The sequence below is a fragment of the Macaca nemestrina genome, chromosome 8 (assembly GCF_043159975.1).
Source record: "Macaca nemestrina isolate mMacNem1 chromosome 8, mMacNem.hap1, whole genome shotgun sequence".
NCBI lineage: Eukaryota > Metazoa > Chordata > Mammalia > Primates > Cercopithecidae > Macaca > Macaca nemestrina.
In genome coordinates this window covers 34,746,160-35,034,517 of record NC_092132.1, presented here as the reverse complement: position 1 = coordinate 35,034,517, position 288,358 = coordinate 34,746,160, and the positions used below count along the sequence as shown (strand labels likewise).

Below are 288,358 nucleotides of genomic sequence, written 5' to 3'. Positions count from 1 at the left end.
TGTTAAATTGATGTCCTCGTGTGGGGAGAGGCAATCAGTGAATCCTTCTATTCTGCCATCTTACTCTGCTTCCCCTATAAGTTGATTTCTTCCCATCAATCTTTTGACATATATCTCCTACTGGTAAAGTCTTCCCTGGTTGAACTTTAGCAGATACATCTATCGAACACAATTTGTTTAACTTCCACACAAAACCTGTGAAACACACAAATAATCTAGGGAAAAATGCAAAAAGAATACCAGCGTATTAAGAGAGAAAGCATCAACAGTATCAGGCCTATTTATAATCCAAATATTGGCATAAATGGATAGGAGAATTAAATAATATGATTCATATAGTTATAGCCCTAGTGGTAAAGCCGGTTAACATATATGAATAGATGGAAAATTTTGACCCAATGGAATCTGTAAGAAAGAATCAAATGAAAATATTATAAATGAAAAATATGTTAAGTGAGAAGAATAATGCTTCTCACAGGTTAATCAGTAAACTCAACAAACTGAAGAAAGAAGACAAAAATCTGAAACTAGGTCAATAGAAATTTTCACCACTCCTATTCAACATAGTATTGGAAGTTCTGACAAGGACTATCAGGCAAGAGAAAGAAATAAAGCGTATTCAAATAGGAAGAGAGGAAGTCAAATTATCTCTGTTTGCAGATGACATGATTGTATATTTAGAAAACCCCATTGTCTCAGCCCAAAAACTCCTCAAGCTGAAAAGCAGCTTCAACTAAGTCACAGGATACAAAATCAATGTGCAAATATCACAAGCATTCTTATACACTGATAATAGACCAACAGAGAGCCAAATCATGAGCAAACCCTCATTCACAATGGCTACAAAGAGAATAAAATATCTAGGAACACAACTTACAAAGGAGGTGAAGGAACTCTTCAAGGAGAACTATAAACCACTGCTCAAGGAAATAAGAGAGAACACAAACAAATGGAAAAACGTTCCATTATCATGGATAGAAGGAATCAATATCGTGAAAATGGCCATACTATCCAAAGTAATTTATAGATTCAATGCTATCCTGTTTAAGTTAACATTGACTTTCTTCACAGAATTAGAAAAAAACTACTTTAAATTTTATATAGAACCAAAACAAACAAACAAACAAACAAAAAAACCGTATAGCCAAGACAATCCTAGGCAGAAAGAACAAAACTGGAGGCATCATGCTATCTGAATTCATACTACAAGGCTACAGTAACCAAAACAGCGTGGTACTGGTACCAAAATAGATATATAGAACGGTGGAACAGAACAGAGGCCTCAGAAATAATGCCACACAGCTACAACTATCTGATCTTTGACAAACCTGATAAAAACAAGCAATGGGGAAAAGATTCCCTATTTAATAAATGGTTTTGGGAAAAGAGGCTAGCCATAAGCAGAAAACTGAAACTGGACCCCTTACTTACACCTTATACAAAAATTAACTCAAAGTAGATTAAAGATTTAAATGTAAGACCTAAAACCATAAAAACCCTAGAAAAAAACCTAGGCAATACGATTCAGGACATAGGCATAGGCAAAGACTTCATGACTAAAACACCAAAAGCAAACGCAACAAAAGCCAAAATTGACAAATGGGATATAATTAAACTAAAAAGCTTCTGCACAGCAAAGGACACTATCATCAGAGTGAACACGCAACCTACAGAATGGGAGAAAACTTTTTCAATCTATCTGTTTGACAAAGGGTTAACATCCAGAATCTACAAGGAACTTAAACAAGTTCACAAGAAAAAAAAAAACAACCCCATCAAAAAGTGGGCGAAGGATATGAAGACATGTTTCAAAAGAAGACATTTTAGGATTGCTTTTTCTATTTATGTAAACAAAAAGGCCATAGAAATTTTGATGAGGATTGCATTAGATCTTTAGATCATTTTGTGTAGTATAGAAATTTTAACAATATTAAGTCTTCCAATCCATGAACATGAATGTTTTTCCATTTATTCAAGAAAACTCTGAATTTGAGTTATGTTAAATGACTTGAAATGAAGGCTATATTATCTTTCTAACATGAAATAAGAAAGTCATGCTGCTTATTGGCACCTAGCAGTTTAACAGAAGTTTAATGCAACACCACCTGGTGATAGCCAGAGATAAACATGCCTGGGAAATCTGAGCAATTTTATTAAAACAACAACAACAACAACAAAAAATATTGTAGTTTGAGAGCTGAGAAATATGTGCTGCGAAAAATACCCTAGTAACCTTCTGGCCATGTGTTAATTTTGTCTTTAAATCTGAGTTCATCACCAACTTTGTTTCCTTTCTCAAATGAAAGGGAAAAGGACTTTAGGAGAATTCCTTCCTAAGAGTATTAAATGGAATATGTAATTGAGAAAATACAGCAGAAATAAATGGTTATATAACAAAGAAGGAGATAATCAAAAGCAAAAAGATGTTACAGGAAAAAAATGAGGAGGACTTTACCCATTCGTATTAGATTATTATTCTTTTGAGTTGTAGAGGTTTTTAAATATACTTTAATATTAAACTATTTTTAGAAAATGATTTGCAAATATTGACCCTCATTCCGTAGGTTGCCTTTTCACTTTTGTGATGATGTCCTTTGTTGTACAGAAGTTTTTTTTTTAGTTTGATGTAGTCCTCTTGTCCATTTTTCTTTTATTGTCTGTGCTTTTGGTGCCATATCCAAGAAACCATTGCCAAAACCAATATCAAAGAAAAGTCTCTCTATACTTTCTTCTAGAATTTTTGTTGTTTTAAGTCTTACCATTAAGTCCAATAAAATTTGAGTTTTATTGTGTATAGTGTAAGAAAAGAGTCCAATTTCTTTTTTTTTTTTTGCATATGAATATAGTTTTCCCAGCATTACGTTTGGAAGAGACTGTGTTTTCACCATTGGGTATTCTCGATACCCTTTTTGAAGGTCAGTTGTCCATATAAACATGGGTTTGTTTCTGCACTATGTATCCTATTCCTTTGGTCTATATGTCTATTTTAATGCTAATACCATGCTGTTATGATAATTGTTTTATTATATTGTTTTGAAATCAATAAGTATGATATGTTCAGCTATATTCTTTAGATCCTTGTGGCTAGTTTGAGTTTTTGTGGTTCCATATAAATTTTAGGATTGCTTTTTCTACCTATGCAAAAAAATAAAAAAGCCATAGAAATTTTGATGAGAATTACATTGGCTCTTTAGATCCTTTTGCGAAGTATGGACATTTTAACAATATTACGTCTTCTAATCCATGAACGTGAATGTTTTTCCATTTAAATGAGTCTTTCTTGATTTATTTCATCAATGTTTTGCAGTTTTTAGAGTGCAAGTCTTTCTCTGCCTTGGTTAAGTTTATTTCTAAGTATTTTATTATTTTTGGTACCATCATAAATAAGATTGTTTCCTTAATTTCCTTTTAAATAGTTTGTTATTTGTGTATGGAAATGTAATTGATTTTTCTATGTCAATTTTGTATTCTGTAACATAATAAATTTATTATTTCTAACAGTTTTTTCTGGAGGCTTTCCTACATATAAAATTATGTCATTTGCAATAGACCTATTTTTACCTCTTTTTTTTTTCTTTTTATTTTTTTTATTAATTTATTTTTTTAATTTATTTATTACTATTGTACTTTAAGTTGTAGGGTACATGTGCATAACGTGCAGGTTTGTTACATATGTATACTTGTGCCATGTTGGTGTGCTGCACCCATCAACTCATCATTTGCATCAGGTATAACTCCCAATGCAATCCCTCCCCCCTCCCCCCTCCCCATGATAGGCCCCTGTGTGTGATGTTCCCCTTCCTGAGTCCAAGTGATCTTATTGTTCAGTTCCCACCTATGAGTGAGAACATGCGGTGTTTGGTTTTCTGTTCTTGTGATAGTTTGCTAAGAATGATGGTTTCCAGCTGCATCCATGTCCCTACAAAGGATGCAAACTCATCCTTTTTGATGGCTGCATAGTATTCCATGGTGTATATGTGCCACATTTTCTTAATCCAGTCTGTCACTGATGGACATTTGGGTTGATTCCAAGTCTTTGCTATTGTGAATAGTGCCGCAATAAACATACGTGTGCATGTGTCTTTATAGCAGCATGATTTATAATCCTTTGGGTATATACCCAGTAATGGGATGGCTGGGTCATATGGTACATCTAGTTCTAGATCCTTGAGGAATCGCCATACTGTTTTCCATAATGGTTGAACTAGTTTACAATCCCACCAACAGTGTAAAAGTGTTCCTATTTCTCCACATCCTCTCCAGCACCTGTTGTTTCCTGACTTTTTAATGATCGCCATTCTAACTGGTGTGAGATGATATCTCATTGTGGTTTTGATTTGCATTTCTCTGATGGCCAGTGATGATGAGCATTTTTTCATGTGTCTGTTGGCTGTATGAATGTCTTCTTTTGAGAAATGTCCGTTCATATCCTTTGCCCACTTTTTGATGGGGTTGTTTGTTTTTTTCTTGTAAATTTGTTTGAGTTCTTTGTAGGTTCTGGATATTAGCCCTTTGTCAGATGAGTAGATTGCAAAAATTTTCTCCCATTCTGTAGGTTGCCTGTTCACTCTGATGGTAGTTTCTTTTGCTGTGCAGAAGCTCTTTAATTTAATGAGATCCCATTTGTCAATTTTGGCTTTTGCTGCCGTTGCTTTTGGTGTTTTAGACATGAAGTCTTTGCCCATGCCTATGTCCTGAATGGTACTACCTAGGTTTTCCTCTAGGATTTTTATGGTATTAGGTCTAACATTTAAGTCTCTAATCCATCTTGAATTAATTTTCGTATAAGGAGTAAGGAAAGGATCCAGTTTCAGCTTTCTACTTATGGCTAGCCAATTTTCCCAGCACCATTTATTAAATAGGGAATCCTTTCCCCATTTCTTGTTTCTCTCAGGTTTGTCAAAGATCAGATGGCTGTATATGTGTGGTATTATTTCTGAGGACTCTGTTCTGTTCCATTGGTCTATATCTCTGTTTTGGTACCAGTACCATGCTGTTTTGGTTACTGTAGCCTTGTAGTATAGTTTGAAGTCAGGTAGCGTGATGCCTCCAGCTTTGTTCTTTTGACTTAGGATTGTCTTGGAGATGCGGGCTCTTTTTTGGTTCCATATGAACTTTAAAGCAGTTTTTTCCAATTCTGTGAAGAAACTCATTGGTAGCTTGATGGGGATGGCATTGAATCCATAAATTACCTTGGGCAGTATGGCCATTTTCACTATATTGATTCTTCCTATCCATGAGCATGGTATGTTCTTCCATTTGTTTGTGTCCTCTTTTATTTCACTGAGCAGTGGTTTGTAGTTCTCCTTGAAGAGGTCCTTTACATCCCTTGTCAGTTGGATTCCTAGGTATTTTATTCTCTTTGAAGCAATTGTGAATGGAAGTTCATTCCTGATTTGGCTCTCTGTTTGTCTGTTACTGGTGTATAAGAATGCTTGTGATTTTTGCACATTAATTTTGTATCCTGAGACTTTGCTGAAGTTGCTTATCAGCTTAAGGAGATTTTGGGCTGAGACAATGGGGTTTTCTAAATATACAATCATGTCATCTGCAAACAGGGACAATTTGACTTCTTCTTTTCCTAACTGAATACCCTTGATTTCTTTCTCTTGCCTGATTGCCCTAGCCAGAACTTCCAACACTATGTTGAATAGGAGTGGTGAGAGAGGGCATCCCTGTCTTGTGCCCGTTTTCAAAGGGAATTTTTCCAGTTTTTGCCCATTCAGTATGATATTGGCTGTGGGTTTGTCATAAATAGCTCTTATTATATTGAGGTACGTTCCATCAATACCGAATTTATTGAGCGTTTTTAGCATGAAGGGCTGTTGAATTTTGTCAAAAGCCTTTTCTGCATCAATTGAGATAATCATGTGGTTCTTGTCTTTGGTTCTGTTTATATGCTGGATTATGTTTATTGATTTGCGAATGTTGAACCAGCCTTGCATCCCAGGGATGAAGCCCACTTGATCATGGTGGATAAGCTTTTTGATGTGTTGCTGAATCCGGTTTGCCAGTATTTTATTGAGGATTTTTGCATCGATGTTCATCAGGGATATTGGTCTAAAATTCTCTTTTTTTGTTGTGTCTCTGCCAGGCTTTGGTATCAGGATGATGTTGGCCTCATAAAATGAGTTAGGGAGGATTCCCTCTTTTTCTATTGATTGGAATAGTTTCAGAAGGAATGGTACCAACTCCTCCTTGTACCTCTGGTAGAATTCAGCTGTGAATCCATCTGGTCCTGGACTTTTTTTGGTTGGTAGGCTATTAATTATTGCCTCAATTTCAGAGCCTGCTATTGGTCTATTCAGGGATTCAACTTGTTCCTGGTTTAGTCTTGGAAGAGTGTAAGTGTCCAGGAAATTATCCATTTCTTCTAGATTTTCCAGTTTATTTGCGTAGAGGTGTTTATAGTATTCTCTGATGGTAGTTTGTATTTCTGTGGGGTCGGTGGTGATATCCCCTTTATCATTTTTAATTGCGTCGATTTGATTCTTCTCTCTTTTCTTCTTTATTAGTCTTGCCAGTGGTCTGTCAATTTTGTTGATCTTTTCAAAAAACCAACTCCTGGATTCATTGATTTTTTGGAGAGTTTTTTGTGTCTCTATCTCCTTCAGTTCTGCTCTGATCTTAGTTATTTCTAGCCTTCTGCTAGCTTTCGAATGTGTTTGCTCTTGCTTCTCTAGTTCTTTTAATTGCGATGTTAGAGTGTCAATTTTAGATCTTTCCTGCTTTCTCTTGTGGGCATTTAGTGCTATAAATTTCCCTCTACACACTGCTTTAAATGTGTCCCAGAGATTCTGGTATGTTGTATCTTTGTTCTCATTGGTTTCAAAGAACATCTTTATTTCTGCCTTCATTTCGTTATGTACCCAGTAGTCATTCAGGAGCAGGTTGTTCAGTTTCCATGTAGTTGAGCGGTTTTGATTGAGTTTCTTAGTCCTGAGTTCTAGTTTGATTGCACTGTGGTCTGAGAGACAGTTTGTTATAATTTCTGTTCTTGTATATTTGCTGAGGAGTGCTTTACTTCCAATTACGTGGTCGATTTTGGAGTAAGTACGATGTGGTGCTGAGAAGAATGTATATTCTGTTGATTTGGGGTGGAGAGTTCTATAGATGTCTATTAGGTCTGCTTGCTGCAGAGATGAGTTCAATTCCTGGATATCCTTGTTAACTTTCTGTCTCGTTGATCTGTCTAATGTTGACAGTGGAGTGTTGAAGTCTCCCATTATTATTGTATGGGAGTCTAAGTCTCTTTGTAAGTCTCTAAGGACTTGCTTTATGAATCTGGGTGCTCCTGTATTGGGTGCATATATATTTAGGATAGTTAGCTCTTCCTGTTGAATTGATCCCTTTACCATTATGTAATGGCCTTCTTTGTCTCTTTTGATCTTTGATGGTTTAAAGTCTGTTTTATCAGAGACTAGTATTGCAACCCCTGCTTTTTGTTGTTCTCCATTTGCTTGGTAAATCTTCCTCCATCCCTTTATTTTGAGCCTATGTATGTCTCTGCGTGTGAGATGGGTCTCCTGAATACAGCAGACTGATGGGTCTTGACTCTTTATCCAGTTTGCCAGTCTGTGTCTTTTAATTGGAGCATTTAGTCCATTTACATTTAAGGTTAAGATTGTTATGTGTGAACTTGATCCTGCCATTATGATATTAACTGGTTATTTTGCTCGTTAGTTGATGCAGTTTCTTCCTAGCCTCAATGGTATTTACATTTTGGCATGTTTTTGCAATGGCTGGTACCAGTTGTTCCTTTCCATGTTTAGTGCTTCCTTCAGGGTCTCTTGTAAGGCAGGCCTAGTGGTGACAAAATCTCTAAGCATTTGCTTATCTGTAAAGGATTTTATTTCCCCTTCACTTATGAAACTTAGTTTGGCTGGATATGAAATTCTGGGTTGAAAATTCTTTTCTTTAAGAATGTTGGAATATTGGCCCCCACTCTCTTCTGGCTTGGAGAGTTTCTGCCGAGAGATCTGCTGTTAGTCTGATGGGCTTCCCTTTGTGGGTAACCCGACCTTTCTCTCTGGCTGCCCTTAAGATTTTTTCCTTCATTTCAACTTTGGTGAATCTGGCAATTATGTGTCTTGGAGTTGCTCTTCTCGAGGAGTATCTTTGTGGCGTTCTCTGTATTTCCTGGATTTGAATGTTGGCCTGCCCTACTAGGTTGGGGAAGTTCTCCTGGATGATATCCTGTAGACTGTTTTCCAACTTGGTTCCATTTTCCCCCTCACTTTCAGGCACCCCAATCAGACGTAGATTTGGTCTTTTTACATAATCCCATACTTCTTGCAGGCTTTGTTCATTTCTTTTTGTTCTTTTTTCTTTTGGTTTCTCTTCTCGCTTCATTTCATTCATTTGATCCTCAATCGCAGATACTCTTTCTTCCAGTTGATCGAGTCGGTTACTGAAGCTTGTGCATTTGTCACGTATTTCTCGTGTCATGGTTTTCATCTCTTTCATTTCGTTTATGACCTTCTCTGCATTAATTACTCTAGCCATCAATTCTTCCACTTTCTTTTCAAGATTTTTAGTTTCTTTGCGCTGGGTACGTAATTCCTCCTTTAGCTCTGAGAAATTTGATGGACTGAAGCCTTCTTCTCTCATCTCGTCAAAGTCATTCTCCGTCCAGCTTTGATCCGTTGCTGGCGATGAGCTGCGCTCCTTTGCCGGGGGAGATGCGCTCTTATTTTTGGAATTTCCAGCTTTTCTGCCCTGCTTTTTCCCCATCTTTGTGGTTTTATCTGCCTCTGGTCTTTGATGATGGTGATGTACTGATGGGGTTTTGGTGTAGGTGTCCTTCCTGTTTGATAGTTTTCCTTCTAACAGTCAGGACCCTCAGCTGTAGGTCTGTTGGAGATTGCTTGAGGTCCACTCCAGACCCTGTTTGCCTGGGTATCAGCAGCAGAGGCAGCAGAAGATAGAATATTTCTGAACAGCGAGTGTACCTGTCTGATTCTTGCTTTGGAAGCTTCCTCTCAGGGGTGTACTCCACCCTGTGAGGTGTGGGGTGTCAGACTGCCCCTAGTGGGGGATGTCTCCCAGTTAGGCTACTCAGGGGTCAGGGACCCACTTGAGCAGGGAGTCTGTCCCTTCTCAGATCTCAACCTCCATGTTGGGAGATCCACTGCTCTCTTCAAAGCTGTCAGACAGAGTCGTTTGTGTCTGCAGAGGTTTAGGCTATTTTTGTTATTGCCCTGTCCCCAGAGGTGGAGTCTACAGAGACAGGCAGGTTTCCTTGAGCTGCTGTGAGCTCCACCCAGTTCAAGCTTCCCAGCAGCTTTGTTTACCTACTTAAGCCTCAGCAATGGCGGGCGCCCCTCCCCCAGCCTCGCTGCTGCCTTGCCGGTAGATCACAGACTGCTGTGCTAGCAATGAGGGAGGCTCCGTGGGTGTGGGACCCTCCCGGCCAGGTGTGGGATATGATCTCCTGGTGTGCCTGTTTGCTTAAAGCGCAGTATTGGGGTGGGAGTTACCCGATTTTCCAGGTGTTGTGTGTCTCAGTTCCCCTGGCTAGGAAAAGGGATTCCCTTCCCCCTTGCGCTTCCCAGGTGAGGCAATGCCTCGCCCTGCTTCAGCTCTCTCTGGTCGGGCTGCAGCAGCTGACCAGCACCAATCGTCCGGCACTCCCCGGTGAGATGAACCCAGTACCTCAGTTGAAAATGCAGAAATCACCGGTCTTCTGCGTCGCTCGCGCTGGGAGCTGGAGACTGGAGCTGTTCCTATTCGGCCATCTTGCTCCACCCCTATATTTTTACCTCTTATCCTATTTTATATATTTGTATATACTTTATACTTTTTTGTGCACAATTGTTTTGACTAGAACTTCTAGTGTTATGTTAAATAGAAGTGGTAAGAGTCAGTATCCTTGTCTTATTCCTGCTCTTAGATGAAAAGCTTTCAGTTTTTCACTGCTGGGCATGATGTTATCTGCTATGGGCTTATCAGAAATAGCATTTATTATATTGCATTTCTCCTATATTTAGTTTGTTTAGTGATTAAATGTGGATAAAAGACTTGAATAGTCATTTCTTCAAATAATATATACTAATGCCTACCAGGTACATGAAAAAGGTTTTCAACATAACTAATCATCAGGATTCAAAGGTGCTCAACATCACCAATTATCAGCAAACCAAAACCACAATAAGAAATCACCTCGTACCTGTTAGGAAAGCTGTTATTACAAAACAACAACAACAACAACAACAACAGATAACACATGTTGGTGAGGATGTGGATAATTGAAACCGTACACACAGTTGGTTGGAAAGCAAAATAATGCAGCCACTATGGAAAAATATATGGTGATTCCTCAAAAAGTTAAAAATAGAATTAAAATATAATCCAGCAATCTCACTTTTGGGTATATATCCAAAGGAAAGGAAATTGGTATCTTGAAGAGACATCTGCATTCCCATGTTTATTGCAGCATTAGTCCCAATCGCCAAGATATAGAAACAACCTAAATAGCCATTGGCAGACGAATAGGCAAAGAAAATGTGGTGTACATACTATTTGGCTTAAAACAAAAAGGGAATTCTATCATTTGTTACAACATGGGTAAACCTGGAAGACATTATGCAAAGTGAAGTAAGCCAGTCTCAAAAAAATAAATATTGTATTGTATAGGGTAACTCAAATAGTTAAATTTATAGAAGTAGAGAATAAAATTATTTTTTTTCCCAGGGACTGGGGATGAAGAGAAATAGGAAGTTGTTTTTTAATAGGTGTAGAGTTTCAGTTCTGCAATGTTAATAAGTTCTAGAAATCTTCTGTGAAACATGTTGCCTGTAGTTATCAACATAGTTTTATACATTTAAAATTTTGTAAGAAGGTAACTCTCACATTAATCATTCTTATCTTACACACATAACTCTACCCCCCGCCCCAACACACACACAGGAACACACAAAAAGCTTTGTAGGTGATGGACATGTTTATTACCTTGATTATGGTGATAGTATCACAATAGTAAGAATATATACAAACTCATCAAATTTCATATATTAAACATGTAAAATTCATTGTATATCAATTATACCTTGGTACAGCTGTTAAAAAAATTGGAATCATTTCACAAATATGCTATTCTTTTGAATCAAGATGAATTCTGATATTCTAAAAATCAAGAAGGTTTCCATATTTTGCTATACAATTAAGTGTATTCCTTCCCATAAGGAATTGTATTACTTGTTTCTGATGTTTGATTGCTTCTTTCAAAACGTAGGGAGGCTGCTCAATGTAGATTTGACAAAGCTAATTTAAAAGTATTGTGAATTTCACAAACATGTATCCAAGCTATGATAGATTTGACAAGGTTAATTCAACACTATAGTGAATTTCACAAAAAATGTATCCAAAATATGATAAAGAGCATGCTCATTGGCCCTATTCATCTTACTCATTGATTTTTACCCAATTCTGTTGGTTTAAACAGGAAAGGAAAAGAATATATCTTCAGGTTGAATCTTGGTAGGAAACCAAAAGCAAGTCCAGATCAATTCTGTATTCTTGAATTTGAAATACCTAAGTGTGGCCTACTAATAAAAAGCCAGAAATGATTCAGCACCTATTTAATATACATCATCTTCTTTCTGACATGCATGATTCACGATTACAAAGTAATGGGCTCCAAGCCAGGAACAGAGAGTATTTCATAACATTGAGTGTGTAGGTTGTAAATGTCTTGTGAATGCCTTGCTTATCTTGTGAACAGATTTTTAAAAGGATAAAGAGAAAATCTCACCATAGTAGGAGGAACCTCAATGGAATTGGAACAGGAAACGTATGACAAAAATGCAAAGGTAATGCTGAAAATTAGGAGAAGAAAAAGCACCATGAAGAAGGCACAAATGAAAACTCTTAATAGTCTGGGATCCTGCATAGCAGAGTCTCAATTACCTTCATAACTGACATTAGATTTGTGCTTCCTTTTGCCTGTACCTTTTGTATATCAGTGAAAGATCTCTTCCCCTTCTTCTCCAAAAGAAATTTTACTCACAGAATGTGAGTCTATTCTCTGTTGCCGTTTTAAGTATTTCATTATGCTTAAGCCATTTTCCTATGCTCCAAACGTATTTCCCTCATCATGGTCACCTTTTCCGGTTTAATTTGTTTTAATATCAAGCAAGAAAATTAGCCTTTTTCTAATTAGTATTGTGTTTGTCTCCTTTACAGCCAAGAGTCTTCATTTATTGTATCCAAAGTTTCCCTAATTCTCAACTGCAAACTTTTAAAATTTAGCTTCTTTTGTTACCATTTACCAAAAGTGCTATTGCTAGCAAATGGTATTTCATATTTTGTTGCACAATCATTGTTAATCCTTTTTCATTTGACCTCTCCACAGGGTTTAGCAGGTTATAATTCTCTCTGAACAGCTTTTCTCTGTGGTTCTCGTGACACAATAATTGTCACATTATACCTTGTTAATTGTTTCTTGTTTTGTTCCCTACCACCCCACCTTTGTCTCTGCCATGGTCTTCTCTTTCTTTGAAAATTATTTGCAGGTCAGTGTTCCTGGAATAAAATTCTTGAACATAACTTCAATTTCCACCTTCTCCTTTGGAATTTTCATTCATGTACATGACTCACAGTAAATGCTAATGACATCCACCTTCATTTTTTATCTATTATGTGAACTTCAAACCCACTCATCTGACTTGGTCTAGCACAGTTAAGATAGAAAATGGATAAATTAGTAAAAAAAACTGTTTTCATGTTCAACCTGTTAATTTTTTTTCATTCTCTTGGGGTCGACTTAGTAAAATTATGAGAAATCATCTTATTATTAATAGTAATCAATTAAAATATGGAATATATGTGTAACTTGAACAAATTTCTTATTTTTTATTCTCTTCTTTTATACACAGAGAGGTACATTCCTCAAATGATCATTCTTTGCTCAGTTCTATAAAGACAAGCAGGATTGTATCCAAGTATCAACCTAAATGCTATTGTCTATAGACAACTCGTTTGAAATGCTATTTTATGTTGTTATTCTAAATACAAAATCCCCGCAGTGAAATCTAGGTGTTTCAATGCTGAAGTCAACTGACTCCCTTATTTTTCTACAAACTATAATTGTGTTTGGGGATTGGGAAAAAATATGTTTTTTTGTTTTCTTATAAGACATAACATAGAATAAGTAGAGGGACTGATAGAATGCTTGAAGCCACAGAATATTGAACTTTATAAACCTCTAAAGGTACACCCTGTAGCAGATTAGTTTTTTATCTTCAATATTGAATTAGGGTATAATTTCAAATATTGATTTTGGTTTTCTGCCCTCCACTTTTTAAAAAAGTTAAACCTTTATCTTGCTCTAGTTTGTTCTTTTCTACTGGCTCTGTTGAAAGACACCAAACTAAAAAAAAAAAAAAAAAAAAAAAAAGCATCAGAAATGGCATGGGAACTGAGCTGTTCCTATAAGAGAGACTATTTCCTGTTACAATTATTATGCAGAGAAAATGCTAAATTCTGGAATATATGTTCAGTTTATTTTTTCATAGCAATAGAAAAAAAGTGGTTTTTTTTCTTCTAATTTGTTTGACATCTCCAAATAAATTGTTTTTTTTCAAAGAGGGTCTCAAGTATTTAGTGAACTTTGACCATGAGGTTCAAAACAAAGTAGTTTGAGAAATTCTGATTTGTCTGTTGGGATTTATTAAAGAGCTGTGACCTGTGATAAGAGAGGCTTGAATTTTTAAACTATTTTGAAATTATTCAGGTCCTAGTAAACATGAGAATTTCCTTTTAATCATTTCATCTAGAGATTCCATTGACTTGACTGGATATTACATCTCATTCCCTGCAGGGAAAAATCGGAATTAATTTAGTTTCACTAATTCTTGCCTTCAATAAAAAGATCTCATAAGTTATTTGAAAGAATGAAACATACATGTTAAATTGCAAAATTCAATGGCTTTGGAATGAGTTTTCAGAAAAATCAACACTGAAAAATCTTGCAACTCTGTCAAGGCTCAATTTTGTCAGCCGGGTGTGCAAAATAAATAGTAAAGCACTGGGTTACAGCATTTCTGCTTATATCCGTGTTGACAGATTGTGCTTATCAAAGTCTAGAAGTTCAAGAAAAATGGCAGAGCAATCATCACAGACAGCCCTGGCTGTCTGTCTTCTGCTCTACAGTGGTTCTACAAAAATGCAAACTGACCTCAAGCTGCCCTCGAAAATTGTGGGGTGAGGTATGGCCAGCATATACTACTAGACCTTAAAGCCGAATCTGTCAAACTGTTGGGAATTGGTTGCCCAGTAAAACTGTTAAAAATGTATCTTTTTGCAAGTTAAATAGATGGTCTGAGTTCATGTACTGAACTCATTTACCATTTAAAATTCTCTACCTGGAAAGCGATTTCAAATACTAAACAAGGATATAAAAAAAACAAATTATTCTTTTTAGTGTGTGAGGCTAAGGTGATGTGATTTCCTAGAATATAACTCCTAACTTGAAAATCAGTATTAGTACAAAGCTATTTATTTAAGGTAGATGAAATAATAAAAAAAGACTATTCATTTTAAATACTCACTTCAGCAGACTGTATTTTCAATTTATCTGAGATAACTGAACATTTTGCTGAGCTAACATATAACAACAAAAGAAAACCCTCAGTATACAAATACATTGTCAATGTTTCCATGGAGACTAAAAAAAACCATAAACCTTAAGTTCAATCAGTTTGCAAAAGGCTAAATACTGTACCACATGTAAGGTGAGATGGGAATGGTATAAAATTGAGTAAGTTATGTAAATGCAGTTTTATATATGCTATGCTTAATATACATATGCTGAATTATTTATTCCGCCTAAATTCCCCCCAAATAACCACAGGTAAATGATGGACTGTAGTGAAGACTGAGCACCCTGACCCTGAAATCAAACACTTGGGTTTTAAGACTGACTCTAACTTAACAGCTGCTTGATGGGGAACAAGTCGTGTGATTCATCTATTAATTCTGTTCAAGAAGCTTATACGTGTGATGATCAACGAGAATTGAGGCAAGCAGCTTAAGGGTCATAGATCTAAATTCTGCAGATATTTTAAGCTTCCTTGTCTATACTTTTTTTCTTTTTGCCCTCAAGATGGTAATTTTTCAACTTGATAATATTATTCGTTTATTTAGTGTCAGTCATTGACAATCTGCATCTCTCGGTCTGACACTTGAGTTTTACATTTTTTAGGGTAGAATATAGTAGTATGATGAGATTTTCCACTTTTCGTCTTGCTTGGTTGGTAAGATTTATATATACAGGAATCTTAAAAGAACACTAACAACTGACACCAGAATTCTCTGTTGAGGGAACTGCCTTTGTTTGGAAAAATTATATCTTAAGTTACTTGAATAGTAAGTCAGGGTCAAGAAGGAAGAGAGAGAGAGAGAGGTATGATATAAAGAAAGGAATTTGCTTTTCTATTTGAAATGAAGAAAGTGCTTATAATAAGGGGGAAAGAACAAAAGATGAAGAGAGAAAAAAGTAGAGGGTGAAAGGAAGTTTCCTAGAGATTGAGAAGCTATGATAGCCACAACATATACTTAAAAATAATAATGTTGCTTGTTCAATTTGAAGTTTCTTACATTTCTGTAACAAAACCAACTTCAGTTTTCAGTAAAATCTATTATACTACAATGTATATTCAAACGCTCTGTGTCTGTGTGTGTGTGTATGTGTGTGTAGGGGCAACGTCTTGTTACTGTAAAGAATACACTCATTTGCAAATCTTTATTGACAGTCTGCTATTTACCAGGCTTTTACCGGCTGCTGGAGACACAGGGTCATTTCAGGAAGAGGTGCATAGGAGCTTACAAGTCAATTGGACAAGCATTTAATGTGCCCATAATAAGTGCTATCATTGAGGTATGCATGAGTACCATGGAAACGTGGAGGAGGACCATCTATATCACACATTTGAGTAAAGAAAGATACCTTAGAAGAGATTATGTTAGAACCTGACTTTTCAAAGATAGGTTTCTATCTCTTTACCTATAAAATAGGACATGTAGTAACTGCCTTAATTGCTTTAACCAAATGTTCTGTGGATCAGATGTGACAGTAAAAACACCATATGCATAGTAAAACACTATACAGATGCATAGCATTATAAAGGCAAAGATATTAAGTGGACCTATAGGAGTAAGGCTGAAGTCAGGACAAATCAGATAAATATGAATTTATCAGATAATATAATTGAAATATTATTAAACACTTATTCTATATCTATTTAATGGGGAAAAAAGTTTCTTTTTTGAAATTAAATCTTTTAATGTGCTAATTAAAGGCTATAATCCTAGGTTAAACCACATGAATTAGCTACTTTAGTGCATTAAAAACAAATATTGGCAATTTTTAATGCTTCAACTTAGTATGTACATTGCACATGGTTGTTTGACTTTTCTGAAAGTAACTATTATGTTACATTTAATTCATATTTAGTTTATACTAATTACAGAGAACAGTAGCTAAAATGAGTATTCTTGCAAAGTTTATTTTATGATTTTTCTTAAGTTGGCAAATCCTTTGCACTTTTTTGTCTTTCTTCATTCTTTATTTTTCAATCCTATGAAGCAATTTTTCAGAGTATACTAAAGGATTTAAAATATTTATACTAAGACTAATCACTTGTTCCCTGTTGACATAAAATAATTCACTTTTGGAACTTTTGCTGATTACTAGAGATGATTTCAGATACTTGCTTGCTGATTGGTCTTTGTATTTGGAAATAGGCCTAGTAATCGCACGGGGTAACTTGTACTCAGTTTTTGTAAAAACACTCAACAGAGAATAACTGTGAGAGAGGACAGTTTATGCCTTACACTTGAAGGTGTTCTCCCCTAAGAGTGAGGCTAACTTCTCATTCTCAGTCTATACAGAGTTAAGTGTGGAGCCTTGTGGTAACTGTCTTCTTGCTTTACAGTTGGGAATGTATTCCAATTCTGCACACACGGATGAACAACTAGCTATGTGACATATCACAGTGGGTACTGCTAGATAGCCATCAAAATACATTATTCCTTGCTCCACTGTAATATAATTATACCCATAAATATGGCTGGACTATATTTGCTAAACTCTCTCGCAGCTAAGTATGGATATATGACCAAGCTTTCTTCAACGAATTAAGAGTTGAGCTGATGTGTGACAGATCTCTGAGTGTTATTTATGATCACTTTATTCTCCTTCTCTCAAATATGATCACAGAAAAATTCCTGACTTGGTTTTAAGATGTACATGAGGACAATTCCTTACCAGATGGCAGAGAAATACAATGCAAAGCACTCTGACAAAAAATGCAATTACTTTTGCACCATCCTAATTCTTTAATTTACTTTCCATGGCAAAGAACAAGCCATGTCTAATAAGCCCAGCCTATTTTCTATGTTAAAAGGGCTCCTCATCCATACTGACTTAAGCCAGCGTTCCTCAAATGTTGTTCTTTTTTTTTTTTTAATTATTTTTTATTATTATACTTTAAGTTCTAGGGTACATGTGCATAACGTGCAGGTTTGTTACATATGTATACTTGTGCCAGGTTGCTGTGCTGCACCCATCAACTCGTCAGCACCCATCAACTCGTCATTTACATCAGGTATAACTCCCGGTGCAATCCCTCCCCCCTCCCCCCTCCCCATGATAGGCCCCAGTGTGTGATGTTCCCCTTCCCGAGTCCAAGTGATCTCATTGTTCAGTTCCCACCTATGAGTGAGAACATGCGGTGTTTGGTTTTCTGTTCTTGTGATAGTTTGCTAAGAATGGTGGTTTCCAGCTGCATCCATGTCCCTACAAAGGACACAAACTCATCCTTTTTTATGGCTGCATAGTATTCCATGGTGTATATGTGCCACATTTTCTTAATCCAGTCTGTCACTGATGGACATTTGGGTTGATTCCAAGTCTTTGCTATTGTGAATAGTGCCGCAATAAACATATGTGTGCATGTGTCTTTATAGCAGCATGATTTATAATCCTTTGGGTATATACCCAGTAATGGGATGGCTGGGTCATATGGTACATCTAGTTCTAGATCCTTGAGGAATCGCCATACTGTTTTCCATCATGGTTGAACTAGTTTACAATCCCACCAACAGTGTAAAAGTGTTCCTATTTCTCCACATCCTCTCCAGCACCTGTTGTTTCCTGACTTTTTAATGATCGCCATTCTAACTGGTGTGAGATGGTATCTCATTGTGGTTTTGATTTGCATTTCTCTGATGGCCAGTGATGATGAGCATTTTTTCATGTGTCTGTTGGCTGTATGAATGTCTTCTTTTGAGAAATGTCCGTTCATATCCTTTGCTCACTTTTTGAAGGGGTTGTTTGTTTTTTTCTTGTAAATTTGTTTGAGTTCTTTGTAGGTTCTGGATATTAGCCCTTTGTCAGATGAGTAGATTGCAAAAATTTTCTCCCATTCTGTAGGTTGCCTGTTCACTCTGATGGTAGTTTCTTTTGCTGTGCAGAAGCTCTTTAGTTTAATGAGATTCCATTTGTCAATTTTGGCTTTTGCTGCCGTTGCTTTTGGTGTTTTAGACATGAAGTCTTTGCCCATGCCTATGTCCTGAATGGTACTACCTAGGTTTTCCTCTAGGGTTTTTATGGTATTAGGTCTAACATTTAAGTCTCTAATCCATCTTGAATTAATTTTCGTATAAGGAGTAAGGAAAGGATCCAGTTTCAGCTTTCTACTTATGGCTAGCCAATTAATCAAACATTGTTCAATTTTCTAATAACTTGTAATTTGAAAATTTGGTAAAGTTATGGATATTTAAAGATAACATTCATAATACATCGTGGATGTTGTTCAGGTGATAATTTCTCTCCTTCATTTTGGAGAGTTTTTAGAATTTAAGATGTATCATAAGAAATTACCAGATTAAAAATCAATGAGTGTTATGCAAATCTAACTTAAAAACTAATTGCTTATATTTTCCATGTTCTCTTCCAGACTTTGTTCACATTTATGTACAACTATTATATAAAATTTGATCTTAACAGCTTTGTCTTTTGTTCCCACCTATATTTTTATTAAAGAATAGTGTAATAATATACCACTGAGAAGGTGCCATAGTTAGCTGTTCATATTTTCTAAATCTCTAAAAAAGTGATGTTTTTCTTTTAATTAGTTGCATTGTTTGTTTTGCATATCTGAATATATGATGCTTTCAGTTCTCTAAGTTTAGAATGAAAAGAATCAAGGTCAGCAATTGAAACACTGTATCACAGAAAATAAATTATTATTTCATTAAATATAAGAGGAATTAAGTGCATGTTGGGTAAAATGGAGTTTTATTTTACTATATAATATATTTCATGATGGGCAATATGGGTAATGATGCATCTGTTAAAATTATTTTGTTTGTGTAGACTAAAAATTAAATAGCTATTACTAAAACCCTTATAGGTACATACCAGTGAGTTGGGTTTCTAAAATATTTTTTAAATGGACTCAGATTTGATCTGTGGTCTACATTTTAATTTTCATTATAATATTATAGATGAATGGTAGGGCCTCTTCCCTTAAATTGTAATGAAGAATCTTATCTTAGTCCCCATATTCACTAGTGATTACAACTATAAAACTTGCCAAATATTTCTTTATACAGACTCTTGAGATTTAAGTTGTGACAGTCTGATTCCCTGGCAATGTTTAAGACTACAGTCAAGATTCTCATAAATTTTAAAATCGTGGTTGCAAACTTGACCCTGTCCAATTACTTTTCTGCATTGGAAGTGATTGCAATTCTGGGTCATGTCTAGGCTGTTGAGTATAGGTAAGATTTAAAAGCCATTTTCTGTATATTAAAAAAAGCTTCCTTGCCAAGATAGTGTGTATGATCATTTCTTTCTAATTCGTTTGCTGGTACATTTTGAGTAGAATTGAAATAGAAGTTATGGCATATTCTATGTTTTCTCCTACTTTTTCAAAGATAAGAAATGATTGTGGATCTCATTATAGTTGGAAGAGAAACTATTTTAGAATGAAACTTTGATATTTATGGGCAGACATTTGTTATGTCAGAAGCAATCTCAGGTGTGGATGTTTTTCAGATTATTAAGGTTGTAATATAAACAGTAAGTTTATAATGTCTGAATTATTACTTTAATTCTTACCTAAGGAAAAAAAATGTCCACATGGACAGCTATGCAAAATAAGAGTATTAGATAATAGATAATACCCATTAGACAGAAAACACCAAGATATTGTACTAAGAATCTCTAAGTATATCTTTAAGTTGTGTTAGACCATCACATTTCATGACTGTCATGACAGTATTTGCTAAGAGATTCTGAAAATCTCTTCTGAAACTAGTATTTGCTAAATATCATACTATAATTATGATTAGAAAACAGTATTGTGGTTTCCATATCATTAATCTTTGATAATTGTCACACCAAATGTGCAGTTTTTAAAAGCAAAATAAGATTAATTGTTGTCACTGTAAGCTTTACTCACAAGCCAAAATCAATGTTTCTTTTTTTGTTGTGTAAATTAGGATTGCATGATTATTGGAGGATGGCAATTAGGGCAAACCTTATGATTTATAGCTCTAACAAATACAAGATTTCCACTCAAGATACATAGGTTCATAATTCTCTCAATACTATAACATAGGGAGAAACACAAAATCCATATGTATATTATTATAGACCTGGTAAGATTTCATTAAGAATAGTATGGCTATGAAAAGTACATTTGAAATTGTGACAAATTTTTTACAGTGATGAATGAGTCACTTTCCCTTTACATTTAAAATAATAATTATTGAAGCCCAATGTTTTCTCACAAATGGCAAGACTAGGATATAAGGAGATTTGTGGCAAAATGAAACTAGCAATAATCATCCTTCACAATTAATGTGCCAATTTCATTCTTGTAGAATGGATTCTCAAATTTCCATTAGAAAAGGCTACTTCATTTATTTCTTTTGGAGTTGTTAGTCAAAAATACAGATTCTTGTTACTTACATCAGAAAAAAAAAAAAAAAAAAAACTTTCCTGAGGGAGATACAAGGTTCTGGATTTTAAACAGTTTATGTACACTAAGTTTGAAATCAAATATATGCTTATAAATCTTCTCCTTGTCTTAAAGAGAAAATGAGTAGGTGAGAGAAAATATAGAATATGACATAACTTCTATTTCAATTCTACTCAAAATGTACCAGCAAACGAATTAGAAAGAAATGATCATACACACTATCTTGGCAAGGAAGCCTTTTTTTAATATACAGATTTTCTATGGAAAATCCCATAACCCCTTCAAAACTTGCAAAGTGTGTGGTTTTGTCATAAGAATGAAAACTCATCAAACGTGCAGCGTAAACAAGTTATACAGGTGGACCTTCAATAATTATGCCTTGCCCCTGTGAGTCTCTCAGGACATCCTTCTTTATTGAGCAGTCAATAAAGAACTCTCTTGATAAAGAACATGCCAAGACTTCTGGAAGAACAGATACGGGAAATGGCAAAACAACAACAACAACAATAAAACCTACACAATTAGAGCTTTTATACCAATTTGCAATTTTAAAATCACTGACATATTTTCATTTGATACATACAAAAGAATATATTTAACTTATACATAAGCTATTGAACATCTTTCCAAAATACTATGAATTTACCATCCAAATAATGAAGTAAAGCACAGTTTAATCTCTCTATTTGTACCTCTACCTTTCCTACTGCTATTAAATACAGTGGTAGAGTTTGTGTTTACTATTGTCTTGCTTTACTCATGTATATATGTGTGTATCTATGTGCACAACACATATATCTATCACCTAATTTCTTCATCTTTTCAGAGTACATGGGAAAACACATATCTCTTCTTAAGAAATATTTCATTGACTTTTGCTTAGTTTTGTCCATTATAAAAATAATATAATGTATGTGATTTTCTGTGAAACATGTTACACATTATGTTTCTAAGAATCCTACTTGTATATGTATGTAGCCGTAGCTAATTCATTTTAGTATTTATAATACTTCATTGTGTAAATACAGTGTTTATTGATTTTTATGTTGATGGATGTTTTCATTATTTCAAACTACATTATAAGCTACATGCTGTTAATTTACTATTGTGTTTCCTGATATGCACTCACAAGAAATTATCAAAGATATATGCTTTGCTTTCCAATGTGAAATTGTATCCATTTAAATTCCACCAGCAAGGTATAAATCTCCATTGCCCCACAACTGCAGCTATTCTTAGAATTATTCAACTTCTAAATAATGTTTGCAAATTTAGTTCATGTAAAATGATAATTCAGAGAGACAAATTGTCTTTCCCGCATTACAAAACAGGATAAATATATTTTTATTCATTTGTTGGCCATTCTTTGGTTGCTACTCTTTTGGAAAAAGTTTACTCAAGCCTTTCAAAAAATTTTTAATTGAGTCATTGACCTACTTCTTCTTAAATTGCAGGATTTCTTAATGTTTTTTAATATTATTAATACTTTGTTATCTAAATATGCTGCAAATATTTTTCCTGTTTGTGGCTTGTCTTTTTACATATTTTTGACAAAACTTATCCATTTATTGTGATCAAATTTATCTCTCTTAATGGTCAGCTTGTTTTATAAAATCTTAAATATTTCATGGATCAAGGAGCATAACTATATTCACACTTTTTAGGAATGTCTTAAAGTTTGCCTTTCACGTTTAATTTTCTGTATAATCTGAACTTGATGTTTGAGTTCAGTGTGATTTAGGCATTGCATTTCATTTTAACCATAGGGATAACCAGTTGTTCCATACTGTTTATTGAACATTAATAATTTCCCCACTGCTTCAAAATTTCAGATGTGTTACATGTATCATGCTTCTAACTAATATTTGCAAATATCTGCTTCTGATTTTTCTATTCTTTTCCACAAGTTACATTGTCTATCCTTGTGCTTATAGTATATAAATTAGTAAAACTAATTTGACTTTAAGCAAGCATTAATATTCTAATCTCTCCCTTTCATCTTTTCCAGAATGTCTTGGATATTCCTAGTCTTTTTCTCTGCTTTTAAATTTTAGAATATTACTTGAAAAATCCTGTGTCAAATTGTTATGGTTATTCAATTATGTCTGCAAATCAACCTGTGATTATCTGACGCTGTGATGTTAGGTTTCTTATTCAGCAATATGCATGCCTCTCTATTTATTCAGGTATTCCTTAATATATTCCACTCCATTTTACAATTATCTTGAAGGAGTTTTGGGTACACTTTTTAAAGATTGTTTCTGGTTCACTTATTATTTCTATTTAGATTGTTTTAAAATATATATATAATCTCTAAGAATAATAAACATATTGTCTCTTCTTTTTTATATTTCTGGCTAAGGCATCAACACAGTGTTTCTGTTTTGCTTTGTTTTGTTTTCTGAGATATAGTCTCAATAACTGTTGCCCAGGCTGGAGTGCAGTGGCGCGATCTTGGCTCTCTGCAACTTTTGCCTCCTAGGTTCAAGTGATTCTCATGCCTCAGCCTCCCGAGTAGCTGGGACTACAGGCATCTGCCATCCCACCCAACTAATTTTTTAACTTTTACCATTAGTAGAGAAAGGGTTTGTTTCATCATGTTGGCCAGGCTGGTCTCAAATTCCTGACCTCAAGTGATCTGTCTGCTTTGGCTTCCCAAAGTGCTGAGATTACAGGCGTGAGCCACCGTGCCTGACCAGACGCAAATACAACGTGAATAGAAATGTTGAGAGTGGCCACACTTGTTTTGTATGTATAATAGAGAGAGGAATGCTTACATTTCTCCATGAAGCATTATGTAGGCTTTAGCATCTATACCACATCTACATGTTCAATTTTTTAAAATAAAGTGAAAAATGGTTATTGAATTTTACCAAATGTGCTGTCTGCTGCAAGTGAAATGATTATATGGTTTAGGGATTTTAATAATTGAATGTGATATGTTAATTAATTGAATATGTAATATAAAACCAATGATGATGCATTTTTGTGATAAACCAAACTTGGTCATGATATGTTATTTGTTTAATATTTATTCATGGTGGGCACTTAACTTTGCAACATGAATATCTTGTTAATATATGTCTTATCCCTTCTTGCAAATAGTAAAACAAATCCTAGAACACGTGGACTCTTAACACCCTCCCAACTAGCACACTATTATTGTCTAATTTAGTCCTGTCTCATTTTCCTTTTAATCTCACACTTTAGGCAGCATTTTATCATATTATCCATATATTTTTTGTTTAGATTTAATTGCATATTCACTTTGTTTTCATCTCATAATTTCATGTTAGCGTGATTATATTTCCTCCAGAACTACATTCTTAGAAACTTTTTTAGTGATGTATGTGGCTGTAAATTCTGTTCAGTTTTCTGTACTTGAAAATGTACTTCTTTTACTCTCATTCATGAAAAGTATATTCTCTGACTTCAAGATTTTAGGTTTAGAGTTATTTTCTCTCAATACTGTAAAAATACAATCTCTGGTTTTTTTGGCCCTCTTTGTTAGCATTTGCTCACTGGGCAACACTCTAGCATTAATAACTGCTTCAGATACTTATTAAACACCTAATGTGCCCAATGTTACTCTAGGCTTCACTTACTTCTCATTTTAGTCTATGACCTGAATATTTCTGTGACTTTCAAATGAATTACATTATAGCTTATCTCAGAACTAGTTGTTTTCTAGAAAAAGAACTTTGTAAGAGAATCTATATACCCATACTGATCAAGGTAGAAATTTTATTAATTTAAGATTGATAATATTGCAAATATAATATTATGTCCAGCAAATAAACCATTAAGAACAAAACACTGACATGATTACTTAACTCATATTTGAAATAATTATACAAATGTTTCAGCAGAATGCAAACTCATTCAGATAATAGCATCTATGGGAAACTGCTAGAATGATTCATTCCTGTTAGTAATTTAAGAATTGTATTGGCATTTTCAGGCAAGGTAATTGGAAACATCTACAAGCAGCTCACTTGTCTCAAGTGACAAGAGATTTTTCTCTTTAATCAAATCGATTTCAGAATGTGAGTACAGGAAACAGAAAGAATGAAAAACATGACAGCAAAATATACACCTAATTGATTTACTTTGTTCTACTTAACAAAAATTACTTAGCACTCATTATTTTTAAAATCTATGTTAGGTTCTGAGGATCTGAGCTTGAAATTTGCATATATCTTTTTGGGGGTGAGCAGCACAGGTAATTTTTTTGTTTGTTTTCACTTTGTTTTTATGTCAATCGTTTTTGGGGAACAGGTGGTGTTTGGTTACATGGATAAGGTCTTTAGTGGTGATTTTGGAGATTTTGATGCACTCATCCCAGAGCAATGTACACTGTAGCCAATGTTTAGTCTTTTATCCCTCAACCCCCTCTTACCCTTCTCCTGAGTCCCTAAACTCCATTGAATCATTCTTATGCTTTTGCATCCTCATATGTGAACTCCCACTTATAAGTGAGAACATAAAATGTTTGGTTTTCCATTCCTGAGTTAAGTCGCTCAGAACAATGGTCTCTATCTTCATCCAGGTTGCTGTGAATGCCATTATTGCATTCATTTTTGTGGCTGACTAGTATTCCATAGTGGGGTGTGTGTGTGTGTGTGTGTGTATGTTTTTTATTCACTCATTGATTGATGGGCATTTGGGCTGGTTCCAATTGCAAATTATGCTGTTGTAAACATGCATGTGCAAGGGGCTTTTTCATATAATGACTTCTTTTCCTCTCGGTAGTAGTAGGATTGCTGAATCAAATGGAACTTCTACTTTAATTCCTTATGGAATCTCTATACTGTTTTCCATACTGTTGTACTAGTTTATATTCACACGAGCAGTGTAAAAGTGTTTCATTTTCACCACATCCATGCCAATATCTATTTTTTTAATTTTTTTAATTATGGCCATTCTTGCAGGAGTAAGGTAATATTGCATTGTGGTTTTAATTTGCATTTCCCTGATAATTAGTGATGTTAAGCATTATTTTTCATATGTTTCTTGCCATTCTTATATCTTCTTTTGAGAATTGCCTGTTCATGTCCTAAAATTCATATGGAACCCAAAAAGATCCTATATAACCAAATCAAGACTAAGCAAACAGAACAGGTCTAGAGGTATCACATTACCCGACTCCAAACTATACTACAAAGCTATAGTCATCCAAACACCATGGTACTGGTATAAAAATAGGCACATAGACCAATGTAACAGAATAGAGAGCCCAGTAATAAAGCCAAATACTTACATTCAATTGATCTTCCACAAAGCAAACGAAAACAAAGTGGGGAAAGGGCATCCTATTCAACAAATGGTGCTGAGATAATTAGCAGGCTACATGTAGAAGAATGAAACTGGATCCTTATCTCTCATCTTATATGAAAATCAATGCAAGAGGGATCAAAGACTTAAATCTAAGACTTGAAAAATTACACATTCTAGAAAATGGGAGGCCAAGGCAGGTGGATCACCTGAGGTCAGGAGTTCCAGCCAGCCTGGTCCAACATGATGAAAGCCCATCTCTACTAAAAATACAAAAATTAGCTTGGTGTGGTGGTGGGTGTCTGTAATCCCAGCTACTCTGGAAGTTGAGGCAGGAGAATTGCTTGGACCTGGGAGGCAGAGGTTGCAGTGAGCCGAGATCATGCCACTGCACTCCAGCCTGAGCGACAGAGTGAGAATCAGTCAAAAAAAAAAAAAAAAAAAAAGAAACAAAGAAAAAAAGAAAAAGAAAAAAAGAAAGAAAAAGAGAAAAGAAAAAGTCTTCTAGACATTGGCTTAGGCAAAGAGTTTATAACAAAGAATTCAAAAGCAAATGCAACAAAAGCAAAAGTAAAAGATAGGACTTAATTAAACTAAAAGATTCTGCAAGGCAAAAGAAATTATCAGAGCAATATACAGACAACCCACAGAGTGCGAGAAAATTTTTGCGAAATATGCATCTGACAAAGGACTAATATCCAGAATCTAAAAGGAACTCGAACAAATCAGCAAGAAAAAAAATAATCTCATCAAAAAGTGGGCTAAACACAGGTAATTTTTGAAAAAAAAAAAAAATATTGTTCTTAGAGAGTCATACAAACCATGAAGGGAAAAGCAACATTTAAAAATACAGGTATACCTTGGAGATACCGTTACAGACCATGCCAATAAAGCAAATGTTGAAATAAAATGAGCCACACCTTTTTGGGGGGTTTTCAGTGCATATAAAGGATGTGTTTACAATATACTGTAGTCCTCTCAAACTCTGCCACGTTTTTATTAACTAACTTCATATAACATTCTAAATCTTTTGTTGTCATTTCAACAGTATTCACAGCATCTTCACCAGGAAGAAGTAGGTTTCATAAGAAGCAACTCCTCATTCATTAATATTTGATAATAAAATTGCAGCAATTCAATCAGTTACCTCTTTAGGCTCCATTTCTAATTCTAATTCTCTTGCTATTCCCACCATATCTGTAGTTACTTCCTCTGCCGAAGTCTTGCACTTCTCAAAATTATCCGTGAGAGTTGGAATAAACTTCTTCTAAACTCCTGTTAATGTTGACCTGTTGACTTCCTCCTATGAATCATGAATGTTCTTAAAGTCATGTAGAATCATGAATTCTTCCCAGAAGCATTTTAATTTAATATCCCAGATATATCGGAGGAATCGCTTTTCTATGGCAGCAATAGGCTTGCAAAATGTATTTCTTAAATAATAAGATTTGAAAGTCACAATTACTCTTTGATCTGCTGGCTACAGAATGCATGTTGTGTTAGCAGGCATGAAAACCACATTAATTTCTTTGTCCATGTTCTTCAGAGCACTTGTGTGGTCTGGTGCATTGTCCATGAGCAGTAATATTTTGAGAGAAACCTTTTTTTTTTTTTTTTTTTTTTTTTTTTCTGAGCAGTAGGTGTCAACAGTGGGCTTCAAATATTCAGTGAACTATGCTATAAACAGATGTGCTGACATCCTGGCTTTCTTGTCACATTTCTAGAGCATAAGAAGAGTAGATTTAGCATAAATCTTAAGGTCCTTAGGATTTCTGGAATAGTAAATGAGCATCAGCTTCAACTTATAGTCACCAGCTTCATTGACCCCTAATAAGAGTTAAGCCTGTCCTAGGAAGCCTTAAAGCCAGGCATTGACTTCTCCTCACTAGCTATGGAAGTCATAGATGGTGTCTTCTTCCAGTAGAAGAATTCTAATTCCAATCGAAAACCTGTTCTTTAGTATAGCAACTGTTGTTTATACTAGCAAGAGTTCTATCAATTATCTTAGCTAGGTTTTCTGGATAGCTTGCTGTATCTTCTTCATCAGCACTTGCTGCTTCACCTTGTAGTTTTAGGTTATGGAGATGACTTCTTTCCTTAAGCCTCTTGAACCAACCTCAGCTAGTTTGCAACCTTTCTTCTGCAGCTTCCTCACTTCTCTCAGCCTTCATAGAATTGAAGAGAGTTAGGGTGTTTCTCTGGATTAGGCTTTGGTTTAAGAGAATGTTGTGATTGGTTTATTGGTTTGCTCTTCTATCCAGACCACTACAACTTTCTCCATATCAGCAATAAGGCTGTTTTTCATTCTTATCATTCATGTGTTCACTGGAGTAGCACTTGTAATTTTCTTCAAGAACTTTTCCTCTGCATCCACAATTTAGCTAACTGTTTAATACAAGAGGCCTAGCTTTCCTACCTCTTGGTACAAGAGGCATCTCGCATATGAGCTCTTCAAAATATCAAATATTTCAATAACACAGTCTATATAAGATATTGAGTTTCATATAAACATTGTTTTGTTATTAGAAATGTTATTGAACACCTACCACATCAAAAGTGTCATTCATTAACCACAAAATTACACTGAAGTTTATTAATATTCTTCAGCCACTTCCAGATGGATTCGGATGTTGTTTGGAACAAAACAAACATCTACTTACAAAATAGCCACATGCAGTATGCAAATTTCCCCCCAACTTACTACATTTTTTTTTTTAGCTTTATGTCTAAAAATGGAGACTTTGATTGGTGGGAGGGAGGTGAAACCAAGCTTCATCCAAATTAAGATTTCTTAATCAGTGCGTGATGATAATGTGTTTCTGAAACTCACATTGACTTTCAAAAACACAATGATTTTAGGACAGTTCTGGCTACAGTTTTCAACAGCAGCCTGAGTCTCTTAGAGGAATTGAAGACTCTAGCATGACAAATCCCTGATGATTCTTCCCCCATGTATGTAGACCTGGGATGATTGATTTAGGTGAAATTGGCTGGAACAGTTTTGTACCATCCACAGAGAGAAAAAGCAAAACAAAACCAAAACTCTAGGGTGTCGATGCACATGACACTTCAAGTTTTATCTTCAAAATCAGAAGTGAAAAATCAACAAAATTATTAAATGTTTATCTCAAGCATTCCTTTATAAAAAATTCAGTTTTGAAAATGGCAGTTTATTTTTTGGTATAGAGTCTGTCATTTGAATTTGATGAGCCTTTATTTTTGCCAATAAATTACTCACAGTAAGTTGTAAGTAGGCTTTCCCTTTCACATAGAAAGTATGAATCTAGGCAATTGCTTTTAGTTTCCCCTTGAATAGCAGAAATTTATTTTTATTTTAAACTAAGGTTATGGTTCAGAATAAATCAAATCAAAAGAGTTGAAATGTGATTAAATTATCCTTATAGTTAAGGAAGTACCCTCAACCAGATTATTGAAATTCCTGCAATGTCGTTTCATTACCAAATATATTTTCTTACCCGAGTAAATTTATATACAAGCCACTTCTGACTTAAAATACTTTGATCAATCCCAAATAAAGAAAAACAAAACAGGTTTATAGTTCTCTTATAAAGTATCTACATTTTCCTGCAGCAATCATTTTGAAATAGCAGCCAATGAATCTAGATAACTCTTAAGCTTTTGATTGCATGCATGCATAGCTTTCGCATCTTTCCATACCACTAAATCACAATCTTCTTGAGATGGATATGTTTATTTTTTATTTACCACTATCCTTAAAGTCATTAAACTATCCTTAAACTACATTAGTATTTATTATTAAGATACTAATTAATTTAAATAGTTTAAATTTAATTAAATTTTGCAAAGGTAGAAAAATATCAGATATTTTAGTTGTAAGCCTGAAAAAAAAAAGTAACTTCATGGCGCTATTGAACTAAGTATGTCATTGACAAAATTATGTTGTATATGAGGGCTTCATCTTTTCTAGAAAGTCGTATCTCATCTCACCTTAGGCTACTCTCAAAAACTGTAGTGCAGTAATCTACTAACTTAACTGCTTTTTCAGCAAAATGAAAATTCCTTGAGAATATAAATTGATTGCTTACTCATTTCTGGAATCCTTTATATAGAAAGTGTCTGCTAAATGTCTGTTAAATAATTCAATATGAAATAATATGAAAATGTTTCATACTGTAGTACAGCAGTTGTAAAGTGAGAAGCTATTTAAATATGCAAGATGAGTAAAAATATATTAAGCCAGGTATACAAATTAGAAATGCTGGCATAAACTGGGCTCTCTTGGCTTCAAGAACTTAACAAGGTCTTATGATTTTAAAAGTGGAATGTAGAACAAAGGTGCTTGGGGAGTCCATAGAGGCATGCTGTAGATGTGGCAATGGGCAGGTAGGTCCAACAATACATAGATTGAATTTTAACTAAAGTAGTGAGAAAAAGGTTTTATAGTCTGATGTAATGTGATTTTTTAAAATAATGTGATCCTTTCTGCATACTAGCGTTTGGGAAGTAAATGTCATATGTACTGCATTTTAAAGCAAAAGTCCTTCGCTATTTCTCAACTCTGTGGCATCCTAAATCTACTCAACTATACCAATATTAATTGCCTTTAGAGATCTTAAGTCTTGTGGCTTACTCTTAGTCTTTTGGTACTAAAGCCTGGATAGTTTCAGAAATGTGACAACTCTCCTCTCTAAGCCTGTATTTTCTTTCCCATAAATTGAAGGATTTGAATCTAATGAACTCTGGTACTTTCTATTTGCATTATCCTATGATGCTTTGATAGAGAAGACATAGTAAGTGAACATGCAGAGCAATCAGAGTGAAACAATTCCTTATCAAAAACATGAAATTGCTTGTCAATTGCAACTAACTTTCAGTGAAAAAAGAATGCTCCCAAATGATAACAAGCAATCATAGAGGTTAATGTCACATTTAACTAAACTCCTTTTTTCTTCAAATTTATTTTAATTTTTTATTCACATTTATTTTATTTTTATTTTTTATTGTGGCAAAATATACATCACATAAAATTTACCATTTTAACTATTTTTAATACAATTCAGTGGCATTAAGTACATTGACATTATTGAGCATCGATCACCATCTGTCTTCAGAACCTTTTTATCTTCCCCAACTAAAACTCTGTACCTAGTAAATATTAACCCCCATTTCACCCTTCCATCATCCCCTGGCAATGTTATTCTACATTTTATGTTTATTAATTGAAATATTCTAAAAACCTAGTGTAAGTGCCATCATACTATATCAACCCTTGGGGACTGGCTTATATCATTTAGCAGGTATTCAAGACTCATTCACGTTATGCCATATACCACATTTATTCCCTTTTAAAGGCTAAATAGTATTCCATTTTACGTATATAGTACATTTGGTTTATGCATTTATCTGTTGATGGAAATTTAATTGCTTCTACTTTTTAGGTATTATGACTAATGCTGTTATAAAAATGTACATTCAAATATTTGATTTCACTTTCACTTTTTTAGGTATATATACGAAAATGTGAGACTGCTGAATCATATGATAATTTCATGTTTACTTTTTAAATATAGTATAGAATTATCATACTGTTTCCAGCAGCAACTTCACAGTCTTACCAGAAATACTATTTTTTTCCACAAACTGACCAACACTTGTTATTTTCTGGTTTTGTCTTTTTGTTTGTTTTTAACAGCAGAGATGTTAGTAGACATGAAGTAGTATCTCATTGTGGTTTTGATCTGCATTTCACTAATGACTAGTGATGTTGAACATATTTTCATGTATTTTTTGGTCATTTGTGTATCTTCTTTGGAGAAATATGTCTTTTGCCATTGTTTTGGTTTATTTTTGCTATTTTTGAGTTTTAGGAATTCTTTTATATAATCTGGGAGTAAATCCCTTATCAGATGTGTTATTTTCCAACATTTTCTCATATTCCCTGGACTGCCATTTTACTCTGTTAGTAGTGCCCTTTAATGCATAAAAGTTTTTAATCTTAAGTCCAACTTATCTATTTTTTAATTTATTTTTTGCTGGCAATTTTGTTGTTATGTCTAATAAATCATGGGAAAATTCAATATCATGAAGATTTTCCATATGTTCCTTCCTAAGAGGTTGACAGGTTTAGTGCTTATGCTTAGATTTTTCATCCATTTTGAATCAGTGTTTGTGTGTGGCATAAGGTATGAGTCCAAGTTTATTTCTTCTCCTTCTCCTTCTCCTTCTCCTTCTCCTTCTCCTTCTCCTTCTCCTTCTCCTTCTCCTTCTCCTTCTCCTTCTCCTTCTCCTTCTCCTTCTCCTTCTCCTTCTCCTTCTCCTTCTCCTTCTCCTTCTCCTTCTTCTTCTTCTTCTTCTTCTTCTTCTTCTTCTTCTTCTTCTCCTCCTCCTCCTCCTCCTCCTCCTCCTCTTCTTCTTCCTTTTTTTTTTGGGGCAGAATTTTTCTCTTGTTGCCCAAGCTGCAGTGCAATACCATGTTCTTGGCTCACTGCAACCTCCGCCTCCTGGGTTCAAGTGATTCTCCTGCTTCAGCCTCCCAAGTAGTTGGGATTACAGGCAGCTACCACCATGTCTTGCTTTTTGCATTGTTAGTAGATATGGGATCTCACCATATTTGCCAGGCTGGTCTCAAACTCCTGACCTCAGATGATCCGCCAGCCTTGACCTCCCAAAGTGCTGGGATTACCTTTTGCATGTGGATATCAATTTTTACCAACATCTTTTGTTGAAAAGATTTTCATTGCCTTATTGAATGGCCTTAGCACCCTTGTCAAAAATAATTTAACTATGCATGTGAGGATTTTTGGGTTCTGTATTCCATTGACCTATATTTCCACCTTTATGCCAGTACCACACTGTTCTGATTACTGCGGGTTTGTAGTGTTTTGAAATTATGAAGGGTAAGATCTCCAAGTTTATGCTTCTTTTTAATGATTGTTTTTGGGAATTCTGAGTCCTCTGAGATTCCCATATAAATTTTATGATAAACTTTTCTATTTCATCAAAAGTCTTCATTGAAATTTTTATGGGGAGTGTATTGAATCTGTAGAATTCTTTGGATAGTATTGACATCTTGGTAATATTGTCTTTCAATTTATGAACAATTTATGAACATGTATTTGTCTCTTCTTTAATATCTTTCAGGAACATTTTGTAGCTTTCAGTGTACAAGTCTTTTGCCTCTTGGTTAAGTTTATTCTTAAATATTATATGCTTTTCAATGCTACTCTAAATGGAACTGTTTTCTTAATTTCCTTACACCCTTAATTGTTAGTCTAGAGAAATGCCACTGATTTTTACATTTTGATTTTAAATCCAACAATGTTGCTCGATTCATGTATTAGTTTTAGAAATTTTGCTTGCAGAGTACTTAAAATTTTATATGTATAAAATCATCTGTGAACAGAGATAATTTTACTTCTTTCTTTCCAGTTAGATACCATTTCTTTTTTTCTTTGTTTCTCTCATCTATTTGCTTTGGGTAAGGCTTGTAGTACTATGTTGAATACAAATGGCAAACTATATCATCTTTGTCTTGTTTCTAAAAGCAGAAGAAAAACTTTCAGTCTTCCACCTTTTAGTATAATGTTGACTATGAGCTTTGCATATATGGTCTTTATTAGGTTGAAGTTGTGTCCCTTTATTCCAAATTTGTTGAATTTTTTTTTTTACCATGAAAATGTGTTGATTTCTGTTAAATGCTTTTCTGCGTCAATTGACATGATTATATGTTTCCCCCGCACTCCCGCCCATATTCTCTTAATAGGTATCCTGCATTGATTGATTTCCATACACTGAAGCATCCCTGCATTTCGGGACTAAATCCCACTTGATCATTGTGTATAACACTTTAGAAGTGATGTCACATTTTGTTTGGTATTATTTTCTTGAACCTATTTAGGTTAATATTTATAAGGACTATTGAATTGCAGTTTTCTTATACTATATTTTTCTGACTTTGGTATCAGGAAAATGCTGATGTTACAGAATATGTTTGTGAGTATTCCTTATCATGAATTTTTTGGAAGTGTCTGTAAAGAATTGGTTTTAATTTTATTTAAATATATACTAGAATTCACCAATGAAGCCATCTGGTCCTGGGCTTTTATTTTTTCAGAAGCTTTTGGTTATTGATTTAATTTATGTATTAGTTACAGGGTTAATCTCATTTTATATATGTCTTCATAATTTAATCTTGTTAGGTTGTGTGTTCTAGGAACTTATCCATTTCATCTAGATTATCTAATTTGTGCATAGGACTCCCTTAATTTTTTTTTATTTTGAAAAAATTTTAAGCCACATAAATTCAAAAAAGTAATATATTTTTACCGGAATGCTTTAAATGTTGATATTTTGCAACATTTGCTTCCTTTTTGTCTTACTGTATTCTTTTTGAATCTTTTACAAAGTAAAATGAAAATATTATATTACTTATTTTTAAATACATTATCAGATGTCTACTCAGTATCACATTTTCTACATAATCAGAATATTAATGATACTTTTAAGACATTTAAAACAGATATCATAATATTACCAAGTATACATCATGTTCAGATTGTAGCTGAGAGCCATCAAGATCACGTTACATTTAATTTTTTTTGTATTTGAGTTTCCTCTTTCCTAGAGCTGTGCGCCTGTTTTGTGTGTGTGTGTGTGTATTTATGTGAGTGCGTGGTGTTTAAGTTATTAATATTTTTCAATAAACCAGGCTGATTTTCTCACAGGATGTCCCAATCCTGGACTTGCCAAGTGGTTCCCTTATGTTTAGATTTGGGTAAATATTTTGGCATAAATTCTGTGTAGTTTATATTGTGTATTTATCATTGAAATATATCAAGAACTATGTAATGTCAGTTTCTTCCAGTGCTGTGATGCTAATGTTCAGCATTTCCTAAAGACGGTATATATCATGCAGGTACATTTGACTTTTGTGATTCATACATAGTTTTTAGATAATTTTAGAACTTTTTTCTACCTCCAACAAACTTTCACTCTGGTTTTAGTATACATTGTTGATTGTTATTATCATCAATTGTTAAAACAGTGATTGCAAAATTCGTCTGATTTTAATTGTGCTATATTCTGAACATTTGTGACTTGTCACTGCCAAAACTCATATGATGAAACAGAACCCCCAAAAAGATGGTGTTAAGACATAGGGACTTTAGAAGTCGATCAGGTCCCTTATAAAAGAGGCTTGAGAGAGACTGTTTACACTGATGCCATGCAAAGATACAGAGAGGGTGCCATCGATTATGAGTGGGCCCCTTGCCAGAAACCTATCCTGTCGGTGCCCTAATATTAGATTTTCTTGCCTCCATAAAATGAGCAACACATTTCTATGGTTTGTAAGTTACCCACTCTTAAGTCGTTTTGTTGTAGTAGCCCTAACAGACCAAGACAAATTGCTATTTTTATAGTTTGAAAAGTATAATGAAACAAGTTAACATGTAAGCTTATAATATTGAAAAAAATACTCAAAGTGTGGATATCTAAAAGAAAATGAAAATAAATGTCTAAACTTGGGAATAACTTGAATCAACATTGAAAGATACACAAATGAGTACTTTTGCTTTTCATATTGTATTACAATTTTTAAAAAATCATGGTAATTATCACAATTGGTATAAAAGACATTATTAAAATATTTCTATTTTAATGCCTGATTATGGTATGTCACAATAAGTATGCTTGTTAAAAATAATTCATGTATTTAATCATGAATTGATCTAAACAAACAACATTTATTATGTGACTATTTGTCTTGGACTAAACAACGTGTTGGTGGTAGAGAGAAAAAAGACACTATTCGTGCTCTTAGTAAGATTATAATTTGATTGAAAAACAGATGACTGTAATTATAGCATGAAGAATGGAATATCATAATCAATAATTTCTAAAATAAGTGATTTCCTGAGCATGAGTTTTGAATACATTTTTGATGTAATCAATCTCAAATAATGTATTATTTCATACACTTTAAAAAATCTTATTAGAATAAACTTGATAATATAAGCTTAATGATAGACAAACTGGTGTTCTAAGTACAGATTCTTTTTATTTTTTTTAATGGAGTGAAAACTCAATGAGAACATACATAGAAATTCTGAGGTCTTGGTTCCCTACCTACTGTTTCCTGTTTCAAAATTATACAAAAATTAGCTTCTTTCTTTTTTTTTTTTTTTTTTTTTTTTTGAGACGGAGTCTCGCTCTGCCGCCCGGGCTGGAGTGCAGTGGCTGGATCTCAGCTCACTGCAAGCTCCGCCTCCCGGGTTCACGCCATTCTCCTGCCTCAGCCTCCCGAGTAGCTGGGACTACAGGCGCCGCCACCTCGCCCGGCTAGTTTTTTTGTATTTTTAGTAGAGACGGGGTTTCACCGTGTTAGCCAGGATGGTCTCGATCTCCTGACCTCGTGATCCGCCCGTCTCGGCCTCCCAAAGTGCTGGGATTACAGGCTTGAGCCACCACGCCCGGCCAAAAATTAGCTTCTTTCAATTTTACAAGTTAAATTGCTTTATTCTCACTGTTTTAAAATAATATTACTTTGAGAAAAACTACTAATCAAGGACTCTGTTCTCCTCAAAGAATAATTATTATGATTTTTGTCTAAAACTATTTGCATCTATTTTTACACATATATTTATCACCTAGGATTATAGTACCCATATTCTTTCAGAAACATACACTGAACTAAATTCCAGCACATTAACTGGAGTTAAAAAAATATGTGTAAACTTCATGCTGTAAATTTTGAGTCTGCTATCTATTCTGCAGACTTTCATTCCTGGTTGTGAATAAAACTGATTTTCTGGTACAATGAAAGTATCTGATTATTATTAGGCTTTGTGTCCCAAGCCAAATCTCATCTCAAATTATAGTTCCCATAATTCCCATAATCCCCATGTGTCAAGGGCAGGGCCAGGTAGAGGTGATTGAATCATGGGTGTGGTTTCCCCCATGCTGTTCTCGCCATAGTGAGTGAGTTCTCATGAGATCTGATGGTTTTACAGGGGGCTCTGCCTGTTTCACTGGGCACTTCTTTTTCCTGCCACCTTGTGAAGAAGGTGCCTTGCTTCCCCTTTGCCTTCTGCCATGATTATAAGTTTCCTGAGGCCTCCCCAGCCCTGCAGAGCTATGAGTCAATTAAGCCTCTTTCCTTTATAAATTACCCAGCCTCAGGCAGTTCTTGATGGCATTATGAAAACAGACTAATTAAGTGTCCCTGATTTGTCGTGGTTTGACTTTATGATGGGTTTATTGGGTATAACACCACTGTAAGTCAGGGAGGATCTGTAAATTGATGTGACCTAAAGACTAATTTTCTAGCCTCTTTGATTCTTCTCTGGAACTTTCTAAACGAGAGTGATGCTATGGTTATGGAAAGAAGGTGACCATCAATATAGTGGTTTGCAAAGATTTGTAACTCTGCAACATTCATTTTTATTCTCTAGTTTCCCTACATTTTGCATTACCACTGAAAGTTTCTATTAAGGTATGCATGCATATATGTATGCATAAGTGCATATATAAATATATAGTTAAAATAAACTTTATGTTTACATACAGATTTTGCATAAAGTATAAATTTGTATTTATATAAACATGTATAAATTGTACATACATATGCCATCATGTACTACATAACAACATTTGGGTTAGTAATAGACCATATATATTATGGTATTCCCATAAAATAATAATGTTATATTTTTACTTTATCTTTTCTATGTTTAGATATGTTTAGAGGAACAAGTACTTACTATTTTGTTATAATTGCCTACAGTATTCAGTATAATAACATATTACACATCTTTGTAGCCTAGGAGCAATAGTCTACACAAGACAGTCTAGGTATGTAGTAGGTTATACCATCTGGCCTTGTGTAAGTACATTATATGATGTCTGCATGATGACAAAATCACCTAACAATGCATTTCTCAGAATATATCCCTATCATTAAGTCTTACATGACTGTATTTACTTACTTTCTCAGGAAGCTTCAAAGCAAACTGTTGCCATCCACTAATACCATAAAAAAATTAAATTAATCAGCTAGTCAGCTATTAATGTTTCAAGGGTACAGCGCATAGCTAGTTTGACAGTAGTTAAAGGTTAAAAGTACTTCAATCAGGCTGTTTCAACATACGCAAATCAATAAACGTAATCCAGCATATAAACAGAACCGAAGACAAAAACCACATGATTATCTCAATAGATGCAGAAAAGGCCTTTGACAAAATTCAACAGCCCTTCATGCTAAAAACTCTCAATAAATTCGGCATTGATGGAATGTATCTCAAAATAATAAGAGCTATTTATGACAAACCCATAGCCAATATCATACTGAATGAGCAAAAACTGGAAGCATTCCCTTTGAAAACTGGCACAAGACAGGGATGCCCTCTCTCACCACTCCTATTCAACAGAGTATTGGAAGTTCTGGCTAGGGCAATCAGGAAAGAGAAAGAAATAAAGGGTATTCGGTTAGGAAAAGAAGAAGTCAAATTGTCCCTGTTTGCAGATGACATGATTGTATATTTAGAAAACCCCATCGTCTCAACTCAAAATTTCCTTAAGCTGATAAGCAACTTCAGCAAAATCTCAGGATACAAAATCAATGTGGAAAAATCACAAGCATTCTTACACACCAGTAACAGACAAACAGAGAGCCAAATCATGAATGAACTCCCATTCACAATAGCTTCAAAGAGAATAAAATACCTAGGAATCCAACTTACAAGGGATGTAAAGGACCTCTTCAAGGAGAACTACAAACCACTGCTGAGTGAAATAAAAGAGGACACAAACAAATGGAAGAACATACCATGCTCATGGATAGGAAGAATCAATATTGTGAAAATGGCCATACTGCCCCTGGTAATTTATAGATTCAATGCCATCCCCATTAAGCTACCAATGAGTTTCTTCACAGAATTGGAAAAAAAAACTGTTTTCAACTTCATATGGAACCAAAAAAGAACCCGCATTGCCAAGACAATCCTAAGCCAAAAGAACAAAGCTGGAGGCATCATGCTACCTGACTTCAAACTATACTACAAGGCTACAGTAACCAAAACAGCATGGTACTGGTACCAAAACAGAGATATAGATCAATGGAACAGAACAGAGCCCTCAGAAATAATACCACACATCTATAGCCATCTGATCTTTGACAAACCTGACAAAAACAAGAAATGGGGAAAGAATTCCCTATTTAATAAATGGTGCTGGGAAAATTGGCTAGCCATAAGTAGCTGAAACTGTATGCTTTCCTTACTTCTTATACAAAAATTTATTCAAGATGGATTAGAGACTTAAATGTTAGACCTAAAACCATCAAAACCCTAGAAGAAAACCTAGTTAATAACATTCAGGACATAGGCATGGGCAAGGACTTCATGTCTACAACACCAAAAGCAACGGCAACAAAAGCAAAAATTGACAAATGGGATCTAATTAAACTAAAGAGCTTCTGCACAGCAAAAGAAACTACCATCAGAGTGAACAGGCAGCATACAGAATGGGAGAAAATTTTTGCAATCTACTCATCTGACAAAGGGCTAATATCCAGAACCTATAAAGAACTCAATCAAATTTATAAGAAAAAAACAAACAACCCCTTCAAAAAGTGGGCAAAGGATATGAACAGACATTTCTCAAAAGAAGACATTCATACAGCCAACAGACACATGAAAAAATGTTCATCATCACTTGCCATCAGAGAAATGCAAATCAAAATCACAGTGAGATACCATCTCACACCAGTTAGAATGGCGATCATTAAAAAATCAGGAAACAACAGGTGCTGGAGAGGATGTGGAGAAATAGGAACAGTTTTACACTGTTGGTGGAACTGTAAACTAGTTCAACCATTGTGGAAAACAGTGTGGCGATTCCTCAAGGATCTAGAACTAGAAATACCATATGACCCAGCCATCCCATTACTGGGTATATACCCAAAGGATTAAAAGTCATGCTACTCTAAAGACACATGCACACGTATGTTTATTGTGGCACTATTCACAATAGCAAAGACTTGGAATCAACCCAAATGTCCATCAGTGACAGACTGGATTAAGAAAATGTGGCACATTAACACCATGGAATACTATGCAGCCATAAAAAAAGGATGAGTTTGTGTCCTTTGTAGGGACATGGATGCAGCTGGAAACCATCATTCTCAGCAAACTATCAGAAGAACAGAAAACCAAATACCACATGTTCTCACTCATAGGTGGAAATTGAACAATGAGATCATTTGGACACAGGAAGGGGATCATCACACACCGGGTCCTATTGTTGGTGGGGGGAGGGATAGCATTAGGAGATATGCCTAATGTAAATACGAGTTAATGGATGCAGCACACCAACATGGCACGTGTATACATATGTAACAAACCTGCATCTTGTGCACATGTACCCTAGAACTTAAAGTATATATATATATATAAAAAAGTACTTCAATCATTATTTGTACTCTGCATTATAAAGGTGGTAATAGCCTGATATGCGACAGTTGAAGACCTAGAGGAGCTATTGGCTTTGGACAAGCTCCTTAACCTCCCTGGATTTTAGCTTTCGTAAAAAATACTACTATCTGCAGGTTTCTGGATACAATTACATGTGGTAATGCATTTTTAATGCTTGTATTAGTCTGTTTTCACACTGCTATAAAGAACTACCTGAGACTTGGAAATTTATAAAGAAAAAAGGTTTAATCAACTCACAGTTCTGCCTGGCTGGGGAGGCCTCAGGAAACTTATAATTATGGCAAAAGGTGGAGAAGAGTCAAACACCTACTTCATGAGGCAGCAGGAGAGAGTGAGGAGGCAGGAGTGCCACAATTTTAAACCATCAGATCTCATGAGAACTCACTACCATGAGAATAGCATGGGGAAAAACCCTCCATGATCCATTCGCCTCCCACCAGGTCCCTCCCCTGACACATAGAGATTACAATTTGACATGAGATTTGGGTGGGGAAACAGAACCAAATCATATGAATGTTCTTTATCATTATATTTATTCTGTGGGGAAAAGAAAGAGAGATCAGACTGTTACTGTGTCTATATAGAAAGAAGTAGACATAAGAGACTCCATTTAGTTCTGTATTTGAGATGCTGTTAATCTGTGACCCTACCCCCATCCTTGTCCTTGCAAGAAACATATGCTGTGGTAAATCAAGGTTTAATGGATTTTGGGCTGTGCAGGATGTGCTTTGTTAAACAAGTGCCTGAAGGCAGCTTGCCGGTTAAAAGTCATCACCATTCTCTTAATCTCAAGTACCCAGGGACACATACACTGCGGAAGGTAAGGTCGCAGGGACCTCTGCCTAGGCAAGCTAGGTATTGTCCAAGGCTTCTCCCCATGTAATAGTCTGAAATATGGCCTCGTGGGAAGGGAAAGACCTGATCATCCCCCAGCCTGACACCCGTGAAGGGTCTGTGCTGAGGAGGACTAGTATAAGAGGAAAGAAGGCCTCTTGGCAGTTGAGATAGAGAAGCATCTGTCTCCTGCCCGTCCCTGGGCAATGGAACTCTGTAGGTGTAAAACCAGATTGTATGTTCTATTTACTAAGATGGGAGAAAACAGCCTTAGGGTTGAAGGTAGGATGCTCTCAGCAATGCTGCTCTTTATGCACTAAAAAGGTTTATGGAGATGTTTGTATATGCATATCAAGGCACAGCACGTTTCCTTAAACTTATTCATGTCACAGAGATCTTTATTCATATGTCTTACTGCTGACCTTCTCCCTATGATGATCCTATTATCCTGCCACTTCCCTTTTTCTGAGATGGTAAAGATAATAATTAATAAATACTGAGGGAACTCAGAGACCGGTGCTGGAGTGGGTCCTCTGTATGCTGAGCGCCGGTCCCCTGGGCCCACTTTTTCTTTCTCTATACTTTGTCTCTGTGTCTCATTTCTTTTCTCAAGTCTCTCGTTCCACCTAATGAGAAACGCCCACAGGTGTGGAGGGGCAGGCCACCTCTTCATTATTCTAACTCCCAAACCTTCTCAATATTTCCCATCCTCCCTCTCAATACTTAGAGTTCCAACTATAATAAAATTCTTGCAGATATGTTCATACCAGTTCAGAGTTTTGGGACTTTATACATACTAGACTTTTTATTGGAACGTCTTTTCTTCTAAATCATCTGCAAAATTTTTATTCCATTTTCAAGTTTTAAATCCCTTGGGAAGCATTCTCAGGCTGATTCTAGGTAGAGTTGACTATTCTCACCCATGTGTCTTCAAAATCCACTATATACCCTTAACACAGCCCTAAGCCACTGTGTATGCAAAGAATTTTTGTGCATCTGATTCCCATTCTCTCTTTTCAGAGAGCATAGATCATATTTATATAGCTGATATCTGTGATGCTCTGCATAAAATAGTAGTTGCTGAATAGCAACCATTCAAATAATGTTAATAAATTATTTATAAATGTTTCAAAATATTAGATAATGCACATAGATGGAAGGCCAAAAAAAGTGATGTAATGAGGAAGGGTGCTTAAGGCACAGAAATTACACGTGAGGAACAAGGAGCCTTGGCATAGAATGTATTATAAAGAGAAATTTAATGTCCCATATAAACCTTGCCTATTGCAGAAATGACATTTAGACATGTCTTGTTTCTGTTTAGATAAGACATAGGTTATAAAAATTCACTTTAGACTTAGTAGAATTCTGCTCAATGTAGATTTCTTGTTTACAATAGAAACAGTGGAAGCAGGCATGTCTCCAGTTATGTAAGCACTCCTGCATCTCAAAGGTCTGAAGGGATTTAAAATGTACATTTATTTTTGGTTGAAAAGAATTCAGACTTCTGTATGTCAAAAGTTCACCTAATTATGTCAAAAATAGTTTGCAAATGCACACATATCTTTTGTCTTCTTCTATAAAACATAATGAAATAGTCACACTTTACTTGTAAATGCTGACTGTAAAATGAATGATTTTGGTAACTTAGGGAGAGTGCAAATCATCAGTAAACAATTCATAGCTTGAATATTCTGGACTGTTTGATGACAGAAAACCAGCTCTTCTGATTCTTAGATGTGTGATTACAGTGCAGCTTGAGTCCCAAAACTCCTTGTAGCCTAAGATGTACTCCTACTGAGTGAGCTGTCTCATTGCCTCTCTTAAGAAATTTTATTGTTGATCACAATTTAAGTCAGTGTATTATTAATTTTGTTGGCAACTTGATTTGGATATGTCATTGTGCCATTCTTTTTAAGATTCTCTGTAACATTTGCATGAAGGGAGCTAAATGGGGGATGACAAATACATTTTGGGCAATCACTCCAGAGGTGGTCTTGTTAAATGACTTTCTTAAGTGTTCTCCAATGAATCATGCCATTTTCAGTTATTGAAAGTTATTTTTTAAATTGATTTATCATTTCCACCAACTATTATTGCTATCTCCACAAACTAGACCCAAAGATAGTAGACTGGAGGGGCACATAATATACTAAGACATCAGCTGAGGCAGCCAAGAGAGTGCTGGCACCAGCCTTCTTTGAACCCAGGCATCACAGCCTGCAGCCCCTAAATAGACCCCTTCCTTCCACTTGAGGAAAGGAGACTGAAGAGTAGGGAGGACTGACATCCCCACAGGATACCAGCTCAGCCATGGCAGGATTGAGCAATGGTCAGAGTCATGAGTCCTCTGCTCCAGGCCCTAGCCTCCAAATGATATTTCTAGATACACCCTGGGCCAGAAGGAAACCTGCTACTTTTAAGGAAAGGAATCATTCCTGACAGCATTCATCCCCTGCTAACTGAAGAGCCACTGGGTCCTGAATAACCAGTAGTGATACCCAAGTACAACATCGAGGGCCTTGGGTGAGCCTCTGAGGATTGCTAACTTCAGGTGAGACTCAGCACATTAACAGCTATGGTGGCTATGGGAAAAATATTCCATCTGCTTGAGAAAAGCAGAGGGAAAAGTAAAGGGGACTTTGTCTTACACCTTAGACATAGCTTGGCTCTTCAGTTAGCCATACTTGGGTGGAACACCAAGTAGGTCCTTCAGGTTTCCAAATTCAGGACTTGACTCTTGGACAGCATTTCTAGACCTGCGCTAGGCCGGAGGGAAGCCCACTTCCCTGAAGGGTGAGTCCCAGGCCAGACAGTATTCATAATTAGAGAACTTGAGACTTAAGGGAAAATTAGTGGTAGTCTGACAGTACTTCTTGTGGCCTTTGGTGTCAGTGGCTATAAGATGAGGCATCTCTACATTTGGAAAGGAGAGGGAAGAATGGGAAGGACAGCATCTTGTGGTTTGGGCACCAGCTCAGCCACAATACAATAGATTACCAGATAGACTTTTAAGGTTTTTGGATCTAATCCTTGACTCCTGGACAGTACTTCTGGACCCACTAGGGGAATGGGGAACCTTGTTGCCCTAAAGTGAAGGACACAGCCGTGGCTGGCTTTGTTAGCTGCTGACTGTAGAGCCCTAGGGCTTTAGGTGAACATAGGCAGTAGCCAGGGAGTAGTTACAACAGGAATTGGGTGAGACCCAACACTTTGCTGGCTTTAGGTCTGACCCAATGGAGTCATAGTGCAGGTGGCCACAGGGATACTTGTGTCATTCCACTCCCACTTTAGATGGCTCAGAATAGACTACTCTGTATGTTTGGGATAAAATAAGGGAAGTGAAAAAAAGTCTATGCCTGGTAATTCAAAGAATTCTTCAAGATTTTGCTTAAGACCATTAAGGCAGTACTCTAGGAGTCTGCAAGAACCACAGCATTATTGGGCTTGGGGTGCCCCTAAAGCAGATACAGCTTAGATAACAAGAGCCAAGTCCTTTCAAATATTGCAAAGCCTTCCCAAGAACAGTTACAAATAAGCCCAGACAATGAGGACTACAATAAATAGCTAATTCTTCAATGTCCAGACACTGGAAGACATCTACTATCATCAACATCATCCAGGAAAACATGACCTTACCAAAGGAACTAAATAAATTACCAGGAACCAATCCTGGAGAAACAGAAGTATGTGAACTTTCAGATAGAGAATTCAAAATAGCTGTGCTGAGAAAGTCCAAAGAAATTCAAGATAACACAGAGAAGGAATTCAGAATTTGATCAGATAAATTTTAAAAATAGTTAAAATAATTGAAAAGAGTCAAGCAGTAATTCTAAAGCTGAAAAATGCAGTTGGCATACTGATGAATGTATTGCGGTCCTTTAATAGCAGAACTGATCAAGTAGGGGAAAAAAGTACTTAGTTTGAACACAGACTGTTTGAAAATACACAGATGAAACAAAAGAAAAAAAGAATAAGAAACAATGAAGCACACCTAAAGAATTTAGAAAATAGCTTCAAAGGGACAAATCTAAGAGTTATTGGTCTTTAAGAGGAGGTAGAGAAAGAGATAAGGGTAGAAAGTTTATTCAAAAGGATAATACAGAACTTCCCAAACCTAGAGAAATATATCAATATTCAAGTAGAAGAAGGTCATAGAACATCAAGCAGATTTAAACCAAAGATAACTGCCTCAAGGCATTTAATAATCAAACTACAAAATGTCAGGAATACAAAAAGGATTCCAAAAGCAGCAATAGAAAAGAAACAAATAACATAAATGGAGCTTCAATACATCTGGCAGCAGACTTTTCAGTAGAAACATTACAGGCCAGGAGAGAGTGGTATGACATATTTAAAGTGCTGAAGGAAAACAATTTTAAACCCTAGAATAGTATATCCAGTGAAAATATCCTTCAAACTTATAGGAGAAATAAAGACTCCCAAACAATCAAAAGCAGAGGGAGTTCATTAATATCAGACCTGTCCTATAAGAAATACTAATAGGAGAACTTCCATCAGAACGAAAATGACATTTATGAGCAGTAAATAATCACCTGAAGTTACAAAACTCACTGGTGATGGTAAGTACACAGAATATTAAAAAAAAAAAACTGTGACTGTGGTGTGTAAACTACTCTTATCATAAGTAGAAAGACTAAATGATGAACTAATCAAAAATTGTAACTACAACAACTTTTCAAGACATAGTCAATACAATGATATAAATAAAAACAACAAAGAGTTAAAAATCATGGGGACAAAGTTAAGATGTTGATTTTTGTTCTGTTTCTTTTTGCTTGTTTATTTGTTAATGTAAACTGTGCTAATGTGTTATTCAGTTTAAAGAATGGATTATAAGACAGCATTTGAAAGTCTCCTGGTAATCTCAAAACAAAATACATACAATAAATACACAAAAAATTAAAAGCAAAAAAGTTAAATATTATCACCAGGTAAAATCACCTTCACTAAAAGGAAGATAGAAGGGATGAAAAAGGGAAGAGAAAGCTGTAAAGCAACTAGAAAACAAATAACAAAATGGCAGGAGTATGTCTTACTTGCCATTAATAACATTGAATATAAATACACTAAACTCTCCAACCAAAAGACATACACTAGCTGAATGGATAAGAAAGCAAGACTCATTGATCTGTAGCTTAAACCAAACACACTTTACCTATAAAGACACATATTGGCTGAAAATAAAGGGATGGAAAAAGATATTCCATGTTAATGAAAACTGAAAAACATAGGAGTCACTATACTTATATGAGAGAAAATAGATTTCAAGACCAAAACTATAAGAAAAGACAAAGAAGGTCATTATATAATGATAAGGGGCTCAATTCAGCCAAATGATATGACAATTTAAATATATATGCATGCAACACTGGATAACCCAGAAATATACAGCAAATATTATTAGAGTTAAAGAGAGAGATTGGCTAAAATACAATACTAGCTGGGAATTTCAACACTCTACTTTTCAGCATTGGACTGATATACTAGAGATAAAGTCAATAAAGAAACATCAGAATTAATTTGCACTATAGATCAGAAGGATCTAATAAATATTTACAGAACATTTCATCCATTAGCTACAGAATACACATTCTTTTTATCAGCACATTAGTTATTCTTAAGGATAGACTATATGTTAGGTTTCCAAACAAGTATTAGAACATTAAAAAAAACTGGAATAATATCAAATATCTTCTCTAACTACAATGAAATAAAACTAGAAATTAATAGCAAGAGAAATTTTGAAAACTATACAAATACATGGAAATTAAACAATGTGTGCCTGAATGACAAGTGGATCAATGAGGAAATTAAGAAGAAAATTGAAAAATTTCGTGAAACAAATGATAATGGAAACACAACATACCAAAACATATGCAATACAGCAAAAACAGCACTCAGAGGGACATTTATACTCTAAATGCCTACATCAAAAAGAAGAAAATTGTTAAATAAACAACCTAACAATGCATCTTAAAGAACTAAGAAATGCATTAGCAAAACAAATGCCAAATTAGTAGGTGAAAAGAAATAGTAAAATAAGAGCAGACATCAATGAAATTGAAATGAAAAAAAAAAAAAAAAAAACACAAAAGATCAATGCAACAAAAACTTGTTTTTTAAAAAAAGCCAAACAAAATCAACAAAACTTTAGCTAGACTAAGAGAAAAAGAGAGAAGATCCAAATAAATAAAATCAGTGATAAAGAAGGAAACATTACAACTGATACTACAGAAATTCAAAGGATTATTAGTGGCTATTATGTGTAATGGTGTACCAATAAATTGGAAAATCTAGAAGAAATGAATAAATTCCTAGATAAATACAATGTACCAAGACTGAACGAGGAAGAACCTGAATGGTTCCTAAAATCTAAACAGACAAATATCAATTAACAAGATTGAAGCCATAATAAAATGCCTTCCAATAAAGAAAAGCCTGGGACCTGGAGGTTTCCCTGATGAATTCTATCAAACATTTAAAGAAAAACTAACACTAATTCTACTCAAACTATTCTGAAAATAGATAAGGAGTAAATACATCCAAACTCATTCTATGAAGCCAATATTACCCTGAAATCAAAACTAAGACACCTAAAAAAAAAAAAAAAGCTCAATATAACTGATGAATATTGATGCAAAAATCCTCAACAAACGACTAGCACTCCAAATTCAATGAGACATTGTAAGATTATTTATAATGACCAAGTAGGATTTTTCCCTAGGATGCAAGGATGGTTCAACATATATAAATCAAGTAATGTGATACATTATATCAACAAAATGAAGAACAAAAACCATATGATCATTTTCATTTGCCACCAAAAAAGCATTTGAATCAACATCTCTTTATAGTAATTACCTTAAAAATCTGGAAGTATGGAAGGAACATACATCAACATAATAAAAGCATGTACAACAGACCCACAACTAGTATCATACTGAATGGGGAAAAAGTGAAAGCCTTTCTTCTAAGACCTAAAACACGACGAAAATGCCTTCTGTCATCACTGCTATTCTGCATAGTACTGGAATTTCTAGCTAGAGCAATCAGACAAGAGAAAGACATAAAGGACATCCAAATTGAAAAGAAAGAAGTAATATTATCCTTGTTTGCTGGTCATATGATCTCACATTTGGACTCCACCAAAAAACAAATTCAATGAAGTTGCAGTATACAAAATCAATATACAATAATCAGTAGCATTTCTATATATCAACAGTGAATAATGTGAAAAAGAAATTTAAAAAGTAATCCTCTTTATAATAGCCACACATAATATTAAATACCTAGGAATTAGCCAAAGAAGTGAAATATTTCTATAATGAAAACTATAAAACATTTATGAGAGAAATTGAAGAGGACAAAAAAAATTGGAAAATATTCCATGTTCATGGATTGGAAGAATCAATATTGTTGAAATGTCCATACAGCCCAAAGCAATCTACAGATTCAATGTAATTTCTCTCAAAATACCAGTGATATTCCTCACAGAAATAGAACAAAAAAAAAAGTTCTAAAATTTGTATGGAACCACAAAAGGCCCAGAATAGCCAAAGCTATCCTAAGCAAAAAGAACAAAGCTGGAGGAATCTCATTACCTGACTTCTAATTATACTACAGAGCTATAGTAATGAAAACAGCATGGTACTGACACAAAAACAGACACATTGATCAATGGACCAGAATACAGATCCCAGAAACAAATCCACCCAAGTGCAGTGAACTCATTTTTCACAAGGGTGCCAAGAACCTACATTGAAAAAAAAAAAAAAAAAAAAAAAAGCCTCTTTAATAAATAGTGCTGAGGAAATTGTATATCCATATGCAGAAGAATTAAATGATCTGTCACCATTTTAAAAAATCAAATCAAAATGGATTAAAGACAAATCTAAGACCACAAGCTATAAAACTACTACAAGAAAACATTGAGGAAAATCTGAAGGACATTGGTCTGGCCAAAGATTTCTTGAGCAATGACCCACAAATACAGGCCACTGAAGTAAAAATAAATAAGTTAAAAAGCTTCTGCACAGCAAGGGATACAATCAACAAAGTGAAGATACAACCCACACAATGAGAGAAAATATTTGCAAACTCCCCATCTGACAAGGGATTAGTAACCAGAATATATAAGGAGCCCAAACAACTCTGTAGAAAACAATCTAACGATATAACCAAAAAAATGTTCAAAAGATTTGAATAGGCATTTTTCATAAAAAGACATACAAATAGCAAACAGGCATATGAAAAAGTGCTCAGCGCCATTGATAATCAGAGAAATGCATATCAAAACTACAATGAGATATCATCTCACCCGAATTAAAATTTCTTATATCCAAAAAACAGGCGATAACAAATGGTGGCAAGGATGTGGAAAAAAAGGAACCCTTATACACTGTTGGTGGGAATGTAAATTAGTACTATCATTATGGAGAAAAGTTTAAATGTTTCTAAAATATCTAAACTTTGAACTGCTGTTATGATCCATCAATCCCACTGGTGGGCATATAACCCAAAGAAAGGATCAGCATATTAAAAAGATATCTGCACTCCCATGCTTCTTGCAGCACTGTTTACAATAGTTAAGATTTCGAAGCAACCTAAGTATCCATCAGCAGATGAATGAATAAAGAAAATGTGGTACTTACACCTTAGAGTACTCGCCAGCCGTAAAGAAAGAATGAGATCCAGTCATTTGAAACAGCATGGATAGAACTGATGGTCATTATGTTAAATGAAATAAGCCAGGCACAGAAAGACAAACATTGTATGTTCTCACTTATTTATGGGATATAAAAATAAAAACAACTAAACTCATTGACATAGAGAGAATGATGGTTGCTATAGGTTGGGACAGCTAGCAGGGGGATTAGGGTAAGGGGAGATTGTTAATGGGTCCAAGAAAAAAAAAATGAATGAATGAATAAGACCCACTATCTGCTAGCACAATAGGTGACTATAATCAACAATAATTGTGCACTTTAAAATAAAGAATGTAATTGGGTTGTTTGTAACTCAAAGAATAAATGCTTGGGGGAATAGATACCCTATTCTCCATGATGTGCTTATTTCACATTGCATGCCTATATCAAAACTTCTCATATACCTCATCAATATATACACCTAATATGTACCCACAAAAATAAAAAATAAAATAAGGTCATTTCTTATTTGTTGCTTCCTGTTTACGGTTTATTTTCTCCCTTCCTACCTATATGGACAAAAAACAAAACAAAACAACAACAACAAAAAACACTTTCTTATTAAACACGTTTTTCCCTTACATGTCATTGAAAATTGACAAATTATAGAATATAGTAATATTTATTTGTTGTTGTTGTTTCGAGACAGAGTCTCTCTGTGTCCCCATGCTGGAGAGCAGTGGCGTGATCTTGCCACTCTGCAACCTCCGCCTCCCAAGTTCAAGTGATTCTCCTGCTTCAGCCTCCCTGGTAGGTGGGGCTGCAGGTGCCCACCCCCACGCCCGGCTATTTTTTTGTATTTTTAATAGACAAGGGGTTTCACCATGTTGGCCAGGATGGTCTCGATCCCCTGACCTCCTGATCTGCCCTCCTCGGCCTCCCAAAGTGCTGGGATTAAAGGCGTGAGTCACCACGCCCGGTCAGAATATACTCATATTTCTTGCCAGTATATATAGACACATTTGTGACATTTACTTTTACACAGACATTTACAAGCAAGTAGAATAAAAAGAAGAAAAAAAAGATGAGTATCAACATCATGCTAAAGAATTTATAGTATTAAGAATGAGACCGGCCGGGAACGGTGGCTCATGCCTGTAATCACAGCACTTTGAGAAGCCAATGCGGGCAGATCACGAAGTCAGGAGATGGAGACCATCTTACCTAACACTATGAAACCCCGTCTCTACTAAAACTCCAAAAAAAAAAAAAAAAAAATTAGCCGGGCGTGGTGGCGGGCGCCTGTTGTCCCAGCTACTGGGGAGGCTGAGGCAGGAGAATGGCGTGAACCCGGGAGGCAGAGCTTGCAGTGAGCCTAGATCGTGTCACTGCACTGCAGCCTGGGCGACAGTGTGAGACTCCGTCTCAAAAAAAAAAAAAAAGAATGAGACCTAGATCCATCTTTAAATCTTTAAAGAACCCATGACCTTAAAACATTAAAGTTTCTGAGCTACAGTTTTATACTTGTTGAAGAGTGATTTATTAAAAAATAGTATAAAATGGTAGCGGTTTTCATTTTTACATTAGCTATTTTATTTGCCTCTATTCATAAATCTCTCTTTGATAGACAGCAGTAAGCTAGAAGTTATGCAATCACTTCCTAACTGCGTTATATCCCCTAAAGGTGAGCAGCTAAGACACATTATATACTACCAGGTGTTGAATATACCACAAGGAATTAAGGGAATTTTCACAAGCCTTGGAGCCAGGCAAAGTGAGCATGCAGAAATTTTTATCTGATTTACAAGTGCTCAAAGAATCAGTATTCTATTTTAAGTCTTTACTAATTGTTTTTTAAAAAGAAGAAATAATTACTTGGTTTAAATGTTGACTGTGAAAAACAGTTCCAATGTATCTATTTCTATTGGTAATTAGAACTTATTGAATCTAACAAAATACTGCTTTGGTGAATAAGAATTATTGTATATCTTATATCTATAAAGAACATTTAAAATTCTCATTGTAATTGATTTAATGATAAATTGTAGGGCATGCTAATAAATTATTGATTATATCAAGATTCAAGGTAGAATTAATTTATTTAAAGCCAAAACACACAATTTTTTTTTTTTTAATTTACTCAGGCATTTGGTAGTTTTAGACACAATATATTGACTAATACTTATGTTTTCCTTTGGTATTGCTGGCATGTTTCCCCAGTTAGTATTTTCTAGGAATTAATTCTATCCATTGCACAAGGATATTGTATTTTTAATAGAAAGTGACTCTGGCACTCACTCCTGCCTTCTGTTGCTCCACATTTGGATAATTAAACAAAATGTAGGAAGAATTCTGATCTAGGATTATTAAACTTGGCCCAAGAGTATATAGTAAAGTTTTTTCCAGCAACTGAAATTGTGAGATGTAAAATTCAAACACCTTAAGAGGACGTGTTTTTCATCATAAAGAGAAAGTCTGAGTGAGTGAAAACAATGAAGTGTATTCAAAGAGAAAAAATGATAATAAGGAAGATAAAGTCTTAGCTTTGTTCAAGTTCCTGGTCCAGTTGTTCTGAGGATTAGCTGTGTCTGTAAAATTTCATCTACAGTGTTATTCACCATTATATTTCTATTTAATGCCATATCCTTCAATGCTTTAAAAGATACATTGAATTTTTCTAGTTGCAATTAAGACTCCAGTTAACATTTGTACTTAAAATTCCTCTTATATTTGGAGCAAAACAACAACAACAACAAAATACTCTTACTTTGAATGGAGATAAGTAATTCTGATTCATTTTAAAAAGGATTTTAAGTTATTTGGTGGACTCAGTAAATTAACATTGGAAGTCCCGCTCTGAGGACTTACTATATGATTGATTGTATTACAATTAAAAATATTCTTTACAACTTCATAAATAGAAAACATCTACAGATGTCTCAATTGGAAAATAAAATATAAAGCTAAACAAAACAAAAGAAGCAAAACTAATTTGAGTGGTTGTCCCCCCCCAAACATTCCCCCTTTCTTATACCTGAATCCTCTAAGTGTGCTCGAATACAATATCAAATGTTAATAATTCAATATATCACCATTAGCTGTAGTTGCCTTGTTGTACAATAAGTCTCTTGACATTTATTCCCCCTAACTGTACTTATGTACCTTTTGAGCTTCCCATTGCCCCCTCTCCCCTAATCACCAAAGCCTCTGGTAGTTAATGATGATATAATGTATTCTTGAAAAATGTAAAGAGAGTGGTTGTTACGTGCTCTCACCACAAAAATAGCTATGTGATGTAATGTATTTGTTAGCTAGCTAGATTTAACCATTCCACAATGTTTATATACTTCAAAAATCACATTGTATGCAACAAAAACATACACTGTTAGTGGGTCGGCTGGGCGTGGTGGCTCACTCCTATAATCCCAGCGCTTTGGGAGGCTGAGGTGGGTGGATCTCCTGAGGTTAGGCGTTCAAGACTGGCCTGGCCAACATCATGAAAATACAAAAAATACAAAATTAGCTTTGTGTGGTGGCACATGCCTGTAGTCTCAGCTACTTGGGAGGCTGAGACAGGAGAATCGCTTGAACCCGAGAAGTGGAGGCTGCAGTGAGCCGAGATTGCACCACTGCACTCCTCCAACCTGGGGAAGACAGACCAAGACTCCATCTCAAAAAAATAAAACCAAAAAAAACAAAACAAAACAAAACAAAAACCACACAGCAACCAAACAAAAAACAAACATACACTGTTATCTGTCAGTTAATTTGTTTTTGTTAATGATGGTTGCAGATGGATTCTGACAGGCAAAGATGGGCATGTTGGCACATGCCTGTAACCCCACCCACTGAGGAGGCTGAGGCAGGAGAATCACCTAAGCCCCCGAAATTCAAATCCAGCCTGAGCAACGTAGTGAGACCCTAACTTAAAAATCAACCAACCAACCAACCAACCAACAAAACTGTTGAAATACAGAGCTACAAGAGATGATAAATTTATTTTTTTAAGAAACTAACTTTGCAATAATTTATTATGGAAGTCACAGAACACAAATACAACCAGATAGCTTAGAAGTATTTATAGAAAAATTTGAGTAGTAACTATTTTTGTAAGTAAATCTTTTCTCTAATACTTAACGCTTTAAAAAAATCACTTTATTAAACCTTGTAAATATTTAAATTGGTATATTTTAATACAGTGTGGTAAGAATTATGGTGTTATAGAGAGTTTTAAACATGGACTTCACAGAGATAAACACAATTTAAATATGTAACGTGTTTTGTCAGAGAAATTATGGAATTTAAAAAACAAGGCACCTAATCCAGATTTGCTGGCGAGAAAAGATTACTGAAATAAACAGAAATCTAAGCAGGAACCCAAAGGATGGTTAAATCTGAGTTTATCATATGGGTGGGGACAAAGTGTTGAAAGAGTAAACTATATATGAAAAAGACTAGAAGTTTAAGTAACACGTGAAGGTCAAGAAGTGAGAAGTTCAGAATAATTATATGTAAAGTGTCAAGGTAAGTTGCCCATATTAGGACTAATTTACTTATTGAGGGCTTAAATTTTTTTCATATCACTAGTCTTTGTGACTTTATGGTTAATCATCTATAGATCAGATAAACATGAAGAGAAATAGCTAATTGACATTACAAGTAAAAGGTCATGAAGTTATCCAATTCTCCTGACTACAAGCAATTCCTTCTAACTCATATTATCTATATTTCCAAACAAGTATCACTAGAGTACTGTGTCATTTTGCCTATTTTAAGAAACTGATGCCACCAAATTTATTTCTTTATAAACAAAATCAAGGCACATAATTATAATTTCAGAGATTTCGATCTCATTAGCTATTCTGAAAACTTACATCATCATTCTGGAAACACCACTTGCCACACACACACAAAAAAAATAGTAACCCATTAAATTTGTAAGACCCAAAATGCCTGAAACATCTGCCTTTTAAGGGGTTGAACTTACAGAAGGAGTTACACAGAAGATACAATTAAATGACAATCCATCATCAAAACTAACCCAAACAAATGACGTATTTTTATATATACTTTAAAATGTCAGTAAAGATGACGCATGCCTTGGAAGCTACTACCAGTGGAGACTGTCTTGCTTTAACTTTCTCTCTTTCATCGTTCACTTTCCTATGACCAGATGTTATTACAGCAACAGACATTGTAAGAAACCATTTACAGAATGTCCCAGAGTACTTTATAAACACTGATTTACTGGAGAATGATTTTCAATTTTGTGCATGTTCTTTGTATCTTTAAAGTCTTGAGTCAGCCTCATCCATATGTCCACCCATCATAGCCACCTGATAGTCAAAATGTGTAAGGTAGTATCAAAATTGATACTGCAAATGTAACTAAAAGGAAGTAACATTATAGAGTTTATTTTTAAAGATCATGTATCTTCAGGCAAATGTAAAATTGGGGCACTATATTAGTCATATGCACTATTAGTTATAAGCACTATATCAATTATAAGCACTATATCAGCAGCAAGAAATGAAACAACTTTCATGTGGCAAAAATTGGGCAATCTGACACTTGGACATGAAATTCCCTTTAACAACCTCTATTCGTTCCACAACAATATCTTTCTCTATCATATTTTCAGTACCCTACCAGAGCAAGTTAAATGGAAAATTGTGAAAATGCTTTTAGGGCAGTTAATGCTTTCTCTCCCACTTTTCCAAAACTCTCTTCTTCCTGGTCCTCATCCCTGGATAGTAGGAGTTGTATACTTTCTCTTTTCTTCCTTTAGAAACACACAAGGAACAATTGTTCATGAATACCTTTCTTCTTTCATTTCAGGGATTTTTTTTTTTTTTTTTTGGTTCAGCTGTATCTAAATAAGTTTGTCTTACCAATAAGCAAGTTCGTTTTTGTGAACAGCTGTGCCAGGTATGACATTTTGGCAAAATTGCCTGATTTGCAATGGCTGATAGCATGAGAATATTGACCTTTTATTAGAAGCCAAAGCTGGTGTATTACCTTAACAATATCAGTAGGAAACCCAGGCTCTTTCTACACCTCCATGCCTCTATCCACACTGAGAGCTTTGAATCGCAGACTTGCCATCTGATTGCAAAATGGCTGGTAGAGTTCCAGACATGCAATCAAAAAAATAACAACCAAACAGTAAGGACAAGAAGAGAGCAAAAGGCATCTATCACATTTACAAGAAAGAACAGATTTTTCAGCAAAAAATCTTCTGCCATGCATATACACACACTGTCCAGTAGAATATTCATACATCTCATTAGCAAGAACTGCCACATCCTTAATTTGAATTAAGCTCTGGATAAGAATAAGTCACTATTTTTGGCTAACAATCATGATCCAAACCCAGGAACTAAGTGGGAGTGACTACCTGATAAAATTTGCCAAATATAGTTTTTAGGTTTTGCAAAATGTTCAACATAGACAATGATGCCTATGCATGTATTTATGTGCAAGAAAACAGGGAGTCAAGGTAGAAGGGAGATAGGTGGGCATGAAAGAGCATGAGAGAGAGGCAGAGAGAGAGAGACAGAAAAAAGAGAGATTTGATTTATAATACTCAATATGCAGAATAATATAATTGTATAAATAACATAATATCATTTATATTCTCAATTATATTTTTCAATCTATACTACTCAAGTATTCCAAATAATATGATATGGTTTGGCTCTGTGTCCCCAGCCAAATCTCACCGTCAGTTGTAATAATCCCCACATGTCAAGGACAGGACGAAGTGGAGATAATTGCATCATGGGGGCAGTTTCCCCAGTGCTCTTCTCGTGATGGTGAGGGAGTTCTCACAAGATCTGATGGTTTTAGGAGGGGCTTCCCCCTTCGTTTGGTACTGGTTCTCTCTCTGAAAACTGTCTAAAGAGCTGCCTTCTGCCATGATTATGTGTTCTGAGGGCTCCCCAGCCATGCAGAATTGTGAGTCAATTAAACCTCTTTTCTTTATAAGTTACCCAGTCTTTGGTCTTTCTTTATAGCAGTGTGAGAACAAACTAATGAATTGGTAAATGGGTAAATTGGTACCACAGAGAGTGGGGCACTGCTGTAAAGATACTGGAACATGTGGAAACAACTTTGGAAGTGGGTAACAGGCAATGGCTGGAACACTTTGGAGGGCTCAGAAGAAGAGGAAAATGTGGGAAAGATTGGAACTTACTAGAGACTTGTTGAGTGGCTTTGACAAAAATGCTAATAGTGATATGAACAATGAAGTTCAGGTTGAGGTGGTCTCAGATGGAGATGAGGAACTTGTTGAGAACTGGAGTAAAGGTGGCTCTTGCTATGCGAAGAGACCGGTAGCATTTTGCCCCAGCCCTAGATATCTGTGGGACTTTGAACTTGAGAGAGGTGATTTAGGGTATCTGGAAGCAAAATTTCTAAGCCTCAAACTGTTCAAGAGATGACTTGAGTGCTGTTAAAAGCATTCAGTTTTATGTATTCACAAAGATATTGTTTGGAATTGGAATGTATATTTAAAAGGAAAGCAGAGCATAGAAGTTCAGAAAATTTTCAGTCTGAGGATGCAATAGAAAAAAACTCATTTTCTGTGGATAAATTGAAGCCAGCTGCAGAAATATGTGTAAGTAGCAAGGAACCGAATGTTATTCATCAAGACAATGGGAAACATGTTTTCAGGCCATGTCAGAGACCTTCAGAGCAGCCCCTCCCATCACAGGCTTAGAGGCCTAGGAGGGAAAAATTGTTTCTTAGCCCAGGTCCAGGGTCCCCCTGCTGTGTGAAGCCTTGGGAGTTTGTACCCTGTGTCACATCTGCTCCAGACATGGCTAAAGCAGCCAAGGTACAGCTCAGGCCATTGCTTCAGAGGGTGTAAACCCCAAGCTTTGGCAGCTTCCATGTGGAGTTGGGCCTGCGGGTGTGCAGAAGTCAAGAATTGAGGTTTGGGAACCTCCACCTATATTTTAGAGGATGTATGGAAACACCTGGATGTCCAGGCAGAAGTTTGCTGCAGGGGTGGAACCCTTATGGAGAACCTCTTCTAGGGCAGTGTTGAAGGGAAATGTGGGATTGGAGCTCCCACACAGAGTCAACACTGGGATGCTGTCTGGTGGAGCTGTGAGAAGAGGTACAGTGTCCTTCAGACCCCAGAATGGTAGATCCACCAACAGCTTGTACCATGCACCTTGAAAAACTGCCAACCCTCAACACGAGTCTGTGAAAGCAGCCAGGAAGGGGACTGTATCCTGCAGGGCCATGGGGCAGAGCTGCTCAAGTCCATGAGCACCCACCTCTTGCATCAGTGTGACCTACATGTGAGACATGGTGTTGAAGGAGATCATTTTGGAACCTTAAGGTTTAATGACTACTCTATTAGATTTCAGACTTGCGTGGGACCTGTAGCCCCTTTGTTTTGTCCAATTTATCCCATTTGGAATGGGTGTATTTACCCAATGCCTGTATCTCCATTGTATCTGGAGGTAATTAACTTGATTTCATTTTACAGGCCCATAGATGGAAGGGACTTGCTTTGTCTCAGGTGACATTTTGGACTGTGGACTTTTGAGTTAATGCTGAAATAAGTTAAGACTTTGGGGTACTGTGGGAAGGGCAGGATTGTGTTTTGATATGTGAGGACATGAGACTTTGGAGGGGTCAATGGCAGAGTGATATGATTTGGCTCTGTGTCCCCACGCAAATCTCATCTTGAATTGTAATAATCCCCACATGTCAAGGGCAAGACCAGGTGGAGATAATTGAATCACAAGGTGGTTTCCTTCATGCTGTTCTTGTGATACTGAGTGAGTTCTCACAAGATCTGATAGTTGTATCAGGGGCTTCCCCCTTTATTTGGCACTCAGTCTCTTTCCTGCCTCCCTGTGAAGAGATACCTTCCACAATGATTATAAGTTTCCTGAGGCCTCGTCAGCCAGGCGGAACTGTGAGTCAATTAAACCTCTTTTCTTTATAAATTACCCAGTCTCTGGTATTTCTTCATAGCAGCACGCAAATAAACTAATACATAATATAATCAAGAATATCTTCCTTAGGAAAGATTATATTAGCACTTGAAAGACACAAATCAGAAGGGAAAGTGTAAATGTTTGAATTTTCTTTACTTCTGATAACACCAGTTGTTTTGCTAATTAATACAATGTGAGAAATACTATTTTACTGGTAAATGAGAGGTGTTCAAGGAATGTGAATTGACTGACAATATGGTAGAAGCAGTCTCCATTAAATAGATTGTATTAATGTATAAAAAGCAATATAATATTTTGAAATAGTACTGAATGCTTAGCATATCAACTGTTTCAAGGTAAATCAGTAACAAAAAGTATATTCCGGATTACATATTTAAATAATTGGTCCTTCTTATTTATCAAATTTGCAAGCATAGTATTTTTATCATATTTCTAATGAAATTTAAAGGTTCATGAGCCCTCTTCTGTTTCTGATTTAATACATATTAAGGACTACTTTTTCTTCTTAAATAATTGACTATTTATGGTTATATGCCTCTTAGTATTCCAGAAGATTTTCCTTGTTCTGAAGTCTGATTTTCTGAAATTAAAATAGCTACTCAAATAGCTACTCCAGCTATTTTTTTTTTTTTTTTTTTGAGATGGAGTCTCGCTCTGTCACCGAGGCTGGAGTGCAGTGGCATGATCTTGGCTCACTATAACCTCTGCCTTCTGGATACAAGTAATTCTCCTGCCTCAGCCTCCTGAGTAGCTGGGATTACAGGCGTGCCCGACCGCATCCAGCTAATTTCTGTATTTTTAGTAGAGATGGGTTTCCATCAGGCTGGTCAGGTTGGTTTCAAACTCCTGACATCATGTTCTGCCCACCTTGGCCTCCCCAAGTGCTGGAATTACAGATGTGAGCCACCGCACCCAGCCCAGCTTTTTTTTTTTTAATTTGTTTTAGCATGATTTGTCTTTCTCTATCCCATCACTTTTTATTCTATGTTTTTATATTTTATATGGGTTTCTGGTAGACAACATATAGTTGGATCTCGTTTTTGTATCTATCATGATGTTATTTGTCTATTTTTAAAATTTATATTATACTATTTACATTAAGAGTGATTATTGTCTTCATTGGATTAGAATCTATTTTTTGTAACTGTTTTCTATTCATTGCCCTTGTTGTTTCTTTTTTGTTTTCTATATTTTTCTGTCTCCTGTGCTTCTAATTTTGCCTTTATATAATTCCATATTCTCTCCTCTTTTATTATAACAATTATGTTGTTTCAAAAAATTTAATGAGTTTTTTACAATTTACAATATACATTTATAACTAATCTGAGTCCCCTTTCAAATAACTATGTCACTTCACTGTTAGTTTAAGTATTTTATAACAGAGCATTCCAAATTTTACCGTGTCAAACCTGATAATATTGCAGTCATTTACTTCATTTATCCACACTCTGTAATCACCACATACATTGCTGCTACCTTGAACAAATTGTTATCTCTTTGGTCAATTAAAAATATAAATTATAATCCTTTTGGTATACCCCCAGTAATGGGATGGCTCGGTCAAATGGTATTTCTAGTTCTAGACCCTTGAGGAATCCCATTCCTCAAGGGTCTAGAACTAGAAATACCATTTGACCCAGCCATCCCATTACTGGGGATATACCCAAAGGATTATAAGTCATGCTGCTATATAGACACATGCACACGTATGTTTATTGGGGCACTATTCACGATAGCAAAGACTTGGAATCAACCCAAATGTCTATCAGTGACAGACTGGATTAAGAAAATGTGGCACATATACACCATGGAATACTATGCAGCCATAAAAAAGGATGAGTTTGTGTCCTTTTTAGGGACATGTATGCAGCTGGAAACCATCATTCTCAGCAAACTATCAGAAGAACAGAAAACCAAATACCACATGTTCTCACTCATAGGTGGGAACTGAACAATGAGATCACTTGGAGACAGGAAGGGGAGCATCACACACTGGGTCCTATTGTGGGGAGGGGGTAGGGGGGAGGGATAGCATTAGGAGATATACATCATGTAAATGATGAGTTAATGGGTGCAGCACACCAACATGGCACATGTATATATATGTAACAAACCTGTACATTGTGCACATGTACCCTAGAACTTAAAGTGTAATTTAAAAAAATAAAAAATAATATATATATTAATTTTTTAAATTTTAACTGTATTTCTTCTCTAGTTTTTTTTTTTTCTTTATGTACATTCACACTTTGGACCTATATTATTTTCCTTCTCTGTCAAGAACTTCTAACATTTCTCACAAGACATGTTTATTGGTCACAAATTCCCTCATTTTTTGTTTATCTTAGGAATTCTATTCTCCTTACTTTTGAAGGATAATTTCACTGAAGAGACAATTCTAGGTTAGTGGAGTTTTGTTTTGGATTTTCAACACTTCTCTTTAAACATTAAACTATATTCCCTCCAAACTCACTGCCGCCTGAAATTCCTGGACTCAAGTAGTCCTCTTACCACAGCTTCTGCAGTAGTTAGGATTACAGGCACAAGTCATCATTCCTGGGAATTTTTTTTTTTTAATTTTAATTTTTATTATTTTTTATTTTTTACTTTTATTATTTGTGTGTGTGTGTGTGTGTGTGTGTGTGTGTGTGTGTGTGTAGGCAGAATCTCACTATGTTGTCCAGGCTGGTCTTGAACACCTGGCTTCAAGTGATCCTTCTGCCTTCTGCAGCACCAGAATTTTAGGTATGAACAACCCTGTCGAGCTAATAACCTTCATGGTTTCTAACAAAATACTTAATGTAATTCTTACCCTTATTTCTCTATAAGTAAGGTTTTTTTTTCTCAACTTCTTCAAGATTTTCTCTTTGCTCAAATTTTCTGCAGGTTGAAAATAATATGTCTATGTGTATGTTTTTAGTACTTATTCTGTTTTGTGTTCTCTGAGCTTGTTTGATCTGTGATTTGGTGTTTGGCAATATTTTTGAAAATTTCTCAATCATTACTACTTATTTTTTCTGTTTCTTTTTCCTCTCCTTATGATATCTTTATTACATCCATGTTATACCTTCTGAAATTAACCCATATTTCTTGGATATACTCTTCTGTTTTCATTCATTTTTCTTTTGCATTTCAGTTTTGCAAATTTCTATTAACACATCTTTCAGTTCCTTTTTTTTCAAGTTTCCACACATAGCATAGATCAAGTTCAATGATTCCTTTCCTTGTCTGTGGCCAGTGCACTGATGATACCACCAAATACGTTTTTCATTTCTGTTACGATGTTTTTAATTTGGAACATTTTGTTTTGATTCTATTTTACATTTCCCATCTCTCTGTTACATTAGGAATCTATTCTTGTAGGTTGTTCACTTTTTCCATTAAAGATTTTGGCATATGTGTGAGTTATTTAAAGTTTTGAGTTTAATAATTTCAAAGTTTCTGCCATATTTGAGCCTAATGCTTGCTTGCTTTTCTTTTCAAACTGTGCTTTTTGTCTTTTAATATGCCAGGTAATTTTTGCTAAAAGTGGGCATGTTGGCTGGGCGCCGTAGCTCACACCTGTAATCTCAGCACTTTGGGAGGCCAAGGCGGGCGGATCACGAGCTCAGGAGGTCGAGACCATCCTGGCTAACAGGTGAAACCCCGTCTCTACTAAACACACACACACACACACACACACACACACACACACACACACACACACACACACAAGCCGGGCGTAGTGGCGGGCGCCTGTAGTCCCAGCTACTCGGGAGGCTGAGACAGGAGAAAGGCGTGAACCCAGGAGGCGGAGTTTGCAGGGAGCCGAGATCACGCCACTGCACTCCAGCCTGGACGACAGAGCAAGACTCCGTCTCAAAAAACAAAACAAAACAAAACAAAACAAAACAAACAAACATAAAAAGTGGGCATGCTGTAATTGAGTTATAGAAACTAACAAAGACATGACTTGAGTGTGAGGTTTTCTGTTTAGCTAGCTAGGATTTAGGATTCTTTTATTCTTTGTTATAGCTGTAGTGTAAGAAATTAAAATTTTTCCTAGTGTTATTGTTTTAGTCTCCTTTGTATTTGGGTTTTCTCTGGTACTCTTTAAATAAGCTGTAACCACTTGCTATTATACAGGAGCTTTATTGTTGTGATGATATGGCATGTGTGAGTGGTGGTGGTGGAGGTAACATTGTGTAGTCCTCAAATTAGGTTTTAGTGAGCCTAAGTTGGGTATTTCTCTTTTTCTAAATTGAAGGCTAGAAGGGGTTAGGATTAGATATTTCTCTTCCCCTAGGTTGGTCAGGTTTTGGTAAAACTCAGGTTGTTTAGGCAATGCTAAAATAGTTTTTTTTTGACGGTAGACCTGGCTAAGGAGAACAGAGAGCTCTGTGAGTATATAAAAATGATCACATTTTTTGCATTTGCTTTTCTATTCTATAGTTTTGGGGTTACAAGTTGTCCTGTGACATGAATTCTCTAATGTATCTGATAAGAGTTGTTGATATTCTGTTTATTTAGCTTCTTTCTTCTAAGAAGAAGAACAAGAATGCTTTCCAAGCTCTGAACGTATTTTTAGCATTAAAAATTCTCATAAATGTATAAAATTATCCCATGATAACCATACATTTTATACAAAATAAAATTTAAAGCATATTTTTTTAAAAAAAATACAATTACGATGGATCTCTGTTTGACAGGAGTTTGTGTAATTGCCTAAGAAAAGAGAATAAGCCACTGTGGATTGAAGTATATAAGACAATAAATTATATATGTCGTTCTTCACAAGAACTTCTATGAGCTTTGAAGAAGAGTACTTCATGTGAGAAGAGCATGTCGCGAGAGACATGTTTATTGGGAACGGCCCAATGTTTGACATGCATATGGATTTGATGACCATCTTTAATCTCTTGGTTCACTTTAGCAAGTTGTGCTGTGCATACACTAGGTCTCTTCTAGGCATCAGGAATTCAAGAATAAAGAACTCCCAAATATTCCACATTCTTTTGTTTTTACATCTCAGGTAGTTGAAAATATTGGCTTATCTTGTGTGATTTTATTAGAGAAACATGACCAGCCAAGCTGCCAGTATTATATACTATAAACCATATGTTTAACATACTTCAAAATTTAAAATGCACATATTCTTTTATTTGGAAATTCTATTTTTAGAAAGTCAGTTATATTAGTACATTAGCTTATGGGCAAAAGATCTATGTTTAAAAATCACAAAAATTGGAAACCGACTCCAACTTAATGTAAAACTGTTACGAACAAACTAGTATTAATTTATAGCAGCCTTGCCAGGTAGTACATGACAAATACTACTTTTTTAAGAAAGAAATTGAAGTACAGAGAGATAGAGGAAGTAATAGCTAATTACTGCAAAGACTGTACCCTGGTCTCCTATTCTTAAGTGAGTCCATTAGGTTGTGTTATCACAAATTGTGTTCATTTAATTCTGCCTATTATTTCTGTTTTAGTAATTTTCTTTTCTCTGTACTTGAATTTCTGAATTTTATTTGTAAATGTAAATTGACAAACTATAGTTGTATATATTTGTGGGGTGAAAAGTGATGTTATAATTTATGAATAAGATGTGGAATAATTAAATCAAGCCAATTAACATATCCATCACATCAAATACTTATTGTCATGAGAATTTTTGAAAGTTATTCTCTTAGCAATTTTGAAATGTAAAATATATCATTTACTGTATTCATCATGCTGTGTAATATGTCTCAAATTTAAAAAAAAAATTTCCTGCTGTCTAATTGAGGATTTGTATCCTTTGACCATCACCTCCTCATTCTCTCCACTCTCCTTCCTCTTGTAACCACCATTCTACCTTTTGTTTTCTTTTAGTTCTACTGTTTTACTACTGCATTTGTAAGTCTTTCATTATTCTTTCTCTTTCAGTGTCCTTATATCAATGTTAATGTATTTATTTCCTTAATATTATTTGTCCTTGAAATGTTTAGATTAACAATGATTCACACTTTGGAAAAGTAACATTTTATTTGACATTTTCAAAGAGCAGAGAGATTCTCTTGCCTACTAACCTTTAAAAAAAAATGATGAAGTTTAGGCTTGATGATGCCATTTGACTACTGTAATCATTTCAGCAATGACCCTTTCTACCTTAATGGACTCTTACCTTTAATCTGAACAAAACTGGCATGTTCTTTGCATTTTTCTAATACATTTTTTTAAGAATTATGTTTTTTTTCATTGTTTTCTTTACCTGGAGCTGTGTCACTTTTTGTTGTTGTTGTTAAGGGTGAACCAATTTCTACTGTAGAACATAACACAGAGAATGTGTTAGAATGATATTATATGACATAGAATTCTTACTTGTGATAAAGCTTTATTTACATTATGCCAGGGCAACAAGTTCTTCTAGGTTAAATGACCATGAAGTAAAACAGAATGCTAATTATTATTGGAGTGAGCTGGGGGTAGTAGACACAGTCTATTTATAATATTTTCTCTATAGGTTAATGTGAAAAACCACTTGATAAAATGCTACTTTCTTCTGAAGAAACATTTCAAGTTAAATATTCTGAACCAATAAATTTAATGTAGGTCTTTTCACTAGACTTCTTACAATGTTGACTTTTGAATGTTACACTCAAACTTTTAGTCTCTAACTGAGAAAAAGTTAAAGACCAATGGGATTTGGAAGTTTACAAGCCAATTATAATAGTAGTAGTAGTAATAATAAAACTATAAAGAGACATAAATACATTTAATATGAAAGATTTTTAAGTAAATGTGTATTTTAAAATAATACTATGTTCAAGTTTTTGTTTATTAAATTAGAAGCTGAAATAACAAAATGTGCCAAATTGCAGATACCGAAAATGACCACAGACACATTTCAGTTCACAAATTTTTAGAACCTTGTCACCACACATTAAATGGTGTCTGTTTCCCCTCCTTTTGAATCTGGGTTGGACATAATGACTGTTGCAATGAATAGAATGTGCTTTAATACATAATGCTGGGTGACTTTCAAGGATAGGTCAAAACCCAAAACAATAAAAGTACAGGTTTCTCTCTCTCTCTCTCCCCCTCTTTCTCTCTCCCCCGCCCCCCCCCACTCCCCTTTCTCTGACTGCTAGTACTTAGAATCCACACACCATCTTTTGAGAACACTCAGGCGTAGTAAGCCTGTGTATAGTTCCTCCACCTGACAGAAAAGTTTCAGTTCACAGTCAGCCTCCAACATTACACATGTAAATAATGAGCCCTTATATGATTTCAACCCCTAACCTTTGCACCCTCTCAGTCCTGTGCAAATGGCAGATGGATGTTTGTTATTGTTTTAAGCCACTGCATTTTGGGGTAATTTGTTAGGTAGTCATAGTAACCAGAAGAAAGAGCAACAGACGTTCTTATTATTTCTCTGCTCCTCCAGAATACCAACAAACTCCAGAAAGGCAAAAACAAAATAGGTCTTATTCATAGCTGCTTCTCCAGTGTTTGGTAAATACTTAAAAAAAAAAAAAAAAAAAAAGTAAATTAATGAATAGAATTTTGACTCAACTGTTTCATAATGAAACTTACAAGAAAGTTGTGATGCCTCTCAGAGTCTTGCCTGCCTTGAAATGCCTTAAATATTTCTTAGAATCCAAGCAAATTGCTGGAAACCATAGATTAATAATAGCTATAAGAGGCTGATAATTCACCCTCTCTCATGTTCTCATTAGCCCTGGAATATAATTTGTTCTTGCTCAGGAAGCAACTTCTCAGTGATCTGCCTTCTTCAAACCCTCACAAAAGTTTCCCCCTCTGCTCGAAAGGGGGCACTGCTTAACCTTTCTCACTTACCCACCTTTTCACAATGTTAATATATTAAAAGTGTGTTTTCACATATTTAATGTGGTTTGCTTAGGGTTGATTAATTTAAACTATTGCATGTTATTTTTAATACTTTTCCAATTTAGAAGACAATAGTGACATAGAAAGGGTTGCAGTGAATCTATGTTCACTCAGATTCTGCTCTGCTCTGCTGTCTCACTCAGATTTCTCTGGAAATGAGGCAATTTGGGCATTATAAGTATTTGCTATAGATGTTAAGTAGCATTTGAACATCTGTCCTCCACCTTAAAGATCCCATTCTTCTATTACATGTAGAACAAGTAGTTTCTTTCATTTTTGTTGATGAATCAGCCTACACAGCTGCCTTTTCTGCTTTAACTTACTTCTACAGTGGTGCCCTGTGCTAGATTTTGTCACTGCCACTTCATTCACACCTATTTACCCTGTCACCAGGTGGTTTTAGTTGACAGACCTTTCTGAAGGTTAGGGAGTAGCAGAATGTAATTATCACATGGTGCTGGAAATAACTTTCGTTTTTAATTTTTATTTTTGTAGTGATGAGGTCTCAACATGTTGCACAGGCTGGTCTTGAACACTTGGACTCAAGTGATCCTTCCACCTTGACCTCCCAAACTGTTGGGATTACAGGTATGAACTACCATTTCCCATGGGGAAATAACTTTAAATCCAATGTTAGGCATCACTTTTTCTAGAAATGCATCAGGCATTTCCTAAGAAAGGTAATTTTTCACTACCTATTCATTTTCTTCTTGCTCCAGACCCTTGTCATCTTGCCGAGGCCTTTCCTTTTCCTCTGCTAAGCCCCAGACCAAACTTGAGTTTTCTTATTAAGCAGAGAATTTCAATTTTCCTTCCATTAAACTTGTCTAAACTATATATATTCATCTGCAAATCCACAAATTATTATTATGGTTTTCAGCTTATCACTAAGTATGAGACTGACCTCGTGGGTGTCTGAATGCTTTAGAAACACAAAAGAAAAAAAAAAACTTTTCATGGCTTTGAGGAAAAATAAATGGTGCTTTTTAGAGAAAAAAAGAGGGATGCCAATCTCTTTCTTTGAGGCAAAACAAATGGCAATGATATCATCAGTAAAGTACAGAAATGTATGTTCTGTTTATTTTGTTCTTCTAGTGCACTGTCAAGTATATTGAGTGCAGTAAATATCTAAAAAATAGTAAATAACTAAAAGATAAGGATGTTTTGAAATACACTAGAAATTTACTTCATTATTCCTGTTAAGACTAGTATCATTGAAGAGTTCCATTTAGTAGGAACTGATTAATGAATTCTTAATATGTAATTATTTATCAGCTAAAAATTTGAGAAAGAAAAATAATTTTTAGAAATTTTTCTAAATATATATATACTTTATGGAAATATATATATATATATAATTTATATATAAAAACCAGAGGATTCCATAGTTTTAAAACAGACTTCATTTATATGAGCATGTATCTTGAGTTGCTTTCATTAATATCTGGATGTAGGAAATGAGGAAAGCACCAGTTGGCCTACAGTGGAGTAACTATCATCCTTGTTCTTTAACACACCAAATTAGAGCTCTTTTTATGCATGGATCTAATCTCTGAAATTGCCTTGTAGCCATCAGAGGAGTAACCTTATGACCAAGTGGAACATGTGGCGGATCCGTGACTCTTGGATCATAAAAGCAACTGCTACATTGCACAACCCCAATGTAACTATTCACATCACATTTTTTAGCAATGGCTCTGGAATAACAAACCTCAAAAGGCTTTTCATAAGAGGTTTTAATAATGTATATTTGAATAGGATAATTTTATTTGTAAAAAAAATATTAATAATCTATTAGTTTTCAGAGACCATCTCTAGTTAGAAGGTGACATAGTCTTTACCTCTAAAATGAAAACTAATTTATTAATGTCCATAAGATAGAGCATGCTCTTAAATATACACTTATCGGTATCACTAGATACTGAAAAGGAGGAAGAAACAAAGTGTGACTTTTTGTACTAGAATTATAACTTAATGTATTACATTAAAAATACCTAGTCTTTAAGTATATAAGAAAGCCTCTTAATTCACTATATAAAGGAAATAAAAGAGTGAGGTTGACCAACTTCCTATTCCCATCCACATGTGTTCATTTTTCTGTATATGCAGCCATTCTCACTTTACTTACCCCATATTTATGGCTACTTTCTTCTGTAATGCTTTGTTTTTCTGACTCAAAGGCCATCCTTATTCTTATTTATGTTTAATCTCTCCCTCTCTATTGGCTCTAGTTTCCCACTTTAGTACATGTTTCTAAACAAAACAAACAAAAAAAAGCTTTCCATCTATATCATGTTTAGTTACCAGTAGTTAGCTCTATATTCTTGCTCAACTTACCTTTTCAGAGTATTTTAGACTCACTAACTGACTTTCTCATATTCACATTCATTCTTCAACTAAGAATACTTTTCATCATTTTTCTTCAAAGTCTGTCTAATCCAGCTTCATCAAGGGCATTCATCCTCTATATTATCCAATGTCAATGTGAATGACTTAGCTCTTATCCTAATTGAAATCCAAAGCATTAGGCAATATGCACCAACTGTTAATTACCAAAACTTTCCTGTTCCTTACCTTCTAAAACACGACGCACTCTTCCTTTTCCTTTTCCTACCATAATACTTCCCCATGGCTGGTGTATATTTGATGTCCCTCTCTCTCATATAACCCAGTCTTACAATTTCATCAACCATTTATATAGTCATGACTCCCACATTTCTGCCTTTTGCTTGGCAAAGTTTGAGATAAAGGCACTCAGCTTCATGACAGAACTCTCCATCTGGAAAGTTTTCAAATAGAAAATGGCATAAATTGCTTATAAAGCATGCTGAAAGAAGTCATTAAAATTGTTTAAAAAAGCAAACCAGAGACTGAGGGAAAGGTAACATTAGAGGCAACTTTTATAACAAAGGGGAGTCAATGTATTTCTTATTTACATAAAATTAATTGTTGAGCAAAAGCAGGAACATTTTCCGCGTGTTTATTCCTATTGAACTTTTTCCTGAGACTTTCCAAAAGCTTTCTGCCATGTTTCAAAGGTACAGCCTCACTTTAAAGAATATCCTTTCAAAGGAGATTCTAATAAGAATAATAGATCAAGCTAGTGTTCAAAAGCATTTTGCTGTTCCCTGATGTAATTATTTCTTATCTAAATTTTGCTTTTTCAAACACAGCCTGATTTTGAACTTGTAAGCAAGTGCATCTAAGGAGCAGAATACAAATTAATAGTTGTTAGCTAAAAAAAAAAAAAAAGTTCCTAGACATTCAACTGTTTGTCAATAAACCAAAATATGTATGTTGCGTGCACACACACACGTGTGTGTGTGTGTGTGTGTGTGTGTGTGTGTGTATATGAGTAAAGTGAAAAAATATATGTAAAATAATCTCAGAATTACAATAACATGTTTTGGTGGCAGATGATTATAGAACTTCAGAGCTGGAAGGGGAAATTTTACAAATAAAAAATTGGAGAAAACAACTTTGCCAATGACACAGATATCGACAAGCCATAGTGTTTATATCCATTGGATCCCAGTTTTTTTTTAAATCTCATTAATTAAAGTTATTAGTCTTTAATTTTTCTCTTTTACACCATCAAGTTAAACACAATATCATTAGCATATAAAATATAAAAAGTAATCTCTTTTTCTTTCCTATAATTGCCACTTGCATGTTGGAGCATTTCTCTACTAATCAGAAACTAAGCAGATACATTCTCATGAGATAACGATAAATATTTCTGATACCCCTAATACTATTTCACTATTGATTTTGCCACCTAATATGTAATATAATTACTTTTTTTTTTCTTTTTGAAATGGAGTCTCGTTCTTTTTCCCTGGCTGGAGTGCAGTGGCACAATCTAGGCTCACTATAACCTCTGCCTCCCACGTTCAAGCAAATCTCCTACCTCAGATTCTCAAGTATTGGGATTACAGGCGTGCATTACCATGCCTGACTAATTTTTGTATTTTTAGTAGAGATGGAGTTTCACCACGTTGACCAGGCTGATCTCGAACTCGTGACCTCAGGTGATCTGCCCACCTCGTCCTCCCAAAGTGCTGAGACTACAGGCATGAGCCACAGGGCCTGGCCCTACAATTGCATCCTATTTATCAAAGATAATCTGACATAATATATATATTTACATCTTAATATTTTCTTAATTTTATACAACAGCATATAGGCATGTTTGTAAAATTATGAAAACAAGACAACAGGATTTCTGTAATAATGTAAAATGTTGCAAGTTTATAACTTGTTATAATGTGCATACTAGTTAGGACTCAGTCAATTTCCAGAAACAAAGGAAGAAAAAGCACATGCCAAGTCTGTAGGTAATAAAGCATGTCTGGAAACAGTAAAATAAATCACTTCAGAAAGATGAATTGTTGAATGAAAGGTGAGAGAACTTGTACAACAATCAGGAATTCACTGAACAAAATAAATTATCCTCTGTCAGCTATTTTAATAGTGGCCTCAGAGAAATAAAAGGGTTTTAAATATAAAAATTGCCTGTAAAATGTGTATAGGTACTTTGAACATCAAATACCATAATAATACATTTAATATTTATTAAGCTTACTTCAAATAACTTTTCTTTGCTTTACCAATTTTATTAAAATAAAAAGACACTAAAGCTATTTATTCCCTGACAACATTTTCAGAAATCCGATTTATTCTTAAATAAATATATAAACATCTCTTGGAAAAAAGAACTCATTATGTTGTAAAGGTAGTCACAAGATGAGCTAGCTATGTATTCCAGTTAATGAAACAATTTTTAAAAAGCATAACTTTTGCCTATACATGTTTCTTACAGTTAAAATACATTTGGTTAGATCATCTAAAACTGCAGAATGTGATTTTCTTAAAAAAAGTTCTAAAAATACATTGATTACATTTTGATAAGTGTAGTACAATTAGAGTTTCCATAAAGTAAAAAATTAAGGGTTCCAAAACCTTTGCCTTAAAAGATTAATGATCTGTTGTCTGTTTCCATTTTTGAATAGTTTCTCATGAGAACCTTCATTTTGAATCTCTAAAATCACATTGTGTCACTTTGGGGGATACTAGAAATATTACTTTATACTCCATTAAAGGACAGATAAGTCATGCCTGATTCATAAACTAAATGCTCTAATCTAATACATTTTTCCATATGGGTCTGGATATGCTTGCGCTGTGGGAAGCATTCAGCCACTGCAAAATCGATCTGGGTTTTTCACCTTAGAGTTAGACTGACCTTGAGTTCTGTAGGACTCTTGAATCGGCGAATCAATTGCAAGTGTTCTAAAATCACGTTGGCTTCCGCTCACACTATCCTCCTTTCCCTCTTGCTTATCCTCAAATATACATAGGCAGCCAGACAGTATAACTTGAGAAGCCAGACAGATACCAGCCAGACAGATCTCTTTTGAGCTAAGCATTCTAAACTTGAAAGAAAGCAGACATATCTGCTTTCTCATATGCTGAATACTGTAAGCATCCTATCAACCACATTCCCCATCTTTTTTCTTCCCTGAAATCCATAGTAATGTTTCCCTTTTTAAGCACTCTATAAAATGTGTTGTCCAGGCCAATATATTTTACCATTGGCAATATCATAAAACACACAATATTTATATGGCACAAAGGGATAAACGAATGGTCCCTGGCTTCCCTGAGGGCTGAGGGGTCAATATCTCACCCAGCTTAAGAGGCTCTGACTTAGAAAAGTGGTTGAACAATATGTTGCTTATGTTTGAATTACTTCATATATGTTAATATTGTCTCTCAAAAATCTGTTTTTGAGAGTATCCTCCATATCTTTGTAGTTTCCCACATTTACTTATTCAATACTTCTTCTTCTATAGCAAAAAATAAAAAATAAAATTATAAAAAGAGAGAATAACAGAGATATTTTGTTAATTTATTTTTGCTGATAGGTGATGTGTAAAATTTCATTGATTCTCACAATGAGAACCTGTATTATAACTTTAGGAAACATATTTTTGCATTTCTTTTGTCCTAACTGGGAAATGTAATTTTAATGAACTTCGTGTTTGGTTTTCATGTATTTAAAATTATTATAATTACTCTCTCAAAAGAGGATTCAGTGCATAGTATATTTAAAAAGCCAGAAACCAATAGTATTGCTAAGTGGCATGGTTTTACTACAGATTGTTATCCCTTCCTATCTTTTTCCTCTCCAGTAAAATTTCTAATAAGTGCCTTTACTGAATGATCATGAAATTTATACCTTTGATCCTTCTATCAAAACAGATTATTTATTGTGTAATAGAACAATTTCCATCTTATAATTACAATGGCATTTATTAGAATAATGTTCCTTGACATTTACCACAAACTGTACTATTTAGATTCTGTTCCCTGGATATTTAAAACAAGAACAACAATAACAACAAAACCCTAAGTAACTGTCATATTACATTGTATAGACTGCACATGTAATTTGATTCGTTTTTAAATTTCTTATTTTGGGGTGGGCTTGACAACTTTTTACAGGAATCTATACTAGGTAGAATTTCTATTGAAACTGATATTTCTCTGGTAAGCTTCTCCATTGCTTATAATTCTTACATACATTAATTGTGAGATATCTCTGAACTTATCTCAATAGTGTAAAATGCAGACAAGATGAAACATAAGAATTCTTACTCAGAAGCTGTCACGAAGAAATAAGAGGCATACCAATAGACCATACACTGTATGACAAGATTTTAGAGTTTGTTGATTTTCGTTGTGCTGCTGCTTTTTAAAATTGGCAGTAGGGTTCGGCTTAGTCTTATTATAGCAGCATACTCAGTATGGTGGCATTTTGAACACTATGTAAACGTATTCTTTGACAACAATTGAGTTTCTCAAAAAGATTCTCAAATGTTTAAAGATTGTTTTTAGTTAGACAATAATAAACTACATGGGTAAATGAAAGTCAGTGGGACACAGAAGATAGAACCATTATCTGGAGTCAGGAGATCCAGACTCTGGGCGTGGCATTGCTTTACTAACTCTTCAAATACTTTCTATGTTGAGTAGGAGTGGTGGGAGAGGGCATCCTTGTCTTGTGCCAGTTTTCAGAGGGAATGCTTCCAGCTATTGATATCCAGTATAATATAGGCTATGGATTTGTCATAAATAGCTCTTATTATTTTGAGATACGTTCATCAATACCTAGTTTACTGAGCGTTTTTAGCATGAAGGGGTGTTGAATTTTATAAAAGGCCTTTTCTGCATCCATTGAGATAATTATGTGCTTTTTGTCATTGGTCCTGTTTATGTGATAGATTACGTTTATTGATTCGCATATTTGGAACCAGCCTTGTATCTCAGAGACAAAGCTGACTTGATCGTGGTGAAAAAGTTTTTTGATGTGCCACTGGATTCGGTTTAACAGTATTTTATTGACGATTTTTGCATTGATCTTCATCGGGGATATTGACCTGAAATTGTGTCTCTACCAGGTTTTGGTATCAGAATGATGCTGGCCTCATAAAATGAGTTAGGGAGGAGTACCTCTTTTTCTATTATTTGGAATAGTTTCAGAAGAAATGATACCAGATCCTCTTTGTACTTCTGGTAGAATTCAGCTGTGAATCCATCTTGTCCTGGGATTTTTTTGGTTGGTAGACTATTAATTACTGCCTCAATTTCAGAACGTGTTATTGGTCTATTCAGGGATTCGACTTCTTCCTTGTTGAGTCTTGGGAGAGTGTATGTGTCCAGGAATTTATCCATTTCTTCTAAATTTTCTAGTTTATTTTTGTAGAGGTGGTTATAGTATTCTCTGATGGTAGTTTGTATTTCTGTGGGACCGGTGGTGGTATCCTCTTTATCATTTTTATTGTGTCTATTTGATTCTTCTCTTTTTTCTTCTTTATTAGACTGGCTAGTTGTCTATCTATTTTGTTCATCTTTTCAAAAAACCCGCACCTGGATTCATTGATATTTTGGAGGGCTTTTCGTGTCTCTATCTCCTTCACTTCTGCTCTGATCTTAGCCAGGTCAATCAGGCAAGGGAAAGAAATGAAGGGTATTCAAATAGGAAGAGAAGAAGTAACATTGTTTTTCTTTGCAGATGACATGATCATATATTTAGAAAACCCCATTGTCTCAGCCCTAAAACTCCTTAAACTGATAAGCAACTTCAGCAAAGTCTCAGGATACAAAATCAATGTGCAAAAAATGGCAAAGATTCCTATACACCAAAAATAGACAAACAGAGATCCAAATCATAAGTGAACTCCCATTCACAATTTCTAAAAAGAAAATAAAATACCTAGGTATTCAACTTGCAAGGGATGTGAAGGACCTCTTTAAGGAGAACTACAAACTACTGCTCAAGGAAGTAAGAGAGGACACAAACAAATGAAAAATATTCCATGCTCATGCATAGAAAGAATCAATACAGTGAAAATGGCCATACTGACCAAAGTAAATTATAGATTCAATGCTATTCCCATTAAGCTACCATGGACTTTCTTCACAGAGCTAGAAAAAAATCTACTTTAAATTTCATATGGACCCGAAAAGAGCCCGTGTAGCCAAGACAATCCTAAGCAAAGGAACAAAGCGCAGGCATCACACTACCTGACTTCAAATGACACTAGAAGGCTAGAGTAACCAAAACAGCATGGTACTGGTACAAAAACAGATATATAGATCAATGGATCAGAACAGAGGCTGCAGAAATAACACCACACAGCTACAACCATCTGATCTTCTAGAAAGCTGACAAAAACAAATGAGAAAAGGATTCCATATTTAATAAATGGTGCTGGGAGAATTGGCTAGCCATATGCAGAAAACTGAAATTCGACCCCTTCCTTACACCTCATACAAAAATTAACTCAAAATGAATTATAGACTTAAATGTAAAACCTAATCATAAAAGCTCTAGAAGAAAACCTAGGCAATACCATTCAGGACATACGGATTGACAAAGACTTTATGACTGAAACACCAAAAGCAATGGCAACAGAAGCCAAAATTGATAAGTGGGATCTAATTAAACTAAAGAGCTTCTGCACAGCAAAAGAAACTATCATCAGAGTGAACAGGAAACCTACAGAATGGGAGAAAAATTTTGCGATCTATCCATCTGACAAAGGGCTAATATCCGGAATCTATAAGGAACGTGAACAAATTTACAAGGAAAAAAAAAAAACCTCATCAAAAAGTGGATGAAGGATATGAACAGACACTTCTCAAAATAACAAATTTATGGGGCCAACAAACATATGAAAAACTGCTCATCATCACTGGTTGTTAGAAAAACGCAAATCAAAACCACTGTGTGATACCATCTCACACCAGTTAGAATGGTGATCATTAAAAAGTCAGGAAACAACAAATGCTGGAGAGGAAGTGGAGAAATGGGAATGCTTTTACACTGACGGTGGGAGTGTAAATTAGTTCAACCATTGTGGAAGACAGTGTGGCGATTCCTCACAAGGATCTAGAACCAGAAATACCATTTGACCCAGCAATTCCATTACTGGGTATATACCCAAAGGATTATAAATTATTCTACTCTAAGACACATGCACACGTATGTTTATTGCAGCACTTTTCACAATAGCAAAGACTTGGAACCAAACCAAATGCCCATCAGTGTTAAAGTGAATAAAAAAAAAAATGTAGCACATATACACCATGGAATACTGCACAGCCATAAAAATGAATGAGTTCATGTCCTTTGCAGGGACATGGATAAAGCTGGAAACCATCATTCCCAGCAAACTAATGCAGGAATAGAAAACCAAATTCTGCATGTTCTCACTGATAAGTGGGAGCTGAACAATGAGAACACATGGACACAGGGAAGGGAACGTCATATACTGGGGCCTGTCGGGGGTGGCACGTAAGATGATGTAGAGCATGAAGACAAATACCTAATGCATGCAGGGCTTAAAACCTAGATGATAGGTTGATGGGTGCAGCAAACCATGATGGCACATGTATACCCATGTAACAAACCTGCACGTTCTGCACATGTAACCCAGAACTTAAAGTTTAATAGGAAAAAAAAAAAAAAAAAGAATGGAAAAAGAAAATTAAAAAAGAAATCTTTTCTGAAAAGTAAGAGTTGGTCATATGATCTCTATATTCCTTTAAATGGTAAATCTAATGATTGTTTTTATCCAGAGGTTAAAAAAATGTGATCAAATAATCAAAATTAATTTTGTACATATTCTTAATATTTAAGGAGAAATGGAAAAGTGGCTATGCCAGGGTGAGGATGTACTTTGTTCCACATATCTAGGAAAATAATTTAATTCAGCAAATTCATATTTAAAATCCTCTGTTGTGCTTTGTGTCATCAAAGGAATGCTATCAGGGTAAGCTGCTATTACAGGGACCTAGGAAACTGTATTGCTCTTCCATAGACCTTGTGGATGATTTTATATAAAAGGCAATTTCTTTTTTTCCAATTTCCCTCCCGAAGGATAATGGAAACATCAGCTTCTAATTGTTCCAGAATAGCGAGAAAGTTCAATAAATGATATTAAAAATGAAATTTGAAATGCTTATTGAAGCAACTTAAAATATGCCACTGAAAACAAACTACAAACTAAAATAATTTCGCTCTATATAAAATGTGAACATTCTCATTGTAGTTATTTTTCCCTAGCATAATAGAAAAATCACAAAATTCAGATTTAAAACAAAGCACAAAGTCCAAGCTCACCACTTACATCTGTGTGTTCTTTGGCAACCTATTTAATTTCTCTGAGTCTTTACTTTATCTGTAAGAAGCACTAATAAAAATGCACCCACCACATGAGTGGATATAAAATATAAGTGTTATAAAGTTACTTGTACTTAGTATATAGAAAGAAAAATTTTTATTTCCTTCCCCTTTGACTTTAGAATGAAATGAGGGTACAGATTTTTTTTATACCTCTCAATTTTAAGGCAATTTAGGGTAGGTTATTCCATACGCATTATAATTTTAGAGACTTCCAGAGAAATTCACAGTCATTCTTAGTCTTTTGTTCCAGTTTATGAACAACACCAGTAAGCAGTTCTTTCTTATGCATTGACTATATGGAACCTACAATAAGTAGAACATATTTTTCTGTGTTGCTCTCATCTTGTCAGATCCCACTTTATATCTATTGTCTGTTCACCTAAGGATATGGTTTTAATTGATTCTCTCTGAATTACCTGATTTTATTTCAATGCCCTTGAATGTCAATTTTTTTCTTGATTTCTTGCTCTTGATTTTTCTCAGATACACTGCAACAAATAATTATGTTGGGATAGCAGTAATAAAAAAGGATCTCACAATAAAAAGTCAGTGTTAATGCCCCAGACATGAAGCTACTTAGGTCTTTAGAAAGTGAGGCTTCAGCCCTTATCTTCTGATTGTCCATGAGTAGAGCTAGAATTTGGTTCATGCATTGGGCATACCACTATATGTAACAAGGGCTGAGTTGAAATTTCACAAAGAGTGATGTCTAAAAACTTCAACTATACAAAAATGTAATTTTATTTTCACCTAGCTCTCAAGCTAACATTTTTCCCAATAGGACTTTATTTAGTCATTTACAAGTAAATTTAGTTAAATGAGGTAGGACTCACAAATTTGTGTCCCAGGTTACAGATGTACCAAGATATTCCTTTAGACCCTGATGCCTCTAGAGAGAGTCTGAGGTAATCGAGTTTTTCAGTTACTTGTTTAAGTTACAGATAATATCAGTTTCCAAATGTGCCTGGATGCAATAATATTTCAGAAAGCTCTGGAGTAAAGATTCACTTTGTCCACTTTGTTGAAAATCAAACCACCATACATGTGTGGGTCTATTTCTGTACTCTGTATTCTGTTTCATTCTTCTATATAGGTATGTATACCAGTTACACTTAACTTTATAATAAGTTTTGAAATCAGGTCTGATACTTTTGTTCATCAATATCATTTCTGCTATTTATTCCCTATTTTCACCAAATAAATTTTAGAGATAGACTTAACAGTCTTTGCAAATGCCTGCTAAGATTTTGAGAGAGATTTTGATAGAGATTAAATCTATGGATATATTTAGGGAGAAATGACATCTTAACAATATTAAATTTTCTGAACCAAGAGTATGATATATCTCTCAAATTATGTAGTTTTAAAAAAAATTTCCTAAGCAATATGTTGATGTTTTCAATGTACAGGTCTTGCATATTTTCCATTAAGTTCATCCTTAGGGTTTTATTAAATGTTGATAATGCCAACAGCATGATGTATATATCAATATTAATTATACTGATAATATAGAGAGATTCAATTGAGTTTTATATTTTGAATTTCATTCTGGAATGGTATATCCAGTGAAAACATCCTTCAATTACAAAGGAGAAATAAAGATATTCTCAGATAAACAAAAGCTGAGAAATTTAATTAATACCAGACCTTTCCCACAAGAAAAGCTGAAGGTAGTTCTACAATCTGAAAGAAGAGGACATTAATGAGCAATAAGAAATCATCTGAAGGCACAAAACTCACTGGTAATAGTAATTCCACAGAAAACAGAATATTATAACACTGTACTTTTGGTATGTAAACTACTCTTATCTTGAGTAGAAAGACTAAAAAATTAACCCGTCAAAAATAATAACTACAACTTTTATAGACATAGACAGCATAAGATATAAATAGAAACAACAATAAATTTAAAAGCAGAGGGATGAAATTACTGTTGAGTTTTTATTAGTTTTCTCTTTGCTTATCTGTTAGATTGTTTATGCAATCAATGTTAGCTTGTTAGTTTAAAATGATGGGTATTAGGTGTTATTTTCAAGGTTAATGGTAACTTCAAATAAAAAAAAAGACCTACAATAGATACATAAATAATAAAAATCAAGAAATTAAAACATGCTACAAGAGAAAGTCATCCTCATGAAAATGAAGACAAGAAGAAAGAAAAGGAGTGAAGACCACAAAGCAACAATGAATGACAAAATGGCAGAAGTAAGTTCTTACTTATCAATATTAACATTGAATGTAAATGAAATATACTCTCAAATCAAAACCCATACAGTGGCTGAATGGATTTAAAAAAAAAAAGGCTGGACCCAATGAGTTCTTGCCTCCAAAAACACACACTTCACCTATAAAGATACAGACAGAGTGAAAATGAAGAGATGGAAAAAGGTTCAATGATAATGGAACCCAAACAAAAACAAGAGAGGTACACTTAAACAAAGTAGATTATTCAGGGTATAAAGGGAACATAGCTCAATACAGTAAAAGTCATAGGTGCCAGACCCATAGCTAGATCATACTGAAAGGGGAAAAACTGAAAGCCTTTTCTCTAAGATCTGCAAGGAGGCAAGAATGCTCCCTTTCACCACTGTTATTCAACATACTAGTGGAGGTCCTCTCTAGACCAACCAAAAAAATAAAAATAAAAAAATAAAAATAAAGACAGAAATAAAAGGCATCCGAATTGTAAAGAAAGGAGTAAAATTATTCTTGGTTGCAGATAATATGACCTTATATTTGGAAAAACCTAAGGACTTCACTAAAAGAAAATTAGAAGTGATAGGCAAATTCAGTAAAGTTGTAGGACACAAAGTCAACATACAAAAATCCATAGCATTTCTATGTGTCAACAGCCAACAATCTGAAAAAGAAGTCAAAAGAGTAATCCCATTTACAATAGCTACAAATAAAATAAAATACCTAGGAATTAACTTATTCAAAGAAGTAAAAGATCTTTACAATGAACAATATAAAACATTGACAAAAGAAATTGAAGAAGATACACACACGCAAAATGGAAAGATATGCTATGTTCATTGACAGGAACAATCAAGATCATTAAAATGAAGATACTGCCCAAAGCAATCTACAGATTTGATGCAATACCAAATACCAATCACATTTTTAACAGAAGTATAAAAAGCTATCTTAAATTTTTTATAGAACCACACACACACACACACCGCCCAAAAAAACAGAATTTAAAAAAGCCATCCTGGGCACAAAGAATAAAACTGGAGGAATCACTACCTGACTTCAAAGTATACTACACAGCTATAGTAAACAAACCCTCATAGTACTGGCATGAAAACCAACACATAGATCAATTGGATGAATAGAGAACTCAGAAATAAATTCATACATCTATAGAAAACTCATTTTCACAAAAGGTATCATGAACATACATTGGGGAAGGTACAATTTCTTCATTAAATGGCACTGGGAAAACTGGATATCCATATGCAGAAGAATGAAACTAGATTTCTATATCTTGTCATATACAAAAAGAAAGTAAATGTTGATTAAAGACTTAAATCTGAGACCTCAGACTATGAAACTATTACAGGGAGACATCGTAGTAACTGTGCCTGGCTTATTTCGCTTAAAATAATAACTTCCAGATCTGTCCACTGGAAGTTATTATTTTAAGTGAAGTAAGTCAGGCACAGTTACTGGAAATGCCCCAGGATGTCGGACTGAACAAAGATTTCTTGAGTAATATCCCAAAGGATAAGCAACCAAAGCAGAAATGGACAAATGGAATTATATCAAATAATAAAACAAAACAAACTATTGCACAGCAAAGGAAACAACGAAGTGGAGAGACAACCTGCAGAACTGGAGGAAATACTGACAAACTATCCATCTAACAAGGGAGTAATAACCAGAACGTACAAATGATTCAGCAGGAAAAAATTAATAATCTGATTAAAAAATAAGTCAAAGATCTGAATAGACATTTCTCAAAAAGAAGACATACAAATGACAAACAGACCTATGAAAACGTGCTCAATATTATTGATCATCAGAGAAATGCAAATGAAAACTACAATGAGATGTCATCTTATGCCAGCTAAAATGAATTTTATTTAAAAGACAGACAATAACAAATGCTGGCGAGGTTGTAGAGAAAAAGAAATCCTTGTACACTGCTGTGGGGAATGTAAGTTAATACAACCTCTATGGAGAAGAGTTTGGAAGTTCCTCAAAAAACTAAAAATAGAACTAACATAAGATCCAGCAATCCCACTGCTAGGTATATATCCAAAAGAAAGGAAATCAGGCCGGCCATGGTGGCTCACGCCTGTAATTCCAGCACTTTGGGAGTCCGAGGCGGACGGATCATGTGGTCAGGAGATCCAGACCATCCTGGCTAACACGGTGAAACCCGTCTCTACTAAAGATACAAAAAATCAGCTGGGCGTGGTGCTGGGCGCATGTAGTCCAAGCTACCTGGGAGGCTGAGGCAGGAGAATGGCGGGAACCCTGGAGGCAGAGCTTGCAGTGAGTCGAGATCGCGCCATTGCGCTCCAGCCTGGGCATCAAGCAAGACTTAGTCTCAGAAAAAAGAAAGAAAAGAAAAGAAAAGAAAAGAAGAGAAGAGAAGAGAAGAGAAGAGAAGAGAAGAGAAGAGAAGAGAAGAGAAGAGAAGAGAAGAGAAGAGAAGAGAAATCAGTACATCGAAGAGATAACTGCACTCCCATATTTGTTGCAGCACTCTTCGTACTAACCAAGATTTGGAAGCAACCTAAATGTCTATCAACAGAGGAATGTATAAGGTAAATGTAGTATATATACACAAGGAAGCACTATTCATCTGTAAAATAAATGATCCTGTCATTTGCAACAACATGGACAGAACTGGAAGTGATTATTTTAAATGAAATAAGCCAGGCACAGAATAACAAACTTCACATGTTTTCACTTATTTGTGGGAATTAAAAGCTAAAGCAATTGAACTTGTGAAGATCTACTATAGAATATTGGTTACCAGAGGCTAGGAAGGATAGTCACTCTGAGGGTGGGGAATGGGATAATTAATGAGTAAGAAAATATATAGTTAAATATAATAAATTAGATCTAGTGTTTGATAGCACAACAGGGTGGTTATAGTCAACAACAATTAATTGTACATTTAAAAATAACTAAAAGTGTATAATTGCATTGTTTGTAACAAAAGAAGGATAAATTCTTGAGGTGATGGATACCCCATTTCCCTGGATGTGATTATTATGCATTGTATGCCTGTATCAAATATCTCATGTACCTCATAAATATATACATCTACTATGTACCCACAAAAATAAAAAATGAAAAATAAAATTAATACAGTCACTTAAGCTTCTTATACTTATTATCCAGATAGTATACCATTTTGCAATTTCTAATTTAATTCTTTGTAAGCAGAGCACATACTCTAATATTTCAATATTTTGAAGTATTTGAAATCTATTTAGAATTATTTTATAGTCAAGTGTTTATAAAATGCCAAACTTGAAAATAATGTGTATTTTTCAGGGTTTGGATGTAATATTGTATAAAATTCACTATTTGACAGTATTCAAATATTGACAGTATTCAATATTGACAGTATTCAAATATTCTGTATTTATTTTGTTTTTTATTTATTTTTTGTTTTTGTTTGTTTATTCTATCATCATTTATAAGAGATTGTGACTTTAAAACACTTCTAGGTTTTCAATCTACTCTTTCTCCAAAATCCGGTCAAAACTGATACAAACAGAGCCTAAGATGAGGACATTCTCTTTTGTACAACACTTGGGAAGACCCAGATGTGAAAACATCTCTGAAGATGGAGAGTGAAGACCTTTCTTGAAAAATTGTGTGGGGCACTAGAATGGGCGACTTTAAAAAGGTAACATGGTGACTTCTTTTCTTCTTAGTCTTTACTTATCTTCTCAGATCTACTTTGTTTATTATTTTAAAAATAGTGTAAACTCCAAAGACAGCTGGCTTTTGTCATATGGGGAAGATTCACTAGTTGGGAAGGGACAGCAAAGGGACATTATCCATCTTAAGTATCTCAGAAGGCACTGGTAATGATGAGTATGAATAAGCACAAGGACAAACGTGGAGACCTGGTTAGAATCCTAATCACTACTTGCTAATGGATTCTAGACATAGAAGGTACCACCTGGTACCTGAATAAGAGTAAAGGCAAACAGAACAATGAAACTGAATTACCTATATGGCAGCATGAAACAACCTTTCAAAACAGATTATGACCTCTTCCATATTTGTGTTGTTTCTGTTATCTTCATGATCAAAATAAATATATCAATGGTGTACTAACAAAAATTTACAGAAAAGGATAGTTAAGTACGTTAATATCATATAGCTATTAAACATTAGCTCTGTACTGCATTTTTGACTTAAGGATGGTCAGATTCCACATTTCATTTTCCTGGTACTTTACTGCACTATATGCAAAATAATATTTTCTCAAAGATCCAAACTGCATTATTTGTTCCAATAATATTTAACTATAGAAATGGATGGTTTTTTGTATCTGTTAAATAATAAAATTATTTCATTGATTACATTTAAGGAATTAATGTCAGGATAAAGACCCATTTCTCAATAAGCAAGTGACCAATTCTGCCTCCAAGCAAACAACTATATTATCTCTCTTTTTTAAAAAATCATTTTTCATTTCCTTTTTTGCTTTCTTTTTTGAGAGAACATACTTTAGTTGTGTATGTAAAGTGGCATGGAATTAGGTCAGAAAAAATTCAAATAGCAGCCAGTTCTTGAAATCTTTGTTTCTTTTCCAAATCAGTGAGCTGGTAAAAGGTCTCTTTCAATGAAGTGGAGTTTTAAAATTTAATAAAGTCTAACTTATCACTTTTCTTCTTTCATGGATTATGCTTTTGATATTATATCTAAAGAAAAATTACCAACTGTAAGGCTACATAGAACTGATCTGTTTTATTCTAGAAGCCTTGAAGTTTTGCATTTTACATTTAAGTCAGTAATCTATTTTGACTTAAATGTTTTGTAAGTGTAAAGTCTGTGGTTCGATTAACTTTTTTTGTGTGTGAATGTCCGATTGTTGTAGCACCACTGTTGAAAATATTCCTTTCTCCTCTGAAAGAATTTCTCCTTGAGTTCCTTCCTTAAAGATCAGTTGACTATATTTGTGTGAGGGTATTTCTGGGCTGTCTACTCACTTACGTTGACATATTTGTCATTATTTCTTTTTATACTGTTCTTGATTTCCAGCCTTTCCTTTTGAATCTTTCTTATTATAATTAAAATCTTCACAAAAAGACATGATTAAGAAACTGCAGTGGTTAATTTTGTGTGTCAACTTGACTAGGCCATGGGGTGCCATATTTGATTAAACATTATTCTCTGTGTGTTTGTGAGATTTTTTTCTGGATGAGATTAATATTTTAATTGGTAAATTAAGTAAAGCAGATTGTTTTCCCCAAAGTGGGAAGGCTATAATATGAGATAATTTATTATAATACATTATTTTCTCACTATATCCATTTATCTATCTAAATATAGATAAATAGATATAGATATAGATATAGATATATCCTTTTTTTTAAATCTGGAGAACCTATTACAGAAACTAAAAGGTCAAATCAAAAATGGGAGAAAATATATGCAAAACACGTAAGAACTTGTAATCTAAAACTTTACCAAAAAAACTCCTAAAACTTGACAATAAAAAAAAGACAACCTAATTAAAAATAGATAAAATATGACCTGATATCTCACCAAAATGATATAAAGATAGCAAATGAGCATATAAAAATATACTGAACACCATTTGTCATTATAGAATCACAAATTGAAATAACAAGATACCACCACACATCTGTTTGATTTGCTAAAATCCAAAATACAGATAATACTAATTTCTGTAAGGGTATAGACCAACAGTAACTCTCATTTATTCCTGATAGGGATCCATATGATACAGCCATTTTGGAAGAGAGTTTGGTCAACTTTTTACACAGTTAATTATAATCTTAACATATTATTGAGAAAATCATGTTCCAACATATTTCATCTCACCTGATTTGACAACTCAGGTTCACAAAAAACCTGCACACAAATGTTTATAATAACATTATTTATATTCTTCCCAAACTGGAAAATCAAGATGTCCTTCAATAGGTGAATAGATGAACTGTGGTACATCCATACAGTAGAATGGTATTTAAGTGATAAACAGAAATAAGCTGTCAAGACATGTACAATCATTAATGAATCTTAAATGTTTATTCCTAAGTGAAATATTCCTAAAAAGGCTACATACTGTATGATTTCAACTATATGATCTACTGCAAAAGGCAAATCTATAGAGATTAGAAATAGATCACTGGTTGACAAGAATCAGGGGAAAGAAAAGGATTGGATTAATGTGGCACTAGGGATGTTTTAGGGTGGAGAATCTATTCTGTATAATGCTATAATCATAGACAGATGTCACTATATTTTTGTAAATACACAGAATTTTACATTACATAATTGATGTCTGCAATTAAAAAATCCTTTAAGAAGTTGAGAGATTCTAGGATCAATGCAGAATATGACAGCAGATAAAACCAACTGTATTGCAAACGTGTAAAACAATCTCACTAAAGGTGGGGGTGGGAAAAATGCTGACCTAAGTAAGCTTTGAAACTGTAAGTCTAAGTGCAAAGTAAACTGTAAATGATAACTGTATTCTAGTTGACAAAATTGTTTATCACAGAAATATGTGTTAGTTGTGTTTTGATACATATGTACTAGAATTGAGTAAGTAAAAAAGCGAATATTGCATTGTGAAAACTATTTCTCACTATTTCAGAGCTTGGTATACAGATAAGCAAGTGAGGAAAACAGGAATGATTCACATAATAATGAATTAGAGATAGAGGTATGATCTCATGAGTATAAATCATGCTTATCATAATAGAGATATAGATGTGTATGTACAGAAAATATTTACAGATATTGTATATACACAAGCTAGTATACACACTTTCTTTCCTCTTTTAGCTGATGGGCTTCAGAAGCGAAAACACTGTTAGCAACAAGAGTCTCTAACAATCAGATATGGTTTCTTATCCATTCCTCATTCAATACAAGAAAAAAGAGCTTATTGGAGACATGGCTGATCCTAGGAATGGAGCAGGAAATACACTAGATAAACCTGGAGTGTCTTGTAGTGCCAGAAAGGAAAAAGTGCTCCAAAAAAGGCACAATGAAGAAGGCATATCAAAAGGTCACAGGAGCCAAATGAAAGAGCTCCCAATGGCTAAGTCTGGAACAGTGTAAGCAAAACAAAATAATACATAGTATTGTTGGATTATAACAGAAAGTATAAAATAAATGTGCAGGAGTCCATAAAAGTATAAGCAAATGATTATTTACACAAATAGAGGGGAAGAAAAGAGGCAAATATCTTATACTGTATCTTATATTGACAGATCCTAAATAATTTATATGAAAGAGGCTCTTAAGGAGGGTAACATTACTTGCCACTCTTTGGAGCCTGGGCTGCACATAGTAGATTCTTTCTGAAGGAAAGAGAAAAATAGTAACTTTAAAGTAGTACAACCTGACAATCACTAACTCAAGGTTATCATCTACAATGATAAATCGTGTGAATGATATGCACCCTTGATTTTGTGATGGGATTAGATTTTACCTCTGTAGTCTTTCTCTCTAAAACCCATAAAATCAGTCTAATCATGAGAAAAACAACAGACCAATCCCAATTAAAGGAGAGTCTAAAATATACCTGATCACTGTCAAGGCAATCATTAACAGGGAACGATAGCAGTATTACAGCTAAGAGGAGCCTAAGGAGAAATGAGAACTGAATGGAATGTAATACCCTTCATGGGATCCTAGAACAGCATCAGGACATTCGGTGAAAATAAGAAAATCTGAATACAAATAAAATATGGGCCTTAGTATAATAATGTATCAGTATTGCATCATTAATTTTAGCAAATATACATAATCGGGGAAACTGAATATTGGGAATGTGGGAACTCTACTATCATTAATTTTTCTATAAATCTCAACTTCATATAAAATAAAACTGATTTAATATAAACACCCTCTCCAAAAAAAAAAAAAAACAAAAAAGAGAGAGAGAAAGAAACAAAGGGAAAGAAGGGAAGGGGAGAAAGGAAGAGTTTCGAAGAAAGGGATCAATCAAGCAAGGAAGCAAGAAAGAAGATTAAGGAAAGTTAACTGCCCCTTTTGATATTAATTTCATTCCTTTATCCTTTTGTAGCACAACTCCTGAGAGATTCTCTGTAAGGCACTGTGTCTATGTCCTCACCTCTCATTCATTGTGTTCCCTACTCATCACTCTGATAAACTCGATCTGGGACACCAGAAACTTCCATCTGTCCAAATCTAAAGGCATAGATTCTGCTCTACTGCATTCTCTTGCTCTGCAACATTTTATACAGTTGACTATACCTTCCTTCTTAACAAAAAAGGATATTTTCTTGATTTCCTTATTATTCTTCTTTTTGTTCCTTCCTCTTCTTTAGTGGCTAGTCCTTTTCCGGCTTTTTAATCTCTTTTTTGTATTTTTTTTTTTCCCGCAAAATGTGCTTTTTGTGCTGGACTGAAATTATTGGAATGTCTCAAGGTTAATACCTAGCTCTTTTAGTATTATTTGTCTATATTTTTTCAAGATTGGTATGTAAAAATGGTATTTATCTTCAGTTCAGACCTCTCTCCTGGGTTCTATACCATTATATAATAGTTGAATAGCCAATGGGGATGTAATCATAAAGGAACAGAACATAACTATGATTTTCTCACATGCATATCTGCCCCATCTGAATCTTTCTTAATTTAATAAATGGTGCAATAATCTACCCAGTTCTCAGGAATAACCCAAGCATGAAAATTAATTGCTTACTTGACTTCAGACCTTACATCCAGTTCATAAATAAGTCTGATTAACTCTAACTCTAAAATTTGTTCATAGTTCATCCACGTATATTGATTTTTATTACTATAATTTTAATTTAGATCAATGTCATCTCTTACCTACCCTACTTCAAAATAGTCTTCCTTTCCTCTTTCTAGGGTAGCAAAGGCAAACATTAATAAAGTAAAACAATTTATATTTCTTCCTAGCTTCAAAAATATGTATGGCTTTCTATCACTTTACAATATTCCACAAGGCCAAATAGAATCTGACTCTTGTTTATCTTCCTAATTTCATCTTTAACTGTTTTTTTGGACTCATGCTTTTCCAGGAAAATAGACTTCTATTGTTTATTGAATATACAAAGCTCTGTGAAACACTTATAGATTTCTTTTGCTATTAGAGAAACCTTTTTTGGAATTTTTTGTCTTCATATCATTATATCTTTGAGAACTGTTGAGGTCCTGGTGGTAGTAAATGCTTATAACTTTATGTTGTCTCAGTATCCATTTGTAAAATTACTATAGATTCAGGGGGTATATGTGTATGTTTGCTATATGGATATATTGTGTAATGATGAAGTTTGGATTTCTAGTGTAGCCATCACCCAAATAGTGAACATTGTACCCAATAAGTAATTTTTCAATTGTCACTTTCTTCCCACACTCCTACATTTTGTAATCTCCAGTGTTCATTATTTCCATCTTTATGTTCATGTTTGTTAAGCTCCCATGTGAAAACATGTTGTTTCAATTTTCTGTTTCTCAGTTATTTCACTAAGGATGATCACCTCCAGCTCCATCTGCACTGCTGCAAAAGACATGATTGTGTTCTTTTTATGGCTGTATAGTATTCTATGTCATCTATATTTATTTCAGTATCTATTGATGGGTACTTAGGTTTATTCCATGACTTTGCTATTGTGAATAGTATTGTAATAAACATGTAAGTCCAGGTGTTTTATCATATATATATCATATATGTGTGTGTAGATAGATAGATAGATAGATAGCTGGGTTTAATGGTAGTTCTACTTTTAGTTCTTTAAGAAATCTCCATAGTGTTTTCCATACAGTTTCTATAAATTTACATTCCCATCAACAGTGTACAAGCATTCTCATTTCTTCAAATCCTCATCATCCGTTGTTTTTTGACTTTTTAGTAATAGCCATTCTAACTGGGTACGATGGTATCTCATTTGTGGCTTTAATTTGCATTTATCTGATGATTAGTGTTGTTCAGCTTTTTTGCACATTTATTGGCTTCTTGTATGTCATCTTTGGGTAGTATCTGTTCATTTCCTTTGTCCACTTTTTAAGGTAGTTATTTTCTTTGTTCTTGTTGAGTTGTTTCAGTTTCACTATTTTAGATATTGTATTTGTTTGTTTCCATATTGCTATAAAGAACTGGTCAAGCCTGGGTCATTTATAAAGGAAAGAGTTCAGTATGACTCACAGTTCAGTATGACTCCAGGAAACTTACGGTCATGGTGGAAGGCAAAGGGGAAACAAGGCATGTTTTCACAGGGTGTCAGGAAGAATTGCTGAGAGAAAGGGGAAAAGCCCCTTGTAAAATCATCAGCTCTCAGGAGGACTCACTAACTATCACGAGAACAGCATGGGGAAAACCACCCCATGATTCAGTTACCTCTGTCTGGCCTCTCCCTTGACACCTGGAGATTCTGGGGATTCTGGGGATTACAATTCAAGATGAGATTTGGGTGGGGACACAAAGCCTAACCACATCAGATATTAACACATTGTCAGATGCATAATTTGCAACATTTTTTTTTATTATTCTGCAGGTTATCTGTTTACACTATTGATTAAATAATATTGATTGTTTAGTCAACAGTGTAAACAACCTAGAGAATGAAAAAAAACCCCAATTTTTGCTGTGCAGAAGCTTCTTAGTTTAATTAAGTCCAATTTTTCTATATTTGGTTTTGTTGCATTTGCTTTTGAGCTCTTAGTCATAAATTATTTGTCTGCACCACTGTTCAGAATAGCATTTCCTAAGTTTTCTTTTAGGATTTGTCTTACATTTAAGTCCTTAATCTATCTTTAATCTATCTTGAGTTTTATTATATTTATATGATACAAGATAGTGGTCCAGTTTCCTTCTTCTGCATATTACTATCCAATTTTCCAAGTACCATTTATTGTCCTTTCTCCAATTTTTTTTTTTGTCAACTTTGTCAAAGATGAATTGATTCAAGGTATGTAGCTTTATTTCTGGGTTTTCTATTCTGTTCCATTTATCTATGTGTCTATTTTTGTATCGGTATCATGCTATTTTGGTTATAATAGCCTTGTATTATAATTTGAAGTCAGGTTATTTGATGCCTCCAGTTTAGTTCTCTGTGCCTAAAATTGCTTTGGCTATTTGGGCTCTTTTTTTGTTTCATATGAATTAAAAAAAATTTTCTAATTCCGTAAAAGATGATATTGGTAATGCAATAGAAATAGCATAAAATCTGTAAATTGGTTTCAACAGTATGGTCATTTTAACAATAATGATTCTTCCAATCCAATATCATGGGATGTTTTTCCATTTGTTTGTGTTATCTAAGATTTCTTCCAGCAGTGTTTTGTAGTTTTCTTTGTACAGATATTTCACCTCCTTGGTTAAATATATTCCTAGACATTTTATTTGTGTGTGTGTGTGTGTGGCCACTTTATTTATTTATTTTATTTATTTTATTTTTTTTTTGAGACGGAGTCTCTCTCTGTCGCCCAGGCTGGAGTGTAGTGGCGCGATCTCGGCTCACTGCAAGCTCCGCCTCCCGGGTTTACGCCATTCTCCTGCCTCAGCCTCCCGAGTAGCTGGGACTACAGGCGCCCGCCACCACGCCCGGCTAATTTTTTGTATTTTTCAGTAGAGACGGGGTTTCACCGTGTTAGCCAGGATGGTCTCGATCTCCTGACCTTGTGATCCGCCCGTCTCGGCCTCCCAAAGTGCTGGGATTACAGGCGTGAGCCACCGCGCCCGGCCTGTGTGTGGCCACTTTAAGTGGGACTGAGCTCTTGACTTGGTTCTTACCTTGAACATTATTGGCATATAGACATGCTACTGTTTCTGTACATTGATTTTGTATGCTGAAATTTTATTGATGTTATTTATCAACTCTATGCTAAAATAGACTTTCTCCTAAAGTCTTTTGGAGAAGTCTTTAGGGTTTTCCAGGAATAAGATAATGTTATCAGTGAACAGAGATAATTTGACTTCCTTGTTTTCAGTTTGGATGCCTTTTATTTCTTTCTATTGTCAAATTGCTCTGACTAGTACTTCCAGTACTATGTTGAATAAGAGTGATGAGAATGGGCCTTTGATTTAGTTTGGCTGTGTCCCCATCCAAATCTCATCTTGAATTCCCAGTGGGAGGTAATTAATCATGGGGTCAGGTCTTTCCTGTGCTGTTCTTGTGAGAGTGAATAAGTCTCATGAGATCTGATGGTTTTAAAAACGGGTGTTTCCCTGCACAAGCTCTCTTTTTGTCTGCTGCCATCCATGGAAGACATAACTTGCTCGTTCTTACCTTCTGCCATGATTGTGAGGCTTTCCCAGCCACAGGGAACTGAAAGTTCATTAATCTTCTTTCTTTTGTAAATTGCCCAGTCTCAGGTATGACTTTGTCAGCAGCATGAAAACAGACTAGTACAGCATCCTTATCTTGTTCCAGTTCTTAGGGAGATGTTTAGCTTTCTCAAAACAGAGGCAGGGTTTAATCACCCCTTAACATATTTTTCAATTCTACCTCACAACCAAATGGCTCAAGCCAGTGGCCAGAGATAAGAATGAGGAAACATCTCTCCTGCCCAGAAGACTAAGCTCTCCACTTTCCCACTACTCCCTTTAAAGGGAGCATTGAGGTATTTGCCCATGAACTTAAAGTGACCCAAACCCTATGCCCTAATATGTATGGTTAGTTGCTGTGATCTCTTCTCTCTCTCCAGCTTCACTTTGGGACATCTATGTGTGTGGCCTTTAGGTATGCTGGTTACCCCTCAGGGCCAATAAGTACTATAAACTCATGCTTTTACCTTGTGGACAAGGCTACCCTGAAGGGACCCATGCAAGTGGATCTTCTTGCATGTTTTCCTTCAGAGCAGCCATGCCCACAAATGTACCCTTTCTCTGGGCCTCTGGTGGCTTCAGTACTAACCACCTAAGTTGATGAGGAAACTCTCAAAGAGTTTCATTCGAAACACTAATATTACTTCAATGCCACTTCTTTAGAGAGGATTTCCCTGAGCAAGAAATGTGAATATTTCTCCAGTCTGTCTACTCCATCAGTCTGTGTTTATTTTACTGTTTTCAACAGCATTAATATTATTGAAAAGTTCCTTATCGCTATGGTTGCTAGTATAATGTCCATTCGTCTCCTTCTTGACACCTGCACTATCAGTTACTCTCTGAACACAAGATCCAGATTTGCTACAACTTAGGTCATCTCCTTAACAACTAAATCTTTAGGGCTAGCACAGTACCAAGAACATAATAAATATTAAATAAACTGAATATGCAAATCTGTATATTAATTAAATTAAACAATATTTGCTACTTAAGTAAATATTTAATATCTGTAGAGACAAATCAAGACAAATCACAAAGATTGAGACTGGGATATATTTGCTTACCATGATCTAATGTTCTAGAATTGACTTCTACAATTAATTATGTGTTTTATTATGTCATAGCTCTTAATAAAAGAAATGTTATGCTTTCTAATGTCTGAACTAAATCTCTCAGACATCAAGTTATTGTTGGGCTGGCTATTCATAGTAGGAATGGAGAAATGTAGAAATTCGCCATTCTAGAAGATCGTGGAAATCGGTGGAAAGGAAATTTTAGTTTTGGAGTCAGAAACATATGGGTTTATTTTGTGCTTAGTAGGTAGATTTATTATTCTTTAACTAAATAAGATTAACTACAATTCTCTAAGCATTGATTCTTTGCATTTGTGAAACATATCCACATATAATTAACATACACAAATGCTATCATGAAAACATACATATAATTCTACAGGACCCCAGTCGTGTGCAAATCACTCTGGCCTGATGAAATTAGGAAGACTTCGAAGAGTAGAATAGTTTTGAGCTGGATCTTGAACTTTGAATACAAATTTAACAGAAGTTTGACAAAAATGACAACGCAAGGAAAAGGTACAACATGCAAGAACAATGTAGCATAAAAACATGAAAGCTTGTTCTAAGTACACAGATGTATCCCTTGTAACTGGAGCATGAGTTTTATATGGTTAGAAACTATAGTAACATAACTTGTCATTTCCAGATTTTAGATTTACTAATGTAAAGTTCTTAGTATTAAACATATGGATACTTTCTCAGTCATCATAATTTGCCCTTAGACAGTTGGGTAAAGCACTGCTTATTCAGATGTGTTCCACTAATAGAAATGACAGAAACTACTTACTGTCCCAAAATATTCAGAATTATTTAATATTATTTATTTAATAATGCAATGCCCAAATTTTAGCTGAGCACATTATTACCCAGTTATCCCACTACATTGCCTCAAAATTTTCGAAGCTAGATGTGGTCATGTGGTTACATTCTGGCCAATACAATAGTGCCGGATAAGTAAAATGTGTTACCTCTGGATGTGCCCTTAAAAACGTCATTTATTGGCCCATTTTCTCCTTCTGCAGGGCTAGAGTGTGAACATCATGGTTGGCAGTGAAGTAAACATCTTAGAATTTACAGTAGAAGTTACATGCTTCAAGATTATAGAGTGAAAAGATAAAGTTAGCCTGGATCACTGGTCCACCTAATGAACCTAATAGAAAAATCAAATTCTATCTTGTTTAAACTATGGATCTTTTCTTTTTTAGCTACAGCAGCTTAGACTGTATAATAACCAATATACAAGAAACCGTTAAAAAAAACCACAATGAAAGTAGAGATACATTAAATTGGACTTTTCTTCCTGCCCCAAAATTGACCATGATGACCCAAAGTTAGAGGTGGGAAGATAATAAATACCCTTATCTTACGAAGGAGGCTACCTAAGAATTAAGAGTTACAAACTTCTGCTACAGTTTATCAAGAGCTTAATAAACTGGCACTACTATTACCATGTACCACTGTTCTAATAAATCTTATCAAACTGTAAATAAAATTGAGAAGTGGAAAGAAAGCCAACATTTGTAAGCATTGTTTGTGCTAAATATTTTTCTGCCCTATTATATAATGATCTTTTCTGAAAGTAAGAGAAGATAGACTCCAAAAAATATACTATAGGGTTCAAATGAGTCTACAATAAAAAGGAACTGTATTTTGTTCTCTGATGGAGTTTGCATAAGCAGCAGACCTGTTTATCTGCCTTTAATCTATCTGAGCTGTGATACGGATCAGTAAACCAGTTATTCACATACGCATATCATACAAAGGAGCACTCTACCCTAAAAATATGTCAGATTAATTGTCAAGTTCCTTAGCTATTTGAGATCCACCAAAATCACAAATTCATAAAGTAAATGCAATGCATTTTAAAGTTGTTGTAAAATCTGAAAATTAGTTTAGTCTACTTACTTTTCTACATATTGAAATAAATCACAATTTGTATGTGTTAAGTGGCATAAAATTACACTGATGGAGTTCAAATATCTGTAATGCTTTGTTACTTTCTATAGAAATGAAGACTAATTTACAGTAAAATTATTATAAAATGTTTGGTAAGCAAAGTCAATTTAAAGTGCTACTATTTTATAGGAAAATATGAAGCTAGCATCTTAATTTTGGAGTAAATTAACAATCTTTGCTTTCTAGGCATCTTGAATTCTCTTGCAGAAGATATCATTTCAAATAGAGAAATAAAAAGATGCTAAAATGTTTGCCTTTATAAAATGAGTAAATTTTCTTGATTAATTTATTTGATAATTTATTTAATAACAACAAACAAATTATCTTAAACTTATTATGTGTTCAAAATATTCCAAAAATTCCTAAGGTTTTAAATATCTTTTTCAAAGTTCATAATAACCAAAATCTAAGCATCTACAATGAAAACTTATTATTAGGTTAATAATAATAAGTATATGTTTGAGAAAATAAAAGCTTTAAATGCTCCAGAGAATAAATATAAGTGGCTGAAAAACGTTAATTAAAATGGTTTACTTGTTTATGTAACATACATAAATGATATTTTACTTTTTAATATATCACTTAACTTATTACATTTCAGATTTGAGCCAAGAGAAAAGCTAGGGTTTTCTTTGTCCTCAATTAATTTTAGTAAATAAGTGAATAGTTATTTAAACAACAACAACAAAAATATTATTTATGCAATTATTGGCATATACTGGTACACGTCCTTAGTTCCAGAGTCATGTGAGTTCGGGAATGTTATGTTTGAAAAGATAATAAGAAGCTTCTGAAAAATCGCTTTAATAATATCTTTTCCATGTATTTGCACATAAGTGTATCAGAGCCTGTGGCCTACCAAAGGGTCAGTAATGGCATGTTTTAACAGAAACAATGATGATATATGAAGATTGGCATTGGAGTGTAATGTGAATAAACTTTGTCAGTACAGATGCAAATTGGAATATCAAAGAAATAAGGTTTAAAGTCTCGCCAAACTGTATCTTTAATGCTCAGCAAATGTTAGTCATATTAACAAAGAATGCAGTAACTTCTCAACCTCAGTAATTATGAATCAATTATTTTAATAAATTGCCTCTCCCCTCTCTCTTTCTCAATCTGTCTTTCTCTCTTTCTCTCTCTTTCTCTCCTCTGTCTCTCTCTCTCTCACATACTCTCTCTCTCTCTCTCTCTCTCTCTCAGTGGTTCTGTCTGTCTGGAGAACCCTGAGTAATACAATTATCTTATGTGTATATGAATTTGTTCTAATCCAAAGAAACACCAGATCTATTTGAAACAAAACCATCTGGTCTAACAACCACAATACCAGCTGGTTCAAACAAGAAGCCCATTATCTTACTCGAAAATATTTGCAGTTTTTTGTTTGTTTGGTTGGTTTTGTTATTTTTCAATTATCTTCTTTAACAACAGCCTTTAGGAGTTTCTCTCAGAATTAACCTTGACTAGAACCCAAGGAAAGAATGAGAAGTTTTGATCTTTCTTCTTCCTTTATTTTTCCATTCTTACTCAGAACTACACGTATTTTCTATGCACCAAGAGGGAGAAAAACATACAATAAATTACATGAGTCTTACTTTGATGACCACAAATCAATTCACATTTTCTGACATGTACGTTATATTCTGGTTTCATAATAAATAGAAAAAATGAGTCAATGACATTTACTTAAAATCTTCAGTAGCTAAAGTAAGACATTGAATGACAGAAACAACTTAAATCATTGGATGTTTAAACAATTACTGTATTCAAATAGTATTATATGGACACTAATTAGTTGCAATTCACTACTGTATTAATTTATCTTGTTGCTCCTATTATTGCAGGCACAAGCGTGGATGTTCCATAACTTGAATTTATTTGCCTAAGATCGAAAGTGATAGCTATGACTAGTTTCCATTCATCAACTCTCATTTTCATTATATTTGAATTTCAGATAAATTTGATTCAAGATCAGTAGCCCATAGCAATTTTACTGAGATGAAGGAGGGTGAAAATAGAAAGATGAAAAATTGAACTGACAAGGCTGTGTGGAAGGTTAGTGATGTACAGTCACTAAACCCTCTATCTATTGGATTTCATAAACAGCTCACAGAAGAGGTGTAAAATAGAAGACAAGCAACTTTCACTCATTGGATTATTATTTAACATGCCCTTTACAGTGCAATATTTAAATGCCTACATTAAATCATCTCACTTAAGAATTTTTTTTAGTATATACAAAACAAACTTACATTGAGGAAGACATTCAATACAAATGTACACCATTCCTAAACCTAGGTCATAAATTAAAAGCTGAATCTGGAAAGGACAATAATTTGAATTTGTAAAATATCAGCACCAGGAAAACATATTAGAGAGTTGTGTATGTGTAATTAATTTCAATTAAACTTAAAGTTTAAATTGAAAGTAATGATATATAAAAAATTAGGATACAAATGAATATAATTTAATAATGTATTAATTCATTCACTCAAGCAATATTTAATGAGTGCCTAGAACACAACAAACATTGGCAGAGATTTTTACTCAGTGGCGAACAAAAGCGACACTACCCTTCCCACATTGAGCTTGAATTCCAGTGAGAGTCATAGAAAATAAACTATCACTTTTGCCTAAGCAGGGTAAGTGTAGAGGAGATTATGAGGTGCTAGAAGAGCAAAGTTTGGCTATCTACCCATTATTTGGGTGGTAGGGAGAGGGTTAAGGACATTGCCTGACGACAGCAACTTCCAAACTGAGATTTGTATACCAGTAAATATTAACCAAACTAAATGAGAGGATCAAGTGTTTCAGGAAGAAGGAGCCAGATCATGAGCACCTTATAAGTTACATTGATTACTTTTGTACTTTAATTAAAAGACACATCAGTTGAAGTATTAAAGCTCAAGAAGACATGGGAATATTTTATTAAAATTGTGTAGCCTACAGCGTAGAAAAGAAATAAGAGGTAGTCTACCTTGATGGCAACAGGATGTGTTGAGAAGCTGTGAACATTTTGAAAGGTGATAGTTATCTGAACTTGGATAAGCAAGGGAGGTAGAGAAAAGTGAACAAATTTAAATGATAAGTAGGCTTTAGAATTGACAATACATCATGATTTAGTAGATATGTGTAGGACTGAGTGGCCATAAAGGAGGGTAGGATGGAGTAGAATATGCCCCAGCTTTTCTAGCTAAATCCACTGTAAAGATAGTCTTACTGTCTTTAATGGTTCTTGAGTTATTGAGACAAAGTAGATTGAGAAAAGGGAAATAATGAATTGCTTTTTCTGCATATTTAAGTGAGCCTGCTGTGTAGATATTCTCTGTGGGGCTAGATTATGTGAGTTTAACAATCCAGTGCTATCATTTATTGTGAATTTTGGGTGTGTTATTTAACTTTCCAAGATCAAGTACAGATATCAATAGAAACAAAAGTACAGTGTTACTGTGATTGTTCAAAGAAAAACTAGAATGAAACATTCAGATTAGGACCAGGTACATAATAAGCACTCAATAATTTTACATATTCTGTCATTATTAGATATATATGAAATATGCAAGTAGGCATCCCAGAAATGAGACTGGTGACACAGATTTTATATGAACAGTGTTTTGGCTTGAAGATACAGATTCAGGAATTATCAGAACACAGTTGTTATTTGAATGACAAAATAACAGCTCTTCTAGAAGCACGAAATATATAGAGACAAAAGAGAAATGGACCTTTGTTGGAAGATTAAAAATATTATAAGAACATCAATGAAGAAATCTGTCAAAATGGATATGCTTCAAAAATAAAATCCTACATTTGACAAATGAGAATGGGCTTCAGAAAAATCAAGGAGTCGAGGTAGATTTCAAGATGTTGTACAACCTGGTAAATGACAGTGCTATTTCTAAGGTTGGAGGAAAGATGAGGTTTGAGGTGGGAAAAAATCGTCATCACCAGTAAAGGTCTATATAAAAGAGGATTTGATCACTTTTAGTTTTAAAAATAGAGAAAAGAAATAGGATATAACTAAGAAAAATATGAATGAGTGAGGAAGAATTAGGAAAACGCAGAGAACATGTCACTGGAGCCAAAGGAAGAAGGAGTAAGAGTTCCTGAGTAACAAATGATGTTGAAGATGAAGACATTGGCAGAGGCCACCAGCAGCAGAGGGAACCAGACAGGACCAGAGTCAAGCCAAGGTGGCTTAATCTCAGGTTCACAGTTCCCAGAAGGAATGTGTTTATGTGTGATACAAAATGATAAAATACAATTCTGCTGGTTAAAATCAAAACCTTTTTAAAATAAGACAAACACTAAAACACACGATGTAACGAAGCCTAGCATAATGTTTTCTGAACAGTCTTGTTCTTGATCAGAAAGCATAATGAGTATGATCTGTGGCAAACTCTCTGGGTCATATATTCTTATTCGTTTAAGAAGGTTATTCTCTTCAAATCTCAACTTCCTTATCTATAAAATAAACCATACTCCATTATGTCAAAATTTGAGGGATTTTTTGTATCAAAGAAAATCTGGTTCTAAACCATAAAATACATCAGATATCCTGATTACAACAGATTAATGAGTATTGCACAGTATGTATACTGATTTATCAACTGATTATCATTTAAAATACATGTGTTTGAATGCACCTAAAACCTAAACACCAACAACTAAAAAACAGGTTCTCAGTTACAGTGTAACCACTTTTTGGAAAGCACTTTCGGTCAGGTGTGGTAGCTCACGCCTGTCCCAGCATTTTGGGAGGCCGAGGCTGGTGGATCACCTGAGGTCAGGAGTTTGAGACCAGCCTGACCAACATGGTGAAAGCCTGTCTCTACTAACAATACAAAATTAGCCGGGCGTGGTGGCGCATGCCTGAATCCCAGCTACTTGGGACGCTGAGGCAGAAGAATCTCCTGAAGCCAGGAGGTGGAGGTTGCAGTGAGCTGAGATTGCACCATTGCACTCCAGCCTGGGCAACAAGAGTGAAACTCCATCTCAAAACAAAACAAAACAAAACAAGACAAAACAAGCACTTTTTTTTTTTTCTACATTTGTCAACGCTTAGATTCTTAGTCACCAGTTTTTGACAGACTAAACAAGATAAGCTAAGAGTCATGACCTGAGCTGGTATCATGAAACATATTTGAAAAGCGTTTTCCACTGAAGACCATGCATTTTTATTTCTTCTGATGAGTTTTCACCCTTGAATTAGAAAGTTGATAATTTTACTGTGATGCTTTGACAATTTATTACTACTATTACTTCTATTTTCATCATCTTTTTGTACTTTTCAGACTTAGAAACATGAACATTGTATGTTTCTGCTGTTACATGAAATATTGTCAACTAAGATTTTAGTCTTGTTTATCTTTGTTTTGTTAATCAGTCATGGGCCAATTTTCTGCTAAATTGATTTTTGTCTGTCTCTTTCTATAACACAGTATTGTTGATCATGCAGTTTTCTCAATGAGACATGCTGTGCCTGTCTATCCCACTGCGTTTCACCTCACTTGTACACACTTAAAATTTTAGAGATAATTATTAATCAAAACACAGTTATTTTGCTTTCAGTAGCAAACAAGAAATGAGACCAGGTTGCTATGATTTTTCTTCAACTAGAGTTGAAGGAAATGGTCAGACCATTCTTCTTTATTAACACTAGCGTATATACCATAACTATAATATATTGTATACTTAGTGACCACAGCTACTTCCCTTATGAAGTAAAAGATACTCATTATTCAGATACCATAACTTTGTTAAATGTTTTCTTTTCGTGTATGTTTATGTTGAAAACACGATATATGAGAGTAAATCTAAGAAAGTAGTTTATAAAACATATTTTATCTTACTAAATTCTGAATATAGTATGTTTCTGTTCTATAGTTATTGCATTATAAGATTGTGACATTAAAGTCAAACAAAGACAACTGGGATCTAATTAAACTAGAGAGCATCTGCACAGTAAAAGAAAATACCAACAGAGCATATAGACAACCTACAGAATGGAAGAAAGAAGGTACTTGCAAACTATGCCTCTGACAAAGGCCTAATATCCAGAATCTATAGGAAACTTGAACAAATCAACAAGCAAAACCCAAACAACCTTATTAATAAAATGTGCAAAACTTTTCAAAAGAGAATATTAAAGTGGCCAAGAAACATATAAAAAATGTTCAGCACCACTAGTCATCAGAGAAATGCAAATCAAAACCACAGTGAGATACTATCTCATACCAGTCAGAATGGCTCTTACTAAATAGTCAAAAAACAGCAGATGCTAGTGAGGCTGCAGAGAAAAGGGAATGCTTAAACACTGTTGTTTGGAATGTAAATTATTCCAGCCACTGTGGAAAACAGTCTGGAGATTTTTCAAAAAAATTAAAACAGAACTACCATTTGACCGAGCAATCCCATTGCTGTAGACATATTCAAAAGAAAATATGTTATTCAACCAAAAAGACATGCACTCATATGTTCATTGCTACACTATTCACAATAGTAGGCATATGGAATCACTCCAGGTACCCATCAATAGTAGATTGGATAAAGGAACTGTGATACATACATACCATGGGATACTATGAAGCCATCAAAAAGAATAAAACAATATCCTCTGCAGCACGATGAATGGAGTTGTAGGCCATTATCCTAAGTAAATTAACACAGGAACAGAAAAATCAAATACTTCATAGTCTTACTTGTAAATGAGAGCTAGGTATTGAACAAACATATGCGTATACATAAATATAGAAACAATAGAGACTACTACAGGGTGAAGGGAGAGGGTAGGTTAAAAAACTACCCCTCAGGTAATATGCTAACTATCTTGGTGATAGGATTTGTACTGCAAACGTCAGCATCATGCAATATTCCCATGCAGCAAATCTGCACATATACTTTCTATATTTAAAATATAAGTTGAACTTTTTTACAAAAATGCAAAATAAATGGAAATATAATAAGTAATTTCAGTGGATTGACACAAAGTAATAGAATGTTGGACTTTATTCTACTCCAAAAATGAATTTATTATGTTCTTCATGATAATGAAAAAAAGAACTGAAGGAGATCTATTAATTATAAGATGCTTTAAGGAAATAAATCAATAATATAGTAATATACTTGGACATTTACTCAAATGAATCAACTATTTAAAACTATGAGAAAATTAGAAAACTTTATATTTGACCTTGTAGTTGATGGTATTATTACATTGTTCTCATCTACAAACAGGTAGTAAACATTAGGGCTCTCCTGTTAAAAGGATGCCTTTCTTAAGAAATACGTATTTGATTATTTTTGGATGTATGGACAAAAATCTGAGTTTTCTCAAAAATAATTCTCTATGAGTAACATAACTGCGGATACAAATGAAATAAAACAATCATTTGTTGATAATTAACTGTTGAAGCTGCTGATGCATTCACAGCCTTTATTATACTTTTCTTCTTTTTACTATATTTTTGAAAATTTCCATTATAGTTGCTTTCAAACTCTTTCCTTAAATCTATAATTTTATCTTTGAAATGTTTTCCAATATTAGATGAGGAAGAAGAGAACCATATTGACACCAGCATATAAGGGTAATTATTTTCCCAGTATAATTTAATCAATGAAACAGAAATAATAACTATCAGATGAATGTGTTGTGAAAGTAATGTACTAGAAATGAAAATATTAGATTTTTATAATTGTGAACAGAATGGTTGTGCACTTGTGACACATGATAGATCCACAAAAATATTATTGGAATTAACTACATAATTTAGGAAACAAATACATTCTAAACAATCAATCAGAAGGAAAAAGATTGGCTATATATTGATAATATTATCATAAATACTAGTATTTGTGAAAGTTAATTTTCAATAAATTAAAATAAACAGAAAAGATAAGAATACAAATTGACATAATCCCAGAATCCAGAAATATTTATTCCTAATATTTTGATTAATGCATTTTCACATTTTTCAACTTTTCCATACTTTTACTATTTTGTTGCATAATCACAATAATGTACATATATGCCTACTTTTAATGGTTAAAATTATAAAGTAAGTTATAAAATAAATATTTGCTTATGCCAGTTTTATTAGTTTGAATTCTATGTGCCACAATATTTCACAGAGCCTTTTTTAGATATTGATATTATTGTGTATGCATAATATGTTCCTTTTGACCAAATATATAATTATTTTAAAATACTTGAAAATTTAGTCATTAATTTTCATTGTAATAGTCAATTTGATAAAAATGTCAAATCTCTTGGAAAATACTGTGATATTATTATACTAAAAATTTGGTCATGCTATTGTCAAGAAAAATATTTAAGATGAGACTATCTAGTTGAATAAAACTATATTTAAATTCAGACCTGTAAATCCCAGTGCTTTGGGAGGTATAGAAGAGAGGATCCCTTGAAGCCAGGAGTCTGAGGCCAGCCTGGGCAACACAGCAAAATCCTGTCTGTTTTTTATTTTTTTTTTTAATTAGCCAACTGTTGTGGCACATGCCTGTAGTCCCAGGTATTTGGGAGGCTGAGGTAGGAGGACTGCTTGACACCAGGAGTTTGAGGTAGCAGTAAGCTATGATAGCACCACTGCACTCCAGCCTGGGAGAGAGAAAAGGAGTTTATTAAACTACTTAAATACTTAGAGACCCTGTCTCTAAAGAAAAAAAAAGGAGATTAATTAAGCCTATTTGTCTATCATTTAATAATTCAATGTTTTTATGACATCTTATTTGTGGACTTTTTTCCCAGTAACATATTATTTAGAGTTAATTGATTTAACAGATGCAAAAAAAAAGATTATTGAAGAAAAATTAGTTTTTTGTAACATCAAAAACAAATTCTTGTATCATTTTCTTATACGATTTGGTGAAAATTAATTATTGAACATGAGATAAAAACCAACTCTAGCACAGTTTAAATTAGTCAATTCTAAATTCTACCTCTAGCCTGCTGGATATTAACCTGTCTGTGATACAGGTACTTCCATAGGAATGTGATTTTCATTTTATCTGCCTTCTGCCTACAGTGGAATTATGCACTAACCTTCCCTTATTCTCATATCATAGTGATAATATTGTTCCAGATAGGTTTGGGTTACATAATGTGGTGGCTAATTTTATGTGCCAATTTGACTAGGTCACAGAGTACACAGATATTTGGTCAAATATTATTCTGGGTTTTTCTGTCGGAGTGTTTGTTTTTGGATAAGATTAACATTTAAATCAATATACTGAGTAAAGCAGATTGCCCCCTTAATATCAGTGAGTCTCATTCGATCAGTTGGAGGCCTAAATAGAAGAGAAAGGCCAATTCCTGCCTCCCACCAGCCAAGTAAAAGAGAACTCTTCTTGCTTGATGGACTTTGAACTGGAACACTTGTTTTTTTCACACTAGAACTGAAACACTGGCTATTCCTGTGTCTCCAGGCTGCCAGTCTTTGGACTAGAATGGCACCATCAATTCTCCAGGTTGCTGACTTATCCTAAAGGTCTTGGGACTTGCCTGCCTTCATGATTACATGGGCTAAGTCCTTATAGTTTATCAATCAATTATCTATCTATCCATCTATCTATTTATTTACAAAGCAATATACAAATAATTGAAATTTACTGCTCAAATTCTGCGTGTATTCTGAAAAAAGGTGAATGCAATAAAGAAACTGTAACAGCGTGTGGCTTACCCAGAGTGAGACATAGTCAGAAATGTTTGTTTTTTATAAAAATTAAATCAGATAATCAGAAACCCATATGTATGTACTCCATAGATTATTAATATGAATTATTCTAATCATTTACATATTCATGTTAAAATACTTTGTATTGATTACTGCATTACTCAACTTCTGTTAAGTAATTTAAATGATCATCTCCAAAAATCAGACACATACAGCATTAGGCATTTATTTCTTGTTCTTGGGTCTCCCTGTTGGCTTGGGCAGTTTGGCCACATTTCAGCTCCATATGTAGCTGCCAAGAGCATCTTCTTATCAAAGATGTGAAGAGGCCACAGAGGATTCATCCTCTCCCTAAATGTTGTAGATAGGTAGGTGGATAGATGGATGGATGGATAGATAGATAGATAGATAGATAGATAGATAGATAGATAGATAGGTAATAGATAGAGATTATGGATAAGTAATATATAGTGGTTCCATGTAACTTGTGGCGTGAGGTCTAAAATTAAATATGTGCTGCATTGACATTTGGTAAAATGAGGAGGGGCCCCAAATGACCTAATTGGCAAGATTCCTGCCTGCTCTACTCTTGCAGATAAGGACACCTAGCCAAAGAAACCTCCTTATCTCGGAGAACAGGTACACTTTCTGCTTATCTCTGACTGGTGGGTTTCAGTTTCCTGTCGGCATTCAGAATTATGCAAACAACACAAGGACTTCCCCACAAGGAAATCAAAAGTCACTCTACTCTAGATTCTACAAAGCCTGCATCCCACAGTACCTGGTTGGTCATTCCATTCCCAAGTGCAACTGCCAAATATGGTATGGGTTGTCCTCCTCCACTGGACTGTGAGTGTAAGTGACTAATGAACTGCTGTCCATTTCATCTGTCCAGTGTTAAGAGTCATGTGTTCAACCATCTTCATAATCCTAAGGCAGGAATTCCTCCTGTATTAATGGGGTTAATAGGACACAATAAAAATATAACATGAAAAATAGATTGGTAAAAGCATGAATTGAAATGCTTAGGCATTGAGGGCCTTTTCTAGATTTTATTCTGACAGTGCACATGTTGCAGCATATTCATAAACAATATTAACATGAGGCAAGTAACAGAGAGAAACAGATCTGAAGGTTTGTAATTTCAGTTATTGCATTTTAAAATAATAGTATACCTCAACATTTCTTCTCATCATTCCCCCTTAAATTCTCCCACCTGCCCTAGTTCTCTTACCTAGGGAATAAGTCCATACTTTTTCTTGTAATAAAATTATTAAAAGCTGATAATATTTCTAAAGTGTACTTAAATAATGATTTGGAGCCAGTTTATTCAAAAATCACATTTTTACTAACTTAACCATAGATTTGGAAAGCATGCAATTTTTTACCATTTGGCAAAAAAATCTGTCTTCATTAATTTTGACATTAATAATGAGTTTTTATGAGTTGTAAGCTAGAAAAATTATGAACCATTTGAGGCTCTATTGTATATATATATATATTTTTTTTTAACCTAGTAACTCAAATAGTATTTAATGTGTTATAATGCACATAGAATTTATCTAGAGCTGGTATAAACAGCAAGGTACAAATATGATTTATCATGTTTCCATATCATTTTAAATATTTTTTGGCTATCATGAATATTTATAAATAAGTGAAAAGATTATTATTATTTGCAACTCTGTACAAGTTTCACTGTTGAAAAGCTGAGACTGTATAAACCTGTCTAAAAGCTGTACTATTCCAAAATCTTGTAGATGCAGTTATTTTATTTTAAAAAGTACATATATTGAGTTATCCTGAACTTCAGACTTCTTTATCAGTATTATCATCTAGAATTCTATTAGTGTTTCCATTTTGGTCTAAAGCATCATTATCTCTTCCCAGTATTGTTTCAATAGCCTCCTAAACTGATCTCACTACATCTCCTCTATACTCCCTAGAAACTTTTCTTCATCCTGCTTCTATATTAATTTCCTTTTCAATGTGCACTCTTTTGTGGCACTCTTCTAATCAAAATTATCCAATAATTTCCTATCTCAGAGAGAAAAGCAAAATATAAATGGTTTTCAAATTTGGCTCTACATTCAGTCACCAGGGCTTTTTAAATTTGTTATGACTAAACCTTAGCCCAGATCAACTGAATCAGAATTTGTGGAGTTGCTAACCAAGCAATGGTACTTTTGTAGTGATCTTAATGGGCAACTGGGGCTGATAACCACTGACAATTTTGTTCTAGCTCCTACTTCTCTATAACTTTATCTAGCACATTCTTTCTTGCTAACTCTACTGCAGTCACATGGCCTGGTGGGTTGTCCTCAAACTGCTACTGCCATTAGATAAAGAAGGATCTCCTTTTCTGAGCTGGGTATTTTAAATGGTTCTAGTCGGCCTTCCTATAGCAATACTCTTCCCCTAAATGGGAGTCTGTGGAGACAGAGAATGTACCAATGCACATACCCATTCTAGTATATGCTACAAACACCTGGAATCCCATAATTCCCTATGAAAAAGATTCTAATCCCACCTCCAGGGCCTTCACAAGTCTCTTCCCTGGACCATATTCACAAGTGTGGTGGCCCGAAGAGTGTCCAAAGGCTGTGTTCATTCGGAAGTAAATAAGAGTTTGGATATGGAAGATAAATTCCCACAAACACATGTGACCCTTTGTGGTGTGATACAAAAGCCCGGGGTGGAAAAAGAAAGGAGGTGAATATCAGTCTGCTGTCCCACTTTGAGGGCTTGCCCTTCCCACAATGGTATATGCTCCTGTGTGGAATTTCAGAGTCCCAAATGCCAGGTCATTATAAAGGTTTAATTGTCAAATACAGATTATAGTGATTTGTTAACTTGATTTATCGTTTTAAAATATTTAAATATATGGTTTATAAACCTCCATTTGTACTTTGGTCCATGACTCTACAAATGTTAAGAATGGGCGATCTCGAACACGTGAAGCATGATCTTGTATTGAGGACTTTGCGCTTTTGTTCCCTCTGCTGGGAAGTCTACCTCCCAGAGTTCTTCATGGCATTGTATCCCACTTTAAATCTCTGTTTAAATATTATTTTGTCTATGAGGTCTTTTCTAACACTCTTGTTTTGAATGATAATTATCCTCCTCTCCAAATTCTAACATGTTCCATTCTCTAAAGTTTGCAGTATAGTTCTCCAAAAGCTTATCATTGTTGTGTCCTCTGGTGAAATTATCCCATGGAAACAAACACCTGTGTTTTGCAGAGCCTCAAATTCTAGGAATTTGAGAAAGAAAAGCAAAATGTCACGAGTGAATACAAGAGGTAATAGAAATAGAGGTAATAGAAATGACTCTCATTTTCACCCTTTGATTTCTAGACAGTGAATTTTGAATAGGAGAAGAACATAAAAACTATATAGTGGTTTCTGATATGAAGCATATACCATATTATGAAGGACATTATTTCAGTCTGCAAGGTGTTTGCTGCCCAGCTGGTACCATAACTGAGTAGTCAGAAACAGCTAACCCATCATGCTCTCAGGCTACCTGCTTCAGTGTAGTGAGGGAAATGGTAAGACTAGTTATGTCAACAAGTATGAGCTCATTGCCTAACTTTGTTTGTTACAAAATAAGTTCCCTGTTCAAAAGGAATGATGTGAAGAATACTCAGGAGGTCATTAAAGTATTTGATAAGTCCATAGATGATGAGTTTAACTAAAGCATTTTGGATAAGGAAGTTAAATTAATACCAGAGTATCTCTTCTAGAGACAACAAAGCACTGCCCTTTTCACAATGAAAGCTGTTGAACGTAATCAGCATGCCAGTATCCCCCTGGGGAATGGCACAGTATTAGAGCTTGTTATTGATCTCTGCTGTTGGCATGTTGGTCACTCACCCATAGTTAGCCAGATCAAGCTGGCTGTCAAAGCCCCATATTACTGAGCACAGCATAACATCCATCCCTGCTGATATAACCACTAAGTTCCTATGCCCACTGGGCTACAACAGAGATATCTGGGTAGATAGACTGATTTTCATCCACAGAACAGTTCCACTTGTCCACATGGGTTTGAAGATTGCCATCTGCTGAAATGGTTTTTGGTTTTCCTTCATACGGAACACAAATATCATTAGATTTTGTGCCCATTCAGAGGAAGCTTATCTACATAATTCTTCCCAGAATTCCTTGTCACCAGTTTCCCAATTGTGTTCCTTCCATGTCCCTGACCATCCAACCAGATAATTTGCCACTTGTCATGAATGACTTCAGATCATTACATCTGGCATTTCTTCTTTTCGGTAAAATGAACAATCAGGTGTACTGCTCAAAATTCTGCCAACTGGAAAGATTTTCCTTTATCATTATTTTAAAAATGATTTTCCAGTATGAAGCTAAAACTTTGTAGTGCTCCATATTCAGGTAGTATCAACATATTATGTAGAATCATTTATAAATGGGCTAGAGTATTGTTTTTGGTCTAATGGACATAAGAAACCATAACAAGTATTGAAAGTGAGGAAGCAATTTAACAGGCATATGAACAATGGACATGTGGACCACTTTCTAAGATGCCTTATTTGAGCCTGCAGGACTTACTTGAACTCAATCTCATATATAACAATTTTGCTTGATGATGAAGTGCTGCTGTGCTCACCTAATTTTATGGTTCGGTCAGTCAGACAACATCCTTTTCATGATGTTCACATTATAAATTTGTTGCTGATTGTCAAGCATTCAGTCTCTACTCAGGCTCTGTAACATGCCCAGATCTTTTTCTTAAAATAAGGATAGTTATCCTTAGAGAGTGGCGTAATTTTGTTAAAATCTTTAGAGTTGCATTATGATTATCCGCACATGCCTGCCCAGTGCTCTGTACAGCATACCTGGTTGTCATAGATAAGTCAAGAAAAATTGGATCTGCTGAATCATATGGTCCAAGTGGCAGAGCAGTTTGCAAGCAACCTAGACCTGCTAAAGAGCCTTTTCTTGATTTGAGCCACACTCCAAACTAGTAGCTTCTCAGGTTACTTGATAAAAGTTTTGGATTAGCAAGCCAAAGTGAGATATTTGTCACTTAGTAAATCTAAAAATCTCAATAAACATCATGCCTCTCTCTTAATTTAAGGAGGGGACAGATGTGGCAACTTGTCTTCAATTTAGAAATTGTATCTTACATTGTCCCAGGCTACTAAATCACTACAAAGCATGATGAAAAACAACAACAACAACAACAACAAAAACTAACTAAACTAAAAATCCATGTAGTTGGCCTGTAATCAATAAGAATAAATGAAATTCGAACTTGCGTTTTTGTCTTACTGCTTTGAAGCCTCCAACTTTGATAATGTTCATGACCTACAATACAGTTGATGCACTTTACTATGGAATTTCAAAAGCACTTGGCCAAGTACTTGAAAATGCTGAAGACAGAGACTCAGTGGGACCTCCAGGTGCTGCAGATCCAACTACTTCCTCATGCCAACAAGATAATCTGGCAGACTTGTACAATGTGAGCTATCTGAAACCATACCTAACTTTACATCAAATTTCGGAGTTTAAACATGGGCTGCTGCTGCTTCACTTCCACCTTCTAAATCACAAAATTTATTTTGTGGCCAACACTGCACTAGAACCTTAAAGGAAAGGGAATTTCAAATTATGTAATTCTAGTTTAGCTAAATTGATACAAGACAACATCACATTAATTATTTCCATGTTAATTTCCTCTTCCTTTAATAGCCAGAATCTACATAATTATTTTGAAGTCATACTCATGTTTCAAAATTTAACAAGATGTACTATGTCTTTTGCAACTGTAACTCAATTATTGACACCAATCTCTTCTTTCAAGGCAGTTAAGTGATGGTTCACTAGACTTGTAAGCGCACCCAAGGTAACTAAAAGAAAAATTCATACCTGTAAAAATCAGATTGAATTATTAAATATTTAAAAATTCTGACAAAATATTCAGGAAATATTTTATAATTTATCAAAATACATTGCTTTACACATTTCTTAGTGCATGAACCTCTTAAAAATGAATATATAGTCTATGTCATTTTATCAGTTTACGGAATCTATTTCTACATTCTTTCAACACGTCTATTAATTGACTACCAGATTACTGGAACATGGTGCAGAGTTTATAATAGTAATCAAGGTAAGCAAGTCCCAATTGTAAAATAATTAGTATTCTGGAAGATAAAGGGGAGGGGGGAGAGGAAAACCAGGTAATAAAAAGTAAAAGTACTATACTAAACCTCAAGTAAAGTTTTATGAGGTAAAGAAAACAGAGTACTGTGGGAGAGAAATATAAGTCTATCTAAAGGAAGTTACTTCTGTTAGATAGAATTTGAACTGGAAAAGCAATGACAAGAAGGTGATCACTGTAGGGAAATCTAAGATAAGAGATCTAAGATAAGAGTGCTCCAGCAAGATACTAAGGAAGGGGAGCAAGCTTGGCATGTTGCAGGAGAAAAATAAAAATGAAAAACAATGGAGTGTCTGGAACATAATGAGAAAGGCATGAGTGTTGCTGGATGAAGTCAGAGAAATAGCTGTACTCAGAATATGTAGCATTTTATAGGCTATGGTAAATAATCAATATATGTTTTCTTTCACAGCCTTGAATTTTTGAAGTGTGTAGACCAAATATTTTGCAGAATGCGCCTCTCATTGAGCTTATTTGATGTGTCCTCATGATTAGATTTAGGTTATGCATAGGCATACCAAGGAGGTAATATTGGGTCCTTAGTGAATCATGTCAAGAGTCATGATATCTCCAACTTGCTGTCAGATGGCTCCAAAAACAATCAGTGTAGTGGAGGAGGGAGAGGAGAAAGAAGGTTGGGAGAAGGAGAGAACAACAAGGAGTGATAAAACAAATGGATAGAAACATTTTAAAAATTACCATCTGTATACCCTTTGTTTAGGTATGAAAGTTCTTTGTTCTATTCTTCTAACTTTTATGTAATTTTGAAATTATATATAAAAATAAAAATTACCCAAAGTAATAAATAAATAAATAATATTGATTATCTAAATGTGATATGGAGACAAGTATTTTTAGTATAGGAATGGGATGATATAAATTACATTTTAAAAATACCTTCTCTTTTATGAACAGAACAGATCCTTTAAAAGTGGTCAAGTGTAGAGACAGGGAAATTAATCAGGAGACCATAATGATAGCCAATCCAAGAAGTAATGGTGACTTTAACTGGATTTTATTCCTAAGGATAGAAATAAGTGGCTATAAAATATGTTGGAAGTAGAAAAATAGGGCTTATTAATGAACTGAATTTAGAGTTATGTGAAGTAATAACCAATCAAGAACCTTCTTGGTTTCAATTATGAGCAAGTGTGTAAAATGTGTTGCCATTTACTGCGATTAAAAGCCTGAATTCGGAAAAGTTTTGACAAGGAGTTTAAGGGGATGGAAATTATGAGCTATGTTTTGAAAATGTAAAATGTGACATTAGTATATAATATCCAAGTAAAGATATGGATAATTTGAACAATATAAGTATTTTGTGAGTCCAAAAGAGTCAAATGTCATCAATTTCATATGATTCCATCACCTAATATTATGTGGCTGTGGATATGAATCTGCAGTTCAGAGAAAAGCTCAGATTTAGACAGAGATTTGAGAAGCATTGGAATATTGATGTTATTTAAAGCTGTAAAACTGGATGTGGTCACATAGGAAAAAATGTAAACAAAAAATAACTATAGGTGAGCTAACAACAAGATATTTATAAATAAAAAATTGAGGCTGAGCACAGTGGCTCCTACTTGTGACTTCCCAAAATTTGGGGAAGCCAGGGTGGGAGGATTGCTTGAAGTCAGGAGTTCAAGACAAGCTTTGGCAACATAGGGAGACCCCTGTCTCTATAAAAAAGAAAAATAAACAAAAAAATGAGTCAGGTAGTCCTAGCTTGTAGGTAGGCTGAGGTGGGAGGATTGCTGGAGTCCAGGAGTTGAAGGCTACAGTGAGCTATGATTGTTCCACTGCACTTCAGCCTGGGTGATAGAGCGAGACACTATCTTAAGAAGAAAAGAATAGATTAAGAAAACAAGTATAACAAGAAATTTCAGAAAAAGCAGATGAAGTGATTAAAATTATTTGTATTTTCTTCAACAAAATATTAAAACTATTTTTCAGTTTGATCTTTTGGCATTGCTGTGTTTCATTCCCTGTCACATAAATAAATAAATAAATACAATCTTCTGAGTCACTATGAGTCTATAAAGTTGACTCTTGATTTAATAAAGAATCTTAGCAAACCTTTTCAAATTTCACAACCCTAGGACTTACCTAACTGCAATATTCAATGTTTTATATGCTGCTCCAGCTTCTACCAACTGTACAATAAACTACTAACAGTTTAAAATAGACTAAAAAAGAAATACACAACCATAATACTTTCTTATGTTTTATTGTGCAATAAATTTGACATAAAGGTTCCAAACCCACATTTACTTGATACATGGTGCAATGTAAACTGATAATTTCCACTTTCTCTTCTCCTTCTCTTCTCTTTTCATCAACAGACTGTTGACTTGTTTATCTTATATTCAGGAGCCCCATCAAGGAGAAGTATATACTTGCTATATACATCAAAGCAGCATTTTTCAAATTGCTACTACTTGGTAGCAAAACCAAAAATGTAACATGAAAATGAAAATAACTTAATAAATGATATAAAATTGCTCCTAGGGTAAATCTGGAGGACCAGGCTGAAAAATTAAGCAAGAACAAGATAACTAACCAGTAGACAACAGGCTACTGAAACAGACTGGCTAGATGCTACTCTGAACATTAATGTTTGTGGAAACAGCCCTGTCATCACTCAGGAATGCCACTCTTGGAAATTTGATCATTTTAACTTAAATAACCTCAAACTTTTCTTGAATAACTTTCACTCTCCCTTAACATTCAATGCCTGAGAAAGAAATATGTGAATTCAAGCTCAACCCAAGTTTATATGTCTATGAGCTATTAGGGTATGAATGTAGGATGGGGCCCTGCCTGCTTCAAGTTCCACCATCACACTAGGGATTCCTTGACAATTCAAGGGATATTTACACGATGGATAATTAACAAGTAACAAATATCTACTATAACCAAAATTATACATACAATCTTCTTTTATTTAGAAAAAATTTATCCTATATGACATAATACAAATATTTCTTGTACAACTGAAACAAATTTCATTTTCAAGGGAAAATTGCCTAAAATTTCAGTAATTTTTGCATCCAATTCTGTTTGAATTCTGTAGAAAATACTTACTGCTTTTCACAGGAGGAAATTTGTTACAATATAAATATAAGTGCAAACACTAGCAAAGATTTAAAAATGGATACTCTAGTTTATAACATATAATTTACAAATTACCTCCTCTATCACCCATTTCAAATTCTTCTGGTTTTGAGACAGCAATCTCAACCTGACAGGGTTCTCTACCTAATTCTATGATCCAAACTTATGTTAATAAATATCTGTGACTTTGGTGTTCCTGCCTGTACAGATTACAATAACATTTAGGCCTCTGTGCTGTTATGCTAGTGGGTGTAGTAGGGGGTCATCTGAATTCTATTCATATTCTTTCCTCCTTTATGTAATATTTATCTATTTGGATCATGAGGATTGATCATGCCAGCCAATATAAATACCCTGTTTTGACTTTTGATTTAATCATGTGAAAAGCTACTTTGGCCAGAGATAATCTCATCTAAATCAACATGACTCATCTTGGAAGCATTCTTCAGAACCCAGACTTTCAAATGAGCAAAGCCACGAATCATGGGTGATAACAATAGACCTTTTTCCCAACTATGTATTTAGGTGTGATTCAACTTCTGTGCTTTGTCTCCAACTGCATTCTGCTTATGGGAGGACATTTTTCAAAGATTGGTTGTTAGTTCAAAACACATTATATAGTCTTCAGGACAACATCATAACTATTCAAGTTTCAGGCTCATGCGTTGGGGAAGAGAGGGAGATATATTAAGTATTTGGAGCTCATCAAGGTGACTAGCATTATGTAGTCCCTCTGGTTGCTTTGGACAGCAGGTGGAACAGAGGCCCTAGAAATCACTGAGTGGTGACCAAAAGAAAATGCCATAGAATAATGTAAACTATGCTTATTTTTAAAATGGCTTTTGACTGATTTTTCACCTAGAGCCCTGATGGACTTATTAGAGGACACTTTTAGGAAATTTATTCTAGTTCTCAAATACTAAGTTATATGGACTTATCTTGATCATGTGTGGGGCCGCCTGCCTCTGAGGTAACCTCCATTGGTCTCCACCTCCTAGTATTGATTCCATTGTACAGTCCATTCCCACCTTCTACTAGGGTTGATCGATGTGGCCAATAGAATATGAGAGATTGATGGTATGTTGCTTCTGTGATTGAGTTATAAAATATATTGTGACCTCCATCTTGGTCCCTCTTTTTGTTTTTGTAATTTCGATAGTTATAGGAGTACAAGGGGTTTTGGGTGACATGAATGAATTGTATAGTGGTGAGGCCTGGAGTTTTAGAGTATCCATTACCTGAATAGAGTACCTTGTACCTAATAGATGATTTTTCATCCTTCACCCACCTCAAACCCTCCCTCCTTCTGAGTCTCCAATTTCTATTATGCCTCTCTGCACGTCTTTGTGTATCCACAGCTTAGCTCTCACTTCTAAGTAAGAACATGCAGTATTGCATTTTCCATTTCTGAGTTACTTCACTTAGGATAATGGCCTTCAGTTCCATATTTAAAAAATTCATTATTGTATTCTTGTTTATGAGTATTTTTCCATGTTGTTAATATACCACATTTTCTTTATCCACTCATCTGTTGATAGCCATTTAAGTTGATTCCACATCTTTGCAATTGTGAAATCTGCTGCAATAAACCTATGCATGCAGGTGTCTTTTTAAAATAGTGACTGCTTTTCTTTTGGGTACAAAACCAAAACTAATAAATAGGACCTAATTAAACTGAAAAGATTCTGCACAGCAGAAGAAATATTTAATAAACAGTCTACAGAATTGGGAAAAAAAATGCAAACTTTACATCCAACAAAGATGTATATCTTTATACATCTAATATCTTTATACAAACTAATATCCAGAATCTACAAGGAAGTCAAACAAATCAGCCAGAAAAAAAGTCAAATAATCCCATTAAAAAGTAGGTAAATGACAACAACAGACATTTCTCAAAAGAAGATACAAAAATGGCCAACAAATATTTTTAAAATGCTCAGTATCACTAATCATAAGGGAAATAAAAATTAAAACCTCAATGAGATACAACCTTACTCCAGTATGGGTATTGGGCATTATTAAAAAATCAAAAACAATAGATGTTGGTGTAGCTGTAGTGAAAAGGGAATGTTTATACACTGTTGGTGGGTATGTGAATTAGTATCTCACTTTTTTAAGTGACTTACCAGGGAGAAGTCAGCTGCAAGGGAGCACAGCTTTCTGTTGAGACTCATGTGATAATCAACCGAGACTTTCTGCCATTGACCATACAAGTGAGCTACCTTGGAAGCAGGTCCGTCAGTCTCTGTCAACTTTCAGATGACTGAACTTTGACTGACAGCTTTACTAAAATCTTATAAAAGATCCTCAATCAGGATCAGCTATATAAACCACTACTGAATTTCTGATCTTAAAAACTATGTGAGATAATAAATGCTTGTTGTTTTAAGCTGCTATTAATAATGTTTAGAGCAATTTTCACAGTAATAGAAAATTAAGTCTGTTAGGAGGGTTATCTTAAAAACATTAAAGAGCTATATTAATAACCATTACTAGAAGCCCATAGTCCTTATGATTTTGGACTATTGTCATAGAATCCTTTGGATGTCAGTTTAATATGATATAATTTTTGTACTACTCAATGGAGATAATTAAATATCAAGCCCATTAACCAAAGAAAGTGGGATACATTTTTTTTCAACAGAAATTTTGGTATGCCACAGCAAGAAAAAACATTAAAGCATAATTAAGATATCTTAGTGTAAACAGATGTTTTAGAAAACACAAAGTAGGAAAATGAAAACACAGTGAAACAATTTTTGAAATTAAGATAATTGGTTAAAAATGGAGCTTCTTTGACAAATAAACAAGTAGTCAATCTTTCATGAGAAACAAGAAGGCTCGCTTTGTACTCAACATTGCTGGCATGATTTATTATAAGGAGAATATCTTAGCCCTGTGGAATTATCTTCAATTGTACATCAGCTAGATGCAGAACAGAGGATGAGAATGGCAGAAGGAAGAGTTTCTAGAGAAGAAACTAGAAACGCATTTTTACAGTAGCCTTCTGGAAATAGAAGTGACAGGTTTTTTTTGCTTTTGTTTTTGTTTTTTCTCTATTCAGATTATAAGCAATGCCTTGCAAATTTGGAGTTTAGACCTAATCTTGTTCAATAGTCCGGAGTATCAAAGGCTCAGGATCAACTTTATAAATGTAAGATAATTTACATGCAATTACAAAGAATACTTGTTTACAGTTAGAAAGTTAGGAGAACAATGTTTAATTCGAATACTTTCTTGAGGGTTTCAGACTTAACATCAGATAACTACCTTGCACTTTTCTCAGCTCAATTACAACAGGAATGTTATTCTATATTTCTTGTTAAGGACGACCTGCCAGACTATGAGGCCAACCAACTCCTGCAGATGATTAGGCTCCAATAAATGCATCGACCAAAACTTATTACAGAAGACTTAGATAAAGTAACAGCAAAGGTTCCATGAAACAGATCTGGAATGAGTCTTAGAGACAAATGAATGGTCAGAAATGTTACATGAGGAGGAGGAATTGCAGAGGGCTCCGGGACTAAGTCGCCTAGTAATTGACCTGGAAGGTGAAGAAGCACATCTCTGCAGAGCTATTCAGCTAAGTATGCAAGGCAATTCCACAAATTTATCTCAAGATGTTCCATAGACCTCAGGGACAAATCTCACTTCGAAAGAACTTTGGAAGAGAAGAGAAACCTATTTGAAAAGCAGCAGCAGCAGCAGCAGCACCAGGTAGATTCACCAGGACAAATTGCATATCCATGTGAAAGACTGACCACAAGTTCAGGAGCATTTGAGAGTGATCTAGGTGACATGACTGAATAAGCCATGTTTCAGGCAGCTGTGATCATGTCTTTAGAAACCGTTGGAAGTAAATTGAAAACAGAAGGAAAAAATATCATTCAAAAATAATTTAGGCTGGGTGTGGTGGCTCACATCTGTAATCCCAACATTTTGGGAGGCCAAGGTGGGAGGATCACTTGAGGCCAGGAGTTCGAGACTAGCCTGGCCAACATGGTGAAACCATATATCTACTAAAAATACAAAAAAAAAAAAAAAAAAAGCCAGTTGTGGTGGTGCACATGTAGTAATAGCTATTCGGGAGGCTGAGGTATGAGAATTTCTTGAACCCTGGGGCAGAAGTTTCAGTGAGCCGAGATCATGCCTCTGCATTCCACTCTGGGTGACAGAGTGAGACTCTGTCTCAAAAAAATAAAATACAGGTAAATAAATAATTTAAATACTCCTATTTTTCCAATATTATCCCGTGTGATTACAGCATAGGATTCCAACATTATACTGTAGGATAACAGCACAGCTCCACTTTGGTAATGTGTTAAGTACATGAGGAAATAAGACTTTCAGATGACTTGCAAACAAAATGATGAGAAAGCAGGAAAATGCATCAGTTGTGGTACTAAATAATGATATTTCAAATATTAGCCTAACAGGCATTCAGCAATTAAAGAAATTTAAAATATATATATTTTTAAATTGATCTTCTTTTCCTCACCATGGTTAATTTAGGTACTTAACCAGGCCTTTCATACTCTTACCTAAGTACTGGATTATAACAAGAAGATGGTATAATTCCAATGTAATTTTTAAAAATTCTCTATGAGTTGTATTTTCTTCCAAAGTTAACATTTGTATTCATTGCATCATACTGAAATATGGTTTTCTGTATTTTTTTTATTTTAATAATAAACACACCTCTATTGACACACACGCTTGTGAGTATGGCTCTATTTATCTATGGGATTTACCACCTGATGAAGTTTTGTAATTATGACAATTTAATTCAGTGCTTTTCTCTAATTAGGCCCACTGTAAAGACATTTTAAATTGAATTTAATTGTATTAATAACCTCTGATTGACACTGGACTACTATTATTTTAATAGTTGTCATCAACTGTCTTAAATACTTTTGGCAGAAATATATTTTTCCCAACACTGTGTGAAAGAAAACTCACCTGAAAGCAGGATAAATTCTAAAATGCCAACTGTTACAGTTTCTATTTTAAGGACATCTTAATAGTTATAAAGGACCACTTAGGAAAGATATAAATACGTCTCTCTTTTTTTCTCCACTTATACTATGCAAATTAGCCCTGAATACCTGAGGACCCCTGATTGAATTATGAAAAGTAGCTAAATCATTTACAGGCACGTATGCATGCGTGCATGTGAATGCGTGCGTGTGAGTGGTGATAATGACATAAGAACTGAGACACTGGAAAGTCTTTTGGAGGGGAATTTGTTGCACATTTTAGTGTGTATTTTAAAAACAAGGCAATAGATAAGAGAAAATATTTGTAAGTAGCAGATCTTCAGAATCCTTGACAAATCAAAAATATATAATATGAAAAATGCATCAACAATGGCATACATATCTTGTCATTGATTGAGAGAACATATCTGTTGGTTGGACACTGGAAATAATGGAGAGAAATAAAATGCTCTCAGTAATTTACAATGAACAGTAGAAGAGAGCATAATAAAATCCAGGTGCTTCCTCTTCCAAACTAGTCTTTGGCTAGACACAAAGACATGACAGTGGTTGGTGATTAGGTTAGAATGTATGCCTGGAAATGAGGACAATACCAATAAAACAAATATCTATTGCATTGTCATCATTCTACTTTCTGTGAAGGATAATATGGGGAAAACTAGAGAAAAAATGGTTCCTATGACAATATAATCATAGCAGTGTCTACCACCTGGCATTCAGAAATAATGGCTTCCTGCACCTACCTGCACCTACCATTTGCAAAGCTAATTCTGCATTCTTGTTAATGGAAATCCATACCTTGAGAGAAAATGATAGGTGTTGTAATTTATAATATTCTGCTTTACTCCAACAGCACAAGATCATTTCAGTTTCTGTTTACTCATCTGTCAAAGTTTTTACAGGAACACATATTTTTAGCCATAACACCTGCATCTAGAATCTCATATATGTTATGCAAAATATACTTAAGATTTTCGGTTTGTTGCACATGCACTCAAGATATGTTTCTTATGTTAAATAGCGATGACGACAGGTGTACCAAATCAGCCTGTTATGTTTGTGGAGCTCAAAACAAAATACTGCTGCATGTCTTTTGCATTTTAAAAACCTAACAAATACCATACTTCAAGATGATTAAATCTGGAAATCTATTTTTAATTGTTCCTCTTCTCTCTTTTGCTTTCACCTCTGATGGAAGTCTTTCCTGCTGCCATTTCCATCTATACTATCCCCTGCAGGTTCATGAATGAGAATAATTTCTACCTAAAAACATGACTAAAAATGAAGGAAAAAGCCTTGTTTTGAGTTTTTCATAACTCTTGTTTGAATGACTAATAGTGGTTAGAATGCTGGAGTTATGTTAGGAGATTTAATGGTGTATTCAGTCACATTTAAATTTTTTCTTTTTTTAACATTTTATGTGAACATTTAAATGTTGGATCTTTCAGTTAGGGAAGCTACACAAACAGCTACACCAGGAGATCTCCAACACAGAATTTTCTACTTACCTGGTCTCTGTGTCTTGTGTTCCTGAGAAATCTGAATAATGTGTCTTTGGGGCAATAACTGAATATAATTTTCTGTATTTCTCTGTTCCAGCACCATGTTTATGTGGAGATGAGGCATATAGATTTTTCTCTCTGTATCTCTTTCTCTCCGCCTTTCTCTCTCTCTTAGATTTGTTTATAGTATATAGATATTATATAGCTATAAAGACTACATATATAGAGATAATATATATACACACACAGAAATATTTAACAAAATTTATAATAAAACTTTTATATTTCACCTTTTAGTTTTCCTTCACTCTTTTCCTTCATTTTTTTTGAGAGTTTTCTATATATTTTATTTCAAATGAATTTTAAGTATTATATATACTACATGGTATGTGTATGTGTGTGTGTATATATCTCTCATATATATGTGTGTATATATATGTATCATATATAATATGCACATTTTACTTATGATTGAAACAGGTGAGTTCCTTTATTTCCTTTGCAGGACATGTGACAGGGGATTGGCTTGCCTCTTTAGTTGCACTACAGCTCAAACCCCTAGGGGGAGCATGCAGATGGGCAGGTGCAGAGGCCCAGGTGAGTGCTATGGTCTCTTGGCCCCACGGTAGTGTCTAGGGGTGACTGCCTGCAGCCCCAGTGTTACAAAGCTCTTTCAGCTCTGCCGTCTGCAGACAGATTGAATGTTAATCAGGTCAATGGGCCCTCTGCCTTATCACAAGGGCAGAGAGCCAGTGTGACAGCCTTCTGTATCCTGAGTTCTTGCCCAGTGTCCCAGAAGAATCGGATCACAGGTGGCTTGAAGGATGAATGTCAGGTTTTATTGAGTGGCAGAGGTGGCTCTCAGTGAGGTGGATGGGGAGCTGGAATGTGGAGGAGTGGGGGAGATCATTTTCTCCGGGAGATTATCCAAGGGGAGACTGTCCAAAAATGGCTGAACTCCTCTTGACGTTCGGGTACCTCTTTTCTCCTTCTCTGCCACGCCATCCTGCTGCTCCCTGCAATGCCATCCTGCTGCTCCCTGCCACTCCCTGCCACTCTCTTCCGCTGTCTGCTGCTCTCCACAGCTCCTCTTGATGTACAGTCATGTGGGTGTGTGTCCACTAAGGTCTCCGGTTTATATGGGCACAGGATGGGAGGCATGGTGTGCCAGAGTGGACTTGGAAAATGCAACATTTTGGCACAAAAACAGGAGTGCCTGTTCTCACTTAGGTCTGCAGGCACAAGTCTGAGAATGGAACCCTCACCAGCGACCCTGCCCTTCTCTACCCAGAACTTCTCTGCCACCTTCTGTATCACCATCATATATGTATTTATAGAATATATGATAAATACATGAATATATATTTATTATATTATATACATTTAGTATTTTTATATATATACACACACACACATATATTACACACACACACACACACACACACTTGATCTGGACATTTCTAAAACCAGTTTTAGATTCTGACTATATTCAAACTTGATATTTTCTACAAGAGCCAAAAATTGAACAAGATTTTTTCATTCTCAGGGGTATTTTAAAATAACAACAAAAAGTTTTAATCAGAATTTGGTTGTTTTTTCTCAATTTGCCTTTGTCTTTTTAAGTGAGGAGAGTTGATTCATAATTTTTAAAAGATTGGGTTTCTTTTTGAAAGGTGTCTGTTCATATCCTTTGCCCACTCTTTAATGGCATTGTTTGTTTCTTTCCTGTAAATTTGCTTAAGTTCCTTGCAGATTCTGTATATTAGCCCTTTGTCAGATGGATAGATTGCAAAAATTTTCTCCCATTCTGTAGTTTTCTGTTTACTCTGTTGATAGTTTCATTTGTTGTGCAGAAGCTCTTTATTTTAATTAGATTCCATTTGTCATTTTTTGCTTTTGTTCGAATTGCTTTTGGTGATTTCATCATAAAGTCTTTGCCCATGCCTATGTTCTGAATGGTATTGCCTAGATTTTCTTCTGGGGTTTCAAAAGACATGCATGTGGCCAATAAACGTATGAATAATAGCTCATCACTGATCATTAGAGAAATGCAAATCAAAACCACAATGAGATACCATCTCACGCCTGTCAGAATGGTGATTATTAAAAAGCCAAGAAACAACAAATACTGGTTAGGTTGCAGAGAAATAGGAATGCTTTTACACTCTTGGTGGGAATATAAATTAGTTCAACCACTGTGGAAGACACTGTGGTGATTCCCCAAAGATTAGAACCAGAAAAACCATTTGACCCAGCAATCCCATTACTGGGTATATACCCAAAGGAGTATAAATCATTCTATTGTAAAGATGCATGCACACGTATGTTCATTGCAGCACTATTCACAACAGCAAAGACATGGAATCAGCCCAAATGCCCATCAATGATAGACTGGGTAAAGAAAACGGGGCACATATACACCATGGAATACAATGCAGCCATAAAAAGGAACAAGATTATGTCCTTTGCAGGCACACGGGTAAAGCGGGAAGCCATTATCCTCAGCAAACTAATGCAGAAACAGAAAACCGAACACCACATGTTTTTACTTATAAATGGGAGCTGAACAAGGAGAATACATGGACACAGGGAGGGGCACAACACTTCCTGGGGCCTGTTGAGGGAGAGTGTGAGGAGAGCCTTAGGGAAAGGAACTAATGCATACTGGGCTTAATACCTAGGGGATGGGTTGATAGGTGCAGCAAACCACCATGGCACACGTTTACCTATGTAACAAATCTGCACATTCTGCACATGTACCCCAGAACTTAAAAAAAATGTAAAATAATTATTAAAAGTAAAGAAAATCTGACCAACAATTCCATTTATTATTTATTCATTTATTTATTTATTTATTTTGAGACAGAGTCTTGCTCTGTACCCTTGCTGGAGTGTAGTGGCACGATCCTGTCTCACTGAAACTTCCGCCTCCCAGGTTCAAGCGATTCCCCTGCCTCAGCCTCCTGAGTAGCTGGGACTACAGTTGTGCACCACCACGCCCAGCTAATTTTTGTATTTTTATTAGAGATGGGGTTTCACCATGTTGGCCATCGTGGTCTCCATCTTTTGACCTCGTGATCCACCCATCTCAGCCTCCCAAAGTGCGGGGATTACAGGCATGAGCCACCGCGCCTGGCCAACAAATTTTTGTAAGGTTAAACGTATACAAATCGGATGGACAGTCATTCCATTCCTAGGAATTTACACACTGTGTCTGCACAATGATCTGTATGTGTATTCATGATACTTTATTTATAATAGCCCAAACCTGGAATGATAGAATTGTCCAATAACAAGTGAATGTATAAACAAAATGGTATAGTCACACAAATAAAAAAATATATATCGGGTTTGAAGAAGTCTCTTCTCCAATGGAATGGCAGTAGAGACAATAAGAAAGGAAGAAAGAAAGCTAAGAGGTTGAAAGTGAAATGCTCTGTGTGTGTGTGTGTGTGTGTGTGTGTGTGTGTGTGTTTCCTTTCAGCAGATGTAACTCTATGCAGTATAAATATTTCCAGTAATATTTCTTTTTAATTATTTGTAAAATAGAAAGTGTTAATTCAGTTAGGTGTAGTTAGAGCCAAAACAGTTTTCTTTTTAATTTTTAAGCACTTGTAGAATTAACAAAACAAAACAAAACAAAAAAGGGGGTATGAGAAGATACATTGAATAGCAAACAAATTTGAATGTTGAGAAAAACAGGATTAAAAATGATCTTCACAGATTAGAATATAAATGAGCTTTTATACTTTGTGTTTCCGTATCTGGATAACTGGAAAAAAATAACACTAAGAAAGCAGGTGTTGCATTAAAAAAAGAAGTGAGGAAAAAAATCTAGAAGCATGAGATTTTCACTGATTTGAAGCATACACGAATGCCTGAATCAATTGGGATTCCAGCCAAATGAAATAGAACAAGGCAGCAGAAACAAATCATGCTGTGCTTCATGAAAGATATTAGCAGCTTCATAATTGTGCCTTGAAAAGCTTTTCTTTATTTCCGTCTAATTGCCATTAAATTCATCATTTCACAGAGAAGTTAAGGCCAAAACTAAAGGAACATTTCAAAATTTATGTTTCTTATTTATCATTGACATAATAATTACACATATTTATGGAGTACAATGTGATGTTTTGGTGCATGTATACAGAGTATAATAATCAAATCGGGTAATTACCATATCCATCACTATTATCATTTATCATTTATTTGTGACAACACTCAAAATCTCTTTTGGCTTTCTTGAAATATACACTACACTGTTATTTGTTATAGTCACCCTATCATTTTAGGACTCACTTGATCTGCTGAAAAATCAAATCGATTTCCTATCTTAAAAGTCATTCACCAGAGGAACATGATTATAAATTGCCTGAAAAATTATATGGGTGGGTGCTAAGAGATCCCACTGTTGCTTACTTTTCTATTATCCTTTTATCTCTGTTGGAAATCTTGAGAAAAATATTTTCCATTTTTAAAATGGGAACATAGGTGGGAGGTTAGCGATAATTTAAAGGTTATAGCCAATAAATGGCCATTGACATCAAAATTTCTGATTGTAAGTGATGTATTCTTTCAACAATTTGATGTTATTGAACTAAATTGCCCCCACACAGAAGTTTTTAAAAATTGACACAAAAACAAACAAACCAAAAAAATGGGTAGGTATGCGAGCTGATGGATGCGTTAATTTGCTTCACTTTAGTGACAATTTTTTTCACTATGTATATGTATCTCATAACATAATGCCATGTAACTTAAAATTTTTTTTTAATTGCAAATGGAGGAAAACTTCAGAATGTGTCTTTAGGGCTTGGAGAGGAAAAAGGTGCTCTCCTATCAGTGCTGCTGTCACCAGTGGATGTTTCTATATTCACTAAGTTTACATACAAAATTATATAAGTCCTAGAAGCTATACTCCTGGATAAAAGGTAGTGAAAGCAGGTAATAAGATAACACAACAAAACTGATATTTATATCTCAGATTTCCCCATGTTTCCTTAATACCTATATCAGGAAATACAGTTTTAGCTTTAGTAAAATAACTGAGTTTGGAGTTGCTTCTTTATGGCATCAATGCAAGATAACCTGTCTTTTCTCTGGAATGCAGCCAAGTAAGTCTCTCCATTGCTCCATTTCTTCAGATTATCCCTGCCAACACTGGTACCTGGTCAACAGTAAAAAACCAACCAATCCTAAAGTGTCACTGCCAGTGACATTCTGAGTCCCACATGTGTTAACAAACTAAGCATTTTCCAGTTGTTTATTTACCAAAAAAGAAAAAAATACTTTATGCAACTGCAATATTCCTTTAACGTTCTTCCAATATGCATACTCTAGTTAAAGATAGGGTGTCAGTTTGGAAGTAGATTATTTTGAGTCAAAATAAATAATATTCTGCCATGGGATATGACTCAAGTTGTAATATCTCTCCTAATATTATGATCTAGATTGATACTCAAAATCATTAAAATTGGAAAGTGTTCCACCTAAGCTACATATACAAAAGTAATTCGTAATTTCACAACTCAAATATACTCTGGGGTTCATTGCCTTCCTTTGCCATTTTGTATTCTTAAAACCCATTTGAGAACAATGATATTTGTAAGGGCATAACCTACTCATGTTAGGGCCTCTTTCAATTTAATATTGTATTATGAACAGCAATATCTGAAATGCATGTAGATACACTCGATTACCAGAGTGAACACCTTCTTATTTCGAAATAGTAATAAATAGTTGGTTATGTGAAATTGCATACGTAAGACTGGATAGGTCCACTCCTATTTCATTCTCTCCAAAAGCTTCATTGGAAAACGATACAAAAGAATCATTGGAAGGGGACACGAAGTAGTCAGTTCATCCTTATTTGGCTGGTCTTTCTTCCTTCTTTCTTTCCTTTCTTTTCTTTCTTTCTTTCTTTCTTTCTTTCTTTCTTTCTTTCTTTCTTTCTTTCTTTCTTTCTTCCTTCCTTCCTTCCTTCCTTCCTTCCTTCCTTCCTTTCTTTCTTTCTTTCTTTCTTTCTTTCTTTCTTTCTTTCTTTCTTTCTTTCTTTCTTTCTTTCTTTCTTTCTTTCTTTCTTTCTCTTTCTTTCTTTCTTTCTTTCTTTCTTTCTTTCTCTTTCTTTCTTTCTCTTTCTTTCTTTCTTTCTTTCTTTCTTTCTTTCTTTCTTTCTTTCTTTCTTTCTTTCTTTCTCTTTCTTTCTTTCTTTCTTTCTCTTTCTTTCTTTCTTTCTTTCTTTCTTTCTTTCTTTCTTTCTTTCTTTCTTTCTCTCTCTCTCTCTCTCTTTCTTTCTTCTCTTACTTTCTGCTTTCTTTTCTTTCATTTTCCCTTCCTTTCTGCTCTGTCCTTTCTTTTTTGTTGAGATTCAATTTTCCACCATCCCACGGTCAAGGATAGTGACAATCAAATCCCACTCTGACCATAAACAGCAATGAAGGATTCTAATATGTTTTCGGGGAAACACCTGCAGAATAAACTTCCTCTTTGCATAACCTCATTTTCATAGTGAACTAAGTGACCCTTCTCATCTGGGATAAGTTGTGAAGAAACAAGGTGAGGGAGTGAAAAACCTTGACCTGTTATATAAATGACAACACCCTGTGTTTATAGTTCACAATTTCCCCCTACTCTATGGGTAATGAGTTATTATTAATAATGTGAGCATTCATAATATATCATATCATATCACATCTCTGTCTATATATTCATACTGCCTTCTCACACTTGGATAACTGAAAAATAAATATTCTTCTTTCTCAAGGCAGGGGCTATTTTGTTCAACTTGTAGATATGAGAGATTCAGAATTTTCTATTTGAGAGACAAGAAAGGAGAAACTTCAGAGACTATTGTCTTATTTATCTCTATTTCATTTTATACTTTCCTCACTAGAAAAAGTAATGAATAAATAGTTCTTAATAATTTAAGTCAAGGACTCTAGGTTCAGAGAGTTTAGCCATAGATTTTGCTAATTACTGAAAAGGGTTGTGTTCTTATCATTTTTGAAGATCCAGGTCCTTTTGATTTACTGATGAAAGTTATAACTACTTCCCATAGAAAAATCAACATATGCTTTCAACATGTGTTGTATAGAGAATGTCCAGTTTCAAGGAATTCACAGATCTCATGGAGCCTACTCATGGGCTTTCTAAATGGACACAATTTCATGATTTTTAGAGGAATTTAATACCATAATATAAATTGTTTGAATAGTATATAAAAGTGGATATTATGAGTCATTGACAAAATTCTGCTTTAAATCTGAAGGATTTACTCTTGCAGTGACTGGATGTGGTGCTAGAGTCAGCCTTTAATTCTCGCCTCTAATCCAAATTGCCTTAGATGAATAGAGCTACTTCACAAGGTCATACTTCTTTTGGGGGACATTCCACTTCCAACAACTAGTTGATAAGGTGTGTGCATGTACCTAACCACTTTGCATGAATTCAGGATAATTCTGAAGGCTATCCAAGCTACAGATCTCCTCATATGCTCTTCTGAGACTGCTTTACCGACCACCTTCCCATTCTACCCAATCCTGGTTCCATTAGTCCCCTTCTACAGATGAAAATCTGAACACCACTACCTACTAAGCCACTTGCACTCTACTCTCCATCCCAGAGTCTCTTTCCAGGACCCTGGTCTGATTTCTGTGAGAAAGCAGGCAGCCAAAGGAGTCATCAGGCTGATGTCCAATTGGTTGCCTTTTGTGTCTGAACCTTGAATTCTTCCTTTCAGGGAATACTTGGGATAGTTTAAGAAAAATATACAGAAACCTATAGTGAAAAATACTGGAAAGACTCATGGGCTTGAAGCTTCATGTTCTAGTTCAGATCCTTTACTCATGAGCTTGGTGAATTTGAATAAATGTTAAGTGTAACATTCCATGTCCTAAACAAGGTATATCACAAACCAGGAGTAGAATTTTCCCTAAAATTAGCTTATATTATCAAGTTAAACCTGAGAATACCAAGTTTTCTAATGACAGCCCTTAGGCAGTCAATCAGGTATTTTGCTCCTTTGGTTTATTTATAGACAAAGTGACCTTGTAATGTATCATTCATAGTAGAGCACTTCAGAAAGTGATTGAGAAACCATTACTAATCCTACCAACACAACATGAATAATCTAGAACTATAAGCCAGAATAGATTGTCCACCTTATGTATAAGTTCCCCAGATAAAAATGTATGTTCATTGTATGTTATATGCCATGCCACATGCCCTGACAAAGAGAAAATGGTTCTCTCCAAATTCAGAGGCTGATGATATTTTAACCCAATCATGGAAGTACAGAATCAGAATAAAAATGTCTAGCCTGAACCTGAGTCTATAGTTTAAAGTTTTCTGGAAGCTGAGAGATAGCCTCATGACACTGTAGCTCTCCTTCTATATCACATAGAGAATTAAATAAGAGAAACTAAGCATGCATTACATATAAACATAATTTCTAAAAATGTTAATAGAAGTTCACCAACTCTAATATTTCGTGAATTACAAAGTACTTTCAAATTAGTGTATCTCATAATCAAGAGGAAAGTTGTTTTTTTTTTTTAAGTATCTCTACTTAGACTGCATGAAAATCCAATGAGCTTAAAATAAATACATTGTTTATTATTAGCACATTGTTTTATTTTCATTACACAATGTCTTCACTCAACTTTTTACAGGTCACATAAAGAGTTTAGTATAAAAACAGAGCTGTTGGGGGGTATTTATCGGTTTAATAAAGATCGAGTTTCATTCTCACCTAAGTTCAAAACACACTGAAGGACGAATGCCAAGTGTCAGACAGATAGAGATCAGACTCTCAGTTTATTTTTCAATAAAGCTGACCCTGGGAAGCACTTTTTGGGCTCTGATTTACTCATATTTAACCCTGAATTAGACATATGTATTCACCAGTCACTGGCACAGGAAGAACACTGTAGGACTCCCTAATGGAAATGTTCTATCCTTCTTACATTATTGCTGCAACAAGAGTAGCTCTGAACATAATCTCAGAACAGGCAAGACCTAAGAAGAAGGAAAAGAAAACATGAGTGGTGTTACCTCACTTAAACTTATCAGCTAAATCACTCTTCCTTCCTTGGAGTAGCAAGTGAGGGAACTCAGAATGGTCATAAATGTTATATTACCGATTGTCTCTCCCTATGAAATGCAGGATGAATGTTTCTTACTAACTTGGAACTCTTTAGACTTATGTAGAGAACTTACATAATTCTTCAATTTTATCTAATGAAGTTTGAGAAATGGTACATATTGATAAATCATAAAAAAGATTTCTTACTAACACATAAAATGCTCAGTACTATAGATTTAGCAAAACCCATTTGCTGACACCATCTACATTTCAAAATCCTATGTTAGCACAGTGCCTGGTTCATAACAAAGCTAGATAAATTTTATGTATTTTTGTTTGTATTATGATAACCCTCATTTTGTATAACAGGAAACTAATGCTCAAAGTACATAGCAGGTATATAACTATATTGGCGAACAGTTTGGGAGGCTGAGAAGTTCAAGATTAAGGTACTGGCATCTAGTAAGGGTCTTCTTGCCGCACTAGCCTAGGGCAGAAGATAGAAGAGTGAGAGAGACCAAGAGAAGACCAAACCTGCCCATATATAATTGTACCAATTCTATCCATGAGGGTAGAGCCTGATGCCATGTTCTTCTCTTATGAGTTTTGGCTCTTAATATTGTTTCAATGACAATTAAATTTCAAAATTAGTTTTGGAGGGAACAAACATTCCAACCATAGCAGACCTTAAACAAACAAACAAACTAAAGGTTCTGTATTAGTTTGTTTTCATGCTGCTGATAAAGACATACCCAGAAAAGGAAGTTTAATTGGACTTACAGTTCTACATGGCTTGGGAGGCCTCACAATCATGGCTGGAGGTGAAGGGCACTTCTTACATGGCAGCAGCAACAGAAAATGAGGAAGAAGCGAAAGCGGAAATCTCTGATAAACCCATCAGATCTTGTGAGACTTAGTCACTATTACGAGAATAGCACAGGAAAGAAAGACTGTCTCCCATGATTGAATTACCCTCCCCTGGGTCCCTTCCACAACACGTGAGAATTCTGGGATATACAATTCAAGTTGAGATTTGTGTGGTGACACAGCCAAACCATATCGGGTTCATATAAAGAAATACAAACATTCAGTTGTGATAGGCACTATGGAGGACACTTTTTCCTGCCATAATTTGAGCATTTCTTAAGAAAGATTTCCCTGAGAAAATACATAATAAATTTATGGTCTTAAGTAAAAGCATAATTTAACCAGTTAAAGAGAGATGCATAGAAAGACTATTTCAACTAGAAAAGACAGGTAAAAAGAACAAGAATAAATTCAAAGTGGCTCAAAACCAGAAAAGACCAAGGAGATCAAGGTAAAAACGTGTAATATTAGACACAAACAGTAAATAACCTGGACCAGAAAACATAGGTGAGAAGCAAGCAACCATCCTCCTCCCAAACAAAAAACAGAAAACGTGGTGTACCTAGTTCATGGAATATGTAGACCTTATCATCTATTATAACTAACTTACCAATTTTTTGTTATTTTTATTACGTTTTTACTAGAATTATGAGATATTTTTTAATAAAATATTATTTGATAACTTCTAAATATATATCTAGCAATCAATTAACAAGTTATATATATAAATAATATAGCAAATTAAGCATGTAAACAACATAAACAATTTACAGTAGAGACTACAGTAAGACAGAATATTTGCAAAAATAGACAATTAAAATGTATTGCATAAAGCCTAGCACAGTTTAGTGAAATTTCATGAAGAAAACAACACATATTGCCAGCTGTTTCTCTACAAATTCTGCATCTTACTGCATACATTGGACATCTGATGACTTTTGCTAAATTCATGGTCATATTGAGGAGTACAAAAAGGTGACAACTTTGCACAAATTCATTAGCAACACCTGGGTCTTGCTGGGTGCCAAGAAAACATATTAATCAGAAAAATGGACTTGAATCAGAATGGCTATTAAGAAATAGAGTGGCTTCTTATCACCCTGTTTCATATCAACTATTATCAAGTGCTTCAATTGTCAATGATGGCTCTTGTACCAGATGGAGGTTTTTCAACAGTTGTATTAGTCCGTCTTCACACTGCTGATAAAGACTTCTCTAAAACTAGGTAATTTATAAAGAAAAAGGTTTAACAGACTCACAGTTTCATGTGGCTAGGGAGGCTTCACACTCATGGTGGAAGGTGAAAGTCATGTTTAACATGGCAGCAGACAACAGAGAATGAGAACCAAGAAAAAGGGATTTCCTCTTATAAAACCATCAGATCTCATGAGATTTGTTCACTACTATGAGAACAGTAAGGGGGAAGTCACCCCCATGATTCAATTATCTCCTACCAGGTTCCTCCCATAACACATCAGAATTATGGGAGCTACAATTTAAGATGAGATTTGGGTGGGGATGTAGAGCCAAACCATATCATTCTGCCCCTGACCCCTACCAAATCTCATGTTCTCACATTTCAAAACTGATCACGCCTTCCCAACAGTCCCCCAAAGTCTTAACTCATTTCAGCATTAACTCAAACATCTACAGTCCAAATTTTCATCTGAGACAAGGCAAGTCTCTTCTGCCTATGAGCCCGTAAAATAAAAAACAAGTTAGTTACTTCCTAGATACAATGGAGATACAGACATTGAATAAATACACCCTTTTCCAAATGGGAGAAATTAACTAAAATGAAGATGCTATAAGTTCCATGCAAGTCTGAAATCCAATGAGTCAGTAATTAAATCTTAAAGCTCTGAAATAATCTCCTTTAACTCCATGTCTCACATTCAGGTCATGCTGATGCAAGAGGTGGGTTCCCACCACCTTAGGAAGCTTTGCCCCTATAGCTTTGCAGAGTTTAGCCTCCCTCCTGGCTGCTTACTTGGGCTGGCATTGAGTACCTGTGGCTTTTCCAAGTGCACGAAGCACCTCTGTGTGGGGGTTCTGACCCCATATTCCCCTTCCACACTGCCCTAGCAGAGCTTCTCTATGAGGGCTCTGGATATCCAGGTCCTTCCATATATCCTCTGAAATCTAGGCAGAGGTTCTGAAACTCCAGTTGTTGATTTCTGTGAACCTGCAGTCCCAACACCATGTGGAAGCTGCCAAGGCTTGGGCTTGCACGCTTGGAAGCCACGGCCTTAACTGTACCTTGACCCCTTTTAGCCATGGCTAGAGCAGCTGGGACACTGAGCACCAGGTCCCTAGGCTGCATAAAGCAGGGGGCCCCTGGTCCAGCCCATGAAACTAATTTTTTCTCCTTGGCCTCTGGGCCTGTGATGAGTAGGGCTGTCTCAAATGTCTCTGACATACCCTGGAGACATTTTCCCCATTGTCTTGGCAATTAACATTTAGCTCCTCATTACTTATGCAAATTTCTGCAGCAGGCTTGAATTTCTCCTCAGAAAATGGGTTTTTCTTTTCTATTGCATTGTCAGTCTGCAAACTTTCCTAATTTTTATGCTTTGTTTCCCTTTTAAAACTGCTTTTAACAGCACTCAAGTCATCTCTTGAATGCTTTACTGCTTAGAAATTTCTTCTGCCAGATGCCCTAAAGCATCTCTCTCAAGTTTGAAGTTCCACAAATCTCTATGGTAGGGGCAAAATGTCGCCAGTCTTTTTTTGGGGGGAAGAAGAGGAACACTTTATTGTAGCATCAATTTTAAATAAGATTAATCCAAAACTTTCCCATTGCAATCTTTACTAAAACATAGCAAGAGTCACCTTTACTCTTTACCAGTTCCCAACAAGTTTCACATCTCCATGTGGGACCACTTCAACCTGGATTTTATTGTCCATATTATTATCAATATTTTGGTCAAAGCCATTCAACAAGTGTGTAGGAAGTTCCAAACTTTCCCACATTTTCCTATCTTCTGAGTCCTCCAAACTGTTCCAGCCTCTGCCTGTTACCAAGTTCCAAAGTCGCTTCCACATTTTTGGGTATCTTTATAGCAGTGCCCCACTCAACCAGGACCAATTTACTATATTAGTCCATTTTCATGCAATGATAAAGACATACCCAAGACTAGGTAATTTATAGATTAAAAAAAAAAAAAAGGTTTAATGGACTTACATTTTCACATGGGTAGGGAGGCCTCACACTCATGGCAGAGGTAAAAGGCATGTCTTACATGGTGGCAGACAAGAGAGAATGGAAACCAAGCAAAAAAGGTTTCCCCTGATAAAACCATCAGATCTCATGAGACTTATTCGGTACCATGAGAACACTATGATGGAAATATTCCCCATGATTCAATTATCTCCCACCAGGTCCCTCTCACAACACAAGGGAATTATGGGAGCTACAATTCAAGATGAGATTTGGGTGGGGACATAGAGCCAAACCATACCAAATAGTGTCACACAGTGAAAGTTCACAGATAAGCATTTCATCATGCTGTATGTTGACTATAAATGGATAATTAATTTATTTGAGAGCATGACCAAAAAAAAAACCTTTAATTTTAGTATTTTGTTTCTTTCCCTTTCTTCATTCCTTCCTTTTTTCCTTTCTGCCTCAAGTGTCCAGGGAGTTTTGTGGCAATAATGCTGAAGTTACATTGATGCTGCATTGAGTAATAGAAAAACTTTCTCAAGATTCTCAACTAAGGTAGAGAATACATGAATTCAAAGTTATTTTACTAATTTAGTTAAATTGCTCAAAAATCAAAAAAGAGAAGAGTCTAAAATAGAAAGTTATTGTTGTATGTACATAATACTCAGCACAGAGTTGTATGCAAAATCCTAGGATTGGAAGTGACAATATTTTGACAACATTTTAAACTTCAGGAATTACCATTATCATTTTTTTCTGCCAACTCCCATACACTTACTGAGAAATATTAAATATTTATACTTTTGTAACTAATTTAACATTGATAACCATATATATTCAGAAGCTATAAGCAAAACTGTAGGAAAGTCAGCCTTCATTATTTCTCTCCCTTAATTTACAAAATCATCAATACTTGCCAATACTATTTAAAAACATCTCTTGAATTCCAGCACTTTGGGAGGCCAAGGCGAGTGGATCATGAGGTCAGGAGATTGAGACCACCCTGGCTAACACGATGAAATTCCACCTCTACAAGGCATGGTGGTGCCCACCTGTTACCCCAGCTACTCGGGAGGCTGAGGCAGAAGAATCACTTAAACCTAAGAGGCTAGGTTGCAGTGAGCCGAGATTGTGCCATTGCACTCCAGCCTGGGTGACAGAGTGAGACTCTGTCTAAAACAAACAAACAAACAAACCCTTGAATAAATTGGCTTCTCTCCATCAACACTGAAACTATATTGTTCAAGCAGCCATTATCCCTCACTTGGACACATCTAAATCTGTATACCTTCTTGTCCACATTAGCTATCACTTTTTTAGTCATTTAGCTTTATAAAACCTAAAATATAAACTACATAGTACTCTATAATTCCTATACTACCTGCTTCCATAACTTTCCATTACACACAGACTAAGATCTTCATTACTTACCATCTCACCAATCTCATTCCTTCTGGTTTCATTTCAAGTCAGCATGCCCTCTTATTAGTATAATCCAACCATACTGGCTTTCTTCCCATTCTGTCAACATACTGCACTCTCCCCATGATCTTTGCTATGAGCGGTTTTTCATGCCTGGGATGCTCTCAGCTTCCACCCTCCTGCATCATTCTCAATGCTATCTCATTCTCATCCTCCAAATCTCTACTCAAGTCTCTTCTTCTTTGAGATGCTTTTTATAACAATGTTATTGAAGGTAGATCAAATTAAGCCCCTTTTTTCCCTTCATGGCAGTTATTTTATTTTTCTTCTGATTATTTTTTTGTATAATGTTTTTGGTGTGACTGCACAGTAGACTGTATGTTTTATGAATGCAACAAAACTTCATCATTTTTAATTTACCTTTTTATCCTCAGGTGTTGGCACATAACAGGTGTTCAAAAATTATTTCAGATAAATAATTAAGACTTCTTGTAGAAGTGTTTAGAATTAGGAAGTCTTCAGAATTAGAAACAAAGTAGAGAACAGTCCCTGGGTAAAACATGGGTACACCATCACACAGACACACCCACACAAACATACATGCATGTAACATTCAAATTCTAACAAAATACAACTTTAAGGAACAAGATTTTTAGCTTAGAATAATGAGAATTAATATTAGGTTGGTACAAAAGTAATTGTGGTTTTTCCCATTACTTTTGCATTAACCTAATAGTAAATAGTCGTGCCCTTTTATTTCACATTTTTATATGATAAAGTTAAAATCAGTACACATAAGATTTTTGTAACAGGTAGGCCAAGAAAAAGGAAAGAAATATTAATTAAAATTCATTTGACTATGTATGCACTGCCCTGTTGCTTTTTTTCCTCCAATTTTGTTTTTGAATAACAAAATATTCGGCGCTCAATTCTGTAGAGTGTTTTTTACTCGAGCATATTCATCTAAATACCAGGATACTTATTTTAGCACACAAATACTGTCCATTCTGATTATCTAGAGAGAATAATATTTAAAGGGATTATCTAACTTGAACAATTATGAAAAAGGGAAATAGTTTTATAATAAGGAATGGACCCCTACTTAGAACAAAGATTATGCAAAGTTTAATACATGTATGCGTGCATAAGTAATTTTAAAAAATAAGCAAATTTTAGTGTCTCTTTTTAAAGGAATTAGGATTAACCTTTGAGACTTCAGCTATAGAAATTATCTTTTTTTTTTTCCTCTTTATAATCCATGCTTTTTTGGCTAATAATTCCCATTTACAGTGAGATATCCATTTCCTATCTCTGGACTCCTATGAATTTTTTAATGTATTTGCATCCTAGTCACATCTTGGAATGTAAAGCTCTATAAATTAGCATTTTTTACTTTCTATCATAATCATAATAATCTCTTGTCTGAGTTTGTATTGCTCTAAAAGAATGCCTGAGGTCAAATAATTTATAAGGAAAAGAGGTTTATTTGGCTCATGGTTCTGCAGGTGGTACAAGAAGTATGGTGCAGGTATCTGCATCTATTGAGGGCCTCAAACTGATTCTACTTATGGCAAAAGGGAAAGGGGAGCTAGGGTGGGTAGAAAACCTATGGTAAGAGAGAGCAATTAAGAGAGATGGGAGCGGGAGGTACCAGACTCTTTTTAACAACCACCTCTCCTGGGAACTCATAGATTGAGAACTCACTCACTGGCCTTCATGCCAGGGAGGGCCTTACTCTATTCAGGAACGAGTAGCCCCAATAACCCAATCACCTCCCATGAAGCACCACTTTCAAAACTGAAAGTCAAATTTCAACATGAGATTTGGAGGGGTCAAACCACTATATCCAAATGAAAGCATCACTGATACAGCTTTCTCTTGCTGTCTAAAATATGGAAAGATGTTTGAAGACCCATTAGCAAACTGACTTTCAAATTTGTTTTCCACTTAACTCTTCCAGGGTCCATAATACCTGATCATAAAAAGGATGTGATATTATATTTTAGAAATACTCTGTAAATAACATGACTTTCTCTCCTATCACCTAGTTAATGTTTCATCTTCCTTCCCAACTGTTCATACATCAATTACATGAGGATCACTTCCTCCTTGTCTTTCTTTCCACAGTGTTAATCATTATGTCTTCAATACTATTTTTGTCTGTGTTAGTTATCTATTGCTGTGTCAAAAATAGGTCAAAATTTAGAAGTTTGAAAGAATAAACACTTAGTATTTCACAGTTTCTGTGGGTCACAATATAGAAGTAGCCTAGCTAAGTAGTTTCAGCTCAAATTCTTTTAGTTTGCAGTCAAAATGTCAGTTTGGACTTCCACCACCTGAAGGTTGAATTGGGGTTTGATATTCACCTCTTAGATGTCTCCCTGACATAGCCATTGGCAAAATGCTTCAGCTACTCTCCATGTGTATTGTTCCACTAGCCTGTTTTATTGTGCTTGAAAAATGGCAGATGGCATCTCCCAGTGTGAGATAAAAAAGAGAGGGCAAGGAGCAAACCACAATGTCTGTTATGTCATAGTCTCAGAGGTAAAACACCATCACTTCCACCGTATTCTGCTTGTTAGGTATAAGTCACTTAGTCCACCTCACAGTCAAGGAAAGAGGAGTAAGATCCCACCTTTTGAAGGAATATTCAATATTTTTAAGCATAATTTAATAAATTTCTCTTACAATAAATAAACATTAAGAAAATAAAAGTGTTATTTAGATTCCTCTCCTAAATTCAAAGCTCAGTTTTGGCACATAGTAATATCAAAATAAATGTTTAATTCACTTTAATTGAAAATTTATATTAATACTTTGTAGTCACAAACAGTGAACGTATCATCTCTTAATTGGTCACCTTTCTGTTAAATTCGTTTATTATGTCCTTTTAAAAATATTATAAAATTGACCAGGTGCAGTGGCTCAGGTCTGTAATCCCAGCACTTTGGGCGGCCCAGGTAGGTGGATTGCTTAAGGCCAAGAGTTTGAGACAAGTCTGGCCAACATGGAAAAACCCTGTCTCTATGAAAATATAAAAATTTGCTGGGCATAGTGGTGCTCATCAGTAGTCCCAGCTACTTGGGAGGCTGAGGCATGAGAATCGGTTGAACCCAGTAGGCAGAGATTGCAGTGAATTGAGATCATGCCACTGTACTCCAGTCTGGGTGACAGAGGGAAACTCTCTCTCTCAAAAAAAAAAAGTATATATACACACATACACACACATATGTGTATATATATACACACACGCATATATAATTACATGTAATTACACATGATAGGTCATTAAACCTATTAACTTTTTTATGATTATGTGATTTTGAAGTCGGGTTTTAGAAGACCATTTTTTTCTGATATCTCCATAGTTACAATTCTGTTGAGTCAAAGGGGGATATAAGAAAGAGTATGTAAGCTTGCTTAAATAAAGTTTGTAAAAATATTTTGGCCATAGGATTACTGCAATGCAACAAAGAATTAGAATTAATAATATAAGAAGTCCTAACGAGCATATCAAATATCCAAATTACTTCACACTGTTCAATTGTACAACAGAAGGAACAAATTTGCCACAATCTGATTTTTATTGTGAGCTTTATAAGGGCACACCAAGCTATGCAGACAATAATTTAGATATATAGTTATAAGAGTAGAGGAAAAACTTTGTAAGTCCTGGAAAGAATAACCAGTTTTTAACAGCAAGACTATTTTTTGTTTTTAGTATAATGATGTTGTAAAATACCTACTTCATTCTGCTACTCCTCTTCCATCATCAGAAATTTTCTGGATATGTTTCACAATAAAATAACAAGCTGGGCAATCTGTATTTTCATCATATACCTTCAAATGAAGTTTGTAATATCATCAAACTATGATTATTTTGAATTTCTTCAAATATACTCCTGTTCAATGTGGTTTCAGCAAATGATGTTTTATTTTCTGAAAGTATGGTTGTGAAAATAAGAGAGAAAGGTATTTTGTGTATATGACTGAAGTTAATACATGCCAATTATTGCTAATGTGTAAAATTATCAGAGTTGGAATATATCTTTTACTCTAAAATACTTCTAGAAATGAACCAATGAAATACAGATGTGCTAGGATGCGAAATGTGGGGTTTAGGACCTATATGTGACAATTCAGAAAGAATAGATGTTGACATGGAGGTGATTTACTTATATGGAAAGCAGGGATGTTAGCATATGCATGTTATTACAGATCATACATGACATACTGTGCTAGGTGTGCAATGGATCTCTAATAGTAAAATGTCATGGATGCACACATGTACACACACACAAATGTATATAAATAATGCTATTATGCTAGGCATTTATTGCACTTATTTTTCTTCTAAGCTTATATGTGCAGACAATGTCTTTCAAAAATAATTTAAATTTGTATGATTTCCTGGAGAAGAGGATAAATTACTCCAGACCCTTCAACGAACACATTGAAGAGTCTTAAGAAAATATAAGCAAGTGATAATATGCTTTATACAAAGAAGAGCCTTCTGAAGTTAATCTCTTAAAAGAGAGATAAATAGGAAGATAGAAAAAGAGGCTTCCTCATAGTCAGAGTCAAAGCACTTCCTGGTGATTTCTTCAGTCAATTCATTTGGATGTACCTGTGTGATCATTTAGCTTCTATGGAGAAGTGAAATTCTTCTGGAAAACGAAAAAAAAAAAATAATAATTGATTATTTTAACAGCTGTCTTAGTCCATTTAGTCTGCAATAAGAAAAATATTGTAGACTAGGCAGCTTGTGTACAACAGAATTTTTTTTTTCTTACAATTCTGAAGGTTGAGAAATCCAAAATTAAGGTGCTCACATATTTGATGTCTGTCAAGGGCCTGCTTTATGGATCACAGATGGACCTTCTTGATGTGTCCTCACATGATGAAAGGATGTGAAGTCTCTCTCAGTTCTCTTTTATAAGGTCACTAATTCCACTCATGAGGGCTCTGCCCTGCTGATCCCATCAACTCTCAAAGGTCTCCCCTCATAACATCATCACACTGGTGATAGGTTTTAACATATGAATGCTGGGGAGACATAGATTCATACCATAACAACAACTATATAATTAAATGAGACTGCAAAGGTAGAAAGACCAGAAGTGGGCACACTTTCTGGTATTAAATCTTGACTCATATTCTGACTCAACAATTTCATACTGATGTGATATTAAGGAAATTAATAAAGCTTCCTTAGCTTTTATTTACTCTTTGGTAACATTGTATAATGGGATTATTGGGAAAAACAAAGAGATATTGCATATAAAGCCCTAAGAATCATACATAGAACATAAATATAAACAACTGTGATCAGAATAATTGCAACATAATGCAATTTGCTTGTTAAAATGGAACAAAACTCAAAAATCAGATATTTTAGGTTGAATATTTTCATCTAAACACAACTTTAATGATTAAATAAAATCACAGTCAGGCAAACTGAAATTTTAATGCATTTGAATAACAGAGTAATACCAACAATTGACAAAAAAGAAAAAAAAAATTTTAGCCTGACTTGTATGAATGTGTACATAAAATATCAATGTGACACTTCTTCTTTGAAAGATTTTTAAAACAATAAATAGCAACAATAAAAATACTTTCAGGGGGTTAATTAAAAATAAAGAGCAGAAATGACATTATGGGCAGAGAAGTAGTGTCAGGAGAATGTGGTATATATTGATATTACAATTGATACATTGATATTACAGATCTGTTTTTTAAATTAAATTTTCAAAGCTATTATTCCACATATTTGCTCTTTCAACAAATATTTAATAAGCACATCTTTGTGGTAGGCACTCTTCTAAGCACTATGTAGATAGTGTTGAACAAACCAACATTCCGGCTTTCATGGAATTTAATTTCTAGGTAATTCACATAAATATAATGTAGTGATATAAATATGATTTTGGTAAATGTAGCTAGAAGATAAGTAAGATAAACTTAAATATAACTATCATAATATAAATCATGTTTACATTCACTTTTTTTGCCTGAATTCTGTACTAACCTAGTGTAGATATCGATAGAAGGGAATAAATTCAATAGCTAATAGCAGTAACAAACAAACAAAACTTACAGAGTTTAAACTTAACATATAGTAATTTTTTTTTTTTTTTTTTTTTTTTTTGAGACGGAGTCTTCCTCTGTTGCCCCAGGCTGGAGTGCAGAGACGAGATCTCGGCTCACTGCAAGCTCCGCCTCCCGGGTTGACGTCATTCTACTGCCTCAGCCTCCTGAGTAGCTGGGGCTACAGGCGCCCGCTACTATGCCCAGCTAATTCTTTGTACTTTTTAGTAGAGACGGGGTTAACATATGGTAACATTTTTTACATGTAATGTTCTCATTTATTTTACTAATATACATAGATTATGTTAGTTATGACACTTTTATACTTATAATTTCCTCCTAAATGTTAATAATGAATGGGAACACAATATTGCATTTAGTATTTTTATATTTACTATGAAGTGTCTTCCTGCTTCATTTTCTTCAAATTATTTAGTAGGAAAATTAGGTATATTGTGTACCAAGTAAATTTTAATGTACCCTATTAAATGAAATATAATGCCAATCTTGCTTTTTAATTACTCAGACTTTTACTATGAGTTTTAACTTTGAAATTAGCTGCAATGGCAAATTCTGCTAGTACCCCACTCCCACTCCATCCCCTCCTATAATTGTTTTCCATTTGTCTGCCCAGAATAGATAGTAATAGCCCACTCTTTCTTGCTGTCTATCCTCTCTTGCTTCCTGTGTGAATAACTTCTTGCCAATGGTATATATGTGAAAGCGGCAATTTGGGGAATCTTAGCAGCTGGCTAGCATGTACCATTTTTTCCACTATGTTCTTTAATTTTCTTGCTGGAAGGAAATGGTTATGGCAGTGGTATTAGTCCATTTTTATGCTGCTGTTAAAAACCTACCCAAGACTGGGAAATTTACAAAACAAAGAGGTTTAATGGACTTAGACAGTTCCACGTGGCTGGGGAGGCCTCACAACCATGATGGAAGGTGAAAGGCACATCTCATATGGTGGCAGACAGAAAAAGAGAGCTTGTGCAGGGAAAGTCCCCTTTTTAAAACCAACAGATCTTGTGGCACTTATTCACTGTCACGAGAACATCACTGCAAAGTCCTGTCCCCCGATGATTCAATTACCTCCCACCAGGTCCCTCCCACAACATGTGGGAATTCAAGATGAGATTTGGGTGGGGACAGAGCCAAACCATATCATTCCACCCCAGACCCCTGCCAAATCTCATGCCCTCACATTTCAAAACAAATCATGCCTTCCCAACAGTCCCCCAAAGTCTTAACTCATTTTGGCATTAACTCAAAAGTCCACAGCCCAAAGTTTCATCTGAGACAAGGCAAGTCACTTCTGCCTATGAGCCTGTAAAGTCAAAAGCAAGCTGGAGGTCCACATATTGGGTAAATGCAGCAGCTCCCAATGGGAGAAATTAGACAAAACAAAGGGACTACAGGGTGCATGCAAGTGTGAAATCTATCAGGCAGTCCAATCTTAACATTTCAAAATTATCTCCTTTGACCCCGTGTCTCACATCCAAGTCATACTGATGCAGTAGATGGGTTCCCGTGGTCTTCAACAGCTCTGCCCCTATGGCCTTGCAGGGTGCAGTCTTCCTACAGGTTGCTTTTGTGGCTGATGTTAAGTGTCTGTGGTGATATATATATATCTCCAATCAGTTATTTTGATATATATCTGTATATCCTATCAGTTCTTGAGGAGCAAGGAGAGCCAGTCCAAGTCCCAAAACTGAAGAACTTGGAGTCCCCTGTTAGAGGGCAGGAAACATCCAACACGGGAATAAGATATAGGCTGGGAGGCTAGGCCATTCTAGTTTTTTCATGTTTTTCTTCCTGCTTTATATTCTAGCCATGCTGGCAGCTGATTAGATGGTGCCCACACAGATTAAGGGTGGGTCTGCCTTTCTCAGGCTACTGAGTCAAACATTAATTTCCTTTGGCAACACCCTCACCGACACACCCAGGATCAATACTTTGCATTCTTCAATTCAATCTAGTTGGCATTCAGTATTAACAATGACAGCAGTTGTGATGATTGAAGCTGGATTAGCTATCTTTAATCATGAGGTAAAAACTGCATGCTTAGAATGAAGGGAAAACATAATGCATACAGTTTTAAAGAGCTTCAAATTTTCTGTGTTTTTTTAAGACAGAGTCTTACTCCGCCACCCAGCTGGAAGGCTGGAGTGCAGTGGTGCCATCTCTGCTTGCTGCAACCTCTGTCTCCCAGGTTCAAGTGATTCTTATGCCTCAGCCTCCGGAGAAGCTGAGATTACAGGCGTGTTCTAACACATCCAGCTAATTTTTGTATTTTTAGTAGAGACAAGGTTTGACCATGTTGCCCAGGCTAGTCTCGAACGCCTGTGATCAAGCAATCCTCCCATCTCAGCCTCCCAAAGTGCTGAGATTATAGACATGAGCCGCCACACCTGGCCTAAAAAGCTTAGAATTTTTGTGAAGCTAAATTGGTTACCTCAAAACTTACTTTATGTGACAGGAATAGCCTTCTGTCTTGTCAATCCACTGTTGTTTGGCATTTTATATGACTCAGTCTTACAGAGTTGGTTTCCAAAATTTCAGAAGTATTTTAGTCTTTGAAACATAAAGTGGACTCTTTGGTGAGATAAATTTCTATAAATTATGACAAGATTTATATGATATAGATTAGTCCACTTGGCAAATAAATTTTAAAATTTCAAAGTGGGCGCCCTTACCAGTATAATTACATTGTAGGGTAGATATGTTTTTACAGATTACCTGAAAATCTTACTGTCATTTATTAATTTTCTTTCAGCATACATATTTCCATAAATCATAGAAAGATATAACTTTGAAAACTATATTCTCTGCCCTCTGCATCCCAACCTCTCGTCCACCACAGAGTTGTTATATAGCTAAGGAAATAAAGATACTGAGAATAATTCAGAAAATTTAGGTGGACTGACCAAGGAAACTGAAAATTAAAGAGGAACTTAGGTAGGGACTCAGACACACTGGGCACTGGAAGATAAAGAACAGCTTGTGTGTCTGTAACACTAGCTTACTACCTCATGGAACTGATCGAATTCAGTTAAATCCAGTATTGTGCAGTGTGATGGGGGTATACAGTAGTAACCAAAATAGATGTTTTCCCCTGCCCTCATGGAGCCTTGTAAAACAGGGAAAACAGAGTAAATAAAATTACAAGAATTTTGATGTAATGAATAGGAAAATACAGTGTGCTATAAAAGTGTGTATAAAGTGCAATTAACAATGTCTTTCTGGAGTTCACAAAATGAGGGCTTGATGTTTAAGGTGAGATTTAATACGTACATGTTATTTTGATAACTTTGGTGACTCAAAAGTTTGCAGACTGTTTTGGGGAAATTAAAGAACTTGAACCACAACGTAATCTATTTGCAATGCATCAAATATCCTATATAGCTGAAGAGCAGGGAGTAATGAAAGTATTGAGGCTGCAAGATAGGTAAAGGTCTTATGTTGGGGGTCTTGGTAAGTTTTGCTATGTTAAAGAGTAATGCATATCATTAAAAAAATTTAGCAGAAAGATTTTAATAGACACAGACCCTTAGAGTCTGGGACCTCACAAAACTGAGTCACGTCACCTCACTCTCAGCCAGAGCTGCGTTTCTGGCCACTTGAAAAGTGAATGTGGATCCCAATGCCTCTACCAATTTCAACTAAGTTTTATAGCAGTGTGAGAAACATATCTCTCTTCTCTTTGCCATAGTTATAGTCACCTTGTATGTGACAAGTGAAAAAGACAATAGAATGGAGACATTTATTTTTCTGAAACTAGTGAAGTCTGCTCTGCCCACTATTTTGACACAGGGTAATCTCTTGGAGACTAAGTATATTGCGGACTGAATTGTCTTTACATTTAACTTCTTGTCTACAGTTTGATTTCTATTTTCAACTTTGCATAGAATATGGTAAGAAAATTTAAGCCTGAGCAAATTTCCATGTAAAATCCCTTTATTATACACCAGCATGTAGGCAGTTGTAGGTCCAATTCCTTTTTGTGAACACAATAGCAGGTTTTTTTCATTTTACCTCAAAGGTCAATTGCTTTTTGCAATAGCTATACTCTATGTTTCCTATCCATTAGACATGCATCATTGCAATGATTTCCTAAGATATTTTCCTGAGGTTCAAATTTTCTTTTGAGTAGAAAAGAAAGTGAGATCCAGCTGCTTTTTTCATCATATATTTTCTCATTTGTTCAGGCTGTTATTTTTTCAGTTTTTTTCTTTTTTTTCCTCTGACATTATGTATGTTTATGCCATGTAAAAGGCTGAAGGCCCTGGCTCCTTTAAGGCGAATCAGAAGTCCTATATGAGCAGCACACTGTAGTTTGTAATGTTTCGTTGTGGTGCTCTATTAAATACCGGTAGCTGCTTCTCACTAGCACCTTGCTCCTGAAATTGCCTCAGTGAGATTTGAATAGCAATAAGCTGTGTCATTAACCTTAATCACGAAACCATGTCTACTGCATTTAAAAATAAATGCCTTATTTTGTGATGAGATATATGAATCATCAGCTTGGGGAGAAATTTATCTTTAACTCATCTAGTGGTTTTGGTGTTTGGTGATCCTTAACATTGAAATTGCTCTTAAAAATAAATCTTTTAGTATCAATAATTAAAAGGCAATCTCTATTTGACATATATTAATGATCCACATTATCTGTGTACCAACACAAATTTGTGGAAAAGAGTGTGACAGGATTCTTGGCTTTGATAAAACATGTGCTTACTTCCTGTCAAAATAAGAAATTGTGCTTATTTTTAAAGGATAAATCAGGCTGTGTCTAGAAACAAAAACATAATCTTAAATTCCTCATAAGAGGCTAGCACACCAAAGAATAAGATAAAAAGAAACTATTCTCACTACATTACTATTTGAATCTAAATGCCAATGCCATAAATTTGGTGGTTACTACCCAGAGAGGAATGGGAGATTGTTTAGAAAAGTAACCCAATTTATGATATGTTCCAACTTTGCAATATGTTTTACAGTGATAAGATATCCAAATTAAATAAACAGCATATTTTATTAGTCAGTTGTCAACTGTTCTAACAACTGACTAAATATCTAGTTATAATTCTGACTTTTTTAACATTTTACATTACTTTTTTTTCAAATTCCATCTGTATATCCACACACATAAATATTAACTTATTTATTTTATTGGCATTTAGGTTAAAACACTAGACTTTTAATTATGATCATATAAACTTATTCTAACAAGTGATTTTTAGTTTAGTCATAATAACTTTACATTTTAAAAATAGTTAATTTTTTAAAAATCTCATTTTTGGTGTCTCTTTATATCTTATGAGGAATTAATGTTGTATTTAATAATAGTTGATCTGGTCACAAGCCTTTCTAAAGAATTAATTTCCAAATGACAATATTTGTAGGAGCAATGATGGAGACTTGAAGAACCTAATAATTATTTTCTGAGATTCTGTCTCTATACTTAGACAGGCAATTGTATCACTGACTAAACTGGTCATTTAGTGTGTGTTGGGAGCAAGCCCCCCAAAATATGGCCATAAACTGGCCCCCAAACTGGCCATAAATAAAATCTCTGCAGCACTGTGATATGTCCATAATGGCCCTAACGCCCAAGCTGGTAGGTTGTGGGTTTACAGGAATGAGGGCAAGGAATACCTGGCCCGCCCAGGGCAGGAAAACCGCTTAAAGGCATTCTTAAATCACAAACAATTAGCATGAACGATCTGTGTCTTAAGGGCGTGTTCCTGCTGCAATTAATTCAGCCCATCCCTTCATTTCCCATGAGGGATACTTTTAGTTAATTTAATATCTACAGAAACAATGCTAATGACTGGTTTGCTGTTAATAAATATGTGGGTAAATCTCTGTTTGGGGCTCTCAGCTCTGAAGGCTGTGAGACCCCTGATTCCCCACTTCACACCTCTGTATTTCTGTGTGTGTGTCTTTAATTCCTCTAGTGCCATTGGGTTAGGGTCTCCCTGACCGAGCTGGTCTTGGCAAGTGTGCATGATCTTTCATGTCTTCATACCCACTTCTGGAGACTGATTGACTATTTCTAGCACCACAGGTATATACTGCCTTCGTAAACTCAAAAGATAATGGCAAATGAATCAAAGTTATGATGATGCATTGAAAGGACACAAAGATAGATGTGTACCCGCCCCCCCGCTACACCCTTTGTTCTGCTCTCTAATCCTTGCACATACCAGAGATTTCATAAGTTCTGTGAGTACCTGTTTTTCTGCACGTACCAGAGATTTTGTAAGTTCTGAGGCAAGGTCACAAGACGTGTTTAAGTAAGATAAACTCTTGCTGCCATAAACCTGCTCTCCCGCCTCAAAGGTTGAACCGAAATATCAGAAATGGCGGGAACCAATCATAGTTAGCCAAATCGCCTTGTTCAAACACTAGCCAATCATATATCTGATTTGTATAATAACTCTATGCCCACTTTTCTTAGACTATATAACACTGCTCGGAGCTCAGTGGGGGAGCTCTCCTGCCCGTCTCGTTTCGCGAGCGAGGGAGAGTTCCAGGTTCGAACCTGTAATAAAGATCCTTGCTGCTTAGCTTTGACTCTGGACTCTGGTGGTCTTCTTCGGGGAATAAACGGTCTGGGCATAACAGCATCTTTTAAAATAGGCAAGGTAGAAATATTAAATGAGTAAGCCAACCTAGAAGTTGTCAAAAAAATGTATATGTGTACATATATAATTCATCAATGGCTTAGGATCATGTCTTAGAAGCGTTGGTATCTCCAGAAAATGTGGAAAGCAATATGAGAAAATTGAATAAAACAGAAGATAGACTGAATGTAGTAGGCAAATCATTTGAAAGAAATGAGAGTAGTCTTATAATACAAATATTTCAATTGTTATCTGTGTCCAATAGAAGGACATCTGTTGCACTTTGACATGCTATTTTTAGATCACTTACACATTTTAGCCCCATTCATTCGGAACTTCTGCTCATTAAAGACCACCTTCCTTCATTATTTTTCCCATCATTCTTGATCTTGCATCTCTGATCATGTATGTAATCTTCTAGTAATGTCACAATCCTTGAGGTGGAGCTTCAGTGAAACATTAAACCATTTTCCTGGTTTCCCTGCTCTCAGTGACTGTGTGAATTCATCACGCCACCCTTCAGTATTAGCTAGAATATTAGTGGTATTTTTTTTATTGCATAAGCCAGCCAAGAGTACTTGAGTTTTTGAAGAATATTGATTCAGTCTTAAGTAGAAACTTGACAGATGGATATAGGGTGGATGAATACCCTTCACCGGGAGTATAGTGTGATGAATGTACAGAGGCATATATGGGCAAGCTGATTCTTTCAGAATGAATAGGCCCCTCAACAATAGAGTAGATTAGAAATGTATGTAAGACTTGTCAGGCCTCTGAGCCCCTGTGACTTGCATGTATACGCCCAGATGGCCTGAAGTAACTGAAGGATCACAAAAGAAGTGCAAATGCCCTGCCCTGCCTTAACTGATGACATTCCACCACAAAAGAAGTGAAAATGGCCGGTCCTTGCCTTAAGTGATGATATTACCTTGTGAAAGTCCTTTTTCTGGCTCATCCTGGCTTAAAAATCTCCCCCACTGAGCACCTTGTGTTCCCCACTCCTACTCGCCAGAGAACAAACCCCCTTTGACTGTAATTTTCCTTTACCTACCCAGGTCCTATAAAATGGCCACACCCTCATCTCCCTTCGCTGACTCTCTTTTCGGACTCAGCTCGCCTGGACCCAGGTGATTGAAAAGCTTTATTGCACACACAAAGCCTGTTTGGTGGTCTCTTCACACAGACGTGCATGATAAGACTCAGTCAGATTCAGTTTTTCTTTGTCCTAAAGTACACTTTTTTTCATACAGAATTATAATATACTGCCTTTATTTATAATTCTTTTTATAATGATATATTACATAGAAATTATTTACTTAAAAAATTATATATTATATGTTTTATGATTTTTAGAACAATACCCCAAATAAATGTTGATTTGATGTTATATATCCAAACATATATTTCAGATATTATAAATAGGTCCTTCATGATATAATCTACAACTCTAAATGTAATACATTTAATTTGACAAAAATTTACTTTTTTGAAAATATCCCTCAAGGTAAAATGGGAGATTGTATAATATTTGAAGTCATTTTATATTAATGCATATGTGAGGGAAAGTTGATAAATCAATTAAAGCTGTTTAATTCTATTTTATTCCAAAATTTACCACACTGCTTGCTTTTTCAGAAAAATATAATAATTCATATTAATGGCCTTAATAAGACATTAATTATAGCAGTAATTTCCCTTCTTTTTATTCTATATTCTGTTATGTGAAAGTGTTATGTCTTTGGGCAATTAATTTAGCACTTGAGATTTGAATGATTTTCTTATAGAAATATCAATGGCATTTTGATAAGAAAGTGATTATTTATTTAGAAATATTTTTAAATCATTATGATCTAAGCATTTCGTATCATTTAAAGGGTTAAAGCATGCATTTATGTAAAAGTATTCTAATATTTGCAAATAATATTTCTTCTCATGAGGCTGTATTTTTTACTAGATATTATTAACTTTTATGACAGTATTTCTTTTTCTCCAGATTGTATAATCTCAAGAAAGAAATTATTATGTTAAAGAGAAGTTGCTGGGTTTTTTTTTTGAGACAGAGTCTCGCTCTGTCGCATAGGCTGGAGTGCAGTGAGGTGATCTCAGCTCACTGCAAGCTCTGCCTCCTGGGTTCACGCCCATTCTCCTGCCTCAGGCTCCCAGGTAGTTGGGACTACAGGTGCCCGCCACCACACACAAGTTAGCATGTTAGTCAGGATGGTGGTCCCAATCTCCTGACCTCGTGATCTGCCTGCCTCGGCCTCCTAAATTGGGATTACAGGCATGAGCCACTGTGCCCGGCCGGGTTTTTTTTTTTTTTTTTTTTCATAAGTTGGTGCCACTATTGTTTCCACTGTTGGAAAGACAAAAAGATAACTTACATACCGTTCAATTTTGTTCTTTTAAAGTGCAAAATTTTGTGGGTTTTAGTACATTCACAGAATTCTACAACCATCACATAATCAGCTTTTGAACATTTTCATCACCACCTGAAAGAAATTGTGTAACCATTACCAATTTCTCCCCAGGGTCAATCTTTTTGCCATAGAAATTCTCAATTTACAGTTAAATTCCCAAGCAAATATAATGTTTTCCTCTCTGTTATTCTTTCTCAATTTGATGGATAATACAAGTGACAACAGCAATTTAAATCCCCTATTCTTTGGCACAGTATAGCTAGTTTTTAGCTACAACTAAAATAGTTTATAATTAATCTAATTTTTGATAGCATTAAAAGTGACATGAAAAATCTTACACTTTCCCTTCAAAAAGACCTCTAAGTATCTCTGAAATGGTGATATGAATATCTAATTGTAAGGGTGATTTTATTTAATTAACATTAAAAATTATGACTTATAATAAATGTAATTTACTATTACATAGTTATGTATATCACTATATAATACTAATTTTTACTGCAAGAACACTCATGGGCAACTGAAATGCACCTACGATCAGAGAAAGAAAAAACATACTATATTGTTTATCAGGTGAGTGGGAAAAAGAAATTAGGAAATAACTTCTTTCCAAGCAATAATGACACCATCCTTATCATCTGTTCATATCTCCGAGTCTCAAATTTCTTTATTACAATGATATAAAACCACCTACAGGGCAGTGTTCCCTGTGTTCCATGGATGCAAGGTGTCTTTCAAATAAGGCTTTCTGCATTGAAAAAGCTGAATATTTTTTCTCTCATCATATTCTCAATGTAGCTGTCTTGAGGGTAAATTCCTAACGTCACATTAAATAGCTATGCCTCCCAAGAAGAAAGTGGCTTCACAATGATAAATTTATTATTGAGGAAATGTGAGAGAGGTAGTTTCGAGAGGAGAATTGATATATTTTGTAAATATAGATGATTTGTACTACACGAATATACCTTATGCCAAAGCAGGTCAGTACTCTGAATCACAATGATCTTGCGTAGTTGTGTTTGGAGGGCAAGATTCCCAGCATTGCAATTAGGAGTTCTCCAAAGCACGCTATACACATGAGGTGTGAATCACTGATAACACATCTCACTAATGACCTAACTCATTTATTACCTGGGTTCTTCTAGAGACTAAATCACTGATTTAAAGTGTATTTGGGGCTGCAAATCACATCCGAAAGAGACAAAATCCTGGGTAAACATTGCTGCAATAAGAATTGTTTTCTAGACATTTACCCATGAGACTTTATGATGGCATTATAAATGCTTACTTAGTGTATATTATAATGATGTTTCTCAATAGTAGGAGTCTCAGAACTATTTTGATTTAATATTCTATCTAGGATTATACTCGAAGTTTTGCACCAAGCCCCTGAAACAGATGCTGACTCCAAGGTACAATTCTTTTCAAGGCAACCAAATGCTGCCTGCAGTATAAGACACTTCTACCACTGTGGAAGTAAACTGCCAGTACTGCAAGAACTGACTTGGAAATGGATTTAATAGATGCTTCCTAATTGTGAGACTTCTGCTGGCAATACAATAGTGTACATTTTGCTTTCAAGGCACAACTGTCCACAGGCAATCATCTATAAGTTCAAGTTTGATAAATTAACAATAACAAGACTTACATTTTACTATAACTTTATAATTTTTAAAATGTTTTCATATGTTATATTTTGTTTTTGTGACACAATATATAAAATATTATTCCTCAAAAAATGTAAGTGAGAAATGCTATGTTTTTTTGCCTTGAAATCTCACCTCATTATGTGAATAAACTTATTTTCAGTTAAGCTAAAAGAAAAATATTTTGAGAAAACAATTTTTCAAGGTTATAGCTTTTCTCAGTTTAAAACTGTTCAGCTTTAAGGGGAAGACAAATTGTTTTGATAAGATTTGATAATTGTTTTAAAATGTGTACTAAAGATAAGCTACACAAAGGGCAATAGATATAAACAAGCACTTCATAGAAGAGGAAATTCAAATGACAAATAAACCTATGAAGATATGCTATACTTTCTTAATAATCTGGTAAATGGAAATTGAGCTACAATGAGATGACATTTTCTACAACCTCTAGATAGGCCTCAAGCAAAGTACAGGTAAAGAGGTGGAAAAATAGCATCCTCAAGCACAACTAATGCAAGTTTAATTGGTACAACCACCTTGGGAAATAATTTGAACTTGTTTGATAAAACGGATCATGTATACAACCTATGACCACGCAATTTCAATCTTAGTTACATAATGATACATATATATGTATTATATATGTTATATATACGTACATACACACATACACACATATATACATCAGGTGACAGGCAGGGCAGAAGGCTATTCATAACAACATTATTTATAATACAAAAATTGAAAACATTCTGTAGATACATTAATAAGAAAATCAAAAATTATATTATACATATAAAATATAACAAAAATGTAATAAAAATGAATGGAACAAAACTACTCTTACCAACAAAATGAATCTTGAAAATATGATGTTGAGAATAAAAGAAAATGTAGTATCATTTCTATAACATTCAAAAACAAGTATAAATAATAGTTTTCATGAAAACATAAATGTATGGAAATGTTCTTCCCAAAAAAACAATGAAATAGTAAACATTAAATTCAAAATAGTTTTTACATCTAGGTAAAGTCAGAAGAATGAGTTAGTGATAATGCATATCTGCATATTTCATTTTCCTGCTTCCTGAATTTTATATTATCTTGAATATATTAATTATTGTACAAACATATACAAAATTATATAAAAATGCTATCTAGAGATATAGAAATCTTCATTTTATATCTAAAATACCATCAAAAAATATAAATCCGTTATTTTTCAATGTCTAACTCTTAAGCCTAATTTTATCACTGTTATTTTAAAGTCAAACATATATCAATATATATTTAACATTGATATCAAATGTTTTCATATTAAGCTTATCGATTTTATTGAAGAAAAACATAATTTGCATTCTATCATCTTATATTTGAGAACTATTTGACAAATTGAATTTCTTAGTCATTTTTGAAAAAGACAATACTTTGTGTCCTAGATATTGTGCACATCACTCGATTTGAATAAACTAATGGATTTGCAAAATTCAGTAGTTTACAATATTCATTTAAAAATAACTGAAAGGTTCATATTCATAAAACCATAGTTTCATATATTTGATACTCTGTAAAACTGTTTAGAAAGATGTGAGCATTTTCTTATGACCTAGCCCTTTTCCTGGAAATATACCTTGATTCCTAATTTGCACTTTGGAACGAATCCTGTGTTCTCATTTTGGCTTTTGTACCATCAGTACAGATGTTCCTACATATTTTTGCCAGTTTATTTAATGATGTGTTAAAAATGAATCTAAACTCTTCAAAATCTCCTTTCTCTTTTTTGTTATATCTTTGTCAAAACTTTCCCAAAGTAATAAATCTTTCTCTTATTTGCCATATAAAATATTACATAGAATAAGCAAAACAGACAGACTCACATCATTCTCACTTCATTAGTTTACTTGTAATCTTTTCACATATTCCCAGTGCTCATTAAATCATCATGCTGCTCAGTCTATTTTCATATCTTGCTGCCACCTAAAATATGTATTAGTGTCATTAAAAGGATATGAGGTTTTGTCTATTTGCTTTTTTCTCACATTATTAATGCAAAATATTTAACATGTCTATATATTAATATTTTAAATATTAAATGAATTTAGTTTTTATAAATACGTGACACATAAGTACAGAACGTGGTGGGTCCATAAAACACAGCTTTGAAAAAACCTCTATACAACCTTAAGTGATTGGAAAATGTTGACAATTTGCTAGAAAAAAATAAAAAAGAAAACTTCTAAAACAGTATTGTATATCACTATAACTACCGTCTTTCACATTTTCAATACAGTCGTAACAATATTTTAATTAAAACACAGAAAACATAATGTAAGCCAGCGTTCTGCCTAAAGGGATTTCATGTTCAATTTTTACCCATAAAATAATGACCAAGAGTCAATTCACACCTCACAATGTTAGCAGGACACAGGATGTCTTGTTCCATTATACTCTGCTCTGAAAGAGAGAAGTGTCACAGTCGTCTATTGCTGCATAACAAATTATGTCAAAAATTAGTGCCTTAAAACAACATTTGTAATCTCGGTTTTATAGCCAAGTCATCTCAGTTTTATAGCAAAGGCATTGCTTATCTGGGTTCTTTGCTTCAGCATATTTCACAGGCTGCAATCAAGGTGTCCCCTAGGTTGTAGTTACCTGGACGTTCAACTGGGGAAGAATCACTTCCACGCCCACTCTTATTGGTTAGAGTCTCTTCCTCACAGATTGTTTTCATTTCCTGGGTTTTGATTGTTTGTGTCTTAGTCCTTTGGGACTGATATGACAAACTGCCATAAACTGGGTGGCTGACAAACAACAGAAATTTCTTTCTTTTAGTTCTAGATTCTGGGAAGTCTGTGATCAATGTGCCAGCAGATTCAGTGTCTGGTGAGCGCCCACTCTCTCATTCATAAGTGGCACCTTCTCATTGGGTCCTCACATGGTAAAAGAGGCAAGACCGCTCTCTGGAACTTCTTTTGTAAGGGCAGTAATCCCATTTAGAAAGGCAGAGACATTATGACTTTATCATCTCCCAAAGACCTGTGTCTTTTGATACAATAACCTTGGTGATGAAAATTCAACATAGGTACTCGGGGAGTCACAAACACTCAGAACATAGCACCTTGCTTGCTACTGGCTGAAGGTAACCCTCAGTTTCTGGCCATGTGAACTTTCCTTAGGGAAGTTCACAACATGGCAGCTGGTTGAGTCAGAGCTGGTAGGAGGGCAAGAAAGAGTGTGAGCAAGATGGACATCTCCGGCTTTAGAACCGAATTTTGGAGCAGACAGTCATTGCTTCTGCCATATATTACTTTTTAGAAGCAAGTGACTAGTTGTAGCCCAAGTGAATACAAGGAAGTCAATGTTGGGAGTCATTTCAAAGGCCTTCAAAATAACCAATTTATTTCTGATTTTCCATCTACAACTTGGGTTTCAAGGCATAAATACTAATTTCAGAATTTTCATGAAAATAGAATAATAGGTACATTCTTACAACTGTGCAGGGGATTCATAAGTGATGTTGAAATATACGTTTGACAAATTTGTTTTCTAAAGGCTAAAGCCAAATTAAAGTTAATAGAAAATTTTGGCCGTATATGAAGGCTAAAATTGAAATGTGATACATGCCTGCTTGATTTTTGTGCTACTGACAGTATATTATAATTAAAAACTAGTATCTATTATAATTAATAGCAAGCATCTATCTTCTTGATCTTAAGTAAAATGTTTGATCATTAAATATGATATTTAATGTAGTTTTATGGTATATAGCAATTACATGATCAAGGACATTTCAGCCTACTGCAAGAGTTTTGAAGAGTTTTAAAGTTACATTTGTGTTTTGAAATATAGCATTTTTTTTATGTACATGTAGGTAAAAATGATGATATCATTTTTTCTGTAATTTATAAATATGGCACATTACATCAGTATATTAGTCCACTTGGGAAATACATTTTAGAAATTCAAAATCTACTTCAGTACATCTCTTTGACATTGCGTTATCCTTGAATTCCAAATGTTCATACATATGGGTGTATATGTATGTGTATATATATATGCATGTGTGTGTGTGAGTGTGTGTGCATCTCAAAAAATATTTTAGGAACATAACTACAGTATTTTTATAGTATGTTGGTGTTACTCTATTTTTTCCAAAGCCATAGTTATCTTTATCTACTATGCTATGGCTCACTTTAAATTTCACTTGAATGATAGTAAAATTACTGCCCTCCTATTAAATCAATAATGCGTTTAGCTTCAAGGAACAGAAAAACGTGTGGTAGGGACTTAAAAACATAGAACTTTATTTTCCTCATATAAAAAAATCAGCAGGCAGACATTTTTTATTCTAATTCAGCAGCTTAATAATGAGAGGGCAATAGTTGTTAATATCATCTAGTGTTTTGAATCAGACACAGAATGAGTATTGAAGTTTCTGCCACGCCATCTATATTTCTGCAAAAAAGAATGGGGAGGAAAACTGACAGATGCCTCTGTCAGAAAACTAAACTGTTCCCAGGACACTAATTATACTTATGTGTTATCATCTGGCATTGTCCCATTAAGCCATCTTGGTGAGAAAGTGATTTGGATATGAAAGTTGGAAGTAAATATTAACAATGTTTGCCATATCTAATTTCCTTTTGGTTTATACTTTGCCTAGCATAGAGTTTCAAAACTCTTTATTTTTAACTAATCTGTGAGATTATGTTTTATGTGTATCCTCTGCAGACAAACAAATAAATATCAACAGGTATTTTTAATCATTCTCTTTTGTGATTTTAATTTTATTTGTTTTATGTTTGTTTTGTATTTATTTTTTCTTAGAATTATTTGGAAATTACGTATCACGGCCGGGCGCGGTGGCTCAGGCCTGTAATCCCAGCACTTTGGGAGGCCGAGACGGGCGGATTACAAGGTCAGGAGATCGAGACCATCCTGGCTAACCCAGAAAACCCCGTCTCTACTAAAAAAAAAAAAAAAAAAAAAAAAAAATACAAAAAACTAGCCAGGCGAGGTGGCGGGCGCCTGTAGTCCCAGCTACTCGGGAGGCTGAGGCAGGAGAATGGCGTGAACCCGGGAGGCGGAGCTTGCAGTGAGCTGAGATCCGGCCGCTGCACTTCAGCCTGGGCGACAGAGCGAGACTCCGTCTCAAAAAAAAAAAAAAAAAGAAAAAGAAAAAAAAAAAGAAATTACGTATCATATTTCAATTTCTGGTAGTCATAGATAAGTTATTATATCAGTTTCCTATAATGTTGTAACAAATTATCCTACATTTAATCCTTTCAAAACAATAGAAATGTATTCTCTTTCACTTCTGGAGGTCAGAATTCCAAAATCTATCTTGGTGAGCCTAATAAAGGTGTCAGACAGAGGTGTCTCTTTTGAGGGCTCTAGGAGAGAATCTATTTTCTGACCTTTTCCAGACACTAAAGACCTTGGCTCATACCTACTTTCACCATCTTCAAAGCCAGCGGTGGACCATCTTCAAATATCTCTCCAAGTCTTGGCTTCTGCCTCCTTCTTTCGTCTTTTAAGGACACTTGCAATTACATGAGCCCAACAGGATAATTCACAAGGTCTCTAAAAAGTAAACTAAAAGATGGATTTTGGAAGCAAGCTAAAACCTGGTAAAGCAACACATAATCTTTTCTCTTGCAGATTTAACCTACTCATAGACTCTAGTCAGAGCATCTTGCCACAGTGGTATTGGCCCAGACAGCTAAAGTTTAAAATGAAAAGCCCGTTATAGGACAAAAGAAAAAAAAAAAAACAAGAACAAAACCAGGAAAAATCTTCAGCCAGAAAGTACAGAGGAAATCCTAGAGAGAAGAGAAGAGAGCTGGAGGTTGAAATATCCTACTTCTCATGAGTATATGAAACTGTACAAGTTCAGGTGTTACCTCTGTGCTCCATATAAACATGACAGACCAAAAGTAGAACAGCAAATTTGTAGAAAACTGAACTTCAGTTTAAACTGACACAAAAATTGCCAACCTTGTGAGCATGTGTTGAGAAGACACAAAGAAATATGTAAAGGCTGGGCTGAGATTAAGCGACCACCCAAGATTCAGACTAATAGCTAAAGCAGTACATAAAGGACACCCAAAGAAGCAGACCAAAAATCCATTTGATAACTGTACTGATGCTGGGAATACAGATCACAGAGCCAAGACAGAATTTGTAGTCTTGACCAACCTAGGGTAAATATCTACTAAAACAAATAGATCAACATTATTAAGAGCAAAGTCTTGACAAACTAAAGCTCGTGGGCCAAGTCCATCTTACTGCCTGTTTTTATGTAAATGACATTTTATTGTATACAGCACATATATTCATTAATAGATCATTTGTGGCTGTCTTTGCACTAAAATGGCAGAGTCAGTTTGTCACAACAGGACCATAGGGTGTGGAAAGTCTTAAAGATTTACTATCCAGTTCTGTACGTAAAAAGCTTGCTGACCTCTGCTTTAAAGTATTTTAATAGTCTATAGTCTTTAAGTTTGTAGCCAAATCTACAATTTAATATTCAAAACATTGATGGTAAAAGCCAAATTTAGTCAATATCCAAACACTGAGGGAAATGACATTAATCCTCAAAAAAAAAAAAAAAAAGAAAAGAAAAGAAAAACAACAGATGCCAATCCAAAATGACCCAGATATTGGGTTTAGGTTTATAAGATTAAGACATTAAAGTAGATATAAATTATAACTATTCTCCATGAGGTCATAGTAACTATAGTTGAAATAAATGAAAAGATGTAAGTTCTCAGTAGAGAAAATGAAACAATAAAAATAATGGAAATTTTAGAAATAAAAAATGTTTGAATTAAATATATAAAGGATAGGCTCAAGAGCATAATAAAGATAAAGAAAAAACAGTAAAATTGAAGTTCGATTGTTTAAAACTATCAATTACAAAGGGCAGATAGGAAACATTTGCTTCATTACATATGTTATAATCACACAATATATTGCATATTATTAGTAGTTTTCAAAGAATATTAGTGTATTGTGTGATTATAACATATGAAATGGGGCAAGGGGATGTAATGATTGAAACCCTTCCACATTTTGTTAGCAGTCAGAAAATATTAAAACTAAAAGATTATAAAATCTTAGAGATGTTTATATCTCCCTAAACCACCGTTATAAAAATTATGTTGAAAGTGTGCTCCCCCAAGAGAGAAGATTTAAGATATATACAAAAGATACAAAAGAAGGAAAGAATTGCAACTTAGGGAACAAATAATAGAATACCAAACCACAAATAAATATCAAAATGGTAGAAGTCAAGTTATATCAATAATCACATATATGCACATTTAACAAAACCGTTAACTATATACTATCTATAGGAAACTTCTTAAAGAATAATATAAGGAATGTTCAGACTAGGAATTCCCAATGCTCACAGCCCTCCCACACACAAAAAGGAAAACAATGCAGGAAGTTTGCGTGGCATAAAAACTAAAACTAAAGATGCCCTCATAGAAAAATTGAAGAAACTTTTTACCTGTGAAACTTTATTCCCCTGGTTGAGTACAGCTTGGCACCAGGATGGATCCCCTCAGTGTAGCCTTTTCCTGTGTAGGAAAAACAAAAAAATAGGATCATAATGGCCCTCATCACTGCAGACACTTGCAGCTTTCAACACTGAGGATTTCCCCAGACTTTATCAACACTGACCGCAACTGATGGATTAACACAGAGTCCGTGATGCTGCACTTACTCTAGATGAGGAGCTGCTTCTGCTCCTCCAAAATATACCCCCAGAGGCATCCCTGCCTACTTTAGACTTCACCAGGTACCTTGAAGCATCGCTATGACTCAGTTCTAGTCTCTGGAATAAATTATAAACAAACAAACATACCTAAAGCAGGTTCCAGCGTCATCTGTGTTGAATGATACGATTAGAATCTGAATTTGTTTTTTTCAAACTCTCTATTTCCCTTTTCTGTTTATGGATTATTTGCCTTGTTTTCTCTAGTTCTTCATGAATTATACTTAAGTATAGTCATCCCTATGTACTCATCCTCATAACTCGCAATTCAAGGGAAAAGAGTGTGTCCTTTCAAGTGGAAAAATTGCCATAAAAGACTGCTATCTAGCCAAATTTGGCTTGTGTCAAATTCATAAATGTTTGCAGCTATTACTGCATCTAGAGGGATACTGTTCTACAATTGGCTTGCTTGTATCATGTACCTCTTGGGCAAAGGAGGATAGTAGGCAGTCTAACATATGAATGCAAGATTTTTGTATTACTTGAGAGAGAGCAAATACTATTTTTATAATTGTGGCAGCGTAACACATTATAAGAATGTTTAAGTCATTTCTGATTGGAATCTGCATTAAATTCATGCTGATTGTATTATAAATATACAAGTATGAATATGTGTGTGTGTGTTTGTATATGTAAACATATTTTTTGACCTTGATTTTTATCCACAAAGTAAGGCAATGTCTTATGATTTGAGTTATAGTGATCTTTTGCACAGAATGCTGACAATAATTAAAAATGGATGGTATATTTCAAAATTGCTTAAAGATTAAGTTTTAAATATTCTTACCACAAAAACCCATATGTATGTGAGGTGACAAATATACTAATTAGCTTGATTTAATCATTCCACAAAGTAGATACATATTGAAACATCTCATTGTGTCTTATACATATAACCAATTATATTATTTGACAAATAAAAATAAAAATTGCTGGGTGCAGTGGTTCATGCTTATAATTCTAGAACTTTAGTAGGCCAAGGCAGGCAGATGTTTGAGCCCAGGAGTTTGAGACCAGCCTAGGCAACATGGTGAAACCCAGTCTTTAGAAAAAAATACAAAAGTTAGCTGGGCATGGTGGCACACACCTGTAGTCTCAGCTACTCAGGAGGCTGAGATGGGAGGATCACCTGAAACCAGGGAGGTTGAGGCTGCAGTGAGCTGTGATGGTGTCACTGCACTCCCACCTGGGCGACAGAGTAAGATCCTGTCTAAAAATCAATCAATCAATCAATCAATCAAATTTGAAAAATTTAGCATCAAAAAAGGGAAATAAATCAAAAGTATAATATTGTCACCTTCAAATTTGGGAGTTGAGACCATTTTTACAGATGATTATACATATTTTTAAATTTTGACATAAATCTTTGTTTAGAACTGAAATAGCAGGGGTGCTGTGGGTCAGGATGCAATTGGAAGGGCTATATGGGAACATGCTCACATCTCTGGGTGTCTAAAAAAGCCAGTACATTTATGCCTTTGGTTTCCTGGAAATTATAAGTAGGGAATTAAAGCATACTGGGACAGGAATGTTGGTACATAGTTTTCTATTGTGCAGAATTGTGACCCACATATGTAATTTGTGTTTATATATTTTGGATTTTATTATTATTTTCAACTTTTATATTAGACATAGGGATATAAATGTGTTACTTTGTTACCTGGGTATATTGCATGACACTGAGGTTTGGGTTACAAATGACCTTGTCAGCCAGGTACTGAGAATAGTCCCAACAGTCAGTTTTTAACCCTTCCTCTCCTCCTTATCTTCTCTCTCTCTTAGTCCACACTCAGCAGATTCATATTATGGATGTAATAGCTTCTCGAATATTTCTTGGACTCTTTATTTGAATGTTAATATTTTGCTGTTGTTTTTTATTTTATTTTTATGTATTTATCCCTTGAATTATCCATTTTCATTAGATTTTTTTCATTTTTTATGCCTTCTTCTCTTTCTTTAATTTCTCAAATATCTGGTGTGACAACAAGGAAGTGTGTATATAACTTCACAGTACAGCAGATCTATTGCCAGATTTCATTTTAGGAGAGACATAGAAAGTACCAACCATCATGCTCTTGAATCAAACAATTGCAGGAAGTAGAAGATTTTGCTTTAGTATATCAGCTTTCAAATTTTCCTTAGTGTTTCCCAGGCTACCAAGACAGATTGTTTAATTACTTTGAGAAAAACAAACAAACAACAATAACAACAAAAACTCTGATTTTTTTTTTTTTCCCCCAGCAGCACTAAAGTAGTGGGAGGGAATAATGGTCTACTTTGTGAGTATGCCATAAGTGTGTGAGTGTGTGTGTGTGTGTTTCACTGTTTCATTTGTTTCATTTGGAGGTGCCAATTAATGCACTTTATTTTAGCTACATGTCTTCCATAATTCCTGATGTTATCAATTTCTAACCTGAGCTGTTTTCTCAAAGAAAGTTTTGCAAGGTGAGACAGCTACTTAAAGCACCTTATGACATTTTCTTCACCTGTGTCATCTATCACCACTCATTCCATCTGGTTTCTACTTTTCGGGAGTTTATTGAGCATATATTTTCCTGAGTTTATTTGTTTTGTAAACTTTTACTCTAATGAAGTCTAATAGAGAAAATACAATAAATTCTTGTTTGTTTGCTATTTTACACTAAAATGTTTGGATTTATGTTAAACAAGCAAAGGTTTTAAATTTTATTTTAATATTTTCATATTTATAAACTGTATATGTTTATGAATATATCCTTATGAATGTAAAATTCAAAAACATATAGTTGAATATATACAAATGAAATATATATCTATATATGTATAAGTATACATATATAATTGAACAACACACGGATGCTTTTATTTCTTACATTCTAATACTTCTGAGTAAATTTTTCCAAGTTAAAATCTAAAAATATTTTCCACTTATTAAAAAAAAAAAAGAAAGAAGCATTCTATTCATTTTCTACTCATTTCCTACATGCAGAAAAAATAATGTGATAGATTCAACAAGCAAAATTTACCTTGGATTATAAGAGACAGAGAATGGAAAATGCACAATTATTATTTTGAAGTCAACAACAATGAACATGAACTTATATTAAATTACTACATATTTATATTTACTTTTAAGCTAATTATTTTATTAGTAGTATATTTTCTATCTCTGTTTGTTTAAGTGAGCAATTCAGAGGATGGTACAGAAAATAAAAAATGTAGTAAACATACTTTAAGGAAAATATGTGTCTTAGTCCATTTAATGTTGCTGTAAAGAAATACCCGAGGCTGGGTAATTTATAAATAATAGAGGTTTATTTGGCTCAGTTCTGCAGGCTATAAAAGAAACATGGCATCAGCTATGAAGCCTTCCTCGGGGAGGGCTTCAGGCTGTGTTCACTCATGGCAGAAGATGAAGCAGGGCTGGCGTACGCAGAGATCACATAATGAGAGAAGAAGCAAGAGAGAAGGAGAGGAGGTACCAGGTTCTTCTTAACAATCAGCTCTCATTGGAACTAATGATTGAGTACTCACTTACCCTTTACCCCAAGGAGGGCATTAATCTATTCACGGAGATCCCCTCCCTGATCCGAACACCTCTCATTAGGCACTCATTTCCAACATTGGGGATCAAATTTCAACCTGAGGTTTAGTGAAGAGAAACATCCAAACTATAGCAATACGCTTTTAAAAATAGCAAAAGAAGGGAAAAGTCTGAAGGGGGAACTTCAAAAGAGAAAATGAAATAAATGCCAAAAGGAAATTGAAAGAGGAAAAAAAAACCAATTAACAATTAGCCATTTAATAACTGTTTTAGGAATAATCATGATATGCTTCGTTGTTATTTATATTTATATTTATGACCTTGTTCCTTTAGAACAATGTGGAGGAAAAGTAGTTAACAATTATAATTATATTAATTATAACATAAATTATTATTTATTTAACAGTTAATATGTTTGTGTTAATGCATTGAGTGATTTTAATTATCATTGTAATAACAAGCAACATATTTTATGTTAATGATGGAATCAAAACAGAGAAATTCACATATTCTGAGTAATGAATTGCTGTTAGTGGAAACAGTTTGTGTGAATATTAAAGTCATAATCTCTCACTCTGATTAGAAAAGTCAGGAAATTTAGGTTTGAGGACAGAAATACTCATCGTCAGATATTTGTTTATCAAAAAACTATTAAATTTTCTCAAATATCTTGCAATTTAAGAGATAGAGTGAATACCCTAAAACAATGGATGAAAACCTGAAAATGAGTTAGTACAAACAGAAAATATATTGGGACCTCTATTAATTTTTAATGTATTTTAATATCATATGTGAAATAAACAAAGAAAATTCTGATTAATCTCACATCTTTCTGTATTCTTTAAAAATAGACATTTAATTATGACTGTGCATATTCATTTTATCAACCTGCAATTAGAAGAAAGACCTGTCTTCATATCCCCATAATTAATTTAATTAAATATAATTAAAATAACAAATGGGTAATGTAACTGAAAATTAGCAAGTAATTAGACATTAACAAAACCTAGACATTAACAAAATCTAGAGAGATGAAACCTGGTGACAATTATATAAACTTTACTTGGTATAACAAAAGATCTATTTTTAAACATATGTTATAATATATAAATGTATACATGTTATATAATATATATTTATATTTATTACACATAATTGTATAATATCTTTATACTATATATTCATATTTAATGTTTAACATTCATTGCTTGACAGAAATTATGTTAAACCTGGGGATTAATTTGGGAAGCTCGGCATCGTTACTATGTTCCATCTTCCAAGCCAAATATATAGCACGTATGTCCCTCTTTATATTTAGATTTTATTTCACTACTTCTAACACTATTTTGTAGACTTTAGCAAAAAAGTCCAATTTGTTTTCTTAGATTTACCTTTTGTTAGTATTAGAAATACCGAAGCATGTTTTCTGAGTAATTATAAATGATAAATGTTTTTTAAATTATTGTGTAAATACATTCATTACTAGTATATAGATACTAGCATCAGTATCTCTATGTCGATCTTATTACATAGTGACCTTGTTATTGGGACTCATTATTTCTAGGAGGTTGTTTTGTTTAGTTAAGATTTCTTGATATTTTCTTTGTAGCCACTTGTGTTATTTGTATATAGAGGCAGTCTTATTTATTCCTTTCTGCTCTGTATATCTTTATTTCTTTTGCTTAGCTTATTGCACAGCCTAGAATTCCCAGAACAAAGTTGAGTAAGAGCTGTGAGGGCATGTGTTCTTTGTCTTATTTCTGATCATAAGGGAGAAAATATGCTAGTAGTTTTTATTTTATTTTTTAAGAATGCTCTTTTTCAAGTTGAGAAAATTTACCTCTATTTCCATTTTCCTAAGAGTTTTTATCATGCGTGAATGTTGAGTAACTGTCCCGAGTTCTTCCTCGCCCCACAGGTTGATATGATGTTACTTTTTCAAACATTACTGTTAATAGGGTAAATCACACTGAATGATTTTTGAATATTAAACCAGGCTGTGTCCACGGAATAAACATTACATGGTCATGATATATCACCCCTTTTGTATATAGCCGCACTTTATTTACTAATATTTTGTTTCTTTCTTTTTTTTTTTTTTTTTTTTGAGACGGAGTCTCACTGTGTCTCCCAGACTGGAGTGCAGTGGCGCGATCTCGGCTCACTGCAAGCTCCGCCTCCCGGGTTCACGCCATTCTCCTGCCTCAGCCTCCCGAGTAGCTGGGACTACAGGCACCCACCACCACGCCCGGCTAATTTTTTGTATTTTTAGTAGAGACGGAGTTTCACCGTGTTAGCCAGGATGGTCTCGATCTCCTGACCTCGTGATCCACCAGCCTCGGCCTCCCAAAGTGCTGGGATTACAGGTGTGAGCCACCACGCCCAGCCTATATTTACTAATATTTTGTTAAGGATTATTATATTTATATTCATAATGAGTATTGGTCTGCAATTTTCTTTGATTATACTGTATTTATCTGGTTTCAGTATCAGTGTAAACCAGTTTCCTAAAATAAATTGGACAATGTTTTCTCTATTTTCACATTCTGGAAGGATTGTGTAGAGCTAATGTTAATTCTTTAAATCATTGGTAGTATTCTCTAGTTAAATAACTGAGGTATAGCGGTTTCCTTCTGAGGAGTTAAGTTATCTCAACTGCCTTAGTAGTTATACTGCTATTTAAATTATTTATTTCTTGTTGAATAATTTGTAGTAATTTTTTTTTCAAGAAATTGCTTCATTTTATCTTAGTTGTGAAATCTATGTGTACAGATGTCTCTGTAGCAGTCCCTTGTTATCCTTTTGAAGTCTGGTTTTATTCCTGATATTGGTGTATTGGTATTTTGTATTTCTCCACTTCCCTCTCTCTCTCTCTCTCTGCCAGTTTTGCTTTTCTTACTGATTGTATCTCTTTTTTCTATATCAAATCTCTGTTTTTATCTTTAATCTTCACATTTTTGTGCTTAATTATTTGGGTTACTTTGTTCTTTTTTAAAAGTCTTGATGTCAGAGCTTAGATGATTGACTTTAGACTTTTTTTCTTTTCTAACATAAACATTTAGTGTTATGAATTGTCCTAGTGCTTTAGCTTACCCTAGCGACTTTGATATGTTGCATTTTCATTTTCCTTCTGTGCAATGTGGTCTTTATTTCTCTCGAGACTTTCTCTTTGAACAATGGAGTATACAGAAGAGCAGTATTTAGTTGCTAAAACTTTGAAGATTTTCTTTTTATCTTTCTGTTACTGATTTCTACTGTAGTTTCTACTGTAGTCAGATAGCATAATCTGCATACTTTTAATTTTTAAAATATTTGTTGAATTTGTTTCCTGTTCAGGATATGGTCTATCTTAGTGTATATTCCATAGGAACTTAAAAGTGAGTACTCTATTCTTGTTGGGTGGAGTGTTCTATAAATATCAGTAAGATCCTGTTGGTTGATGGTGTTGTTGGGCACTTCTATTTCCTTGCTTTTCTCACTTGTATGAGTTTTTGAGTGAGATAACTCATTTATTATAAGTAGATTTGTCTTTTTCTCCTTTTAGCTCTATCATGAGTTTTCTTCAAACAATTTGTTGTTCTGTTGCTTGTTTCATATATATGTGGAATTGATGTGCCTTTTTGCTGTGTTAATCATTTTTAAATTATTATATAGGCCGGGCGCGGTGGCTCAAGCCTGTAATCCCAGCACTTTGGGAGGCCGAGACGGGCGGATCACGAGGTCAGGAGATCGAGACCATCCTGGCTAACACGGTGAAACCCCGTCTCTACTAAAAATACAAAAAACTAGCCGGACGAAGTGGCGGGCGCCTGTAGTCCCAGCTACTTGGGAGGCTGAGGCAGGAGAATGGCGTGAATCCGGGAGGTGGAGCTTGCAGTGAGCTGAGATCCGGCCACTGCACTCCAGCCTGGGCAACAGAGCATGACTCCGTCTCAAAAAAAAAAAAAAAAAAAAAAAAATTATTATATAAAATCTCTTTCTGGTAATATTCTTTGCTCTGAAGTCTACTTTTTATATTAGTAGCCATCCCTGCTTTCTTTTGAAATGATCACACAATATACTTTTTCCCATCTTTTTGTTTTCAATCTGCCCATATCATATTTGAAGTAAGTTTCTTGAAGACTGCGTATGATTGGTCAATATTTTTCAATTGACTATGCCAACCTCTATCTTGAATTGTCTTGGCTATTCAGAAAATTTACAATTAATTTAATTATTGATATGTTACAATTTGTTACTGACATTCTTCTGTTTGTCCACTTTGTTTTTAATTTCTTTGGTTTGGATTGTTTGCCTTGTGGTGGGTAACTTGAATGATGTTTGGGGATTTCATTTTGATTTGTGTGTAGTGTGTTTCAGTGTATTCTTTTCACCAGGACATCCGTAATCCTCCTCTCAGCTTGTCTAAAATTTAATTAGGTTTCTTTCTGACTATGGACCCTTGGCATCCCTTTTCTTACAGAGCATTAACTTAAAAAACTTGCAATTGTATTTTTTCTGCATATTTCAAATGTAAATCATCTCCCAGCTCCGTGACAGTTTTGCCATCCAGGAGTATCTTTTTCAAGGACCTGGAAGTCATCCTTTTGAAATGTAATAATCAAGTTAGATAGCATACCTATCATCTTCCAGTCTATGGGAAGTTAGGAGCTTAAATTCTGTAAGTGCCAATTAGCAAACTCAGGTGGCCTAATCACATTGGCCAATTTCCCCTTAATATCCTCCAGAACTTTTCCACTACCTCGCCTCAGTGCATAAAGACTCCCCTGCCTTTTGTATCAACAGAGATAAGTTTGATCTCTCTCCTATTGTGATAGTCTCCCTACTTTATTGCCATAGTTTTGAATAAAGCCTTGTTTGTCATTTTTAACAAGTGTCTAGTACAGTTTTTCTTTGGAACTTTCTATAGCTTTTATAGTGGTTGCTATAGGTTATGAGAGATAGATAGATAGATAGATAGATAGATAGATAGATAGATAGATAGACAAAACAACACGGTCTACTGATGTTGTTACTTTGCCAGTTCAAAGGAAGTATAAAAACCCTAATCTCTTTATGCCAGTTTACACTCCTTATTTATATATATATTTTTAAATATTGTCTCTAGCTTATATTTTAATCACATCAATAAATATTATTTTTGTTTCAATAATTAAACAAATTTAGATAACTCAAAAAGAGAAAGGAAGTCTATTGTATTTACCTATAAATTTATTTACCATATTTTTTTTTCCTTTCTCATATTCTAAGTTTACTTATTTTATTGTCTTTCTGTCTAGAAAATTTTTAGCCATTTTTAGCATAGATTTGCTGGGGAAAATTTCTCTTGGTTTAACTTTTTCTGAGAATGTCTTGATTGTCTCTTCATGTTAAGGGATATTTTTGTCTGACATAGGATTCTTGGTTGGCACTCGAAAAATGTTTTGCTGCTTCCTCTGTCCTTCATGGGTTTTAATGAGAAATCCACTGTCACTTGAACTATATTCCCCTTAAGGTGTCATTTCTCCTCATTGTTTCCCAGGGTGATTTTCTTTGTATTTAGTTTTCAGAAGTTTGACTATGCTGTGTCTTGGTGTAGAATTTTTTGGGTTTATCCTGGTTGTTGTTTGCTCTGTTTCCTGACTCTGTAGTTTTAAATGTTTTGCCAAACTAGGAAACTGTAATAGTTTATTCTTGCATTGCTATAATGACATCTGAGGCTGGGTAATTTATAAAGGAAAGACACTTAATTGGCTCAAAGTTCTGCAGGTTGTACAGCAAGCATGGCACCGGCCTCTGCTCAACTTCTGGGTAGACCTCAGGAAACTTACAATCGTGGTGGATGGTGAAGGAGAAGCAGGCACATTACGTGGCCAGAGTAGGAGCAAGAGAGAGCAAGGGAAGTTGCTGCACACTTTTTTAATAAGCAGATTTCACAATAACTCACTCACTATCACAAGAACAGCACGAATGGGATGGTGCTAAACCATCCATGAAAAACTGCTTCCATGATCCAATCATCTTTCACCAGGCCTCACCTCCAACATTAGGGATTACAATTTGACATGAGATTTGAGCCGTGACACAGAGTTAAACCATATCAGAAACTTTTCATCCACTAGTCTTTTGAATAATTTGTTTAGCTGTATCCTCTTGATAGTCTTCTGGTATAAGAACGCCACAAATATGAAAACTTTTGCTATAGGTCTATGGTCTCTGAGGCTCCGTTCATTTTTTTTTAACTCTATTTTCTCTCTTTTGCTCAGATTATGTGATTTCTATTGTTCTATTTTCAAATTCACCTATTTATTTATTTGTTTTTCTCTATTTCTTCCATTCTGGTATTGGGTCTACACACTCAGGTTTTACTTACTTATTTTTTTTATCAGTTATTGCATTTTGTTGAAACTATTTCTTTCCTGAGATTATTTTTTCACTCATCTCAAACATTTTTGTAATTGGTTATCATGGCATTTTTATGACGGCTGCCTTAAAATATCTTGGTCAGATAATGCTGACATCATTATTATCCTGGTGTTGGCCACTATTGACTGTCTTCTTTCATTCAGTTTGAGAATTTTTTTCTTGCATTGTTCTAAACAGTTTGAGATCTTTATGATTCTTTTTAGGACAAGTGATTGCTTCTTGATAAGGTTTGGCTCTGTGTTCCAACCAAAATCTCGTCTTAAATTGTAATCCCCACATATTGACGGAGGGACCTGGTGGGAGGTGATTGAATCATGGGGGAGGTTCCTTCATGCTGTTCTAATGATACTGAGGGAGTTCCCACAACATCTGATGGTTTTAAAAGTGGCAGATTCCCATGCATGCACTCCCTCCTCCAGCAATGTAAGACATGCCTTGCTCCACCTTTGCCTTTTGTCATAATTGTAAGTTTCCTGAGGCCTCTGCAACCATGTGGAACTGTGAGTCAATGAAACCTCTTTTGTTTATAAATTACTCAGTTTTAAGTAGTATCTTTATAGCAGTATGAAAAGAGACTAATACACTTATTAAAACTTTAACGTTTCAGGTATGAGGTAATGAGGCTCTGGACTTTATTTAAAATTTCTGTTTTCACTGTTTCTCTCTAATACCGTTCTTACAAATAAAAGGCACTGGCTGCCGCATTACCATGAGGAGGTTTGAAAGTCCATAGTTCCCACTCAGCCTATGTTGACACCCAACAGGGAGTGCTTGTTATCACGACTTCGTGTAGGTGGGAGTTCTAGTTCCCCATCAGGCCTTCAATGATAGATACACTGTCTCTGGCCAGGAGGTGTAGGAGTATATCATTAATAAATCCCAAGGATACTTGGGGGAATGTAGCCTCATAACTGCTGTAAAATTGAGGTAAAATTTATGACTCTTTGACTGGTCTTTCTGACACTCTCAGTGGGGTGAAGAAAGGGTCACCTCCTTAATGACAGGTTGGTTTGAAAACCCAAGCTCTTCATGCAATCCCACTGACACCACAAGGGTGGCCTTGTTATTTCCTGGCCGGGATGGAAAAGCTGGCTTCCTATTAGGCTTTCTCTCCTACCATCCCAGTGCAAGAACTGAGAAGGTTCATTACAGCGTGAGGATGCTAGAAATCTAAGCTCCCGCTGGGAATTTGCTATTATGTTGGGGGAGGGGGGGTGAGAACAACATTTTTGTTTGTTTGTTTGCTTGTTTTTATTTTTCTGTATTTTTTGCTAGAGTAAAGCTGTTTTGTCAAAGTCTTCTGTCTTAATAGGCCACCCTTTTCTTGAACCTTTGGCTATAAACTAAAGCTTTTAGGGGAGCCTTGGCTGCATGTATTGGTATTTTTCAGTGTTAGCTTCTTCAGCTCCAAGTCTGGAAAATACAAGGAAAAACAAACAAACAAACAAACAAAAGAAACAAACAGGAATTAACAACCATGCCATTCTTTGGTCTTAATATCCCTAGCCCTTCTCCCTTTTCCTACCTTTTAGAGTCTCATTATGTTCGTTTTATATATGATATCCAGGGATTTTATTTGTGTTTAATGTAAAAAAGAGGACAAGTGTGTTTACTTCATTTTATCAGAAGCAGAAGTCCCAGTTTTCTCATTTATTTATTTATTATGATCTGTTCTTTATACTGCAAATTTCTCTCATTGTATGAGGTTCATGATTCTATGGGGATGGAACGTGTACAGTGCTGTACAATAAACAGGCAAGGAGCTAGTGTTTATAACACATGATCCCTAAATGACAGAAATTTCTTTCCTGTTTTCTTTTGTGGTACTAAGCCTCACCTGGAGGGAGATTTCTACACCTAGAAGAAGCAGTTAAGGAAAGAGGGCAAAGTCTCATAATATATACATTACCATTGAAGTCCCAATATTATATTGGGGAATTGGTCAGGTTTCTGCTATAATAAAGTGCATAGCAAATCGCACCTCAGCAACAACATTTTCTTTTCTTGTTCCTTGATCAGTAGAAGGGATAAAATTGGCTCCAGGTCAAGCCTGGTGAGGTTCTGCCCTACATGTCTCATCATAGTACTTGCAGCAAGAGATGTTCTTCTCATAGAGATGGTTGAAGCCCACAAAGAGACCAAGCAAATTGCCCAAGCACATTTAAAGTTTCTATTTGTGTCACATGGTATAACATTCTATCATCAAATGCAACATGAACAAGACAGGGAAATATACTCAGTAACTGCAGTCAGAGACACGCCAACGTTAAATTGCAAAGATACTGAATATGTAATTCTATATCAGTGAGAGAATAAAGATTGAGAAAAAGTAGACACTCTAACACAATTAGTATTATGTTTAGAAGTGAGAAAGCAATTCTGACTGAAAAATCCTCACTATTAATATCTGTTCCACCAAAACAAAAGTAAATTATAACATTAGAACAGTTACTGAACATGAAACCACTTGGAAATTCTAAAGAATCATTCAAATGCAAAATGTGTGCCTTAAAATTAAAAAAAAAAAAAAAAAACCTAAATGGATGGATAAAAGCATTGATCGTTACATCTACCAGTATATTTTAATTTGAATAGGGATCTCTAGAAGTAACCAAGGGGACAAAATATTTGCAAGAAAGCATGATGTATGGTGCTAAATTGCTAAAGCCAACACCATTAATTTGTAATAAAATAAAATGGAAATTTGTCAGTTACTTAGTTTGGCTAATTACACTTATCAAACTTATATTAACTTCCTAATTCCTAAAGCTTTACTTCACTTACTATTGTGAAAACCCACATGTAGCACATTCTATTTTAAAAGGCAGAGCTAATTCACACTATGTCAAATAACTCTTTAAAGAAACAGCTGAAGGTTATATTGACATGCAGAAAATGAACTGGAAAATTGGGATAATTATTTAGATAAGTCAAGTGAAAAATAATATTAACCCTTGCCCCAATTACTTGAAATTCTAGACAATTAAAATGAATCCTAAAACAGCAGAACAAGTGTTTCAAACCTCTCAGCCAATTTCTAATAAGTCTATGCCAGAGTATATCATGATTTAGAAAGAAAAATATATTCATAGTTTGTGACGCTATAGATCATGTATGCTAAACATGTTTTTCACTTGACTTTCCTACTTCGTTGCTAATGAATTGAGACTATTTTCCCGGTCAAAAGTTCCATGATTTTAACTGTTTACAAATCTTTGAGTCTTAGAATATGCATATTTGAAGAAGTGACAGGGATAGCTTTGCTGTTATTAGATGAGGTTTAGAGACTGCCTTATTTTTGTACTTTTGGACTTTGATAGTACATATTACACAAACAACTTGTTCTCAGCCTGAATTAATGAAGTATACCAACACCTTTTAGACAACCCTGTCAAACTAGAATGTAGCTAGGAAATATTGCTGACCCAGTATGGTAAAACTAATACAATTAATAAGTTCTACAAATGGAAACTAAAAGACCACTTCCAAGTCTTGTTTATTTAACAATAACAGCTAATTATATTGCATAATTAATATAATTCTAATATTGCACTGGTTGCTTTACAGGTATTATATCTTTACATCCTTGTAAAAATCTGATTAGCTAAATTCAACTACAGTCAGTATCCAGATAAAAAGAAGAAGGTTTAGAGATATTGACACTTTTGCATGATCCATTCCATACATAAAGGGAAGAACACAGATAGTGTTCATCTAGAATCTTAAATTCAATTCCATATTTTATGTGGTTTCTCATGTGTATAATAGATGTTCGGAAGGAGCTAAATGACTCCACTAAAATTATGTAATTTTTTTTAAAATTTCTTATCTAGAATATTTAGAACATTTAGAATGTGTCCTGAAACAAGAAATTGTGTGCTGGTGGTAGCTTACTTGGACAGTGATCCCAGGAAGAATAATGGAAGTGAGACAGAAGAAAATGTCTGGGGTGGGGGGAAATGTTATTTTATTAAACTTTCTGGTGCTATGGATAACTGGGACACAAATTCCACTGGGTATCATCCCAGGATCCTTGTAGAATGTTCCTCAGATGTGAGTCACCAATGAATGGGAAGTCTAAGTCCTTTATCAAACACCCTTTTCCCTGGTTGAGGTTTACCTCTGTGGGCATTTACTACTCCGAACTAAGTTGACACTATCTGTATTCTAAGTGGCATTTTATGTCTCTGGAGAAATCCCTGAGGTAAAAAACAAAGAGCTACTAGGGCACAAAGCTTGAGATATGATGCTGGTAATATGCATGTCAGTGACAGCATTGGCTGGACTGGAAACAGATGGACTGAGGGTACCATATGCATCTGCCATTGCCATACTCCCCAGACTCCCAGTGGTGCCTCCTCTGAACTCACAGAATCACTTTCAGATATTTTATGTTTTCAAGGGAATCACAGTGACATCTGTTGGATATGATAAAAGCTATTTTCATGCATGTGTATTTTTTTCAAATAGCTACTAAGTTGTCGGGATATAAGCACTTATATCTACTGAGGTACTTATTCACTACTTAATAAATGGAGCTGTTAGGGTTTTTTTTTTCCCCCCCACAGTGGGTACAGTAGTGACATGAAAAATATTACTCAAATAGTAGGGGCACAATGGGTCAAGAATATTTTCAGGACTTCTGAAATATTATATTTGTACCTGTTGTACACCACACTGCAAAAGCAGGATGGACCCCTCGTTAAAAAAATTGTTTGGTAGTCGAGATTGATGACATCACACAAACACAAAGGGGGCATAAAATGTCTTATTATTCACATAACAAGGTTTTCTAGGGAGACCAGGGAAGCTCCAGTTAGGTCCAAAAATGGCTTGTGAGAGCAAGAAAAGGATACTGGCTTGAGGTTTTTATGGTAGTTTGGAAACGAAAGCATGAGTATTTCCACACATGGCTTGAATTTCCCATTGGTACCAAAGAAGGGTGTACCTGGCTTTATTATCAACCTGCCCAGATGTAGAACAGAAAGGGAAGATAAATAAGGCTTAAAAGTTGTTATTAGTCATTTTTTTTGAGTCAGGCTCTTTGTTACATTACTTAAGTAAGTTGTTTTTATAATCTAATAAGACTCTAGGATTTAATCTTAATATAGAATAAATTAATGTCATGTATAACACCTATATACATTTCACTTGGGCATCCAATATCTATTCATTAAGTTAGGCATCGAGCTGAAGGCTATATAATCCTGATATGGTCTCTCATAAAACTTGTAATCTAAATGAGGAGTTCTGTAAATTTAAGCTGGAAACTGTGGTAAGTTTTATGAAGGCTACAATGAGGATGATATGTTACTGAGCAAGTATGTAAGGTAGCAGGATATGTACTTTACAAATACGTGGTTTTCTAATGCCTCACTGAAAAAGTTAGTTCTATACTGATTCCTGAAGGAGGGGAAGTAGTGAATCATATAAAAGACTAGGGGAAAATGATTCCAGGTAGACTGAATATTATGGAGAGACAGAAGACAAAGGTTTTCTTTTCCTTTCTTTCTTTCTCTTTCTTTCTCTCTTTCTTTCTTTCTTTCTTTCTTTCTTTCTTTCTTTCTTTCTTTCTTTTCTTTCTTTCTCCTTCCTTCCTTCCTTTTTTTTTTTTTTTTTTTTTCCGAGACAGAGTCTTGCACTGCCACCCAGCCTGGAGTATAGTGGCATTATCTGTACTCACTGCAACCTCAGGCTCAAGCAATTCTCCCCGCTTCAGCCTCCTGAGTAGCTGGGTCTACAGGTGCCCACCGTGATGCTGGCTAATTTATGTATTTTTTAGCAGAGACGGAGTTTTGCCATGTTGAACGGACTGTTCTTGAACTCCTGACCTCAGGTGATCTGCCTGCCTCAGCCTCCCAAAGTGCTGGGATTACAGGCATAAGCCACTGCGCCCGGCCAGAAGGCAGAGTTTGGACTGAGCTCAATGTGTTCTAGAAACTAAAGGAAGTTTGGTATGATTAAAATTAGTTACTGACAGGTAGGAACAGCACACTGTGACGTAGGAAGAGTGGGTGAGGGGTTTGGCATTCATTGTAAGTGCTGCGGGAGCCACTGAATGCTTTTTAAGCTGGGGGCAGTCTGATGTGTTTTTAAACACAGGGCTCTAGAGCTCCCAAGCTGGCAGTACTGAAAATAAAATCATATTGAAAGAAAAAAATGTGATTCTGAGAGTGCAGAGGAAAACTGATTAAAATATAATGCATGTTTCAAAATGAAATATCAACACTGATGAGATTTCTAAAGACTATCCTTTATTTTTATACTCATGAATCATCTAACGTGTACTTTGGAAGAGATTTGGATGGATTGGTAAGGAAAGAGAAGATAATTATTTTCCCAAATAGATAAGCTGATTTAACCTCAAAGATGAATAAGTGTGCTTTATATGTTCTTTTTTAAACCCTATTTATCTATCTGTATAGAGGAAGCTTGAGTGCAAAATAACTATGGATAATATAACTGGACTTTAACCGTCCACGTCTGAAGACATTGACATTAATTATTTAAAAGGCCTATCAAAAAGTAAGAGATAATTTTCAGTGAATTTAAACTATTATTTAATTATTTAAAATGCTACAACAAGTTAAAAACTTAAAAGATTTAGAAAATACTGTGTTATAAATTTTTAAATGTTTTTATTTTGAGTTTTGGGGAGAATGAAAGAAAATACGATGCAATTAAATTATATTTAAAAATGTTGGATATGAACCAGCCATTATGGTATGAAAGCATAATTGATGAAAGACCTAACTTCATTAGACACATAGATAAGACATTGACCATCCCTCTTTTAACATTAAATGGAATATGAAAATTTATAAAATGCCAAATTTGAAAAATAGAATTATATAAACTCTTTATTTCAGAAAACTTGGATAATTTACAGACACAATTTTTTGAGAAAGGGAATTGATTTGAAACCTTCCAAGCATTTTTACCTCATAATAATTTTGTAGATGTGGTATATACATTCAAAACATTTACCAGACTCAAATGTTTAAGGATTGGGTGACATCCATTATATACTTAGCATAATGTTCTTTAAATTTCCTGACATAAAAACAGAAAAATGTATTTTTTAGATCGTCAGCATTCAGCATACAGTATGCTTAGGAAAAAAAAAAGTATGCCTGACAAAACTTTTTTGGTACTTAGAATTTGCAACAATATTTTACTTGTAATACAGATTTACACTTTGACATGTGATTAAAAAAAAAAAACCATAAGAGATATTGAAGTATAGATTTTAATTTCATCTTTCAAATGAAAGTATTAAGACAGATTGGTCTGAGATCTCAAAATAAATTATTGGAAGAGATCCCTTGTTTTGAACTTATTTTTGTGGTCACCAGTTAATATGATGAATATGTTAGTTTTTCAACTGCAAAGATTTCTTTATGTCAAATACTTGTTCATTTTTTAAAGAATTTTTCTCTTTAATTTCAACAATCAAGTATAAAACAATAGAAGGGAAATCAGAACTTCAAGGTGCTGTTATGGTGAAAGTACTTTGGAAAGTTTGGCAAGCATATGGGTGAGTACTAACAGACTTAGTAGAACTAGAAAATGTCAAATCCTGAAATGGATATGAAGGATGATCAAAAAATAGCCTGAACTCTAAAGCAGAATCTTCCACAGACTAAGAAAATACCCGTACCTGGAATGAGAGAATGGAGATAACTAAATAAGAATTGAAACTTGTTTAAGAAGTTTGATTCTAAGATTTCCTTCCAAACCCATTTCACCGGTTGATTGCTCTTCCCCCAAACAGCTGAAGGTTTACTCATTGGAGAGGAAAAAGCAGAGAATCTATCCACTGGGTGACCACAGCCAGAGTTGAGAACATAAATACAGTATCTAAAACAAAGGAATTTAGTAATTGTGAAAATACCACATGGTGAATGCTGACAGTCCCTAGCATTTTATGCTGAATGCTAGGGATTCTTCAGCATTCTAGAACCAATCTAGCATTTTTAGAACCATAGTCCTTAGTATGTGGTTCTAAGAACCCTGGAAGCTAGTCCTTTGCTTCCAAGGCAACATATTAAGAGCATCTTTACTGAGAAATCTGAGTAGTCCACAAAGAAAAAACAAAAATTATCAACATCAGTAATTTTTCAAAAAAAAAAAAGGTCCAATAAATCATCTTCAGCAATGCTCAAATTCAAAATGAACCACTAACTCATTCAGACTTAGATCAGGTTCTTTTAAAGACTTTTATGAGATGTCACAGTCAGAAAATTAATAGGGAACAATTACCCTTAGCAGACATTCAATAAGAAAATGAAGAAGATAGAATTGGACAAAAGGAGAAGTTGATCTCCAATGCACTCGTGTGACTGAGCCTTCAGCAAATAAACAGAAGCTGTGTAGCTTAGATGGCCTTTCAGAGTTGCCTCCAACAAGGATGTAACACTGTCTTGTACCCCTACACATCAGTTAGTACTGCTAATAAGGATAACTAATACCTGAGTGTTTTTGAACATTTGTGACCAGATGATTTATCATGATATGACAGCAAATCAGATGCAACAGGTTAATTGGAGAGTTTGGCAAACCTATCCTGAGAGGAAAATTTGCCTTCATTCCACCTCCGTCCACAAATGGAATACTCTTTTCCAAACATGTGGAAGGCTACGCATATAGAAGGTATTGGTCTGACTTTATGATGACTGTGGCTTAATTCAATTGATACTCATGATGCTGGAAATAACAAAGAGGGGGCATGGGCTTTCTAATCTTAGTCATCATATATTTTGCATGTGACCACACAATATCCAAAAGATCAATACCATATAAACAAAAGGAAGAGAAATATAGAGACATGAAAAAATGGCACGTGGGAAACAAGGTACATCTGCTTAGATGGCTTTTCAGAAATGTTTTATTTTAAAAAGAGAAGAAATTGATGATGTTTGTGATAAGCAGTTATATAGTGCACAATCAAAATTTGGGGGGTGGGAGAGTCACTGCTACCAAAACCCCACCTTTTAAAGCAAAATAGTAACTTTACTCTCTCTTTTACTCATCTGGAGGGAAATAGGGCTGAAGTTACTCCCTCACATAAAGCCATGGAGTCTGGAAAAAAAAAAAAGGTTGAGAGGTTGCAATCTGCTAAAATGCCAGAGATCTTAGTCTTCTTTCAATGATTTGGGTGAATGGCCTGCAAGTGATATACAGAGGTACTTAACGATTGCGAGATGAAGGTGCTATTCAGTGTAAAGTAATCCTTGAGAAGAATGGGGATGGTGGTCGGAAAGGCTTGTATTTGAAAGCGTTAGGGTGGGATACTCTGTAGGTGAGACGAACAACGTAGAAGTGAACATAAGAATTGGAATGTGTACCTAGAGATTTTATTTGGTGATTAGGTTACTTATACATGAATGTGTAATTTGGATGAATATTATTTGTGAATGTGGCCTATGGGCATTGCAACTTTCATGTGGATATTTGTCCAAGTCCAACCATCACATAGTTTAATTGGTCACACTGACAGAGCCATTGGAATTGTCCTGGTCCTAGTAGTAAGCATTAAGCAGTTTCAAACTCCATCAGGTCTTTAAGTGTTTATTAATCTGATCAAAGAAATTGTGATAATATTCATTCCTAATAATGTCCTGCCTGGCCAGTAAATAAAGTAGATAATTCCTAGATATTAAAATTAGACTACATTAAGGAAGGATATTCTTCTGTTTGTTTCAGCTAGTCCGGAAGTGACGAAAACTATGCAGGATATACAAAATACCAAGGGGGCTGGTACAACATTATAAACCTTGCTAACCCAATCTTTTCCAATCCAGTTTCAGATTCCAGCCAGCTGCAATTTGCATCCTCACAAAATGTAGCCTAGTATATATTTACTGCACTGCCACAGGGAAATTAGAGTTTTGATGACATATTTTTATAATCTAATATGGTGCAGTCTAATAGAACTCTTTATTATTATGAAAATGCTCAATGTCTAAACTCTCCAGTAGGATAGCCAATAACCACACCTGGCTATTGAATGTTTGAAATGTGGTTAGTGGTACTGAGTAACTAAATTTGTTTTGTTTAATTTTCATTAACTTAAATTTAAATAGCTGTATGTGGCAGGTGACTTCCATATTGAACAATGAAAATCTGGAGGTGTTCATAACCACCAAGAGCATGTTAGTGTGCTATATTTATAATAACATGTTAATTAACTCATTGAAGGAAGAAGCTCAGGAGATAAAGGACAATTGTGACATATACAACAAACATAGCCTGGTTGATAAATCCAGCAGACACTGAAGTCCTAGCCCGATTTTGGAATTTTTGAGAATTATATATAGTGGCATAAATAGAAAAAGTAATCAAACCATTAAAAAATTACCTATGACAAACACTTTCAATAAATATGTACAGATAATAGCAGAGATATTTGGATTTTGGCAAAAATTATATTCTTTACTAAAAATTACTTTACACCCTATGTACAATGTCAGAAAAATCTGATTTTCAAGAAACTCTAAGCAGAAACTATTTTTTTTTTTTTAAAAAGAGAGTAGTACCAGAATTAACTCACTTGGATCTTATGATTCCACAATTCAGATGAGATTTGTCATACATGAAGTAAGAAGATACGTAGACTAAAGCATTTTGCAGAAATTTAATAGATCTTCTTAAGGAGGGCTACCTGGTGTTCGACTTGTCTTCCTCGAGCAGCTGCTCATATGTTCCATATGAAAGAGAGGTGATAACTCCTAAACTGCCCCACCATTGGAGAGCATCAGATAACTCTCAAGACATATTGTCTTAGTATCAGAGAGATATTTGAAGAGGTGATTAAGCAAACTCATTCATAAAGTAGAAGTGGCATAGTCAAACAAATATTAAGGAGCCAATCTCATAGGTAGTCTACTGTATACATGAGCAAGTTATTTCTCTGCTTATTGGGCCAGTAATAGGTTTATTTGAAAATTCTCTGCCCCCATCACTCTGTGGCCTGCAACGCTTGCTATTGATTGCATAATTTCCCAAAGTAAGTTATTTATGCGTTTTGAGCTTGAGTTCTGTGATGTACAAAATAGCAAGAATAGAGCTTCCTTCCTGTTGTATTATTTAGTAAGGTACTATGTGGAAAAGTTTCAAGCCTCATATGGAGATGCTAGCAGAGAGTCAAGTAATGATTGCTCCTTTTTCTCTTTCTCTCATTTTAGTAAGTACACTGGTCTTAATGTCTGGGATCAAACACTATTCTGAGTCACTATACAAAGTGAAGAAACCATTGAAATACATTTTCACCCCTGTTTTATTCAATGAGGTTTTCATTTGAATGATTATTGCCCTTGTAAGATAAGTAGAACTGGCTAATTTAAACAGGAGCCCAGTGCAAATGTTCAGCTTTGATGGAGATATAAAATATAACAACATTTTAATTAAGTATACTACACAATACAATGAGTGCCAAGAGTTATAAATAAGCACTTTACTAATTTATGCTCTATTCTTACTTTCTGAGAAATAAGTTTTAAAGAAAGAATACTACCTCTTTCAATACAAACTTTTGTTAAGTTGTTATCTTAGAGAAATGTAGAGAGCCAATTAAAATAATTGCCTCCTCCTCCTCCTCCTCCTCCTCCTCCTCCTCCTCCTCCTCCTCCTCCTTCTTCTTTTCTTCTTCGTCTTTTTTTAATGAGACAGGTTTTCACTCTGTCACTCAGGATGGAATGCAGTGGCATGATCTTGGCTCACTATAGCCTCCGCCTCCTGGGTTCAAGTCATTCTCCTACCTCAGCCTCCTGAGTAGCTGGAACTACAGGCATGCCACTACACCTGGCTAATTTTTATTTATTTATTTTATTTTTTGTAAAGATGGGATTGCAACATGTTGGTCAGGCTGATCTTGAACTCCTGACCTCAAGTGATCCACCTGCTTCAGCCTTCCAAAGTGCTGGGATTACAGGCATGAGCCACTGTGCCTGGCCTATACCTTTCTCTTTTTGGTTATCTTGACAGTTTGGAAGTGTGCTGGTCTGGTATTTTGCAGATTGCCCAATATAAACATGTTTTTCTCATAAAACTGAGGTTATGAGTTATTGGGAGGAAGACTATAGATGTACAGTGTCATTTTTATTATGTCATATTAAGTGTATACCATCAACATGATTTATGAGCGGTGACGTTGCCTTTGGTCACCTATCTTAGGTTGTGTCCATCCGGGTTCTCAATTGTAAAGTTATTATTTACCCCCTTATCATTACTTTACACTTGGGAGGAAGTCACTATGCACAGGAATGAGCATAGCTCCCCCATTTAAGGGTGCAAAACCTACATACATCCTATGACATTATTCTGCTTAAGAAATGTGTCTCTTTCATGTATTAATGTGCTCATTCATTTGTTTATACCAGATTAAACTTACATATATTTATTTTTCATACTTGAGGTTATAATTCAGTATTACTGGCCGGGCGCAGTGGCTCACGCCTGTAATCCTAGCACTTTGGGAGGCCGAGGCAGATGGATCACCTGAGGTCAGGAGTTCGAGACCAGCATAGCCAACATGGTGCAATCCGTCTCCTCCAAAAATACAAGAATTAGCTGGACGTCTTGCCAGGTGCCTGTAATCCCAGCTACTCAGGAGGCTGAGGTGTGAGAATAGCTTGAACCCAGGAGGCAGAGGTTGCAGTGAGCCGAGATCATGCCACTGCACTCCAGCCTGGGCAACAAGAGCAAAACTCAAAAAAAATAAAAATAAAAATAAATAAATAAAATAATTCACTAATTAAATTATTTAATTAATTGATTGAATTCAATGCAATAATAAACTCAATTAAATTTGATGCAATGATTAATTAAATCAATTGAATTAAATGCAATAATTAATTCAGCAACAAAAATTTTGTTACTCAAATTTTCTACCTTTGGCCGTGGTGAGTTCTTTCAGCTGGTTTTCATGATGCTTTGAAATAACCTAAAAAATGTATTACAATTTTTTTGAATGCTTTTTTACTTTCTGATACTACAAGATGCTCATAGTTCAACTTTCCTATTTGCTCCCCTAGTCTTAGAACCAAGCATTTCTTTAAGGAACTCTTCTTCTTTTTATTGGAAAGTGGTATTAGAAATCAAGATAAGGGCATGCTCGTTGCTCATGGGTGTCATTTGTTTAAGGCCCTCCCAGCTGATACAGCAAAAACTATATGCGTTTATACTAATGCATTTATACACATATCCATAAATATTTCTATATGTTACCTGATTTACCTATATTAAGCTAAGCATAATTTCTTACTATCTCCAACTCTAATCCATTACTATAGAGATCGTTTTAGCTTCTTCCCTTTGCTTGTCTGTAAACTCCCTCTCCAGCAGTGAGAAACTTGGTGTCTGCCATTGCCATCCATTTACTTCATCATTCAATTACAGTGCACAGTAGAACAGTAGTAGAATTGTTAATCCATGCAACCATGGGAAATAACTTTATCAACTAAGTATAGTGTTTATCAGCAGTTTATTTTTTCTTTAGTCTTACAGGCTCTATTCACGTCCAAAGATGCTTAGATCAGCAATTTTTACCACCATCCCTGAAGGTTATTTGAAAAATATGTGATTCAGTTAGGTTATCTTGTAACAGTCTGCATTTCTTCTTGAAATGCCCCCTCTTCTTAAACAATTTATACTGTTTATTGACACATATTCACTCTTTGTGCTATAGAAGTCTATGGGTTTTGACAAATGCATAATACCTTCTATCCATCATTATGGTATCATATGGAATAATTTTACTGCTCTAAACATGCCCTATTTCTCACCTATTACACTCCTCCATCACCACCTTCCCCCACCTTGTCCCTGGTCACAGATGACCAATTGACTGTCTCTTTACTTTTGTGTTTTCCAGAATGTCATATAATGCAGCTTTCTCATACTGGCTTTTTTCACTTACCAATATGCATTTAAGTGCCCTTCATGTCTTTTCATGCCTTGAAAAAAGGTTTTTTGTTGCTGAATAATATTCCATTTTATGGTTGCCACACAGTTTATTTATTCAGTTAGTAAAGGACCACTTGGTTGGTTTCCGATTTTGTAAATTATGAATAAAGCGCTATAAATATTTGTATGCAGATTGTTATATAAGCATATAGTTTCAAATTAACTGGATAGATAAATATCAGCACAATTACTGAATCATACGGTAAGACTATGTTTGGTTTTACAAAAGACTACAAGTGTTTTCCAAAATTACTGCAGCACTTTGCATTTTTACCAGCAATGAATAATAGTTCCTGTTGCTCCCCATCTTGCCTGCACTTGGCATTATTTATTTATTTTGATTTTAGCTATTCTATAGACTAGATGTGTAGTAATGTCTTATTTTTATTTTAATTTGCATTCCCTGTAATCAAATTATATTGAGGATCTTTTTATACAGTTCTTTGTCATGTGTATAATATCCTTGGTGCAATGTCTATTCAAGACCTATGTACAATTTTTATTCAGTTTGTTTTCTTATTGTTGAGTTTTAAAGGTTCTTTGTACATTTTTGGATTCAATTTTTATTTATCAGGTATGTGTTTTGCAAATACTTTTCTACTGTCAATGTCCTGGTTTTGGATTATCTTAATAATGTCCTTTGCAAGCCAGAAGTTTTAATTTTAAGAAGTTAAATTCATCCATTTTTTTTCATAGATCAAGCATTTTATGCTCTCTGCAATTAGAGCATATCAACAAATTCAACTTCATATAAATGTTCTCCTATGTTTTCTTCTAAAAGTTTTACAGTTTTGTTTTATATTTAGATCCATGATTCATTTATTTTGTGTGTGTGTGTGTGTGTGTGTGTGTGTGTGTGTGTGTGTGTGTGTGTGTATGAATTCTAAGTCTAGATTCATTTGTCTGCATATGAATGTTAATTTGTCCCAGGACCATTTGCTAAAAGATTGTCATTTCCCCATTGAATCATATTTGTACCTTTGTCAAAAATGAGATGATTTGCATCAGTCTATTTCTTAGCTTTCTATTCTGATCCACTAATTTATGTGTCTTTTCTTTCTCTATACCATACTGATTTCTGTGTAGCTTTATAGGTCTTGAAGCTAGGTAATATCAGTTATTCAACTTTGTTCTTCAGTATTGTACTGGTTATTTTGGGTCTTTTGCATTCACCGATAAACTTTAGAAACCGATAAACTTTAGAATCAGTTTAAAGACATTCACAAAATATCATGCTTGGGTTTTGATTTTGATTGTGTTGTGATACAGTCAAAAAGAATTGACACACTGTCCGGGCATGGTGGCTCACGCCTGTAATCCCAGCACTTTGGGAGGCCAAGACGGACAGATCATGATGTCAGGAGATTGAGACCATCCTGGCCAACATGGTGAAACTCCATTTCTACTAAAAATACAAAAATTAGCTGGGCGTGGTGGTGCTCACCTGTAATCCCAGCTACTAGGGAGGCTGAGGCAGGAGAATCGCTTGAACCAGGGACTCAGAGGTTACAGTGAGCTGAGATCATGCCACAGCACTCCAGCCTGGGCGACAGAGCGAGACTCCATCTCAAAAAAAAAAAAAAAAAAATGACACACCAAAAATATTTGTCTTCCAATCCATGAATGCACTCTTTCTCCATGAGTTCAGCTCTTTTACTTTCTATCAGAGTTTTGTATTTTTCCCACATATAAATTCTATTCATAGTTAATTACGCTTATGCTTAAATACTACATATATTTGATACTATTATAAATGCTGTTTGGTTTTTAATTTCAAATTCAAATTGTTTATTGCTGGTATGTGGGAAAGCTATTGACTTTTATATAATAACCTTGTATCCTGCAACCTTGCTATAGCCATGTATTTGTTCCAGGTGTCTTTTCAATTTATTGTTTTTTTAAATAGATAATCAAAGTTTCATTTCTTCTTTTGTAAGATATATGCCTTTTATTTCCTTTACTGTCTGATCTTAGGGGAAAAGCATCCAGTTTCTCACCACATAATAGAATATTAGCTGTACATTTTTAAAAACAAGTTGAAGAAGTTCTTTGTTGTTAGTTTGCTCAATGTTTTAATCACAAATAGATGTGGGATATTTTTCTCAATGCTATTTTTTTCATCTATTGATATGTTCATATGTTTTTAACCCATTAATATGATAGATAAATTTTTTAACTGATTTTTCAAATGTTGAAATGGCCTGGCATACCTGTAATAAATCTGATTCAGCTGTGATATTTAACTGATTTTAAGGATTGATTGATTTAATTTGTTAATATAGTGTTGAGAATATTTTTTATCTAAGCTCATAGGAGTTACTCATCTGTAGCTTACCTTTCTTGTAAAGTTTTTATCTGGTTTTAGTATTAGAGTAATTTTGGTATCAAAGAAGCAGTAGGAAGATTTCCTCTGCTTCGATTTTCTGGAAGTGATTGTAGAGAATTTTTATCACTTCTTCTTTGAATGTTTGGTATAATTAACCAGCAAAACTATCTTGGCTTGGCATTTTCCATTAATTATAGTTTATGTCTTTCAAACAATTTACCTATTTCATCAAAGTCAAATTTGTATGCATAGAGTTGTTTACTATATTCCTTTATTTCCTTGATGTGTAGATGGGATTAATAGTGATGAACCCTCTTTTATATACAATATCGATACTCTGTGTCTTCACTCTCTCCTCTTTCTCACTCTCTCTCTCTCTTTTTGTTGTTGTTGTTGTCGTTGTTGTTAACCTAGACAGAGTTTTGTCAGTTTCATTTGTATTTTTTTAAAAAACAGCTTCTGGTTTTGTTGATTTTCTCCACTTTTTCCCTAATTTTAATTTCATTGATTTCTACTGGAATTTTTATTTATTTTATTCTGCTTGCTTTCAGCTCATGTTGCTCTTCTCTCCATAAGTTTCTAAGGTAGAAGTTTAGATTACTTATTTTAGATCTTTCTTTTATTTGAATACAACTATTCAATGATATGTCCCACTAAGCACTGCTCTGGCTGCATCACATGGATTAGTGATAAGTTGCTTTTTCATTTTAGATAAAAATGCTTTTAAATTTCTCTTGACACTTCTTCTTTGACCTATGTGTTGATATTTAGTAGAATAGTTTTTTAATTTAATTTTTTATTTTTTTGAGAGAGTCCTGCTTTGTTGCCTAGGCTAGAGTGCAGTGGTGTGAACATGGCTCACTGCAGCCTCAACCTCCTGGGATCAAGCAATTCTCCTCCCTTAGCTGACCAGGTAGCTGGGACCACAGATATGCACCGCCATGTCTGGATAATTTTTTAATTTTTTTATAGAGACAGGACTCTATAAAAAAGTTTGCCCAGGCTTGTCTCGATTTCCTGGACTCAAGTAATCCTCCTGCCTCAGCCTCCCAAAGTTTTGGGATTATAGATGTGAGCCAGCATACCTGGCTATAGTGTGTTTTTAAATCTACAATTAATTTTGATTTTTGAGCTAACTCCCTGTAATTAATTTCTAGTTTAATTACATCATGGTCTGAAAGCATATCATGTAGGATTACGTTTTTTAAAAAAGAGTTTTATTGATGTATACTGAAATCCATAAAACTGGGCATATTTATTGTATACAATTAGATGAATTTAGGGATTTGCATACACATGTGAAATGATCAGCAAAATCAAGACAATAAATATCTATCATCTCCTAAAATTTTATCTTGCCCCTTTGTGTGTGTGTTGAGAATATGTAACACGAGATCTACACTTTTAACAAAATTTTAGGTGTACAATAGTGAATTGTTAACTATAGGCACTATGTTGTACAGCAGATCTCTAGAACTCATTCATCTTGCACTCATCTGTACATCCATTGAACAATTATTTTAAGTTTATTAAGGTGTGGTTTATGGCCCAGAGTGTGGCTTTCTTGATAAATATTCCATGTGAGATTGAAAAAAATGTGCATTATGCTATTGTTGAATCAAGTATTTTATAAATGTCAATTAGATCAAATTGATGGTGCTGTTCAGGTCAACCACATCTTTATTGCTGTTCTGCCTCCTTGATTTGTCAATTGCTGAAAGAGGGATCCTGAAGTCTGCAAATATGATAATTAATTTGTCTATTTCTTCTTGAATTTCTATCAGTTTGTGTCACATGCATTTTGACAGTCTGTTGTTACATGCGTACATGTTAAGGATTGTTATGTCTTCTTGGAGAACTGACCTCTTTATTATTATTATGTGATAACTCTCTGTACCCCTGAAAATTTTGTTTCATTTGAAGTCTGCTTTTTTGAATATTAAGATAGCTACTCTAGTTTTTATTTGATGAGTATTAGCATGTGTATTGGTTTTCTAGCATTTTCATAACAACTTGCCACAAATTAGGTGACTAATAAAAGAACAAATTTATTTTCTCACAGTTGTGAAGGCCAGAAGTCCAACTCAGAGTGTTGGCAGATCTGTGTTCTATTTGAAAGGTCTAAGGATGAACCCTTCTTTGTTTCTTCTAGTGTCTGCTGGCTCCAGGCATTGCTTTCTGTGGATGCATAGCTTTAATCTCTGCGTCCATCTTTACCTGGCCTTCCCCTCTTCCTTGTGTGGTTCTCCTCTGTGTATCTCCTATAAAGAAACATTGGATTTAGTGTCTACTGACACAGCTCAGTAGATGAACCTTATCTAGAGAAACTTAACTAACAATTGCAAAGACCCTTTTTCTAAATAAAAGGAAATCACAGGTTTTAGGGATTAGGACATTAATATGTCTTTTGGGGGATTCATGTTCATTCAGTCCATCCCAGCATGGCATATATTTTTCCATCTCTACTTTGAACCTATCAGTGCCTTTAAAAAAATAAATAAAAACAGAAATAACACAAGCAAATGAAAAATATTCCATGATCATGGATAGGAAGAATCAATATCATGAAAATGGTCCTACTGCCCAAAGTAATTTATAGACTCAATGCTGTTCTTATCAAAATACCATTGAAATTCTTCACAGAACTAGGGATTAAAAAAACATTTTAAAATTCATATGGAACAACAACAACAAAAAGCCCGAATAGCCAAGGCGATTCTAAGCAAAAAAGAACAAAGCTGGAGGCATCATGTTACCTGACTTCAAACTACACTGGGCTGCAGTAACCAAAACAGCATGGTACTGGTACAAGAACAGACACACAGACCAATGAAAGAGAATTCAGAACCCAGAAATAAGACCACACACCTACATCTATCTGATCTGCAAACCTAACAAAAACAAGCAATGGAGAAAGAATTCCCTATTTAATAAAGGATGTTGGGATAACTGGCTAGCCATATGCAGAAGATTGAAACTGGACCCCTTTCTTATACCATATGCAAAAATTAACTCAAGGTACATTTCAAAGACTTAAATGTAAAACCCAAAATTATAAAACTTTGGAAGACAATCTAGGCAATACCATTCAGGATATAGTCACCAGCAAAGATTTCATGATGACCATGCTAAAAGCAATAGCAACAAAAGCAAAAATTGACAAATGAGATCTAATTAAACTAAGGAGCTTCTACACAGCAAAATGAACTATCAAGAGTAACAGACATCTTATAGAATGGAAGAAATTTTTTGCAAATTATGCATCTGACAAATGGCTAATATCAAGTATCCATGAGGAACTTAAGCAAATTTACAAGAAAAAAAACAACAACCCCATTAAAATGGGGACAAAGGACATAAACAGGCATTTCTCAAAAGAAGACATACACATGACCCACAATCATATGGAAAAAAAAAAAACCTCAATGTTACTAATCATTAGAGAAATGCAAATCAAAACCACAATCAGTGCCATGTCACACCAGTCAGAATGGCTATTATTAAAAAGTCAAGAAATAATAGATGCTGGTGAAGTTGTGGAGTAAAATGAAATGCTTATACATTGTTGGTGGGAGTGTAAATTAGTTCAACCATTGTGGAAGACAGTGTGATAATTATTCAAAGACCTAAAGACAAAAACACGATTCAACCCAGAAATCCCATTACTAGGTATATACCTGCCAAAATATAAATATTCCTATTACAAAGACATATGTACACATATGTTCACTGCAGCACTATTCACAATAGCAAAGACATGGAATCAACCTAAATGCCCATCAACAATAGACTGAATAAAGAAAATATGTTACATATATACCATGAAATACTATGTAGACATAAAGAATGAGAGAATGTCCTTTGCAGGGACAGGAATGGAGCTAGAGGTCATTATCCTTAGCAAACTAACATAGAAACAGAAAACTAAATACCACATGTTTTCACTTATAAGTGGGAGCTAAATGATGAGAACTCATGGACACATAGAGAGGAACAACACACACTGGGGCCCATCAGAGGGTGGAAGGTGGAAGGAAGAAGAGGATCAGGAAAATTAACTCATGGGTACTAGGCTTAATACCTGGGTGATGAAATAATCTGTACAACCAACCCTCATTTACCTATGTAAAAACACATTTACCTATGTAACAAACCTGCACATGTACTCCTGAACTTAAAATAAAAGTTAAAAAAAATAAGAAAGAAAGAAAACAAAAACAATTTGTGAGTTTCTTGGAGGCAGCTTATAGCTGGATCTTGTTATGGGTCTTTTTGAGGGGGCTTTTGTTGTTCTTGAAACCCACGCTGGTACTCTCTATCCTTTAACTAGTGTATTTAAACCATTCATATTTAAAATGTTTATTAATATAATTTGTTTAATACTTACTAGGTTAATAAATATTTTTCTATTCATTGTTTGTGCTCTTTTTTCATTTTTTTCTTCTTGCTTTGCCTTCTCTAGTTTTAACTGAATATTTTACATTATTTTATTTTATCTCCTCTCTTAGCATATTAGCTATACTTTCGTTATATGTTTGCCATAGATTTCACAATAGACATTTAGAACTAATCTAATCTCACTCTCAATCTAATCTCACTCTTGAATAACAACTATTTAATGGGTAGTGCAGTTACCTTATAACAGAGTATTCCCATTTCTTCCATCCAGTCACTTATAACGTTAGTGCCATTTATTTCACTTATCTATATAGTGTAATCATTGAAGACATTATTATTATTACTGTAAGCAGTTATCTATTAAACCAGTTATGAATACATCAAATAAAATTCTTCATTTATTTATACTTTGATGATTTTCTTATCTTTATTTAGACTGAAGTTTGAAAATATCTCCCGTTTGTTCTCCATGAAAAACTTTTGTTCTCTTTTTTTTAACATTTCTTACAGTGTAAGTCTACTGGTTATGAATTTCCTCATTTTTTTGAGAAATTCTATTAATTCTCCTTCAATTTTGAAAGATACGATGATGGATATAAAATTCTAGTTTTCTTTTTTATTGTCTCCCAACATTTTGCATATTTTACTCTGCTCACCTCTTGCTTGCTGGTTTCAGAACAGAGTTAATGCAATTCTTAGTTTTGTCCCTCTACAGCCATTGTTTAAGTGCTCCTGTCAGTTCATTTCTCTGGTGCCCTCTGCTCTTGGTAAACAGATCTTGGCTATACTTCACTATATTTACCTTTTTAAAAATAGATTTCAGGGTAGTGTTTGCCCTGTAACCTCAATTCTTTGCTGGGTCTAAGAAAGCTCATTTGTTTTCAATTTGTTTAACTTATTTATTGTTGCAGGCTGAATGATAACTTTTAGCCTCTGTACACACAAGAGTGGAAACTGAAAAGTATATGTTGACTTTTAATATGATAATAACCTGAGAATTATACATGGTATCACCTTTTTATGCAGCCAATCAATGAATGAGTCCTGTTATTTTTACCTTTTAATTATTTCTTCTTTTCATTCTAGCCCGGACTTCTGTTCTCTCTACATTTACTGTTCTTTCCCATTTATTCTTCACACTGAAACTTACTTGCTTATTGACTTTAATGTACATTCCGAAACTCAAAATATAACCAAGGACAACACAAATCCTCTTTTTGTCATGTGCCTGTCTTTGAAGCCCTCCATATTTCTAACTCCAGACCTCTAGTCACATAGTTTAGCAAAATATAGTATAGTACACCCTAGTTATCCTAAACAGCATAAATACCTTGCTATAATTTAATTCAACACACAAATCTCTTATTTGTAATTATTAAAGATACTTTACATATGGCTTTTTAATTTTAACTCTAAAACACTTTTTAACTTTAACTTATAGACAGTATAACTTTTTTTATACTGTCTGATTTGTGTGTACACATTCAAATATTTACAAGTTTTTAAATCTTCATGGTTTTTCTGCCTGAAATACAGTCTATAGAATTTCCTTTAGTGGCAACCTGCTGGGAATTATCTCTATTGTTATGTTTTGTGGAAAATGCTTTTATGATTCACTTTCTTCATCAGCACATATGCTAAGACTAGAATTTTAGCTTACCAGTCATTTTTACTGAAATGGATTGAGTGTACTGTCTTTCTGTCTTCTGACTTCTCTTGCTCCTTGTAAGAAATCAGCTACATTTTACATGTAAACTCATTCTTTTCTTTCCTTTTAAATTATCTGCTGTCTGTTTGTATCTCTGTAATATATTCTAGATAATTTCTTCATTTCTATATTCCATGTTATTAATTCTCTTTACTGATGTCCAATTACTGGTAAAATAGTCAATGAAGTATTTAATTTAATGTATTGAACTATAATATTTGTAATATTATAACTTGTTTTCTTATGTTTTTTTTTAGTTTTTACTAAATTTCTCACTTACTTTGGAACTTTATTCATTTTGAATAACAATAACAAATTGTTATTCAGTTTGTTAACTCTTGAGAAGGTGGGACCCTTTTAAGTGAATTTACATTTGCTTTTATTAATTGCTTGGGTCTGCTAGTAGTCTGGGACCCACCTTTAAATGGGCTTGGGGATCTACAGATTACTTAGGTAGTGAGAATTTAGGCTATGAATCCACATGAACACGCTATTGACTTTCTTATTTCTTCCTTCCTTCCACTCTCCCTCTCTTCTTTCCTTTCCTTACTTCTCTTCTACTTTCCTTCTTTCCTTTGCTTCTTTTCCTTCCTTAGGCACCAAAGTTTTAACCAGGAAAACTTTATTGTCTTTCTCTTTCTAGTGCATACTAGAAAATCTTACACATTAGGGCTACTAAGTATGTAGTCCTTTGTGGGTCTATTAGAATCTCCCACTGAGGCATGAGCTAGACCTTATTTTCTGTGCCCCAAGTCTTGCAAGGCCATAAAACTTATGCTAATAGTGACTCAATTTTGTGAATACTATAATGTTTAAAGCTCATGTTTGGCTCTGCATATTACCTGTCATTTGTTCCTTTTTTAGTGTGATTATTTTTCATTTTATTTTTCAATTTTTAATATTTATTTTTACTAAAAATATGATATGCTATATTTCAATTTGTTTTCAATAAGGAAGCTGATCTAAGTAGCAAGTCACCTATACTGTTGGCAATGGCATGCCTGAATACTATATAATAAATATGTTAATATTTTGCTTATACATTTGTCCTTTTTTTTCTTTTTGGTGCAAATAAAATTGATTTAATATGGCTAATTCTTCCCATTTGTTACATTGTTATGTGGATTCTGGAATCAGAATCCCTGAGTTAAAATCTTGGCCCTGCCATTAACTATATCACTTTAGATAATGTACTTAATTTTTCTAAGCTGCAATTTCTTTATCTATAAAGTGGAGTTGAAAGTAATATCTGCCTTGTAGGGTTGGTATGCAGATGAAAAGCATTTAGTATATTATTTAAAAGATGAAATTCATGTCACAGAGAAAGTTATCTTTGTTAACTATTATTATTTCTTTAATTGCTTCTAAGCTTAGGTAATTTTTTCTACTCTAGAGGGTTAATAAATGCTCAACTATTTAATGCTGTCTGTTCAGAGGAGTTTACTCTGATGAATAAATGTTTAATTAATTCATATTTCTATACATTTGAATACACAGAATAACATCTGAGTTTTAGTTAATTAATTTATTTTTTGAGACCAAATCTTGCTCTTGTTGCCCAGGCTGAAGTGCAATGGCACAATCTTGGCTCACAGCAACCTCCTCCTCCTGGGTTCAAGCGATTCTCCTCCCAAGTAGCTGAGATTACAGGCATGCGCCACCACGTCCGGCTAATTTTGTATGTTTTGTAGAGATGGGATTTCTCCATGTTGGTCAGGTTGGTCTCGAACTCCCAACCTCAGCTGATCTGCCTGCCTCAGCCTGCCAAAGTACTGGGATTATAGGCATGAGCCACCACACCCAGGCCTAATTTATTTATTTATTAAATAGTCAAGGAGTTATTTTGATAGTGTTTAACAAATATTTGTCCATTCCCTGAGTTTCTTTCATTATTGATCTTACCATTGAATTATATTTTAAAAAGGCCTCTTCGGTGGTTTAAAGTTTTGTCTGTTTTATGACAGTCACAGAATGTGATGCCAGATACCAGTCATTTTCTTGACTTAAATTTCAAGTATGACTTTGAAGGCAACCAGTGAAATAGAATTCAAAGCAGTGTTAGAATTTTAATGCTGAGATGAAAGTTGACCTTAAGTTCAATTACCTGTGGATTGATCACTAGGGCAAAATGGAAGTGAGGAGTCTTCACTTCTTAATCTTATTTCACTTGACTCTCTATTTTCTGAGATTGTTAATGTGTTAAGCACAATTATTTGAAAAATCAGAGTGTAAGATGTAATGCCATAGGTTCATGCAGCGTTCATTTTGAGTCATAATTAGTGTAATTTTTAATCTTGTGTACTTTCTTCGGTTTTGAAGGAAGAATAGTCGCTTTCTAGCTCATGGTTGATATGCTAGATTAATAGTAATTATTGACTCCAAATCTGGATAACACTTCTAAGTTAACTGTTTTTTCCCCCCAGTTCTGACTTTTTTTCTGTTAACCTCCAAGTATGACAAGAAGTTATATAGTTAGTTATGAGGGCATTCCTTTATTCCTGTAAAGACAGTTGAGGACTTGTTTTACTTCCACAATTGTTGCTAACATTTTTGTCATGCCATTTTTGAAAGGCTTATAAAGACATATTTCATTTCTTTATTTTGAATATATTTTTCCATTAACTCTGTCTTAAATAAATAATATTCATTTTATGTTACTTTTTAGCCTTGTATAAGGAGACAAAATAATTCCCCAGAAAAATGCTTAATGATAATAAAAATAAATGCTAGCTAGGTTTTAGATATTGCAATGGTGAAAAAATGTAATTGTGTAACTAAATTGCTGCAATAAACCACAGGTGAGAATGAAAGGTGACATGATGGCAACATATTACATTATTTTGTAGATGTTTTGCATCATACTTCTAATGGGAAAATCATCAAGTCAACACAAATCATAAAAATATCCAACTTGTAGACTCTTTGTTCTCTTCTTATGATTTCTAGGGTATTTAATTAGCCTTGGGTTAGTTTAATAGGCAAATATGAATATAAGACCCCTTTATATTTCTTTTTTTTTTCTTTTAGAGACAAGGTCCATCTCTGTCACCCACGCTGGACTGCAGTGGTATAGTCCTAGCTCATGGCAGCCTCGAACTTCTGGGCTCAAGTGATCCTCCAGGTAAACAAAGAACTTGGCATATGAAACAGGTATATTGAAAGAGGAAAAGATAAACTAATAAAAAAGAAGCATAGAGGTAAGTATTTACAAAAACTGTTTATATTTAGGAGTCATAATTATTTTTATGATTAGAAACAATTTACAATCACAAAACTGATATTAGAAGTGCTTACGTATTTCACATGTAATAAGTGTTTATTATTTGTGAAGACAATTCTTAATATATGTAACATTATATTCACTCATTAGAAATTGACCATTTAAGTTTCCAAATAATACATATTCTTTTCACAAAGTCATTTTCCTAAATGAAAATCTGAGTGCTATCCTAGAATACAACAGTGCATAGTTTAAAAATAAAGATAAATCACTATTGTTTAAAAATCAATTTGAAACTTCTAGGGGAAATTGCATCATTGCTGCAGTTCATATCTGTCAAAAATTGCTGGTTTCTCTAGACGGAAAAACAAAACTGACAGATTTGAAGGCAATGTCTGTACAGGAATACTCAATTACATTCTTCTGCTCACTGTTTAATCATATTTTAAATTGTCATTTAAAATCGTGTAATTCTGATAACCTTATGATGTTTAGGCATGTATAGGTTAAATATTAACATACAAGAAATATAATATTCACTATTTTTATAAAGTACACACATTTTATTCTTGAAAACTATATGTGGAATTAGTAAATTTATGTTAAATGTTCAGTTCTTATGCTAGTTAAATTCTGTCAAAAGTTTAGGAGTTTTTGATACACTGAAAAGTTAGTATTTTTTAAAAACTATATATATAAGATATCACAGGCTATAATATTAAGGACTGTAGTTGAATATAAATTTAGAATTTTTGGTACAACAAATCACCCAGTATATTCCAGTTTTGGTCAAAGCGCACTGAAAATCCGTGACCACATTTTTTTAAATACAGAAGACACTGAAAAGCCTTAAAACAAAGGAAAGCTAAACAAAGGGTATGTGGGTAGTAGATGTGATTTTAAAGAGTTATTAGAAGAACATATCATTGATTTAGACTTTGCTTGGTGTCTGGGCCATTAAGAATCATGGGATACATTTCATGGTACCTTTGTAAACTAACAGCATCTAATGGAAATGCTTTTATTCCTGTCAATATCGCATGCTGAAACTAAAATATTATTACAGGGATACTCAACCTAAAAAATGCTTAGAAAACAAAGTAAGTTTGGTTACCACCTCACAATTGGCTGAGTCTGCCTGTTATATTCCTGGTGAGGGACAGAGTGAAGAGTCACAGGTTTCCACAACTTAAAAAATCTATTTCAAATTAAGCATTATTTACACTCAAAGACATAGAGACTGGTACCTGACTCTGAGATGACTGCCCTTAGCATAAAAAAAATAGAAAGCCTTCTCTTATCCTCTGGGGATAATACATAAATCATATCACATACAGGAGGATAACACTAAGGTTTATGTTTCTTATTATGATATTGATTCAAAGTTGATAAGGAAGAATCTTTTTGAGGAGGCTGTGAGGATAGCTTTGTTCACAGGGGTTCAAACAATCCTTGTCAAGATGCAGGGCTCTGGAAGCCAAGTCAATTGCTTTATTGGAAACTCAATATAGTATGCTATCTACTGTTGTTAGGGAGAAACACTACCTGCGGTTTTCCAGTTTTTGTGATGGTGAAAGATGAGCAAAAGAGGAGAGAGATAAGTCAGAACATAGCTGCAGCCATATTTCTAAATATATCCCTGCCAAGCACAGAGCAGCAGGCAAGGCCCATGCCAAGGCTTGTCAGACAGATTTAGCTAGTAAAATATGACAAGTCCCTTTTAGATTCAAACATTTTATTACTTGGCCAGAAAAAGGAAGAACAGCAAAAGGAGACAATGCACTGTGCTCTTTGTTCCCCACACTCAAAAGTGTAAAACTCAAACAAAAAGGGCTAGTTGACAATGCAGTGAAAGAGACACTCTGTTCTTGAGCACTCAATGCTAGAAAGTTGTTAAGTATGTTTATAGACTGCAGCTATAACCTAAGGGGCACAGAGCCGAAAGCCTCATCCCTCATCAGAACCTGGGAAATAATGAGAAACGGAGGCATGACAGCCTCCCATGTGATATAAGAAGGTGAGTAGATACGACCTCATGGCATTTTCTCATATCCTTTTATGAGAAGGCTTTTGTCTTCTAGAAACCTCGTAAGTTGTTCCACCAAGGCTCAGACTAGCTGTGGTTCAAACTTTTGCCTACATGGCCTATATGGATGGACACATGCAGAGTCACCAGGATGCCACAATTTATTTGTTCCCCTACAATACCAATGAAATCTAAATTTCCAATTGCATACTATGTGTCTTGAGCATGATTTTCTTTCTCCTTTTTTTGTGATGTTTCATATTCTTCACTCATCAACACACATGCATGCACATGCATTCACACACACAGATATATGAGAACAAAAATATTAAAATTACTTATAAAATACTTACTAAAATTACCATGGTGCCAGTAACAATTTTTCCCAGGTAGGTGAATATATATAACATTATAACCCTCAAGCCTGTGAATGGGGGCAATTGAAATTATATTAACACAAAGCAATTTGAAGGTCAACTCTTGCTGTCATAATTTTCTACCTTATATACTATCTTTGGGTAGATTACAAAAAAAAAAATGGCCACAATTTTCTCCTCTCTCTATTCATTCTCATTGCAAAGGGACTTTAAGAGATAAAATCTATGTCTTAAACCTTTTAAATTGGGTTAGTCTAATGATATAATTTTGCTAATAGAAGACACAGAAGAGATAGGGTGCCAGTTCTAGGCCAGGTTGTCAAGAGGCCTTGCATGCTTTTCTCTCTGTTCCTTAGAACCTTAATACCAAGACGTGTGGCCAGAGGCCATTATTACTAAATATATGTGTATGTGTATGGCATCACCCAGCAGATAACCAACCTGCAGTTGCATGAATGAGGCCTATGAGATCAAAAGAACTGCCCAGTAATCCCAGCTCCAAATAACGAGCATGCATATTAGCTTCTTTAAGCCAATAAGTTTTGGCCTGGTTGGTTATGTGGCAAAAAAATAACTAACACAACTATGTATTCACTGGTAGAAGGAAAGGTACTCTATGAAGGGATACCTTTTGGATACTGAAAGAGTTAAACGATGTTTGTACCTAATCATGAGAGATTTCCCAAATTTTCATGTGTGCTCCATTAAAGGTAGTTTTGTAATTTCTAAAATCTGTCATTCCAAATGATAATCAAGTCTTAAAACTTTATTCTTTTTTGGATGCAGACATTTAATGTCTTCATTATTATTGTTGTAATTGTATGAGTGTTACTTCACTACTGCAGCAATGATCAAAAGGACAACCAGTACAGTGGTAATTTTAATAAGACTCATACAAGGCATTTGACTATGCTTGATGACTTTAACTCTTTCAAACTGTGAGTTAGGTAACCAACGATTTTTTAAAAGTCTACTCAGTCCTTTTTTATTCTACAATGAAAGTCAGTGACCTGGCCAACTTTGGTGGCTCACGCCTGTAATCTCAGCACTTTGGGACACCGAGGAAGGCAGATCACCTGAGGTCAGGAGTTCAAGACCATCCTGGCTAAAATGGTGAAACCCTGTTTATACTAAAAATACAAAAAATTAGTTAGGCATGATGGTGCATGCCTGTAATCCCAGCGATTCAGGAGGCTGAGGCAGGAGAATCGCTTGAACTCGGGAGGTGGAGGTTGCAGTGAGCTGAGATCGTGCCATTGCACTTCAGCTTGGGCAACAAATGTGAAACCCCATTTCAAAAAACAAAAAAGGAAAGCAAAGAAAAAAAAAGCAGGGGGAGGGAAGAAAGTCAGTGACCTGTAAGAAGTAATTTAATGAACTGAGAAATGGATTTTAGGTGATGGTATAATAGCTTTTAAGTTTACCTTCTCATTTTAATAATAGGGTTACACTGGATCTTGAATCAGATAAGTTTGTTGAATTTTTAATTTTATTTTTAATAAATAATTATGATTTAATTTTTAAAGATTTTATTGTTTAAGAGTTAACTTTACTTAAAATATTAAGTTAAACATATACATATTTTTCAACAATTTACTTTAAAAACTTTTTATTGATATGTAATGATTTTGAAATTTATTCGTCATATGTAATTAGCAATATTAGAATCCTTAAACAACCAACACTTTCACTTTAGCATATGTAACTCATAACAATAAAAATGCATACATTTGAATATTTTCAAAATCTACAATATCTTTTGTATCACAGACTTATGTCACTAATATGACGATAAAATAGAAAGTGTCTAAATGGTCTAGAATTTCTGATTTAATTTGTACCACTTAGTTGTGTAAAATTAGAAATACTTTCCAGGTCTGTTTTAAAATATTTACTAAGTCTTTCAACTATAAAACTATGTCTTGCTCTCTAGCAATGGAGGGGATAATTAAGTGGTTCTTCTTTTTAGGCAAAAATAAATATGAAAAATAAAACATTGTAACTGAAATTAAATACTCTACTTCCCTGTCTTCTTTCTAGCTCATTCTGACTGAAGAAATTAAATCAATTCATCAGGCAAGGCAGATAGATAAGCAGAATTCTTAATCAACAAGACACTTTACTGAATTTTTAAAAATCTTGTCTCCTTTTAGCACATTTAGGTTTTATGCCTTGAACTGTTATTAATTAGAGAATATGGTGCTAATTATTAGCTATTTCAGTTATCTCAGAAATTAATGACTTTCTTTCAATTAATATTCTAACTTAGTAAGACAATTATTTAGTTGAGGCCTTGATTATGAATTCAATCATTTAAAACTATAAATCTTGATGCATCACAAAACTTTCAAAACGTGAGATGGGTATAAGGTTTTACCATACATTCAAACTGACAAATTATCCTGCCACAGTTTCCTAGATGCTGACAGAAGATACAGATGGAACTCTTTAGTCAGAGATCACTCGCATCACAGCAAGCAGCATGAGCTTCAAGTTTATATTGCTTTCTCTTATCCTCCAAGTCCCTGAGGAGTGACATAGAGTGGCCCAGGTACATGTTGTATACACAGTAGGTTTATGTCACAGATGAGGAACCCCAAGCTTAAGGAACTGATTTTTAATAACAGGTGCAAGCAAAATGCTTCAAAAGGTAGAATTTTTTTGAAAGGATACTGGAGAATGAACAAATATGCCTTCTGCTTAAGAAGGAGATGCTACCTGTACCTTTCAAAGTACTTCACTATATAGGCAATAACAGTTTAGAATAGAAACTATCAGTGCTTCTGCTTACAAAACATGCGATAGAAAACCATTTAGAAAATTGTCTCCCAAAAAAACTGTGGTATCTGAGTAGAAAAAAATAATAGGTCAATACTGTTGATAAACAAAACAACAATATTTAATTTAAGCTATAGTATAAATTTGAAAGTATATATTAATAAATTGAGACAAAGAATTTAGATATTTAATTGGCTTTGGCTTGGTTCTAGATATTCATGTTTAATTAACTTACACTCTTGTAGTAACAGCCAATAAATTGTATCAATGTTTTATTTAGTGTTGATAGCAACAGAAGGCAGGCAAATTCCTAGGCAGACAGGGATAGGTCCCCAGTCAAACTTGACCTTCAAGCCAAGAACAGTCTACAGCCTGAAAACTAGGCTACTAGTTCCAGATAAAATCCTTGGACCAGAGTGAGAACTCCCATTCCCATTTGACATGCTTTCTCCCAATTGCTCAAAAGTCAGAAGTCAAAAATTAAGGTTTGGGAACCTCTGCCTAGATTTCAGAGGGTGTATGGAAACGCCTGGATGTCCAGATAGAAGTTTGCTCCAGGGGTGGAGTGCTAATGGAGAACCTCTGCTAGCACAGTGAGGAAGAGAAATGTGGGATTGAAACCCCAACACAAAGTCCCCAATGGGGCACTGACTAGTGGAGCTGTGAGAAGAGGGCCACCATCCTCCAGACACCAGAATGGTAGATCCACTGACAGCTTGCACCATGCACCTGGAAAAACCACAAACACTCAATGCCAGCTGTGAAAACAGCCAGGAGTGGGGCTGTACAGTGCAAAGCCACAGGGGCAGAGCAGTCCAAGGCCATGGGAGCCCACCTCTTGCATCAGGAGGACTTGGATGTGAGACATGGAGTCAAAGGAGATTGTTTTGGAGCTTTAAGATTTAATGACTGCCCTGTTGAATTTTGGACTTGCATGGGGCCTATAGCCCCTTTGTTTGGGTCAGTTACTCCCATTTGGAGTGAAAGCATTTATCCAACGCCTGTACCCCCATTGTGTCCTGGAAGTAATTAACTTGCTTTTGATTTTACAGGCTCCTAGGCAGAAGGGACTTACCTTGTCTCAGATGAGACCTTGGGGTTAGACTTTTTTTTTTTTTTTTTTTTTGAGACAGAGTCTTGCTTTGTCACCCAGGCTGGAGTGCAGTGGCCGGATCTCAGCTCACTGCAGCCTCCGCCTCCCGGGTTCACGCCATTCTCCTGCCTCAGCCTCCCGAGTAGCTGGGACTACAGGCGCCCGCTACCTCGCCCGGCTAGTTTTTTCGTATTTTTTAGTAGAGACGGGGTTTCACCGTGTTAGCCAGGATGGTCTCGATCTCCTGACCTTGTGATCCGCCCGCCTCGGCCTCCCAAAGTGCTGGGATTACAGGCTTGAGCCACCGCGCCCGGCCCGGGGTTAGACTTTTGAATTAATGCTGAAATGAGTTAAGACTTTGGGAGTCTGTTGGGAAGGCATGATCAGTTATGAAATGTGATGACATGAGATTTGGGAGGGACCAGGGGCAGAATGATATGGTTAGGCTTTGCATCCTCACCCAAGTCTCATCTTGAATTGTACTCCCCAGGTGTTTAGGGAGAGACCTGATAAGAAGTGATTGGATTAATGGGGCAGTTTCCTCCATTTTGTTTTCATGATAGTGTGTGAGTTGTCATGAGATCTGATGGTTTTATAAGGCAGTTTTCTCTACTGTTGCTTGCTCTCTCACCTACAACCATGTAAGACATGACTCTTCCCTTTTCGCCATGATTGTAAGTTTCCTGAGGCTTCCCCAGACATATGGTACTGTGAGTCAACTAAACCTCTTTTTTTATAAATAAATTACCCAGTCTCAGGTATGTCTGCATGGCAGTTTGAAAATGGACTAGACTCCCACAGGAAGAGATATCAAGAACTTTAAGTGTTCTCAGATTTTACTTCATATACAGGCTTGCCTGTCCTCTGTTTTGCAGAGAGACAGTATCTGTATCTTCTAAGGCTCCGATGTGTAAACATTCATCAAACGCTTTCAGAACAACAGTTAGTTCCTCACTTGAAAGACATGCAGAAATATGAGATAAGGGTTGGTTATAAATATAAAACAGAGGAAAAATCAAAACATTAAAGACACTTGGCATAAGTGGAAAGAGGTTCCCAGAGCAGAAGCTGTCTTTCCACAGTAACTTGGAGGCTCATACAGTATTTTTTTTTTTTAATCACGTTATGAAAAGGCAGAAAATGGTGAGTATATAGAAAAGCAGTGTTGATCTGTGGAATTTAAAAAAACAAAATGTTCATAGGTTTTTGTTGCTTTTTAAAATTTTCGTGTCTTGGCTTGGAACTCAGAAGGTTTAGAGGGGCATCTTTAGACCTTCCATTGTATGTCTATGAAACAATAATTTATTTATGTTCTATAGGCCATTAAATTGGTGGAGAATGACATTTATTTTTCTGGCAGGAGAACATTCTACTAACCTATTTTCTTCCCATTTCCTCTGAGTTTTGTAATTAGACAGAAATATCTGATAAAAGCTGAGATTTAGTGAGGACTTGATATACAATATATAAATTGAATATTATATAATTCCTCTGTTAAAGTAGTCTTCTTATATCTTATTTAATTAGAGGTTACAAGATAGAGAGGTAGGTAGTTGCCTGCATATTCGAGTAAAAATTAAAAATTTTTGAGTACCGTAAAGGAACATATCAAGTAAAGAGCAGTCTTCAAATTATTAACCTGAAATGCTAATGATAGTATAGGTCTGAAACAAAGGTGATATCTAAGTTATATAAATATCCTCCCTCAGATAAATACGCCATATTACCTAAAGCATAAAGCCCTACATAAGTAATGTGATTGTTTATTTTATTTTCTACTTGATCTGTATAACTTATGACCTAAGCAGGGCAATAAAGAAACATAATCTGAATAAATGAATATATCTTTGATGCTTTACCTGAAATTCTCCATGTATTGGTTTATCCTTCAAAGATTCCTTCCAGTACTCCATGCATGGCCAAGGTATTCTGTGCCACTGCGTTCTTTACTAGCTTCTTTCACTAAAATCTTTTAGTCTCCTTTGTTATTCAGAGAGAAATTTTATTGCTATTCACATGTTCCCTGTGTTAGCACAAAAGACAGACTTCACAGGGGCTTTTTTAAGGCTGCTTTAATCTGCCATCTTCTTAGAGTCTCTGTTTTATCCCCTTAGGGCTAAAACCGAGTTGGCCAAATTTAACCACCTCTTAGATTTTTCAGGGCCAAAGAAGATACATTTCATCTCGAATCAACCTTAGTCCAACATGAACATATTATTTGCCCAGAAGCAAGCTATTCAAATTTGAGAACTACCAAATTGGTGAATATAAATGCAACTTGCTACATGATTGCAAGAGTGTTCGTTGTTCTATTTTAGTATGTTAAATATCTAATCAGAGCTTTGAAATACAATTAAAACATAAAACAAGGAACACCAATGCAATGGAACTCATGTTAAAGGCATGCATTTGAGTTCAGAAGAATGAGTAGGGATTAGTCATGACAAACGGCAAAAAAAAAGAACATCAGGAAGATGTAACATAAATTTTCTGCAGGCAATTTGTGGTGAAGAAGATTCAAAGCTGAATAAACAGATATAAGTTCAGGATGAATTGGGTGGAATGGGCAAGAAGGGAAAAGGAGAAAGATGCAGATAAAAAGGAATCAACATGAACTTAAGTTCAAAGTCCTTTATTATTTCTCTTACAATTAATTGTCTCTTTCTGTTTTCTTGGTAAACTTCTTTAACCTCTGCAACTCCCAGAATAAAACATATATTCTCAACTATTACTCTATACTTATTTATTTACTTATTTGTTTGTTTGTTGTCATTCATTTGTTTGAATGTATGTATATATGTATCTATATATGTTAGAAACTAAGACTGGGAAAAATTTTTATCACGTTTGGATATCATGTGTGAGATTCACAATTTTGTCTGATTCTTACAGAGGGCTTAGGATGCCCAGATATGCTTTTTCTCATTTGCCTAACATATTTTTATTTTTAAAGTAAAAGTTTAAATGAAACATTAGATTTTTATATACCTTTTAAAAATGTGATATCTATATAGGTATACTTAGAGAAATGTACACAAATTATCAAAAACATACATTCTGAACAATTTTCTGAATGTGAAATGAACATCCTAATAAAAAAATAGAATTAGTGCCATATGGATCCAAAATTTGCTTCTTATAATTAATGAACTTAAAGATACCGCTTAAATTTTTAGAATGTTAGGATGGAAAAAACTTTTCAAACGGTGTCTCAAAATTCAGAAACCATAAAGAAATTTGATAAAAGTTACTACATAGACTATTAAACACATAAATAAATATTAAAATGTCATAATCAAAGTCAAATAAAAATGGAAAAATACATTTGTAGCCAATATCATAGATTAGAAATGAATTTCCTAAATTATAGATACATACACCAATAAACCAATAGAAAAAATGGCAAATAAGTAGACAATTCAGAGAAAATAAAATGCAAATGACCCTTGGACATGTAAAAATATCACCTATCAGAGAATTTAAAATTAAGACCACACTAAGCAACAAATTTCATAATAATTTGGTGAAAAAAGAAAAGTTTGATCAAACTGTTCTACTTGTCAAAGCTTTATATCATATATTGCTGACAGTATGCTTTGGTACATCCCTAATGAAAGGCAGTATGTTTACGGACAAACACTCTTACTAAGAGTGCTGCAATTCTACTCCTTGGAATTATCCTATTGATGTATTATAGTCGCACACATATAAAATAACACAGAGGAACACTTATTGCAAAACTTTATAACAACTAAAAATAGGAAACGAGCTAATGTCCATTAAACTAGAGAAGATCTGGAAAGCTGTAAAAGACTATGTGGTTGGTGAGACATTGTTCAGGAGTTGGTGGAGGTCTCACTGCAGAAGCAGAGATTGGACACAACCTTTTCTTTTGCTATTATGTTGAAAATATATGCATGGAGAAAAATAACATATAAATAAACTTCTGCCTCTGAAATATTTCTGTTCTGCACCCCCTTGCAGTCAGAAATACTATCTAGAGTTTTACCATCAATTTTATTTCTCATACTGTATTTTAATTTTGCCTTTTTATTTTGTAAGTAGTAATCATACGGTGTATAATCTATGTGTGTGGCTTCTTTTATTTTTAAAATGTTATGATACATAGTAGATATATATATTTATGGAGTACATGAAATGTTTTGATACAGGCATGCAATATGAAATGAGACCATCATATAGAGAATGGGATATTCATCTCCTCAAGAATTTATCCTAGGTGGCTCCTTTTAAATAATGACATGTTTGTGAGATTAATCTATAGGTTGTTGTGTTTTATTGTTTATTCCTTTGTATATATACACATATTATATTGAGTGAATATAGTATAATGTACTCATTATAATTTTGGTGACCATCTAGATATGTTTGATAGAAATATCTGGATAGTTTCCAGTTTGGGACTGTTGAGAATATATACTGCTTAAAGATACATAATGCTGGTATGATCATTCTAGTGAATAAATTTTTGTGAAAATATGCATGCGTATCTGTTGCTTATACACCCACAAGTGGACTTTCTTGTTCTCTCCATGTCTATCTGAACCCAAAGAATTACTTTTTCAAAAATTAAAATTTGAAGTAAACAAATAGAAATAAATAAAAACATAAAAAATTAATAGCAAGACCATATCAGCTTATGATTTGTAAGAGTTCTACTTGCTCTGGACTTCATCTTTCAAAAGTCATAGAAAAAATACTTACTTTTAGAATTAATAACTATACAATTTGTCTTCTTGATGTCCATCATATTTTTCCTAGTGATTCAACATGTTAATTTTCTTTGTAAAGATCACTGAAGAAAATTTGCCATGTGATTCACATCCCTAGCTAATATTTATCTGTTGTGTGATGACATGAGAATAAATACAAATTATTTTGATAGACGAACTTACATTTATGCAAATAACTTGAAGTCCTTAGTGCTGAACTTATTCTTTTACTTGAGGCTTTTCCCTGTATGTTTATTTGCTTATATATCTTCTACTGGTTATATGAAGTGATTTTTTCCCCTGCCCTCTGCTTTTTTAAAAAATATTCCCAGTGGCCATGAGAGTCATTTCTTGGGAAACATTGTATACAGTATATGGTTGATGGTTCAGGCAGAAGCAACAGTCCATAAAGAGTCATGAATACATAGTTTAAGGAAGGATCATCTTTACTGCTTTTCTGACCCTGATGGCAGCCTCCAAATCATCCAAAGCTCTTCTCTTAAAATTGCCCCTGGAATATGGGCTTCTCATATTCAATTGCTTAGAAATATATGGATATCTGTCTTCTCTCAGTTTTACATTGAATTTCTCGTCATTTGTTATGGAAATTTTTATATAAAAAAGAAACAAACAGGTCTACTCCTTTAAATCTCACATACTTGAGTAATGTAAAGGTGCCAGATGATTATTGTACCTATCTATTTGAATTCCTGCATATTACTTGAAGACTTTTAATAAGAAATTGATCCCAACTCAGCACTACTATTTTAGGAATATGTTATGGCTTTATGAGTAGTTTTGTTGTATGTATTAAATAAAATTTAAACCTTTAACTTGTATTTATCCAGTTATCTATTTGCATTTGAATGAACCACATACTAAAGGAAGAAAGAAAAATGATATATAATTACAAATGCCAAAAAAAAGATAGTAGTTCAATACGTTTCTACTTTATGTAAAAATAAGCAATTGTGGAATTGTTCAAAATACATTTATTGTATTTTAGTACAACCATTGTATTGATTTTTTGTTAGTATTTTCCTAGGTCAAAGCTAGGGCTGCCTTTTTCTCCTCTTTGGCAATGTCCACATCTAAAAGCACCACACCATAGCCAGTGATCACAGGCAATTCAAAGGTGTATTAGTCAAGTATCTGCCAAGCAATGGAGCTCCTGCAAGAGGAGCTCCACCAGGGAGTATTGACTTCTAGACTCTCTAATGTTCTGGAGGAGGGTGGAGAGCCCGTGAAAAATGAAGGAGGAAGAGAAGAAGGAGGGGAAGAGGGATGGGGCTTCATAGCAGAAGTGAGTAGGTCTGAGGAGTCTGAAGGTGTCTACCCTGACAAATGTAAAGGGTTTAATCAGATTTTATCTTGTCTGTTAGTGACTTTTCACCTTCAACTTTATTTCTCCATATATACAGCATACATGCAGACACATACAATATTGCATTTCCTGCTTCTCCCTTCATTTTCATTTGCTCACTTGAAAGACCAAAGGTGAAATGTGGTATATTTGTGTGCTAATTTGTTTCTTCTTTTAACTAGAGAAAATTTTGAAGTGTTTATATTTTGGGTAAGGTGTGAGTCATCAACAAAGTGTTAAAATATTTAGATGTACTACCTTTCTTAGGCCTTATAATTAACATTAATTTATTTTATATTTTATTTTGTGTTATCAGTTGTGATCTCTTTTGATAATTTATTAAATGACTAGAATATTAAAAAGTACATAATTTCAGAACATAGCATTGCCTTGAATATCAAACCATCTGTGTATTTATTCATATTGTCACCTTAAGACAGAAATTTTTACTTGGAAAACAGCATATGAGGATGAGCATCATGTGGGAGCATTGCTCATAAATTATAAACTCTGGTAGCTATTTATTAAATTACAGTGAAAAATGTCATAAATCTTGTTTGTCCTTGTTAATTGGGATATGTGTTTGGCACCAAAATGTTGAAATTAAATATCTTATTTTCAGTGTTTATCTTACCTGATGAGTTTTGTGCTGGTTGTGATTATTGACCAATCTCTCTATTCCGACTCTCCTATCCGTTGACTTCTCTTCCAGGCTCTCAGAACCCTTTCAATATGGATTATCCTTCTTCATCCATTGAATACTGATATTCACTAATGTTCTATTTTTTTACTTGAGGGCAGAACCGGGTTTGAGTGTCAGTCTGTCTTCCATTGTACATTTACATATCTGGTGTGTAATAGAGGCTATGCATATTTTATTTTTTAAAAGGACAACACTTCAGATCCATTCATAAAAGCACATTAAGGGATAAATGTTTTGTATTCCCAGAGAAAAGAGAATAATTAGGTCAGTCATTGCAATCATCTCTTCTGTTTTCCTGTATGTGTATGTGTGTGTATAGGGGGGATGTACATGTACGTGTCCAATCTCCCTTTGCACTAAGGCCACTTTTATGACCTGTGTATTAAAATAAATCATTTTCCTGATTTAAACCTTCAGTGATACCCTGTCACATTTTAAATTATTTTCTCCATCATAAGTTGGTCTATGTCAACTACTATTTCTTCATCTCTCAGAACTCCCTAAACACAACTGCCTATGGTTACTTAAACATGCAATGCCTCCATAATCCTAATAATAAATAATAAATTAGATATGTATTATTTATGTAGACATTTATTATGGGCACAATAATAATAAGTTAAACATTTATTAGGCAATTATTTTAGTTCGATTCTGCACAACCAGACTCAGCAACAAGTTGTGAGTGCAAGCAGTTTATTTGGGAGTTGATATCAGAAAATACAGGAATGGAAAAATGATACAGGGAAAAGAATGAAGCAAAAAAAAAAAAAATATCCAACAAATTACTACTGTGGACAACGGAAGCTTAATCCCACATAATGTCCAGTCTAGCTAAGGTAAGAAAGCAGGGTATTTTTACATTAACTCCTGTCATCTGTAGGGTTTATTAATTCTCTGGAATGCTAGTAAATTGCTAATTTTTCAGAAGTTAGGGAAAGCCTTTAGTCAAAAACATTCCAGTACTGGCCTCTTTGAAGTGTTAAGATTTGAGTAGATAGAGGTGAGATGTTGAAAATGTCTTCTCAAATAATATTATTATACATTGTACAGCAGTTTTTAATTACTTATTTGCATATGTGTCTACCCCAGTAAATTGAAATTCCCAGAGGAAACAAAGTATGTTTTTTTATTTATCTCTGTATCCTCTATATTCTAACTCAACAAATGCCTACAGAACGAACTGAAATATAAGAAAATGAAAGCAATAGGCCCTTGTGATCCCTATTAATTTCCTAGCATCATAAAACAGCACATCAGCCATATGTGTGTGTATGTTTATGTGTGTGTGTGCGTGTGTGTGTCTGTGTGAGGGAGAGAGAGAAAGAGAATGCATGTTTTCAGAATCAGCATATACAATAAGATCTGTAATAGAAGTCACAATTATTTTTGGTTTCTTTTTTAAAATAGGAGGGAAAGAAGACTGATGGTAAATTTGTAAGTCTAGTCTTACTTAACCTGTGCTAAAACTAGGGATTGTGTGCTCCAATTTTCAGTGCTGCACTGGACAGACAGTGAGTCATCAGGTATGGACTTAACTGTCTGGCTACAAGTTCAATAAACATCTTAGTTCAATTACTGAAATTGGTAATAAACACTGTGTGCGGTAAGCAGCATGAAATCACTAGCTGATGGGCACCTATGACACAGAAGATATTTTCCTGAAGCTTTCAATAATGAAAAAGAATAAGTTTAAGAAAGAGGGAAGAGAATAGCAAAGAAAGGAAACTGATGAAAATAAAGTATGCTAATTTTCCTTTTAAAACTAGATGCTTAACTTTCTGATAATTTTCAATCCAGCCCAAATAAAGTTTGAACTTCAAAAATCACAAAATATACCCATTCCAAATTACTTCTGCTTTATTTATATAATTACTATGGAAAACACAGATGTACAATACAGTGAATAACTTAAGGAGTTTTGTTAGAGTATGTTGCATGAAAAAGGAGGCATACTTTCTAATTACTTCTGAAATCAATGTTGTTCTCTTTTCCTCTCTGATATGCATTAATATTCCCTCAAATTTCTCTCCAACACTAGAGACTGAGAAATACAAGAGAGGTAGAAAGAAGCATACATTAAATAGCTTTAGGCTAAAGAAAATTAAAATCTTAATGCAACATTAAATATCAACAGAATTTTGTGATGTTGCCATATGAATGAACTGAATTACACAAATGTAAGCAAAGTGATGACAGGCATCTAGGAAACTTAAGAATTTACTCAGATGTAAAAAACATTTATGAAAAAGAAAAAAGGAGAATTCTTAATTATATTATTTTAATTGATTGCATAATTGGTTTAGTTTTATGTTCAGTGATATTTTAATTTGATTTGGTTCAAGGATTAAAGATTTTGTATAGCCACAGAAGCAACTCTTTTGAAAAAGAAAACAGTAATAATTTAAAATTTTAGTAAAAAAGGTAGCATGTAGCTGTATGAATTATTTGTATTAACTCACAAATCTTTTAGTTTTGGAAAATACTCCCGGAAAGAATTTTTATTTATCTTTGGAAGTTTTATGATCAAATAAATATCATGCCTTTCCTCACAACTGTATCCATCTTCAAATCAGTGGAGTTAGCAAGTAAAGATTGAAATGTATGCCTTATTATTGATAAAGTAGGAATAAGGATATAACTTAGGTGTATTAGTAAAAGTACTTGCTAAAACCTCAGTCTTAAGGTTTTAGGCAGATTTACATACCCAGTCCATTTCACAATTGCACAACCATGGGCCTTGGCAATCTGAGAGCTTCCTACATGGAAGAGTAAAAAATAATTGTGTCCTCTTTCCAAGCTGGCCCCAAAGTCAGCCCTATATCTAAGCTGAACAAGATTAATACCTTCACTCAATTTGCCAATCAAGACATTGTGAGGTGAGAGGTCATAAGTGTTATATTCACTCCATGTTTCAAAAAGACAGGGGTGCTACTTAGCATTGTGGGAAGGGCAGTTTCGGCAATTGTTCAAGACTGTTTTGAACATGGCTGAGGAGTTAGCTTTTTGACCCCTGCTGAATAAATGACAATTGACATTGTAAATGTCTTCCATGTTAAGAGAATGTATCTTACAGGGTTAGCTGATAAAACAAATCATACTACATGTATTGGACTCCAAACAATTTTACCAACTGCTTTGGAAAATGTAACAATTAAATTTATTTAGATTTTTTCTGTTTTTTTTTTCCTTCTCCTTTCTGCTTTCTTAGATTATTAAAAATCATAAATGTAAATCCCAAAGCAGTATGCCTTACATCTACCTCGTTGTCTAAAACTATGAACTCCCCATCACAGATTCTGGAGTACCAAAATACATCATAGCTGCTACTAGTTAGGTGCTCCTAATTTAAGTACTTCCTTCCAGAAACCTGTTAAGCTACTGTTATTTCAATGACTATAAAAGCTTTACCATTTTATTTGGAATAAATATTATCTTTGAATATCCATACTAATTTTATAATTGTATAATGGTTTTTACATGTTTCATTGTCAGTGCTATTTTTAAATTACGAGAAATTTCCCTCTCTCTCTTTGTGTATGTGTCTGTGTGTGTGTGTGTTTATGTATCTCTATATGTATATGAAACAGGAAAGTTGTATATATTCATATATATATATATACACACACACACACACACATATATATATATGGAAAAAGTTTTCCTTTTATTCCATTGTATACACTTTGCCCTTTGAGTCAACACAATCTTCTTAAAAGTTACCTTAAAACAAAAACCTGGTATTCAAGTCTGGGCTTTGTAGTTCACGCCTGTAATTCTAGCACATTGGGAGGTGGAGGTAGGCAGATGACTCGAGCCTAGGACTTTGAGACCAGCCTAGGCAACATGGCAAAACTCCTTCTCCACAAAAAATACAAAAATTAGCCGGGCATGGTGGCAAGTGCCTGTAGTCCCAGGTACTTGGGAGGCTGAAGGGTGGGAGAATCACTTGAGCTCAGGAAGTCAAGGTGTGCCGTGTGTGGTGATAACACCACTGAACTCAGGCCTGGGTGACTGGAGTGAGACTCTATCTCAAAAACAAAACCCCCAAAACTAATAATTCAATACTATGATCATCTGCATTTGAGTGGAATTAACAAAATTCCACTCAAGTTTTTAACAAAATACTTGTTATACTTTATTTCATTCTTTATACTATGCATAAAGACATCTTTGTTACATTTGATTCTGGAATGTGTGACCCAGTAGGATGGCCAAATAAATAGGTTTTCATATTAAGTCTTTTATCCTCCAGTTATTGTAGATTTAACCTGTAACTTCAGGACGTACTGACCACTGGATGATTTTACTAGGTTTATTTAGCACTAGAAAACACCTGCAATTACTGGATGGTTTCATATTCTCTGCTGCCCCCAATCCTTACAATTTTCATTCTTTTGCCTGCAATATCTTTCCAGTGATCCTTCCTTGGTTATCTCTAATGTCATCCCCACATCTCAGCTTAAACTTCTTTTGGAAAACCTTCAGTGAAAAATCCCACTGTGCTCCTAACTCCTCAAGCAATGAACACACACAAATACACTCACTCACACACGTCAGAATGATAGATTCTTCCTTGTACCCTAGTAACATTTACATAATGATAGCATTTATTACAGTTCATTAAAATTTCATTTTTGTCTTCTGTCCATAGACTTCAAATTTCTTGAGGACAATGACTATTCAATTTGTCTTTGGGTCCCCATTGCACCTCATAGGGACCCAGGAATATAAATGCATGTTTAAATGCATTGGTAAATTAGTAACTAGATCTAACCACTCTCCATATATTTCTTTTGATTAGTTATAATTTTATTGATATTAGTTGCATTCCAAAGATATTTCAAACAATTTTAAAGAATGTTTTTGCTTTGGCCGTTATTTTAAACTTACTTGAAAAAAATATTTCATATAAAACATCTACAGCACCTGTGTTAATACAAATATCTTCCCAACATTATTTACATTCAAAGTTATTACTTCCTTGGAGCCACAGGAATAGAGTTGTGTCTCGTGTGATGCTGTCTTGAAGACTCAGGATAATTCTGAACCATGAATTCATACTTTGAGTGTTATACGAAATCATCTGCTAAAAATGGGCAATGGACTCTTTATCATTATTTGGAAAATTACACAAAATTCAGAGTCTGAAGTTACATTGAGAAAATTGTATGTGCTTTAAAGGAATTGAGAATCAGTGGGCTCTATGAAAAGAGAACGTAATTAGGAGTTCAAAGCCCTATTTGTTTTTTGTTTTCCACTATAAAATTTCATATTATTAGAGGCCAAGGAAAATGGATCAAAATATCAAAAATATTTTGCCAATATACACCACTGTGGAAACCAGTGCAAGAATCCAGCCACAACATCAAGATCCTACACAGAGCCTTGGCCCTCTGAAAGCACCCAGAAATGAAGCCAATTGACTATACTCAACTCCCACCACAGTTAAAGGAATGCCACCCCTCTTGGATGAGAAAGAATCAACGCAAGAACTCTGGCAATTCAAAAAGCCAATGTCTCCTTACCTCCAGAAGAGTCCACTAGCTTCCCAGCAATGGTTCTTAACTAAATTGAAATGATTGAAAGACAGACATAGAATTCAGAACTTGGATGGCAAAGAAGCTCAAGATTGAAGAGCAAGTTGAAACCCAATCCAAGAAATCCAGTAAAACTACCCAAAAGCTGAAAAACAACATAGCCATTTTAAGAAGGATCCAAAGTGAAGTTTTGAAACTGAAAATTTCACTATAAGAATTTCAGAATACAATCAGAAGTGCTAACAGCAGACTAGAACAAGCTGAGGAAAAAATCTTAGAGCTTGAAGACTTGTTCTTCCAATCAAATCGGTAAGATAAAAATAAAGATTAAAAATAAAGAATAAAGAATGAGCAAAACCTCTGAGAAACATGGGATTATGTAAAAAGACCAAACCTATGACACATTGGCATTCCCGAGAGAGAGAAAGAGAGAGGAAGGAACTTACAACATCTATGCCAATGTGTCATCTTCCATAAAAAGTTCCCTACATATATTCATAGAATATGTGTCACATTCCATTAAAATTACCCCTGCATAGCAAAAGAAACCATCAATGGCATAAACAGATAACCTACAGAATGGGAGATTTCCACAAACTGTTTATCCAACAAAGATCTAATATCTAGAATGTATAAGGAGCTTAAACAAATCAACAAGCTAAAAACAAATAACACAGCTGGGCACAGTGGCTCATGCCTGTAATTCCAGCACTTTCGGATGCCAAGGTGGGTGCACTGTTTGAGGTTAGGAGTTTGAGACTAGCTTGGGCAACATAACGAGACTCCCATTTCTACAAAAAATAAAAAATAAAAATTAGCCAGCCATGGTGGAATGTACCTGTAATCCCAGCTACTGGGGAGGCTGAAGTGGTAAGATTATTTGAGTCCAGGAGGTAGAGGCATTTTTATTTTAAAAATAATTTGCTAATTTCTCCACTTTAGTTTTGTAGTTGTAAGCACAATATTTCTTTATAGAGGCATTTATTTTTGTCAGAATTGGCAGCTCTGATTCATTGAAGTCAACTCTACCTAACCTGATGTGTCTAACATATTTTTTTCAGCTAATTACAGGCTGCATGAATAGTCCAAGTCAAACAAGTCTGGTATATACACAATACCAAGAAACCAAGTTGGTTTGATTTCAAGCTCAAATATTTACTAGCAATTCAGATGTTTCTCCTGATTTAAACATGTAAATATACAACAATCGATTAGGTATACTCACTTGATGACTGACTTCTCTAAAATGAAACTATAATGAACTCATCACCCTTACAACCCAGGTTCCAAACCGGCAACAAATTGAAATGAGCAAATTAAAATAAAAGCTATACATTTGAACTATTCCTACTCAGTGACTGGAACCAGATTTAACTGAATTACCTATTTCTGATTCAAATAAAAAACTGCTATGAATATTTTATGAGCAAATGTTTGTGAGAATGCACTCTTTCAAGTCAGTTGAGGATCACCCAAGAACATAGTTACTGCTGAATCATAGGGTAAGACCATGTTTAGCTTCTTAAGAAGCTACCAAATTGTCTTGTAAAGTGGTGTAGCATCTTATATTCTTACCAGCACTCAATAGATATTTCTGTTATTCAACGTCCTTCGTATCAATTGATATTTTCTCTTTTTCAATTGACATTAGCAATGCTAGTAGGTGTGTAGTAGCATCATTATTTAAATTTGCAATATCCTAATGACAAGGTGTATAGAATATATTTCTATATGTTTAATTGCTATCTGTATATTTTCTTTCAAGTCTGTTAAATATTTTGCCCATCCTTTAACTGAGTTGCTTATTTTCTTATTGTTGAGTTTAAGAGATCTGCATATATGTTGTATACAAGTCCTTTGTTCAGATGTGTGTTTTCACTGATATTTTCTTCCAGTCTATGGTTTGTCTTTCATTCTCTCCACAGTGACTTTCATAAAGAGGATTTTACTTTTAATAAAATCTAATTCATCAATTTTTTTTTTTTTTAGGTGCTATGCCTTTAAGGTTGTATCTAAAACTCATCACCAAACTCAAGGTCACATAATTTTTCTGCTATGTTTGTTTTATTCTAGAAATTTATAGTTTTGTATTTTATATGTAAGTCTTAGATTCATTTTAAGTGTTTTTTAATGTCGCAAAGTCTCTGTCTAGGTTCTATTTTTGTGTGGGAAAGCCCAATTGTATTATTTGACTCTGTATTCAGTTCCATCAATCTATAAATTTATTCTTTTGCCAATACTATCCTGTTTTGATTGCTGTAGTTTTATACTAGTTATTAATGTAAGTCCTCAGATGTTGTTTTTATTCAGCATTGTGTTTGTTTTTCTAGGTTTTTCCCCCTTCCATATTAACTTTATAATCAGTTTTTCAGTATCTAGTTTCCTGAGATTTTGATCAAGATTGTTTTGTATCCATTGATCACATTCCTTCAATAGGTGATTCGATAAACTGTGGCATATCCATAAAATGGAATATTATTAAATTATTAAAAGAAAGAATGTATTGAGCCACAGCAAGACATAAAGGAAACTTACATGCACTTTGCTAAGTGAAAGAAGCTTGTCTGTAAAAGCTACACATGTGATTCTAATCTTATCACATTTTGGAAAAGGCAAACCCATAATGATGATAAGAAAGTCGTTGGTTTTCAGGAGTTCGACAGGATGGGAAGAGAGTTGAATTGGTGAAGTGTAGTGAATTTTTTAAAGCAGTAAAGCTGTTATGCATGTCACCATCATTGTGGATATGTACATCTAAATGTTAGATCAAATTAAATGTTGTCAGATTTGTCTTTCCTTCTTTGTTTCTCTTCCAATGAAAAAGACCCTCATAATTGGCCTCCTGACTCCCTGTGCTTTCTGTCTCCTGGACAAATTTTTGGGTACCCTAGTTTTCATCTACCTTCAGCATCAGGCTGAGTTCTCGCTTATTTGTGTGCCTCTTTCTTTGTTTTTTCACTGGTGTTGCAAGGATTCATGGAGATAGCTTCTACATATTTTGAAACGAGCAAATGCATTTAAAAAATCTGTAGTTTTAGGATCTAGTTATTATAAAACAAAAGAGTTTCTCATAACTTCTAGTTATTCCAAAGAATATCTCTAGGACTTTTAAAAATGCTTAATGTTCATTCAGTGTAATTTGTAAAAATGTTAGCTTTCCTTTTGTTCATGTTTTTAATATATGTTTTCCACCTTTTATTCCCAAATTTTCTGTGTTCTTACATTTTAGCTTCAATTCTGTTGAAGAAGATATAGCTAGAAGATATAGAATCTATGTAAGAAAATTTGCTCTAACTTGTGTGGGTTTGTAGAATGTGGTCTGGATAACATAACTGTGAATGTTTTCTATGTGCTGATGATAACTAATCCAGATAATTTCTTAGATTGTCCCTGAAAAATTGCCAGGCTCAGCGTGCTGGGAACTCACCATTGCAGTAGGAAACAAATGAAAACAAATGGGCATTGATTTTCAGGGGTCATATCAGTTCTGAGTGGTTGAAGAGTTTAAAATAGTTATCAAAATATTTTCTGTGTGATAATTTGAAGTAATTAAATATGAACTGTGTGATTTAGGTGTGTACGAATTAGTACTTATCTATGATAATAGAACAATTAGTATTTAAAGAATTTTAATCAGAAAGTCAATCTTTCACACTTGACAACTTAGCACTTACTTTTCATTTCTTTTAAAATCTCCAAGAAGAATTTGAATATTAGCATAACAGGTGATAGGATTATTTTAAATTGGTAAATAGTGTTCAGTATAGATGGGTGAGGAGGATTGTGTAGATCTAAGCTTCCTTGTATGAATGAGATGTAGGTATCATACACACTTGGCAGTATCATGTCATTGTTCAGTCTCTTCTCATTACTTCCTTCTTCAAGTAGCTTGCCCTAGGTGGTGTCATCTTATGCATCAGTGCTTTTTACCTTCATGAGCAGCGCCAATATCATTCCTTTTAAATTGCTTCTTTTCGCCCAACCTAATTTGCTATATTTCAACCTCAATAAAGGCAGGTTCTATATCAGTTCTCACTTTTTATTCCCATTTTTGCACAATGACAGGTACATAGCAGGCACTTGATAAACAATGATTGTATTAATAAATCAACACTTATTTCATATTGACATAAATATTACTGTTATAGATATCTGATTCGTAAAGGCTTCCAAACACTCACATTATAAATTTGCTCCATTCTATCTGCACATTGTAAATATGTTTCGTTTTTTCTTTTAAAAGGTATCAAAATAAAACACTTGCCTAAAGTGAATTAGAACAATTATTTAAATCATCCATTTCAGCCTTAACCATGAGTAATTTTATTTGAACAATCTCCTTTCACTGTAATCATAGTAAGATATATATAGTAGAATATATCATACTATAAAGTGGCACAGGCAACATGACTTTCAAACACTTAATGTCCAGCATTTTTTAAACCATGTCCAAAAGGCATGAAAATTACAGTATATCATCCTCACTTTTAGGTCCACACAACCAAGTTAAAGCAGAGCAAGATATGTGCACAAATAACAGACTAACACTAGAAAGGGTATAGAGCTACAGTTCCTTTAGTCCATATTTAGCTAGCAACATGTGTTCTGCCTTAAGAAATGTCCAAAACTAAGTTGTACTATTGAGGGTACACTTAGTATTTTGGATGAAAAAAGTTATCTGTTAATAAAATGTATTAGTCACAATGTTTGCTTGTTAAACAGTAAGCCATTAAGCATAATATATTCTCAGTGTCGCAGATTTTCATTAATTAAAGCATATCAATTTTACTATGTCCTTCTAATGCTTCCTGACTTTAGTTCTGCTTCGCAGGGTGCCTGCGCCTTTTCAACTTGCCTCTTGCTCTCAGCTATGATTTGAGAAAGTTAATAAGCTAGTTTGAATGTATGTGTAGAATTTAAAAGGAATTAAAAAATCCTGAGTCCAAGGAAGATGCAGAGTGAATAAAAGAGGAGAGTCATCTTTTAATTTCTCATTGACAAAAAAAAAAAAAAAGCTAATACGGAGAAAGAATTAAGCAAATATAATTCAAATGGAAATTTCTATAATGCCCTGTTGCATCCAGAGGCAGACCTAATATTATACCCTTTACTCTGAGTCTTCTAATGAAAAAGAGAGAGAGAGAAAATGCTTTTGCAGTCTTATCCCAATCGTAGCCTTGAAGTTTTTCTTGGATCAGAATTAAGAGATTACAAACCTGACCTCATTTCTAGCCTAAAGCTTGAGACGAACAAAGTGGTATGAGCCATGGGAATTACTTAGACAAAAATTCTGTTAACTTACTCTTGGAACTATTCAACAGAAAAGGAAGAAATAAGTAATCCTGTCCCAGCCAAGCTCCATTCTTTGCTTTCATTGAATAAACAGTTAGATATTGAGATTTCAACACCACTGTCCACATGTCTGACTCCAACTGTAGAAATACAAAGAACATTTGTTGCCACTAAGAAAATATAGAACAATTTTCAAATTAGTCACCATGCTAAATAATAACCCGACTTGAATAAAAATGTTGTATAATACAGAACATAATTAAAAATAAAAATAAGGCAGAGTACAAATCCCACTCTAAAATGAATTTACCATAGAAAACTCAACTAGAAACAGCGAGACCCTGGCAGAGACCTACTCCTGAGGAACTTGGAGCCCCACAGAAAGGGTAGGTGGAAGTGCTTCTTTGCTTCCCCTCTCCACTTTGACGATCTTCTTACTGTCAAAAAGTTGTGGAGTCTCTCTGCTCTTGTGAACCAGGGAAACACTGGTGGTATGTGATTTGAGAAGTTCTCAGGGACAGAGATCTGGGTGGCCAGCAAGTGGAGGCATGCCTGCACTCCTCTGAGACCCGAACCGGGATGGCAGACACCAACCCGGTTGAGCACCTATTGCGAGACAATGTTCTGCCTGGGATTTCTCTGCCCTTTAGTCACCATACCATCAGATCCCTCAGAAACGTACCCCAAACCCACTCTGACATGGCAAGTACAAGGGACTGGTTGTTCCCCAGGGTGTGAGCTACCCATAAGGGAGGAAGTATAGTTCTGCAGCCCATCAGAGCCCCACTGGGATGAAGAAAACACAGATATGGTGGCAATCTCTGAAGAAAACAACAGTGATACCCTGGCATAGACATAGAGAGGGTATCATCTCACACACCCCATACATTGCTATGGACACAGCAGTGCTTCTTCCTGCTAAAGGCCAGCATGTTCTCTGAGTGAAGAGAAAGCATTTTTTATGTTATTTATTTCTTTATTTTATCTTTTTATTTTTTGTGACACCTCCACTTCCACTGAAAGTGAGCCTTTGCCACTTGAACTTACATGGAGGGCAGGGTCCAACTTCTCTTCCCTACACAGAGCGACAGTGTCCCAGCAATGGAGGACAGACATGTCAAAAGGTTGGCTGCCTTGGACTGGGGAAGAGGCTTTGCCCCAAGAACATTTTGGTGCTGGCCCTCAGAGAGTTATGTCTTCAGCCCATAAGCACACTGTGATTGGAAACCAAAGGATGAATTCTCTATGAACTTTGGTTGTAAGCCCTGCAACAGGGGCACAATAGGGAAGTGGATTGCATTCCTGCCAGTTCACAGTGAATAGCTATTACTCCATCAAGCCCCTTCCTGCAAGACCTAAGTTCATCCTAACACAGTCTCCCTCATTCCTCTTATTCCTGTATCCCCACATTCCTGCACCCCTATCAGAGTGAGAGCCTCCATTCAACATCAGCCTACCTGAGCTGGAACTGGATTTTACTCTAAGGGCCACCTACAGTGTGGCAGTCTGAACTATACCACCAAATAAAAACTTGCTATCAGAAAGACTTAGTGCTAGTCTAAAAGATAAGCTTCCTGAGACCTCCCCACCCTCAGCCCTACAGGTGATAATATTGGCTCATACATCCAAACCATCATTACAACAAGCAGCCTCTGAGAAAGCCATTGCACAGAAGCTATCAACAACCAAGAAACCCATACAGATCTCAACCCACTGAAAGCACCCAGAAATAAAGCCAAATGATCATATGCAACGTACACCACAGTCATACCCCCAAAGGAAGCAAGAATTTTAAAAAAGTAAATGTCCTATTCAAATGATAGTAAGTTCAAAAATAAGAAGTGACAGCCTGCTCAGAAGACAATGAATCAGCACAAGAACTGTGTTGGTGCTAAAAGTTAGAGTGTCTTGACACCTCCAAAGGATCTCATCATCTTTCTAGCAGTAGATCCTAACCAAACCAAAAAATTTGAAGTAACAAGGAATTCAAAAAATCAATAGCAAGGAAACTCAACAAGATCCATGAGCAAGTGGAAATCCAATACACACACACACAAAAAGAAAACGAATTTAGGAAATGAAAGCTGAGATAGCTATATTTAAAAAAGAAACAATAAATCATATTTCAGGAATTGAAAAATTCACTAAAGGCATTTCAAAATACAATTGGATGCTTTAACAATAGACTAGATAAAGCAGAATTTATTTCAGGACTGTAGATTTATCTTTTACATTAACCCAGTCATAAAGAAAAAATAATTCTAAAAACTAAACAAAATCTTCGAGAAATATGGGATTATATAAAGCAATAAAACTTACGTTGTATTGCCATTCCTGGGAGAAAAGAAGATAAAGCAAACAAGTTGGAAAATATGTTTGAGGTAATAATTTAGTTAAATGTTTCTAATCCTGATAGACAGATCAACATCCAGATACAGGAAGTACAGAGAACACCTGCAATATAATATACAAGATGACCACACTGAAGAGTTAAAGTCATCAGTATATCCAAGGTTAGTATGAACATGCAAACACTAAGGGAATTAGTCACCACCAGACTGAAACTACAACAAATACTCAAAGGAATTCTAAACATGAAAGAAGGATACTTGCTACCATAATAAAATACTTGCTACCAGAAATGAAAAAAAAGATACTTGTTACCATAAAAGCACATGTAAGTACAAAGCTCACAGACACTGTAAAGCAATTACACAAATCCACTAGCTAACATCATTATAACAAGGACAAAACTTCACATATCAATATTAGCTGTGAACATAAATCACCTAACTGACCTAAATGATCTACTTAGACAAAGCGTGGCAAATTGGCAAAAAACAAGACTCAACATTTGGTTGTCTTCAAGAGATTCATATGTAATGAAATTCATAGGCTAAAAGTAAAGGTATGGCGAATGACCTATCACGTAAATAGAATACAAGAAACAGCATATGTAGCTATTCTTGTATGAAATAAGACAGAATTTAAATAAAAAATAGTAAAAAAAAAAAAAAGACAAAGAAGAACATTATATAGTGGCAAAGGATTCAATTTAACACAAAGGTTTAGCTATCCTAAATACATATGCACGCAAAGTTGAATCACCCATATGTATAAAACAAATACTACTGGCCCTCAGAAAATAGATAGACAGACATACAATAATAGTGGAGGACTTCAAAACCCCACTGACAGCACTAAGACAAATAATTGAGGCACCAAACTAACAAAGAAACTCTAAACTTAAATTGGACTCTTTATCAAATGAAGCTGATAGACATCTACAGCATACTTCACCCAACAACCACAGAATATACATTTTTTTCTTATCTGCACAGGGAATATTCTCTAAAATTGAGTACATGCTTGGTCATAAAGCAAGTCTCAATAAATTTTTAAAAATCAAATCCATATCAAGCATATATTCTCAGACCACAGTGGAATGAAACTAGAAATCAATGCCAAGAGGAACTCTCCAAACTACACAAGTATATAGAAACTAAACAATTTGCTCCTGTGTGACTTTTGGGTAAATAATTAAACTGAGGTAGGAATCAAATAGTTTTTAAAACAAATGAAAATAGAGATACAACAGATACAACATACCACATCCCATGGGATACAGTAAGAGGAAAGCTTATAGTACTAAATGCCTACATCAAAATAATGGCAAGATTTCACAATCTAATGTTTCACTTAAAGAAATTAGAAAATCAAGAACAAGCCAAACTCAAAGCTAACAAAAGAAAATAAATAACAAATATGAGAGCAGAACTAAATGAAATAGATCCCCCAAAACCATGCAAAGGATCAGTGAAACAAAAAGTTGGTTCTTTTCTAGGATAAACAAAATAAATAGATCACAAGCTAAATTAATAGAGAATAAAAGAAAGAATATTCAAAAAGCAGATCAAAAATGACAACGGTAACATTACAATTGATAAAAAATATCCTCAGAGGCTATTATGAACATCTCTATTTGTGCACACTAGAAAATCTAGAATAAATTGATAAATTACTGAAAACACACAGCTTTCCAAGACTGAAGCAGAAAAAAAGTTGAAATCCTCAACAGCCCAATTATGAATCATGAATTATGAAACTGGAACAGTAACAAAAAATAAGTTGAATTCTAACAGGTGTTTAAAAAAAAATAAAAAACAGACTTGGTGCCAATCTTACTAAAACTGTTCCAAAAAATTTAAAAGGAGGGATTCCTGTTTAACTCATTCTATGAAACAAGTATTAACCCGATACCAAACTCTGGTAAGAACACAGCAAAAAAAGGAAACTACAGGCCAGTATCTCTGATGAGCACAGATGCAAAAATCCTCAACAAAATACAACAAATCAACTCTGGCTACATATATATAGCCAATCATGGTGGCACATTCCTTTAGTCTCAGCTACTCAGAAGGCTAAAGTGGGAGTATCAGTTGGGCCCAGGAGGTTGTGACCAAACTGAGTTGTGATTGTGCCACTGCACTCTAGACTGGGTGAGAGAGCAAGAACCAGTCTGAAAAGAAAAAAAGAAAAAAGAAAAAGATAATTTATCTTTTCATCTCATTTATGCGAGTGTTTCTGGAATGTAATGATGCTTCAAAATATGCAAATCAATAAATGTGATTTACCACATGAATAGAATTCAAAACAAAAACCATGTGATCATTTCAATAGATGCAAAGAAGCATTTGATAAAATCTAACATCCCTTCATGATTAAAAAAAACAAAAAAACTCACCAAACTAGGCATCAAAGGAACTCAAAATAATAAGCCATTTATGACAAATATACAGCCGTCATACTGAAGAGGCAAAAGTTGAAAGCATTTCCCTTAAGAACTGGAACAAGACAAAGATGTTGACTCTCACCACTCCCATGCAACATAGTACTAGAAATCCTTGCCAGAGCAAATAGGCAAAAAAAAAAAAAAAGAAAAGACTTTCAAATTAGAAAAGAGGAAGTAAAACTACCTCTGTCCTCTGATGACATAATCCTCTACCGAAAAACTCCTAAGAATTAAGAGACACCTACATCTGATAAATGAATCCAATAAAACTTCAGGATGCAATATCAATATACAAAGTCAGTAACATTTATATACATCTACAATATTCAAGCTGATAACCAAATGAAGAATTCAATAACACTGACACTATCCACACAAAAAATAAAATACCTAGGAATGCATTCAACTAAGGAGGTGAAGGATCTCTACAAGAATATGTACAAAACACTGCTGAAAGAAATCATAGATGACACAAACAAATGAAAAAATATTCTATGATCATGAATCAGAAGAATCAATATTGTTAAATTACCATACTTCCCAAAGCAATCTACAGATTCAATCCAATACCTATCAAATTAGCAATCTCATCTTTTCGGATAATGAGAACAAAAACTATTCTAAAATTCAAATGGAACCTGTAAGGTTCTTGTATCCATTCAAACCCTGAGAGTGTGTCAACAGTTTTTAAAATGTGGTACATACACACCATGTGCCACAGCCATGTTATGGAATGCTACACGGCCATAAAATAATGGAATATCCTAAACATATCCTTCACAGCAACATGGGTGCAGCTGGAAAACATAATTTTAAGCAAATTAATGCAGAAACACTAAGTCAAATACTGCAGGTTCTCACTTGTGAGTTAAAAAATGGGTATACATGAGCATAAAGATGGAAACAATAGATACTGGGTACCCCTAAATGGGGAAGAGAAGAAGAAAGGCAAGGGTTGAAAAAACTACCTATTGTATTCTATGTCCACTATTTGGCTTATGGATTCACTAGAAACTCAAATACCAGCATTATGCAATACACCCATGTGACAAACATGCACATGTACCCCCTGAATCCATTATTAATTAAAAAAAGAAAAGAAAAAGAAAACTCAAACACATTAGGGGAAAAAAACAGTTTCATCTATTTTCCAAGAAAGGAATAGATGACATAATTACTAAATTGTTGAAATATTTATCAAAATGTGTTGATTCCACAGAAAGTTGGATTTATGGAATTATTTTTAAATTAAAATAAGTACTCATCTCTTTTCGGAAGTTCTCTTTTCCCCAAATAGTCTATGAATACTGATGCTTACTCACTTCAAAGTCCTGCTCCTGAATCTCTGATAGAAGAAAACCATAATATATTTGCCAGCCACTAACACTCTTTTTGTTGTTATTGTTTTTACAGCCATAGATACTATCCTTGTTAAAATATTATCTCCCAAGGCTACTTATATTCTCTGTCTGATATATCTCCCAGATGGGTCTTTCATGTTTCAACTGTACACTTAATATGACATAAAATTTATTCTAAAGTACACTCTTTCAGGATGAGTAGGTGGGGCTGTGGGAGTTGGAGAGAGTGAATTACTTCCAGCTGCACTCACATGCTAGTATTCTAGAAACAGATATCCAGATAATATCCACAGCCATCTAGATCCTAAAGTGGAGACCAGGTTATCAGTTCAGATTTCAACTGTGATATAATGGTTAAGAGCTAAAACCCTGGGGGCAAAACCGCTGATGCTGATGAGTCTTTATCTTGATAGCTGTGTGATTTGGTGGAAGTTACATAATCTTAGAGAGATTAGTTTAGTTTGGCTTAGTTTCTTCAGCTCTAAAATTAGGATATTAAGAGTCCTCATAGTGTCAATGGGAGTATTAAACTAGTTTATTATGAAAGAATTTAGAACAGTGCCTTATACATAGAAATGCCATGTAAATATTAGGTTTTAATCACTGTGAATTTTCCCTGGGTGGCCTTTGGTATGTTTCTTAATCTGTTTAAAATGTTCAACATGTAAATCCCTTTCCTCTCAGGAAGATACTTGTTCACTCTGAAATTTTTCTTAACTCTTCTGAGCTCTGCAATCCAATGTATCTCTGATGTGGTAACTTCTGTCTAGACACTAAAGTTCAATTTTTATTTTTATTTCACTTATTTATTTATTTGTCCAGTTTAGAAGGTTCTGAAAGCTGCCTGTCAAAGATTCTTCTGAAAACAAACTTGCTGACTCCAAGTTGACAATTTTTAAAGAGCAGCTTCTCTAACAAATGTTCACCCAGAGCGGTACACAGCTACCTGAGACATTTTACAACATGGACATGTTTCAATACATGTTCTTAGTCAGCTCTTCATAAAAGCTGAAAGTGAACATTAGTGAAAACAGTGAGCTACAAACAAAGAGAGAGGGTCAACTATCTTCTTTTCAGAGGCAGATCAGAAAGATGCCAGAATTTTTGTACAAAGCATCTCAACCCTGCTCCAGCATTTGGAAAATCGCTCTATTGAGACTGGAAAACATAATTTAATTTATAATTATCGATCACGTGAACTATTAAAGAACCTCACAATAATACCTTTCGAATGCCCAACATTGAGCTCAGGAGATTTTGAAGTAAACATTGTAAATTTATCTATTAGATATGATTATTTAGTGCTATTAATTTAATATTACAGGTTGTGAACCAGATTTAGCAAAATTTACCATTCTTATATTCAGTGACTAAAAATTTTAGTGATTTCTTATGTCAAATATTATGATTAAAGTTAATGATCAGAAGAATATTTCCCTTCTTTTTCAGGTATTCCATTTATTATAAGTTTTATAATTAAGTATGTGTCAAGAAAAAAATGACTGCTAATATACCACTCAGCGAAATGTATATTGTCTCTTCTACCAGCTTCCAAAACCAATCTCACCTGCACAGATCATTTTACAATGTTTTGCTCATCTAAACACAATCCATTTTTCCTTTCATATAAACATGTAAACCTTGGTAGTTCTACAATATCCAGAGCTGTAAAGAATTTTATGCAGAAATGAAACAAAAACTATATATTGAACAGTATTCATCATCACTTATGTGCATTTTTATCTTCTTTGATCTTGTTTTTTTTTAATGTCAACTTTATTCTAAAAAAGTGAAACCCAACACTCATGAACTAATAGCAGTTTTGTTACTTTATTGCATGGAATCCTAAAACAAACAACTAAAAATCTGATAGCTGTAAGAGACAGGAGTTGCAAACACATGGATAATTATCTCAGCATGGTATAGTTTCCCCTAAATGCATTTAGAATATCTGATTCCTTTAAACGGCAGGAGAAAAGATGGCATCTTTCACTTCATATCTGGATGATTAGTCTTATGTAGACACAGTCTGATTTCTAGCTTTGCTATTCACAATATAAAGAGGATACATACACTTTCAGTGTTGCTAACATGAGTATTTTTAAAAGTCATATCCACTTTCACTATGAAAGGCTATTAAATACCCATGTTCAATCTCTCTGTGCCATCATCATCAACTACTACTTATGGAGCACCCACGGGTACTGTGCTAGACAACAAAGGGACATTTTAAATCCTTCTTAAGTTTCAGTTAATCTGCACAGATTTATTCCAACGACATGTACACTAAAGCACTTCTGTGAAAAAATACAATTTACCATTTCTTAGTGCTTATTGTAACAAAGAAAATGTCTTTTTGTTGTTGCTGTTTTTTTTTTTTTTTAAATCAGCCCATTCAGAAACACTGAGGAAAACTAGAAGCATAATTGCATTCCATAGCTCCTTCTTACCTCATGCCTCTGTCACTTCTGTGTGTGTGTTTGTTTGTTTGTTTGTTTGTTTGTTTGTTTGAGGCGGAGTCTCTCTCTGTTGCCCAGGCTGGAGTACAGTGGCGCGATCTTGGCTCACTACAGCCTCTGCCTCCCAGGTTCAAGTGTTTCTCCTGCCTCAGCCTCACCGGCAGCTGAGACTACAAGTGCCCGCGACACTGCCTGGCTAACTTTTTGTATTTTTAGTAGAGACGGGTTTCACCGTGTTAGCCAGGATGGTCTCGATCTCCTGACCTTGTGATCCATCCGCCTGGGCCTCCCAAAGTGCTTCTGTCACTTTTTAAACAAATTTGACAATAAAAGACTAATAATAGCTGAGAAAGATTGAGAGCAGAAAGCTCTTAAAAGAAAAAAATAAATGTTTCCAAATTCTTACATTCCACAGTGAATTTACATTCACTGTGGATTTACACTCACTGTGGAATGTAAATTGTTTTTGTTGCTACATTGAAAATCATATCATCAAATCACAAAATATGTATTTAGTTTTTGGTAAATTAAGAATGCATGGCCGGGCGCGGTGGCTCAAGCCTGTAATCCCAGCACTTTGGGAGGCCGAGACGGGCGGATCACGAGGTCAGGAGATCGAGACCATCCTGGCTAACACAGTGAAACCCCGTCTCTACTAATAAATATAAAAAACTAGCCGGGCGAGGTGGTGGGCGCCTGTAGTCCCAGCTACTCCGGAGGCTGAGGCAGGAGAATGGCGTGAACCCGGGAGGCGGAGCTTGCAGTGCGCTGAGATCGCGCCACTGCACTCCAGCCTGGGCGGCAGAGCGAGACTCCGTCTCAAAAAAAAAAAAAAAAAAAAAAAAAAAAAAAAAGAATGCATTATGATTAGTTTTCTGAAGAACATGAATATGTGGAATTCAAATAAGTTAACTCACACATTTTAAACTATTTTTGAAATGTATCTTCTTGGTTAGTATGACTTTTATTGACAAATTATAGATTTAAAAACAGTATTATAATTGTTTTATACACTGTGAAATCATTAAATCAAGATAAATGACGTATGCCTCACCTCAAATGTTTAATAATTTTGTGATACAAATTTTTGAAATTTATTCTCAGTGAAATGTAAATGTTCAACACTCAGTTATTAGGTATATTCACCAAGGTGTGGGATTGATCTCAAAAGAAAAGAAAAAAAATATCAAACATTTCTCCTAAGAATTTTCACCCTTCAGCTATCATCTTCCCATTATCCCTATCTTCCTAACCTCTGGTAACCACCTTTCTACTCTCTGCTTTCATGAGCTTTAGATGCCACAGGCAAGCCAAAACATACAGTGTTTGTCTTATTTCACTTATCAATATTTTTTCAAATGACAGAATTTCTTTTTAAGGCTGAATAGTATTCCATTGTGTATATATATGAGTTTTTTTTTTTCCTTCATTTCTTGATGAACATTTAGGTTGAATTCATAACATGGATATTGTGAATAGTGCTGCCATGAACACAGGGGTGCAGATATATCTGACTTGTGTATTTTGTTCTATCAAGAAAGTTAACAATAGATTCAAGAAACAAACATAGATCCTATGTTTGAACTATATTGCCATTAATTTAGACAAAATAAATTTGCTGAGACATTTAGAGAATTATTATAAATCTCCATCATAATAAAAAGACAGAAATAAAAGAAACATCATAACATATGTTTAGTCAGGCATATCTACAAGTCACCAATATCCTGTTTTCTTGTGTTTAAAAGAACCCAAGATATTTGTATTTCCTCACCTTCTTGAAGTTAAACATAAGCATTTGACCTCCAGTGGGTAATGATATAATCAGAAATGTGTATCACTTACATTTGGAAGCATTTAGTTGGCATCCAGTTCTCCAGTCTGCTCTCCTTCTCCTGTGATAAAAGCAGAAGTACTGTTGATGTGGAAACACAACCCCCAGCTGCCCATGGAAAGTTGCTTAGACTTGCAGTGGACATTGCTTGAGGAAAAAACAAATGTGTTTGTTTTAAGCCACTGAAATTGTTGAGTTTGTTTTTAAGGCATAATCAAGCTATTCTGATAGAATGAGTACATTTAATAATTATAAGTCAAATTGCATATTCTTAACATGAAATATGTATTTATTATAGTTTGTTTTTCACCTGACAATGATGGAAAGTAAATGTAGGATATCAAAAGTGAATATTTTAATTTATGGTAGTAATTCTATATTTACGTTATTTTCTTTGCCAATAAAATCTTTGAATTTGTACTCCAACTGTTTAGCTTGGCAGATAATAAAAGAGAAAGAGGAGACAGAGAGAGAGAGAGAGAGAGAATGAATGTTTTATTTGCCTGTTGCTATCATTCTATACTTTCTTTAAGATATAACTCAAGCTACTTTTCCCCATTATTCTTCCACTCCACAAGTAATTTTATTTTGCCTTTTGCTCCCATAGCACATTGTTAAATCTTTATTTTTTCAATTTTACAGACGTTTGGATTTGCTTGGTTTTCTTGATACTCCAAACTTGCCACAGGTATTATAAAAAAAGTAAACCTCTAGACCCTCATATTTTTGTTTTTTGATTTGTCTGGTCTCTATTTTCCAAATCTTGTTTTGTCCTGACCTACCTCTTTAAATGCCTTCTTAAATATCTGGCTTTTATTCTTCAACTGTCCATAATGAAAGATGAAGTTAGAGTCTGTCTCTTGCTAAGGATGTCTCTTCTGAAACTTAAAATTAAGTTCATTTTGCCTAGCATTCTCTGCAGTATGCTATCATTAACATTATAATCATTCTTAATCACTTTTTTTTTTTTTGGAACAACTCTCAATTTCTTTGCTGCTCTCTTGCTTTTGCTTTTTTCTTTAAAGTCAGTAGGCAAATTAAAAATCATTGTTATATTCAATTTTCTGCCTTCTGTATACCTTTACTGGCACAACTAACTTGGTGGAGAAAACCTCACAACCCAACTGACTGGTCTCAATGTCAATCAAGATCATACGATACACTTGGTTTCCCTGTATGCGCATAGGGCTTCCCCAATCCTAGATAAGCCGGTCCCTACAGATGAGTACTAGATCTGGTTGCCTAGTCATACCTAACTAAAGAAGAGAGTGTTAGCAATTATCCAATCTTTTGGTTGCATCATCAAACATTCCTTCTATATTGGATCATTTCACAAAGTATATGATCATTATTTCTCTCATTTTATTTAAGCAATCTTACAAACAAAAAGTTTTATTTGTAAGCTTTTTGTTTGTTTGTAAGCATTTTATTTAAGCAATCTTACAAACAAAAAGCTTTGTTGTTCTCAGTACCCTTTCAGCAATGACCCACTTCTTGCCTTCTTTTTAGAAACATTCATCCTGAAATAGTTTCTAAACTCATAGTCTCCAAATTCCTGTCCTTCCCCATTCTGTCTTGAATCCACTATAATCAGGGTTTAATGACCACCATCCTCTAAAATTGTTTTCAACAAAATCACAAAAGACCTATGCTTTGTTACATTGAATGGTCATCTCTTAGTCTTGTCTTGTTTGATGTGTCAGCCATATTTGAAGTACTTGTTTTCTCTCTTCTTGAAACAAGCTATTCATTTAGCTTCTAGGATATCATTCCCCTCTAGATTTTCTCCTACATTTTTTACTTGTTTAAATAGTTTTTAATTTTTTTTTATAGTTTAGAGTTTATGTTTCTCATTTTACCAACCTCTAAGTGTTGGAGAGTCCAAAGCTCTGTCCTTTAGCCTATACAGGTTTTTAGCCTCTAATTTTTTTCCTAGGTTTTATCTAGCCTCATGGCCTTAAATATAATCTATATGATATTCCTTTTGAATAGATTATACATGTTGATATTTTCCCCAGTTTATTGTGAAATCTTGGAGATGGGGGTAGTAAGGTTTATATATCCTTACACTTCCAGTAAATTAATAGTTCATAAATAATGCTAAATACATACGTGCTTTGTCCTTTCATTTTACCTCTTGCATCTGGAATATACATGGGAGCGATAATAAAAGTAGAAAATGTAAATTACTACTGGCCTTAAATATTCTTAGGGTTAACTATAAATATTGTTCCTAGCTAGTTAAATAGATAATTACATTGTGTGATCCTTTTAGTTTTCCATGAAAACTTATAATGAATATGAATTATAAAAATGCCTTAAAATAATTCTGTTAATCTATTTTACATCTCAAATATTCTTTGCACTTACTTCCTTATATTGGAAAAGTGACTATTGACATTAGTAAGAGTTCTTCAAGACAAGAGTTGCCAGCCATTACCAAGAAAAGAATAATGTTAGGCATAATATTTGATAACAAAATTTCTGGTAGACAGCAACCAAGGAGTATATAAAATACAAGACAAAGAAGATCAAGTGGAAACTTAGAGCAAAAGAAACAGGCTGATCTAAAACATTTTCTGAACCTCAGCACTATTAATATTTTGAAGCAGATAATTCTTTGTTGTGGGGGGCTGTCCTGTTTATTACAGGATGTTTAGCAGTGTCAGTGACTTCAACCCATCAGAGGTCAATAGCATGTTCCTTTCAGATGGAACAATTACAGATGTCTCCTGATATTGGCCCCTCTTCTTTGACATTGCAAATTACTGGTATAGTAGGGTAAGGAAGACATTAAAGTAGAAGGGGAAGAATATATGAAATCATAAAATTGTAAGTATATTAAGCAGAAAACATCAAATTTCTTGTGTTTTATCCAAAGAAATCTTTTGATTCTTATGAACTTATACTCTCTCTAGGGTGTGTGGGTGAACAAGGGCTCAATGCTTAGCTTGCTTCCAGGGAAGAAGATATAAGAAAAGCCTCCTCCTCAGTGAATCATGTGTTGTAGACTTTGCAGTGGTTCTTTGCATCTAGAATACCCACTGGGAGTGATAATAAAAGTGAATATAACAATTGTGTCTAGCTTCACCTATTTTCAGTGTTCAATATTAATATTGTTATTAAGCGTTAATAGGGGAATGATGGGCATATTTTCTGGCATAGGATTTGAGCAACTAAACAGGAAGAACAGTAAATAAGATCCAAACAATCAATATCACCCCACCAAACCATATCATTAAAGTGAAAGAAAAACTGAGTTCTGGCATAGTAGGCAGGGATTTCATAAAAAATTAGGTATAATATATTTAGATTAAGAGAAGGTAGAGATATCATAAGAAAGTTAAAAGATGAATAAGAGGATTATATTGTGTAAAAATTATAACAACAACAACAAAAAAAAAATAAAGAAACATTCAGGAAGCAAGCATACCTAAGGAAATAGAAGACATTTTCTCCAGCAAATGATTCATACATCAAGAAATTTGATTCATATTTCATCAAAACTTGATGAAGTTTTACAAAGGTAAAAACACAAGCTAGGATTATGTCATGAAAAAACAGTATACACAATTACGTGTATAAGCAAATAAATTCATTACTTCATTAGAGTATTAATAATAATAGAAATGATAAATGAACAATTAAATAGACACACCGAGTTTTAGAGTAGACATATCTGAAAATCAAATTATTGACATGAAAATTTCTGAGAATGGAAAGAAATTTGTTGACAAAGATAAAAGTAATTTTAAAGAAATACATATGGCTGACGAATGAAAATCAAACAGAGATAATTTTAGTTTCTGAAGTATAGAAGAGAATAAATAAAGGAGAAATTAAAATTTAAAAGTTATTTTGTGGGTAAATTACAAATAAATGTTAAAAATACAACATTTAGAATTTCACTGAGTGTCATAATCTAAAGAAAATGACCCGAGACATACATGTATGTGTGTGTGTGTGCATGTGTGCACATATATACAGCCATATCATATTTTACTGTATTTCACTTTATTGCACTTCACAGATACCGCATTTTTTAAATAAATTGAGGATTTGTGGCACCCCGTGTTGAGTAAGTCTATCAGCACAATTTTTCCACCAGCATGAGTCCACTTAGAGTCACTGTGTCACATTTTGATAACTCTTGCAATCTTTAAGACTTTTTTCTTATAATTATATCTGTTGTGGTAACTTGTGATTAGTGATCTTGATGTTACTATTGTAATTGTCTTGAGGCAACCACACCATATAAGAAGGTAAAATAATTGATAAATAGTGTGTGTGTTCTGACTGCTCCACCAACCAGCTGACCACTCTGTCTCTCCTTGGGCCTTCCTATTCCATGAGACATAACAATATTAAAATTAGGCCTACTAATAACCTTACAGTGACCTCTAACTCTTCAAGTGCAAGGAAGAGTTGTACATCTCTCACTTTAGATCAAAAGCTAGAAATGATTGAGTTTAGTGAGGAAGACATGCTGAAAACAGAGTTGTGAATGCAAAGAAAAAGTTCTGAAGGAAATTAAAGGTGATACTCCAGTGAACACATGAATGATAAAGAAAGAGAATGAGCCTTATTACTTATATGGAGAAAGTTTTAGTTATCTGGATAGATGATCAAACCAGCCACAAAATTCCTTAAATCAAAGCCTAATCTAGAGCAAAGACCTAACTTTCTTTAATTATATGAAGGTTGAGAAACATGAGGAAAATACAGAAGAAAAGTTTGAAGCTTGCAGAGGTTAGTTCATGAGCTTTAAAAAACAAAGTTGTCTCCATAGCATAAAAGTGCCACATGAAGCAGCAGTTGCAGATGTAAAAGTGGCAGCAAGTTATCCAATAGATCTAGCTAAGATAATTGATGAAGGGGGCTACACTCAACAACAGATTTTCAAGACATTTTCAATTGTCTTCTATGTGAAGAAGATGCCACTAGGACTTTCATAGATAGTGAAGAGTCAATGCCTGTCTTCAAAGCTTCAAAAGACAGGCTGACTCTTTTGTTAGGGACTAATGCAGCTGGTGACAACAAGTTGAAGCCACTGGTCATTTGCCATTTTGAAAATCTTAGGGCCCTCAAGAATTATGCTACATCTACTCTGCCTGTGCTCTATAAATGGAACAACAGAGCCTGGATGACAGCACATCTATTAACAGCATGGTTACTAAACATTTGAAGCCTATGTTTGAAATAACTATTCTTATTATCAAGTCTGCTAGCACAATATCTATTCTGCAGACCATGCATCGAGTAACAATTTCAAGTTTCAAGACTTAATATTTAAGAAATAATTTTCATAAGGCAATCACTGCCATAAATAGTAACTCCTCCGATCTGAGCAAAGTAAGTGGAAAACCTTCTGGCAAGGATTTGCTGGTCTAGATACTATTAAGAATATCTGTGATTCATGGGAGGAGGTCAATATATCAACATTAACAGGATGACTTTGAGGGGTTCAAGACTTTAGTGGGGGAAGTAACTGCAGATGTGCTGGAAATAGGAAGGAAACTAGAATTAGAAGTAGAGCCTAAAGATGTGACTGAGTTGCTGCACTGTCATTATAAAGCTTAAATGGATGCGAAGTTGTTTCTTATGAATGAGCAAAGAAAGTGTTTCTTTGAGATAGACTCTACTCCTGGTGAAGACGCTGTGAACATTGTTGAAATGACATCAAAGATTTAGAACATTACACTAACTTAGTTCAAAAAGCAACAGCAGGGTTTGAGAAGATTGACTCTAATTTTGAAATAAATTCTACTGTTTGTCAAATGCTATCAAACAGCATCACATGCTACAAAGAAATCTTTTGTGAAAGGAAGGGTCAATGGATGAGGCAAACTCCATTGTTGTCTTACTTTAAGAAATTACCACAACCGCTTCAACCTTCGACAGCCTCCACCGTGATAAATAAGCAGTCACTAACATGAAGGAAAGACCCTCCACCAGCGAAATGATTATGACTCGTTAGAGACTCAGATTACCATAGTAATTTTTAGCCATAAAGGATTTTTTTAATTGAGATATGCACATTTTTTAGACATAATGCTCTTATACATTTATTAGACTACAATATAGTCTTTTAACTCTACTGGAAAATCAAAAAATGCATGTGACTGGATTGTTGCTATATTAGCTTTATTAGGGTGGTCTGTAACCAAACCTATAATATCTCCAAGGCATGCTCATTTATACATAATTGCATTAGTAATTGTTTTAATAACTTAAAGTAAATTAGTAAAATTAATTTGCTTAAATATAATGTATTTGGTTATTTAAATATCAGGATAAAATGGAATTATAGAGAATCCAAGTAGAAGAAATAAATTACTAAATAAAATTAATTAGATAATCTCCTGCTCCAACCAATATTAAGATGAAAAAATAAAAATTCCAAATTTACCTTAGGATTCATATGATATTTATCAAACTTGAATAACAGCAAAGAATATAAGTTTCTAACTGCATCATTTATAGATGGCATTAAAATTATAAGCAAAATACTACCATGTAAAATTAAAAAGTAGATAGAAGAATACTGATAGTTAAGTGTATTTCAATCCAAAATCTTAAGTATGGTTTTGCTTGTGGAAATTCCGTTTGTATAATCCACAAAATATTCAAAAAAAGGCACGTGACAAAATTCAACTACTTTTTTTAATCTTAAAAGAGCAAATTATGAAAATTTTTTTAATCTTAAAAGACAAATTATGAAAAATAGTTAGTGGTCCAGAGCGGTGACTCACACCTGTAATCACAGCACTTTGGGAGGTGTAGGTCGGCAGATCGCCTGAGGTCAGGAGTTCACGACCAGCCTGGCTAACATGGTGAAACTCCATTTCTACTAAAAATACAAAAAGTTAGTCGAGCGTGGTGGCACGGCTGTAATCCCAACTACTCGGGAAGCTGAGCAGGAGAATCACATAAACCCAGGAGGCGGAGGTTGCAGTGGGCCAAGCTCGCGCCATTGAACTCCAGCTTGGACAACAGGGGCAAAACTCCATCACAAAAAAAGAAAAAAGAAAAAGTTAGTGAAGTGACTCTTTCTGATAGTAAATATATCATAACAGTCAACTAAATACTATGGCACATTATAGTAATGATGCAGAAATAGACTGATAAATTGCAAACAGCAGTCTGAAAATCTAAGAAAACATGCATTTAATGTAAGATATTAATGAAATTTCATAAGATTTGTTTTAAAGGCATATTATTTTAAATCAGTCTTTTAGGCGATCGATTCCTATCATACATATACTACTATTACTAATTCTGAGCATATCAGGAAAGTTCAAAGCTGGATTACTATTTCACTCTCCTTGCTTCTGCACTCAATTTTCTATAGCCTACTCTTAATAGAGAAGCTTGTGTGGCAATTTAATAATACATGTGTTATCAAGTGAAACCTTTTTCAAATCCTTTCCCTGTCTTTCTATCCTTACTCAGTATAAAGGCCAAGTCTGAAAACACTGTTGTTTTTCTCCACCTCTGACCTCTTTCCTACCAGTCTTTCCCTTTGCTTCCTTCCATCTACTTTCACTGGTCTTGCCATCCCACAAACATGCCTGGTATGCTTCTGTCTCATGGATTTTGCTTTTTCTTTTCTGCAATTGTCTCCCTTCAGAGAGTTCCATGGCTTATTCCCTCCTCCTTCAGGTATCTGCATGACGCTGCCTTCTCAGATAAGCTTCCCCCTTTCACTATAACTAGAATGTCAGCTCCAAGAGGGAGCTTTTTTAAAAAATTTAATTGTATTCATTGCTATATCCTCAGTGTTTCCAAAGCCTAGCACAGAAGAGGTTCTCATGAAAGAATCTGTTAGTGCATATATGGAAAAATGACTGAATGAATTAATAAAATTGTGTTTGATTCCTTCAGCTTTACGTATTGATTCCTTCGACTCCTTTATCTTTGAAACCAAAATAGCTCAACGTATATAAACTAAATAATAATAATAATAATAAGGCTGGGTGCAGTGGCTCTTGCCTGTAACCCCAGCACTTTAGAAGGCTGAGGCAGGTGGATCACATGAGGTCAGGAGTTCAAGAACAGCTTGGCTAACATGATGAAACCCCGTCTCTACAAAAAGTACAAAAATTAGCTGGACATGGTGTCACATGCCTGTAATTCCAGCTATTTGGGAGGTTAAGGCAGGAGAATCGCTTGAACTTGGGCAGCAGAGGTTGCAGTGAGTAGAGATCGCGCCACTGCACTCCAGCCTGGATGACAGAGTGAACTTTTAATTTTATTATTATTATAATGTAATTTCAAACTGACATTTTAAAGTGAATAAAGCTGATTAGTCACTATTCTGGGGGGGCGGTTCAAGTTTATTTGTAAAAGCCTAACCCTGACATAATTCAATATTGTGACTTAATGGAAAGGATTACAATGAGTATAAATCAATTGTGGCTGATAAATTACTAAAAAGATAATAAAGGTTAATCAAGTTATCATCCCTCAACACTCTGCTCCCAGTAATATTTTCTCTCAAAAGGATAATCTTCCATCCCCAAGAAGGCTAGTAGTATGTCTTGGTTCAGGATTTCTTTCCCCAGAGTAGAAATTGCACATGGAAATCAACCCTGGATTTTCACAGTTGATGTTTTCTCTAGTTTTAACTAGATGAGTAAAGCTAGACATTTTTCCAAACCTTGTCATCCTTGTGTGGGGTGCTGAGAATGTGTTTCTCCTTGCCTATGACAGTGGTCCTCTTTCCTATTGCTTGGGGACATCACCAATCGTGTTTTTAATTTAATTCTAGATAATTTCTGTCTCAAGATTTAGAAAAGTATTTCGACCCCAGCCATGGGTGACTATCACCTTCCTCACTTGCCAGCTGTGACTCACTGCTGATTATTCTATTTCTTTCTTACTCCCTAATGAGTTAAAAACAGGTGTTTTCAATGCCTAAATGGCTAAATATACTGCCCTTTATTCAATCTACTTCTACATTATTTTCTGTCTGGGTCAGTCTGAACTGATTACAGTTGATGACATTAGTATTTAACCTATGATCTTCTAAGGATGGTAATTTATTTCTGGGAAGTACCTTCCTGCCCTGCTCCATTGTTTTCCAACCTTGATACCCCAATAGACACCCACACCTCCCTTGGTAAGCTAGAGAATAAAGTGTGTACTATAATCTTCAATTATTTGGTAAAAATTGTTCCTCATTTTGCAATTCTTGGCACTTCACTCCAGCAGAGTGACCATTCTGTTCTGTGTTACCCCAAGATTTCTGTAAATTGAGCTAAGATTAATTGCATACTGAGCAAGGCTCTTCAAAATTTCACCCTTGTTGTACACTGCAAAACAGAAATGGACAGTTATCTCAGATCTTTCTCGTGTAAAAGAAATGAGGTTAACAGCCAGTAGCAAAATCCTGTTTGAGGAATAGCAACTGCTGAGTCCATTGTTTTATCTGCTCAGGGAAAGCGTCTCCAACAAGCTTAGCATGCTGATAACGAGCCACTTCTCCTTTCTCAATTTCTGTACTTCAGCTTGCTGAAATACTTCCCTATAGCAGAAGGCTCTTGAACTTCCCTTCCTGAAACAAAGTAATTAGACAGCCATACACAGGATACTGGCATAAATTTAGTTGGTGTATTTGCCCACCCACCTGCACAATCCTAGGTGGGAAGAATTTTCACTTAATACATGCACGAATTAATCACAACATTTTCTGGCTTTTATGTTCCAATGACAGAAAGTCTATACACAGAAAAATCAGTGGTTTGTCTTCTAGATAAGCTGCCTGAGTGGTCAAGATATTCAGACAGAGGCACAGGGGACAAATCTTACATGAAATTGATTCCTCTGCCAATTGGAAAACAAAAGAGAAAATAAAAGACTTTTTTTTTCCTGGAAATAGAACATTTACAAAAATCTGTAGCAAACATAATTCATGGTGATCGCTTAGAATAAAAAACACGTTACATTTAAGAACATCAAAATCAGCAGTTCTATTCAACATCATTCTGGAGTTTATAGTCAGTGCAGTAAAGAGATTTTTGAAAGTTGTTGTAAAGGCAGAGTTTATTACAACATCCACAAGGGAAAAAAAAATTAGTTTCACCAAAGAAGGGCAAAATCTTTAGGGAGAATATTAAAAGTGTATTTAAAAATATGTAAAAATAGTGAAATAAATAAGAGATATAAGATGTTATAAATGGGAATATTTAAGATCATAATTATGACAACTATCACAAGATTAATTTATTATTTAATCTCAAGAGATTTTTAAATAAAACTTGAAAATATGATTTTTTTTTTTTTGAGACAAAGTCTCACTCTTGTCCCCCAGGCTGGAGTGCAATGGCATGATCTCGACTCACTGCAACCTCCGCCTCCCAGGTTCAATCGATTCTACCGCCTCAGCCTCCCGAGTAGCTGGGATTAGAGGTGTCTGTCACCACGCCCGGTTAATTTTTGTATTTTTAGTAGAGACAGGTTTCACCATGTTGGCCAGGCTTGTCTTGAACGTATATGGAAGGAGAAGTTTTCAAGGAAATATGGCTTGCGTTTAAAGAGTTAAAGAAAAAGATATTAAAAAAAAAGAAGTGGAGAAGGAATTATGAAATATAAGATGGAAGAAACAAGAGCAAGAAACCACTCATGAATTTCAGAACTTATGAAAAAGTTGTATTTAATAAAAATAACATATTGTGTCAGAATGAACAAATACATGAGCGAGGTAATATGAACAGCTTTTATGTGACAAAAGTGGTAATATGAATTTGTGTAGAAATAAGCTATTTTAAATGGCAATAAAAATATTGGTATTCATATGTAAAATGTTATATATTCCTACTTTTTGCTTTATATACACACAAATTTTCACTGAGCAAAGTAACAACTTTAAAAGACCATGGTGTTTTATAAGAACAAAAAAAGTATCTTCGGAGTAAAGAATGCTTATTCAAAAAGATATAAATAATATAAACCATAACATTTTAAAAAGCATAAAAAGAAGAAATGAATTTTTTTCCACATTAAAATTAAAAACCACAATAAACAAGGTAGAAATATAGGAAGAGGGGAATGTTTTAACCCAGCTTAATCAAACAACTCTTCTAAACCAAGAAAACAAACAGAAAAACAATCCACTAGAAATAGGGAAAAGATATGAAATGTAATTCACAGACAAAAATATCGAATGGCCAATAGCTCACAAAGTGTTGCTCAGCTTTAGTAATAATTGTAAAAATGCAAATTAAAACAAGCATTTGATATACTTACATTAATCTAACTTAAAAATTAAAGGAAGGAAAAACACGAATGTTTTTGTTGTCTCATATTATGATAAATATAAAAAAAAGAGCGTGGTCTAAAGCAAATATGGCAAATGCCTCTTTAATTTTGATGCTGAATACACACACACGTACACACATATTTTGATGTATCTTTCTAACTGATAGAGCCTGAAGGACATATTAAGATCATTTTATTTTTTTGCATCAGTGAGACATGATATAAAATATATATTCTTCAAGTTCCTTTTCTCAAAATTACTGGTTCTCTAATAGTCAATTGAAAGACTTTGAACACGAACTTTTGTGTGTTGATTCATGTTAATGATTCTTTCTGGACTTGATACTAAAGGACATATGTATTTTCTCTGATTAATATTAAACTCCTTACATGGTTACTGCAAAGTACAGTCAGCTCTCCCTATCTGTGGGTTCTGCATCTATGTATTCAGCCAACTATGGATTGAAAATATTTAGGAAAAAAAAAATTTACCAAGTTCCAAAAAGTGAAACTTGAATTTGTTGCACACCAAGTACTGAGTTTATGTGAATAGAATGATGTGTAGGCATTGCATTAGGTATTATAAGTATATGGGAGAATGTGCATAGGTTATATGCAAATACTATGCCATTTTATATCAGGGACTTGAGCATCACAGGATTTTGATTTCCTGAGGTTCTGAAACCAATTCCCATAAATGCCAAGGGAGGACTGTACTATGAAATCCGGAGATTATGTTGTTAATTAGCAGCTCATTAACATTCATGTGCTTATTCAAGTCCTTGATCAGGTCAGTGCTTACTTCTTTAATTGCTTCAGAAAAGATTAGTGATCTTTCACTGTGATCTCATTTATCTATCTGAACAAAGCACTTCGTTTATAGAGAGATACAATCTCTTTTAAAAGCAAAAATTGCTCCAGAGAAATTTAATCAGGAAAAGAAAAAAAAACAAAACCTTCATTCAAGACCATTGTAGTAGGCAAGAGGCAAGAACTCAGTCTGAAATTAACTCGTCTGAAACAAAGGACTGAAGTTTTAAGAGCTGGAGTGGGAGATGGGGGTCTTGGGGCCACCTGTGTTTGCTAATTGACTTTACCCAAGGGAAAAGTAAATTTTCTCCTGTCTTCATGACAAGTAGTTTTACAGCTTGGAGAAAGGCGCCCACCTAAGTTAGGCTCCTATTTGCCTGCAGAAACTGGGCTACCTTCCTTGATAACAACATCTCAAAGGCATGGCTCCCAGGTCCTTGAGAAAGACAATTCTGGCTTGTAAAACTGTCCAGTAGTTTTTGAAAAGTTTTATATCTCAAAATGACAGAGAAACAATTTACACTTACCAGTATTTTAATGTAAATGATTGAAGGTCTTCTTCAGAAGCAGAGAGAAGCTTTGTCTAAAGTTTAGTCATGCTGAGGGAAGTGCCTCTGCCGTCTTGGTCCTTTTCCTTCCATTGCATGGGATTTGTGCAGTCGTCCTATGAAAGCTTCATGCATTTCAAACACCACTGTACACTGATGTTTTGATTTGGACGTTTCATAAGTATATCAGCCTTACAATGTCCAAAATCAAATTTCCTTCAAAGGGCCAGAAACTTTTATCTGCACACCCTGTTCCTCGCCCCACAACACACACCTGATAGATGTATTCTTGGTATCTAATAAAGTTTTAACACCAGGTAAGTACTCGTGATTACTTGTTAAATACAACAATTAAGGGGGTGGGGAGGGCAGATCTTTTAGGTACAACCTTAGGAGAGAAAGGAATTATCTGCTTATGCCTGCATTTATCCTCTGTCTTCTATCCTTCAATAGACATGGACACACAGATCACGAAGAGACATGAAATCTAGATTTTAGTCTCTGTTTGGAGTTGACAATATTTGTCTTAAAATTTTAGAAAGATATAATGTGTTTAAATAAGCACTGATACTCTCTAAATGTTTCCCAAGCCTGCCTCACTAATCCTTAATTGACTTTTCATAAGTTACTTTTATACAAAATTATCACATAGCCACAATATGGATAGGTTACTATTCTTAAACCAGACAGGTTCAACACCTCTGTCTTCAGAATTCTGCAGACTAAGGGAAAGGAAAACAAACTGTTAAACCTTAAGAAATGTAAAAAGATCATTTTATACCAATTCCTCAGGGCAGGAATTGCTTCTATTTCTACATTTACATAACTAAGGAATTTTTATTTATTTATTTTTTCCACTAGTAAAGAGAATATTCCCTAAATGACCTGGTAACTCCATCTGTAGGCAGAAAAGAGGTTGACACCATTGCTTCTAAAGTCCAAAAGCAACAAAGACTCAATGACATTTAAAAATTCTCAGTGTCCTGTACTTATTCCAATATCTAAAATCTTATCTTGTAAAATAATCCTTCAGTCTTCATGTTTGTCTTTTCCCTTGACCCTTCGGGAATAAATTCGTTAGTTCATCTGCAATCTGTTTATACTATGTCTGTTTCTCTCATCATCAGTGATGATCTTGACATCACACCTAGATGTGATCGTTTTGATGAGAATAATATATAGCTGGATGTTGAAACATCCAAAGCAATTGTAGTGGACATCAGTTATTCTTATCAGTCAAGCATACATTTCAAATACATTTGGCAAAGTAGGATCTCTTTTTCTTTGGGGAACTAATTCTCCTCACACTATGGTCCAGGTACAATTATTAACTGTCAGGCTAATAACACCTCCACCTCCCACTCTTGAAACTAGAGATGTGTGTTTCTATCTTGTTAGGATAACACATTCACAGAAGCCAGTAGGAGGCAAGCCAGTTTGTAAGCAGCATGGTGTCTCAATGAGACTCTCTCCGTGAGTTCCTGATTGAGATCCTTCCTGTTCCTCTTCTTCCAAGTGCCTGGTTTATGTTTTTCTTAGATTTTGCAAGTTTCTAACTATGATATAGTGAACTGTTGACTCTAATTCTTTACCTCTTCCTTCATCTACATGCATGCCATAGATTCATGTTGGACAGAATGTACGTCCCTTTGTCTCAACCATGATCTGAGACACAGGAATTGCTTTGATCAAATGAGAATTCTTCTAAGCTGTGAACTTAGGAAGCATTTTTCCAGTGATTCCCCTTGTCATTTGGCACTTTTGCTATTAGAATAATAAACTTAGTGTTTTTTTTGTTTCTTTTTTTTGAGCTGAAGTCTCACTCTGTTGCCCAGGCTGGGCTGCAGTAGTGGGATCATGGCTCACTGCAGCCTAGTGCTCCTGAGATCAAGTGATCCGCCTCAGCCTCCCTGGTTATGTTTAATTTTTTTTTTTTAATTTTACTTTTGAAATGTTCCTTCCTGCACAATGAAACATATAGATAATATATTCAAAAAGAAAATTCACCAATTTCATCCTCTATGAAATAAATAACTATTAAAAATAGTTACTTCATTTAGAATAATGATCTCCAATCTCATCCAAGTCACTGTGAATGCCGTTAATTCATTCCTTTTTATATGTTCTCACTGACATGTGGGAGCTAAGCACTGAGGACGCAAAGGCATTAAGAATGATGTAATGGGTTCTGGGGACTTGCGGGGAGGGATGGGAGTGGGGCAAGGGATAAAAGACCACAAATAGCGTGGATTTCAGTGTATAGTTCTCGGTTGATGGGTGCACTGAAATCTCACAAATTATCACTAAATAAATTAGGAATGTAACCAAACAACACCTGTACCCCAATAACCTATGGAAAAATAAAAAAGAAAGATACCTATACTGATCACTGCCAGAAATATCAAAAATTCTGATATTGTACCTGTTGATATGTATTTGATTTAGTACTTAAAAAAATAGAAAAGTAAACAATAAAACTACTTTTTTTTTTCCTCTTGATTTACTGTCTTGGTGAATGACTCACTATCTTTGTAATGTGCAAGTCAGAAACGTGGGTTTAAATTTGTCTCCTCCTTCTTCATCACCCCTTACTTTCAAACATTCATCAAGCCCCCTACATATGTATATATGTTCACACACACACACACACACACACATTTTTCAGGTTTATACTATATCTCTCCTTCCCACTTGCCACTTTCGTAGAAGGCAGTTTTTCTATCTACCATGAATCAAGACCAGAGCCCTTTAATTTGTCTGCCTATCTACTGTCTTACTCTCTTCTATTTACCATCTACTATCCTACGTCTACAAGCAGCAGTACCACTATTTTCCTCTCCATTATCATCTCTTGGCTACACCATCCATTGTGTACATTAAACCCCAGAAATGCTGAATTTGTCTTAGTTTCTCAATACACTGGACTCTCTATTTTGTCTTGAGGACTTGTGATAGCAATTCTCTCCTATGCAAATATTTCTCAGACCTACCTCATTCCCCTATTTTACTTCACTGCTGCCTAGATGTCAACTTTTAGGCTAGATGTCACTTCTAGTTAGTGTTCATGGTTCCACAGGAGCCTCTCAAATGCTCACCTATTACTTTTCCCTTTTCCAGTATGGCCAAATTGTAATTTTCTTTTGGAAGTGCCCGTTCAAACCTTTTGTTCATTTTTTTATTTCACATTGTCTATTTTACATGGATGTATAGGAGTGTTTAAAAATATATTCCAAATGTGAGCTGTTTATTAATTATGTGTGATAAAAAATATTTCCCCCCACTCTGTGATCCATTTTTGTTCCCCTTAGTAGTATTTTTTGATGAACATAAGATGCACATTTTAATGTAGTCCAATTTATCATTTTCCATTGTTAGTTCACCTTGTTTCCAGTTTAAGAAATATGTCTCTGTCTTAACATCATGATGAAATTTCTGCATGTGCCTCTCGATATATCACTTTTTTTTGTTGTTAGAGAAAAACCTAAATTTATCCCCCCATCATGATGATCCTACCAAAAGCATTTTATGATGCCAACTTTGTAATCATTAAATTCTTCCTGGATAGTGATTCTCCAACTTTGGTGTAGATCAGAGTCACCTGGAGTGTTCGTTAAAGAATAGATTGCAGGTCTCCACCCTCAGAGTTTCTGATTTGTTAGATCCAGAGTACAGCCCGCTAGTTTATATTACTAAGTCTGCACACAATGCTGATGTTGCTTATTTGGGGTCACTACTTTGAAGACCACTTCTTTATAGGAAATGCATCACCAAATTTCAAGCTCACATCTGTGAAGTTTTCTTCTCTCTTATACCTTGATCCTTCAATTCTTTCCTGCCATTTTAACTTTCTTAAATTTCCAAACAGGAATGTGTGTGTGTGTGTGTGTGTGTGTGTGTGTGTGTGTGTGTGTATTAAAGAGAGAGATACATTGTCCAAAGATCCTAGTTCTTAATAAGGGGGACTGTTTGCTTCAGAAGAATCTAGACTACCATAGTCAGCATGAAGCTTTAGTTTTAATATGTAATAATAAAGGTATCAAAATTAGGTAATTAGATAAATAAATTAATCGGCATACGGCACACTAGTTAATATCTTTCGGATTTTTGTGAGAGGAGAGCCTATCCTTCCTCATGTCTCTCTAACATGGATGTTGTAAACTTAATTACCACTTAATGAGTCAGCTATGGCACATAATTTTGAATCAGCTCTGTCCCTTATTCATTGTGATTAAGACAGTTCTATTCCGAGAAATACCAATTTACCATCAATATTTTCTTTTTACTTTTCATCATTTTAACTTAGAAATTTATTTCTCAGAGACTATATTCTGCAAGTTCCCCTGGGTGATCACACAGCTGAATCTCTGATGTTTTCCTCATGGCCTTTCCCTGATTGCTTTTCACATTTAGAAATTAGTCTATGTCCCGTAGATTACTCTCTTTGGTCTTCATTTGAATTTTGACTTCATTTGAATTCTGGACAAGGGTATGTATCTACTTCCTATTTTTTTTGTTGTTGTTGTTTTGGGTTAAATCTCTTTTTTGAGTACATTTGTGAATATCAAATCCAAGTCCCTTCTACTTTTAGATAACTTGCCTAATTGCTTGACTCATCTTTGCCTTCAATCAAGCTGAGCACTTCCCTAGACTTCACAGAGTGACAGTACAAGAATATTTATTATCATAAAGAATCTACCTTAATTCCAGATATGCACTTTTTGAGTCTTGAAGCCTGTAATTAAGACTCAAAAAATCTACGCTTTTTTGTTTTTAAAATTCCAAAATCTTTCTATGAAGTAATTAGTACTTAAAGAAGCTTGAGTGTCCCTGTTGTGAATATTGTTGAAAGTGTAAAATCTGTATCATCTTAATTGGAATGGGATTTTATCAGTACTTTTCCACACAATTGCATACCCCCCCGCTTTTTTTTTTAATGAGGACAATAGTCCTATGACTTATGTTTATCAAGAATACTTTTAGTTTCTCATTATATTAGTTGCAAAGTATAAAAGAAGTCTTAGAAAATAAACTTTATCAAATTCAAATTGTTTATATACCATTAAGCAGTATTTTTCTAAATAGACTGCTTCTAAAATTTAAAAAATATATATTATTAATGATGACTACATAGGATTTTTTATAGTATGGAAGATTGCTAGTCTTAGAAATGCGCAATTTATAAACTAAGACATAATCAAGCAATCAATGTAATCAAGTTCTCTGATATTAAATATTCGATGTATATCTTTTTCAATCATCTATTCTAAAAGGTAATTTTTAAGTTTCTAGTTTAGGAAGCCATTGTGCTAGGTGCTGTGGGGAATCAAAAGATGAACAAGAAGCTTTCTTTCCTTCTAGAAGTTTAAAGTCTAGTAAACAAGGCCACATAGAAAAAAAAAATAGTAAATTTTTATCACAGACCTAACACACACTACAATTCAAATAAATATCAAAACTTCTGAACCTTAAACAATACCTTTTAAGATCAGAGGCATTAGAAAGATAAGATGTATAATTTTGAATTATTAAAAAAGAGGGTTGATTATTACTGGTACAAGCCCAAGTATTACTCCAATCTTCCCCATGAGAAAACCAAATAGTAGATGATGATTTTGAAATTAATAAGATAACCATTCCTTAACATCCAGTAGTACCAAATATATGTTGTTTACTGCTATTCCAACAGGAGGTAAGTTCTTTATTGGAATAGACCTATGTATTGCATTCTTTACCATTCTTGTGGATACAGATAGTCAATGTATTTTCATCTTCACCTGGAAAGACAGACAATACACAGGGACACTGATGCCTCCAGGATATTCTGAGGGCCCAAATTAGTTTTTACAAATATTAAAAAGCAAACCTTTTGGATGTTGATTTCCTAAGAATCTACCTTGATGCAGTATATAGATGATTTACTTCTCTGGTGAGAGAATAACAAGCCTCCAGAGAGGATAGAATTTACTTGTTACAACAATTAGCTTCAAATGAACACAAAGCCTCAAAAGAAAAAGTTCAATTATGTCAAAAACAAACAAGATATTTAAGTCATCTAATATCAAAGAAAGGCCTTTTAATCAATCCAGATGGATTAAAATGAGTATTGGCCTTCTCTACCCCCAAAACTAAGAAATAACTGAGAATTTTTAGAGTTAGTAGGATAGTACAGAAACATGATTCCAAATTTATAGTTAAAACTTGAGACTTACTATACTCTTTTCGAACAAGATTATCCAAACCCTTTGGAATGAGCAGAGGAAAATCAGTTAGCACAAGAAGAAATTAAAAAGACTTATACTTGATACTTGCCGCAGTGTTAATACACCCAAATTACAACATTTTACTTTTATTTTTTGCTCGTAAAAATCAGGGAGATGCCTTTGATGTTCTGACTCAAAAACATGGAGATTAAAATAGACTTGTAGATACTACAGTCAATAACTGGGCCCTGTGGATAAAGGATTGACACCTAGCATGAGAGGAACAAAAGCTACTGCCCGGTAAGTAGGAGCAACTGAAGAAATGGTGGTGTTGATCTCCCCTCACTCTCTTCATGGCACATTCTGTGGAAGTACTTCTAAACTCTCACCACATTCGAAATTGTTCAGTTAGTATAATAGCGTCTCATAAATTTTTTCTTCTCTCTGGTCCCCACGTTATAATCTCCAGAAGTAATCATCTAAATTCTGCCACTCTTCTGGCTCTGGCTTCAGATGAAACACCACATGATTGTACGATCTTAACCAACCAGCTTCTTTCTCCTAGAATAGACCTGAAATGCCTGTTACTAATGCTGATGTTATTTAGTTTACAGATGGATCTCACTTAAAGGACGAATCTGGAATTTATTGTGCAAGTTATGCTATAACATCTTTGACTGAAGAAATAAAAACTGCCTATCTTCCAAGAGTGACCTTGCCTCCAATGAGCTGAGTTAATAGCATGAATTAGGGTCTATCAATCGGCAAAAGTAGTAACTGTTAATATTTATACAGAGACCAGGTATGCTTTCACAGTAGCTTATGACTTTGGAATGCTGTGGAAACAAAGATAGTTTTTAACCTCTTCTAGTCAGTCCATAAAAGTTGGACATTTTGTTTTAGAATTATTGGAAGTCATACTATGGCCACAATCATTAGCTATTATCAAGTATCCAAGCCAAAGCCAGACACTCCAGAAAGCCAGAGAATTAAATTCAAAGAGAGTATATCAAAAGGGCTGCTGTAAATGTATTTAAAGAAGAAAATCAACCCATCTTAGCTTTTAAGGAAGCACTCAATTTTGATATAAAATTAGCACAATCTGCAGTTCCAGAAACAATAAGAAAACTGAGAAACAAAACCAGGTACTTAATCTCCTGAGACTGGGCTATGATACGGAACAAATGCTCTACTCATACTTCCAATCAAATCACAGTCATCTTTCTCGGTATGTGTTTTAACTCAATGAAGCCCTGATAAGATGATTGCTTGGGAAAAGTAGTGTTATTAGAAACCTTCTCCTATCCTTGCTAATAAGGTAAATGATTGCTACCATATCTGCCTTAAACATAACCCCTGGAAACTTTACATAATTCTTAAGGTTGTTTTCTTTCACCAGATATACTTTCAAGGTACAGCAATTACATTTTATCCAGCTACTGCCATCACAAGGATACCCATATGCTCTAGTATTGGTTTGTATGTTTTGTCACTGGGCAGAAGCATTTCCATGCAGAAGAGTAATAACCTTAGCAGTAAGTGGCATTCTTTTATATAATATTATTCCAACCTGTGGTGTTTCTCTATTACTGAAGAGTGACAAAGGTACGCATTTTACTGGACAAATAATCTAGTCAGTATCCAAAATCTGGCTAATTCTCCAAAATTTTCACTGGCCTTACTCCCCCTAGACATCTACATTAGTGAAACACACAAAATAATCAAAACTCAAAATTAACTGAGGTTTTAAAAATTCTTTGGCCAATAGCTCTCCCATTGGTTTTGGTTATTTTAAAATCACCTCCTTTTGATAAATACTGACTGTACCCATTTGAAATTATAACAGACAGACCTGTGAAATTGCTCCCCCAAATTGTGAATCTATGATATTAAAAAGAAATATGTTGTATTACTGCAATTTCCTTATGAGATAGCTAACTAAAAACTGTAATTTAGTAAAAGACTCTTCCACATGGACTCCCAAGAGATGGAATACTCAAGGACCATGGACTTCAACCGGGAGATTTTGTCAATTAGAAATAGAACTGAAAACAAAACAAAAAACAAACAAACAAACAAAAAACTCTCCGATCAAGGTGGAAGGAATATTACCAGGTGCTTTTAGCCAAATCTTTTGCTACTAAGTGTAAAAGAATGGATTCCTGACTGGACGCGGTGGCTTACACCTGTAATCCCAGCACTCTGGGAGGCCGAGGTGGTTGGATCAGCTGAGGTCGGGAGTTCAAGACCAGCCTGACCAACATGGAGAAACCCCATCTCTACTAAAAATACAAAATTGGCTGGGCATGGTAGCACACCACTGTGATCCCAGCTACTCAGGAGGCTGAGGTAGGAGAATTGCTTGAATCCGGGAGACAGAGGTTGAGGTGAGCCGAGATCATGCCATTGTGCTCCAGCCTGGCCAACAAGAGGGAAATTCCAGCTGGAAAAAAAAAAAAAAGAAAAGAAAAGAAAAAGAATTGATTCCTGAATACACATCACCTATTTAAGAAAGCTGCTTTGTCAATTTGAACTTCATCTCCAACTAGTGATCTATAATTAAAATTCTTCACAGCCAGCAAGAACAAGAACAATATGCCATCTGAGGTTATTAGCTTTCCTAAGAAAGTGGACCAGGCCTATCTCATAAGAAATATGTAATATTGATAATCATTAATATAGGGGGAAGGTCTTTTATAAGTTTGTACAAAATCTTATTTCTTTTTTCTTTTCTTGGTCCCTAGTTCTTGTATTTTGTTTCTGCTATCACTAGCTGTTGTTCATAAAGCAGACCTTTTCTTACAATAGGCTCAGGACTATGCCAATGGATTACAGAAAAATAACTGTGAGATATTCAGCTTCATATCCCTTCCCTAAGGTACTGGCATACCATGGTGGGTATCTCTACTCCAAGGACATGATTGGATAGAATATCAGAAATATCTCTAAGCTTCTCACAAACAGTAATTGGTGCTTGACACTAGCATGACTAAGGATAATGTGCATCTGCCAGGTCCCGAGGACCAGATCCAGATCATGCTGTAGTCTGAGGAGAGTGGATAGGTGAGCATAAAGAACACTCGGGGGGCTGTAGGTAGGTGAAAGATGATTGTATTCAGCAGCAGCTCTTATCAACAGCTTTCTCACACTGTCCACCTTTATCTCAGCTGTCTGCTCAGACTCTGCCGCTCCTCCCACCCTCATGCCTGCAGCTGCATGGTGGGCTCTCCCCTGCCTTCAGGATTAGCAGCTTAACTCTTTCTCTCTCTGCGTATGAGCGAACCAAGCTGAGTCCAGGATCCCCCCTGTTCGACTGCAAGAGAGACACCTTTGGCTCTCTCGCTCTGTTTCTCTGCGCGAGAGCACAATGACCATGTCAAGCCAAGTTGAGCCAAGCCAAGTCCCAAGAGACCCCCCCCACCACACCCCACCCAGTACAGTGTTAGCAGGGTAATTATACATTTTACAGAAAATAGTGGCTCAGAGTCAAGTATGAACTTATGCAAACAGGTTATGTAACAAGTGGAAGTGTGCACCTGCACACCAAACTCACTGAGTCACACAAGCCTGGATATCCGCCTCAGCCTATTCCTCGACCAAAGCACATCCAGGTATGTTACAGCATCACTGACCTATTAACAAGACTTTACTAAGTCAAAGGGCATGGGAAGAGCTTTTTGGTGAAATAAACCAGTTTGTTAGCTTTCACACAGGTTTTTCACCAGTTGAAATTGCAACTCAGTTTTGGGATAGTATTAACACAAATCCGGGATGATTTTATCTGGCATACCCCACCTTTTGGTTAGTTTTGTCATCTCGTCCCTTTATGTTGGGAACAAAACTATTACACCAAAGATACAGAGCCCAATAGCACCAATGAGACAGATACTCAAAGAACGGTGTATCCACACCATTGTAATACAAAGTGCTGTTTGACAGGCCACTGAATGGGTACAGCAAACTAGTATTAAATGGCCAGCTCCAAATGAAATCTCTTGGTGGTGTGGCATCAATCTATGACCACAATTACCCCCAACACGGTTAAGATGGTGGTTTTTAGGTTATGCCCGGGTATAAGGATTAATAGTTCACATACTTTCAAAGTTCACACATCTTCCTCATTCCCAATCTGATTGGGTTGGTTCTGTGTATCACTGGTAGGATCATTTACTTTCCATCTTTTTGCTACAATAGGGTATTGAGGATGTCATTTGGCATGTAGAGGCCCTTATACAAAAAAGAACGTAAATGATAGTTCATGAATATCTTGTTATAAAAGAATGAAGTTACGTTTATGAGAAAGGCTATATTACAAAACTGGGGCTTTAGACATATTCACTGCAGCCCAAGGAGGAACGTGCACTATTTCAAACACTGAGTGTTGTGTCTATATCCCAAATGAATCGGATAGCATTATCAATTAATGACTAATACGAAACCTAAAAAGCTGTCCTTTCAGATCCAACACCTTCTCTAAATGCTTGGCTAAGCAACTGTTTTGAATATTGGAGAGCCTGGTGGCAAAAGCTGTTATTTGTTCTAGAAATTATAATCATTTATGTTTTGTTCTGTTTTTGTTTTCACAGATGTTGCAGGATTTGTTTGCAATGGAGCCAACACGGAATTGAAAAAGGTTAAAATAATGATCACTTAAAAAATTGCATTAACTGAAATCCAGTTATGTATCTTAACTCAGATCACAAAGTCACTCCACTCATGTTGCTTTAAATTTGGTCTATACCTCATCAGCTTTGTAGCCTGACAAATTCTTCCTGTTGTGGGATATGACATTCTAGAAATGAGCCTTCCTAGTGGCCTGTGGATATGAGACTATGAGTGGATACGAGACTGTGAGTGGATATGAGACTGTGAGTGGATATGAGACTGCGAGTGGATATGAGACGACTATGAGTGGATGTGAGACTATGAGTGAATATGAGACTGTGCTTCCATATATTAAAAGAGCCAAACCATTTGAATTAATCTGCAATGCTTTCTTTGAAATGCCTTGATGAAATGTGGGAAATGTAAAATTAAATAATTCAAACTTAAAATAATTTAAACTTAATGCTGTTGAAACTTTAAATTATCGTGAGCCTTGAAGGAATGTGGCTATACAGCCCATGTCATGTGGCATGCAACTGAAACCTCATTTTTTGTTTCCTCGAAGGTAAGACTTTCTCAAATTACTACTCTTCCTCCCAGAGTAATAATCTTTGAAATGTGGCAATCTGAAACCAACCAAATTGCTGTGGCATATGACCTGTCCAGTGTAAAACATATAACCCTGCTGGAACTTTTCATCTTTGTCTACATAAGTAAAACCTTAATTTCTCCACTTTGCAAATGCTGACCCCATTTGATTGGAGACCTTACTTTCCCAGGTGGCCATCTTCGTAATTTCTACTTGAGTAAACGCTATATACTTAATCATACTGTTGAAATATCATTATTTAAGATTGATAGGCTTTTCCACTTGCTCTGGTTTTAGCATTTAAAACATATCTGCAGAATAATGTGAGTCTTCTACACTATCTACTGAGCTACTGGAGTTCCATATTGAGGTTTGAGATGTTGGCACGGTTCCATTGTTTGTGTGTCCTTTCCTCTGATCCTTCCCCGGAGGTGGGCTCTCCAGATGCGCAGTGGCCTGCCAGCACTGGGGAGTGGCCTCATGTGCCATGTGCATGCTGAAGTTGTGCACATGCTTATTTGAGGTATTTTTTTCCTTACCAGTCGAATGTTCCTAGGAGAAGATCATATACCAGGAAACTCTGCCCGTTCTGTCTCTTAGTGAGCATGTTTGGGCCCACTTGCCCAACCCATGAGATCTTATTGGGAAGCTGCCGATCACCCGCTTCAGGTGTTTTCTATCTATTGGGAGACTGCCTTTTCCTGGTGCCGGCTGCAACCAATTATTATTTCATTAGAGAGACAATTTAACAACTGCCTGACCGTCACCTGATGGTCGTCTGACATCCCTGTCCTGCCCTGTTCCTGACTTCCTAACTACCTAGTCTACCACCACCACCACATCTGTCTAGTTCCAAAACATTCACATCACTTGAAAAATAAATCCTGGACCCAGTAAGTAGTTACTCCTCAACCCTCACTCTCCCCATATTGACACCAACACTTGTGTTTCATCTGCTTTTTCATAAATTTACAAAATTAGTAAAACGATTAAAATTTCCAGATCTATTTTTTATTTATATAATTGAGATTGTATACACATGTCATAGTACAGTAGTGAAGAATAAATAAAATAGTGTTTGTAGGACACCTAGCACAACAACTAGTGCATAGTAGACCCCGTGTAAAAGGCATTATTCTCTCATCACACCCCTTCACATATATTTATTATTGTACATTGAACAGAAGAAGCAATTCCCTGCAGTACACTGATTTGTAACTCTTTTGCTTAAAAACATCTTACCGTTATATGTTACCAGAAATGGGTCTGGATCCAGACCCCAAGAAGGCGTTCTTGAATCCTATATAAGAATGAATTCAGGGCGAGCCCATAGAGTAAAGTGAAAGCAGGTTTATTAAGAAAATAAAGGAATAAAAGAGTGGCTACTCCATAGGCAGAGTAGCCCCGATGAGGGCTGCTAGTTTCCTATTTTTATGGTTATTTCTTGATATGCTAAACAAGAAGTGGAATATTTATGCCTCTCCATTTTAGACCATTAGAGTAACTTCCTGACATTGCTATGGCATTTGTAAACTATCCTGGTGCTGGTGGGAGTGTAGCAGTGAGGATAACCAGAGGTCACTGTCATTGCCATCTTGGTTTTGGTGGGTTTTGGCTAGCTTCTTTACTGCAACATGTTTTATCAGCAAGCTCTTTATGATCTGTGTCTTGTGCCAACCTCTGGTCTCATCCTGTGACTAAGAATGCCTTAACCTTGGAATGTAGCCCAATAGGTCTCAACCTTATTTTACCAAGCCACTGTTTAAGATGGAGGTGCTCTGGTTCAAACACCTCTGACATTCATATAAAGTTTGTGGCTTAGTATGTAAATTATCCTTCAAATCTCTTTGAAGTATGAAAAGGAGGAAGAAGGGCAAAGAGGACGGGAATGGGAAAGAGGGAGACAGTGGAAAGCAGAGAAGACAATTTTATTTTTCTAACATTCACAGAAAAGTTCAGAACACAGAGTAAGTGAATATTCAGCACAAGAGCCAGGTGGCAACCTGATTTCCCTGACTTTCAGCTCATCCTTCTTTCCACTTGGTTACACTGCTTTAAATGAGTTCTAGGCAAAAAGATCTCTAAAATATGAAAGAATGCTGAAAAGGTGATTCATTGTGGGGGCAAGTGAGAGGAGTAAAATTTCCTAAAGGACAGCCTCTCAGTCATTGGAAAGTCACATTCTAAAGTCATTCCTGCACAGCAGGGGGATTCTTCAGGCTTTTCATTTACTTATAAATGAAAGCATGAAAATCAGAATGAGTAGAGAAAAGCTGCAAAGTTTGAATGCATTGTGAACACTAAGGCCATGAAAACCAAGCTTCTAAGAAGGGAGATTATTGAAAAGATGTCAGGGAACCAAATCATACTAAAGTAAAAACTAACTAACTAACTAAAACCCTATAACTGTGACTAAAAATCAAATTGAAATATAAAAAGTGTATGTGTGTGTGCGCATGCATGTGAGAGCTGTCATGAAAGAGGGCATTGTATTTACATCTTCACAGAAAGAACAAACCAAGAAAAAGCTACTTTTATCTACTCTCTCTTTCTCTCTCTCTCTGTCTGTCTGTCTCTCTCTCTCTCCTTAACTTTCACAATTTTAGCTAGTGAATAGTACATATTAGTAATGTCCACCTGAAAGAAAGAACTAAAGCAAATGCCTTCAGGTAAAAAGTACACTTGGACCAAATTTATGAATTGTAACCCTGAAAACACACTTCCAAACCAAATATGGCAGATGCTCCTAGTTGGGGTGGTTACAGCAGATTTTTAAGGACAAAATGAAGAGGTATAAAAAGGCAGTCTCAGCCTGTTCGAATAAAAGTACCATTGGTTAACAGAAACTAGCTAAGGGATGATTGGCTAAAGTCTACAGTGCTTGTTGAAATAGTCATTTTCAGTTTGTGAATAACTTAGTTCCTGGAATTCTTTACATAAGCAGAAGGGGTTCAGGAATTTCAAAGGAGTAACTGTGGCCTCATGTCCACTGCCTTTTGGCCATTGTAATTTAGTTAGCCGCTGTCTGATTTTGTCCTAAGAGTAAAGGAAAGCACAGATATACTTCTCTAAAGTGATTTATACATCTTCTTGAAAAGCCAAAAATAAGCATAAACTGCAAACTAAATTGTGAGTATGAATATTTAAAAATAACTAGTATGGTAATATTTTAATAAATCAAAATTAATGTACATATATTTACTACCTTGAACCCTTTTGATAATGAGATGGTGATATATATAAATGTACTTTTAAAGAGTTATTCTACTACTTTATGAGTTGTATTAATCCCAGATATCATCTAAAATGTAATTTTTTAAAAAAATAATAATTTTTGATACATAAATAATACTGTATCAGGGCAATAAATGCATCAGCATATATTTGCCAAATAAAACTTAAGTTTTGAAGTTTAAAGCAAAACTCTCTGGAAACTTTATTTATCAACTTACTATTCTTTCATTTTTATTCGGGAAAATAATTTTTCATTACTCATGGTCTCCCAAATGTATCAATTTTCCTTCCAAAGCTTTATTACACTACTAAAATACCCAAACTCTATTTAATATGTCAAAAAAATCATTAAGGCTTCATTAGCAGGAGAAAGGTGGGTGATTTTCTTTATTGTGTCAATTTTATTCTGAAATAAGACTAGAAAAATTAATGTCATATTATCAATGGTTACATAAAAAAAGATCCTGTTTCTGACAGTCAGGCTAGACTCCCCCCACTGTCTCATTTTATACTTATCTTAGTATGAATTAGTGCCCTGGACATAAAGGAAGGGCACTGGTTCAGCTATTAAGAGATGATCACATTGTCACACTGAATAACAACATGAGCAGTAAGTACTTAGAGTCTTCAGGATAAAAGTGAGGACTTAGCTCTGATTTTTCCTGATCTTGCCCAAATTCCTATCTAAGGGTGTGGGGAGTCAGGCCCTAAGAACCACAAATTCTCCTCAGATAGGATTTATTTAACCCTATTTATCATGACTTTCTTTCCAATCTGACTGGAGCATAGCATTACGTAACAAAGAAGAAAATCAAAATATTTTACTCCAAAACCTGTTTCTTGCTCTATTTTGAAATGGCCCTGTAATGCCATCCTTTGTGAGGGGGTGAGGGGAGAATGGGAATTTATATCTGTAATGAATTTATACTAACATAGCTAGATCTTTTTCTTCCAGGCCCTCCCAATCCTGAAGAGATTAACTGAGAGTCCAGCACCTTTTATAGGTCTGAATAGGAAACATTTGTCATCTGTTGTCCCTAAGGTCAGCCACTATGAGAATTCTAAAGAACGTTGGTCTCCACAATCTTTTATTTTAACCTGAAGCTTTTCTTTCTATTGATCTCAGGTCTTTTAGATAAGCCAGCCAATTGTCAACCAGAAAATTTTTAAATTTACCTATACCATGGAAGCCCCTCTCAACCATTCCAGTTGTCCCACCTTTCTCAACCAAACCAATATACATCTTACATGTTCATTTGATTGATTGATTGATGTCTCATATCTCCCAAAAATGTATAAAATCAGGCTGTGCCCTAACCATCTTGGGCTCATATTCTCAGGATCTCCTGAGGGCTGTGTCATGGGCCATGGTCACTAATATTGGCTCAGAATAAATCTCTTCAAATATTTTACAGAGTTTTACTCTTTTTGTCAACAGAAGTCTTATTTATTATCTTCTTTGTCTGAATGTAGAGCATATGCAGTCAAGTATACCTTCCATGCAATATACTAGGTGTGTGATCTTGGCTAACTTAGAAATCTTGCTGTGTCACACCAGCTGGATTGCAATCACTGCAGCCTAGAACTTCTGGGCTCAAGGGGTTCTCCTGTCTCAGCCTCCTGAGTAGCTGGGATTTCAGGCCCATGCCACCATGCCCAGTTTTTTTTTTTTTTTTTTTTTAATTTTTTGTAGAGATGGAGGTGTCTTGTTTCCTTGCCCAAGTTAGTCTCAAATTCCTGGCTTTAAGCAATCCTACTGCCTCAGCTCCCCTAAGCACTGGGGTTACAGACATGAGTCACTGTGCCTGACTATAGTATCTTGAAAATGTGATCACTTCCCTTTTACTCTAAAATCATGTGATTCTTCATTAACTAAGTATTGATGTCTATTCGCTAAGAAAATGATTTTGTTATATTTTCCCTCAAACTTTAAGATTATTTGAAATATTTATGCCGTGTAATAGTAGGAGCTCTGAGAAGAGAGGGGGCAAGTGATATCACTGGCTATGTAGCAAGATCCAGAGGAATCCTTCAAACAATGAGGGATGTGAAGACTGTGTTGCCGTGAGAAGGACAACTTAGAAAGATCTGCACGTCGAAGCTCCTAATTATAACCTAACCTAATTATGCAGTACTCATCATCAATACATTTACATTTTTATATTTTCATATTCTTTTCAGTCAAGAGCATTTCTTCAATTTTACCTATAGAAACAGGAAAAAAAATTTCAATACTACATCTTTTTTAAAATAACATGCTCATAGCCGGGCGCAGTGGCTCACGCCTGTAGTCCCAACACTTTGGTAGTCTGAGGAGGGTGGATCACAAGGTCAGGAGTTCGAGACCAGCCTGACCAACACGGTGAAACACCGTCTCTATTAAAAATACAGAAGCAGAAGTTATATGCTACATAACTCAATCTCCAGGGCTTAACTTTCCCATTAGCATAATAAATTTAGAGGGTCATAAAATTTTATTTGCTTTTAAATGGTTTCCTTCCTTTATATAACCCTTTCTTTTAAGAATTGTCAATTTTAAAGAATAGTATTTAGAAAATATGATTAAGTATAAAGTTCATCTGAGTGAAAAATTTGGAGATGAGGAGAGTCACCTGGGAAACAGACTCCAAAAACATAGGGTCAGAGTTTTAAAGTGAAGAAGTTAAGGTTTCACTTACATTAGCAGACACAGAAAAATTTTAGCAAGATCACATTTTCCATATGAACCAATGCATGTATTACAGCAAATTTGATTGGTTACAGATTTCTACATTCCAAGGAAGATTACTTTATTCTTCCATGAGGAGGGGTAGTAATCTGAGGGGAGTTATCCGTGGTGCTATTTGATCTCCCTAGTTATTCAGGGGGAAAAAAAAAGCAGAAGCTGAAACTCTAGGCCATATTTATAGTCAGGCTGAATAGCCATATTGCTCTCAAGGATCAGGATAATTTAAAGTTCCAACAACTTTAAGTTTGAATTATTTAATTTCACAGGATAAAATGGAGGTGTTAAATTTTTAAAAAGTTCTTCAGTTTAATTATAGCCTATTTAAAGCTAAATGAAAGTTCACTCTGTCCTTTTTTTAAGCAGTTATTTCTCAAATAAGTCTATTTTTAGTATTTTTTTTGCTTTTTTCATTTTTGTTTTTGTTTTGCTTGACAGAATAACAGACTATTATCTAAATTTGAAAAATATTACAAAATGAAACAATATACTAACAAACCAGTCAACCAATGGAACAAAATCATTTCTGCTTCTCCCTTTCTGAAACAGATTACATTGCAGACAAAGTTGCGGATATAGTTTTTGCACATGAGATTTACACCTATTCCATGCATGAATTCTTCTGATGCTTGTATATACATTGTAACATGGTCATCAAGATCATGAGATCATTTATAAAACAGAAATCATGCTAGCACCTAACTCAACATACAGCACTTACAACAAAGTCTAGCATATGGTAAGTGTTCAACTGATAGTTACTCATATGATCATCATCATCATCATCATCATCATCAATCATCAAATAGGTCCAGAAATTCTCTGTTGCCCACTAACTGAAAACTGGTTGTCTACTGATCACATGCAGATCTTGTATATTTTGATTTAATGGATCCTAGGTGGGTCCTGAAAGTCTGCACTTCTATCAAGATCTAGGTGATGTAGAGCATTTAGCCATAGAAGAGCTGTTAGCTATGTTAGCTATTCTGTAAGCTAGGAGCATGCTTCAACTGTGCGCAATATTTCCTGAGAGTAATGGTCCACTATTTTATTCCCTGACCATATATAATTTTTTTTTTTTGCGTTCTTTTCTCTTTTCCTGTTCAGTCATTGATTTGTTATTTCCTTGAAAGAATCTTGTTTCAAATTTATCAAGCTCAAGTTCTTCTCTATTACAGATTATCAAATAATCTGAGAAAGTAAAAACTCATATTAATCAGTTGAAATAAAAGTATGAGTTCAATTCAGTATGTAGAGTTAATATAACTACAAAAGAGTTTTACATTAGAATTCTGGGAAGCATAGAGGTTTCGGATGCATGTAAACTTTTCAAAGGGCATTTTTAAGCTACGACAAGAAAGCTATGTTCTTTAAAAATATAAGAAGCTAGGGATATCATTATGTGTTATATATGCTGATAATTTTGACTATATAGTCTTCAAAAGCATGGGCCTCCTAAAATAGCAAACTATATTTCTTGGTGGGGAGAAAGGTTAGAGGAACACATTTATTTTATCATCACCTGTTCCTGACTTTTTTGGTCTCTGAAAATCCATTTTCTTGCTGAGAAATGTGTAGGAATTATCCCATTTTTCTCAATTAGACTATTACAGATAGTTACAAAGCAAGATAACATTTGATGTCGTGTGTAAAAAACATAATCAAGGAAGAAGAAAACATTCACATTATAAAATATATGTGAACAATATAGAGATCTATTCTCCTTAAAATAATTTTGCTTTGCTTTGAAAGATAAGATTCAACCAAATAATTTAAAGAGAAAGTTATGTAGATATCATAAAATATAGTATGTATTTTGCTTGCTCTTCATTATATATATTTTTATTTTAGCAAAAAAAGGAAATATAGGATTTTCCTGGCTTCACACAGAATACCATAAAAAATTAAGGTCACTTTTTATAAATTGAGATAAAAGAGTCATTTGCTTAAGACAGATAATTCCACAAATTTCCTTAAAAACTTAAATTATCCTAATAACTAACTCATTCAATTTTTTGTTAGATATTACACATATTAAAAGAAATTTAATTCTTATCATATTGTTTCTTAACTTATTCTTACATTTTAGAAATGATAATAGAATGAGTGAATATTCACTTTTTGGGGACTGTTATTCAGTGACATTTTTAGTGGGAATAAAAAATGCTGGCCGGGCGCGGTGGCTCAAGCCTGTAATCCCAGCACTTTGGGAGGCCGAGACGGGCGGATCACTAGGTCAGGAGATCGAGACCATCCTGGCTAACACGGTGAAACCCCGTCTCTACTAAAAAATACAAAAAACTAGCCGGGCGAGGTGGCGGGCGCCTGTAGTCCCAGCTACTCGGGAGGCTGAGACAGGAGAATGGCCCGAACCCGGGAGGCGGAGCTTGCAGTGAGCTGAGATCCGGCCACTGCACTCCAGCCTGGGCGACAGAGCGAGACTCCGTCTCAAAAAAAAAAAAAAAAAAATGCTATGAGTTTCTAATTTAAATTAATGATAAGTAGGCTATTGTGGTTATTTTTATATTATACCTAAGTGTTTCTATAACTAGTATATTTATAGTTATTGCATTAGTGAAAGAGAATTATGAAACCATGGAAAAATTACCTGAGTCTTTGTTAAGTAATACTTTGTTCCCCATAAATGATGCAAAGACAGGTATATATTATGTAGGAAAGAAAATTCCTTCCTAAGTAGAAAAGCTGTAAATTGGTTTAGTATTGACTTAGGAACTTATAAAAGGGACAGGAGTAAACATATCAATGGCATCTGGATAGAACACAGTGCTACTTTGTCATAAGTTACAGTCAGATTTTGCTGGAAAGGTAATTGTTGCAATATATCACAAAGATCCCCCAAATACAGTATGGTATATATTATGAAGAATCATGTTGCCACTTTAGAAGACATGCATAATATTTGAAGACCATGATGGGGTACTTACGTGGCATTAACATTTTGAATTATCTACCTTCAGCTAACTTACCAATTCTGTATCCAATTACTTTATTAATATTTTTTGATCCTATTGTATCAAACAAAATGCTTTTGTCTTCATATGCCCTCTGTTCTCTCAAATCCAGGTTTTTGTCACCTTTCCATCCACTGAAGACCTTAATAATTACCCAGCTTTCACTAATTTTTCCATTTCTATGAACATGAGGAACAGCATTATATTTAAATTATCACTGAGTTTGGGGCCATGAATAGTACCAGACACACAGTAGATGCCTAAACGATTCTTATTGAATTACTATACAGAGACTTTGCTATTCTAGCTATTTCACATTATGCAAGTTGACTAGGCCAAGTGTGGTGGCTCATTCCTATAATAGTAGTGCTTTAGGAGGCCAAGGCAGAAGAATTGCTTGAGCCCTGGATTTCATGAGCTGCCTGGGCATCATAGAGAGACTCATCTCTACAAAACATTTAGGGGGAAAAAAAAGCTGAGCATCATAACACATGTCCGTAGTCCCAGCTACTCAGAGGGCTGAGATACGATGATAATTTGAGCCCAGGAGGTCAAAGTTGCAATGAGCTGTGATGGCACCACTGCACTCCAACCTGGGTGACAACACAAGAACCTGTCTCTAAACAAATAATAAATAAATAAGTGAACAAATAAAAATAAGTTTACTATGCCCAAGTTATAGTTATAAGTACCTATATTTTTTATATTGTTAATATCTACAGGTGAGCCGTGAGGAAGGTACAATTATTTCCATTTTATAAATAAGGTAAATACATCTCTGGAAGTTTGACCTAGCCAGGATATAAGCCAAGTTATTCAAAGATCAACTTGTGTGCATTCTACATAACTGCCTCTACTGCTAATGGTCACTGTTTCATAAGAGAATTAACATGTGGCTAGAGAAATTGTTAGATTTTTAGTGACTTTTGAGTCTCCTTTATCACACTGAAGCTGACAGAGACTGAGATGGTCTTCTCAGTCTCACTTTTAGTTAAAAGTCATGAATTGGGTAGGCTTTTGTTACAAAGAAGAAAACTTTTAACCCCAACAGCTGACAGGATTTTGCTTAGGTTTTCAGATAATGAATCCTCACAGTTTTGCAATGTAGTAGTATTTTTGGTGGCATTATAGTCCAGGTGAAATAAATCTGAGTTGTACACGCACATACAGCAAATACATTAAGAATAAGTATTTCTAGCAATACATGTTTCACTTGCTTCAATTGCGTAAGGCTAGGTTTTATGGATCAATTATTTTGATAAGCGAATCATGACTTCATGAAAATGGAGAGAGTGTATCTCACAACAAGAAGAATAAAAGGGTAGTGCAGAAGATTTTACAAAACACTCCAAGAGTTCTAATGTGTCAAGCACAGTAAAGTGATAATAAGTTATCATAATTCAGCCAAAGACTGATAAAAATATAAGAAAAAACACATCTAGAGCAATATTTATGTAAAACAGTGGGTCAAAAATACCATAGAATATTATACAGTTATAAAAATGAACATTCTTGATGTTATTTACTGACCTAGAGGAAAGAATGTAATATATTATTAAATGAGAAAAATGTAGGTTAATACACATGGTATAGTAAATTGACTACAACAACAAAAGCAATAAAACATTTATGTTTTACACACACACATACACACACATTTCTATCCACATGGGGGAAATTGTGGAAGATGCTTACAGTCTTGTCAACATTGCTTCTCTTAGGCAAATGTGGTAGCAAGTGGGAGGAGTATGTCATGATGATTATTTTTTCTTCACATATTTTGCATTGTGTTACTTGTTATGGTGATTGTGTTAGTTTTGTAATTTTATAGCAAAATTTAATAAAATAAAACAAAATAAATAACCAGAAGAAGAAATAATATTCAGAAAAAATAGTTTTAATCAAGGAAACTTAAAAACATCAGATGTTACAGAAATATAAATTTTAAAAATCACAAAACAATGCACAAACATGAAAAAATAAGTAAAACTTCTTGCATTTCAAAAGAAGTCAAATAGGGTAATAGAGCAGGTATGTTGTCTAGAAAGCATTTGCCTGTATAAAATGCAAGCATTTGTACATAACTGAAAGTAATAAAAGGTCAAAAGTAGTCTGACAGATACAAAAGTACAAGGTTGAAAATGCAGTTGGTTCTAGGCTCTGAACTGTTGGAAGTGAAGCCTGTTGGCAGCAACCTGAAGATGCTTTTGTCATTCTTAAAGCACCTCGTTCCCTTCATACTCAAAGATTGTTATTGGTCTTAAGATATCTGAAATTGTGTGCTAACTTTTACTCGTTCCCTTTGTTAAACTTTGAAAATTTCTTAACGGTAAAAATAACTAACAAATAAAAAGTTTAGTAAATCATTACAGCACTCTTCAAATATTTAAAGGACTTTTCATCAGGAAGTTCAAGTACTTGTTCTGTATTACACCAAAGAGTAGTATAATTCTAGCCGATTCGTAGAAGCAACAAAAATTCCATTTTGTCTTTGGGCTACTCTAACATTTGAATTTTTTTGTTTCTGTTTTTGTTTTTGTTTTTTTTCTAACTTAAGGGAGAACTCTCACATTGGAAATGTGAGATTTTCAAGCGAGGTTTGGTAAACATTTATTGAAGATGTTTATAGAAATTTAAGTGCCTGAGAAGTATTGGAAGAAAATGCACTTTCATATTCCTTCCAAATGTAAGGTGATGTCTTTCCTCGGTTTTAAGGATGAAGTGGGGATAGAGAACTGTTTTCAGAAGACCCAACAAACCAAAAATTGAGAATGAAAATAATATTTTAGGAAGTTAATTTGAAGGAAAATGAAAAGACAGCAAAGTGTATTGTGTGTGTGTCTGCGTGTGTGTGTGTATGGGTGGGTGTGTTGGGGGTGTGTGTGTATGTGTTTATGTTTCACTCTTCAGGGAAAAGTTTTAAGTTTTATTAACATAGATGATCACATTTAAATAGAGCAAAAAATGAAGAAAATGAGACTTAAATTTCCTTTGGAACTTGTATTTTGCTAAAAACTGAGCATCTAAAAAATTTTTGACTTGACCGTTTGACAGCTTCAGTTCTCACTCAGATAAAAGATTGGGGAGGGAAACTTACACTGGACTTCCTATGAAAAAGAAAGGGCAGGCTGAAGAGTTGGACGTAAAGAGAAAGTTGCAGAACAAGTTTTATGAAACTTTCCAGTTCACTTTAACTCCACAGTAGGCAACTTGAACCACTTTTCTTGTCTAAAAATAAGAAAATTTCAAAAAGTAATTTTGAGGTAATCTCACTATGTTGACACATCCAGAAATTTTAAAAGAGGAGTCAGTTGTAAAAGTCAGGAGTGTAGTAGTTCTAAAGGAAAGAAAATGGACAACATTTCAAAACCCATGAACAAATTAGAAGTACAGTAAAATTTTTTATTTGATACTCAGAACTATATTACATATATTGAGTAAATCTACAAAATGTTATGAAATTCATTTGTGTATTGAGTTAGGTTTTGAGAAAAGAGACTCTGTTAAAAACTAGATTTCTAAAAGTGGTATAACACAGTCCCTGAAAACAAAGATAGCAGCATTAAAAAATGTGTTAATGATTAAAATATAGTGTAAAAAATAGGAAATAATACATAAACTGAAAAGAAAAAACAAGTGGTTTAGGTCAGCTTTGAAGGAAGAACAGAAATTCATGAAAGGAATTTTAATCAGAGACAAAAATATGGATAATATAATAGTCCAGAAAACTATCAATAGTTTGATCAGACTAGAACAAATTTGTGATCCAGCAGCATGTCAGAAAATACAGTTAGTGGTAGAGAATAATCATGGAGATTCCTGGATATCATGCTATGGAATCAGCACATTTTGTCTTATAAGATTTGGAAATGTTACTCTCAGCCTCTGTAAGTAATGTAGATGTGAGGGCAATAAATCCTGAAGGGAGAAACAGTAATTAACAATAGTCAGGCTTGAAGTAAGTACAAGAAAGTGGCTTTGGAGAAGACAGCCAGAACTACTTTGGAGTAGATGTGTATTACAGGCTTTCAGTAGTTACTGCCAGAATCAGTAGCTTATTCAAGGGCATAAATTCCTAGAGGTTTTATTTTGTTTTGTTTTTTGTTTTGTCTTCCCCAAATGAAAGAGAAGCATTTGTTTATAAATATAGATTAATAGGTGTCTTTTTAGTTCATCAAAGGAACAAGGGCAACCCCTGCCTTGATAAAATGATACAAAGGGTAATAATACGTATTTTTCCTTTGTAGATAGAAAACAAGACAATTCTTGACAAAAGTAATGTCAATTATCATCTGAAATAAAACCTTTTGTATCCAGGTTTTATATATAACTCATTTGCCTTTGCAATGAGTAAAACTGCATAACGATAAACATTTAATTCTATATATCTCATTAAGACATTCTAGTGTTTAGAAGAAAATATGAAAGTCCAATTTCAGATATGTGTAGCTATTTTTCTTCTTCAACTGATATACTTTTAAATTTACCTATTATCTAAATGGTAATGTCCTAGATGATAGAAACACAGATGCGAACAAAACTGACCCCAACTCTATCCCTCATGGAGTTTTTCTTTTTCTTTTTCTTTCTATTGAGGGGAGTCAGGAAAAAAATACATTGTTAAAAAATAGACTATGTTGGATGGCTATGAAAATAAATTATGGAAAACTGGTGGGATGTGCTAGATTAGGTTGGAGTTTATAAAGATAATTACATGGAAGTTATTGCTGAGTAGGTGGCATTTGAGTACAGTTCTGACAGAGGTAAAGAAGTGAGCCAGCCAATATCTTGTGATGGAGAGGTCTGGTTAAAAGAATCAACATGTGCAACATCACACCTGGTGCGTTTAAGGATCAAGGACACTGTCTTCATTTGTATGAAGCAAAGTGGCAAAGTAAGCAAGACAGAAGTAGGCAAGAGAGGAAACAAAACATGTGAAAGAAATGGATTACGTAAAATCTGTAGGCAATGTAAGAGAGGTGCCTTTTATTCTGAGTAAAACCTAAAGACGTATAGAGTATTGATTATGCAGATGACAGGTAATGTATTGTACTCAGAACTCGTGGAGCTAGGAAAATCACATTTTCTGTGTCAATTTATTTAAAAAGTAGATCTATTATTTGGGTGATAACAAATATAAAATTATTTGAACACTGCCCTTCAAGCACCAAGATAGGTTTCCTTTATGATTCTGCTACTCAAATATGGAGGGAATGTATGCTTTGGAGATAGCCATTGCTTCACTGAAAATGATGTAGTTGCACTGAGTGCCTCATAAACATCATGGGCTTAACCACATCTCAGAGAATAACTTCATCAGAAGGATGTGCACTCTCACAATTCTATATAATGTGCACAGTCAAGGTTATTAATCAGAATTTGGAAGTTATTTTTCGTAGGTCTATTTTCTTCCAAGCTTCTACCCATTAGATAAGGCTGACCTAATTATTATTAGCTGAATTATCTTATCTTGGGGATAACTTAGTTTACTCAGAAATGAAACATTTATGTCTCCAGGTGAGCAATAATGATGATACTTGAAGTTCATACACAAGTTGGAAATTTCTTCTATTCTTAATCTCACAAATTGTGATAACCAGCCTGAGAGCTCTTAGAAAGTTCCAGTAAATTTGACTGTACTTAATTGAATAAAATATAATAAATAATTAATAGTATTTAATAATATTTAATAAAATAATTAAATTATTTTATCTTTTTTCTTATTAACATACCTTCGATATATATATATATATATATACGTGTGTGTGTGTATATATATATACATGTATTTTTTTTAAGATTTGCCTTGTTCTAAGTGGCAATATCTATTGCTATTCTCATTCATTCAATCATTGCTCTGCCAAATTTTTGGATAGATATCTCATTAACTTTATGGTCTTTGCTCATCTCAACAGTACCTTACAAAATATTTCCTTAAAACTGATTATTATTATTATTATTATTATTATTATTCAGTTCAGAATGTCAAAATGCCACATTTAGAGTAATGGTTTCTGAGCTCCAACATCTTCATCTGAAACTTCCCATGGTATCTTCCAAAGAAGCTGAAGATCCAGACCCACTGAGGAGAATAATGGATTTTTTTCTCCCTTCTCCTTTATCTCATTATGTATTGCAGAAAAGAAGACCAATATTTGATTATACCTAAACAGACCTTTTTATGAGTATAATGACTTTCTCCAAGGATCATTGAAGTCCCAAAGAAAACTATTTACAAGTTAATCTCTTGTTCCTTCATCCAATCATTCTTCTTAACAATCATTTATTGCCCCTCAGTATAATTTCTCTTTTCCCCCATAATAATTTGTTTTATTTACCAGGATGCAAGCTCCCATTCTTTCTGAAGTCTCAAGAAGGTATATACATTTCTGCAACTCATTGGAAAGTTGGGACTTCATTCTGAAGGCTCCTTGGTTTACATGTTAATTTGTATGCCTTCTATCTTATTAAAAATAAATGTTAATATTATTATTGATTGAAAAATTATAACATTTGTGGGTAGAATTTGATGTTTTCATATGTGTATTCAATGTGGAATGATTAAATCAAACTAATCACTATGTCTATCACCTCACTTACCTATATTTTTGTAAGATGATAAAGTCTTGAAAATATTTCTCCCTCCCAACAATGTATCTCAAGCTCATTTTGGTCTTTGCCCTAGCTGCTTTTCAAGAAGTCCTGGACACTAGCATTACATTTTCTATCATGCTACATAATTACTATCGGTAAGTGTGGGGACACTTGAGAAAGTATATTTATTTCAGAATTCATGAGTGCATATCAAATTTAGACTTACTATTTCTAAGCTATTTTTCTTTCTAACCCAACACCAGACATCCTAATCAAGTTGCATTCACTTTCTTATGAGAACTGTCGGTGTTCTCTTCTGTTCCATATGCAATTCACTGGTGTATATTCTGTACACGAGATGCACATTGTCAAGACAAATTCTGCTTTGAATTGCAATGGCACCTAAAATTTGAAAACTATCAACAATTACATGACATATTATGACTGTTTATTTCATATATCTCTGCAATTCATTCCACATCTGTTTATTTACTTGTGAGATTAACAAATACTTTCAAGCCTTCTAAAACATATTTTCCTTTATAAATGCATATGAATAGAATATTTAAAAATATTCTTAAGCAGAGAGAATAGTATAATGTACTGTCATGAACTCATTGCTTAGCTTCAATCATCAACATTTAGCCAATTTGGTTTACTCTATAAACCTAATTACTCCCCATGGTTCTCTTTATTATTTTCAGTATATACTTCATCAGATTACTTTAGTATATATTTCAGTATATAGCTCTTAAAAGTAAAGATATTTGTTTTTAAAAACCCAAAGATAACAAAAATAGTTACACTTAAAAATCATAATTCTTTAATAAAAGAAAATATCTATCGGAGTCCAAATTTCCCCAATTACTTTCTTTGTTATCATAAGTGTTAACTTGTTAAAAGATCCATAGCAATCATAGATTTTACCCAATGTTAAACTTTACTAATAATTCAAGTAATAAAAGTGAAAAGAGGTACCAACATAGCATCCCTCTCTCTTGAGGGTAGTAATATTAAAATCTAACTCTCTGATTGTTTACCCCTTCCTTTCACACACACATTTTAGTTAAAGATTATACACTGTGCTAACCGTGTACATAGTCAACATAATCAGAGAGAGGTGTTTAATTTGTGGTTTCTTAGATTTCACATCTGGTTAGTTACCCAGGGATTTTATATATATGCATATATATAACTAGTTTTTTTTCTTTAGTCAGTTATTTTTCATAAATTAAAAAAATTGAAACATATATCACAATCCTGCTGAAAGCAAAGAGCTCTAATGAAGGCCAACATCTTTAAAGGACAGAACAAGGGATTTATATTAAAGTCTACTGTTAATTATTTCTGCTGTATTTGTAGTTTTGTTCAATAAAATCTCAATATTTCAATTGATAGATTATTTAGTCTTTTTAAATTAATTAATATCTCTTTCTTGTATTTTTTTATCCCCTAGCAATGTATCTGCTAAAGAAAACAAAGTATATATGCCTTGTATGGTTTCCTGGTTTGGATATTTTTATTGCTTTTCCTTTGTGTCTTTTAACATGTTCTTCACTGTTTTTGTTTGTTTGGTTTATTTTTTGGTTTTGGTTTGTTCAGGTGTTTTTATTATACTGTGCTGTATTTTCTTTTTTTTTTTTTTTTTTTTTTTTTTGAGACAGAGTCTTGCTCTGTCGCCCAGGCTGGGGTGCAGTGGCCGGATCTCAGCTCACTGCAAGCTCCGCCTCCCGGGTTTAGACCATTCTCCTGCCTCAGCCTCCCGAGTAGCTGGGACTACAGGCGCCCGCCACCTCGCCCGGCTAGTTTTTTGTATTTTTTAGTAGAGACGGGGTTTCACCGTGTTAGCCAGGATGGTCTCGATCTCCTGACCTCGTGATCCGCCCGTCTCGGCCTCCCAAAGTGCTGGGATTACAGGCTTGAGCCACCGCGCCCGGCCTATACATTGATGTCTTTATCAAAGTGCTTCATTGGTTTTAGTTGTTTTGGTTGCTTGCAATACAATTTCATATTTGTTTCTTATTATTTTCCACCTCCACCAGAAGCACACAATCTCTGTAATATTAGTAGTTATAAATTATCATTGGCTAGATACATTCTCTTATTAAAGGGTTTAAAATAGTGATTATAAAACCTTCTTTATTTATATTGCTTCAATTGTCTATATTCAAAATAATAAATTAGGAGATTAAGCATGTTCCATAGGTAGGCATTGAAAATTTTATTTTATTTTTTGTCATTTTGTTTTTGTTTTGTTTAGTTTAAGTATTACTATGAACTCATGAGCTTTAACAGATTTGATATGTTTCTATGAACTCATGAGCTTTAACAGATTTGATATGTTTCTATTTACTGGGTATAGACTGCGTAGGCTCTTATTTTTTTTTTTTATTTTATTTTATTTTATTTTTTTTGAGATAGAGTCTCGCTTTGTCGCCCAGGCTGGAGTGCAGTGGCGCAATCTCGGCTCACTGCAAGCTCCGCCTCCCGGGTTCCCGCCATTCTCCTGGCTCGGCCTCCTGAGTAGCTGGGGCTACAGGCGCCCACAACCTCGCCCGGCTAATTTTTTTTTATACTTTTAGTAGAGACAGGGTTTCACCGTGGTCTCGATCTCCTGACCTTGTGATCTGCCCGCCTCAGCCTCCCAAAGTGCTGGGATTACAGGCGTGAGCCACGGCGCCCGGCTGTAGGCTCTTATTTTAACAGTATTACTGCTGTGTTGACAATACACTGATGTGGTAGAAGTTGAAATAGAAATTCTAGCTGATATTTTGTTGCAGTTATTCAAGCCTATGATGATGACATAGGCTATAGTGTCAACAATAAAATTACTGAGAAGTGCTCAAAGGTTTTCTTTAATGTATTATGAAGATAGAGCTGGAAGTGTTTACTGAGAGATTGAATCAAGAATAAGAGAAAATCAAAGGACTCTTAAGTGTTTGAGTTGTACAAACAACCAAATTTGGGTAGAGAGTTAGAAGCTGATTTGGCGGCGCTGACGCTGAGCAGCAGGAGCTCCATTTTAGATAAGTAAAGTTTGGTGATTTTACAAAACTTTTAATTGGAAATGTTGAATGGTTAATTGTACATGTCGGCCTGTTCTGGGAAGTTATGTAAGCTACAGATTTAAGTTTGAGAGTGACTATATGTATGGCTAGGTAGCTTGTTGATGATATGGCCAAGGGAGTGAGGGCTGACTGAAAAAAAAAAAAGAGAGGATGTACAAGAAAGGAGTCCTGAAAATGCCAACCTTAAGGAAAAGGGGAAGGCAAAGAAAAAAATCAGGAAAGATTTAAAAAGAGTAGCCAATGAGAGAAGAGAGAGTCAGATGCACATGGCGTCTTGAAATGCAAAGAAAGTATTTTAAGGGAAAACTGTTGAGTTTTCTCAAATGCTATGGACAGGTTCAGTAAAATAAAACCTAAAAACTATTAGCCAAGAAATGTGGAGAGGCAACTGGAGAACTTGACAACAACAATAAAAATACCATGATGGCGTAGCGAGGAACAAATCCTGAGTTTACTAGGCTCTAAAGAGAATGAGAGAATTAGAAAACATGAGTCTAGGCAACTGTTTTTGAGTTATCTTGACTTCTCCTTTTTATATGCCTGCTTTCTGTGCTTTGAGACTAGCATAGTTCATTACCTGTTTAAGTCTCATCCCCTCTCTTTGGAAAGTAAACGATTATAAGTTAAACTTTATTAAAAAGAAGAAAAACTATACAGTGCTAAGGAAAATGTAACATTTTAGTGAGTGGTTTTTTCTTATTTCTTTGTCTTCAGTTTAAAAATCTGTCATTGGAGAGCAACGTAAAAGGTCAAAATTTGCACATGTTGTGGCTCCTAGATGATATAGATTGAAAAGGTATTCAGGGATTCACTGTGAATGTACTCTAGAATTTCTGGAAAAAGACCAAGATATGGCATTGGAAACTTAAATATAGCTATGGCTTAAATCCAAGTAAAGAATGTCTTACATCATAGGAAGAGTTGTATGTCAATAGTGCAGTATGCAAACTGAGCTCTCATATATTGAGACAAATAGTTTTCATATGCATTTAATATAATAATGATTCATATAACAGTGGAAGGTTTTTAAACTCTAAACGCTAGGTATTGTGCCCACAAAATATATAATGTGAAGTGCCTTATAAAATATGGAGATGGTAAGCATATTGTTTGTTAACCTTATGATTTGTTTTTCAACTTATTAAATTATATAATGATGATTGCCAACATAAAATTAATGATAGAAACAGACATACATGGTTATATTTTAGATTATATGTTTAGGAATTATCATGTTATTTAAAGTTTTATAGTATCAGTCAAAATTTTATTATAAATTGCCTTAAGTAAAAAAGTTTAGAGCATAAAATAGATAATGAGAAAATCTTACTTCACCTGTAATACTCCAACATTCTATTACCCATTATTGTACACAGTATAATCTTTGTCTCATTCCAAAGTGAGAATGGATGTTCTAATAACAATATACTGTGAGTTGCCAAGATCATGATGCTCTTAAATGTTCAATATTACAAATACAAGAGTTAATAATCAAGCCTAGCACTAAGCATATCCTCTTGCAAACATCTATAGATAGAATTTACTGGGAGACAGATAAAGTGATCTCAGCAGTGAACTAGAAATGCTTTTGAAGGGTACACTTTGATGTCTAGTTGTTATAAATAAGTCTGCAACTTAAGAGCTGATGCTGGGTTTGACAGGTTCAGGGTTTCCGAGACACTGAAGTTGCATATGCTGCATTTTCTGTTTTGTACATTTGCTAATCATTAGTAAATCTTGATGCAGGTCAAGAATTGTATTGTTTGACTATTTGGTCTTTGGATGACACAAATACAATGCAAGAAAATATAATTTTTTTTTTCTGATTCTTGCATTCAGTGTATTATCTGCTCTCCCTGTCAGATTTCAGCTTTAGTGTGCTAGTTGCCACCACATCATATTTTTGCCTTCAAATCTGTTTCTATTTTTGTCTTCAAATCTGTTTTGTTCAACTTTCCAGATGTCCATCATTCTGCACTCTGATTAGATATCACTTATTAGCCTATTAATTGATTATATTCTGTTAAAATTATAATCGATTGCAAAATTCACAAGTACAGGTTAATCAGTTTTCATTTTACACTGATTGAAACATGACAAATATTTTGGGTTTAATTCAAAACAAAACAGAGACCTTTTAAAATATATAACTAGATAATATTTTAAGAACCATTCAGACTACAATCTCAACTTCCTGGGCTGAAGCGATCCTCCTTCCTCAGCCTCCTGAGTAGCTGGGATTGCAGGTGCATGCCACCATGTCCAGTTAATTTTTTATTTATTAATTTTTTTGTAAAGACATGGTCTGCTTAGGCTGGTCTCAAACTCCTGGGCTCAAGTGATCCTTGTAACTTGGCCTCCCAAATTGTTGGGATTACAAGCATGAGCCACTGTGCCCAGTCAGTATTCTAGCTATTTTGAAATATGCTATAGATTATTGTAAATGAAAGTTACTCTACTGATTCAGAAAGTCTTAGGTCTTATTTATTCTATTAAACTATATGTTTATACACATTAATTGGCCTTTCTTTATGTTGCTTTCCTCCTACTAGTCTTTCTGGCTTCTGGTAACCGCCAATCTACTCTGTATCTTCATGAGATTCACATTTTTAGCTCCCACATATAACTCAGAACGTGTGATACTTGTCTTTCTGTGCCTGGCTGATTTCACTTAATGTAATGCTCTCCACTTTCATATATGTTGCTACAAATGACACAACTTCATTATTATTTTTTTTTTTTGCCTAATTATGTTTCATTATGTATGATATGGTTTGGCTCTGTGTGCCCACCCAAATCTCCTGTTGACTTGTAATTCCCACTGTTGAAGGAGAGGCCTGATGGGAGGTAATTGAATTATGCAGGTGGACTTCCCCGTCACTGTTCTCATGACAGAGTTCTCATGAGATTTGGTTATTTAAAGTGTGTAGCACTTCCCCCTCCTCACTCATTTGCTTTCCCTCTGCCACCATGTGAAGATGGTGCTTGCTTTCCCTGTACCTTCTGCCATGATGGTTAGTTTCTTGAGGCCTTCCAGTCATGCTTCCTGTTAATAATAAAGTTAATATCAAATAACCAGTTTATTCTACTTATTATTTTATTTTACTTATATACACTATGTCAGAGGCTATTTTCTTCTTTTTCTCTTAAAACAGATGCAAGTATTTTGGCATACATATCTTATAATTTTCCCATTTTAATATAACAAATTCCATCCCCAGGCAGGTCACAAATTTTTCTAGGAAAGAAAATTTAAATAATCTTATATTTTTTTGTATAAATTTAGAAAATAAATCCTGCTAATATACAACGAAGTTCTAGAGACTGACTATTTTCCAGAGTTCGTTCTTTCTTTAACTCAGCTTTCAAATTGTGGTACACTATTTTTAAACCTTTAATTGACCAGTTAATTTCAGAATTTGAGAAAAGTTTCAAAGTTTTCCCCTTATAAGGGTTTTACTGTGACAACAAAATGAACCAAATACTTTTCTTTATTTCAGTCTCTTACAATGTTTGAAAATCTAGAGAGTAGAAAAGTAATTGTTTGGTGGGGGATTAAATAATCAGTACGTTGGTGATATCAGAGAATCTGAGTAATTAAGGTCAAAACCAAGATCATGTAATAACCTTGAGAGAACAATAAATTATGCCAACTTTTTGTCTTTGTTAAGAGAACCTAGACCATATAATTGCTCAGTAAGTCAAGAAAGAGTGCACAGCTTTGGAACTTCTTGTTGCTATGGTTGAGAACGTTAAAAAAAATTGGAAATTAAAGGGAACTACAACAATAATTTCTTGCATTACATAAGCTTGGTTCTCTTAATTCACTGCAAGTTTTCACCACAATTTTCTCAAATCATATCTTTAGTTTGTTTTGTTCCCTCCACATTGACTTCCCATGAGATTCAAAAACATTGTAATAATAAAACCAGAATATCTATTTTACCTTCTATAGTATCATTGTTTATCATTATTTTAAATTCAAATTTTGATATTAAATTTAGTGAGAAATTAGAATTACAGATTAGAAGAGGATATCTGCAGTATAAATATAGAATTGTTATTGGTACTATAGTTTAATATTGCAGTCATTATAGATTATAAACTACACCTAAGTTTGTATTCCAACGATTGTACTTAAGTCCTGTATATACTTAATCTCTTTATACCTCAGTTGCCATATCTACAAGATAAAAATAATTATGCTATTTTATAATTTCAGCATTTTATATTGTTTCTGCAAAGGACCTATTAATGAATCACATAAGAGCAGTAACACATATAAAATTAGTAACCTTTTAGATAATAGTAGCAAATTAGCTCTAAGTTCTCAGTTCTAATTTAATGTTTATTTAAACCTTGTATCTTCTTGTTAGGATATAAATAAAATCAAGATGAAAAATATGCCATTTTCAAATGTCTACAAAATGAAATTTTAATAACATTAAGAGACAGATTTAAAAATTGAGAGGTATTACTGATTTAATTATTTATTATTTAACTACAATTATAATATGATAATGAAGATTTTAATTTGCATTAATGAAATTCAATTTCATTGTGTGAATTTGCATCCATAGTGAAAACATCTTTTTCATAAAATGTGTGAGGATCTTAGCAATATGATATTAACTAGAAAACTTTTTTTTTTAAAATAAGCACATGAAAAGATGGACCCCAACAAGGGAAGATAAAACAAAATATCAAGGCCACCATGGTATATTTAAATGTATTACCTAATTCACCAATGACACTTAACTTTAAACATGTGCCAAGAATATCTTACCATAATCATTTCACATGGAAAGTGTTAAATTTATAAAATTTGTGAAATGTGAAATTTTGTGTTATGACAAAGATGTATATTATGGAGAGTTCTAGACAGAATTTTCAAAATGGGTAGCATTGCTATGTTTAACTATGAAATTAATCACATAAGCTAGGAAGAGTCAGATGATATAAAGTTACAGATAACAAACTCCCAGACAATAATACAAAATAGTTCAGAACTTGTTTTATTTTTTTATATAGGCTAAACACTTAAGATCTACCAAGACATATCACAGATTGTTTCAAAACAAAGGAAATTCAAATAATCTTTTTACTTCTGAGTGAGAATATAAATCCAATCTGGCTGCCTTGATCTCATTTTAAGCCTCTCAACTTCGTGCCTCAACTCTGGAGAGTGCTGGGCTCCCCTTGCACTGCAAACTTGAAAATCTCTCCAGGTGCTTACCTGGGACAATAGCAGAGGCTACATTCTTTGTTTCTAATCATCAGATATATAAAACTATAAACAGAAAGTTAATTCCTCATTGATATCTGGTAAAAATATAAGTTATCCCCTGTGAGGAATCTACTTGACTGGGCAGTATATAAAATTATAAATATACCACATTTTATTTTTTTATAAGAATTGCACACAATATAACTTTACATTATTTCTGTGTACATAAAAATATTTGTGCTAGTTTTAAAAATAAAAAATATATTTAAATCTCATATATGTCAGAAATTTGGTAGTTTTCTAGAGTTCTGCAATAATTCTAACTTTACCAATAACAGCAACTCTACTTCAAATAATCCCTTCATTCGATCCTAATTGATAGATGAAATACTGAGCTTTGTTTTTATATTCTGTTTATGAAAAACAATTTTGAGCTTGGGGTCTTGGTTGGGGGCGGAGCAAGATGGCCGAATAGGAACAGCTCCAGTCTCCAACTCCCAGCGCGAGCGACACAGAAGACCAGCGATTTCTGCATTTTCAACTGAGGTACTGGGTTCATCTCACTGGGGAGTGCCGGACGATCGGTGCTGGTCAGCTGCTGCAGCCCGACCAGCGAGAGCTGAAGCAGGGCGAGGCATTGCCTCACCTGGGAAGCGCAAGGGGGAAGGGAATCCCTTTTCCTAGCCAGGGGAACTGAGACACACAACACCTGGAAAATCGGGTAACTCCCATCCCAATACTGCGCTTTAAGCAAACAGGCACACCAGGAGATCATATCCCACACCTGGCCGGGAGGGTCCCACGCCCACGGAGCCTCCCTCATTGCTAGCACAGCAGTCTGTGATCTACCGGCAAGGCAGCAGCGAGGCTGGGGGAGGGGCGCCCGCCATTGCTGAGGCTTAAGTAGGTAAACAAAGCTGCTGGGAAGCTTGAACTGGGTGGAGCTCACAGCAGCTCAAGGAAACCTGCCTGTCTCTGTAGACTCCACCTCTGGGGACAGGGCAATAGCAAACACAGCCGAAACCTCTGCAGACGCAAACGACTCTGACAGCTTTGAAGAGAGCAGTGGATCTCCCAACACGGAGGTTGAGATCTGAGAAGGGACAGACTCCCTGCTCAAGTGGGTCCCTGACCCCTGAGTAGCCTAACTGGGAGACATCCCCCACTAGGGGCAGTCTGACACCCCACACCTCACAGGGTGGAGTACACCCCTGAGAGGAAGCTTCCAAAGCAAGAATCAGACAGGTACACTCGCTGTTCAGAAATATTCTATCTTCTGCAGCCTCTGCTGCTGATACCCAGGCAAACAGGGTCTGGAGTGGACCTCAAGCAATCTCCAACAGACCTACAGCTGAGGGTCCTGACTGGTAGAAGGAAAACTATCAAACAGGAAGGACACCTACACCGAAACCCCATCAGTACATCACCATCATCAAAGACCAGAGGCAGATAAAACCACAAAGATGGGGAAAAAGCAGGGCAGAAAAGCTGGAAATTCAAAAAATAAGAGCACATCTCCCCCTGGCAAAGGAGCGCACCTCATCGCCAGCAACGGATCAAAGCTGGACGGAGAATGACTTTGACGAGATGAGAGAAGAAGGCTTCAGTCCATCAAATTTCTCAGAGCTAAAGGAGGAATTACGTACCCAGCGCAAAGAAACTAAAAATCTTGAAAAAAAAGTGGAAGAATTGATGGCTAGAGTAATTAATGCAGAGAAGGTCATAAACGAAATGAAAGAGATGAAAACCATGACACGAGAAATACGTGACAAATGCACAAGCTTCAGTAACCGACTCGATCAACTGGAAGAAAGAGTATCTGTGATTGAGGATCAAATGAATGAAATGAAGCGAGAAGAGAAACCAAAAGAAAAAAGAAGAAAAAGAAATGAACAAAGCCTGCAAGAAGTATGGGATTATGTAAAAAGACCAAATCTACGCCTGATTGGGGTGCCTGAAAGTGAGGGGGAAAATGGAACCAAGTTGGAAAACACTCTTCAGGATATCATCCAGGAGAACTTCCCCAACCTAGTAGGGCAGGCCAACATTCAAATCCAGGAAATACAGAGAACGCCACAAAGATACTCCTCGAGAAGAGCAACTCCAAGACACATAATTGCCAGATTCACCAAAGTTGAAATGAAGGAAAAAATCTTAAGGGCAGCCAGAGAGAAAGGTCGGGTTACCCACAAAGGGAAGCCCATCAGACTAACAGCAGATCTCTCGGCAGAAACTCTACAAGCCAGAAGAGAGTGGGGGCCAATATTCAACATTCTTAAAGAAAAGAATTTTAAACCCAGAATTTCATATCCAGCCAAACTAAGTTTCATAAGTGAAGGAGAAATAAAATCCTTTACAGATAAGCAAATGCTTAGAGATTTTGTCACCACCAGGCCTGCCTTACAAGAGACCCTGAAGGAAGCACTAAACATGGAAAGGAACAACCGGTACCAGCCATTGCAAAAACATGCCAAAATGTAAAGACCATCGAGGCTAGGAAGAAACTGCATCAACTAACGAGCAAAATAACCAGTTAATATCATAATGGCAGGATCAAGTTCACACATAACAATCTTAACCTTAAATGTAAATGGACTAAATGCTCCAATTAAGAGACACAGACTGGCAAACTGGATAAAGAGTCAAGACCCATCAGTCTGCTGTACTCAGGAGACCCATCTCACACGCAGAGACATACATAGGCTCAAAATAAAGGGATGGAGGAAGATTTACCAAGCAAATGGAGAACCAAAAAAAGCGGGGATTGCAATACTAGTCTCTGATGAAACAGACTTTAAACCATCAAAGATCAAAAGAGACAAAGAAGGCCATTACATAATGGTAAAGGGATCAATTCAACAGGAAGAGCTAACTATCCTAAATATATATGCACCCAATACAGGAGCACCCAGATTCATAAAGCAAGTCCTTAGAGACTTACAAAGAGACTTAGACTCCCATACAATAATAATGGGAGTCTTCAACACTCCACTGTTAACATTAGACAGATCAACGAGACAGAAAGTTAACAAGGATATCCAGGAATTGAACTCATCTCTGCAGCAAGCAGACCTAATAGACATCTATAGAACTCTCCACCCCAAATCAACAGAATATACATTCTTCTCAGCACCACATCGTACTTACTCCAAAATCGACCACGTAATTGGAAGTAAAGAACTCCTCAGCAAATGTACAAGAACAGAAATTATAACAAACTGTCTCTCAGACCACAGTGCAATCAAACTAGAACTCAGGACTAAGAAACTCAATCAAAACCGCTCAACTACATGGAAACTGAACAACCTGCTCCTGAATGACTACTGGGTACATAACGAAATGAAGGCAGAAATAAAGATGTTCTTTGAAACCAATGAGAACAAAGATACAACATACCAGAATCTCTGGGACACATTTAAAGCAGTGTGTAGAGGGAAATTTATAGCACTAAATGCCCACAAGAGAAAGCAGGAAAGATCTAAAATTGACACTCTAACATCGCAATTAAAAGAACTAGAGAAGCAAGAGCAAACACATTCGAAAGCTAGCAGAAGGCAAGAAATAACTAAGTTCAGAGCAGAACTGAAGGAGATAGAGACACAAAAAACTCTCCAAAAAATCAATGAATCCAGGAGTTGGTTTTTTGAAAAGATCAACAAAATTGACAGACCACTAGCAAGACTAATAAAGAAGAAAAGAGAGAAGAATCAAATCGACACAATTAAAAATGATAAAGGGGATATCACCACTGACCCCACAGAAATACAAACTACCATCAGAGAATACTATAAACACCTCTATGCAAATAAACTGGAAAATCTAGAAGAAATGGATAATTTCCTGGACACTTATACTCTTCCAAGACTAAACCAGGAAGAAGTTGAATCCCTGAATAGACCAATAGCAGGCTCTGAAATTGAGGCAATAATTAATAGCCTACCAACCAAAAAAAGTCCAGGACCAGATGGATTCACAGCTGAATTCTACCAGAGGTACAAGGAGGAGTTGGTACCATTCCTTCTGAAACTATTCCAATCAACAGAAAAAGAGGGAATCCTCCCTAACTCATTTTATGAGGCCAACATCATCCTGATACCAAAGCCTGACAGAGACCCAACAAAAAAAGAGAATTTTAGACCAATATCCCTGATGAACATCGATGCAAAAATCCTCAATAAAATACTGGCAAACCGGATTCAGCAACACATCAAAAAGCTTATCCACCATGATCAAGTGGGCTTCATCCCTGGGATGCAAGGCTGGTTCAACATTCACAAATCAATAAACATAATCCAGCATATAAACAGAACCAAAGACAAGAACCACATGATTATCTCAATAGATGCAGAAAAGGCTTTTGACAAAATTCAACAGCCCTTCATGCTAAAAATGCTCAATAAATTTGGTATTGATGGAACGTACCTCAAAATAGTAAGAGCTATTTATGACAAACCCACAGCCAATATCATACTGAATGGGCAAAAACTGGAAAAATTCCCTTTGAAAACTGGCACAAGACAGGGATGCCCTCTCTCACCACTCCTATTCAACATAGTGTTGGAAGTTCTGGCTAGGGCAATCAGGCAAGAGAAAGAAATCAAGGGTATTCAGTTAGGAAAAGAAGAAGTCCAATTGTCCCTGTTTGCAGATGACATGATTGTATATTTAGAAAACCCCATTGTCTCAGCCCAAAATCTCCTTAAGCTGATAAGCAACTTCAGCAAAGTCTCAGGATACAAAATTAATGTGCAAAAATCACAAGCATTCTTATACACCAGTAACAGACAAACAGAGAGCCAAATCATGAATGAACTTCCATTCACAATTGCTTCAAAGAGAATAAAATACCTAGGAATCCAACTTACAAGGGATATAAAGGACCTCTTCAAGGAGAACTAAAACCACTGCTCAGTGAAATAAAAGAGGACACAAACAAATGGAAGAACATACCATGCTCATGGATAGGAAGAATCAATATCGTGAAAATGGCCATACTGCCCAAGGTAATTTATAGATTCAATGCCATCCCCATCAAGCTACCAATGAGTTTCTTCACAGAATTGGAAAAAACTGCTTTAAAGTTCATATGGAACCAAAAAAGAGCCCGCATCTCCAAGACAATCCTAAGTCAAAAGAACAAAGCTGGAGGCATCACGCTACCTGACTTCAAACTATACTACAAGGCTACAGTAACCAAAACAGCATGGTACTGGTACCAAAACAGAGATATAGACCAATGGAACAGAACAGAGTCCTCAGAAATAATACCACACATCTACAGCCATCTGATCTTTGACAAACCTGAGAGAAACAAGAAATGGGGAAAGGATTCCCTATTTAATAAATGGTGCTGGGAAAATTGGCTAGCCATAAGTAGAAAGCTGAAACTGGATCCTTTCCTTACTCCTTATACGAAAATTAATTCAAGATGGATTAGAGACTTAAATGTTAGACCTAATACCATAAGAATCCTAGAGGAAAACCTAGGTAGTACCATTCAGGACATAGGCATGGGCAAAGACTTCATGTCTAAAACACCAAAAGCAACGGCAGCAAAAGCCAAAATTGACAAATGGGATCTCATTAAACTAAAGAGCTTCTGCACAGCAAAAGAAACTACCATCAGAGTGAACAGGCAACTACAGAATGGGAGAAAATTTTTGCAATCTACTCATCTGACAAAGGGCTAATATCCAGAACCTACAAAGAACTCAAACAAATTTACAAGAAAAAAACAAACAACCCCATCAAAAAGTGGGCAAAGGATATGAACAGACATTTCTCAAAACAAGACATTCATACAGCCAACAGATACATGAAAAAATGCTCATCATCACTGGCCATCAGAGAAATGCAAATCAAAACCACAATGAGATACCATCTCACACCAGTTAGAATGGCGATCATTCAAAAGTCAGGAAACAACAGGTGCTGGAGAGGATGTGGAGAAATAGGAACACTTTTACACTGTTGGTGGGATTGTAAACTAGTTCAACCATTATGGAAAACAGTATGGCGATTCCTCAAGGATCTAGAACTAGATGTACCATATGACCCAGCCATCCCATTACTGGGTATATACCCAAAGGATTATAAATTATGCTGCTATAAAGACACATGCACACATATGTTTATTGCAGCACTATTCACAATAGCAAAGACTTGGAATCAACCCAAATGTCCATCAGTGACAGATTGGATTAAGAAAATGTGGCACATATACACCATGGAATACTATGCAGCCATCAAAAAGGATGAGTTTGTGTCCTTTGTAGGAACATGGATGCAGCTGGAAACCATCATTCTTAGCAAACTATCACAAGAACAGAAAACCAAACACCGCATGTTCTCACTCATAGGTGGGAACTGAACAATGAGATCACTTGGACTCAGGAAGGGGAACATCACACACCGGGGCCTATCATGGGGAGGGGGGAGGGGAGAGGGATTGCATTGGGAGTTATACCTGATGTAAATGACGAGTTGATGGGTGCAGCACACCAACATGGCACAAGTATACATATGTAACAAACCTGCATGTTATGCACATGTACCCTACAACTTAAAGTATAATAATAATAAATAAATAAATAAATAAAAAAGAAAAACAATTTTGAGATTATTGAAATAAGAAATGACCAACGATTATGCTACAAAAGTATAGTTAAATATTTGTGTAACAGGGTCTGGAAAATTAATAAAATACTATATACTTGTTCTGAATTTTATGTTTGTAGGTTTATAGAATTTTTACACATAATTGGTTGTGATTTTTTTGTTCCGAATAATATTTATTTTGATGTTTGATTATGAATTTGTAGTTTTGTATAATTTACTTAAACTACTCCCCCACTAAATTTTATGCTTCAGGTTCCACAAAGTCAGGATCCACCAATATCGATGAGGCATAAAAATCTCCCCAAAAGGAATTGTGATTATAGTGAATTTCCTCTCTCCTATGTAAATAGGGATGGTAATAGTCAATAACTGTGTGAAAATGGCAATGGAAGTGGAGGGTAAGGAATTGCTTATAGAAGAAGAAAGTGTGAATTTATTTTGTCAGACTTCAACACTTTCAGGACCATAAATGACAAATTAGTCTGTCATTCACAGATGTCAAGTTGCATGGTGGAAGCTAGCATATATAGTTAGCAACTTTCATGAAATGCGAGCGTGTATATGTGTGTGTGCATGTCAACTATTCTTCTAATTATTAAGAATACAAAGAAGAGATATAAATTGTTTCAAACTCATTAAAAACTGAATATCAATCTTTTGTTATGGCATTTAGATTTTCTTTTTGCTATTTTTAGCAAATATTTGGCAGACTAATAGAAATACCACGATTGTTTCATAATCCATAAGGCTCAACATGTATCTTTGTCATAAAGGGATCAGATAGAAATAAAAGGAATCTGTCAAAAAGAGGACAAAAAAAGGAGTGAAGCACACTATTTTATGATATGTGACATATTGCAAAATAATGAGACACATTTTTAGATGTCAATATTTAAAAAAAAAGTGTCAGCATGTGGCTCAGGAGATGTGATTTTTTTTGGTAAATGTACAAATCCCTAGTGTTCTATACCGCTGTAGGATGGCTGTAGTTAACAATAATGTATTATACAGTGTCAAGTAGCTAGAAGGAGGATATTGAATGTTCTCAGCACAAAGAAATGATAAATGTTTCCCCGACATATATGCTAATCACCTTGATCTGATCACTATGCATTATATGTACCAAACGTTACTATGCACCTTATGAATATGTATAATTATTTGTCAATTATTAAAAAGTTAAATAAATGTAAAATTTAAAAATAAAGTACTAAAAGAAAAAGAGACTTTTGTGTGTAAAGGACAAGCAAGCTAAAAAGTAAAAGACAGCTATTTCTTTGATGACTTCAATGTGTACTCAAGCATATCTATTTCAGTGGAATCAAACTGGGATATTTCAGCAGGCTTTCACAATTTTCCGACTGATTTTACATTAGTAATTGAGAAAAGAAGTAAAACAATAAGCCATCCAGAAATTGAACTTCAATCCTGTTTCCAAAGAAACCAAGAAGAACAAATGTAATTGATAGCCAAATACTCCCTTTTTATGTCAAGAAAAATATGCAAAATATGAAGCAAACATCGTGTCTACGTAAGCTCAGTTCCTTTATCTTCTGTATATTTGATATTAAAATTAAAATTACAATATGTATTTAGAGATTAATTATTAGTATAAAATGTTGTAATTGTGGCTTTTTAAGAATATTTAGACTAATGACTTTAGAGAACGTATTTGTGTGTGCGTGTTTATTATTATGGATGTATATATTAGGATTAATGTATACACAATATTTGTTAATGCACTTCCACATACAAGATTAAGTACATGAATTATTCGTTAGAAATTCAATTAAATTTTAAATTACTTATCTTTAAATACACTTTTTTGGAGTGGAGTTGTAAATTTGACATCATTCATATACCTAGGAACAGAGCATGGCATAAACACTTTTACACTCACATAAGCTAACATTTTCTCTCTCAACTATTTTTATAAATGTTCTAAGGTCCAGAGAATATGTGTGCTGAAACAATTCCCTCTAGCTCTTCTCATCTCCATATACTCATTTTACCCCATCACTGTCTCTACTGGCATCCGCGCCAAGATGGCCACTTTAGCAGTCATCACTGTGGTCAGCATGAATTAGCACAGTTATTCTATTCTTGCTAAGAAGAGACAATTCTACTCTTTTTATAATGCTTCCCCTGCAGCTATCAACTAGAGACAGGCATGTTCAGTTTGGTGACAGAGGTAAATCATACTTGGTAGCTAGAAGAAACTTAACTAAGACTGCCTTTAATTAAGATATAAAAGTTAATGATTATCATCCAAGCAAAAACTTAATTTGATTGCAAGATTTGTCATCTTTGTTTTTAGTTTACCATTTTATTAACATATTTTAATTAGTGTTTTTGTCAACCCTCAACCTGATGCATTTTAACAAAGCCAAAACCTTTTAATTGACTGAATAGAATCATATATCTATAGAAATTATATCTCTCTGGATAGAAATAAGTGATTCCCAGTGTGTTATTCACAACCTTTAAAGCTAAATTTCCATTAGTCAATGTATTTTAAGTATAATATATACCTTTCACTTACTTTATGAAAATGCAAGACATACTAAAAATAGGTCTTTTTTATTGAAAATCAAGCTTAACTGAGCATCCCATACTTTATCTGGCAATCCTAATAAGACAAGAACTTTAAATATTTAATTACACACTAATTTTTCTCCTTCTCTGTTTCTTTTAAAAATAATACTTTTTTATAAAGAAAGTACTCATTATTAACAAAAACACATCAAATGATATAAGTATACACAATCTATTAAACATTTTAAAAAATCAATTTGTTTCCAATTTTTGTACATTTTGTAAAATGCATAGTGTAAATATATTTTTGGTACTTGGCAATATACTATAACTAATTTCTTGCATTTCTCTAATTTTTCTGTTTTTTATTATTCTAATTATTAAATATTTAATAATATAATACAGATAATATAATCTATTGTTTAGTTCATCACAGTCCAAAGGTTTTATCTATCATTTTACTTGACCACTCCCTGCTTTATGTGATTGTACAATGAAGTAGACTTATAACATATGAATATCTAAATCAATCATTTCCACTGGTGAACTTTAGATATTAAACATATAAATAGATACGAGTTTGCACTACACTTTTACACTAATGTTTGATGATGTCCTTAGAGAATATTCATAGAAATAGAATTATTGGATCAACAGCTGTGAGTGATTTAAAGTTTCTTTCATGTATTTCCAATTTCCTTTTCAGGAAGGTTGTGATTTGTGCACTTTACATCAACCTTTGTGTATTTGCTATATGTTTTACTCCATGCTTTTCTAGGAACTCATTTGATGCCTAAAAAGAACAAACAACAATAAAACCAAATTTATCTCTTCATCTTTGCTTCACTTTTCTATTCTGTTACAGTGCTCCATTTTCCCTATTTACTCATACAAGAACTTAGGATAAATAGCTTAATTCATTTGCACCTCCAGTTCCAAGGTAAGTTTATTTTTCCTAGTTATGCATTCTTATAATCACAAAGGATGGGTAGGAAAATAGAACAATCACCACAGACCTCCCAGAGCAAGCATATATCTGACTCTGTTGGAGTTTAGACCAGAATATCTTGGCTATCAGAAACATAAAATAATTTGACAATTTCACTGTAATGAGAGTTTACACTGCTGAGGTTGATAACTTTCATTATAGGATGTTCCGAAGGATTTGAGAATTCTATATGAGATTCTGATTTCCACCTTTCCTTATCTAATAAATACATTTAATGATATTTACAATCTACTTATTGTTCTACTAAATACAGTTGTGTTTAATTTTGTGCAATTTCATATTTAGAAAAATAATATAATTTAGAAAATAAACCAGTAAAATTTATTTTGGTCTATATAATGCATGCAAATATATTTAGCACTTATAAATAATAACTTGCAAAAATAGACTATATAGTGTCCAAAGAAACTGTTATATGAGAAGATATACTAGTTTATTCAAACCTTAAAATATTAGAAAAAGTAACAAAAATATTTTTGAATTATTTAATATTT

General features: G+C 34.7%; 2 long non-coding RNA genes and 1 pseudogene across 7 annotated transcripts; 2 read left to right on the top strand and 1 right to left on the bottom strand.

The window, feature by feature from the left end:
* The first annotated feature begins 117,035 nt into the window (after window positions 1-117,035).
* Window positions 117,036-118,419, top strand: LOC105476127 (ataxin-3-like; annotated as a pseudogene).
* Window positions 118,420-131,604: 13,185 nt separating this feature from the next.
* On the bottom strand, window positions 131,605-229,957 carry LOC139355780 (uncharacterized). Of its 5 annotated transcripts, none has more exons than XR_011606823.1 (5): window positions 229,883-229,957; window positions 188,255-188,455; window positions 159,709-159,778; window positions 157,646-157,787; window positions 131,605-140,074 (listed from the first exon to the last, which is right to left on the bottom strand). It is a non-coding gene; the product is annotated as an uncharacterized lncRNA (long non-coding RNA). The 5 variants fall into 5 exon arrangements; XR_011606824.1 differs by lacking the exon at window positions 131,605-140,074 and adding an exon at window positions 153,047-154,646 and having other exon boundaries at window positions 157,642-157,787; XR_011606825.1 differs by lacking the exon at window positions 131,605-140,074 and adding an exon at window positions 153,047-154,646.
* On the top strand, window positions 195,326-254,208 carry LOC139355781 (uncharacterized). 2 transcript variants are annotated; one of them, XR_011606826.1, is made up of 6 exons: window positions 195,326-195,421; window positions 200,335-200,474; window positions 248,859-248,988; window positions 249,296-249,490; window positions 250,088-250,223; window positions 253,275-254,208. It is a non-coding gene; the product is annotated as an uncharacterized lncRNA (long non-coding RNA). The 2 variants fall into 2 exon arrangements; XR_011606827.1 differs by lacking the exon at window positions 200,335-200,474 and having other exon boundaries at window positions 195,332-195,421.
* Window positions 254,209-288,358: the final 34,150 nt, after the last annotated feature.